A 246812-nucleotide genomic window follows, 5' to 3' on the forward strand; every position below is an offset into this window, starting at 1 on the left:
CAGCATACGTTTTTAGCGTGACTAAACCATCTTCAGTATCGTAGTGTTGCTCTTTTACCTCACGTCTGTCGGGCCTTTAGTTCATAGCTTCATAATTTGCGGCAGCAAACTTAGATCCAAATGGAAAATGGTATACTAGAGTCTAAGTTTGCCTACTACAAGCTAGGATAATTGTATCTTCATGCGTCAATATCATTTCTATTTCTCCCTGTGTGATTTCATTGTTTCAAGTTAGGTAACTTACGAACCGTGCTCTCTTTCAATTTCTCTGTGTATCAAATATTATAAATGAATTTTGCAATATTTGTTTCATTTTATTAATACGTTTTAATGTTAATTTAAAAAATAGGTATTAGTTATTTATTTGTCTTATGTCTTAGGCGGTAGTGATTATCCGGCGCTATGTGAGTGCTTAAAGCCAACCCGAAATCATGCGCCCAGTAACAGTCGATTTGCCTCGATCTCCACCGGCAGCTGCACTACTTTGACCCAAGTTTGTTTTGGGCTTTTTCTCTTCAGCTTTTTTGTCGGGTTTCTTGTCATCGGGCTTGTTAGCATCGGGTTTCTTATCACCAGCACTTTTGTCATCAGGTTTCTTATCATCGGGTTTCTTGTCATCGGGTTTTTTGTCGTCTGGTTTCTTTTCTTCGGTCTTCTTATCGTCGGCTTTTTTATCATCGGGTTTCTTATCAGCGGCTTTTTTCTCTTCGCCGTCCGTGGGCTTAGCTGCACCACCTGCAGGGGGTTTAGCAGCATCTGTTGCAGGTTTTGCGTTTGCGTCGGGTTTTCCTGGTGCCGTAGGAGCAGCTCCTTTTGCTGCTGCTGCAGTTCCAGCTGCACCAGGTTTGGCTGCGTCGTCTTTCTTTGCATCAGCCGCAGGGGGTTTTGTGGCTTCACCAGGTTTGGCCACAGCAGGTTTAGCAGCTGGTCCATCAGGTTTATTTGGTGGTGCTGGTCCACCAGCAGGTTTTGCCGCAGCGGGAGCTGGTTTGTCGGCACTTGGTGCTGGTGATTTTGCATCTGGGGCGTCACCCTTTCTAGTCTGTAAATCAACAACATGTAATATATACAGATTACTATTGTATGTCAACTACACTTTAAGAAGCGATACAAAGTTTGAATTTTTTTGAGATATCCTAAAGGTAAAAAAAAACATTTTTATTCCCACCATTTTCAAATCTAGTCATTCCGTTTGCAACACCTCAAAATATTGATCTTATGTATATTCTAAATCGTCTTGACATTCCTTACTTTCGATAAGATAACCAATTGAAATTTTGCACTGACACTTCTGATTTATTATTATGTCGACGCTTCGAGCATAATAAAAAACACCATGAAAGGTGTTTGGGAGTTAAATACGAATATGGTATCAAAATTTGGGTCCAAGTTCTTAGGGGGCCGCCCCAAAAGTAGCGCCCAAAACCAAAATCGGGAAAATATGGGACTCAAACGAAAGTTATTTGGGAGTAGAATATGAATATGATATTTAAAATTGGGTCCAAGTACCTAGCGAGCCGTTCCAAGCCCAAAACCACTCCAAAAGTAGCGCCAAAATTCAAGTGGACCGATCGGGACAATATGGCACCTAAATAAAAACTTTCGGGAGTAGCATACGAATGTGGTGTCAAAAATTGGATCTAAATACCTAGGACGTCCCCCAAGAGTAACGCCCAAAATTAAAAGTTGGCCGATAGAGACAATATAGATCCCCAATGAAAGGTATTCGAGAGAAGGGTATGAAAATGCTGTCCCAAGCCCAAAACCTTCCAAAATCAGAGTGGACCGATCGGGACAATATGGAACTCTGATGAAAGGTATTCGAGAGTGGAATATGAATATGATGTCAAAAATCCAAGTACCTAGGCTGTCGCCTAAGCCCAATACCGCATCAAAAGTATCGCCCAAAATCAAAAGTGAACCGACCGGGACCATATGCGGCTCCTATGAAAGGTATTCGAGAGTAGAGTACGAATATGATTATCAATATTAAAAAATTGGGCGTAGTTGCCAAGGAGGCCATCATGAAAGGTCTATGTCAGTAGAGTTCGAATCTAATGTTGATATAAGGATTCAAGTATCTTGGTCACGTCCTGTAGTCCTGCCGTTCAGCAGGGCATGAGACAATAATGGACTCAAGTAGATTGTCTTTCGAGTCTTAGCGTCTGGTTGGTCCGACCCTCTCCTCCCAATAAAAACAACACTAAACTGTCAAGTAAAACGGCGGAGAATATATTGTACTTAAATGAAAGGATGTGTCAGAGGACAATCTCCCTCCCCCTATCCTACCCAAAAAAAGGAATTAAGAATAATACAATATATGAATAAAAGGTCTTTGGTAATAGAGTACACTTTTTACCCTCAAATTTTGATCGATGCTGATATTTTTTTAGGGCTAAGTGCGTGGTTGGCCGCCCCACTCTACATACCCCTCAAACTGAACATATTTGTATATTATGCTAAAAAAAGCTCTCAAATCTGTTTTATGGCCAAGTGTTTTAGGGACGCCTCACCACATAAACTCTCCCTAAATAAGGTTTTTGGGACTAGAGTATGAATCTCATATCCACTTTCGGAGCAAAAGATTTGGGTACTCCAATTCACCACCAAATTCAAGAGAATGAAGTAGATCTAACATCCAAACTTTATTGGGCGGACCCTCCCCTTACCCCATTTTCCGAAACGCCAAATCTCGGTAATTAAATCTATGGAAATAAAATCTATATTTTTACCTGTACTCGTTTCATTGTTTTTCTCTTTTCATCGGTTGTTGTTGTTGTTGCTTCGGGTTCTGCTGCCTGTGCAGTGTCATCAGCCTCCATCTTCTTCTTCATAAACTTGACATAAGCCACTCGCGTCGCTCTAGTAACTTCGCCCAGATTAGGATTGTATGCTAGAAAGATAAAATTCATCACAGTTTGAAGAGGTTTCTGACAAAAAGTAAACAAATCTTACCAATAAGTTGGTTTTGATTCATCTTTAGGCCTTCATTGGCATTGTCTATGATTCTGCGTCTGAGACTGCGTTGCGAGTGTCGTTGCAGCGAAGAGCGTTTGGAACCAATTGGATCTGCTCCCATTGTGTTCTTGCGGGCAATAGCATTCCAGTCTTTTTCGCTGAAATGGGATGACAGAGTTAAAAATAAATTATTCCAAATAGACTTTCATAGATTCCCATGCCTAGTATTTTACAAAACAAATGGAACAGTACACAATGATAACACAATCCTTACCCTTTCTGCGACTTTCTCTTCATTGCCTTGGCTAAGGATGAGAATATGTCCGTTCCTTCGGTCATTTCTTCTTTGATATTTTCGACGAAACCAATTTGGAAATCTTTGAGAATACGACGTTCCATGACTTTGCCTTTTTTGTTGACGGCGGCTAAAAATATAAAAAAGAAAAATTAATTGGTATATATATATATATATATATATATATATATATATATATATATATATATATATATATATATATATATATATATATATATATATATATATATATATATATATATTTATATATATATATATATATTTATATATATATATATATATATATATATATATATATATATATTTATATATATATATATGACACTAAAATAAGCTAAACATCAGGTTCTGCAAAGCCTTAACTTATATAGTTTCCACCTTAAATATCCTTTATCGTTGCATATCCTACTATATACACCCAAAGAGTTTTGTCTGTTTATATCAGCACACTTTCGTCTTATTGAAAATTAATATTAAAAATTTAAATCTAAATGATATCATATAAAATTTTTGAAATTTGAAAGACCAACTCACGTACTTGCTATACATTACTTTACTTTAATTGGCTATGAAAGAACTTTTGTTCCATTGGCCGAACTCAGTATAGCCTTCCAAGCGCCTCGTTCTTCTGCGTTCCTTCTGTAATCTATGACACCAAGTTTCGAGGTGTCGCCCACCACTTGATCTTTCCACTAGGCTTTTGGTCGTCCCGGTTTGCGTGTACCACCGTGTTTGCCTTCAAAATACTTCTTTGCTGGAGCTCTTCGTCTATTCTACCAGCCAACGCAGCCGTTTTATTTTGAAACGTGTTACTATACTATCGTCGTCATACAGGTCATGGTTCATATGACGCCTATATTCTCCATTAACGCAAGTAGTAGTAGTAGTAGTAAACTTCTTTATTGAATATTTTCATAAAAATACATTTCTTTTTTTTACAATTCTAAGAAGTAATTTTATAACTTAGCGACAATGTAAAATACGTCTGTCGCATTATATAAGCATTTGCTTATTTAATTGAATTAATTTATTAAAAGTTGCCTATATTTATAGCTCATTTCGAGATAATTTATTAATTTGTGCCAATTTTCTTTTTCTGTACCATCAAGAATGTTGATTATTTCCTCATCGTTCAATAGCGGCTTTCCGAATGATATCATTCTAAATTCCCGAAGTATAGGACAGATGCCCAGAAAATGTTGCATTGTTTCAATTTCATGCATGTTACACAATTTACATTCTTTATTTAAGACATCGGGATCAAAACTGTTACACCCTAGAGGGATCATTCCACTGCGCGCTTTAAATATCCACACGATTTCCGCTTGAGAGTACTTTCTGTTTAGGTAAAGATGGGATCTGCTTGGGTTTAAATATCTATATATCCGCCAGCTCTGGCTGAATTGTTTTCTATACAGTCTTTCTTCATGCAATCGTTGTTTCATACCACTTAATAAATCATTGCAGAAAGTGTTCCAATTGCCTTGTGAAGACATCGTTTGTGGCCATTGAACGTGTAGGCTTCGAGATAAGTCTTTTAATTCTGTTACCCAAAATATATTTTTTTGGTATATAATCTCCGATAGTTGATTTGGGAGCCTGTTTTGTGTATAGTAATACAAAATTCGCCCCAAATAGTTTAAATGTTTTCCCAGCGTGTATATTTGTGAGTCTTCTACTTCCGTTTCCAGCATTAGTACATAATTTGGTGTAAAACTTGGTACCCTAAGTATTCGCTTCAGAAAATATCTTTGGAGTGCATTAATCTCTTCGAAGTGTGAAAAACCCCAAATTTCGGCAGCATATGTTTGTATAGATCTACAAACGGCTAAAAATAATTTCCATTTAGAATTCATATCTATATCTGCTCTTCCAATGAATTGGTTCCATGTGGCATTAATAGCGTTTTTTGCTTCATTGTTTCTGGTTTGTACATGTTTGTTGAACTTCATTTTCGGAGTAAAGACTACCCCTAGATATTTGAACTCGTTGGAGATCTTAATTTCTCTGCCGTTGTACATCCACCTTTCGTATTTGCTTAATTTTCCTCCATTTCTAAAGACCATAATTTCGGATTTAGCTAGGTTTACTTCCAAACTCCACATTTTGCAGTATATTTCCAGATTATCTATCATTTTCTGTAGTACTTTTATGTCATCTGCTAGGAAAACGATATCATCTGCATACAAGAGAAGTCGGATGTTAATATTTTCCACAAACAAACCACCTTCGATGAACTCGTGCAGGTCATTTACATAGAGGGCAAATAATAACGGCGATAAAAGACATCCTTGTTTTACGCCTTTGGTTGTTTCGAAGTATTCAGATAGCTCCCTGCCGTTCCATACTGCTGACTGCGTGTTGCTGTATATTTTCTCTATTATTGAGACCATTTTATATGATACACCCATTCTAAATAGTTTATATATAAGGGCTTGCCTTGATATATTGTCAAAAGCTGCCTTGAAATCGATAAAAAAAACAATATACATTTTTCCTCTCTGCCAATTTCAAGTGGACGATCGAGGCCAGATTGTATATATTATCAACCGTTGAATAATTTTTCCGGAATCCAGCTTGGTATTCTGTAAGAATTTGATAGTTTTAAACCCAATTATATAGTCTTTCATTTATAAGATCCATAAATAACTTCGCCACACAATTCATAAATGAAATGCCCCTGTAGTTTGACGGCTCGTTTAGATCACCTTTCTTATGAATTGGGTAAATAATAGTTTTTGTGAATACAGGATCAATTTCCCCACTCGAATAAATGGTATTGTATATTCTTAACAGCAGACTATTAAACTCTTCGGTGCCGTTTATGAAGAACTCATATGGTATCCTATCCTCGCCGGGTGCCTTATTTCTTTTAACTTTCACTAGCATTTTCTGCAGTTCCGACATCGTAAAGTGCCTATCGAGATCCATATCATTTTTATAAGGGGGAGCATAGTGAGTAAGAGTGGTCTCTTGAGATTTATTTAATAAGTTTTCATAGTAGGATTTAAAGGCATCTGGGGTAATATTTGAGCCCACGAGGTTACATTGGTTACGAATTTCTTTCGCCATTTTCCACCATTCTTTGGAGTTTTTGATGTTATTTAATTTGTTGGCTATTGTATTGTAATACACGGATTTATTGGTACTGCATACAGTTTTGTACTCTTTTTGTGCGACTATATATCGTCTCTTGTCTTCCAAATTCCTTGTTGTCCTGTACACCTTTAAGAGCTTAAAACTTTTCATTCTTGCATTATTACAGTTTTTGTTGTACCATTTATTTTTCGGCTCAAAAGGCTTTTTGTGATTAATCAATTTTGAAGCGGATTTCACTATTATTTGGTTAATATCGTTGAGGTTGATGTGATTTACACCAGCGATATTACGTATACTTTCATTTATCTTTCTTTGATAATTATCCTTTTCTTCATCTTTCCATATCAATTTTGGCAATAGAGACATCTTTTCCCCCGTTCGTGAAGTGGGTTCAATATTTATTTTCGTCAGGATAGGGAAATGATCTGACCATACTTTATCTTCCACTCTGAACTCGTCAATCTTTCCCAAAATTTCCTTAGATACCGCGCATATGTCGTTTACTGACTCACCCAATGTCGTAATGTATGTCAATTTTCCATCCTCATCACCCTTCGTTATTCCATTCAAAATAAGCATGTTATAATTATCACATAGTTGTATAAATTTAACACCTTTTTGATTTACAGTTTTATCTCTTGATTTTCTGCAATCATATCCTGAGCAAAAGCTACTTTTATATATTTCTCCGATATTCTGGTTTGTTTCTCCGATTCGGACATTAAAATCACCTATGAGTATAGGGTTTTGTATTTCTATGTCTTGAAAATACTTTGCCAGTTTTTCAAAGTCATTGTCCCAATTGGCAGGTCTTAAGTATTGAGGTATTACGCTGTAAGTATTTTCCATTGTGTACAATTTTAAAAGCGGGGTTTCCCCTATATCAATAACTTCATACGAAATACCAGTATCGTGTAGATGTTTGCTTATACATATCAAACAACCTCCAATTGCTCTGCCGTATCTATGAATGCGTGTCGCATGCTTAAAAAATAAATCAAACCCGCTGAAATATGATTTTGCTCTTTCTGTTTTGTTCGGTTCAAGGTGCGTTTCCAATAATATAAGAATCTCAAATTGTTTGATATATTGAAAAAAAGTTGGGTACAAATACTTATTTTCTAGGCCATTAATGTTGTACGATAAAATCGAAATATTATACGGTTTAATCGCTTGTGTATTATTTATTAGTTTTTTGGATACGAATCATCATTAAGTTGATAATAATTTAAACAAATAGTTTTTATATCCTCCCCATATAATTTGACAAGTTCTTTTTCTCCATCAGCGTTGCCAGATACAAGTTTGTGATCGGAATTCCATTTAAACCAACGGTCTTTTATTTTTAGCTTGTCTTCTCTTACAACAACTTTATGCTGTTTGCTAACCGCTAAAATTTGTTTTCGAAGAATAAGAAAAGTCTTTTTGTGCTGTTGCTTGTTTGGTATCATATCACGTTCAATAGAGATATCAGAGCCCGACAATTTTTTTGTATTTCGAAATATCTGTTGTAGAGCATCTTCGTTCTCAAGTTCGGCTATAACTGCCATTTTTCCGTTACGGTCAAAAACTTTGCGGACATTTTTCGTACTTGCCGTTACGTTTAATTTTTCTCTGAACAGTTTTTGCACCTCTTCTTTGGATTTTTTGCACTTGGTAGGCCTTTAATAAATAACTTACTTGACCTGATTTGATTTCCTAGCCAAGTAATATCCTTTTTATACTGACTATTTTCTATTTTCACTTTACTTAGCTCTTCTTTCAAACTCTGATTCTCTGACTTCAGTGCATTTATGTCAGTGCTGATAGCAATTATCTCGCATTTTATGTCTTCTATGTCTGCTTTCGTAGGTAGCGATTTGAGCTTTTCGTCTAAATTGGAGTTAATAGTTTCTTTTATAAGTTTTATGAGTTCAGTTGGCTCCATGTTTGATGTTGATGACTTTGGTTTTTCTGGCGATGATATTTCGTTGTGTTTCCTCTTGGGTGTTTGAAAATTATCTTGCATATTTCCGAACCCTGCCAATGAATGGTAATGCTGTCGATCGCAGTAGATTAGATATCGATAACTTTTGCTTTGTTGTTATCGGTAGATTACCATCACTAAACTTGGTTGGATAAGGTCAGCTGATATGCTTATTTGTTGTGTCGGTGTTTGTCTACTCGTTGTTTTGTATTTTGAGTGACAATATTTATGAAAATTTTGTTGATAAAAGAAAACAAATTATCGGCTCACCACGAACTTTACAAGAGGTTCTTCCTTATGAATCCGGTGACGAGTTTGAAGGGGTGTGTTTTGAAGTGCGAAACAAAGGGAATCTCGGCTTGTTTACCTTATTTTTTTGCCGTTTGAAAGGAGCCTACTTTTACACGTCCGTCCTCTGATGATGTTCAGACCTATTGTCGCAATTGTGGACCATTAACGCAAACTGGTCCACATATTATACGAAAAATCTTTCTCTCAAACACTTCAAGCACTACCCGTCTACTTTCACAAGTACCCATGCCTCAGAACCATATAACAACACTGGTGTCTTGTATAATGTAATTTTCGTCTGTCGAGAGCTGGTTTTGTTACTTAATATAAAGTTTGCCAGTATTATTTTTCGTTTTATTTCAAAACTGGTGTCTTTCGTTTCGGTTACGGCGGTGTCGAGGTAAATAAAGTTGCTGACTATCTCAAAGTTGTGGTTCCCAACTTTCTCCATTTTCTTTATCTGATCGGATGTACAGGGCGTTTTAGGATTTGGTATCATCCATTTCGATTTATCTCCATTTACTGCCAGACCCATTTTCACAGACTTTCTTTCGATTCTTTCATAGGCTGCAGTTACTACTTCCGGTGGCCGACCTAAGATGTGTTCTCTTGTGATAAGTGTGCCGTATCTATTCTCATCATCATGCATCTCGTACCATCATCTCCAGCAGGGTATAAAGGAGATCACACTATATGCTGTCTCCTTGTTTGGTATTGAATATTCCAGAGAGATTCTTTCCATTTCTTACTGAGGAACGTGTATCAGCAAGTGTCATCCCGCAGAGTCTTTTTAATTTTGCAGGGATACCAAACTCAGACATGACTTGAAATACCTTTAAACGTAAAGGAGTATCGAAGGCGGTTTTGTAGTCAACAAAGAGATGGTAGGTGTTAATTTGTCCTTCTCGGGCATTTCCCAGGATTTGACGCAGTGTGAATATCTGGTCTTTGGTGGATTTACCAGGTCTAAAACCGCATTGATAGGGCCCAATTATCGCATTGACTTCAGGTTTTAATCTTTCACACAGTACGTTCGACAGTATCTTGTATGCGATGGGGAGGAGACTTATTCCTCTGTAGTTGGCACATTCCATCTTGTCTCCTTTCTTGTGTACGGGACATAGTATGCTGAGGTTCCAATCATCGGGTATGCGTTCCTCTAGCCAGATCGCGCAGACAAGCTGATGCATACGTCTTATAAGCGTGTCGCCACCGGTCTTAAATAGTTCAGCGGGCAACCCGTCGGCTCCTGCTGCCCTATCGTTCTTGAATCAGTTCACAGCTACTTGGACCTCATTCTGACTAGGAGGTAAACATTCTATACCTTCATCAGGGATTGGTTCTGCGATATCCTCTTCGCCGCCATCGTCCAACACTAGCAGCTGGTAAATTGTTCTTTCCATATCCTGAGCACACTTTCTGTATCAGTTACCAGATTTCCTTCTTTGTCTCTGCAGGGGAATGTGTCTGTACCAAAGCCATCGGTTTGATGTTTAATTCATTGATAGAATTTCCGGACTTCATTCTGACTCCTGCACATCTAAATTCGCTCACACTCACGTCTTTCCATTTCCTTTTTCTTTCTGCGGAATAGGCGTTTGTCCTCTCTCCCTAACCAATTTCTAAAAACGCCATATCTCGGAAATAGTTTAAGCGATTCAAGCGAAATTTTACTTGCACTCTTATAGTAACCTAAAAACAAAAAACAAAAGCGTGCTCTACACCGTCCTTAATAGTCTTTGAGTATATAGGGCACCTTAATCAATTTGACAAAGGTGCTGATGAAGTTACATGGCGTAACAGAAATCGTGACACACAAACCAGTCAAAGTGTTTTGAATAACAACATACACTTGGTCAACTTTTATAAGTTCTTTGCTATGCTATTCTGTAAATAGAATGCATAAATATGATCTCGAGATGGAAGATGTACGAAAAATCACGTAACATAAAAACTAAAATTTGGTATCCTACTTGCGGTGGGATACCTGGTGGACCACCCTGCCCAAACGAATATATACACCGATCAGAACAATATTGGACTCAAATGAAAGGTATTTGAGAGCAGAAAATAAAACTAACGTTTTTGGGGCGAAGAGCTTGGGGACCGCCCCTTCTTAAAAAAATCCCCCTAACAGGCATATATCTGGAATATGAAGTTCAAATGAAAGGTCTTTGGGAGTAAAGCACGAATATGATATTATCTATCTCGACCAAGTGTCTGAGGGGTCGCCATAACCCCTCACAAATAGGGCGTATTTACCGACTATGACAATATGGGCCTCAACTTAAAAGTATTTTAGAGTAGAGCACGAATCTAATATTTTTTTAAGGGCCAAGTCCCTGGGTGGCCCTCTCCTAAACACTCCCCAAACCGGACATATTTGCCGACTATGGCAGTATAAGAGTTTGGGAATAAAATATATTGGGAATGTTCTGTCATCAATATTCAGGACCGACCCACCCCAAAAACACCCCCCAAACACGATGTATTTGCCTGTTAAAGAGTAGAACACGACTCGAGGAAAAGAGTTAGAAACAAATGACGACACTTTAAGCACGGAGCAATTAGAAGAAACAGCTTCATAGTTGTTGTTCTAATATGGAAACGAAGAAAGCTAGTTTCCTAATAAAACATCCAACACTTTGGTAGTAAAGTTGTCTGTAGGAAAACGGAGCTTTGCCACGATGAAATAAATAATAATGTACAAGCACAACAATAAGGGAACATCAGCTTATCTGCAGAGATGTAGAATAGAAAAACTTGCCTTCGTTGACATCGCATTGAACTTAGGAGTTGAGAGGATTTCACATAATATTGGGTTGCCCAAAAAGTAATTGCGGATTTTTTAAAAGAAAGTAAATGCATTTTTCATAAAACTTAGAATGAACTTAAATCAAATATACTTTTTTTTTCTAAAGCAAGCTAAAAGTAACAGCTGATAACTGACAGAAGAAAGAATGCAATTACCGAGTCACAAGCTGTGAAAAATTTGTCAACGCCGACTATATGAAAAATCCGCAATTACTTTTTGGGCAACCCAATATTTGGGCGATGATCATGACTACATAAGAACAGACGTTCACAGTAGAAGAAAATCTAAAAAAAACTAGTACAAAATATGCCATGTGAGAGCCGAGGTGCTAGCGAGATAGCGTGTAAAATTTCAAGGCCCTAGGTTGTCCTGGCGCCCTTTGGCAGGCCCTTTCGTCATTTTGAAAATTTGTTGGGGCTCCCCAAATCTTCGTTTGCGGCCCGATTGAAATTTTGCACACGAACTCGCTAGTACCTCAGCTTTAACACAATGCAAAACATTTTCATTTTTCTCATCTTACTATGTTTCGTCTTACAATTTTCGTTTTTTTGGACGCAGAGTTTTTCAAAACTGCAAGCAATTCAGGCAAGTTGAATAACTATTACATTTTTTTACAGGTTCACAGTGGTTTAAACTACCCCTATCTGCCTAGGCTACAAGTCAAAAATAAAATGTTCGACTTAACTTTCTGTTTTTCTACGAACATACAACTATTTCTCCTCCTTCTCAAAGGGATAACCCAAAATCTTTTGATATAATTTCCAATGTTGTTAACTTGTAGTTGCTATGCTATCACACGGTCTGACAATGCAACATACTTACCCGCTGTTTTCTTTTCTATATCCGGCACCTCAAAGTTGTTGTTTTGGAAAATTTCCAATAGCTCAAAACGCAGCGAACTAATGTCCTGGCGCACTTCGATAATGTCATCTTCGGTGATGCCAAAATCGTCACGTCGTCTTTGTTCAGCAGTGACATAGCGGCGTATTAAAAGTTTCATTACTTTCTCATGCAGAGCCAATGCCTTCTCCATAGATTTACGCTAGATATCAGGGAATTAAAAATGTACAAGAACAAAAAATATTTAAAATGGACATACATTTATTCGACATACACACATAATTGAAATGTAGAGCATTTTGAAGTAATATTGTATTGCAAATATTCTCTTTTGTCCCTCACACTGACGTATTTGCTAAATCTAAGATACGATTTTAACTTAGGATACAACATTACATCATTTGTTCGTCTAATCACAACGTCTGTCATTGGAGTATCTATTGGCATATCGTTCGTCACCCAATGACGTCGAACGCTTGCATGTTTGCCTGCGGATACCAAGTCTGCATGCCATAATTAAGAATAATGACCCCCATTTGTTATCGATAAGCTTTTAAATGTTTTCGAGGAGGGAACATCACGAATAGTGGTTTTCCTACTGGCTGTGATTTAAGATCGTTTATTACTCTAGCACAAATATTTGCCATTTATTTGACTTCCTGTTACTACACACAGAAACTGTTCATCTGCATAAGAGGTAGGTGTGTTAACGGAATGGTGGGTTTATTTTACATATAATAAAACAAGTAAACCACGATGGATCGCATGGTACAAGTTCCTTGAATGAGTTTTTTTTACCCTACACCACTACTGTGGTACAGGATATTTTAACTTAGTGCATTTGTTTGTAACACCCAAAAAGAAGAGAGATAGACGCATTGATAAGTATATCGATCGACTCAGAATCACTTTCTGATTCGATTTAGCTATGTCCGTCTGTCTGTCTGTCCGTTTGTCTGTCTGTCCATGTTAATTATGTCGCAGTTTTCATCCGATCGTCTTCAAATTTGGTACAGGCATGTTTTTCGGCCTAGAGACAAAGCCTATTGAAATTGGAAAAAATCGGTTCAGATTTGGATATAGGTCCCATATATATGTTAGTCCGATTTGCAGTAATATAGTAATATAGCAATAAAATGGTATTTGGCCAACCGATTCTCTCGAAATTTGGCAGGAAGGATTTTCTAATGACTCTCGACATTATCGGTGGATTTCATGGAAATCGGCTCAGATTTAGATATAGCTTTCATATATATGTTCAGCCGATTTTGAGAAATATTGCAAGAAAGTGCTCATTTCTAACCGATTCTCTCGAAATTTTGCAGGAAGGATTTTCTTATGAATCTCGATATTACTGGCGAATTTCATAGAAATCGGTTCAGATTTAGATATAGCTGTCATTGATGTATATCGTCAGATTTTCACCCCAAGAGCCACTGCAAGCGCACTGATTGACCAACCTTGCCAACATTTTGCACAACGCTTTCCTCGACGACCACCACATTATCTGAGAAGTTTGCTCGAAATCGGTTCAAAATATGCTCCCATATATATGTTCGTCAGATTTAGGCTAATTTGCAATAATGTTGTCATTTGTCAAACGTAGTTATTACAGTTTGAACATATTGGGTCGTTTTAAAATATATAGGATCTATAGCAGGTTATGGACCGATTTTGAGTGGAGTTGTCAACGCTGTTAGAAGTCATAAAAAACCACGTTCATAATTAAAGGCAAATGGGCTTTTAATTGCGCCCTTTAGAGGCTCAAGAACTATATTCAGGGGATCGGTTTATATGGGAGTTTCATCAAATTACGAATAGATCATACTTAGCGTGGATCTTGGAAGTCTAAACATAAGTCTACGCTCAAAACTTCAGCCAAATCACATAGAAATTGCGCCTTCTGGAGGCTAAAGATGTCAGAGAGAGATCGGTTTATAAGACCATACTTGTCACAGTTGCCGGATGTCATAACAAAACAGCAGGTGCAAAATTTCAGCCAAATCGGATAAGAAGCGCGCCCTCTAAAGCCTCAAGAATTCAAATCGGGAGATCGGTTTATATAGGAGCTCCATCAAATTATGAAGCGACTTACATCATACTTAGCGTAAATCTCGGAAATCACAAAAAAAATCGACGATAAAATTTTTAGTCAAATCGTATACTGATTTGACCTATTTACAACCCCAACCAAACTACACTAATAAAAGTATTTGTGCAAAATTTCAAGCCGCTTGCCTTACTCCTTAGAAAGTTAGCATGATTTCGAGAGACAAACGCAAGGACGGATACGGCTTAATAGATTTGGAATGTCAAGACGATCGGGAATATAAATTCTTTGTTGGGTCTCAGATCAATATTTCGATTAGCTGCAAACGGAACGACAAAGTTAGTATGCCCGCATCCTATGGTGGAGTTCCAATCACTATTATACTAAAAATCTAATTATTTTAGCTTAATTTATATGAAACCTATTTGTATGAGAAAAATCGATGGGTGCATGGGTTTTAGGAGGCCACCGTAGCCCAGAGGTTAGAATGTCCGCCTATGACACTGAACGCCTGGGTTCGAATCCAGGCGAAACCATCAGAAAAAAATTTTAGCGGGGGTTTTCCCCTCCTAATGATGGCAACATTTGTGAGGTACTATGCTATGCCTCTCTCCAAAGAGGTGTCGCACTGCGGCACGCCGTTCGGACTCGGCCATAAAAAGAAGGCCCCTTATTATTGAGCATAAAACATGAATGGGACTGCACTCATTGATATGTGAGAAGTTTGCCCTGTTCCTTAGTGGAATATTCATGGGCAGAATTTGCAATTTATGGGTTTTAGAAACTCAAAATGTATATGGCATCATCGTCTTATGTGGAGGCTATATCTTCTTGAAAACCTACTCGAGCAATATTTGATGAGTGTTTTTGCGTACTTCACATATCGTATTTCAGCTAAATCAGAACGTGTGCCCCTGGATGCCTTAGTCCAGGCGCGTCAATTGGGAAGTAAGGGGGAACCAGAGAGCGGACGACTGTAAGGCCGTCATGGGCTAACTTTTTAATTTATAAGGGGCGACGCAATCCTAATTAAGAGCATGAGCGACGGAAACTGTCGGCAAGACGACTATAATCCTATGGGAATATAAGAATACAAGAATATAAAATTCTTATAATAAAAGTGCGGGTAATATCTTCAACAATTGTACATAGTAAACACTAAAAACTAAGAATCTATAGCTATGATCCGTAAGAAATTGAGTGAAATACCTCCTGCATTTGGGTTACCATATGATACCAGACTTGAACCGACTAAGGGTCATAGAATGCAGAACAATTAGAAATTTGGTTTATATTACAAAATTTCTGCCATAATTTTTTGTCGTAGCACTTTTAAGTATTTAAAGCGCACAACAAGCCGACTACTTGTATTTTGGTACTTTTTTGTTACATTTTAAATTCGAAGGCGGTACCGCGAGTGATTATAACTTTTCGACAAGTATTATATTATATTATATGTATATGTATATGAGAGAAAACTCAAGAAAGGAGAGTTTTTATGACTATGATTTACTTTGGCGTTACCTATCTCAATACTGAAAATATGCCCATGAAAATTCCATTGAGGAACAGCGGGGATACTTTTCTGATATCAACGATTATTCTCTAATACAAGTTTAAGCTCAACGAGAGGGACCCCGTTTTTATTGTCGATTTCGAATGGCTTGCTTTAGAGCGACACCACTTTAAAAGAAAAGTTTACATAGCTGATTACGTATGCCCCACATGTGTCGTCAGCACTAGGAGGGGATAATCACCGGCGAAGTTTGCTCCAATACTCTCGTAGGGATTTGAACCAAATCGTTCGGCATCAAAGACGAATACCTCTGAGCTATGGTGTCTCTATCTGCGATTGCGAAAATTCATCTCTCATTCCTTAAGTATTTCCTAAATATCATCAGAAGTTAGATGAGATGAAGATGTTACTTGCAGTAACGGCATTTGACAATCACAAACTTTTATATACCCACGAGTATGAACTTTCGGTAAACCTTATACTAAATCCAAATTAACCATTGGTTTGTTAGCCATACTCAGCATATCTATCGAAATCGAATTTTTATACTGACTTTCATCAGCCAATTAATAAATTGATCTGTATGGCGACTATATTGAAATACAAAAATTACTTGAAACACGCGTAGAAGGTTCTGAAATATACAAATCGGATGCAAAAATACTCCCCTTAAAAGTAAAATCCATATTTGGAAAAGATATAGAGAGGGCTAGTGAATCTCATATTCTTCCCTTATTTAAAGGAAGAGTTAAATTTAGGAGACCTGTCCATATGGGAGCTATCTTCCAGCAATTCGAGTTCAGACTCGGGTACATCAAGGTGGTTCTGTATCAATGAGCTAAGAACTTGCAGTATCCGCCGTGTTTTTGAAGGAATTTTCGAAGCCCATGTAGACGTACGTTATACACGCACGGACAGACCTGCACCCTGTAAATTTTCGATGTATTCCCCATTGTTATGTCATTAAACAACATTTTTTTATGTTATGACCGAAAAAGTAAAAGCGTGCTAAGTTCTGCCGGGCCGAATCTTGGGAACCCACCACCATGGATTCTGCTAAAATATGGGAGCTATATCTAGCTATAGATGTAATTGGACCGTACTTGGCGCAGTTGTTGACAGTCATAACAGAACACTATATGCAAAATTTCAACCAAATTGGAAAAAAAGTCGCGACGTGTAAATGCTCAAGACGTAAAATTGGGAGATCGGATTATATGGGAGTTATGTCATATTCTATACATAATAGAACACTATGTACAAAATTGCAGCCAAATCTGATGAAAATTCCGGCTTCCATAGGCTCAAGAAGTCAAATCGGGAGATCGGTTTATATGGGAGCTATATTAGTTTATTTACTGATTTGAACCCTAATTGACACAGTCGTTGGAAGTCATAACAGAACACTACGTGCAAAAATACAGCCAAATCGGATAAAAATTGTGGCTTCCATGGGCTCACGAAGTCAAATCGGAAGATCGGTTTATATTGGAGCTATATCAGGTTCTTGACCGATTCGGAAGTCATAACAGAACACTATGTGCAAAATGTCAGCCTAATCGGATGGAAATTGTGGCTTCCATGGGCTCAAAAAGTCAAATCGGGAGATCGGTTTATATGGGAGCTATATCCCGATATGGCCCATTGCAATTCCCAACGACCTACGTCAATATAAAGTTTTTGTGCAAAATTTCAAGCGGGTGGCTCTACGTGCATGGCTAGTTCGAATCAAAATTTCGAGACGATCAAGAATATATATACTTTATGGGGTCCTAGATTAATATTGCGAGGTGTTACAAACGGAATGACTAGATTAGTATACCCTCATCCTATGGTGGTGGGTATAAAAAAAGCAACAAAAAATGGTACCATTTGAACTTATTTTAATACCATTTCGCCAATCCCAGTTATCATCTCTGGTCCATTGTGGCAAATTAAAATCTTCAACCTAACCTGTGTTGAGAGAAGGATAGAAACGCTCGAAAAGTTGCTTGCATCCGCTTTTGAGGATGTTATTAATAACAAGTAAAAGCGTCCTAAGTTCGGCCGGGCCGAATCTTATATACCCTCCACCATGGATCGCATTTGTCGAGTTCTTTTCCCGGCATCTCTTCTTAGGCAAAACAGGATATAAGAAAAGATTTGCTCTGCTATTAGAGCGATATCAAGATATGCTCCGGTTTGGACCACAATTAAATTATATGTTGGAGACCTGTGTAAAATGTCAGCCAATTCGAATAAGAATTGCGCTCTTTGTGAGCTCAAAAAGCAAAATAGAGAGATCGATTTATATGGGAGCTGTATCGGGCTATATACCGATTCAGGCCATGTTGATGGTCATGAAAGAATCCATCGTACAAAATTTCAGGCAAATCGGATAATAATTGCGACCTCTAGAGGCTCAAGAAGTCAAGATCCCAGATCGGTTTATATGGCAGCTATATCAGGTTATGAACCGACTTGTATTGTATTTGACATATTGGTTGAAAGTAACAATAAACAAGAAGTCAAGACCCAAGATCGGTTTATATGACAGCTATATAAGGTTATAGACAGATTTGAACCATACTTGGCACAGTTGTTGCATATCATAACAAAACACGTCGTGCAAAATTTCATTCCAATCGGATAAGAATTGCGTACTCTAGAGGCTCAAGAAGTCAAGACCCCAGATCGGTTTATATGGTAGCTATATCAGGTTATGGACCGATTTGAACCATACTTGGCACAGTTGTTGGATATAATAACGAAACACGGCGTGCAAAATTTCATTCCAATCGGATAAGAATTGCGCACTCTAGAGGCTCAAGAAGTCAAGACCCAAGATCGGTTTATATGGCAGCTATATCAGGTTATAAACTGATTTGAACCATACTTGGCACAGTTGTTGGATATCATAACAAAACACGTCGTGCAAAATTTCATCCCAATCGGATAAGAATTGCGCACTCTAGAGGCTCAAGAAGTCAAGACCCAAGATCGGTTTATATGGCAGCTATATCAAAACATGGACCGATATAGCCCATTTACAATACCAACCGACCTACACTAATAAGAAGTATTTGTGCAAAATTTCAAGCGGCTAGCTTTACTCCTTCGGAAGTTAGTGTGCTTTCGACAGACAGACGGACGGACGGACAGACATGGCTAGATCGACATAAAATTTCACGACGATCAAGAATATATATACTTTATGGGGTCTCAGACGAATATTTCGAGTAGTTACAATCAGAATGAGGAAATTAGTATACCCCCCATCTTATGGTGGAGGGTATAAAAAGGGAAGACTATAATTGAAGTGAGATGATAACTAAAATGTCCCGAAATTTGGTGTTAGAAGCTCGTGAATATGTCTTTTTATATTCCACTGCAGAATCGTGTTCTCTTTTACTGCATCCTTAGTAAAAAAAATAACTTTATAAAGAAATTCTCAATTAGACAAAAATATCATTTAAAGAACTTTATCCATGTGGCCAGTGTGGCTCAGAGGAAGGCGTGTACGTCTTTGACGATAAACAACTGGTTTCAAATCCGGGTGAATATCAGAAGAAATTTTTAGCGGTGATTGGCCTTCTAGTGCTGGTGAAATCAGCCATGTAAACTTCTGTACTAAGTGGTGTCGCTCTGCGCAAGCCGTTCGGACTCGGTAATTAAAAGGAGGTCCCTTATCATTGACCTTAAATTTTGTATCGGACAGAACTTATTGATATGAGAGAAGTATTCCCGCTGCCATCTTATGTAATGTTAATAGGCATATTTGTATCCATAAAATACATATTCAATTTCTAATTCAGCGTCTATGGAATCTGACGATATTTTATCTCCCTGTTAATGTAAGAATTACCCATTATACCGACACTATTTTCTTGTAAACATTGTGGGTTTTAATTATATGTGCAGATCTAAATTTTAATTCCTCTAATTGAATCCGCTCATAATACACAACTCACCATAAAGCTTTTCGTTCGTTTGCGGGAGACCTTGCCAAAAGCTTTTTTCAAAAGCTTCACTGATGGCACCATGTTGAAGGGGGGAGGAACAGTGCCACCATCTTCAAAATAGCTAATCCATAGTTGGGAGCGAGCAAATTTCCATTCAACATCGGCACGTTCCGAAATGATTTGATAGGAATTTGACATCATGGCAATTAACATGTTGAGCAATACAATGATATTGATTACCGAGTAGGAGCCAAACATCAACAAGGCCCAGAAGCGGGTGAAGCTCTTAATACCAGCCAAGTCGAATGAGACTAAATCGACCAAGCCAAATGAAGCCCAAAATAGAGATTGTGAGGTTTCAAAAAGGCTGCAGAGGAAATTGAAAGGAGATGGGAATTCAGAGGCTTAAGTTGAATGCTTGCTAAACTTGAGCTTACTTTGAAAATCTTCTCCATATGGTGCATGCTTTTTCCTGATCATCAAAGTCAGCCACATCCGGGTGCAGGTGATAGCATTTGCGTTGCTCTAATTCGGCATAATACCACAGTAGTTGATTGAGACCACAGCCAAAGGCAAACAGGACCAATGTATAGATGAAGAAGAACTTTATGATATCGATTATCATGCGGCCCAAAGACACTTGCAGAGGTCCCAAATGAGGATTTATGGAGAATATGTGCACCAATTTTAAATATGAAAATACCATGCCAGCAGCAAAGGCACCCTCAGACAAGAGCATAGGGTCGAAGGGATGCCAATGTTCTCGTGGAAAATAAGGGTCTATGTTGCGATACCATAAATCTCGCTGCAATCGCACAAAGAGAGTTAAATAATGCAATGCATTTTTCTATTAGAGCAATTCATACTAACATGAACTACAATCCAAGCTGTAGCCCTACAAAGAATCCAGGTGACGTAAAACATATTCGAAATAAAGTCAACTATATTCCAAAGATCAGCAATGTATTCAAAGATGCCATCTGAGTAAAGAGTTTTCAATTCGCCAAAGACTAAACCTGCAAAAGAGCAGATAACATTCAACCCTATACACAGACAAATAACAAATACGTACTGCCGATGTATGTAATGATGCCCAATTCAATAGGTCCTGGCAATGAACCTCTTTCATGCTTTCTCCAATCCTCCAACATCGCCAACATCCAGGGGAAAGCTAACAACTCCAACGTAATTTGCACAATTCTCAATGAAGCAGCACCCAGAAGCACTGAAAATAAATCGAAACATTTCGTATGAAAATTTCATTTATGTGCTAAAAAGACTAACTTTTATTAGTTCTTTCAAAACAATTTAGAATGAGTAATATATTTGTGATAAAAAAGGTAACATTTTCTAACCACTGTCGGTATGTTTGTCCTTATTTTAAAGATTCGAGCCAAAGATAATTTATGAAACATTCCTTTTGTTGAAAAATATTTTCCTTCTTTCCTAAGGTTTTTTATTTTAAATGGTAGGTTTATAAATACTTAACTTTTCGTCTTGTTATTAAAAAAATTCTTAAAATTTCGGCCAACTCTACCCTACTACTCTTCTGCTATACAGAGTATTATAACTTAGTGAATTAGGTTGAAACACCTTCATCGAGAAGAGTAAAACCCTTTGTTAGGAATCCCGATTGAAATAGCCTGTCAACAATAGAACGTCTATAGCAAGGGAAAGTCCACAGAAAACGCAATTCATGGCATAGATTCTCTTCATGACACTGACAAGTCCTTCAATAATGTAAAGCCGATATCAATCATGAAGGAGCTGAAAAGTCTAGGCATCAGTTCTACCATAAGAAAGCTTATTACGAACTTAAGGGCTGCACAAACCGAATTGAATAAATGCATGATTGCTGTGACAGCATGCCATTGTCCTGTTCAGTTATACCACCGAAATTGAGTCGCAGTCACAGGCAATCGCAACTGCATACGACATCACTCACAAATACATTCACAGACGCTCAAACCCGGCATGGCGTGAAATAACATAGACATGTGGATGACAATCATCACAGGTACCAAAACAGCATGCCGAAAACGTGATTTGTTGCAGTGGGCTTTTTCATACCTAACTGAGTGACCTCTGCAAAGAAACGGCTTCATGGTGGTGACATATTTCAAAAACTAAATCAAAGGTTGAGAAGATTAAATGTTTTTATTCTCATTTAACAAAGACATCTTACAAAATTTTTTCTTACCATATAATGTCACGTTTTGGGGAAAAGTTGGCTTGTCAAAAAACCAAAAATTGAAACAAAAATGATTCTGAATAATGTTGTAAGTTAAATTTCTGGAAACCCTTTCAGTTTCCGATAGCAATTAATATTTTTTTTAATACCGGTAAGATTTTGTCATGAGCACTGAAATCCAATTTTCTTCGCTAAACGGTAATATAATGCTTAAATGCTTTTGATATAAAAACTTAGTGGCTGATAAGAAAAAAATTCATGGTTTTTTGTTTCAAAAAACGTAAACAATACAAAAAAAAAATAATAAGTTCGGTCGGGCCGAATCTTTGAAACCCACCACCAAGGATTCTGCTAAAATTTCGACATAACCAAATTTCCCATGTTTATTCCCATAGAAAAGACTTTTTCACTTATGTGATTTCAGTTTCATATAAAAACAGAATTCGGGGTGTAAAAATCTTTTCTGTTCAGCGATTTTTCAAGCGAATTCAATAGCATTGAATTACACAGAAATGAATAGTTTTTTCCACCAAGTTTCACATAAGCTGCATTTTTCACTAAAGCGTATTACAGTTATACGGTTTCGACTATACATATTTCGTGCAAAAATCGTTAAATTGGACTGTTTTATACCCACCACCTCCGGTATATAGTCCGGTGAAAAATGCATAACTTATGCCTCCATAGCAGCATTAACTAAATATGGTCCGATTTTTACCAAATTCGACACGGATCATTGTTCAATTTTGTAGAACAAAATATTGGTCTTTTTGGTAGCCATATCCAAATATAAACCGATTTAAACCATATAAGATACGGATGTCGAAAAGCCTAACAAAAGTCACTGTGTCAAATTTCAGCTAAATCGGATTATAAATTCGCCTTTTATGGGGCCAAGACCTTAAATCGAGACATTGATCTATATGGCAGCTATATCCAAATCAGGACCGATTTAGGCCAAGTTTCAGAAAAATGTCGAGGAGCCTAACACAACTCACTGTCTCTTTCGGCGAAATCGGACAATAAATGCGCCTTTTATGGCCCCAAATGGTAAATCGAAAGATCGGTCTGGCAGCTATATCCAAATCTGGACCGATCTGAGCCAAATCGAAGAAGAACGTTGAAGAGCCTAACACAACTCACTGTCCCAAATTTCGGCCACATCTGACAATAAATGCGCCTTTTATGGGCCCGAAACCTTAAATCGGCGGATCGGTCTATATAGCAGCTATATCCAAATCTGATCCCATCTGAGCCAAATTAAAGAAGGATTTCGACTGAGCTAACACAACACAGTGTCCCAAATTTCAGAGAAATCGGATAATAAATGTGGCTTTCATGGGCCCAAAACCATAAATCGGTGGATCGGTCTATATGAGGGCTATATGAAGATATAGTCCGATAAAGCCCATTTTCGAACTTAACCTGCTTATGGACAAAAAAAAAAAGAATCTGTGCAAAGTTTCAGCTCAATATCTCTATTTTTAAAGACTGTATCGTGATTTCAACAGACAGATGGACGGACATTGCTAGGTCGTCTTAGATTTTTACGCTGATCAAGAATGTATATACTTTATAGGGTCGGAAATGGATATTTCGATGTGTTGCAAACGGAATGTCATATAAATTATCTCAAATACAGTGGTAAGTTTGCAAAAATGATAAGAAGTTAGGTTGGAATTCGGCTTATATAGAGACTATTGGACATATAAGGAAGTTATGTATGTATATATAAGCCCGCAAGCAAAAGCCTTTGGGAATCGGATTCGATATCGTGATTTCGACAGTTAAAATGATACAAACGAAATATCCAGATAACTAATATAATATAACAAAAACCATGCAACACTGACTAGAGGAATAGGAGCAAAATTTTTGGAAAGTCATTAATAATAAACTTACTTAAAAATACCATATAAGAGCAGGAGTGCGATATGAATTTTACAAAAGGTTTCTTCATGAATTTGCCAGCTTCTGAATCGGGGCACATCAAATAGTTCATGCTGTTGATGGGAAACATGCATCCCAGTTTAGTAACCTCCATAATTTGTTGAGATGCCGTTTTTCGTCGAAATCCCGGCAGACCTTCATACCAAATGGCGGCCAGTAACTGTTGTACGTTGGGATGAGCAACAAACTAGAACAAATTGTAGTATGTATACAAAATTGGTTAAATAAATAAAACTTTAGTAATTTCTTAATAGATTTTCTTTTAGTTTAAAGGAATCGAATCTTACTGTCTTCTGTTTATAACGAATAGCCAGCTTCAGTCTCTCTAATGTTTGTCTTTTTCCTGGAGTCCAGATATCATTCGATGGTTCATGATTGTAATTTAGCATGACCTCCAGCTCAGTCGATGTTCTAACGTGGTCCAACAACGACGTTGCAAATTCCTGTACTCCTTGTCGCATTTCCTGCAAAAAGAGCCACATTAAATGATGATACATAAATTGTTTAATATAAAGCATTAAGTCTATCAGCACCTTAAATTCGTACGTTAGGTAAGGTTGAAAAGAAGGTGCGGATATTAAATCGTCCCTTGTCACTATAAATATACACTTGGATAGGCTTGGGAGGAAACGAATAGGTTAAAGCATTATCCTTTAGGAGCTATAGTAAAGGAAATAGAAGCCTTTCAAGACGATGCAAACTGTGATAAGGGGATCGGCGAAAAAGGTGCATGTAGCTGAGGAACAATGAAAAGATCAGAAGGACTATAAAAATCCTATGTGGAGATTCGGAGTGGGACAAGACAAGCACATAGGTTAATAAGCTCACTTATGCATAAAGTGTACGGCTAGTGATACCGAGTGGGTAAAATAACGCGACGTTTCTGGTTATCACAGGTAGCAGATGCTGATATTTAGGTGCGTATTCAATACCAGATTTGAACTAACTCAGGGGCATAGAGTAGAAAACGATTAAGGATTATGCTAGGAGCATAAAACTCCTGGTTTACTTTTTGAACCCTTCACCATAGGATGGCCGTTTATGTACTTATTTTGTCATTGCGTTTGTAACTCATTGATCCAAGAGCCTTTAATTTATGTATTGTTTCTCTTCTTGACCTTTTAAATCTACTTAACCTCGTCTGTACGTAGTATTTTGTTTTGACTTATATTATCCAAATCGGTCCTTACCATGATATGGCTCGTGTATAAAGCGATCTCCAGACTTGACTTGTCTGATTGGACTGAAATCTTTTGAAAGTGGTGTTTTGTTATGGCTCAAAACTTTATGCAGCTCCATATTTGAAAAAGCCATTCAAAGAACTTGAAATATGGGATCCACGGTTTAGGTTACATTAGATTCTGCCCGACGAAAATTAACTCGATTTTAATTGTGAAATGATTTTAATAATGAAAGAGTCATCAAAGTTTCTCTTTCGAGGTTACTTTTTAGCTTTTAGAGCACACAACAAGCCGATTACTGGCTTAGGTGTATGTCTATAGTGGCATGGGGCAGATGAATATCTGCACTCTTTTTTCAATCTAACCTAACGGACATGACCATCCGTTTCAATTTTTAATCACTGATTGATTCTTATTTGACTTCATAGATGATTTATTATTATTTTTTGAAAAATTATTTTTTTAAACTTAGCATCTTAACCTTAAACATTTAAAGTCGCTTCTACACTGACAAGAAAAATATGTTTCAAAATGATGCACCAATGTTATCATTATCATACACGGACGTTGTTGGAAATGTCGTCAACAAGTGTGGATGCTTTTGTGAACACGCGTTGTTGTTTCATGCACCGACTGTTGTGAACATCATACCTACGAAAATTGTATGTATACCAAATGATGACTCTTAAAACATTGTATATGTATAGGATGCCATGGTGCAATGTGGAAAGGCGTTTGTAAACACACAATGGGATTGATGGAAAACGGCTGTGGACGGTTATCTTCAACATAACTGTTGTTGGTTTATAAACATTTGTGGTTGATCTAATAACATCTAATTTTTGTCTTGTCCCAAAGTCAATTTCCTAACTTTTAAAGATTTTTGTACCTTTATTTAAATGTTTTGTCTTCAATAATAAGGCGCAAAGTTAAGGATTTATTAACCTAATAAAAAATCCTAATATATATATATATAAGAATGTTCACTTAAAAAGTTGGAAAGTTGATCACCTTTATATTAAGTTTGCTAATCTTTGGCTCGAATTTTTAAAATCATGACAAACATTTTTTCAGTGAAGGCATGCCGTCGAAATCCGGAAGCTCTTTTTATCGTCATTATAAATATATAACCTTATAAACCTTAACCTTATAAAAAGTAATTGCGGATTTTTCATATAGTCGGCGTTAACAAATTTTTTCAACGGCTTGTGACTCTGTAATTGCATTCTTTCTTCTGTCAGTTATCAGCTGTTACTTTTAGCTTGCTTTAGAAAAAAAGTGCGCAAACTTTTGTTTACATTTCTTTGTTTGGCGTCAATTTTAATATGAAGCCCACAAAGGAGCATTTTCTTCATATTTTACTTTATTATTTCCGTAAAGGAAAAAAGTTAAGAGATGTGTATGGTGATAAAGCCTTAAAAGGAATACAGTGTCAAAATTGGTTTCGCAAATTCCGTTCTGGAGATTTTTCACTTTAAGATGAGCCACGTTCAGGTCGGCCAAATGAAGTTGATGATGACCAAATCAAAGCATTAATGGGATTGAATCGTCATGTAACTGAGCGTGAGATAGGAGAGAAGTTAAATATACCAAAATCAACCGTTTATTATCACATAAAAGGTCTTGGACTGGCGAAAAAGCTTGATATTTGGGTACCACATGTATTGAAAGAAATTCATTTAACAAACCGAATCAACGCTTGTGAAATGCACCTTAAACGCAATGAATTCAATCCGTTTTTAAAACGATTCATTACTGGAGATGAAAAATGGATTGTTTACAACAACGTTAGTCGAAAACGGTCATGGTCCAAGCATGGTGAACCAGCTCAAACCACTTCAAAGGCTGATATCCACCAAAAGAAGGTTATGCTGTCTGTTTGGTGGGATTGGAAGGGTGTGGTATATTTTGAGCTGCCTCCAAGGAACCAAACGATTAATTCGGATGTTTACTGTCAACAATTGGACAAATTGAATACAGCCATCAAGGAGAAGCGACCAGAATTGGTCAATCGTAAAGGTGTCATATTCCACCAGGACAACGCTAGACCGCACACATCTTTGGTCACTCGCCAAAAACTGAGTGAGCTTGGCTGGGAACTTTTGATGCATCCACCATGTAGCCCTGACCTTGCACCATCTGACTACCATTTATTTCGATCTTTGCAGAACTCCTTAAATGGTAAAACTTTTGGCAATGATGAGGCTATAAAATCGCACTTGGTTCAGTTTTTTGCAGATGAAGGCCAGAAGTTCTATGAGCGTGGAAAACTAAATTTGCCAGGAAGATGGCAAAAGGTTATCGAACAAAATGGCAATTATATATTTGATTAAAGTTCATTCTAAGTTTTAATAAAAAAGCATTTACTTTTTTTTTAAAATCCGCAATTACCAATATGAATGCTTACTTAAAAAGTTAGAAAATTTATTGCCTTTAAATTAAGTTTGCTGAACTTTGGCTCGAATGTTTATAATTAGGACAAACATTTTTTTCAGTGAAGGCTTGTCGTTTTGATCCTTGATATCCTGGGAAAATTTTGTTAGAATTTGTCGTAGATTAGTTGTGTGACAACAGCTTTGACTTTGTTTTTTTGGTACTACAAAATTTACACACCCTTTTCCGCCCTAGTAGCTGAATTGATGCAGTGTTCAATTTATTTAAGTGGGGGTGGTGGATTCAGTACTCACCGGAGGATTTGGTATGTCGCTACTACTGTATCACCACTAAAATTCTAATCAATTTTGTCAACCATACCAAATTAAAAGATTTCTTATGCCTCATATTTATGTCGGAGATTGGAGGTGAACATAGCATTGAGGTTGGCATGTCCGCTTATAACGCCCAAGGCCTGGGTTCGAATACAGACCTTTAAGCCTTGCGTCCTTTCTACTCTAAACCAGCGAACATATTGTGGATACCATGATAAAGAGTAGGACATCCAGCAAACTGCTTAAATACAAGCAGCATGTCTATGTAAAGGGAAGGTCGGTGGAGACTGCATTGCAATAAGTTGTGCATTAAATTGAAGAGTGCTTCGATGCCAAAACGTATACATTGGCGGTATGCATTGACATCGAGGGGGCTTTTAACTATGTGCGGACCGACAACACTGATCCAATCCTTAGACGAATACCGGGTGCACCGGGTCCTTAGAGACTGGATAAATTGTGTGTCTCATGACATAAATACAATGGAGAAAGTAGCATAGGGCACGCAACAGGGGGCATTTTATCGCCAATCATATGGGGTGACCATTAAAAATAACCTATTACGTATGTGTGAAGGAATTTGAACCCGTCTGCTACGAAGACGATGTTATAATACTTCTAAGGGGCAAGAATCTGAGAGGGTCTCAATGTTAACCCAGAAATGACTGAAATCATGAGGAATACGAATGTGGCTCAATTTGACACACCACATTTCCTCAATAGAACGATTTCGATATCGGACAACGTCAATTATTTAGGAGTGACCTTGGACAGGAAACTGAATTGAAAGTGTCGCATTTAGGAGAGTACTGAGAAGGCCCACAAAATTTGGCGGGGATAGTCAACTGGCTCTACAGGAGCGTGGTTAGGCCAATACTTTCTTAAACCTCAGTGGTTTGGTGGACTACGACGGAGAAAAACTGCAACGTGAGGTTCAGAGAACATGTTGTCTTCGCATAGGCGGAGCGATGAGGACCAATCCCACGAGTGCACTGGAGACTATTGTAGATATCCGATGTATAGACATTCAGATTAAGTGTTAGGCAGCCACTGCGGCTATGAGACTTAAGGCGATAGGAGAATGGGTGGATGTTAAGAGCAGATCACACCATCGCGGTATAATGGAGGCAATGAAAAGAAACCTGGAGGAAATGGGAGAGGTTTCCGATCGGTCGAGTGCGAGGCACTGCTGTGATCGGCACAGTCTTGGATTGCTGTTCCTCTGGTATTATCTTCTGGAAGTTCATGCTACATGGATGGATCAAAGCTGGAGTACAGGGTATGCCTGGGGGTCTACATGGAAAACCAGGGACTGAGAACTGTTTTCGACTGCCTGACCCTTGGGCCTTGTTAGGCCAAAGCTCTATCATATGGTCTCCCTTTGGATCTTGACTCACCATCACTTGAACATAGACGTTTTATGCTTGGTATTGTTTTCATGCTAAAGCTTATAAACGTGGAAATCAGCTCATTCCCTTAAAGCTCCCCATTTCAGAAGAAAATTACCAGGAAAACAATCTTTTTAGTAAACTTTGCAAACAATTTAATGAAAAAAGTCAACTACTTTCCGCGGCGGATTCTATTTTCATTATTAAACAATTTATTGTAAGACAACGTTTAAACCGGGTTAGTTAAAAAAACCCCAAATTCTAGATTTAAGGTTCACTTTTTATTTCCTTTAAACACTATGTTAACTTGTGAAAATTGATTACCTAATTTTTTTTTATCAATGCAGTTTTCATATTTACCCCATATTCTGCACGAAATTCCGATTCCATACTTTGCAGACGCTTCAATTCCCAAGCCAATTCGAACGCTGTCAGGACGGGGTCACGTGAGCTAAGAGCAATCAGAGAACTTGCAGATAAAGCGCGATATGCATTAATACGAGACTGAGAGTGGCGCAGTGAGTCGGTTTCCTGCGAAGTAACGCACTCATCACAGCCACATCTGTAAGTAAGAGGAACAAAAGCAAAATTGTATTATTTTTTTCTTGGCATAAAAACCAAAAAGTATAATAACTTTAGGGTGATTATTCTAAAATAAAAATTTTAATTACTGGGGATAGATGAAGTAACCCTATTAAAAAAAGATTATTTTAAAATTCAATAACTCAGGAATTTTTGTGGTTTTGCAAAAATTACAAAAATTGCCTATAAGCAATATAAAAAAAATTATTTGAAATTGTGATGAAATAGTTTGACCCTAATGTACTTTCCTAAAAAACCAGGGTGTCTCTTATCGAAGCATTGCGTTAGAGTGCCGAATTTGGTATCATTTGCAGTTAATAAATGCAATTACTCATCCCAGAGGCATTTTACTTTATGGTCGGTCTATGAGCACTTTTGTTATAAAAAATATGCTACTTAGGATTAAATCACCAACTCAAGAGGCTGAACATGTTGGTATGCATGCATGGTTAGCTCTTGTCACTCTGGATAAAATTGGGTTCTACTTTAAGGAAAAAAAGTGCTTGCATAAATTTTGTGATGTGATTTCTTAAAGAAAAAGTGGAATGATAAACAAATATGATTTTAAATCAAAGGCAACACAAAAATTGGTCATTACAGGTCATTGGTGCTGAATGGGTTTTTCGTCCTTGGAAATAACTGGAATTTGTATCAACTTGAGGTAAACCAAACAAGTAAAAGCATGCTAAGGCCTGGCCGGGCCCAATCTTGGGAGTAGACCACCATAGATTCTGCTAAAAATTCATACAAAATAAATTAAGTTGTAGGGTATAATTTTATTCTATTGTACATACAAAACTTCTGTCCATGGGATCTATATCAGGTTATAGACTGATTTTGGCCGTATTTGACACAGTTGTTCCATGTCGTAACAGAACATCGCATGCAAAATTTCAGCCTAATCGGACAAAAATTGCGGTTTCTAAGGGCTCAAGAAGTCAAATCGTTAGACTGGTTTATATAGGAGCTATATCAGGTTAATGACTGATTTGAACCATACTTGGCACAGTTGTTGGAAGTCAATACAAAGCACAAGATGTAAAATTTCAGCCAAATCGGACAAATATTGCGGTTTTCACGGGCTCAAAAAGTCAAATCATGAGATCGGTTTATATGGGAGCTATGTCAGGTTATAGACCGATTTGGACCGTAGTTGACACAGTTATTGGATGTCATAATAGAACATTTCATGCAAAATTTCATCCAAATTGGAGAAAAATTGTGGCTTCCAGTGGCTTAAGAAGTCAAATCGGGACATCGGTTTATATGGGAGCTACATCTAAATCTGAACCGACATAGCCCATTTGTAATCCCCAACGACCTACATCAATATTAGGTATCTGTGCAAATTTTCAAGCGGAAAGCTTTACGCGTTCGAGCTCTATGGGGTCTTAGGCGCATATTTGAGGTGTTACAAATGGTATGACTAAGTTAGTATGGCCCCATCCTGTGGTGGTGGGTATAAGAAGGAATTTAGTCACATGGAATTCGTTAAGCGAAAGTGAACCGTGAGTAGGTACATTAATTCCCAAAAAATTTCTTGGTCTAGTAAACATTGCAATCAACGACCATACAAACAATTTCTACAACCAAAACCTATCGAATCAGAGATTCAGTTTAAGACCGGTACGCAGCTCTAGCGAAACGTTCTTTGCCAATGCAAATGAATTGACATATGTTAAGCGAATTTAAAGGTTTGCTTTGTGTTGTGAATAATATTGGAGATTTTTTCGGTGAAAACTAATGATTTGATTACTTGTTGCACCAGCAATGGATTTGTTTGCACATGAAAACATCTAATTTTAATAAAATGGGACATTCAGGTAAAATGATCGTTATTTGACGCCATGTGTTTGTTGGTCGACAGTAGTGGTCGACCTAAGCGAAAATTTAGCTTAGGTGCTGATACCATAGTTATGTTTACTTGTAAACTCCACGGATACTTAAATATACAGAAATTCAGCATTGAATGATTGAAACCTAACCATTGTTGCACTTACTTGACATCATGGGGCATAGGAAGAGTGGCTCCACGATCCAGCAAAATTTTTAAAATTTCATAATTATTCCGATGGGCAGCCAATATTAAGGGTGTTATATCCGTTGTAAATGTTGACTTGGCACGGTCCACCGCCTCCCAACTCTGCGAATATCAAAATACATATAGAGAAATAGACTCATTTGCTGTCGTAATAGCATCAATCAAACAATGACCCATACTTACATATGGTGTACCCTCCTTATGATTCTGTTCTTCCCACATCAGAAGCTCTTCGACTGCCTCGACATATTCTTCCGAAATGGCATGCAGTAGAGCATCTCCCACTTGAATACCCTCCTCCAGCAGGACAACTATTAAATCGTAATTTTCATTTTCTATGGCCGAAATAAGTGCGGAGCGATTCATGGGATCAACACAGTTTATATTGAATTTATCCGGTTGACCTTTGTTTTCGGCAATAATTCTACATGGAAATAATGGAAAAGAAAAGATGAAATTAATATAGATCTCATAAAAATGCTCTTTATGAGATATGATACTGCGACGAAAAACGAAATTCAAATATCTCATATGTAAGAACACCAATTTTATTGTGTAAGTTAACATTTTTTGTAAATACAGTTTATTGTATAGATAATATAGATAAACAAGGACTTTAACTTATATCCCGTTATCTTAATCATGCGAAGTTGAGGCCTTTTTCTTAACCAACATTAAAGTTAATATTGTCTTATTCTTCGACTGAGATGATTTTTCTTCAGTCTCCTGAACCCTTGCTCTAAATGAGTAATGTGGTTACGGATATATATTTATTAACCACTACCCATTATTCTAACAACACCGGTCAGTGCTTTTCTTATATTTAAGAGAACTACTTCAAGAATTTCTGACTTGTTATACCCACCACCGAAGAATGGGGGTATATTCATTTTGTCGTTCCGTTTGCAACACATCGAAATATCCATTTCCGACCCTATAAAGTATATATATTCTTGATCAGCGTAAAAATCTAAGACGATATAGACATGTCCGTCCGTCTGTCTGTTGAAATCACGCTACAGTCTTTAAAAATAGAGATATTGAGCTGAAACTTTGCCCAGAGTCTTTTTTTTTATCCATAAGCAGGTTAAGTTCGAAAATGGGCTATATCGGACTATATCTTGATATAGCCCCCATTTAGACCGATCGGCCGATTTAGGGTCTAAGGCCCATAAAAGCCACATTTATTATCCGATTTTGCTGAAATTTGGGACAGGGAGTTGTGTTAGGTCCTTCGACATCCTTCGTCAATTTGGCTCAGATCGGTCCAAATTTGGATATAGCTGCCATATACACCGATCCTCCGATTTAGGGTCTTAGGCCCATAAAAGCCACATTTATTAGCCGATTTTGCTGAAATTTAGGGCAGAGAGTTGTGTTAAGCCCTTCGACATCCTTCGTCAATTTGGCTCAAATCGGTCCAGATTTGGATATAGCTGCCATATAGACCAATCCTCCGATTTAGGGTCTTAGGCCCATAAAAGCCACATTTGTTATACGACTTTGCTGAAATTTTGGACGGTGAGTTGTGTTAGGCCCCTTGACATCCTCCTTTAATTTTGCCAAGATCGGTTCAGATTTGGATATAGCTGCCATATAGACCGATCCTTCGATTTAGGGTCTTAAGCCCATAAAAGCCACATTTATTATCCGATTTTGCTGAAATTTGGGACAGTGAGTTGTCTTAGGCCCTACGATGTCCTTCGTCAATTTGGCTCAGATCAGTTCAGATTTTGATAAAGCTGCCATATAGACCGATCCTCCGATTTAGGGTCTTAGGCCCATAAAAGCCGCATTTATTGTCCGATGTCGCCGAAATTTGGGACAGTGAGTTAAGTTAAACCCCTTGACATATTTCTGCTATATGGCCCAAATCGGTGCACATTTGGATATAGCTGCCATGTTCACCGATATCTCTATTTAAAGTCTTAGCCCCATAAAAGGCGCATTTATAATCCGATGTCAGAAATTTGACACAGTGACTTATGTTATGCTCTTCGACATCCGTGTCGTATATGGTTCAAATGGGTTATTTTTAGTTATAGCTAACAAAAAGACTAATATTTTGTATACACAATTGAACAATGACTCGTTATTATTAGTATTTGGTCTAAATCGGAACATATTTCGATAAAACTGTTATATTACATAAGGTATGCAATTTTCACAGGATTTTTATGAAATGTGGTTTACATATATACCCGAGGTGATGGGTATCCAAAGTTCGGCCCAGTTCATCAGATGGTGTCGTCCTCAGTGAGGCTGTGATACACAGACTTACTATATGCATGCTTTTGCCGAGACAGCCTACTCCAGGGAGCTTTGCCCTAAAATATGTATCTATCAACCTCTCAAGAGTGTTCATTCAGCATGAAGGATGACGGACAAATAGGGTAAACATCTTTCGCTTTCGTATGGTGCGGTTCTCCTGCTTTTGGAGTGAAAATTACTTTTTTCTCCATCCCACAGGTATATAAGACACTCTGATACAAACAGAGCCAAGCCTAAGCTAAGGAACTAGTCTGTCGGACACAGCTGGTAATTCAACCAGTGATACATCAACCGATTCTGGCGACTTAAAGGCGAAATTTTTCTCGCCCAAAGGTTTTTCGGCTCCGACTCAATTTCCCCAATAACCTCCGATGAATGCATACCAGTGACAACCTCTTTTAGAGCCACGCTATTCGTTGGAGAATTTCCCGGGAAATGTGTGTCAACGATTAATTCAAGTGTTTCCTCACTAGAATTCTCTCTCTCTCTTTCTCTCCCTCTCTTTCTGACTTTTGAATATGTCCCACCATAATAGGTCTCGATGATGGGATCTTCCTTAGATTAGAGGATAGGATTAGGAGGATGGGATTTTCCGGAGCTGCAGAATTCCTCCCAGGATTTGTTCTGATTTGTTCTCCGCTCGCCCTTATTTTTTCTTAGCTCAGCCTTATAGACGTCCAAATCGTGTGGTGCCCTTGTGGCGTCCGCTTTGTTGAAGAGTTTTCTGCAGTCCTACCTTAGGGGTCCACCGTGGCGGTAGCTGTTTACCCCCTGGCTTAGCACTAAGACATGTTGACACAAGTGAATCATTCAGAGCCTTCGTGATCCGCTTGATCACTTTACCTATATCCTCTGCGTTTCCACTTCCTTTTCTGGTCTAGAAGGGATTGTCGAACAGAATGTGTGCGAAATCTATCCCAATCCGTCTTTCTTTTGTTTAGCCGAGGGACGATTTCTGCAGTATTTTCCCTAAGGCTGAAACTAATATACCGATGATCAGAGAAGCTGTGGTCATCCAAAACTTCCCAGTCCTTCCGCTTAGATCTTCCAATTCAAAGGTAATATCTTGTAAATCCTGCTTGTTCCTGGTAATAAAGGTCGGTTTATCCCCTTTATTACAAATCATCAGATTGCAACTTATAATATATTCGACAAGCAGCTCACCCCTTTCATTGCCATCAGAACTTCCCCTTATCTGGTGATGTGCGTTAGCATCTCGTCCTACAATAAGGCTCTTTTTCCCTTTAGAAGCGGTTTTCACCAGCAACTTCAGGCTTGAAGGGGACATCTCTGAATCGTGTGCCATATATAGGGAAGCTGGTTACTACTGAATCTTCAGTGCTTAGCGACGGAAGAAGAAAAACATTTAGACTACTCTTTGAAAGAATACAGGCTCTGTGTCTCCCATTCCCCGTAACCTTTAGTATTTTAAACCCTTGAATTCGTTAGTCTCGTTTTCTGAGGGCTTGAAGTTCATTCAGGGCCTGGAGTTTATCCTCACAAGATTCGATCGATCTTGTCATGATGAGTTTCCTTACGCATCCAGGGGCAGTTGAGAAAGCAGTGGAACCACTTTTCCTCAGAACACAGACACTTGCGGTGTGGACGTTTCCTCCTCCTGCTTCACTAGCTGCTGCTGTCGAAATACCTTTTGAATTCTGTCCTTCCCCGCTGTAGCATATCTGTGCTCAAGATATGCTACAGCGGGGAAGGACTAGACATCCAACTGGATGACTTATCCAAACAGGGCTTGTCGGGTCCCGGTTCGACGCCTTCCTTTCCTGTTCCGATCGTGGCAGGAAAACTTCCAGTCTCTTGCAATTTTCCAGACTTTAGAGATGCGATCGATAGTTCCTCAGACAAGTGTTCAGCAACAACTGCTGAGTCATCTCCTGATTTCCCAACCCTAAAGCTTTTATAGACCTTCAGCTTCAACTTATTGAATCCCTAGGACACAACTCCATCAGACTTGTTGAGGTCTGCGAGAGAGCCGGAGTTTAGTACTAATACTGCTTGTCTCTGGTCGCCATCAAACTCATCCGATCTACCAATCTTCCGGTCGGTAGTTGAAAGATGGGGATTACAGTCCCTTTGTCTCCCAAGTATTGATTCAAGATCTGAGGGAATCCGTGGTATCTAAGCGTGAACTATTGGTCGAGAAGGAATATCTGCCTTCTTGACTTAATCCACTGCTGCCAGATCTCGCCAATCTTCTTTAAGGAGCAATGATACATCTCAATTGAGAGTTGATCCCAGAAGGCAATTATTTTGTATCGGTCCCGATACCAACCTGCATTATCGCAAACTGGAGAAGGCCCATGTAGTTCCACAAGGACATCGAAGTATACAGATGACAGTCCATTGACTATCCCACTCCAATTGTTCCTACGTAGGCAGCCCTGTTCTTCTCCCTTGTCGACAACTATCATCACCAAGCTGTCCTTAGTGACATTAGAAAAGGTTTTTGGACCCATATTAATATTGTTTTCCTTTGTTCTTTTAGGCATGGGATGCCCCCAGATGAATGTTGCCTTTTGGATGACTGCGGTGCAGTTTCCGAATCTCGCCGTATAGCCTTTGGTGTAGGCCGTTCATCGAATCTCCGAGCCCAAGTAATGGTGTCTCTCTCCTTATCGGTGAGAGTCTTAGGTTCATTCGCACCATTCCTCAACTAGATCTTATAGAAAGTACTGCATCAAACTTTGTACTTCGTGTCGACACTGGTTATATCGCCATATTTCGTATTTTGCTTATTGGGGTCATAAGATGCTCTAATGCCTACGCTTCAAAGGGTCAATATTCCCGCTGTGACCACCATTAAAGAATTTTCAAAAATCTATACACCATGTTAATATTCAATAAATGACAACTTACGATTTAACACCTTGAAGATCACCACGTTCTGCTGCCAAAATGAATGATTTCTCGATATCGGTGAGTATGTACTCCTCGGCAAATTGGATGTCATATTGAGGCTCTCCTTTTTCTGCATCCTGCGCCATATTGCACTGTTTATTGTTTCACGGTTTGTTTTAAAATTCCAAAATTAAGTGTTTCTATAGATTCTGCTAAATCACTTATTTTGATAAAGATTTTTGATGCACGGTATAAAAAATCGGTTTAATTGCACATTTCATTGTTGTTCAAAAACTTTCAAATTTCTATTCAATCTGGTACGAAGTCAGCTATGAGTCACAGCGTTGTTGCGAGTGCTACAGTAGCACCACCACAATGTAAACGGTCTGCATTTGTGCGGCGATTTTTTAAATCGAGTTAATATATTTTTCAATATTTACATATTGCGGAGCTGATTGATGGCTCCAATTTTTAAACGATTTTTGTTGTTGTTGCAGCAGTCTGTTGCGTCACACCCATTCGTCAGCTAGGTTCTGTTAAGTATCCAGACCTAGGAGCTCTGCGACTAGTTTGGTGTGCGTCCAAAGGAATTTGGTCCTAAGTCGAGGAAGATTGACTGATCAGTCAAACAGGTGGTTCGTGCCGTGTGGTCTCTGGCTACAATCGGGACATACATCCACAACACGCTGGCATCAATCCTACTTAAGTAGGAGTTGAGTCGGCTGCGTCTGTCGGAAAGCATTTAATTCAGATCTTCTCAGGTTTGTCGAGGAAGGCTAATTTCTTCAAATGCTATGGGTTGTAGTTAGTGATGGTCCGTATGTCGGTTTTTAGGTTTTCGAATGTCAAAAAGTTGTAAACGTCGAATGTCAAAAAGTTGTAAACTGTCTGTTGAAATCACGCTACAGTCTTCAAAAATAGAGATATTGAGCTGAAATTTTGCACAGAGTATGTTTTTGTCCATAAGCAGTTTAAGTTCGAAAATGAGCTATATCGGACTATATCTTGATATAGCCCCCATATAGACCGATTCGCCGATTTATGGTCTTTGGCCCATAAAAGCCACATTTATTATCCGATTTTGTTGAAATTTGGGACAGTGACTTATGTTAGACCCTTTGATACCCTTCGTCAATTTGGCCCAGATCGGTCCAAATTTGGATATAGCTGCCATATAGGCCGATATCTCGATTTAAAGTTTTGGCCACATAAAAGGCGCATTTATAATCCGATTGCACTGAAAATTGACACATTGTCTAATGTTAGGCTTTTCGACATCTATGTTGTATATGGTTCAGATCGGTTTATTTTTAGATATAGCTACTAAAAAGACCAATATTTTGTTATACATAATTGAACATTGACTTGTACTTATTAGTATTTGGTCCAAATCGGATCATATTTCGATATAACTGCTATGGGACAAAAGGTATGCAAATTTCACTGGATTTTGATGAAAGATGGTTTACATATATACCCGAGGTGGTGGGTATCCAAAGTTCGGCCCGGCCAACTTAACGCCTTTTTACTTGTTTATTTTAGTACTGGATAGACAAGCCGTAAAGTGCAAAAATAAAACGCAAAAAAGTTTTCAGTGCAAGTCTGTTTGTTTGCCAGGGGTGGTTACGCCACATGCCAACCCGTGAAAACAATACTCGGAAAATAGTGCAAATATTCGTAAAATTTAAAACTAAAATTTTTAATCTGTTGAAATCACTCAATTTTTTTTTGGCCATAAGCAGGTTAAGTTCGAAGATGGGCTATATCGGACTAAATTTCGATATAGCCCCCCTATATAGACCGATCCGTCGATTTAGGGTCTTAGGGTAATAAAAGCCACATTTATTATCCGATTTTGCTGAAATTTGGGACAGTGAGTTGCATTAGGCCCTTCGAAGTCCTTCGTCAATTTGGCTCAGATCGATGCAGATTTGGATATAGCTGCCATATAGACCGATCCTCCGATTTAGGGTCTTAGGCCCATAAAACCCACATTTATTATCCGATTTTGCTAAAATTTGGGACAATTAGTTGTGTTAGGCCCTTAAAAATCTTTCTCTAATTTGGCACAGATCGGATGAGATTTGGATATAGCTGCCATATAGACCTATACCTCGGTTTTAGGTTTGGGGCCATAAAAAGCGTATTTATTGCCCGATGTTGCCGAAATTTGGGACAGTGAGTTAGGTTAAACCCCTTGACATACTTCTATAATATAGCACAGGTCGAATCAGATTTAGATATAGCTGCCATATAGACCGATCTCTCGGTTTTAGGTTTTGGGGCCATAAAAAGCGCATTTATTGTCCGGTGCTGCCGAAATTTGGGACAGAGAGTTAGGTTAAGCTCCTCCTTAACCCCAACTGTCCTGTTGGGACAGTGAGTTAAGTGAAGCCCCTTGACATACTTCTGCAGTATGACACAGATCGGTCCAGATTTGAATATAGCTGCCATATAGACCGATCTCTCAGTTTTAGGTTTTGGGGCCATAAAAAGCGCATTTATTGGCCGATGTCGCCGAAATTTGGGACAGTGAGTTAGGTTAAACCCCTTGACATACTTCTGTAATATAGCACAGGTCGAATCAGATTTAGATATAGCTGCCATATAGACCGATCTCTCGGTTTTAGGTTTTGGGGCCATAAAAAGCGCATTTATTGTCCGGTGCTGCCGAAATTTGGGACAGAGAGTTAGGTTAAGCTCCTCCTTAACCTCCTCCGCCATATAGACCGATACCTCGATTTAAAATCTTGAACCCAAAAAAGGAGCATTTATAATCCGATTCAACCGAAATGTGGTGTTTTCGGGGGAGAGGTGGTTTCCCAGATACTTGGCCCTGAAAAAAATATCAGCATTGTGCTCTTCTCTCAAATACCATTTGTTTAAACCCCATATTGCCATTGGCTTAAGAGTAGTTTACAGGATGAGGCGTCCCTCAAACACATGGCCCCAAAATCAAATTCGTTTTCTAATTTCAAATAGCTTTCATTTGAGCCACATATTGGCATGGTCGAAAAATGTTTTCCTTTTGGGGGTGTTTTGGGAAAGGAGTGATGCCCTAAATACATGGCCCTACATTTGGATATCAATTCGTATTGTACTCCCAAGTACCTTTATTTGAGCCCCATATTGCGATGGTCACTAAAAAATTGCTATTTGTGGGGTATTTTGGGAAAGGGGTAGACCCCCAGAAAATTGGTCCCGAAAATGGGTATCACAATACCTTTCATTAAGCCTCCACATTGACATGGTCGGTAAATATGCCCGAACTAGGGGTGTTTAGGGGATTGAGGTGGTCCGCCAAACACTAAGCCCGGAAAATATATCAGCAACGTGCTCTTTTCTCATATATCTATATATCATTTATTTGAACCCTATATTGTCATTGCTCTCAAAATTGGATATCAAATTCGTTTTCTAATCTCATTTGAACTCCTTATTGCAAAAGTCAGTAAATATGTCCTGTTTTGGGTATTGGCCCTAAAAACTATGAATATTTAGTTCCACTCTCTTTAAGACCCAAATTGTCTTGGTGAGCAAATACGTTCTATTTGGGGGTTGTTATGGTGGTGGGACGTCCGCTAGACAGTTGGCCCCTAATGTTGATATCAGATACGTGGTCTACTCCCACATACCTTTAATTTGAGCCCCATATTTCCATAGTCGGCAAACATGACCGGCTTGGGGGGTGTTTTGGGGGATGGTTGGCTACTCAGTGAGTTGGCCTTGAAAATATATAGCTGATTCGTGTTCCACTTAAAAAACCCTCTTATTTGAGCCTCATATTGCAATAGTCAGAAAATACTTACAATTTGGGTGGTGTTGTGGGGGTGGGGTGCCCCATAGACACATTTCCCGAATATTGATATCAGATTCGCGCTTTACTCCCAAAGACCTTTCATTTGAGCCTCATATTGCTATGGTCGTAAATTTTTGGTGAGAGGCCAAATATGAGACCAAACACTTGGTCCCATATTTGAATATCAGATTCGTATTCTACATTCAAATACCTTTTATTGAAGCCCCATATTCTCATGGTCAGTTAATAAGTCCAGTTTGGGGGGGTGTTTTGGGGAATGGGTGGACCCCCAGAAACGTGGTCTCACATTTGGATATCAGATTCGTATTCTACTCGCAAATACCTTTCATTTGAGTCCCATATTGCCATGGTCGGTTAATATGTCCGATTTAGGGGTGTTTTGGGGCTTGGGTGGTCCCCCTAGCACTAGGTCCGACAATTGGATATCAGATATGTTTTCCCATCCTAAATACCTTTCATTTGAGTCCCATATTGTCGTGATTGGTCAAAATATATGTTTTGTGGGTTTTTGGGTGGGGCAGCCCCCCTAGGTACCCCATCCGAAATTTGGATACCAAATTTTTAGTTTTAGGGTACTATATGAGAGCACAGAAAATTTCGCTTAAATCGCACCACCCATCTCCGAGATCTGGTGTTTCTGAAAATTAGGGTAAAGGGTGCCCCCCCTTTTTTCACCACGTGGTCATTGTGCACCATCTGTGAAAATTTCAAGAAAATCGGTTCAGCCGTTTCTGAGTCTATAAGGAACACACAAACATACAAACAAACAAACAAACAAACAAACCTACAAACAAACACAAATTGATTTTTATGTATAAAATATATCAGGTTAAGAACAGAATTAGATCATAATTGTTGGCAGTCAAATTAAAACATTTGGTGCAAAATTTCGGCCAAATCCGATCTGAATTGCGCTCTCTAGAGGCTCAAGAAGTAATGATCAAGAACGAACGGACGGACGAACAGGGCTAAATCAACTGAGAATGTCAAGATGATCAAGAATGTATATATTGTAGTTTGTTGGATCTCAGACTCCCATCCTATGGTGGAGGTTATAAGAAGTTTAAACACTCAGAGAAATTTTGTTAGAAAAAACTGCAAAAAAAGTTTGCCACATCAACATGAATTTTACTGAAAATAGGACAGCAGTAATTATACCCATAATCTAGCCATGTGGGTCCGTCCGTTTGTCGAAATCACGATAGCGGTCGAACGCATATAGTTCGCCGCTTGCAATTTTACTTGTTTACTATTTATGACATTTCTAGTACAACAAAACATAAGTCTTATAATTGGCTGTACTAGAATCTCAAGAAGATACACAGTAATGGTTAGAAAAAACTTTACATCTTATTGATGTAGGTCGTTGGGGATTGCAAATTTACCATATCGGTTCAGATTTGGATTTAGCTTCCATATACTCTGATCTCCCGATTTAACATATTTAGGCCCTAGAAGCCGCAATTGTAATCCGATTGGGAAATTTTGCATGTTGCAAATGCAAATTTTGCCCATGAACATTCCACTAAGAAAAAGGGGCAAACTTCTCATATATCAATGAGTGCAGTCCGATTCAAGTTTAAGCTCAATGATAAGGGACCTCCTTTTTATAGCCGAGCCCGAACGGTGTGCCGCAGTGCGACACCTCTTTGGAGAGAAGTTTTACATGGCATAGTACCTCACAAATGTTGCTAGTATTGGGAGGGGAAAACCACCGCTGAAAATTTTTTCTGATGGTCTTGCCAGGATTCGAACCCAGGCGTTCAGCGTCATAGGCGGATATGACAACCTCTGCACTACGGTGATCCGATTTGGTTTAAATTTTGCACGTGGTGTTTTATTACGACTTCCAACAACTGTGCCAAGTATGGTTCAAATTGGTCTTTAACCTGATGTAGCTCCCATATAAACCGATCTCTCGATTTCTCATTTTGGGCCCCTGGATGCCAAAGTTTTTGTCCGATTTGGCTAAATTTTGCACGTGGTGTTCGTTAAGACTTCCAACAACTGTGCCAAGTACGGTCCAAAGGATTTTTACGGGTGGCTACACATATTTGTGAAAACATATCATGGCAATCCAAACGGCAGATGTTCTATATAAGCGTGCACTGGTCATTTATCCAGAACTTTGGATAGCTCTCATTTTTACACAAATTTCATTGTTCTGCACTATAAAGTACTAAAATAAAACAAAGCTATTGTTTTTGATTTGTTCTTTTTGCTATAGCGCCTATATAAACTTTTCAATTTTCATAAAAAAAGTTCTTACATTAAATCCATGAATCCGATGATAGTCCAAGAGGTAAGTAGACCAAGACTTACTTACGCCTCAGTAGTTTGGTGGACTCCTATGGAGAGAAAGTGCAACATAAGAACCATAAAACAGATTCAGTTTGTCTTTGCATAGGCGGAACGATGAGGACCACGCCCACTAGAACACTGAAGACTATAATAGATATTAAGTGTTAGGAAGTAAGAAGGAAGTCAGTATAGCTTTTGTTATCATAACGGGACACATTGGACTACGAGCTCACTAATGCAAAATCGGTGCGGCAAGTGATTGCATGTGTAGGGCATGTGTAGGGCATGCGTGGAAGATGATGAGACGTTGGAGCATTTCCTTTGTCATTGCCCGGCTTTCATGTCCAACAGATACCGGCACGTAGGAGGGGACACAATACCAAACATGAACCAACGCAGGGGAGTGGCATGGAAACAAGGGTTTTGTGTGTATCACGGAATAACCTAAATATGCATTCACTCGGTAGCTGTTTTCCACTTCTGCTACCGTGTTTTCGGGAATGCTACCTAGACCCTCCTGATCTAAAGGTTATCCACCCTGATATTTATAGGCGGTGAATGCTTAGAAAGCATTCAATTGTGCCTTCGCACGGGTAGGATTAGAAATAAAGAGACAGCCTATCGCAGTGTGTAGTGTAGCATTCTGACAGATCTAAATCTTATTCCACTGCGTGTCGCCCAGCTGACGAGTCAACACCAGCTCCGCATAGTTTAGCACTGACTAGCCAGTTGCTTTGTATGGTTTCTTTGTCAGCACCCCAAGTGCTTCCGACACGGTCGTTACCTAGTGGAGAATGGCATTAAGCATGGTTCGCATTATAGTCTGCTAGTACCAACCGATTATTGCCACACAACAGGTTTCCGGTCCTGGGTCTATAAACTTGGCGACAGCTGCCAAACGACTGTATATACTGCAGATGTTGGCCAGCTTTGTTTCCTGGATCGCTGCGGCCATAATATTCATCCGGTTCATAAAGCCCACCATGTCGATGATCTTGCTTCGGAGAAAATTGCAATTTAAATTCAAGAAAGATGCATTCCCTGGCCCTGACGCGATAAAATTTGAGGTTCTGCTGTTGCGTATAATGCCACGCGGGAAAAACGGTTGAGTCGCATAGGCTGACGACGCGTACGATGTCCCACTGCTGACTACATTTGCATAGCACCTTGCTCCGGGACTTGCTTCGTGCTTCTCTCATGACGAAGAAAGGTCAAAACATGTACACTGAACCGGCAGCCCCTGGCCGGAGGGTATTACATCTGGTCAATCCGGTACATAAAACCGGCTGCCATTTCGATGATTTCGATTGCGGATATCCCTCAGAATATTGATATTGAGGGATAGCAGCAATTTGGAAAAACTGACCATTACGTCACCTGGTTTTGGCAATTCGTCATTTCCTTGGAATTAGACCTTTTCCTAAATATTCTACCCATTGACGGACCATTGAACTTCATAATATCTGAATGCTGGATGTTAACAAATAAAAATAAAGCCGATTCAGTTTACTATCAACCCCGCAGATGTATTGCTAAGTATCGTTGTATACCGCCTTGTGATCAGTAGGGTGGTCAACGACCATAAATGGAAATTATGGCTACGCCACTTGAAGCACCACTTTCAAGTCACTCTTGAATCATGGTTAAGGGGATGATAGGACCTAATAGGCGAGGGGAGAAGCATTCGTCGCATACGTGGTCTCCGAGCCAATGGATAACCGGCACAATTTACAGCATGCGATACTACTCCTCCCTAGCATTGTTGGAGAATTTCCACATGAATTTCGTAAATTGCAAAGCTCGTCTACTACTTTGCATGTTCTTCCAGCCGAGACTGTAAAATTTAGGAGGGAGTACCCAAAGATGGATGCCACCGTAGCGCAGATTTTAGCATGTCCGCCTATGACGCTGAACGCCTGGGTTCGAATCCTGGCGAGACTATCAGAAAAAATTGTCAACGGTGGTTTTCCCCTCCTAATGCTGGCAACATTTGTGAGGTAAAATGCCAGGTAAAACTTCTCTCCAAAGAGGTATCGCACTGCGGAACACCGTTCGGAGTCGGCTATAAAAAGGAGGGCCCTTATCATTGAGCTTAAAACTTAAATCGGACTGCACTAATTGATATGTGAGAAGTTTGCCCCTGTTCCTTAGTGGAATGTTCATGGGCAAAATTTGCATTTTTTGTACCCAAAGGTAGAGCGAGAGTTAAACTTCAGCTCATCCGCTTATCTACTCTCATCTACGTTAACCAAAATGTATGGTTTCAGGTATACACGTCGATGATATTTGCATCCATTCTTCACTTCTGGGACAACGGAAGTGCTCCGGACGCTATAAGTAAAAAACAATGGCGCAAAAATTCGCTTCACAAACTATCCCAAAATACTTGGGTGTAATATTTAAAACCCTTTACAGTAAAATTGTGACAAAGTCAGGGAGTGGAAGCAAGGTATTCTAATTATTTTCCGGTAGCTTTGGGTAGTAGGCAAAGAAACCTTGCAGACTACATATTCAACAATTGGCAAGTCAGCGGTAAACTATAGACAATATTGACCAGCCAGTTGGGTGACTCGCTGTAAAATAACTCCAAGTCTGCTAGAATTTGGGTATGCCCCATGCGAAAGGATGTTTGCTTAGTTCTCATGTGGATCCACTCCACCACCATCTTGTGGATAGAAACCTCTTAGCGGTACAAACGTTCAGCGGTACAAAAGAGATTAGATTTAAGAGCATATCAGTTAGGTTTTAAAAGGATTCACAAGGATACGGTAGCGGATAAGTTAAAAAGCTTCCGATTAAATTTCCATTTTCGATGAAGTTAACTTCCCTGTGCAAACCAGAGTAGTTGCAGATCAACCACATTTCGATGATGCAGCCGCTTCAATTCATATTGGGATGGGCTTTATGGCACCATAATAAATCTTTGTTCCGCTGGTTATCAGAGACCACAGAATACAAGTCACCTGATCAACCAATGCCATTCGATTTAAAAGCAGATCATTCTGGACACATCCAACTCAAGTACCAGATTTCCTAGTTCGGGATATTTAACAAATTAAGGATTAAGACACGGCACACTATTCCCACAACAAAGAACCTTGTTTAAACCAGTTTTTTCATTTCATTTTTGTATTTGGTATTATTTCACTTTTCTAGGATTTATATTAAATGGAGAAGTGTACTTGATGTACGACCTTGTATCTAGGATAACACAGTATACACTATAACTTGACAAATATCAAGTTTATTTTCCTGTGCTCTAAACACACAGTACCACCATGGGCACAAATACAAACTTGTGTCTCGTTAATATGCAATTGAACCGAATATTTTTAAGGGCTATTTAAGTTTTTTTTTTTGTTCAGGTGAACATAATGTCACAAACGTCCTTTTTTAAACAGTCCTTCTTTAAAGATCTAAAAAAAAAACTTATAAGGAACAATATCGCTTCAGCAATTTGCAAATTTTTTCACTTCACAATGTTAAAATCGCACTTTACTTCTCTTTAGCACTTGAAGTTGGCTGTAATCATAATTTATTAACTACACTGATGTTGGTGTTATCCTTGATAGATCCTGTCGTTGATTACAAAATATCCTTGTTAGTCCTTGATATCATGTTGTAGAATATTATCCTTTAGTCATTTAGTTTTCTTAATTTTTTTTTATTCACAATTCGAATCGACGTTTTTTTTTTCGATTTTCACTCTTGAAGAGTTCGCAAAGAACTGTTCGAAATATGTCGAAGCGCCTTGGTATATGCTGTTAATTACATTAGCAAATGCTGTCAACTCGGTCAATGGATATGTGAGAAGGCGGAAAATATAGAATGTTCGGTCGGTCTGCTTGACTGCTTACAAGTAAAAGTTAATGGGCATACACGAATATAAGCCAAAGTTTAATGTCGGTCACATTTAAGGGTGTGTTCGATATTTTGACGCGGTTACCTTTGGTAATCTAAATATTCTATTGAGAAGCTATTGCACAATAATATCGTCTAAATACTTGGAAGAACACGTGCACTGTATGATGCCAAATGTTGTGGCAGCCATGTGAACGGTCGTTGGACTCAGCAGCCTCGGAAGCGAAACAAGCCATGATTGATGAAACCTTACAAAAGTGCATTTTTCTTTTTTTTGTACGTTTGCCTCAACGTTTTTGCCTACAATATGGAAATATGTTCTGAATATTATCAAAGTAAAACAATAAAACTGGCATTTTGCCAATCAAAACGTGTGATAATTAATGCCGTATGATAATTAAAACGTATGATAGTTAATGAGATCCTTGGGGAAAAGACATATATTTAGAAGTTAAATCTGCAAAATTTACAACAAAAAAATACCTAAACCTTATACGAATTCTGCATTTTTAGGTATTACACAGAAAAAAATATTGTCTTAAATTTGACCAATTAAACATGGTATTGATTTTTAAAAATATTTTTATCAAAGTTATTAATTGCTTTGATAATGGTGGATATTGAAATTCCATTTGCCCTTGAATCCTGACATGTGATAGGTTAAAAGACTAATATTTAACAAATTTTTAATTGCACGAACTAAAATTGTTATTTAATAACATGAATGGTATGTATCGGTTTCTACAAGATGGTATATGTACTCTTTCACACACATGTAATGCGAATGAAATTCCAAAATGGGTCAAATATATATCTCTCCTACTCTCCCAGTTAATCATATTTCATTTTGTGCATTCCAGATGTTATTCAAGAGAAATGACGAGACGTGGCGAGACGAAAATAAATTTGACAAAAAAACATCTTGAGAGTGCAAAATATTTCTACCGCTTCATAAATCTCAAAAATTTTTAAATAAATAATTATTTTCTAGTGTGAATTGGAAGAATTCAAAGCACAGAAAAAAATATTGACCTAAATTTAACCATTTTAACAAATTTATTAATTGCTTTTATAACACTGTGATACAAAACTTGAAAACAAAAATATGCAGGGTTTCTAGTGTACCAATTCTGTTTTGTTGGAGTCCATGGAAAATGAAAATACCTTTAATTTTGCTTGGTCACTTCGTTATGTGATTTTAGGACGCTAAATGTAGAGAAAAACTCGTTATCATAGACATTCGGTTTAAAACGGCCATGACTTTTTTGATTCACAACGGATTTCTATGAATTTTACCTTCTTTTGATGGTCACAACAGTATCATTCGAATAAGATATATTTCTTTTAAATCGGCCTACAAATCGCTAAGTTACTATGGATGAAATATGAAAAAAAAGTAAAAAGGCGTTAAGGTCGGCCTGGCCGAACTTTGGATACCCATCACCTCGGGTAAATATGTAAAACACTTTTCGTCATAATCCGGTGAAAAATGCGAATTTATGCCTCCATAGCAACTTTATCTAAATATGGTCCGATTTGGGCCAAATTCCACACGGATATTGAGAGGTCTAATAAGTACAAGTCACATTGTTCAATTTTGTAGAACAAAATATTGGTTTTTTAGTAGCCATATCCAAATATAGACCGATCGGAACCATATACGATACGGATATCGAAAAGCCTAACTTAAGTCACTGTGTCAAATTTGAGCGAAATCGGATTATAAACATGCCTTTTATGGGACCAAGACTTTAAATCGAGAGATTGGTCTATATGACAGCCATATCCAAATCTGAACTGATTTTTGACAAATTGAAGAGGACTGTCGAAGGACCTAACATAACTCACTGTCCCAAAATTCTGCGAAATCGGATAATAAATGCGCCTTTTATGGGCCCAAAACCTTAAATCGAGAGATCGGTCTATATGGCAGCTTTATCCAAATCTGGAGCGTTCTGAGCCAAATTGAAAAAGAATGTTGGAGGACCTAACACAACTAACTGTCCTATATTTCAACAAAATCGGACAATAAATGCGCCTTTTATGTGCTCAAAACCTTTCATCGAGAGATCGGTCTATATTGCAGTTATATCAAAATCTGAACAGATCTGAGCCAAATTTAAGAAGGATGTCGAAGGGCCTAACACAACCCACTGTCCCAAATTTCGGCGACATCAGACAATAAATGCGCCTTTTATGAGCCCAAATCCTTAAATCGAGAGATAGGTCTATATGGCAGCTATATCCAAATCTGGACCGATCTGGGTCAGATTGAAGAAGAATGTCGAGGGCCTAACACAACTCATTGTCCCAATTCAGCAAAATTCGGTAATAAATGGGTTTTTTATGGGCCTAAGACCTTAAATCGGCGGATCGGTCTATATGGGGGCTATATCAAGATATAGTCCGATATAGCAAATTTTCGGACTTAACCTGCTTATGGACAAAAAATTTATCTGTGCAAATTTTCAGCTCAATATCTCTATTTTTATAGACTGTAGCGTGATTTCAACAGACAGACGGACGGACATGGCTAGAGCGTCTTAGATTTTTACGCTGATCAAGAATATATATACTTTATAGTGTCGGGAATGGATATTTCGATGTGTTGCAAACGGTAAGGAAAGGAAAGGCAAAAGTCTGGCGGAAATTTGGCAGGAAGGATTTTCTTATGACTCTATATATATATAGCTCTCATATATATACATATGTATATCACCCGGATTGTTTAATAACCCATCTGAAAACATTCGGTGAAGTGCATCAAAATTGGTTCAGAATAAGATATAGCTCCCACTTTGTACTTATAGGGTAGGTGTAGGGTATTATACAGTCGGCACCACTCGACTTTTGCCTTTACTTACTGTTCAACTTTAAGAACGCCAACTAAGGTTACCTTTTTGGGTTTTGGTGCATTCAAAGACCTTTACATTCCGAAAAATTTGTTAGTACAAACAGCAAATATGTTTGCATTCAACCAGCGTGTAAGATTTACGATCGATCCGAGGGGCGAACATCGATTCGTATCATTATCTTGTAACAGCAAATGTTCGCACACGTCTTAGTGTGGCGAGAAAAGTACGATCTGACACTGCACGAAAAATGGACGTCGGTAGGTTGCAAACACAACAGGTTGCAACGGCATACATCACTCGGCTGACCCAGTTGATTGAAGAAAGCTCTTTCCGTCCCGATCGTATAGCAGCGCAATGACAAACCATTGCGCATTCCATGGAAAGAGCCGCTACATCCGTACTTGCGTACCGGAAGCATCTATCCAAAGAACCCATGGTACGACCAGGGGTGCCAAAAAGTCAGTAGCAACACGCCAGATGAAGGAGAGGGAGAAAAGGAAAGGGGAGAATGAATTTTTCCACAAGAAGAAGGAAATGGAAAGACGTGAGTGTGAGCGAATCAGGAGCCAGAATGAAGTCCGAAAACTCTACCAAAGAATTACAAATCAAACCGATACCTGTACCAAGGTACATCCTCCTGCAGATGCAAAGAAGAAAATCTGGTAACTGATACAGATAGTGTAGTGAGAAAATAGAAAAACACTTTTCCCAGCTGCTGGTATCCGATGATGGTCGCCATGTATACCGCAGAACCAATCCCTAATAATGATATAAAATGTGTGCCACGAAGACAAAACGAGGTCCATGTAGCAATTACCCGGCTGAAAAACAATAAGGCAGCAGGATCCGATGGGTTGCCGGAAAAACTGTTTAAGTCCGCAGGCGACATGCTGATAAGGCATATGCATCAGTTCGTCTGCGCAATTTGTCTAGAAGAACGCATACCCGATGAGTGGAACGTCAGCATACTATGTCCCGTACACAAGAAAGAGGACAAAATGGTATATGCCCTTTCGTGTTTCGTTACTAAACTTCCAAAACTCAGATCCGCGTTTCTCTCTTTGTGCCTCTTCTTTCTTAATCTATGCAGTTTTTATACTCACCTCCATAGGATAGGGGGTATATTCATTTAGCCATTCCGTTAGCAACACATCGAAATATCCATTTCCGACCCTACAAAGTATATATATTTTGGATCGTCCTAAAATTCTAAGACGATTTAACGACGTCCGTGTGTCTGTCCGTCCGTCTGTTGTAATCACTCTACAGCCTTCAAAAATTAAGACATTGCGCTGAAATTTCGCATAGTAACGTCTTAATGCACGCAGATTAAGTTCTTGAACGGGCCAAATCGGACTATATTTGAATGTACCCGCTATACACACCAATCTGTCGATAAAGGGTCTAAAGACCTTAAAAGCTTTATTTTTCATTCGATTTCGCAGAAATTTGAAACAGTGAGTAGTTTAAGGACACATCTGATCCAAATATGGTTCAGATCGGACTATATATAGATATGGCTGCCATATAGACCGATCTTCCGATAGAGGGTCCGAAGCTTTATTTATTACCCGATTTCGATGAAATTGGAAACAGTAAGTTATTTTAAGCCTTCCGACATCCGACCTTAATATGGTTCAGATTGAACTATATTTGGAAATAGCTGTCATATAGACCGATATGCCGATTAAAGGTTTACCGCCAATAACAGCTTCAATTATTACCCGATTTCACTGCAATGCGAATCAGTGGGTTGTTATAAGCCTCCCGTCATCTGACCCATATATTGTAAAGATCGGGCAATATTTAGATATTGCTGTCATATGAACCGATATGCCGATTAAGGGTCTGAAGCTTACAAAAGCTTTATTTATTACCCAATTTCGTTGAAATTTGAGATAGTGAGTTGTTTTAAATCTCCTGACATTCGATCGAAATATGAATCAGATCAGGCTATACAGATATAGCTGTCATTAAGACGGATCTTCTAATTTGGGTCTTAGTCCCATAAAAAGCGGATTTCTTCCCGGATATCGCTGAATTATCCTTAGATTTACTAGCAGCTAAACTATAACGAGTTATCAACAGGAATACCATCTGTGTTAACGGTAGTACAAATGTCATTACATGCAACATTCGATGAAGCTTAAGCAAGGTCAAGCTTAATGATAAGGGACCTCACATTTATAGGCGAGTACGAATGGCTTGACGCAAAGTGACACCACTTAGTAGCACTTGGAGGGAAATACTGTGGCGTTATTAGTATACAAAAATATTTTTAATTTGTTCTACCTCCCCACAAATCCATTAATTGTTCCGCATGTTGTGGGCGTAATTTTAAAGAAATAAATAAATTAAAAATCATTTTGCTGGTCCGAGGTTCGAACTCCAGACTTTAGTACTGTAAATCTTTTGATGTACGCTCTGTGCCACAAAACTACTAAAATCACTCCCATGTGTTAGAATATTGTGTCTATAAATTGAATATGTCAAACATAAACGCATAGCCATCTTTGATAAAACAGAAATAAAATTTGTTTTTGGGTTGTTAGCTAATATTGAAAAGAGAAAATAGTGTATTATTCAAATAATAGTAATGTGGACAAATGCGTAGGGCGTCTGCTTTGAAACAGAACGTTCTCTGTTCAACTCTCAGCTGCAAAGAATGTAAAGTTTTAATTTCATTTATAATTTGAATTGTTCATACAAAATTTGTATTCTTCAAAGAAACTGAAATTCAACAAAGATACTATGTCATTATTTTTGACAACTTGTATGCTTAGGCTTAAGTACCTATTTTTGAACTATTGCTATGCTTGTGCGGAAGTACTTTCCTCCTAGGATATCGCCATGTAAAAGTAATTAGACACGATGCTTAAAAATAAGTAGTTATTAGTTTTTGAATGAGCTTACCTTTCAGGTTATTTGGTAATGAGAGTTTTTGCTAGGATACGAACCAACCACCTAATTTGAAGACAATTTATGGTTCGCTGAAAATCGCTTTTGTTTCTACACTTTTTTATACCCACCACTTAAGGATGGGGGTATATTCATTTTGTCATTCCGTTTGCCACACATCAAAATATTCATTTCCGATCCTATAAAGTATATATATTCTTGATCACCGAAAAAATCTAAGACGATCTAGACATGTCCGTCCGTCTGTCAGTTGAAATCACCCTACATTCTTAAAAAATAAAGATATTAAGCTAAAACTTTGCACAGATTCTTTTTTTATTCATAAGCAGGTTAAGTTCTAAGATGGGCTATATCGGACTATATCTTGATATAGCCCCCATATATACCCATCTCCCGATTTGCGGTCTTAGGCCCATAAAAACCACATTTATTATCCGATTTTGCTCAAATTTAGAACAATGAGTTGTGTTAATCCCTTCGATACCATTTTCAATTTGGCCCGGATCGGTTCAGATTTTGATATAGCTGCCATATAGTTCGATCTCTCGATTTAAGGTCTCAGGCCCATAGACTGCGCATTTATCGTCCAATTTTGCTGAAATTTGGGACAGTGAGTTGTGTTAGGTCGTTCGATACCGCTCTTTAATTTGGTTCAGATCCGTACAGATTTGGATATAGCTGCCATATAGACCCATCTATCGATTTAAGGTCTTGGTCCCATAAAAGACGCATTTATTGTCCGATTTTGCCGCAATTTGGGGCAGTGAGTTGTGTTAGGCCCTTCGACATTCCTCTTCAATTTGGCCCAGATCGGTTCAGATTTAGATATAGCTTCCATATAGACCGATCTCTCGATTTAAAGTCTTTTCGCCATAAAAGGCACATTCGCTGATATTTGGCACAGTGACTTATGTTAGGCTTTCGACATAGGCGTCGTTTATGGTTCTAATCGCTCTATATTTGATATGGCTACCAAAAAAAAAACAATATTTTGTTCTTCAAATTGAACAATGACTTGTACTTATTAGACCACTCAATATGCGTGTCGAATTTGGTCCAAACCGGACCATATTTTTATATAGCTGCTATGTCTATGCCTTTTCTACTTGTTATTGTTATTTTATAAACAATAGCATAAAACATTTTGTTGTTTTTTTTAATAGAAAGTCAATTTTGGGGTTTTTACCCTTTTAAGAATCTCCAATAACCCCGAGTTGAGTATTAGTTTTCCCAGCGTTTGTCTACGGACACCGGGCAAGCCTTAGCATAACTGAATCATGAGTTGGATAAAATTTGTATGCACTACAATGGGACTTTTCCGAATTAAGAATGCTGAACTACCCAATAATAAAACGCCTCTAATATGAGTTGTGTAAGTATTACCCGACGCTTCCATTGTAGTTTTTAACTTATTTATTTCAATTTGCATAACTGAATCACTTTCACTAATTTAAGTTCTGGTTCACAAAAATAAACTCACGTTGGCAAAGAATACATTAGACATTAACCAGACATGCGAAACGGCTGAATAATTTCTAAGGCTTCCCCTCTCAAACAATTGTTCGAAAAGGAAATATGCTTTCATGCGAAAATTACAGCTCTCACGTGCCTATAAAAACAGCGACTACAAAATCGATAATTGTTTTAGCACTACAATAATCCATCCACCAATGCGAGGTAAAGTGAAAAGTATTACCGGGTGAATGTACCAAAATAGTACATTACATGACGGACTTATGTATATGAGGTCTATACAAAAGTATCGCAAATTTTTCATTTTCGCGGGCTACGTTTAATCGATGGTTATGCTGCGTAATGTTGGTACTCATTTTCTTACATCAAGGTCGACCATTTAAAATGTTAAGTTTAATTTGTGGCCGGCGCCCTTAACTCGGGTCGAAGCAGGCCGAGTTAAGGGTGCGGGCGACGAATGGGCATGCAACATTGTGGAACAGCGAATCGGTAGGATAGCGAAAATCCCAGATAGCGAAAATCCCAGATCGTGAGAAGACAAGGCTATTACTTTTACTTAAAGGAAGTAAAAAGGAGGTCAGTATAGCTCTCGGTATCATAACGGGACACATAGAACTACAAGCTTACTTACGTAAAATTGGTGCGGCAAGTGATTGCATGTGTAGGGCATCGGGGAAGATGGTGAGACGTTGGAGCATTTCCTTTGTCATTGCCCGGCTTTCATCTCTAACAGATACCGGCACTTAGGAGGGGGCACAATACCAAACAATACCAATGAACCAACTTAGGGGAGTGGCATGGAAACAAGGGTTTTGTGTGTATCACGGAATTCCTAACTTAGATTTTCTTTTTCGAGGTTTCTTGTTGAGTATTTAGAGCGCACAACAATCCGATTACTGGCTTAGGTGTATGTCCATAGTGTCTTGGGGCGGATTAATATCCGTACCCTCTTTTCAACCTTACCTTATCCAACCAAACTAATTTGTGGCAGCTCTTTTTCTTGGCCGCGTTTTGGCTCGTCTTCGATTTTGGCATATTCCAAACAATTATGGTGTATACATTTGTAGGTGAAAAACAAAATTAGTGCACGGACGAATGCCGAATGTTGTCTCTCTTGGACAATAGCAACGTTTGTCGGTGGAACAAATTGGGTGTTCAACACGTTCTTAAGGAATACAAAATTCGAGATTCTTTATGAACAGGCTTCACAATGCATATGCATAGGATGCCTGCACACGGTCTGTTAGGGTGTAGTGTTCTTTATCACACTGTCAAAATGACCATGGGAATTATGTTTAGCAGGGAAGATTTCACTGAAGAGAAATCGTCCAATCAACCGATAGTTGAATGTATTAATAAGATAGCAAATGTTGCAGTTTTTATACCCTCCACCATAGGATGGGGGGTATACTAATTTCGTCATTCTGTTTGTAACTCCTCGAAATATTCGTCTCAAACCCCATAAAGTATGTATATTCTTGATCGTCATGACATTTTATGTCGATCTAGCCATGTCCGTCCGTCTGTCTGTCAAAAGCACGCTAACTTTCGAAGGAGTAAGGCTAAGCGCTTGAAATTTTGCACATACATTTTTTAGTGTAGGCCGGTTAGAATTGCAAATGACCTATAAACCAATCATGGGTCTTGACTTCCTGAGCCTCTATATGGCGCAATTCTCGTCCGATTTGGCTAAAATCTTGCACGACGTGTTTTGTCATGACTTCTAACAACTGTGCCAAGTATCGGTCCATAACCCGATATAACTGCCATATAAACCGATCTTGAATCTTGACTTCTTGAGCCACTAGAGGACGCAGTTCTTATCCGATTTGGCTGAAAGTTTGCATGAGGTGTTTTGTTATGATTTTCACCAACTGTGCCAAGTACGGGTGATGCATAACCTGGTATAGCTGTCATATAAACCGATCTGGGGTCTTGACTTCTTGAGCCTTTAGAGAGCGCAAATCCGATCCGATTTCGCTGAAATTTTGCACCGCGTGTTCCGTTATGACTTTCAACAACTGTGTGAAATTTTGTACAACGGCTTCTCCCATGACCTTCACCATACGCGTCGAATGTGGTCTGAATCGTACTATAACCTAATAGAGCTCCCCTATTTTACTTTTTGAGCCTTCAAGCCCAAGGCCGGTTGTATGAACCGGATTGACCAGATGCAGTCCGTCACCGGCAATGGCTGCCGCCTCAGTGTACCACACTGCTACAACAACAACAACTTTTTGAGCCCCTAAAGAGCGAAATCCTTATTCGATTTGGCTGAAATTTTAAAATACGGTCCGAATCGGACCTTAACTTGGTCCTTTCTTCTTTTTCTTCGTTTGCCTAAAAGAGATATCAGGAAAAGAACTCGACAAATGCGTTTCATGGTGGAGGGTATATAATATTCGGCCCGGCCGAACTTAGCATGCTTTTACTTGTTTCTTCTCTATAGGCAAGGCGACATAAGAGATTCGGCGTGAAGTGGGATGATATGATTTCTGTGAGAATGAGAGAAGCCGTTGTACAAAATTGCTTCCAAATCGGATGAGAATTGCGCCCTCTAGAGGCTCAAGAAGTCAAGACCCAAGATCGATTTATTTGGCAGCTATATCAGGTTATGGACCGATTTAAACAATACTTGGCACAGTTGTTGGATATTATAACAAAACACATTGTGCAAAATTCCATTCCAATAGGATAAGAATTGCGCCCTCTAGAGGCTCAAGAAGACTCAAGAAGATATTTCGATATAGCCGCTATGGGGTATGCATATTTCACCGGATTTTGACGAAAGGTGGTTTACATATATATCCGAGGTGGTGGGTATCCAAAGTTGGCCCGGCCGAAATTAACGCCTTTTTACTTGTTCTGAATTCTATTTGACTTTTATTTGTCTATAAATTCGCTCGGAGGGTTCAGAGTCATTTATTTGAGCCCGATATTCTCATGGGGATTCTGGGAGTGGGAAGGCCTCCCCCAGAAATGTGGTTCCGAATGTGGGTATGCATTTCGTGCTCTACTCCTAAATAACTTTCATTTTAGCCCCATATTGACATGGGTGTAAGGTGGCACCATAGACACTTTCTCCCGAATATTGATATCAGATTCGTGCTTTTAGTGCCAAATACCTTTTATTTGAGCCCTATATTGATATGGTCGTAAATTTGTCGCCGTTGGGAGGTGTTTTTGGGTAGGGGCGGCCCCCCAAACACTTGATCCCACATCTTGATATCAGATTCGTATCCTACACTCAAATACCTTTTATTGATTTTGCGATGAAAACGATCAGGCCAGGTTGTTGGCTAGTATAAGTTTCCATCACGAAATGGCAAACCTTACTGAAGAGCAATGTCAAAAGTGCGGCAAAAAATATGGCGTCGTTTGTTGTCCCTATCGGTCTATTTTTGTAGCGTTCTTAAAAAAAAATGTATTAGTGCAACCTGCGTATGAAATATAGCTAAGATGCATGATTTTTTTAAAAATTCTGAAAGTTATTTTGAAATGTAATAACAAAAATTAAGATTTGGCGGATTAACTTTCTAATTTATTTATTTCAGTTTGCTGCATTTAAATTGTGATAACAGGGTGTACATTATAAATAAAGAAACAAATATGTCATGTTGCACCATGTTTAACGCACAGATGGCATTACATTTGTTGAAAATAAGTGCTCCCATCTGTTATATAAATGAGAATTATGTTCCAAGATGAACAAGGGTTCACAGAAGCAAACTAAACTTTGTTCATTTGACTATTTATTTTGACTATCGCCATCTGTTAACGATTGTGAATAACTAAAATATAACTGAACTAAACCAATTATTTTCTAATGACATCTGACAACTATTGTCGAAGTACAGCATGACGCAAAACTAATGATGTCTTTGGTAACCAAACACTAATGATTGTGATTTTTTCATGTCAGATGTCGTTACTCCAGTTATATTTTAGTTCAGATTGTGTTAACAAGTTTTGTTAGTCGAAACTAACCCAATATTTTTAAGCGATTTGCCTAATATTGCTTATTTAAAGCAAGATTTTGCATCAGTGAGCTTTTAAATTAATATGTTTATCGATTAAATTAATCTACATATACATTGGGCTAGGCTTTGTGTACAATTGTGTAAAATATTTTGTAGGGCTTCCATCCCAAAGAATACAATGCCATCTATACGTTCGAAACTATCCCTAATATACTTTTTCATATGCCGAATCTTTGCATATTGTATGTATTTGGCTATATAAGTAACGTAGTCATCAACCTCATTGGACACAATAAGACTGGACTGCTATTGCCAATTTTCGACTCTATGACAGTTTTTTGGATCATATAATTGATTACACCAATAAAAATAAATTTGCTGGTATCAGCAGACCATGTCTGCTAATTTAAAATTAAATATTTTCAAACTTTAAAAGAAACACTTTCAAATTTGTGAACATTTAAATGATAGTTAAGTCTTTTCTGTATGGCATTGTACATTACCTAAAATCTAAACTAAGCGTAATACGGAACCATTTTTATGACTATGTATCAGTGGAAAAGTGGAAGTGTTTGGATTAACAGCAGAAAACTGCAGAAAATGGAAAAGCAGTAATATTTTCCTAAAACAGCAAACATTTTCAACTGTTTAAGAGGGTAAAAAATGGTCTATATACTAACTGCCTGTCCCACTACCTTTGTTTCTCTGAAGTAAGTGACTCGACTCACTCAAACATTTGGATTTTCTTTATGATATCAGCTGGTTTTGACATAAGGCTGAAAAAAATCGCTAATTTTCAGTGACTCACAGTTAGTGGAACAGCCAGAACTCATATATATATAGTGTATTTTCTAGTTTTCTACGCATAAGGTTAGGTTAAATGACAGCCATCAGACTCACTTAGACGTTTTCGTCCATTGTGATGCTACAGGAAAAGGAAGATGCCTTCTAGCTCCTATCATTGAACCATCAGTTTTCTTTAAAAAGCCCAAGAACTTGCGAATGTTAACATCTGCTAAATCAGACAAGTTTTCAAAGAAATGAGAACCTAAGGTGGAACGCACAGCAGATGTTCTATATTCTCATCTTCCTTCTCACAGCTTCTGAAGAAGTCGTTACTTGCAACTTAAGTCTATTAGCATGTTTTCCGATCAGCCAGTGACCTGTCATGACGGTCACAATGAATAAGCCGACCTTTGGTTCAGACCGAATATTGAGCAGTAGGTGTAGTTTTAAACGACGTCCACCAGACCACAAAACCATATAGCATTATAGGTCAGATAACTGCAGTGTATACCCAGTGCATAACACGTATTCAAACCGCCAACTTTTGCTAATCGCTCTTTTACAGGTGTTTCTATTAAACTCTGTAGAATCTTCAGCATAAAGAATGTCATTTGTGTCCACCAAGAGTATATCTCCCTAAGGCAAAGTCCTGGTCCATCGAACACAGCTTGTAATGCAATCGGTAATACATCATCATGGCCTGGTGACTTCCAGTCTCTCGCAATCCTCCAGACTTTAGAGATGTGGTCGATAGATCCTCAGACAATTGTTCAGCAACAACTGCTGAGTCGTTTTCGAATTCCCCAACCCCAGCGCTTCTATACACCTTCAGTTTCAAGTTGTTGAATTCGTTGGATGCAACTCCTTCTGACTTGTTGAGATTTGCCAGACAGCCGGAGTGTAGTATTAATACTGCATGTCTCTGGTCGCCATTGGACTCATCAGATCTACCAATCTTCCAGTGGGTGGTTGAATATTGGAATTACAGTCCCTTAGTCTCTCAAGTATGGATTCAGGATCTGTGGGAATGCTTGGTATTCACTGCATATGTCATTGGTCGAGAAGGTACATCTTCGGAAAAACTAATTTGACGGAAAAATGAAATTCACTCGTGAATATTTTCGATCCACCATTGTTCAAAATCGTCTTGTGAAATACAGTGAGACATAGGCATTCTTTGGCATTTCTTCCACCAGAATGCATTCTATATTCCATGAACACCATGCGTAAAATAGGTGAAACCAGTGAGGAAAGACAAATGTCCGGCGAAGCCGACTATATAATACCCTACACCACCGAGTGTACGTAATACTTTTAATAGATAGCACTTATATCCAAATTTAGTCGGACTTTAATTTTGCATACCTATTGAAATATCGAATAGAACCTTATACGATTTTTTTCGATGGTACGAAAATTGTGGCTTTTACAGCCTTAAAAGTCGAAACACATAAAATATATATAGGGAAGATTTATCTAAATCGATTTTGATGAAATTTTGCACAGGTATTGGGATGTCAATTAAACCATCTCATGAAAAATGTTGTAGAGATCGGAACAAAATTGTGGCTTCTACAGCCTTAAAAGACCATATCGGATAAAAATATATATGGGAGCTATATCTAAATTTTGACCGATTTTTATAAGACATAGCACACATATGAGGACGTTAAATAAAACGGCCCATACGAAATTTTGTAAAGATCGGACCAAAATTGTGGCTTCTACAGCCTTAAAAGGCCATGTCGGATAAAAAATATATGTGGGAGCTATATCTATATCTGGACCGATTCTTATGGAACTTTGCACACATATGAGGACATTGAATAAATGCTCCATGCCAAAGTTCGTGAAGATCGGACTACAGTCTTTTACGACTGTATCCGGCACAATTTTGGGATGCACACATGTTGGGATGTCGCAAAAAGCACTTCGTGCCAAATTTTGTAAAGATCGGATCAAAATTGTTCCTTCTACAGCCTTAATAGGTCAAATCGGACGAAAGTTATATATGGGAGCTATATCTAAATCTGAACCGATTTAGATGAAATTTTGCACACATATTGGGACGTCGCAAAAAGCACTTCGTGCCAAATTTGGTAGAGATCGCACCACAATTGTGCCTCTTTCAGATTTAAAAGGGCCATATCGGATGAAAGATATATCTGGACCGATTTCAATAAAATTTTGCAAGCATTTTGGGTCATTAAAAAAACACTTCGTGACAAATTTTGTAAGGATCGGACCATAATTGCGGCTTCTACAGCTTTAAAAGGGCACATCCGATGAAAGATATATATGGGAGCTATATCTAAACCTGGACCGATTTTTTTCAATCAATAGCGTTCGCATTGGACCAAAAAAGACACTTATGCAAAATTTTGTGAAAATCGGACAACAAATGCGACCTGTACCTTGATTACAAGAATACATGGACAGACGGACATGGCTAAATCAAATCAGGAAGTGATTCTAATTGATGGATCTAGCTCTTCTCCTTCTTAGCGTTGCAAACAAATGCACAAATCTATAATACCATGTACCACAGTAGTGGTGTAGGGTATAAAAATACGATCGTAGTGCTTCAAAATACGATTATAAGATCGTCACAGTTGGCGAATCGAGGATCTAAGCGTATGAGCCCACAAGAACAATTGAGCGAGGTGGTATTTTCAGGCAAGCCAAATCCAACGAGAGTTGTTCTTGGATGATGCACTACGAAGTAACTGATCATGTGGCAACTGTTCCACTTAAGTAACATACACAGAAAAAACAACTCTTAAAAAAAACCAACTACAAAATTTGTATGTGAAACTTTAAATTTTTAATGAATTTTAGCATTGAATTCAAGAAAATATTAGTTGAAGTCGGTTTGTAGAGACGTGACAGACAAAATTATTGAAATTTTGTTGATTTTTAACAAATTCTTTAGTTGAGGTAGTTGTTAAAAAGGCGTACTACCATGTAGTGCACCAAACTCCCATACTATTCATGACTTGCAAAGAGGACCAAATCCCCCCAATTATTTCGATCTAGCCATGCCCGTCCGTCTGTCTGTCGAAAGCACGCTAACTTTCGAAGGAGTAAAGCTAGCCGCTTGAAATGTTGCACAAATACTTCTTATTAGTGTAGGTCGGTTGGGATTATAAATGGGTCAAATCGGTCCATGTTTTGATATAGCTGCCATATAAACCGATCTTGAGTCTTGACTTCTTGAGCCACTAGAGGGCGCAATTCTTATCCAATTGGAATGAAATTTTGCACGACGTGTTTTGTTATGATATCCAACAACTGTGCCAAGCATGTTTCAAATCGGTCCATAACCTGATATAGCTGCCATATAAACCGATCTTGGGTCTTGACTTCTTGAGCTTCTAGATGGCGCAATTCTTATCCGATTGGAATGAAATTTTGCACGACATGTTTTGTTATGATATCCAACAACTTTGCCAAGTATGGTTTCAATCAGTTCATAACCTGATGTAGTTGCCATATAAATCGATCTTGGGTCCTGACTTCTTGAGCCTTCAGAGGGCGCTATTCTCGTCCGATTAGACTGAAATTTTGCACGTAGTGTTTTGGTATCACTTCCAACAACTGCGCTAAGTGTTGTTCATAGCTCCCATATAAACCGATCTTGGGTCTTGACTTCTTGAGCCTTCAGAGCGAGCAATTCTCGTCCGATTTGACTGAAATTTTGCATGAGAAGTTTTCTTATGACTTCCAACAATTGTGTTAACTACGGCGCAAATCGGTATATAACCTGATATAGCTGCCATATAAACCGATCTAGGATCTTGCCTTCTTGAGCCTCTAGAGGGTGCATTCTCATCCGATTTAGAAGAAATTTTGTACAACTGCTTCTCTCATAACCTTCAACATACGTGCGTAATATGGTATAAATCGATCAATAGCTTGATACAGCTCCCATATAAAGCGATCTCCCGACTTTCCTTTCTGAGCCCAATTCATATTCGATATTCTTTACTTGCCTAAAAAGAGATACCGCGCATAGAACTCGACAAATGCGATCCATGGTGGAGGGTATATAAGATTCTGCACGGCCGAACTTAGCACGCTCTTACTTGTTTATTTTTTAATTTTATTAATTGAGACACTTGTTAATGTGCAGCAGTACTTATTGAGTTATTTCATCATAAGGAAGATGATGTCGGTAGGCTGGAGGATGGGGATCCAAAAGTCGAACTTTGACTAATCGATTAATCGACCTTTTGTGTAAAAAAGTCGAAGTCGACTTTTACTGTGTACAAAAGTCGAAAATTCACAAAAAGGCGATAAAAGTCGACAAGTCGAAAAGAGTTGAAGAAATCGAAATGGATTTGGTATCAGGTCGAGTTTTTCCGCCGAGTGCTTTAAGTTTTTTTTAGCTGTGGTTACAATAACTACAAAATTGATCTTTACAGAGAAAAATACCAAAAATAACACGAAATGGAGCGTTTTTGGGTTTTCTTCTGAATAATACTATTGTTGTTGCTGTTATCTGTTGGCTTACAAGGCGAGTGCCTTTCAACAACAGATTTTTACTTTGGGTCGTTGATATTCAAAATAAATTGTTGCAGGATAATGAACAAATTTCGTAGTCGGATTTGCAACAAAAGTTGTTTTTTTTTCAAAATTATTTTTATCCGTGTGCGATAGTTAATTCTGAGTGCAACTTGACTATTTCATTGCCTAAAGTCTTGTGAGAAATTCGAAAAATGTACAATATAAAACGAATCATTGTTCACCATGACCATGCGAACTCTCATACATCGGCTCAAACCAGTGCCTTTTTGACTGGCCAAAACGTCGCATTGATGGGTCATTCGCCGTATAGCCCAGAGTTGACAATCAATGACTTTCTTTTATTCCCGCACATTGAGATAAAAATGAGTGGTCAATGATTTTCGTTGCCAGAAAATACTGTTGTAGTGTTCAATAACCACGTTTTGGAGATGCCTCAATCGGAGTGGTAAAGTGCTTCGTCAATTAGCTTGAGCGCATGCAAAAGGGTATAAAGCATGCTGGATGATACCTTCAAAAACAATTAAACCATTTTCGATGATAAAAATTTGTTTTTGCATTATTAGGCCAGAAATTTATTTAGCAGCCCTCGTTTTTAGACTGATGTGGCTTTGAATCCCCGAACGTGAATTTGAAATCATCTTCAATGTTATATTCCCACGATTTTTTTTTACTTCTTTATTAAGTTAAGTGCAAAATATACTTTGATTATTTGTGCATTTAGAAGGATGCCAAGTTTAATGTTATTGCCAGCAATTTTTGCTTTCTCAATAAAGAAAAGAGGGAATATAATTTTTTTAATGTTGAAGGCTCCTAATCATTTGAATATTTTTGATCTCATTTGTTTTGTTGTTATGTTCATTGTTGTGCCTATGGGCATTCATTAAAGACAGCGTGACCTACAAACAAACTTGCAACAGAAATGTACATAGCGCCGTCGCTTATTTACGCAAACTGATGCAAAGAACTTAAAAAAAAACTTCATTCAATCTACAAAATAGGTGTTCGTTCCATTCACCATTATAGCTTATTTTGTGAATGACTAGCTAAGTGATATTAGGCCTGTTTTCGTTGAGCCATTATAACTCAATTAGTAGAGGTAGTTGTGCTAATGGACATTGGAGAACTCTGTTAATTTGTTCCATCGCGGGAGAGAGTGTGAGAGCACCTTAACCATGACCATGTCATTCACTTTCCAGCCTGCCATGAAAACATGTCGAATGTGCCTGTCTCACTTGCCTGCGGACATGCCTATGTGTATCTCAGTGTATTACCATCAATGATACCAAGTTTTGTAGTTGGGCAAATCTTCTCAAGGTATTGTGAACGTGAGTGAATATGAATAATAGTTGGATGATCGCAGCACTTGACGTATATTTACTCATCAATGGCCACCACCTCCAAATATTTTCAAAGTGTTTTCTGGGCTACAGCTGATTATCATCATGATCATGATCACTATTATTAATATTGAATGCCTTAGCACCACCACTACCACGGCAAAAGTCATCGCTGAAATCATAACAATCATCTCAATATTTGTATCAGGTGTCGAGAAACACAGTGGAAGATTTGATACGTAGATATGTATGAAAGTGAGGGTTATCCAATCACTTTCATACACTCAACTCAGCTGATTATAGCAAAGAAATCTACGAAGGATTCGGTATGCTAATTGCCACACCGTATTGCTTGCAGTTTCCAAATACAAATATTTTGCTAAAAGGTATACAATATGGTGAAAACGCATTAATCATACGACATTCGTTAAAAGGTATGCCCAAAACCACCTGCAAATCAAATCTTTTAAGTATAAGAATCCTTAAAATTTTAGATGGTAAGAGAATTTGCGACATTGAGTCGAGAAGGAAACAAGTAAAAACGCATTAAGTTCGGCCTGGCCGAACTTTGGATACCCACCACCTCGGGTATGTATGTAAACCACCTTTCATCATAATCCGGTAAAAATTGCATACCTTATGTCCCATAGCAGTAATATCGAAATATGTTCCGATTTGGACCAAATACTAATAAGTACATGTCATTGTTCAATTGTGTATATCAAAATATTTGTCTTTTTAGTAGCTATATCTAAAAATAAACCGATCTGAACCATATACGACACGGATATCTAAAAGCCTAATATAAGTCACTGTGTCAAATTTCAGTGAAATCGGATTATAAATGCGCCTTTTATGAGGTCAAGGCTTTAAATCGAGATATCGGTCTACATGGCAGCTATATCCAAATCTCGACCGATCTGTGCTATATTGTACAAGTACGTCAAGGGGCTTAATTTAACTCACTGTCCTAAATTTTGGCGACATCAGACAATAAATGCGCCTTTTATGGCCCCAAAACCTAAAACCGAGAGATCCGTCTATATGGCAGCTATATCCAAATCTAGACCGATCTGGGCCAAATTGGGCCACTGTCTCAAATGTCGGACAATAAATGCGCCTTTTATGGTACCAAAACGTAAAACCGAGAGATCGGTCTATATAGCAGCTTTATCCAAATCTGGACCGATCTGTGCCATATTGCAGAATAATGTCAAGGGGCTTAATTTAACTCACTGTCCCAAATGTTGGCAAAATCGTATAATAAATATGGCTTTTATGGGCCTAAAACCCTAAATCGGAGGATCGGTCTATATGGCACCTATATCCAAATCTAGACCGATCTGCGCCATATTACAGAAGTATGTCAAGGGGCTTAACTTAACTCACTGTCCTAAATTTTGGCGACATCGGACGAAAAATGCGCCTTTTATAGGCCCAAAACCTTAAATCGAGAGATCGGTCTATATGGCAGCTATATCCAAATCTGGACCGAGCAAGGCCAAAATGAAGAAAGATGTCGATAGGCCTAAGACAACTCACTGTCCTACATTGCAGCAAAATTGGATAATAAATGTGACTTTTATGGGCCTAAGACCCTAAATCGGAGAATCGGTCTGCATGACACCTATATCCAAATCTGGAGCGATCCGGGCCAAATTAACAAAGGATGTCGAAGGGCCTACCTCAACTCACTGTCCCAAATTTCAGCAAAATCGAATAATAAAAGTGGCTTTTATGGGCCTAAGACCCTAAATAGGAGGATCGGTCTACATGACACCTATATCCAAATCTGGACCGATCTGAGCCAAATTAACGAAGGATGTCGAAGGGCCTAACACAACTCACTGTCCCAAATTTCAGCAAAATCGAATAATAAATGTGGCTTTTATGGGCCTAAGACCCTAAATCGGAGGATCGGTCTATATGGCAGCTATATCCAAATCTGAACCGATCTGAGCCAAACTAACGAAGGATATCGAAGGCCTAACATAATTCACTGTCCCGAATTTCAGCAAAATTGGATAATAAATGTGGCTTTTATGGTCCTAAGACCGTAAATCGGCCGATCGGTCTATATGAGGGCCATATCAAGATATAGTCCGATATTCCCCATCTTCGAAATTAACCTGCTTATGGACAAAAAAAAGAATCTGTGCGATGTTTCAGCTCAATATGTCTATTTTTAAAGACTGTAGCGTGATTTCAATAGACAGACGGACGGACATGTCTAGATCGTCTTAGATTTTTACGCTGATCAAGAATATATATACTTTATAGGGTCGGAAATGAATATTTCTATGGGCCATGGAAATGAATGTTTCTATGTGTTGCAAACATAATGACAAAATGAGTATACCCCCATCCTTCGCTGGTGGGTATAAAAATATTGCAGTCATGCAAAGTTTTTGTAAACAATTTGTCTCATAAAATCAAATCAGTGAAAAAGCGACGCCATACCTTTTAATAACGGGAACAACAATAATTTAAAATAACAGTCTTCTGAAATAAAGGATGCGTGTGGAATAAAACTCAATCGGATAGTGGGTAAAGACACTAATCGAAAATTTAACTCGATGAAGAAACAGATCAAGGAATGAAAATATAACCTGCGAGCTAACCTCTGCGCTACGGTGGCCTCCAAATCCATGTCAAAAGTGACCTTCCGTAAAATATCGCGATGCATCAAAGTCTATGCAGGAAACCGAATTCAACATCTTTTAAGTTTTGACAATGCAGTTGATCCTGAACTTCAATCAGCGTCTTAAGAAAAATCTGAAGTGTGCGCTCTTTTATTCTGATCTTTTAAATCTTTTCGTGATATTTCGAACACATTCCAACTCGAGATCATATTCAATGCTTTCTATTCAAAAAAAAAGCATAGCAAAAATGTTTTAAAAGTTCAGCAAATGTGTGTTATTATTCAAAACACTTTGACTGGTTAGTGGATCATGATTTCTGATATGCGCCATGTATCTTTATCAACAACTTTGACAAATTGGTTAAGGTACCCTACATACCCAAAGAGTATTGAGTGTGGTGTGGAACACGCTTTTGTTGCGAAGGAGAGTTAGAGGATTTATTGAGTCCTATTTCGAAATAAAAGCGTGTTCTACACCGTGTGGAATAAAACTCAATAGGGTTTATTGAGCCCTATTTCGAAATAAAAGCGTACTCTTCACCCTACTCAGTGGTCTTAGGGTATGTAGGGCACTTTAATCAATTTGACAAAGGTGTTGATGAAGATACATAGCATATCAGAAATCATGATCCACAAATCAGTCAAACGACTTTTACCGAGATGACGTAAATTGAGGTATAACTGTATTTGACTGGAAAATCACAACCGGCTATTATTGGCGAACTCGAAAACCTCAAAAGTGAACAAAATGTTTGCGTATCGCACTTTACATTGTTATAATGATACTGATAGCCAAATACCATGCTGAGTGTCCAAACAATACTTCAGCAACATCTGAAATGGTTCGACTAGTGACCAATCAAATAGATAAAGATGTGAAAATATCCCGTGAAATGATACAACTTTTTTTGAAGAACGAGCTCAAAGTAAAGCCTTTCAAAGCAAAAATTAAGACTCGAAAGAGCAAAAGAGTTGCAGCGTTTGCACGAAGGTAGTGATTTTCCGAACATCCAGTTTCTTGATGGGAAAATTTTCCGAATAAGACAATTCGTAAACTCCCAAAATATTTTTAATCGAGCGCGAGTACAAGAATCTAAGCATACAAACGGCCACTGGAATTAATTTTCGATTTCAAGTTATGTTATGCCGATAGTCGCTCTCCAATAGTTTTCATCAACCTGGCGTCATAGTATAGGGTTTTCCAAATGGTTACCATGACGGCGCTTACAGACCCATATACAATACTTTTCGTTACATTTTCCATAACAAGATCGCTAAGTGGCTACCCCATGTCCCCGTTAGGCTCACGATTTCTATCTTTGAGGTCTGGAATCGACGCCGGGCTGTTGGCTTGCGCCTTGACTGTCACGTGGCCCTTGTTGGCCAATTGTAATCACCTCTTCCAGAGATAATACGACCCAGATACCCTGCCAGCTACCCTGTATATACTGCCATCTTCACCGATTTCAATTGGTCGAGTTTTGCTTCAACTTCCAACATCCATGCGCCTTCCGAATCTGTCAAAAACATGCTTCAATTCATATATAAGTGATCTCCTGTCTTATCCTATTGAATGCAGTCTGATTTCAGACGTATATGATAGGACAGCAGCGACAGGTAAAATCCACTGATGTGAATCGAAGCCACGACTGCCGAAATGGTAATTCCAGCTTGCTTCCAGCTGAGCTACCGAGTTGTTTTGTTTGGCATCTGTTTGGCATATTTTCTTCAAATCTCATTTAGAACAATTTCTCCTTTTTAAATAACATTCTCGTGGTCGTTAAGCTGGACTCTCTTTGTGAGTATTTTTTCGTTTAAGATTTCACATAGAATGATAAACAATTCCCCCACTGTGCGCCAGCCCTCTCGATTGTGCTCTGAAATTGTTGCTTTTATGTCAAATCACTTCATCTCCTAAATGTTTTACAAAACGCTAGTCAAGTGTTTCGGTGATGTAGTTGTCTCTCAAGATGGTCCATTTTTAAATAGGCCAAATGCCATATTTCGTGGTGGTCGGTAATTGTATTTTTGCCACCTGAAAGCTATGCCTCTTCTTTGCTTTTCGTCACATTAAACTTTAATTAAATAATATTTGAACTCAACATTGATTTTAGTGGGAATACCAGTTGAAACTGTCTTGAGTGCAAAAGACGAATGTTTCAAATTGTTTTGTATAAATTCGTTGAACGGCGTTTTGTGTGATATCAGTATTATATTTGACTTCTTTGGCTTAGTACAATCAAAATTGGAGTAGAGCGTCTTAAATCGAATCACAAAAAATAACAAACAAGTGAAAAAAGCGACAATGCGGGCCTTTATTTTAATTTCCTGTTTGGCCATGATGGGTGCTGAGACTTATGCGGAACCTCCAGTGCCTTATATGACGGTGCAAGCACAGATGCAAAGAAGCTTGCCTCCTAACAGTATGTGTCTTAAACGATAATATTTCCACACTAAATTTCTCATTTATTTTGTCAGGTCATCCAGCAATGCCTCATGTATATCAACAACTGCCAACTGATATGACGTACTCAAATTTTGGTGCCCCATCACCAACCTATGCTGCACCACCAAGTCCCATTCCCACAGCCTCTATTGACATAATGGCTACACCTGAAATGATGGCTCATGAGGATTCGTATAATGCCGCTTACCGCCACTCGAACTCGGCACAACACCAGTCCGGCTATCCGAATAGGCCAGCGGAGACCCATGTCCATAAACATGTTTATGTCCATGTACCGCCTAAAGATTTTGAGGAAGAGGATGCTATCCAGCCCCGTGTTACACACCAAATGGGACCCAAACAGAAACACTATAAAATCGTATTCATCAAAGCCCCATCAGCTCCTGCCATGCGTGCTCCTATCGTTCCACCAGCCCCACAAAACGAAGAGAAAACTCTCATTTATGTGTTGCACAAGAAACCCGAAGCCCAAGCTGATATTGTCATACCAACTCCAGCACCCACCAAACCATCCAAACCTGAAGTATTCTTCATCAAATACAAGACCAAGAAGGATGAAGCTCCTGTCTATGGCCCTCCACCATCTACTTACAATGGGGAACCACGTCAGGCTGAACCCTCGGAGGAATATAATGCTCCTCATGAAGATGGCCAGTCTCAATTCCAAATTCCCATGGCTCCTGAGACCTACGCCACTCCAACAATGGGCGCATTTGCCGGAAATGAAGCCCAGCCAACCATCGCCGAACCTGAAAACCAATACCTGGCTCCTGAGAGTTCCCCCACCCCCATTGTAGTAGCTGAAGAACAACCTCGTGCTCCCGCTTCCACATATGGCCCACCTAGCCGTTATTTTATTAAAAGAAGAAAGTAAAAATCTTTTCTAATGCCGGGATGCCATCTGAGGTCTAGTGTAACTTGACCCATTGTTATTATGTTGTTTTTGTTGTTTTATTTATAAGATCTTAGAGAAATATTTGTTATACAACTCTATATAAATTCTACCCTATTTTTATACATATATAAATTCTTGCAATTTTTTTATTAGAAATACAAATATAACCTAATGAAAAGGGCTTACATTTATTACAATGACTTTTAGAATCATAAAACACACTTAGTGTGAGGCCTTGGCTGGAAAACTAAAAATCAAGGTTACAAATCCAGTTAAAATTTTTAATTTAGGAACAAAAACTCTGCCAATTTTTTGTACACTTTCCTAACTTAGAAAAAAAGCCAGATCTCGGGAGTTTATAAATGTGATGTCAATCTATTCAAAATCCCTGCAAATTTTCTGTATACTTTCCAAATTAAAAAAAAGAAGCCAGATCTGGAAGTTTGTAAATGTGATGGAAATTTTTGGTCATCAATCTATTCTTTCTAGAAAATTCTTTTGTTCTGCTGTGAGTCTCACCTTCTTTGGACGCCTTCACTTACTATCTCTAACCTCGACTAATAGAGCTCGATTAGACGGAACAGCAACGAATTTATTGCTAACAATATATCCTTAAATGTTCTCATTTAGAGCTCCCTTTTTACGTTTTTCGCTTATTTAACACAAGTTAAATGTGGACGGACAAACTCATATTACGCTAAGTTATTACCTTGACTTCCAAGAAACAGTTTTGATAGATATGATTGACTCTTAACGTCCTCTTTACTAGATGGATCGTCACATTAACAGAAGGACATCAAGCTCTTGCTGCAGAGGAACACGCGTAGCTCACAACCGGCTACGCAAACACGTTGTAGCTGCCTTAAAAACCGCTCCAACTATGAACATCTACCGCACACAATCGCTATGCAACAAATCTCAAACATACTTGGGGCAAGTTGACCCAATCAGAAGAAGAAAACACCGACATTCGTTCACAGAAACTGAAGGTCAGCTTATATAAAGTTACTAGCTACTACAGGGCCCGCTCCGCTGAGTCTTCTTTCACTCTCTTATTTTATCTGAGCCCTATACTGACACGGGTTGGAAATAAGTCCTGTTTTGGGGTGCTGGTACGGCCTTTCAGATATTTCGTCCCAATGTGGATATAATTTTCGTGCTCTACTCCCAAATACCTTTCATTTGAGCCTAATATTGCTGTGGTCGGTAAATATATCCGGTATGGTGGTATTTTGGGGGTGAGGTGGACGCCCATATATCAGATTTGTGATCTAGTCTCAAATACCTTTCATTTGAGCCCCATATTGTCATTATTGGTTTATATTTTCATTTGATGGGGTTTCGAGGTGGCGCGACCCCCTAGATATTCCAAATAAAGATACCGAATTTCTGTTTTCGAGTTATTATCAAACTGTATTTCGCGTAAATCGCCCCACCCATCTCCGAGATCGGACGTTTTTGAAAACAGGGTAAGGGGAGGGTCCGCCCATTACAGTTTGGATGTAAGATCTACTTCATTCTCTTGGTTTTGGTGGTGGATTAGAGCTGCCAAATCCTTTACCCCGAAAGGGTAAAGGGTCAGATTCATGCCCTACTCCTAAAAACTACATTTAAGCTACATATTGCTATAGTCGGTATATTACATATATATATATGGTTTAGGATGAGTTTATGAGGCGAGACGTCCGTTTCACGTCCGTTGGCCATAAAACAGATACCAAATTTGAGGCCCTTTTTGTCATAATCCACAAATATGTCAAGTTTGAGGGTGGGGCAGCCACCCACGCACTTACCTCTGAAAAAATATCAGCATCGTGCTCAACTCTCAAATTTCTTTTAATGGAACCCCGTCTGTCCGTCCGTCTGTCTGTCGAAAGCACGCTAACTTTCGAAGGAGTAAAGCTAGCCGCTTGAAATTTTGCACAAAAACTTCTTATTAGTGTAGGTCGATTGGTATTGTAAATGGGCCAAATCGGTTCATGCTTTGATATAGCTGCCATATAAACCGATCTTGGGTCTTGACTTCTAGAGGGCGCAATTCTCGTCCGATTTAACTGAAATTTTGCACGTAGTGTTTTGGTAGCACTTTCAAAAACTGTGTTAAGTATGATTCAAATCGGTTCATAATCTGATATAGCTGTCATATAAACCGATCTTGGATCTTGACTTCTTGAGCCAATAGAGCGCGCAATTCTCATCCGATTTGGCTGAAATATTGCATGACGTGTTTTGTTATGTCTTCCAATAACTGTGCTAAGTATGGCTTAAATCGGTATAGAACCTGATATAGCTGCCATATAAACCGGGATCTGGGATCTTGACTTCTTGAACCTCTAGAGGGCGCAATTCTCACCCGATTTGGCTGAAATTTTGTACAACAATCTCCCGATTTTGCTTCTTGAGCCCCTACAAGACCCAATTCTTATCCGAATGAACTGAAATATTACACAATGACTTCTACCATGTTCAGCATTCATTCATGATCCGAATCGGACTATAACTTGATATAGCTCCAAAGCATAACAGTTTTTATTCAATATCTAAAAAGAGATACCGCGTATAGAACTCGACAAATGCGATCAATGGTGGAGGGTATATAAGATTCGGCCCGGCCGAACTTAGCACGCTCTTACTTGTTTTTTTTTTTTTGTTTTGGTTATCTACATTCAAAATCGTATACCACTTGGGATACCACATTTTTAAAGATCCGCAGGTCCTCCTGTGTCTATCCCAATTTGAGGGCAAGAAGTGTACTCTACTACCAAAGACCTTTTATTGCTGTCCTATTTTATCCTGATCGGCCTTCATTTATTATTTGTAATTCCTTGTTTTGGGTTAGAAAGCGGGAGGGTGACTGCCCTCTGACACATCCATTAATTTGAGTACAATATATTCTCGGTGGTCCTATATGACAGTTTGGTTTTGTTTTTATTGGGAGGAGACATAGACCTTTTAATTCACATATTATTCCGCTCGAACTACACGTCTTAAAGAGGAGTATTTAAAAGGTGGGCCGGTCTCAGACTCTATACCAATTATGTTTAGACACCTTGGAACAAATTCTTATAACAGATGTGTACTCAACTTCCAAACACCTTTCATTTGATATATATATTGCCCCAATTGCTAAATAAGCCCTGTTGGGGGATTTGGGGGTGGGGAGAGCCTCAGATACCAAGGAATAAATATCTATATCAGATTCTTATTCTATTTTTAAATACCTTTCATTTCATATCCTTGTTGTCCCAATTGGTAAATATGGGGAGGCCCCTCAAGTGTACTCTACTACCAAAGACCTTTTATTGATGTTCTATTCTATCCTGATCGGCCTTCATTTATTATTTTTAATTCCTTGTTTTGGGTAAGAAAGCGGGAGGGTGACTGCCCTCGGACACATCCTTTTATTTGAGTACAATATATTCTCAGTCATCCTGTGTGACAATTTGGCGTTGTTTTTATTGGGAGGAGACATAGACCTTTCTTTTAATTCACATATTATCCCTCTCGAACTACACGTCTTATTGAGGGGTATTAAGAAGGTGGGCCGGTCCCAGACTCTATACCAAATATGTATAGACACCTTGGAACAAAATTCTTATAACAGATGTGTACTCAACTTCCAAACACCTTTAATTTGATATTCATATTGCCCCAATGGCTAAATATGCCCTGCTGGGGGTTTTGGGGGTGGGAGAGCCTCAGATACCAAAGAATAAATATTTATATCAGATTCTTACTCTACTTTTAAATATCTCTCATTTGACATCCATATTGTCCGAATTGGCAAATATGGGGAGGCCCCTCAGACACCAAGGAATACATTTTTATGCCAGATTTGTACTTTACTTTTAAATACCTTTCATTTGATACCCATATTGCCCAAAGCGCTGAAAGAGTACTGTTGGGCCGTTTTTGGGGGTAGGAGACCACCCGAACATTTTGGGCAAAATTTGTATAGAAAGTTAATACTCTACTCCTAAATACCTTTTATTTGATACACATATTGTCATAATCGGTAAACATGTCCGTCCGGGTGAATTTTGGGATGCGGCGTCTCCCTGGTTATTTGACCCACAAATTGTATACCAATTTAGTGTTTTTGAGGTACCATAAGGTAGCGTACTAAATTTCGCTTAAAGCGATACGCTCATCTCCAAGAACTGGGTTTTTTTTTAAATTTGGGTACGGGGGAGGGTCCGCCAAACTTAAATAAAAGTAAATCATTCCCGCCGGTCCATAGGCGTAAATGAAGCTAATTTGCTTCTAATTCCTACATATTTGATCTTAATTTTCCAGCCGGACACTTGGTTTCTAACATTACCATTTTCTTTTAATTTTTTCTGGGGTTTTCTAAATGTTCATGTCGTTCTAACATCTTTTCTCCCTTCTCAGGCACCATTAATGTGAATGATCCCTATAGTAACTCTCATTAAATTTCAAATCGTCGATTTAGCGTACAATAACTGCGCAGAGTTTTCCGCTACGACATGCACCATACGATGTGACGAAAGCCTCCAATTTTTTTACAAATGTCCCGGAACAGGTATATTTAAGTATTCTTAACCTGGAATACAGCTTCCACCAATATCCAATAATTTTATTGATGCCGCCCCAGGTACGTTCAACGTAAGCGTCATACCCATACGCGCGTAACGCAGCTATTCAGTGGGTAATCGGTTACCAATGAATCTGGGAGTATTCAATATCGCGAATAATCAACATATCTAAGATGTCAGAAATTTCTGGACCTTGAACGCAACATATGTGCCTATCAACATCAAGCTTACCATCATACAAAAATCATATGAACAGAATTAAACCACGAATGAAAGTCAATTTTACCTAGACGAAGAAAAACGAATGCCTATCAAAGCTGCATGGTCACAAAAAGAATAGCAAAACAAAAAACTGAGGCATATGCGGGCCTTTTATCTGCATTCGTACCTCACGCCGTCAGCCCCAATATGCTCCTCTAAGTGGCACAAATGGTCGCCTCTTTGTTAGGAGGTCAAACCTGGGTGTTACATCACAATTTGATTGCCTGAAGTCTTATGAGAATTTTTAAAAACTTACACGAGAATACGAACCATTGTTCACCATGACAATGCGAGCTCTCACGCATCTGCTCAAACCAACTCCTTTTTGATCGGCCAAAACGTCGCATTGATGGATCATTTGCCGTATAGTCCAGACTTGGCACAAATTTACTTGTTTTTATTCCCACACATTGAAATAAAAATGAGTGGTCAATGATTTTCGTCGCCTGAAAATTATGTTGAAGCGTTCAATAACCATGTTTTGGAGATGCCTTAATCGGAGTGCAAAAGTATTTCGTCAATTGGCTTGAGCGAATGTAAAAGTGTAAAAATCATGCTAGAGGAGGATATTTTGAAAAACAACAAAACCATTTTTGATGATAAAAAATTGCAATTTGCATTATGGGGTCAGAAACTTATATAGCATCTCTCGTATATATACATATATATATATATATATTTATATATGCAAAATAATATTTGCTAAGACCTACAAATGTAATCCTGAGTATAATTTGAATCACTCCGTAACGTCATATAGCTCTCATATAAGCTGGTCTCCCGATTTTATTCCTTAAGCCTCTAAAAGGCGAAATTCTTATCCAATTTGACTAAAATTTCTAACAATGCCTTCTGCTATGATCTGCAATATCTGTACCATATGTATGGTATAGAAAATAGTGCAATTGACTAGGTTAGGTTAGGTTGAAAAGAGGAGGCAGATATTAATCAGCCCCACGCCACTATGGACATACACCTAAGACAGTAATCGGTTTGTTGTGCGCTCTAAATACAAAAATTAACCTCGAAAAAGAAAATCTAAGTTAGGAATTCCGTGCTACTTACAAAATCCTTAATAGTTTTCCATGCCACTCCCCTATGTTAGTTCATGTCTGGTATAGTGTCCTCACCTAAGTATCGTTATCTGTTGAACGTGAAAGCCGGGCAATGACATGAGGAAATGCTCCAACATCTCATCATCTTCCCCGCATGTCCTGCCCATGCTATCACTTGCCGCACCGATTTTATATAGTGAGCTCGTAGTCCTGATCTCCCTCATACTTCCATTCTGTGCCTCGTCTTCTCACGATCTGGATCCCCCATAGCATTTTCGCCGTTCTACCTACCGTTTCGCTGTTCCACAATGTTGCATACGCATTTCGTTGCCCACGCCCTTAACTCGGACTGAATGGACCCGAAAGGGTTAACCAAGTCTATTGACGGCAGTCCTCTGGCCTTCACCGTCAAATCGTCTGCCGTTACATTTCCCCTTACTCCGTTATGGCCCGGAACCCAGATCTAAGTCCCTGAGTTCTCAATATAGACCCCCAGGCCCACTCAGCTTTGATCCATCTGTGTAACATGAACTTCCAGACGGCAATACTATGGTTCTGTTAATCGAGGACTGTGCCGATGGCAGCAGTGCTTCGCACTCGACCTCATGATTCATCTCAGGTATCCGATCGGAAATCTTTTCCCTTCTTTCCAGGATTCCTATCGTCGCCTCGGTTATACCGCGATGGTATGCTCTCATCCTCAATCCATTCTCTCATCGTCTTAAATCTCATTACGGCTTGGTGGCTGCCTCACAAATCTGTGGGCCTTCTCAGTACGCTCCTGAATGTGACAGTTCCAATTTAGTTTCCTGTCCAATTTCACACCTACACTCAATCAAATTTGTTGTTCAAAAAAGCTAAAAGGTTTGCTAAAGCAGCATTTTTTGTCTGCTGAAAATGGGAAAGCAGACATTAGAGCTGTTTCAGCAAACATAAGGCTGCTGTTTTAACAGACATTTCTTACTGCTATAGCTGCCATATAAACCGATCTGGGGTTTTGACTTCTTGAGCCGCTAGATGGCACAATTTTTATCCGATTTGGATGAAATTTTGCATAACGTGTTTCGATATGATTTCCAACAAATGTGCTGAGTGTGGTAGAAATCGGTCCATAACCTCATATAGCTGTCATATAAACCTATCTGGGGTCTTGACTTCTTGAACGTCTAGAGGGCGCAATTCTTATCCGATTTGGATGAAATTTTGCATAACGTGTTTCGATATGATTTCCAACAAATGTGAAAAGTATGCTTTAAATCGGTCCATAATCTGATATAGCTGCGGTATAAACCGATCTTGAATCTTGATTTCTTGGGGCACTTGGGGCGCAATTCTGAACCGATTTGGCTGAAATTTTGCAGGAAAGGTTTTATTATGACTTCCAACATCTATGTTGAGTATGGTTGAAATCGGTCCATAACCTCATATAGCTGGCATATAAACATATCTGGGGTCTTGACTTCTTGAGCGTCTAGAGTGTACAATTCCCTACAGATTTGGCTGAAACTTTGCAGGTCGTATTAAGTTAGGACATTCAACAACTGTGTTAAGTATTTGACTTGAATTCTTGAGCCACTAGAGGGCACAATTTTTATCCGATTTGGCTGAAATTTTGCAAGACGTGTTTTGTAATGACTTCTAAACAACTGTGCAAATATAGTTCAAAACGATCCATAACCTGATATAGCTGTTATTCAAACCAATCTGGGATCTTGATTTCTTGAGCCTCCAGAGGGCGTAATAATTAACCAACTTGGCTAAAATTTTGTTCAACATGACCTTCAACATATATGTCAAATATGGTCCGAATCGATCTATAGCCTGATTAAGCTCCCACATAAACCGATCTCTCTATTTTATTTTTTGAGCCCCTTAAGGGCGCAATTTTTACTCGAATAGGCTGAAATGCTACACAATGACTTATATGACTTACTCTAACATACAAATCAGTTGTGGCCGGAATCGGACCATTACATGATATAGCTTCAATATTATAGCAATTCTATTCTTTTATCCTTTGTTTGCCTAAAAAGAGATATCGGGAAAAGAACTCGACAAATGCGATGTGTGGTGGAGGGTATATAAGATTCGGCCCGGCCGAACTTAGCACACTTTTACTTGTTTAAACAGCAGTCATTTTCAGTAAACAACAGACTTTTCAGCAGTAAGCCTGCTGCTCTGAAATTGCAGTACTACTGCTGTAATAGCAGAACTACTGCTACAATAGCAGCAAAATTATTCTTATATTCAGCAGACAGTGCTTGCTATTTTTATCAAACTATTTTCTGGGTGTAAGTATTTGACCTTGTCAGATATCGAAATCATCTTATTGAGGAAACGTGGTGCGTTAAATTGGCCCACCTTCGTATTCCACGTGAACAGGCATATTTCAGTCTTCTTTGGGTTAATATTGAGACCTCTGGGTCTAGCACAGTCATATGCCATATGCAAGACCCTTCCGGCCCTTAGAAGTATTATAACATCATCTGCGTAGCAGACGGGCTCAAATCCCTCCTCAGTCAGCATCCGTAATAGGTCATTTATGGTGGTCACCCATAGCAGTGACCCTAAAATGCCCCATGTGACGTGATTTGTGCCACTTTCTCCCTTATATATATATATATACAATATATATGCCATGGGACACACAATTTATCCACCTGTTCCTTAGCATATGGTTTATTCAGTGTGTCGGTCCGCATATTGTTTAAAGCCCCCTCGATGTCAATGCATACCGCCAGGGTGTGCGTTTTGGCATCGAAGGATTCTTCTTTTTTATGCACAAACTCGTGCAAGGCAGTCTCCACCGACCTTCCCTTGACATAGGCATGCTGTTTGTATTTGAGCAGTTCGCTGGATGTCCTACTCTTTATCATGGTGTCCACAATACGTTCCATAGTTTTGAGTAGAAAGGACGTAAGGCTTATAGGCCTGTGGGTCTTTGGTGTCCCATAACTGGCCTTGCCCGGATAGTGTATAAATAACACCCTTGCCTACTGCCAGGCTTATGGAATTGACTATAATGGAAAAATTAAAAAATAAGCATTACATGTATAAGTCGGAGGAAAAGAATGTCTAGCGGCGGACTGTATTTTTTCATTTTTTCATTGGACCGTATTTTTTCAAAGATGCTGTTGGACGCAACGTTACGGTGAATGAACACATTTCGAACCGAACACTGATTTTGGTAATAAAATTCAATGATTTGCAAGCGTTGCTCGTTAGTAAGTCTATTCATGATGAAATGTCAAAGCATACTGAGCATCTTTCTCTTTGACACCATGTCTGAAATCCCACGTGATCTGTCAAATACTAATGCATGAAAATCCTAACCTCAAAAAAATCACCCTAACAAATAATGCAATAACTATTTGGACCAAGTACACAACATCGTCTTTGCGAATTCGAGAAATTGGGAAATAACTATAAAATGATTTTAATGTCCTAAAAACGGAAATCTGGGTAATTATGGCCGTAATCACCATATCTTCTATGACGCTGAACGCCAGGGTTCAATTCTCGGCAAGAACATTTGAAACATTTTTCAGCGGTAGCTATCCCCTCCTAATGCTGGCGACTTTTGTGAGATACTTTGCCATGTAATAAATTCACCCCAAAGTACTGTCGCGCTGCGATAGGCCGTTCGTCCAAGGTTATAAAAACGGAGTCTCCCTTATCATTGAGCTTAATCTTGAAGCGGATAGTACTAATTGATATGTGAGAAGTATGCCTCTGTTCCTTAATGGAATGGTCATAGGGAAATTGCAATCTCTATCTGAAAATAAAACCTGCTGGATTTGGAAATAGCGCGCCAATCTTGGGAAGAAAAGAACACTTAAAAAAACACAGAGAAAACATTTATAATTTTCCTTTTTATTATTACTTATTTGCAACTGCAACTTTGGATCTGGTCCTACCGGCTACTTTGCATCGAATCCTGAAATCTATTAACACTTTTATTTTGCCATCAAATTTGTATTCCCTTTATATAAATGTTAGTTCTAATTGGCGGTTACTGCTGCCAAAGAATGAAATACTATAGGGATGGGGAATATACTTTCCCAAATTTAAAAAAGTCGCACCTAACAATTATGGTAATTAATTGTCTTTATGCTAATTTTTATTCTGCATAGCGATTAGGTCGTTTGGATTGCATCTTTGTTGTTCGTTCTCTCTAGCAAAAACAAAAACAACATCTAAACAGCTATCACGTAAAGAAAAGCGGTGTAGCACTTAATTGTCGTTAATTTAATTCCAAGATGGTAGCATCTATTAGTAAATGGAACAATTGTCCCTGCTCGCATTAAAATTTGAATATCGCCATTTATGTACACAGACAAGAACAAGAGCGAATGCCTGCTCTCCAATTAACAATGATAAATTTATTTTTAAAAATTTAATTATAGGTTAACGCTTCTTTGAAGTGTGTGGGTGTGTATGTGCATAGTCTATTAAGGGTATATGCCTACAAAGTTTCTCATTAACAAGACGCGATAATCAATTTGATTATACCCAATTTATATTCACTTTAATTGTCCCCCAACAAAGACTGTGTTTAAAGGACAAACGAGAGATAGTATTTAAGGTTAAAAATGTCTAGAATAGTAGTTTCTTTTTCGAGAAGTGTTTGGGTCTGTTTCTTAAAACAGTAGCTTTTGCATAATAATGAACTAAAGAAGCTATACGAAAAGAGTTACGAAATATGAATGAGCCACCAATAAAACCATGAATGAACATTGCATGAGCACATGTTCCGAGGGCTATTTTGTCACTGCATATAATTTTCTGAAAGCACACAACGCTTGTGTCATCTTCTTTGTTACAGGGTGCCAGAAATACCAAAATAACTGATAGTGATAACACTGACACGACCTTTGTTTACCCTGATTCTTTTGGTGGTTTCGATCTCAAATTGGCCCCTTGTTTCCAAATCCGGCAATAATTTTCTCCAGCAGATTTTGTTTTTGAGGTTATAACATGAGTTTTACCTGGATTTTCGTTTTATTGGAATTCGCAAAAGAATGTATTGTGTGTTTCATCCAAATAAGTTTTCCAATATTTAAGGTGAATATTGAATTGAAAAATATATTAAACCTATGTCGGGCTATGCCAAAATTGTGTATTAGCAGTATCGGCGGGGTATGTCTGTAGTTATGGTCCAGTGAAGAGGGAAATTCAAAAACCAAGATATAGCAAAATTATCTGCATTTATTTGACCAAGGTGGCCTATAACATATGGCGCGTATGGGCATACTCATAAAATAGTAACCATACGCACCAATGTTCAAAGAATTTAACAAAAAAATAGAAGAGGTGTTTCACTTACACATTAAGCGGAATTTTCTCGCTTAGTTTGTTTGGATAAAAGTGCTTACTAAGTGGCTTATCTTATCCCAGACTATTATCGCCGTTTATTAATGACATTATTGGTAATCGTGTAAAATTAAAAAGCATATGGTGAGAAAACCAAAAGAGGAAAGACGCAACATATTTATTCAATGATTAAACGTTCTGGAATACAAAAATGGTTCGGAATTTTAATAAAAACACTTTTATGGGCCCAGAGAAATATTTATTGAAAATCAAAATGACAAATTTTTTGATATTTGATTATTTTGGATGTGTGTTAGTGTTGGCCATAAAAATTTGAATTACATATTTTCCCCAGAGTTGTCAACGTCGGATGCAACAGTGGTGAGACAGGGATTCGGTGGAGCATACCTGGCATCACTTTATCTGCCTTTCGACTCTCCGACACAGCCTCCCACGTCGGAGCTGCAACAGCTGGTAAGGAAAGCAAAACAGACAGGAAACGAGGTACTAATTGGGTGCGATGCGAAATCTCACCACATTTCGTGTTTATACCTAAGCCCGACAAGGCAAGTTATGCGACGCCAAAGGCCTACAGACCCATAAGCCTTACAGACCCATAAGCCTTACATCAAAACCATGGAACGTATTGTGGACGCCATGATAAAGAGTATAACATCCAGCGAACTGCTCAAATACAAACAGCATGCCTATGTCAAGGGAAGGCCGGTGGAGACTGCCCTGCACGAGGTTGTGCATAAAATAGAAGAATCCTTCGATGCCAAAACGTACACACTCGCGGTACATCGAGGGGGCTTTTAACAATGTGCGGACCGACACACTAATCCAATACTTAGAACAGTACCGTGTGGACCCGGTCCTTAGAGACTGGATAAACCGGTAAACAGATGGATAAATTGTGTGGCCCATGTCATAAATATAAGGAAGAAAGTGGCACAGGGCAAGCCACGGAGGGGCATTTTATCGCCATTCCTATGGGTGACCACCATAAATGACCTATTACGGATGTTGACTGAGGAGGGATTTGATCCCGTCTTCTACGTAGATTATGTTATAATACTTCTATGGGCCGGAAGGTTATTGCATATGGCATATGACTGTGCTAGACCCAGAAGTCTCAATATTAACCGAGAGAAGACTGAAATATGCCAGTTCACGAGGAAGACGAAGGTGGGCGCACCACGTTTCCTTGTCTTATAGAGGATTCCGATATCTAACAAGGTCAAATACTTAGGTGTGATCTTGGATAGGAAACTGAATTGGAAGTGTCACATTCAGGAGCGTACTGAGAAGGCTCACAGATGTTGCTATGATTCTAACCCAGGCGTTCAGCGTCATAGACGGACATTTAAGCCTCTGCCCAAATTTTCAATTATCTATTCAAGACAATATATATTTCAAATGCCTATTTGCGCCCTTTTATTTTGATCTTTAAAATCTGTTTGTGCTTTTTCGAACATCTTCTAGCTTGCGATCATATGAATAGAAAGCATTGAATATGATCTCGAGCTGGAAGATGTTCGAAAAAGAAGGAAAAGGTTTTAAAGATCAAAGTAAAAGAGCGCAAACAGACATTTGAAATATATATTGTCTTGAATAGATAATTAAAAATTAGGGCAGAGGCTAAAATATCCATCTATGATGCTGAACGCCTGGGTTAGAATCATAGCAATTAGAATCATAGCAATGTCAGAGGTGCTTATCCCCTACTAATGTCATTTGTGAAGTACTTATAGCGATGCGCCGATCGGGCTCGGCTATAAAAAGGAGGCACCTTATCATTGAACTTAAACTTGACCCGGCAGCACTCAGTGACATGTGAGAAGTTTGCTCCTGTTCCTTCATGGGTAAATTTGCTTTTATGCAGATAATTGAAAAGTATTAGATTCTACTTTTGCACTTAGAATAAAAATAATGTCTAATAAAAAAAACTCTAGCTTGAGCTCTTTTTTTGGCATTAAATGGAATAGAACTAAGAAAGTTTGCAAATAAATTGCGTAATTAATATTCTTTATCTTTCACCATGGATTGCATTTGCCCGGTATCTGTTTATAGGCAAACAAAGGATAATGGATAAAAGTTGACATGTTATTGGATCTATATCAGGTTATGGACTTAGTCGGACCATACCACAGAAGAAGTCATTGTGAAATATTTCAGCTAAATCGGTTAAGAATTTCTGAAATAAACACCGCTGAATAATTGTTTCTAATGATCTCGCCAGAATTCGAACCCAGGCGTTCAGCGACATAGGCGGACATGCTAACCTCTGCGCTACGGTGACCTCAGCTATATCAAAACAGGACCGATACGACCTACAATAATAGGAAATATTTGTGCAAAATTTCAATCGCCTAGCTTTGTTCCTTCCTTAGCGTGCTTCCGACAGACGGATAGATTTCGGATTTGAGTTGCAGATTTTATGATAATTCTTGCAAATATACATCGACGTAAAATTATGAGAATTGAATTTTTTCGAGGCTGGCATGATAAAGTATCATTCAAATCAGCTGTGTCGAATGCTTTAGGTAATCCATTCAGCGATTAAGACGATCTTCAGCTTCACTTTATATGAAGATCAAAAACAGATGGAAGAACTCTAAAAGATATTAAAAATACTTTTTGGTAAAAAGTCGTGCATGGCTGAATGAATGCACAGAATTTGAAAACACTTCGAAACCCTTGAAAACAATGAGCACATTCGTAACAAAACCTTCAATACCTATAGAAGAGTGTTCAACATACACACGAAAACGCAAACTTCAAGAGGTTACTTCCTCCATTCCTATCAATTAATATGCTTAAGCATTATCGGCTAAGTATGTTTAAAATCGTGAAAGCCACAATCAGACATTACAAAGACTACAGCTACAGCAGGTCCAGCTAAACTGCTAAGAATTAAAGAAAGTGTTTCAACACCACCTAATAAATTTTTACAAAAAAGTACACGTCAGCCGAGTCTAAGGCATAGAGATGGGTTTCTACCGGGTAAATACCCAACGCTTGGGTATTTATTGGGTAAATACCCAGTTTTTGACGATTTAGTATTCTTTGTATACAAACCTGACCTTCTGATTTCAAAAAGTCGGATTTTAGTTGTATATTGCCGCTATATAGACCGATCTCCAGACTTAAAGCCATGAGACAATAAATTGGTAATTTTTCATCCGATTTCGATAAAATTTGCCGCAGTATGTTCTGGTAGACCCCTATTCATTTCTGTGAAGTGCGGTTCAAATCCGATGTAGGGTATTGAGGCCATAAAGGATCAGTTTATTACCCGAATTCGATGAAATTGGGCACAGTGTGTTCTGATAGACCCCTACGTGTGGTATCGTCCAGATCGGATCGATATGGAGTATTGATATGAATATGGAGTATGGAGCCCATAAAAGGAGCATTTTTAATCCGAGTTGAAAGAAATTTGAAACAGTGAGTTTTGATAGACCTCTACATCTGTTTGTTGAATATCGTGCAGATCGGTCCATATTTGGATATAGCTTCCATATAGACCGATCTCCCAATATAGAGTATTGTATAGAATATTGTGTAGAGTATCTGGTCCATATTCCCTATATGGCCCAATCTGGACGATATTCAGCAAAAAGGTTTAGAGGGGTGGCAAAACGCACTATTTCAAATTGCATCAAAATCGTATGAAAAATGCTCGTTTTATGGGCAAAATACTCTATTTCGGGAGATCGGTCTTTATCGAAGCTATATCCAAATGGGTCTACCAGAACAATTCGGGTAATAAATGGATCTTTTATGGCCTCAATACCCTATATCGGGAGATCGGGTGGTCGGTCTTAGAACACCTTTTTCCAAATATTGACCGATCTGAGCCGCACTTCACATACATGAATAGGAGCCTTACAGAAGTCACTGTGCCAAATTTCATCGAAATCGGATGAAAAAATACCAATTTATTACCTCAAGACTTTAAGTCTGGGGATCGGTCTATGAAGCGGCTATATATAACTAAAATACGTTTTTTTGAGATCAGAAGGTCAGGTTTACGAAATCATCAAAAATTTTTTGAAAAAGTGTTTTATACCCAAATATCTGATAAATTATAAATACTCAGCTTTCATCGTTAAATTTTACTCAATTTACCGGGTAAATACCTTTTGGGTATTTACCCATCGCCCATCTCTACTAATGCACTTTTTATGGATTTGGAATTTTTTAAGAAAAATATAGCATTTTGGGAAACTCATTAAAGTGTCTTAAATTAATATTGTCATCATATCAGTTCCAGCTGGCTTAGGAGTGACTGAAGTATCAATGGAGGAATCTCTACAAAATGGCACTGCAAACAATCTCCAATAAAATAACCTCCAACGCAAAAAAATTAAATAAGTCCCAAAGTAATTAGGGAAATATTTCATCCTATTTGGGGTTTATTATGTCTATATTATTTAGATATTGTTGCATAATGAAATACACATAAGAAATGTGTTTGATTTCAGCCACCATTGTGGCTAAACAAATTGCTGCGATCACTGCGTGAGTCGAAGGGAGCTTTCTCTTTGGTCATGTGGCGGCTACAGACACCAAATTGCAAATTTTGCCTATGAACATTCCACTAAGGATCAGGGGCAAACTTCGCACGTTTCAAAGAGTGCAGTGCGATTCAAGTTAAAGCTCAATGATAAGTCACCTCCTTTTTATAGCCGAGTCCGAATTGCGTGCCGCAGTGCGACACCTCTTTGGAGAGAAGTTTTACATGGCATAGTACCTCACAAATGTTGCCAGCATTAGGAGGGGAAAACCACCGCTGAATATTTTTTCCGATGGTCTCGCCACGGTTCGAACTCAGGCATTCAGCGTCATAGGCGGACATACTAACCTCTGTGCTACGGTGGCCACCATTATCCTTTATAAAATCTTGCAGTCAGTGTGGATTATACTCTGTCTCAGTAACTTTTTGATAAAAAGTTCTGTATCACTTTTCCTGATAGAACCGATTCGAACTACGATATTCTTGGTAACACAGGTTACATAGACTCTATACGGATGGTTCCAAATCAGACGACTAGATGGGCTCTGGGGTGTACTCTAAAGATTTATAACTAGTCATTCCAAAACTTGTGGCCTAGTCTAGACTTGAAAAGGTCTACCGCTTTGCTGTCGCTAGCTAGAACAGAACAGTCTTAGTCATTGTGTCCGTCAGAACAAGTCACTGTCTGGGTGACAGACTTAAGGTTGCCAGTGTAGAACATCCGCTGTGTGTGTAGCCGCACTGTCGGTCAGAAGGAGTTCCACCTTTGGTTATCATTTCTTTGAAAACTTGTCTCATTTAACTTTCTATTTAAAGTAATTTTTTGGGTATTATTTCATCATTTTATACCCTACACCACCATTGTGGTACAGGGTATTATAGATTTGTGCATTTGTTTGCAACGCTAAGAAGGAGACGAGGTAGACCCATTGATAAGTATACTGATCGGCTTACAATCACTTCCTGATTCTATTTAGCTAGGTCTGTCTGTCCGTTGGTCCGTCTGTCTGTCTGTCTGCCCATGTATTCTTGTAATCAAGGTACAGGTCGCATTTGTTGTTCGATTTTCTCAAAATTGTGCATAAGTCTATTTTTTGGTTCAAGGACGAACGCTATTGATTTTGAAAAAAATCGTTTCAGATTTAGATATAGCTCCCATATATATCTTTCATCCGATTTGACCTATTAAGGCTGTAGAAGGCACAATTTTGGTCCAATCTGTGCTTTTTGTGACGTCCCAATATGTGTGAAAAATTTTATCAGAATCGGATCAGATTTTTATAAAGCTCCCATATAAATCTAGAAGGAACAATCTTGGTTCGATCTATACCAAATTTGGCACGAAGTGCTTCTTTGACGTGCTAGTATGTGTGCAAAATTTCATCAGAATCGGATCAGATTTATATAGGCTGTAGTAGCCACAATTTTGGTCCCATCCTTACAAAATTTCCCAAACATTGGGGCTTATTGAAAATCATAACATAGTTGCACGCACATACAAATTAGAATAGACCAGGTGCAATAAAACAAGTAAGACCGTGCTAAGTTCGGCCGGGCCGAATCTTATATACCCTACACCATGGATCGCATCCGTCGAGTTCTTTGCGCAGTATCTCTTTTTGGGCAAACAAAGAATAATGAATATGGGCGGAGGAGGAGGTGGAGCTTTATCAAGTTATAGTCCAATTCGGAGCTTAAGAAGCAAAATCGAGGGATCGGTTTATATGGGAGCTGTGTCAAGCTATAGATCGATTTAGACCATATTGCACACGTATGTTGAAGGCCATGGGAGAAGCCGTTGTACAAAATCTGTGCCAAATCGGATAGAAATTGCTAAAAGCTCAAGAAGTCAAGACCCAAGATCGGTTTATATAGCAGCTATACCAGGTTATAGACCGATATGAACCATACTAAGCACAGTTGTTTGAAGAGATATCAAAACACTATGTGCAAAATTTCTGTCAAATCGGACGAGAATTGCGCCCTCTAGAGGCTCAAAAAGTCAAGACCCAAGATCGGTTTATATGGCAGCTATATCAAAACATAGACCGATTTAGCCCATTCACAATACCAACCGACCTACACTAATAAGAAGTATTTGTGCAAAATTTCAAGCGCCTAGCTATACTCCTTCAGAAGTTAGCGTGCTTTCGACAGGCAGATTGACGGACGGACAGACGGACGGACATGGCTAGTTCGTCTTAAAATGTCACGACGATCAAGAATATATATACTTTATGGGGTCTTAGACGCATATTTCGAGGTGTTACAAACAGAATGACGAAATTAGTATACCCCCATCATATGGTGGAGGGTATAAAAATTGCTATGATATTGGAGCTATATAAACTAATGGTCCGATTATCCGGACCATATTTAAACTGAATGTAGAAGTCGTTGTGTAAAATTTCAGCCAATTCGAATAAAAATTGCGCTATTTGAGGCTGAAAAGGTAAAATAGGAAGATCGGATTATATGGGAGCTGTATCAGGCTATAGACCGATTCAGACCATAATTGACACGTATGTTGAAGGTCATGAAAGAAGACCTCTATATTCTCCAGAAGTCAAGATCCCAGATCGGATTATATGGCAACTATATCTGGTTATGATCCCATTAAAACCATATTTGGCACAACTATTGGAAGTTATGTAAAATACGTCATGCATAATTTCAGCCATTATGAATAGGAATTGCGTCCTCTAGAAGCTCAAGAAGTCAAGTCGCTACTATGTATTAAGTAAGCAGTTAAGAATCAAGTAAGCAGTTAAGAATCAATGTCACCTGTCGACAAACAAGGCGTATGCATCAGCTTGTCGGCGCAATCTGGCTAGAAAACGCATACCCAATAATTAGAACCTTAGCATTCTATGTCCTGTACACAAGAAAGGAGACAAGACGGAATGTACCAACTACAGAAAAAATAAGTCACCTCTCCATCGCACACACGATAATTTGGAGCGTACTGAGTGAAAGATTAAAACCTAATATCAATGAGTTAATTGGGTCCCACCAATGTGGCTTTAGAACTGGTAAATCTACGCTAGACCAGATATTCACACTGCGCAAAATCCTGGAAAAGACCCGAGAAGGACCTACCATCTCTTTGTTGACTGAAATAGTCAGCAACTTTATCTACCCTGGCACCGCCGTAACCGAAACGAGGTTAACGAATAACACTGGCAAACAGTTGCTGCTTTGGATTAAGTAGGCCGTTTAGAAAAAAAGCCACCTCATGACAGACGAAAATTTCTGGTGTGACCAAGTGGTGAAAACATCTCGAAACTTGGTGTTAGGAGAGCAGAAGATCAAGGCGCTTGGAACACTATTCTAAGTTCGGCTAATGGGACAAATTTTTTGTCAAAACCAATTTAAGTAAAGTATAGCTTGAAACTTAAATTTTTAATTAAACTACATTTTTGAGATCATATTCCCCACAGTCATAATTTTCGTATTTTGTTTATTGGAATCAAAAGGAAAAAAAAATGAAAGGTATGAATTCCTCTATTTACAAATAAAACAAGTAAAAGCGTGCTAAGTTCGGCCGGGCCGAATCTTATATACCCTCCACCATGGATCGCATTTGTCGAGTTCTTTTCCCGGCATCTCTTCTTAGGCAAAAAAGGATATAAGAAAAGATTTGCTCTGCTATTAGAGCGATTTCAAGATATGGTCCGGTTTGGACCACAATTAAATTATATGTTGGAGACCTGTGTAAAATGTCAGCCAATTCGAATAAGAATTGCGCCCTTTGTGAGCTCAAGAAGTAAAATAGAGAGATCGATTTATATGGGAGCTGTATCGGGCTATATACCGATTCAGACCATAATAAACACGTATGTTAATGGTCATGAGAGAATCCGTCGTACAAAATTTCAGGCAAATCGGATAATAATTGCGCCCTCTAGAGGCTCAAGAAGTCAAGACCCAAGATCGGTTTATATGACACCTATATCAGGTTATGGACCGATTTGAACCATACTTGGCACAGTTGTTGGATATCGTAACAAAACACGTCGTGCAAAATCTCATTCCAATTGGATAAGAATTGCGCACTCTAGAGGCTCAAGAAGTCAAGACCCAAGATCGGTTTATATGGCAGCTGTATCAGGTTATGGGCCGATTTGAACCATACTTGGCACAGATGTTGGATGTCATAACAAAACACGTCGTGCAAAATTTCATCCCAATCGGATAAGAATTGCGCACTCTAGAGGCTCAAGAAGTCAAGACCCAAGATCGGTTTATATGGCAGCTGTATCAGGTTATGGACCGATTTGAACCATACTTGGCACAGTTGTTGGATGTCATAACAAAACACGTCGTGCAAAATTTCATCCCAATCGGATAAGAATTGCGCACTCTAGAGGCTCAAGAAGTCAAGACCCAAGATCGGTTTATATGGCAGCTATATCAAAACATGGACCGATATGGCCCATTTACAATACCAACCGACCTACACTAATAAGAAGTATTTGTGCAAAAATTCAAGCGGCTAGCTTTACTCCTTCGGAAGTTAGCGTGCTTTCGACAGACAGACGGACGGACGGACGGACGGACGGACAGACGGACGGACATGGCTAGATCGACATAAAATTTCACGACGATCAAGAATATATATACTTTATGGGGTCTCAGACGAATATTTCGAGTAGTTACAAACAGAATGACGAAATTAGTATACCCCCCATCTTATGGTGGAGGGTATAAAAATTATTTTTTATAGCGTGGGACAGTTCGGTTGGGATTGTGATTGGGACAAGTATATCCACCTTTAGATACAACAGTCATATAAACCAATATCCAAATTTGAAATTTTTAGCACCTTAACGGCATAATTTTATTCGAACTGGCTGAAATTTTGCACTTTCTGTATCCATGTCAAGCACCATTCAAATCGGTTTATAACCTTATAGAAATAATTCAAAGATCTTGGCAATTGCGATCCATTGTGAAGGGTATATAAGACCCGATTCAGCCGAACTAATTACCAATTTTGTGTTAATGTTATTGTTTATTAACATTTTGAAAACGGACAATATTTTGTGCGAATCTCCGTTTGTGGATTCTAAGAGACAATGGAATGAAATCAATATTCGGGCATGCGCTTCGAGGCCAAAATAAAATAAATGGACAACTTGTTGACATTTTTTTTCTGTACAACTACAAAACCAAACAATAATTTTTTGGTAAGACATAATTTAGCTCAATTTAGGGCAAACCTGACTTTTGATACCGTACACAACGGAGAATAAATAAAGTCGAAGTGAAATTAATTAAATCAAAGGGAATCAGTTTTTTTTAAATTAATAATATATACAAAATTGAATCTATTTCCAGAATATTTAACAAACAAACAAACAACTATATGCAAATTTTTTATACCCTCGACCATGAAATGGGATATACTAATCTAGTCATTAAGTTTGTGACACCCCGAGATATTGATTTGCGACCCTATAAAATATGTACAGTTTTGATCATCTTGACATTCTAAGTCGATCTAGCCATCTACTTCTGTGGAAATTGCATCCGGGCAAAGAACGCTCCAAATGCACAACCTGATAAAGCTCATATATATCATATATCAGCTGTTACTTTTAGCTTGCTTTAGAAAAAAAGTGTAAAAAAAGTATATTTGATTAAAGTTCATTCTAAGTTCTATTAAAAATTACTTTCTTGTAAAAAATCCGCAATTACTTTTTGAGCAACCCAATATATAAACCAATCGTCCCAAGAAGTTTTAAATATTGCCTGATTTGGCACAAAATTGAGTTCATATTTCATATTCATTCAGTTCATATTTTTAGGACAATTCATGGTGGTGTTTGCCCCAGATTCGCCCTGGCCGAAATTAGCACATCTTTACTTGTATTTAGTTTATAAGTTTGTCACTCCGCTAGTTATAACAACATAAGAGGACAATGCATATTAAGGGGCCATTTTGAAAGAAAAATCTTTACTTCATTACATGTTTAAACAAGTAAAAGCGTGCTAAGTTCGGCCGGGCCGTATCTTATATACCCTCATCCATACCATGGATCGTATTTGTCGATTATTTATCCCGGCATCTCTTTTTAGACCAACAAATAATTAAAGAAAATAATTGCTATGCTATTGGAGCTATATTCAAGTTGAATGTTGGAGACCTTAGTAGAAGGCATTGTGTAAAATTTCAGGCAATTCGAACAAGAATTGCGTTCTTTAGGGGTTCAATAAGTAAAATAGGGAGATCGGTGTATATGGGAGCTGTATCAAGCTATAGACCGATTCAGACCATATTTGACACGTATGTTGATGGTCATGGGAGAAGCCGTTGTACATAATATCAGCCAAATCGGATAATAATTGCGCCCTCTAGAGGTCAAGATCCCAGATCTGTTTATATGGTAGCCAGGGACGTTGCCAGGGGGGACCCTCGGGCTCAAGCTCCCCCACCAAAATTATTTTGTATAAAGAAAAATTAAATTAAATTTATTCTAAACAAAAAATTTTAGTAAAATTTTTTAAAATGATGAAATTTTATAGTTATGATATTCCACAAAGGCAACATTTTGCAGATACCAGGTCCGCCGTAAATTTATTTTTCTTAAGGACAATATTAAAACAAAATTCTTAGTAAAAACAAAATTTATATGAAATTTTTTCTAAAAAAAAATTCTGCGTAATATTTTCTAATGACAAACCTTCAGCACGGGCCGGACCCCCCTTGAAATTATTTTTTAAAGACAAAATTTCTTTAAAATTTTTCTAAAGAGAACATTTTAATTTGCTTTTTGTTAAAGACAAAATTAAAAAAAAATTAAGGACTAAATTGGTATAGCTATTGGTATCATAACGGGACTCATATGTAAAATCGGTGCGGCAAGTGATAGCATGTGTAGGGCATGCGGGGAAGATGATGAGACGTTGGAGCATTTCCTTTGCCATTGCCCGGCTTTGGCGTCTAACAGATACCGGCACTTAGGTGGAGACACAATACCAAACATGAACCAACTTTGGGGAGTGGTGTTGAAAACAATTAAGGATTTTGTAAGTAGCACGGAATTCCTAACTAAAATTTTCTTTTTAGAGGTTACTTTATAGTTTTTAGAGCGCACATCATGCCGATTACTGGCTTAGGTGTATGTCCATAGTGGCATGGGGCGAATTGATATCAGCACCCTATTTTCAACCTAACCTAACCTAAGGGCTAAATTGCTACGAAAATCTCTTTAAAGACAACCTAACCTCGAGATTATTTTTTAAAGCTAACATTTTAATAAAGTTTTTTGTGCCCGCTCAATGCATTTTGCGACACCACATTTTGCCTTGACATTTTTAAAGTCTTTTCATTATGCTTATTTTTCCCAAACATATTCCTAAAAATTAAGTTTTTAGACAAATTTCAATAAACATTTTTAAAGACATCTTTTCCCATTACTCCAGACCCTCGATTCCGCTGTCCGTTTTTTACGAAATTTTATATCATTTCGTGATTTTTCCAACATCTTCCAGATCGAGATTATATTCAATGCATTCTATGTCTTATTATTTAAAACACTTTGACTGGATAGTGGATCGTGATTTCTGTTATACCATGTAACTTCATCAGTACCTTTGTCAAATTGATTAAAGTACTCTACATATCCAGCGATTATAGAGTACGGTGTAGAGCACGATTTTGTTTTGAAACAGGGCTCAATAAGTTCTCTAACTCTCCTTTGCGCAGCAAGAGAGAAGAAAGCCTTACTTTCGATACAAACTAATCCTTAATGCTAAGAACAACAAACACATCAACATTGCCAAACTCAAAAGCGTGCTATACAACGTACTTCCTCAAGTGTTATGTATCAAAAACTTTAATGAAATTCGACGAGTCAAATTTCTCTTTTGAGACGAGCTCAATGATCGGAGATTTTTTTTTTGCAAATGGAAAAGGAGGGCCAGAGATAGCAACACACACCAACCACTATGGGACGCGTTTCGTCTTTGGTTAGAAGACTTTTCAACCATTTTAGGTGAGACGGCTTCAAGATCCGTGCGTTGGTATGTTGTATTTGAATCGTACTAATTAGGACTAAGACATGATGGAAATTATAAGCATATACGACAATAGTTGGGTTAAATTTTTACCGGACATCTTTTCCATTAAAACCGGATTATCGATCGATTTTAATAAAGTTCGAAGAAGAAATCAGTGATATTATGATATCATGTTTGCTTAATGTTTTCAGTTTGTTTGCGTAAAATTTTATGGAAATAGAAGTCATTTAAAACCAATAGACCGACACAAACAATAACCTGTTGAAATCATAAAACAAGTTGGAGAGCAAAAATGAGCACAAATGAACAAATTTCATCAAAGTACTGAAGCTATAAAACTAAGACATTCGCAAAGAAAACAACGCTTTTAAAATATTAGGATCGGCCTATGACTAGTGTGTTGGTAATCAGTACAAAATTCAGCTCTGACTTTATGACCAAATGCCACAGCTGATGGGTCAGTTCCTGCATCCAATAGCGACCACAATTTTCAAAAAAAAAAATTAAGTATCTTTCCAATTTCACAGTAAGAGAAGATTTTTGGCAATTTTCGATTTTGAAAAAATGTGAGGTGGGCCTCCACCCAAACAAAAATTCTGGCTACGTCCCTGATTGCAGCTATATTAGGTTATGGACCGATTTCAACCTCATGCAAAATTTCAGCAAAATCGGATAAGAATTGCGCCCTCTAGTGGCTCAAGAAGTCAAGATACAAGATCGGTTTATATGGCAGCTATATCAAAATATGGACCTTTTACAATCCCAACTGACCTACAATAATAAGAAGTATTTTTGTAAAATTTCAAATGGCTAGCTTTACTTCTTGGAAAGTTCACTTGCTTTCTACAGACAGACGGACGGACGGACATAGCTAGACTTAAAATGTCACGACGATCAATAATATATAAACTTTATGGGGTCTTAGACGAATATTTCGAGAAGTTACAAACAGAATGAGGAAATTGGTGTACCCTCATCCTATGGTGGAGGGTACAAAAATAAGTATTTGAGTCTTTTATAATCCCAACTTCGCATAAATCGAGTAGAAAATGTTCATACTACGATATTTTGAGTACAAATCGGCAATACATATGTATGTATTAGACCGTCCCATGCTTTAAAGGAGACACATATTTCTGCAAACACAAATGCGATTTTGATGAATTTTTGAAGAAGCTTTCAGATGGGTGATATAACATTCCATAGAAAATTTCAAATCAGTTAAAAATTGTGTAAATACGCCCTTAAAATTTTAACTCTGGCTAATTATTTGGGAGCTATATATAAATCTGAAGTGATATGTGGAAAAAGTGATATGTGGAACATTTTTGTGATGATTGGGTAACAAATCCGAACTCCATTGACAAACGGTGTCCTAAAACTTTTTATTTGATACCCATTTTCTGGTGATGTTGGGCATTCATGAACATTTTGGGATTTGAGAGGTCCCGTAGCACTTTTCACCAAATTCTTATACCAGATTCGTACATTACTTCCGATAACCGTTTATTTGATAGCCATAGGTTAGGTTAGGTTGAAAAGAAGGTGCAGATATAAATTCGCCCCATGCCACTATGGACATACACCTAAGCCAGTAATCGGCTTAAAAACTATAAAGTGACCTCTTAAAAGAAAATTTTAAGTTAGGAATTCCGTGCTACTTACAAAAGTCTTAATTGTTTTCAATGCCACTCCCCTAGATTGGTTCATGTCTGATTTTGTGTCTCCGCCTAAGAACCGGTATCTGATACCTATATTGCCTCAATCGGTATATATGCCATTTTTGGGCATGGAGCGGTCCCCCGCCACTTGGTGACAATTTTTCGCGTCAAATTGTACTATTCTCTAAAATACCTTTCATTTGATACCCATATTATGCCAATCGATAAAGATATCCGTTTCGATGGGTTTTGGGTTGGGCGTCCCTCCAGGTTATTTGGCCCGAAAGTTTTATACCAATTAAGGTTACCTTTTATATTTCGGGATTAGAGAACAAAACAAATATTAACCATAGAAAATTGCTTTATTGTTTTTCAAAATATTCCCCATTAAGATCTATACACTTTTGTATGCGTTTGAACCAATTGTGGAAGCACTTTGTCACTCTGATTGAAATATCTCCAAAATATGCATTCTAATCGAATCAACCGCTTCTTCAGATGTCGATTTTTTGTACGTACGGAAATAAATAGAAGCCATTCGGTGGCAAGTCAGGACTATACGCGGATGACTCATCAAATAGATGTTTTGAGTGCATTTTTTCGTATTTTTGGAGCATTTTTTTCGACCCATCGACAAGAGCCTTTTTTTGAGCGATTGACAAATTGTGTGGGATCCAACGCGAACAAATTTTTTTGACGGTCAAAAGTTCATGCAATGTTGAAAGTATGATTGTCCCGCTAATGCCTAAGGTTGTCTCAATCTCACCATAGCTCACATGACGATCAATTGGAGCACAGCATCAATGATTTTTGGAACAACAACTGATTTTGGACGACCTTCTCGATATTCGTGAACTACGACCTCAGTTGAATTCACCATACCATCGATAAACACTGGCCCTTGGTGGAGCTTCATCGCCAAAAATTGAATTAAGTTCATCGATGCACTGGTGTTGAGTTAATCCACGTCGAAAGTTGTAAAAAACAATCACACGAAAATGTTCTCTATTTGATTCCATTTTTTGGGCGAGATGAATCTAATAAGTTACTGTAAACAACACAAATAGCGCTCGTATGTCAAAACGTTCTGAGTACCTATAACCTAGAAAATTTCAAGCTTTACGATAGAACTGTCAGTTGGCAGATTGCACAACAAGGGTTGTCCAATCCCGAAATATAAAAGGCAACCCTCGTAATTTGTTATGACACCCAACATCTATGCTAATTATGGCCCAAATCGGGGTATAATCTGATAAAGCTCCCATATACACGGATATCCTGATTTTAATTGTTGAGTCCTTGAAGGCGGTAATTGTTATCCGATTTGGCTAAAATGTTGAACGTAGTGTTTTTTACAATAATCGTGCTAAGTACATATCAAATCGGTCTACAACTAGTTGTAAAGCTCTCATAAAAATCAATCACCGGTTTGATATAGTCCCTGGAAGCCGGAATTGTTATCCGATTTTGCTGAAATTTTGCACGTAGTGGTTTACTATGACTTCCAACATACATGGTAAGTAATCGTCTTATAACCTGATATAGCTCCCATATAAACCGATCTTCCAACTAGTCTTCTACGGCCCCTACAAGCTTGATTGATTTGGGAGAAATTTGGTACGTATATATGGTACATTTGCCCTTCAACTAAGTTCATTTATTGAAATTTTTATCAGAATTCATGGTGAGAGATTCCCAATTTTCGGACCATCCGAACTTAACACTTTTTACTTGTTTTAATTGCCGTGGCGTAGAGCTCCGCTAGCCTGAATCAGTACGACAAAATGCCTAGAATTATTTAAATTTTGTACTTGTTAACCTGCCATTGTTTGTTCGAACTTTTTGACCGAAAGCAATGCCGTTATCACACCATAGTCACCTTGTTCATCAGGTTTGGCCTACTGTACCTTTCTTCAGTTTCCAAAAATGAAAAGTTTGAGGTGTACTAGTTTAAGTACTTTAAGATTGTTTATCAAATTGGAACCTTTGTACATTAGCCAATTTTTGGGTACATGCAGCACACAAATATTCCTTCTCTGTTTGTGGATCGTAAGAGGGAAAATTTCGTCTGTGGACATGCGTCTTAAGAAGAAGAAACGCAATGTTATGAACAAGTTTTTTTTATGTGACAATGGAGCAACTTGTTGACATCGTTTCCGTTGAGGAGCTTAACAGCGGCTGATGGCAATGGACCTGCGCATCCCACAATACAACCCAATTTGAAGCAGTGGAACCAATTTCACTTTCCTTCAAAACTACCAAATTGCCGGTTAGTTATCGGGTGGTTGCCGCGGAGTTCGTATCGTTCGGAAGTATTTTATTCGCAATGCATCACCCGTTCCGACGCTGGCAGATTGTTTAGACCTCATCTCGGTGTTAATGTACACAAATGGGCATGTGAGTGGTTCAGTGTGAAAAATCCTCCCAGTTCTACTCAGTGTAAATGTGTATGCTTCATTGGCCAATGCGAGGCAAAAAAGGATATATAAGAAAATTTAATTGTAACGTAACGCAAGGCGAGAGAAGCTTTGAATTTTGGTTAACTATGAGAGTTGAGTGTTTTTTTTTTTTTTTGTGTAAACTGTGAAACCCGACACTTAGGACAATACATCATCGTCGGATAGATGAATTAATAAATAAAAATACATTAATATACACAAACCAGTATACATGTACATTGCTACTGATGTGTTGGTGTGATAGACTTATGTCTCTGTGTATATCATCATCTGACGCCGGTTAAAAAAGGCGCCCGACAAATAAACCGACAGGTCATAGGAAATATGACGCCAAATGTTGTTGTTTGTCTCTCCCCGCTCTCAACCACTGACGGCAACAACACAAAGCTAACGTCGTAGTATTTGTGTAGTGGTCGCTGTTATTGTTTGTTGTTATCGCTTTAAGAACAATAAAAACGCAGCAAGCCGCCACAAAGAGAGATTCACTTCATTTCCTGCCCTAGTCCGGATACACGGCAAGTATGTTGGTGAGCGCTCAATCCACAAAAACAGTAAGTGGCTGAGTGAGTCTGAGGATGTCTTGTCTATTGTGAATTAAAGTGCAGACGAGGAATATTGTAACGGTTTGTTTGTTTGAGAGCTTGTAAGTAAGTGTGCATTCACATGTGTTTGCTGGGGTTAAGCTCAGAGGTGGTCATAACATTATTACCAACATCCTTTTGCGTAGCATGTTGGTATACAAATCGACATATTCATGTTTGTATTTCGGCAAATAACACACAAGCATAGCCAAGCATCCCTTATATACATGTGTATGTATGAGTGAATACAAATGCCCCAAGGAATATTGCTTAAGAATCAATCAGAAACACAAGTGGGCATAAAGAACCAAAGGATACCATTAAGAATTTAACGAGTGTTCTCCAGCATCAGCAACGTCTTTACCACCATCGTCATCATATTCTTTGGAGATATTCATCATAGAATTATAATACAGGTTAGTAATAAATTTTGTAATCAAGGTAGATTTATGACAATATCCTCAGGAGGTATTGGATATGTGGCAGCTTTTATAGGGTATACAATTATTCTCTTTTCTTTGAAATTTGATATGAAGTAATGAAACATTACCAGAATTTTTATTATATGGGCTTGATTAATAAAACAATTAAATTAATTGATATGAAAATCCTCCACCGATAACATTTATACAAAATTCTCTTTTTCTAACCTCTATTAAAGTGGGCAGTGTTTAATAATTGGAACAACAATGACTATACCTGCACTCGATGAAATTTGTTATTCAAATAGCAAAAATATTTGTTAAAACAACAGTTTTTGTCCGCTGAATGATAGGGCTGCTGTTTAAGCTAGCATTTCCGTTTGCTTTTGCAACAATCAAAATCTAATGAATGATATGGCTGATTTTTTAACTAGCATTTCCGTTTGCTGTTTCAACAATCAAAATCTAATGATTCAACTACAAAATCGGCAAAAATATTGAACACGTACAACTTCTAAAGACCACCGTGGCGCAGAGGTTAGCATATCCTATGACGCCACATGCCTGGGTTCAAATCTCCTACAGGTTCCAGTGTCCCTGAAATGTGTAGGGTAGTTCCTAGTCTCGCATGGTCGTCCGTTTTAGAATTCCCTGGATATCTCTGTGGGCCGGCAACCAGAACATCGTATTACGGACCCAAGACTTTAGATCGGTTTATATGGCAGCTATATTCAAATCTGGACCGATCTGGGTCAAATCAAGGGACAGTATGTCCCAATTGGGACATATTGTGGCAAATTTCGCCGAAATCTTCCAATAAATGTGACTTTCATGGGCCCAAGACTTTAAATCGAAAGATAGTTTTATATGGCCACTATATCCAAATGTGTATCTATCGAGGCCGTATTGAACAAAAATGACGAGAGGCCTAACACAACTCTGTATATGTCCGTATTGAACAAAAATGACGAGAGGCCTAACACAACTCTCTGTTTCGAATTTCAGAGACGAGAGATTTTTCGCCACCTTTCGAAATGAGGCAGATCGGTCCATATGACAGCTATATCTAAATATAGTCCGATCTTAACCATATTTAATTTATTTAAGTCGAATGTCGAGAGGCTTACAAAAACTCACTGTTTGAAATTTCTGCCAAATTGGATAATAAATAAAGCTTTTTTGGCTTTAGACCCTTTATCGGCAGATCGGTCTATATGGCAGCTATATCCAAACATTGTCCGATCTGAACCATATTTAAGTCGGATGTCGAGAGGCTTACAACAACTCACTGTTTCAATTATTTCAGTCAAATTGGGTAATAAATACAGCTTTTATGGGCTTTAGACCCTTTATCAGCAGATCGGTCTATATAGCAGCGATATTTTCAAATATAGTCCGTTTTGGCCCGTTCAAAAACTTAACCTGCGTGCAGCAAAAATACGTATCTGTGACAAATTTCAGCTCAACATCTCAATTTATGAAGACTGTAGAGTGATTATAACAGACGGACGGTCAGAAGGACTGTCGGACAGACACACGTTCATCGTTAAATCGCCTTAGAATTTACGACGATCCGAAATAAATATACTTTGTAGGGTCGAAAATTAATATTTCGATGTGTTGCAAACGGAAGACTAAACGAATATACCCCTATCCTATGGTGGTGAGTATAAAAAAAGACCATTCGTACTAGTAAGGAAACGAGTACCTGCATACATAGATATATATGAATATTTATACAAATGTAAAGTAAATAGTCCACAGCTTCCCGCAATATCTACCATCGTGTATGTGTGTGTGTGTGCTTGAAGTTTTCCAATAATATTAGCATGGTGCGGTAGTAGAAATACAAACAAATCAACAAAGATAAACAAAATCAGCAACTTTTCTGTTGTTAATTGAATAGAAATTTACATTCAGCAGCCACATAATTGGATTTACAATGTTTGTGCATACATACACATGCAAAAAGAAACACACATACATACTCACATTGTATTGGGGCTAGCTTGTGTTAGTTATTTCGTATTTAGGAAAAGTGTTTAAATTTTAATTACGGCCATAATTAAAATGCTAATAGCTTCAAATTGATGTGGATTACAAATTTATAACCTTCGCAGCATTTGTGGAACGAGTATCATTAAGCTAAAGAATTCTGATAATTGGTAGAAGTCAAAAGGAAAATGTTAAGTTTCTGACAAGTAAAGTTCACTTAAGCAAAGTGAAGTAACCTATATAAAATTTAATTGTCGAAGTATTCCAAAAGAACAGATTTCTATTCCCCTGCTGGATTATAAAGAGTGTGAATAAGTGTAAATAAAAAACACTAGGTCAAAAGTTCTGATAGCAAAATTACCAAAGAAAGACGATTTGACACACAGCCATCAGTATTAAAGGATGATTATCTTACTCAACATTCACATAAACATCTGCTGAAAAGTCATATAGTGATATTTAAATAAACAAGAAAAATAAGTAAAGTTTTGGTCATATTCCGTCTACCTTTAAATGCTAAAGCAATAAAAGCAGAATCAATGAAGTTTGATTTGTGTCACTCCAAGACGTTGTCGTGTTGCGCTATGCTGTGGTAATTGCAGGATATTTTGATTGGCGTGCAATCGTCCTATGTGGAGAATAAACATAGACATATTAGTAACTTCCACCACAGGATAACAGTATGAAGGCATAATGGGTTGGCCATTGATGTCTTGTCAAATTTCGTATGCGATAAAGCGATAAAGTACAGAAGCAATTGCATGAAGTGATAGTATGTGAACAAAGTATAAAAAAACATATTAGAAATGTTCTAAGCTCGGCCGGTCCCAATCTCATATACCCTCCACCATGGATCACATGTGTGAAGTTATTTGCATGGTTTCTCTAGGGCAGAAACTTAAAAATGATAATGACATGTGAAGCACTAAATCCCATGGATTTTTTTATATTTTGCACGCAAAAAAAAATCATTTCACATAAAAGAAATTTTCACCAAGTAAGGTTAAGTTAGGTTGAAAAGAGGGTGCGGATATTAATCTGCTTCATGTCACTATGGACATACACCTAAGCCATCGGCTTGTTGTGTGCTCTAAATACTAAAAAATAACCTCGAAAAAGAAAATCTTAGTTAGGAATTCCGCGCTACTTACAAAATTCTTAATTTTTTTCCATGCCACGCCCCTCAGTTGGTTGATGTCTGGTATTGTGTCCCCACCTAAGTGCCGGTATCTGTTAGCCGCGAAAGCCGCAAAAGAAATGCTCCAATATCTCATCATTTGTCAAGTAAACTTATTTTCTGAAACAGTTGTATTTTGTTTACAATAAAAGTGTATCTTATTTTGAGATAAATTCTTGCAAGAATTTGTGACAAATATAGATTTTTTGAACACTTACAGTATATTTCATTCTTGATATATAAAGTGTTATTCGGTGTTTCAACTAGTTATATCCTCCATCATAGGATGAGGGTATACTAATTTCGTTAATCCGTTTGTGACACCTCGAAATATGCATCTAAGACCCCATAAATTATATATATTCTTGATCGTGATGACATCTGAAGTCGATCTAGCCATATCCGTCTGTCGAAAGCACGCTAACTTTCGAAGGAGAAAAGCTTGCCGCTTGAAATTTTGCACAAATACTTCTAATTAGTGTAGGTTGGTTGGGATTAAAAATGGACCAAATTAATCCATGTTTTGATGTAGCTGCCATATAAACCGATCTTGGGTCTTGACTTCTTGAGCATCTAGAGGGCGCAATTCTTATCCGATACTACACGTGGTGTTTTGGTATCACTTCCAACAACTGTGCTAGGTATGGTTCAAATCGGTTCATAACCTGATATAGCTGCCATATAAACCAATCTTGACTTATTGAGCTTCTAGAGGGCGCAATTCTTATCAAATTTGGCTAAAATTTTGCATGACGTATTTTGTTATGGTTTCCAACAACTGTGCATGGTTAAAATCGGCCCATAACCTGGTATAGCTGCCATATAAACCGATCTGGGAACTTGGCTTCTTGAGCCTCTAGAGGGCGCAATTATCATCCGATTTGGCAAAAATTTTGTACAACGGCTTCTCGTTCTGACCTTTAACATACGTATCAAATATGGTCTGAAACAATCCCTAGCCCGATACTGCTCCCATATAAACCGATCTCCCTATTTTACTTGTAGAGCCCCTAAAGGGCGCAATTTGTATTCGAATTGGCTGACATTTTACACAATGATTTCTACTATAGTCTGCAACATTCAATTCAGTTATGGTCCGAACCGGACCATAACTTGATATAGCTCCAATAACCTAAGAATTCTTTTTTTATACTTCGTGTGCCTAAAAAGAGATGCCGGGAAAAGAACTCGTCAAATGCGATCCATTGTGGAGGGTATATAGGATTCGGATAAATTTCCGATGATTAATATTTGTTTTTGTCTCTTATCCCGAAATATAAAAGGCAAGGCGGACAAGAGGGACCGACCCTCTCCTACTAGTAAAAACAACACCAAACTGTCTAGTAGGACGATCGGGAATATATTGTATTCAAATCAAAGGACATATCAAAGGCAATCGCCCTCCCCCATACTACCCAAAAAAAGGAATTAAATATAATAAATGAAAGACCATCAGGATAGAATAGGACAGCGAAACAAGTAAAAAGACGAAAGAAAGAAAAGAAAGTCCGAACTTCCGGAACTTGGATACCCACCGGGCCGAACTTTGGGTACCCACCACCTCGGGTATAATCCGGTGAAAAATGCGTACTTTATGCCCCATAGCAGCAATATCGAAATACGTTACGATTCGGAGTAAATACTATTAAGTACAAGACATTGTTCAATTCTGTATAACAAAATATCTAAAGATAAACCGATCTGAACCATATACGACACGCATGTCGAAAAGCCTAACATAAGTCACTGTGTCAAATTTTTGTGAAATCGGATTATAAATGCGCCTTTTATGGGGCCAAGACTCTAAATCATGATATCGATCTATATGGCAGCTATATCCAAATTTGGACCAAGTTGCAGAAAAATGTCGAAGAGCCCAACACAACTCACTGTCCTAAATTTCGGTAACATCGAACAACAAATGCGCCTTTTATGGCCCCAAAACCTTAAATCGAGAGATCGTTCTATTGGATTGCCCAAAAAGTAATTGCGGATTTTTCATATAGTCGGCGTTGAAAAATTTTTTCAACGGCTTGTGACTCTGTAATTCCATTCTTTCTTCTGTCAGTTATCAGCTGTTACTTTTAGCTTGCTTTAGAAAAAAAGTGTAAAAAAAGTATATTTGATTAAAGTTCATTCTAAGTTTTATTAAAAATGCATTTACTTTCTTTTAAAAAATCCGCAATTACTTTTTGGGCAACCCAATATATGGCAGCTATATCGATATCTGAACCGATTTGTGCCATATTGCAGAAGTATGTCGAGGGGCTTAATAACTCACTGTCTCAAATTTCGGTGACATCGGATAATAAATGCGCCTTTTATGGGCTCAAAACTTTAAATCTAGAGATCGGTCTATATGGCACCTATATCCAAATCTGGGCCAAATTGAAGATGGATGTCGAAGGGCCTAACACAACTCACTATCCCGAATTTCGGCGACATTGGACAGTAAATGCGCCTTTTATGGCCCCAAAACCTTAAATCGAGAGATCGATCTATATGACAGCTATATCCAAATCTGGACTGATCTGACCCAAATTGCCGAAGGATGTCGAAGGGCCTAACACAAATCAAATGTCCCAAATTTCAGCAAAATCGGATAATAAATGTGGCTTTTATGGTCCTAAGACCTCAAATCGGCCGATCGGTCTATATGGGGGCTATATCAAGATATAGTCCGATATAGCCCGTCTTCGAACTTAACCTGCTTATGGACAAAAAAAGAATCTGTGCAAAGTTTCAGCTCAATATCTCTATTTTTAAAGACTGTAGCGTGATTTCAATAGACAGACGGACGGACATGTCTAGATCATCTTAGATTTTTAAGCTGATCAAGAATATATATACTTTATAGGGTCGAAATGGATATTTCGATATGATGCAAACGGAATGACAAAATGAAACTCTTTTAGATTATATTTGGATTTATTTCGATGTTATGATTCACTGTTATGTTAAAAGCCTTTTATGTTGCTCTAATGATTTTTATCATGGACGTACCTTTGGCAAAACTTTAAAAATGGTCAACTTCCGAATTTACCATCCGCCCATCCATTTTTATCCATTTTAATACCCACCCTCTCCCTCACTCTAGTTGGAGAGGCACAATAGAATGATTGTTGATCCGGTAAACGAATAATCGTTTGCGGCTATCGAAAAAATTTAGAACATATTCGTGCGATTATTTTTTACAACTTTCGATGTGGATTTGCTTAACAACAGTGCACCGATTAACTTAATTCAATTTTTGGCGATGAAGCTCCATCAAGGCCCAATGTTTATCTATGGCACGGTGAATTCAACCAAGGTCGTAGTTCACTCCAAGACAAATTTCGTGTAGGTCGCCCAAAATCAGTTATTGTTCCAAAAACCATTGTTCCAAGAACCATTGAAAACCAACTGATATTGCAAAGTCGTCATGTCACCGTGAGATTGAGACAAACTTAGGTATTAGTGGGACCAGAATATGTTCAATATTGCATGAACATCCCACACAATTCGTCAATCGCTCAAAAAAAGGCTGTTTCGATTTGTCGAAAGAAATGCCGAAGAAGGATCACACTTCACCACGACAATGCGAGCTCTCATACATCGACTCAAATAACTGCATTTTTGAGCACTCAAAACATCGATTTGATGAGTCATCCGCCGTATAGTCCTGATTTGGCACCGAATGACTTTTTTATTCCCGTACGTAAAAAATAAAGATATTAGAAATACCTCAATCAGAGTGGCAAAAGTACATTGACATTGGTTAAAACGTATGCAAAGTATACAGATCCTTAATGGGAAAAATTTGAAGAACAATAAAGCGATTTCCGATGATTAATACATGTTTTTGTTCTATAATCGCGAAATATAAAAGCAACCCTCTATACAAACCTACCCCTTGATTTGACTTTTTGTGCACCTACACTATGCCATTTGTATCCTTTAATGATTGACCTCCCATAGTTTTCGTCCCTTGTGATGCCACAGAAACAGAGGAAGGAAAATGCATTCCAGTTCCTACCAATAAACCATCCAGATAGCTTTAAAAAGCCCAACAACTTCCGAATTTTCACATCCTATAAATCAGACAGGTTCTCAAAGAAATGAGAAGTGGAACTCCTTCTGGCTGCGGAACACACACAGAAGGTGTTCTATAGTCTCTGTTTCTTCGATGTCCTCACAGCTTCTGCAAAAGTCGTTACTGGCAACCTTCAGTCTGTCAGTATGTTTTCCGATAACACAGTGACCTGTCACGACGGACACAATAACTGAGACGTCGGTTCTAGCCAATGATAGCAAAGCGGTAGACCTCTTCAAGTTTAGATTAGGCCACTTAGTTTTGGAATGGTCACTTTCCCCTCTTTGTGACCATCTATCATTTGTTGCCCTTCTGGTCTGGTCCTGAAAACTTAGCTTACATGTCGCTAGAGGCATACCCACAGATTCCAGTGTGCTTGTAGTATGTAAGGTTGTTCCTAGTCTCTCAAGCTCGTCCGCTTTAGAATTCCCTGGGATATCTCTGTGGCCCGGCAATTATTAATTACAAGGATCTCCGCTTGATACACACTGCAGTGGTCGGGTAACCTCTTCGATAGGACCAGTTGTATATCTTTAGAGTACATTCGAAAGCCCTCATGGTCGTCTAGTTTGGAAATATCCGTATAGAAGTTTATGTAAGTTCTATTACCAGGATATCGTAGATCCAATCGGTTCTATCAGGAATAGTGGTACAGTACTTTTTATCAAACAGCGGCCCAGGCAGGGTGTAATCCACACTGCCTGGAACATCGGACATTGTATCAAGGAAAACACAATGTCCGTAGCCGCCACATGACCAAAGAGAAAGCTCCCTTAGCCTCACGGCAGTGGTAGCAGCAATTTGTGCAGCCACAATGTCCAGAGGCATTAGGTGTAGCAATAAATTCAGTTCATCAGATGGTGTCGTCCTCAGTGCGGCTGAGCCATCCTATGGATCCGACTGAATATTGAACAGTAGGTGGACTTTTGAAGCGCCGTCCACCAGACCACAACGTCATATACCGTTATAGGCCTGACAACTGCAGTATATACCCAGTGCATGATGCGCGGTCTAAACCCCCAACTTTAGCCAATTCTCTCTTGCAATATAAATAAAATAAAATAAAATATAAACAATTTTGCATCTTTCCATTTGTGTATATTAATTTCATGCAATAAAATCTTGAAGATGAAAAATCTTAAGATTTTGTTGAAAAAAAATTTAAAGATTTGTGCAATCTCAAAGCACTGTCCCATGACAACAAAACTCATTTTGTTGCTGTAGATCTTCGAGGATTTATTTTGTGTGTGTTCTCAAATACTTTCTTCAATAGATGAGCCCTCAATAAGATTAAGAAAATCTGTCTGAATGGGGCCCCACTTCCTTGTTTAGAGGATTGCAATTATAAAAAGGCTTCCAGCTGACATCATAGTCGGTTGGCGCTTCGAGTATGGCCGTGGCACACTCAGTTTTTCTTTGAAGTTTAAGTACATTACAAATCAATACCTGTAGGCGTGCCGGTCCATCATGGGAGGCTACTACAGTTCCTAAGGCTTTTTATTAACAGTATCCCTTAGGAAAAAGGTTGGCAGACACAAAACTCGACTAATGCTGATATGCATGTAGGCGGTGTTTAGAGTTTCTTATGATGTTGGTTGTGTTGTTGCTCTGTGTCCCTGAAAACAATTAAACTTTTCGTCTTAACATTTGATGCGAAAATACTTTGGACAGCATACAAATCCGATTAGGAATGTATGTCCTGTTGTCAGGGGAAGTTTTGTAACACGTGCCAACGAATCATTTCACATTAAAATTTAATTTTTGTCTGCTTTTTCCTTTGGGGATATTCTCTGTTGATTTCGTTTCGTTCCTTTGGTGATGTTGGTCTCGATTATCTGCACTCAGAGAAACTTGTTAGTAAAAACACAAAAATATTTGCTAAAAAAAACCGGAAGTCTGCTGAAAATGGAACAGAAGTAATTTTTGCTAAAATAGCAAAAATTTTCTGCGGTTTTCAGATGGTAACAAATTGAAAACTATTTCCCAAAATGTTGTGCAATTTTTCTTTAATTTTCTAACGATTTTAAAAATTAGCAAACAAAATAACTACTACAATCATATTTAAGCTTTTAAACAAAAAAATTAACGTTAAAATTGCCAAAATTTTAATATTTAATATTAATATTGAGGAAATGCTTCATTAGAAGTTAAAATTTTACTAGTTTAGAAGTTCAAAGTTTTTGTATGGTTTCATCCAAAGGTTTAAAATTTATATTTTAATATCAGCAGGCAGTGTTGTTATCAGCAGACCACATTCTCTGGGTGTATGTAGCCTTGAACTGCCTTAAACATTTCTTTGAATTTTTGTGTCACTAACATATCGTCGAGTTGAACAAAAGCGGATATTTAGCAGGATGGCCAATATGTTTGGATGAACCATTGCCGTAGGAATTAAAGCTATGGCCAATTTTTATTTTTGAAAGATTTAAAGTTTCGATGACAAATGACTAACATAATACCCTAACAAAGCATTTAAATATGTATTGACTATAGTTCTTCCTCCCTTAGCAATATGTTCATTATTTCCTACAGTATTACTGTGGAACATTTTCTAATACCCTCCATCGTAGGATGGGGGTATACTAAATACGTTTGTAACAACTCGATATGTTCGTCTAAGACCCCATAAAGTATATACATTCTTGATCGTCATGACATCATAAGACGATTTAGCCATGTCCGTCTGTTCGCCTGTCTGTCAAAAGCACGCTAACTTTCGAAGGAGTAATGCTACGCGCTTCAAATCTTGCATACTTCCTATTAGTGTAGGTCGGTTGGGATTGTAAATGCGCCAAATCTCTCCATGTTTCGATATAGCTGCCATATACACCGATATTCCGATCAGAAAACATGCGGGCACAGTTTTCATCCGATTTGGCTGAAATTTTGGAGATTGTATTTTTCTATGACTTCTAACAGCCGTGACAAGTACAGTCTACACAGTCAATTTCTTCTAATAGCTATAAGAATTGTGATGTAAATCAGAGCATAGCTTGAAAAGGCTGCCATATAATTCAATTCTGGAGGGCGAAATTCTTATCCAATTTCACTGAGATTTTGGAGATGGAATTTTCATCACTTCTAACAGCCATGTTCATATCGGTAAATAATTTGATATAGCACATATTTATTTGAAAAAGTTATTCAAAGAAATTGATAAATGCGATCCATGGTGGATGGTATATAAGATTCGGCCCGACGGACCTTAGCACGCTTTTACTTGTTTTATTTATTTTTAAGTCTATAGATTACATAATACTTACAGACTAAATTATGTGCTAAATGTATATAAATGTATGAAAACTTTAAATTCAAAATAAACAAGTAGCAGGGAAATAAGTTCGGCCGGGCCGAATCTTATATACCCTCCACCATGGATCGCATTTGTCGAGTTCTTTTCCCGGTATCTCTTTTTAGGCACATAATGGATAAAATAAAAGAATTGCTATGCTATTGGAGCTATTTCAAGTTATTGTCCAATTCGGACCATAATTGATTTGAATGTTAGAGACCATAGAAAGAGTCATTGTGTAAAATTTCAGCCAATATGAATAGGGCGCTCAAGAAGTAAAATATGGTATTTGATTTATAGGGGAGGTGAATCAGGCTATAATCGATTCAGACCATATTTGACACGTATGTTGAAGGTCATGGGAGAAGCCGTTGTACAAAATTTCAGCCAAATATTGCGCCCTCTAGAGGATGAAGAAGCCAAGATCCCAGATCGTTTTATATGACAGCTGTATCAGGTTAGGGACCGACTTGAACCATATTTGCCACAGTTGTTGGAAGTCATAACGAACACGTCATGCAAAATTGCAGCCAAATCGGATAAGAATTGCGCCCTCTAGTGGCTCAAGAAGTCAGGACCCCACATCAGTTTATAGGACAGCTCCATCAGGTTATGAACCGACTTCAACCATACTTAGCACAGTTGTTGGAAGTCGTATAAGCACACGTAATGCAAAATGTTAGCCAAATCGGATAAGAATTGCGCCCTATAGTGGCTCAAGAAGTCTAGATTCAATATCGGTTTATATGGCAGCTATATAAGGTTATCGACCGATTTTAGCCATACTTAGCACAGTTGATGGAAGTCATAGCTAAACACGTCATGCAAAATTTCAGCTAAGTCGGATGGGAATTGCGCCATCTAGATGCTCCCGAAGTCAATACCCCAGATCGGTTTATATTAGAGCTATACCAGTGGACAGTTTTGTAAGAACTGTATTCTTAGGTCACACACAGTCAGTTTAATTCTTATCAATTGTTAGGAGATAAAATGTTTAATAATATAGCCAGCAGCATTTAGTCTATAATAGTTTCGTGTTATAAGTTCCCACATGTGGCGTTTGGTGATGTTTGGCCGCATGGTGTGGATATGTTAGAGTATTTACATTAGAAGATAAGACTGTATTTTTATGTGCATTTTGAATGTAGCTGCATTTGTCTAGGGTGGTCTTAAGTGCATCTTTAATGCCTATTTATCGCTGCGTGTGTGACCGTATATGTTAAGATATTTGTACATATAGATTTAGGTTTAGAGTTAAGAAATTGATTTTAATAAAGTGAGTTCAATTTTAGTTCGCAACCTGACAACAACTACGTCTTTTTATTATTATCCGCCCCAAGTTCTGCAACCAGGTTATGGACGATTTCAAAATAAGCACATTTTTTGGAAGCCATACTAAAACTACATGTGCAAAATCAGCCAAAAGTATAGCGCCCTCTAGAAACTCAAGATGTCAAGACCTAATATCGGTTTATATGGCAACTATATCTGCTATTATGAACTGATTAAGACGATACTTGACACAGTTGTTGGAAGTCGAACTTAAACGAAATGTGCAAAATTTCATCAACATTATATAACAATCTCTCCCTCTAGACTCTAGAAGTCCAATAGGGAGATCGGTTTATATATCCGCATATAGACTCATTAAGACCATACTTGACGCAGTTGTTGGAAGTCATACCAAAACGATATGTGTAAAATTTTAACCAAATCGGATAGGAATTGTGCGCTCTAGAAGCTCAAGAAGTAAAGACCCAAGATCCGTTTATTTGGCAGCTATATCTGGTTAAGGACTGATTCATACCATACTTGGCACGCTTGTTGAATGTCATACTAAAACGACATGTGCAAAATTTCAGCCAAATTAGAGAACAATCTCTCTACCTCTAGAGGCTTAAGATGTCCAATCGGGAAATCGGTTTATATGGCAGCTATATCAGGATATAGACTGATTAAGAACATACTTGAAACAGTTGTTGGAAGCCATACTAAAACTATATGTGCAAAATATCAGTCAAATCGGATAAAAATTGCGCCCTCTAGAAAATCAAGACCCAAGATCGGCTTATATGGCAGCTATGTCTGGTGAAGGACTGATTTAGACCATACTTGGCACGGATGTTGATTGTCATACCAAATTGATATGTGCAAAATTTCAGCCAAACCAGATAAGAATTGCGCCCTCTAGAAGCTCAAGAAGTCAAGACCCAAGATCGGTTTATATGACGGCTATATCAAAGCATGAACCGATTTGACGCATTTACCTACACTAATAAGAACTATTTGTGCAAAATTTCAAGCTCCTAGCTATACTCTTTCGAAAGTTAGCGTGATTTCGACAGAAGGGTGGATGGACAAACATGGCTAGGTCGACTTAAAATGTCATGAAGATCAATGGGTTTTTTATGGGTTCTTAGACGAATATTTCGAGGTGTTACGGAATGACGAAATTAGTATACCCCCGTCCTATGGTGGTGGGTATAGGAAAAGTATTTAAAATTTCTTATTTAATGTTTGCGAAGCATTCAGTCATCAAAAAAATGATTTTTACATATTGAGAGTATTAAAAGTATTACATAAAGAGAGTATTTCAGACACACAGTCACATTTTCATTTTGGGCATTGCTGTTCTAGAGCCGTTGTCACCGCATAACTCAATAGATCTTCTCTCGTTTTGCACTTATAGAGCTGTAGATCATACGATCTTGCACGGGTTTGCCTGAAAATTGGTACGGTTCTTTTTGTTACCCGTGTATCATAAAGTTGGCACCGCCCGTTTGGTACCGTGAATCGGACTTTTATAGATATTGCACCCGTATATTTCCGAAGCTGAATCTCACACTTTAATATTGAAGTTCTCTATCACCTAAAAAACATACAAACAACTCCTATATAAACCGAACTCTCACTATTATCACTTGGACACCCAAAGGGAGCAACAATTGTCTTTACGAAAAAAATTAAACGTTTGGAATATTTTTGCGATTAACAAATCTATTTTATAGGTAAAGTACTATTTTATACCCACCACCATAGGATGGGGTATACTAATCTAGTCATACCGTTTGTAACACCTGGATATATTGATCTAGGACCCCATAAAGTACATACATATTCTTGATCGTCTTGATATTCTAAATCGAATTAGCCATGTCCGTCGGTCCGTTTGTCCGTTTGTTGAAATCACGATAGCGGTAGAACGCGTAAAGCTAGCTGCTTGTAATTTTGCACAAATACTTTATATTGATGTAGGTCATTGGAGATTGCAAATGGGCTATATCGGTTCAGATTTGGATGTAGCTCCCATATAAACCGATCCCCAATTTTACTTCATAAACCCCTGGATGCCGCAATTTTTGTCCAATTTGGCTGAAATTTTGCACATAGTCTTCTGTTATGAATTCCAATAACTGTGTCAAGTACGGTCCGAATCGGTCAAGTACCTGATATAGCTCGCACATAAACCGATCTCCTGATTTCACTTCTTGAGCCCCAGGAAGCCGCAATTTTTGGCAGATTTGGCTGAAATTTTTTATATAGTTTTGTCTTATGACTCTCAACAACTGTGCCAAGTATGTTATAAATCGGTCTATAACCTGATATAGCTTCTATATAAACCGATCTCCCTGTTTGACTTCTTCGCCGCAATTTTCGTCCGATTTGTCTGCACATAGTGTTTTCTTCTGACTCTCAACAACTAAGCCAAGTACGGTCCATATCGGTCTAGAAACAGATATAGCTCCCATATTTTGGCAGAATCCATGGTGGTGGGCTCCCAAGATTATGCCCGTCCGAAGTTAGCACGCTTTTACTTGTTATAGTTACTGTGTAATATTTCCTCCCACAGTTTAACATTGGTCGCGAATTTGCCAAGCTAAGCCGTTGTTGTGTAAAAAAAAAAACAAATAGCAATAAAAAAGGCTTTCATACAACAAACAACCACATTCAACAGCAGTGGTTAGATGACACTAAACGGACACAACGTTGTTGCATTGCACGCAAGTGATATGATATTGTTTGTGTTGGCACAGGAAAATTTAAGGAAGTTTCATGAGTGAGATATTTACGAGCACGCATATGGAGACATATGTCTCAGTCTATGTAGTTGTGTAGCCGTTAATGCGAGGCCACCGTGGCGCAGAGGTTAGCGTGCCCGCTGAACGACCTGGTTAAAATCCCGACGTGAACACCAGAAAAAATTTCAGAGGTGGTTATTCCCTAACTAATGCTGGCTACATGAGGTATCCTGTCATGTTAAAAGTTCTGTACCAAGTGGTGTCGCTATGCGCCGTTCGGAATCGCCATTAAAAAGGAGGCCACTCATGATTGAGCTTAACACATTAAGCGGACTGAACTCATTGATATGAGAGAAGTATCCCGTCTTCTTTAATGGAATGTTGAAGAGAAACGTAGTTGTTGTTAATGTAGTCCAATAAAATAATAAGCGGTGGCACAGGCAGATTTAAGGAAGTTTAAGATGTTGAGTAAGAGGTAAATGGAAAAGTGTGTCTCAGTGGGTGTTTGCAACTGCAAATTTGCCCATGAGTATTCCCTTAAAGAACAGGGGAAAAATACATCCCATATTATTTTTTTTGTACGCTAAATAAATAAAAAACATCGACCGTCATGTGAAGACTAACAGAGCAACGAAATGTATACCAATGGATGCGATGTCACGTATACAAGGAAACTACCGGTCAAGTAATATCTTTTCAGTTATATTACTCACATGGTCGTTAGCTTGATTTCCTTTGGAAAAAGTAATCAAAACATATGACTGGCCGTAATAGTTTGCTGTTATAGCAAGATTTGTTACAGCAGACATGTATGCTGTTTTTACTAAAACATTTCTCTAATGTACCCTGAACGGTGCTGCAGAATTCCACCCAAAATTTATTCTGAGCCTTTTTCAGTTCACCCTTGTATGTCTCATCTCTATAAACGTCTCAGTCGTGTGGGCCCTTTTGGCTTTCGCCCTCTTGAAGAGGTTTTTTCAAACCTTTCTTAGACCAACATGTTCTGGGGTACACCATGGCGGTTGCTATTTGCCCCTTGTTTTGGCTCTAGGTCATGCAGACCTAAGCAAGTCTATATCTTGATATAGCCCCCATATAGACCGATCCGCCGATTTAGGGTCTTAAGCCCATAAAAGCCACATTTATTATCCGATTTTGCTGAAATTTTGGACAGTGAGTTGTGATAGGTCACTCGACATCCTTCTTAGATTTGGTCCAGATCGGTTCAGAGTTGGATATAGCTGCCATATTGACCGATCTCTCGATTTAAGGTTTTGGGCCCATAAAAGGCGCATTTATTGTCTGATCTCGCCGAAATTTGGGACAGTGAGTTGTGTAAGGCTCTTCGAAATTTTTCTGCAACTTGGCCCAAATCGGTCCAGATTTGGATATAGCTGCCGTATAGACCGATCTCTCGATTTAATGTTTTGGGCCAATAAAAAGCGCATTTATTGTCCGATGTCGCCGAAATTTGGGACAGTGAGTTAAGTTAAGCCCCTTGACATGCTTCTGTAATATGGCACAGATCGGTTCAGATTTGGATATAGTTGCCATATAGACCGATCCTCTGATTTAGGGTCTTAGGCCCTTAAAAGCTACATTTATTATCCGCTGTTGCTGAAATTTAAGACAGTGAGTTATGTTAGGTTCTTCGACATCCTTCTTAGATTTGGCTCAGATCGGTCTAGATTTGGATATAGCTGCCATATAGAATGATCTCTCGATTTAAGGTTTTGGGCCCATAAAAGGCCCATTTATTGTCCGATGTCGTCGAAATTTGGGACAGCGAGTTAAGTTAAACCCCTTGACTCACTTCTGCAATATGCCACAGATCGGTCCAGATTTTGATATAGCTGCCATATAGATCGATCTCTCGGTTTTAGGTTTTGGGGCCATAAAAGGCGCATTTATTGTCCGATGTCGCTGAAATTGGAGACAGTGTGTTGTTTTAGGCCCTTCGACGTCCTTCTTTTATTTGGCCCAGATCGGTTTATATTGGAATATAGCTGCCATATAGACCAATCTCTCGATTTAAGGTTTTGGATCCCTAAAAGGCGCATTTATTGTCCGATTTTGCTGACATTCGTGTCGTATATGGTTCAGATCGATATATTTTCAGATATAGCTACTAAAAAGACCGATATTTTGTTATACACAATTGAAAAATGACTTGTTCTTATTAGTATTTGGTCCAAATTGGAACATATTTCGATATAACTGCCAGGGGATTCGATATAACTGCCAGGGGGGTGCAATTTTCACCGGATTTTGATGAAAGGTGGTTTACATATATACCCGAGGTGGTGGGTTCGGCCCGCCTTTTTAATTGTTTTTAATTAATTTTTTAAATTTTCATACAGTAAAAACGTTATTTTTAAAAAAAAGGCAAATTTGAAATGAATGATTTTTGAGACAACCACTCTAATTGGATTTTTGAGCTTATCATAAATCCAAAATTGTTAATCTATAGTACAAATTTCTTTACAAGTCCAATTTCAAAGAATTTGTTAATTGAATGTACAAATTTCTTAATTGAACATAGTTGTTCATTTTTTCTGTGTGTGTATTCGACACGGCCGAACTTAGCACGCTTTAACTTGTTTCATTCTAATGACAATCAAAATTCAAAAGTTCCCAGCCGTTTGAAGTTCGTTATTACACCAACCACCAAGTGATGAGGGTATACTAATCTAGTCATTCTATTTGTAACACCTCGAAATATTGATTCTGTACCGTCTTAACATTTTAAATCGATCTAGTCCTTCCATCCGTCTGTCGAAATCACTATCGCGGTCGCTCGCGTAAAGCTAGCCGCTTCAAATTTTGCACGGATACTTAATTTGGTCGATGTAGGTCGTTGGGGATTGCAAATGGGCCATATAGGTTTAGATTTGGATATAGTTCCCATGTAAACCGATCTCCCAAACCAATCTGAAATTTTGCACCATGTGTTTTAGTATGATCTCCAACAACTGTGTCATGTACGGTCCAAATTGGTCTATAACACAATATAGCTTCCATTTCAACTTATCTCCCGAAGAAATTTCACGCCCGATAGAAATTTAAATTTTTGTCAGATTTTGAGAAATTTGGTACGTAAAGTACACATGGAGGCCACCGTAGTGCAGAGGTTAGCATGTCCGCTTATGACGCTGAATGCCTGGGTTCAAATCCCGGCTTGAACAACAGAAAAACTTTTAGCGGTGGTTATCCCCTACTAATGCTGGCGATATTTGTGAGGTACTTTGCCATGTAAAAACTTCTCCCCAAAGAGGCGCGCCGTTCGGACTCGGCTATAAAAAGGAGGTCTCTTATCATTGAATCGGACAGCACTCATTGAGATGTGAGAAGTTTGCCCCAGTTCTTCAATGGAGTGTTTCTTGGCAAATTTGATTTTGCAAGTACACGTACGTCTCCAATCGATTTCATTTGTGAATTTTTTGCAGAATCCATGGTGTTGGGTTACCAAGATTCGGCTTGGCCGAACTTGGCACATTTTTATTTGTTTTTAGTGTTAACTTAGGTAGCCTCATTTGTAGTGAAAGCAAAAAAGAATTTGCCTCGATTGTGACAAGTCAAGTTTCGGTGAAAATTACATGAAATATTCATGCGTTGGAGGTAGTTTAATGGAATTCCGGCCCAATATATTTACTTTTGGAGGCATTTATTATTTATTTTGCTTATACACTCTCTTCTCATGTACAACTCATATTAGCCTTTTCCTTATGTATTGGCTCCTCGACGTTAACTACCAACAAACAAACAAAAACAAAAAGAAGACGATACCATGTAGTTAAGGCTTTCTAGCAATTGAGGAGTTTTTTATGACACTTACCTTCTGGATTCGTGGAGGGGGAGAAGGAGGCCAGAATGCAATGTCCTGTTCAAATGAAAATAACAGGTGACCAACGCAAGCCCTAAGCCTCGTTAACCTCACTAAAGGTCATTGTTATTGATTTAGGCTTTAAAGGGCGGACATTTTACCAGCAATGGGACATTTTATCTGTTATATTGCTGCTTGTGCTGCTTAAGGAGAGGCATTAAAGTTCTATGTAAATAACCGCAGAAGTGTTTTTGTGCTAGATGCTGAAATTTCGCACAATTCGTCTGGGTTTAACTGCTTATTTATTCATTCTTTATGACATATGACAGTCTAAAAATGCGACATAGGGGTTAAGTCAAGGCACATTGAAACTTTTTAACAAGACAAATTTTCAAAGTAAACAGTAAATTACTTGTTTGCGTAGTCTGTATGGTAACGAAAACAAGGCTACTATTCTCAGCAATTCCATGCAAGGAACTGCTGTCAACTTTAAACACCACAGGGATACATTTAAGATCACCACCGAGCAACTTTTGTGGGAAAATATGTTGGGTAGACATCGCGTTTCACAACCTTAAGTGTAACATCTCAAACGAGCGGTTTTGCATGTTAAATTAAAAAAGCAACCAAGATATATTTTGTGATATATTTTTTTTTTAAATATGCATCACATAAAGACGGCGGTAAATTGTCAAAGTTTAAAATATATTAAGCAATGAAAGTCTGACAAACAAAATTTAACACACTCTCATTTTCAGCTAAATAAAATATGTGGAAAAATCTTATTTTACAATTTATTATCACTAAATAAACAGCAAAACTCAAGTAAAACAAGCAAAAAGGAGTTAAGTTCGGCCGGGCCGAAGTTTGGTTACCCACCACCTCGGGTATATACGTAAACCACCTTTGGTCAAAATCCGGTAAAAAATGCATACCTAATGCCCCATAGCAGCTATATCAAAATATGTTTCGGTGTGGACAAAATACTAATAAGTACAACTCATTGTTCAGTTGTATATAACAAAATATTGATCTTTATATATGGCAGCTATATCAATGATTTGCAAGCGTTGCTCGTTAGTAAGTCTATTCATGATGAAATGTCAAAGCATACTGAGCATCTTTCTCTTTGACACCATGTCTGAAATCCCACGTGATCTGTCAAATACTAATGCATGAAAATCCTAACCTCAAAAAAATCACCCTTTACAAACAACATTGATATTTAACTAGGATTTAAGTATAGTATACTTTTATACCCTCCACCATAGGATGGGGGTATACTAATTTCGCCATTCTGTTTGTAACTATACGAAATATTCTTGATCGTCGCGACACTTTATGTCGATCTAGCCATGTCCGTCCGTCTGTCTGTCGAAAGCACGCTAACTTTCGAAGGAGTAAAGCAAGCCGCTTGAAATTTTGCACAAATACTTCTTATTAATGTAGGTCGGTTGGAATTGTAAATGGCCCATATCGGTCCATGTTTTGCCATATAAACCGATCTTGGGTTTTGACTTCTTAAGTCTCTAGAGTGCGCAATTCTTATCCGATTGGAATGAAATTTTGCACGTCGTGTTTTGTTATGACATCCAACAACTGTGCCAAGTATGCTTCAAATCGGTCCATAACCTGATATAGCTGTCATATAAACCGATCTTGGGTCTTGACTTCTTGAGCCTCTAGAGGACGCAATTCTTATCCGATTTGAATGAAGTTTTGCATGAAGTATTTCGTTATGAAAACCAACAACTGTGCCAAGTATGGTTCAAATCGGTCCATAACCTGATATAGCTGTCATATAAACAGATCTGGGGACTTGATTTTTTGAGCTTCTAGATGGCGCAATTCCTATCCGATTTGGCTGAAATTTGGCACCGCGTATTTTATTTTTACTTTCAACAACTGTGCCGAGTATGATTCAAATCGATCCATAACCTGATATACAATAGCTGCCATATAAACCGATCTTGGGTCTTGACTTCTTGAGCCTCTTGAGGGCGCAATTCTTATCCGATTTGAAAGAATTTTTGCACGTACTATTTTGTTATGATATCCAACAACTGTGCCAAGTATGGTTCAAATCAGTTCATAACCTGATATAGCTGCCATATAAACCTGGGATCTTGACTTCTTGAGCCTCTAGAGGTCGCAATTATTATCCGATTTGTCCGAAACGGATCCTCTCATGACCATCAACATACGTGTTTATTATGGTCTGAATCGGTCTATAGCCCGATACAGCTCCCATATAAATCAATCTCTCTATTTTACTTCTTGAGCCCACAAAGGGCGCAATTCTTATTCGAATTGGGTGACATTTTGCACAGGTCTCCAACATATAATTTATATGTGGTCCAAACCGGACCATATCTTGACATCGCTCTAATAGCAGCGCAAATCTTTTCTTATATCCTTTTTGTGCCTAAGAAGAGATGCCGGGAAAAGAACTCGACAAATGCGATCCATGGTGGAGGGTATATAAGATTCGGCCCGGCCGAACTTAGCACGCTTTTACTAGTTCTTTTTAATGTTTATCTATCTTCAGTACGATCGATCAAAAATATGATAAAAGGATTATAATCTGCAAAATCGTTTTGATGATATTGAATATTAAGCAGATGAAAATTTCTCGTTGGTCTAGAAGAAACGTTAACATTAAGACAGCTCAACAAAAATTCGGACTTCAAATTCCCGTGTAAAACATTTGAGATGAAAGTGATGTTCAATATTTTCCTGCTGCTACAAAGAGTAGGGAGCTTTATTATACCCTCCACCATAAGATGGGGGGTATACTAATTTCGTCATTCTGATTGTAACTACTCGAAATATTCTTCTGAGACCCCATAAAGTATATATATTCTTGATCGTCGTGAAATTTTATGTCGATCTAGCCATGTCCGTCCGTCTGTCCGTCCGTCCGTCCGTCTGTCTGCCGAAAGCACGCTAACTTTCGAAGGAGTAAAGCTAGCCGCTTGAAATTTTGCACAAATACTTCTTTTTAGTGTAGGTCGGTTGGTATTGTAAATGGGCGATATCGGTCCATGTTTTGATACAGCTGCCATATAAACCGATCTTGGGTCTTGACTTCTTGAGCCTCTAGAGTGCGCAATTCTTATCCGATTGGGATGAATTTTGCACGACGTGTTTCTATATTATATCCAACAACTGTGCCAATTATGGTTCAAATCGGTTCATAACCTGATATAGCTGCCATATAAACCGATCTGGGGTCTTGACTTCTTGAGCCTCTAGAGTGCGCAATTCTTATCCGATTGGAATGAAATTTTGCACGACGTGTTTTGTTACGATATCCAACAACTGTGCCAAGTATGGTTCAAATCGGCCCATAACCTTATATAGCTGTCATACAAACCGATCTTGGGTCTTGACTTCTTGAGCCTCTAGAGGGCGCAATTCTTATCCAATTTGAATGAATTTTGGCACGTAGTATTTTGTTATGATATCCAACTGTGCCAAATATCGTTCAAATCGGTTCATAACCTGATATAGCTGCCATATAAACCGATCTGGGATCTTGACTTCTTGAGCCTCTAGAGGTCGCAATTATTATCCGATTTGCCTGAAATTTTGTACGACGGATTCTTTCATGACCATCAACATACGTATTAATTATTGTCTGAATCGGTCCATAGCCCGATACAGCTCCCATATAAATCGATCTCTCTATATTACTTTTTGAGCTCACAAAGAGCCCAATTCTTATTCGAATTGGCTGACATTTTGCACAGGTCTCCAACATATAATTTAATTGTGGTCCAAACCGGACCATATCTTGATATTGCTCTAATAGCAGAGCAAATCTTTTCTTATATCCTTTTTGTACCCTCCACCATAAGATGGGGGGTATACTAATTTCGTCATTCTGGTTGTAACTACTCGAAATATTCGTCTGAGACCCCATAAAGTATATATATTCTTGATCGTCGTGAAATTTTATGTCGATCTAGCCATGTCCGTCCGTCTGTCCGTCCGTTCGTCTGTCTGTCGAAAGCACGCTAACTTCCGAAGGAGTAAAGCTAGCTGCTTGAAATTTTGCACAAATACTTCTTATTAGTGTAGGTCGGTTGGTGTTGTAAATGGGCCATATCGATCCATGTTTTGATATAGCTGCCATATAAACCGATCTTGTGTCTTGACTTCTTGAGCCTCTAGAGTGCGCAATTCTTATCCGATTGGGATGAAATTTTGCACGACGTGTTTCTATATTATATCCAACAACTGTGCCAATTATGGTTCAAATCGGTTCATAACCTGATATAGCTGCCATATAAACCGATTTGGGGACTTGACTTCTTGAGCCTCTAGAGGGCGCAATTCCTATCCGATTTGAATGAATTTTGACACGTAGTATTTTGTTATGATATCCAACAACTGTGCCAAGTATGGTTCAAATCGGTTCATAACCTGATATAGCTGTCATATAAACAGATCTGGGGACTTGACTTCTTGAGCTTCTAGAGGGCGCAATTCCTATCCGATTTGGCTGAAATTTTGCAAGACGTTTTTTATTGTTACTTTCAACCACTATGTCAAATAAAATACAAGTCGGTTCATAACCTGATATAGCTGCCATATAAACCGATCTGGGATCTTGACTTCTTGAGTCTCTAGAGGTCGCAATTATTATCCGATTTGCCGACGGATTCTTTCATGACCATCAACATACGTGTTTATTATGGTCTGAATCGGTCCATAGCCCGATACAGCTCCCATATAAATCGATCTCCCTATTTTGGTTTTTGAACCCACAAAGAGCGCAATTCTTATTCGAATTGGCTGACATTTTACACAGGTCACCAACATATAATATAATTGTGGTCCAAACCGGAGCATATCTTGATATCGCTCTAATAGCAGAGCAAATCTTTTCTTATATCCTGTTTTGCCTAAGAAGAGATGCCGGGAAAAGAACTCGACAAATGCGGTCCATGATGGAGGGTATATAAGATTCGGCCCGGCCTAACTTAACACGCTTTTACTTGTTAAATTTAATTTTTACGTATAGGAAGGAAGTGTTTGATAATTCCAAGCACGATTACGAAAGTAAAATAATATAAATTGTTTCTGAACTGACTCAATTTTACTCTTAATAACTGAAGGATCATCAAAATCTTTACTCCATCTTTTCAAAAAACCAAGAGAACTAAAAGATTTATTCACCATCATAGAAATATGTTGTCTAAAATTCAATTTACCATCTAAGAGGATGCCAAGATCTAGAAAAGTTTCTTCTATGTCAATTTCAGAGATGGTCCGTAAGACGATTTTTTAGGTTTCCGACTGTCAAAAAGTTGTAAAAGTCGAAAACGTCGTATACTTGTATAAAACGTAGAAAAAGTCGCAAACGTCATAAACCTTAATAACTCAGTGTAAAAGTTTGATTTTTAACAAATATTATTGTCACTTATTCGTTGTATATAGAAGAGTTTATATGTAAAAAAATTTCGCAATAAAAGAAATATTAAGTTTTTTTTTTTAATTTTTGCATTTACATTTTTCACACAATAAATTGGAAATATACGCAAATTTCAAGTCAATTTATAAAGTAACGTTTAAGGATTTTTTTGTGAACCAAAAAATCAATAAATTATTAGTTTTCATCAATTATATTTAGAAATTGCAATTATTTTGTATCCTTTTGCAAAATTATTTGCTTCTCCCGTTTTAATTTGCTTTTTGAAAGCTGTTGTAAACGACATATGTTAAAAATGCATGACATCTGAGGAAGTGTCAAGTGAAATGGTACATGGAGTGTTAATTATGTTATTCAATAACAATACTTAAAAGTAACATTACTTATTCAATAAAATAAAGGGTGATTTTTTTGAGGTTAAGATTTTCATGCATTAGTATTTGACAGATCACGTGGGATTTCAGACATGGTGTCAAAGAGAAAGATGCTCAGTATGCTTTGACATTTCATCATGAATAGACTTACTAACGAGCAACGCTTGCAAATCATTGAATTTTATTACCAAAATCAGTGTTCGGTTCGAAATGTGTTCAAATTTTGACAAATTTTGTTCAGCGATGAGGCTCATTTCTGGTTGAATGGCTACGTAAATAAGCAAAATTGCCGCATTTGGAGTGAAGAGCGGCAATCGTTCAAGAACTGCCCATGCATCCCGAAAAATGCACTGTTTGGTGTGGTTTGTACGCTGGTGGAATCATTGGACCGTATTTTTTCAAAGATGCTGTTGGACGCAACGTTACGGTGAATGAACACATTTCGAACCGAACACTGATTTTGGTAATAAAATTCAATGATTTGCAAGCGTTGCTCGTTAGTAAGTCTATTCATGATGAAATGTCAAAGCATACTGAGCATCTTTCTCTTTGACACCATGTCTGAAATCCCACGTGATCTGTCAAATACCAATGCATGAAAATCCTAACCTCAAAAAAATCACCCTTTACTTAACACGCCATCTTCCATTTCACTTGACATTACCTCACATTAGCATACTTAACACGCCATCTACCATTTCACTTGACACTACCTCAGATGTCATTCATTTTATAACATATGTCGTTGTCAACAGCTGTCAAAAAGCAAATTAAAGCGGGAGAAACAAATAATTTTGCAAAAGGATAAGAAATAATTAATAAATACAAATGTTGCAACCACCCAATAACTCGCAACAGCCAGAGGGATTTAGCGAGGGATTTTGCGTGTGCCACAATTCGTGAAGATCGGTTAACAAATGACCACATTATTGCAATATTGGTAAAAATCGTGTAAACCTACGGTAGCTTTTTCTAATTCTGAACCGATTTTTTCCAATTTCAATATTGTTCGTCTCCAAGAGGAAAAAATTACTTATGCCAAAATTTTTAGTTAATCAGATTAAAAATTCGACATATTTTCGTTCGAATTTTTTTTTCTGTCAGAAACCTAGTTTTTTGGCTAGGTTTACGACGTTTTCGACGTATGTAATATACGTCGGAAATGTATGTCATATACGTCACTGTTTCTGACAGGCCATCTCTGGTCAATTTCACGACCGTTAGGTTAGGTTGAAAAGAGGGTGCGTATATTAATCCGCCCCATGTCACTATGGACACACATCTAAGAGACCTAAATACTAAAAAGTAACATTGAAAAAGAAAATCTAGGAATTCCATGCTTTTTACAAAATCGTTAATTGTTTTCCACACCACGCCCCTTAGTTGCTTTATGTCTGATATTGTGTCCCCATCTAAGTACCGGTGTCTGTTAGCCGCGAAAGCCCGGAAATTACATAGAAAATGCTCCAACGTCTTATCATCTCCCCTACATGTAATACACGCTCTTAACTGCGACTGCGTCGACCCAAAAGGCTTCGGGTCAACCAAGTTTGTTGACGGCAGTCCTCTGTCCTTCACTGTCAAACCGACTGCTTGTCTGCTTTTTCATTCCCCCTTACTCCGCTATGGCCCGGCACCCAAGCAATGCGCATAGTGCCATTCTCAGAGAAGTCGTTAATCTCCTTGCACTCCAAGACTGTTCATGACTTTATCGTCCTGGTTGTTATTGCCCCTATGACCAATTTACTGTCCGTAAAGATGTTTATAAAAAATTATGACATTTTTACACTTTTGAGAACTTGCGGACAGTAGAATGTTCCATACGGAGTAACTGCAACATCAATAGCGGACAATCAGTGGTATCGAGTCTCAGTTAGAGGCCGGATGGCACCGGCTCTTGCATAAATACTGAGTGCCTAAGATGCTCAATATGACAAGACGAGTAATTGCCGCCTTTAAATAACCAATGGCCATAACGTTTCAGCGGCGATCGGCCATATGTACCGAAACGAGATTGCTCATCTATAAGATCTTGACGAGGATCGCTTGTGTATAGATTGTGTGGGATAATCTAGAAGGAGTTATAGACTATACAAGTTTTTGATATCGGAAGGGGGACGTACCCTCCCTCAATAATAACACCCAAAATGAAAAGTAAACCGATAGGGAAAACCCAAAACCATCCCCCAAATGGACATTAAAACGATGGGGATACAATGGGAATCAAATGAAAGATATTTTTAAGTGTAAGTAAGTAAGTAAGCTAGAGGCAATATAGTCAGTATTCTCTCTACTGCAAAAGATTTTACAATCCCGAATAGGTCGTCGACGTATTTGATTAACAAACCTAGAGTTTAAACCAAATACGTCAACGACCTATTCGAGATTGTAAAAACTTGTGCAATAGAGAGTATTGTAGAAGAAGAGAACGATGGATACCTACCATATGTAGATACCTTGGTCTACAGAAAGGGGACTGTAATTATAACGGACTAGTACCGCAAGCCAACGACCTCGGGTAGTTTAATTAATTTCTATTCGTGCCATCCCAAGAATATGATAACTAAAGGGTGATTTTTTAGCTATTATCTTTTGGCAACACTGGTTTAAACAGCTCACGCACGTTTCGTGATTTGTTTTACTGTCAAACATCTTCAGTTTGGTCTATAACTTAACAACGAATCGTCTTAGAAACGACCAACACGCTAGCAAATTATTGAGTTTTATTATCAAAATGCGTACTCTGTTAAGAAAGTTCATCGCGCGCTTCTTCCATTTTAACGACGAAGCTCATTTTTGGCTCAATTGGTACGTAAATAGGCAGAATTGTCGATTTTGGAGTGAAGATCAACCAGAATTGCAAGAACTACCAATGCATCCAGAAAAAGTCATTGAACTGTACTTCTTCAGAGATGATGCGAATCGTAAGGTAACTGTGAATGGTGAGCGCTATCGTGAGATGATATCCAACTTTTTCTTCAGAAAGGTTGAAACAATCCGAATTTTACGATAAAGAAAAATGTGATCTAGCACAAAAACCACAGAAAAGTAAAATTGTTAAAATGGAAAAATCCGACGTTGTCTACAAAATTAACTGAAGGGGGAAATTAAACGGGTTGCTGCCATCAAAGTTATGTAGGAACAACAAACTCAAAACAAGGTTAGCGGGACACAAATCGGATTTGCAATCAAGACACAACAGTTCAACTCAAAAGACAGCAATAGTAAGCTACTGTGCGGAAAGAAAGCAAACACCTAACTTGGATAATCCAGAGATATTACAAAAGGAGGACAACTATAGCGAGCGTTTTGCATTAAAAATGCTTCACATCATAAATGTCCGCAAAAAATGAGAATAAACTTTAAGACTCATGTAGAGAACTGCGCGTCGAGCTATAGGCATATTATAAAAAAGAGAAACAAGTAAAAGCGTGCTATGTTCGGCCGGACCGAATCTTATATACCCTCGATAATGGAACGCATTTGTCGAGTTCTTTTCCCGGTTTCTCTTTTTAGGCAAACAAAGAAAAGGAAGGGATAAAAAAAAGAAATGTTATGTAATTGGAGCTATACAAAGTTAAGGTCCGATTCGGACCATAATTTAAAATTTCAGCCAAATCGAATAAGGATTTCGCCCATTAGGGGCTCAAAAATAAAATAGGGAGATCGTTTTATGGGGGAGCTGTATAAGGTTATAGTACGATTCAGACCATATTCGACACGTATGTGGAAGGTCACTGGAGAAGCCGTTGTACAAAATTCCACCCAAATCAGATAATAACATAGTTGTTGAAAGTCATAACGAAACACGTGGTGCAAAATTTCAGCGAAATCGGATAGGATTTGCGCCCTCTAAAGGCTGAAGAAGTCAAGACCCCAGATCGGTTTATAAGACAGCTATATCAGGTTATGCATCGATTTCACTCGTACTTGGCTTAGTTGCTGAAAATCATAACAAAACACCTCATGCCAAACGTCAGCCAAATCGGATAAAAATTGCGCCTCTAGAGGCTCAAGAAATCAAGATTCAAGATCGGTTTATATGGCAGCTATATCAGGTTATCTACCCATTTAAATCATACTTGGCGCAATTGTTGGAAGTCATGACGAAACACGTCATGAAGGGTCCTGAAAAACCTGATACTCCAGCCAACGGCTTCATTATATTTAGAGAAATATTCTTTTTTGAGCAGACACTTTAGTGTGTAGCACAGATGTGTGAAACAGCAAACATGTTCAGCAACCAGCAGACTTTTTAGCAATTAGCCTGCTGTCCAAAAACTGCAAACATTCTGCTTCATCAAAAAAATACTACTATTACAGCTGAAAAATAAGCAGGCGGTGTTTGTTTGTTTGAAACCTCTTCCCTTCCTTCCAGGTTTCCTATCGTCGCCTCTGTTATGCCGCGATGGTATGAGCTGCTCCCATGCTCAATCCATTCTTCCATCGCCTCCCTTTCTACCATCATAGCCGCAGTGGCTGCCTCACACTTTATCGGTCGATCTATAAGGAGTCAATATTAAATCAATGAACATGCTTCGCCATAGTTCGTAATTTATAAAGAGGCAAACCCCTTAACCACTCCAACTAGATTAGGTTGAAGTTAGGGTGCGTATATTAATCCGCCCCATGTCACTATGGACACACATCTAAGAGACCTAAATACTAAAAGTAACATTGAAAAAGAAAATCTAGGATTTCCGTGCTATTGGTTTGCCCAAAAGGTAATTGCGGATTTTTCTAAAGAAAGTAAATGCATTTTTAATAAAACTTAGAATGAACTTTAATCAAATATATAATTGCCATTTTGTTCGATAACCTTTTGCCATCTTTGGCAAATTTAGTATTCCACGCTCATAGAACTTCTGGCCTTTATCTGCAAAAAACTAAACCAAGTGCGATTTTATAGCCAAATCATTGCCGAAAGTTTTACCAATTAAGGAGTTCTGCAAAGATCGAAATAAATGGTAGACTGATGGTGCAAGGTCAGGGCTATAAGGCTTTATCACCATACACATCTCGTAACTTTTTAGGAACCTGCTCCGCGTTTTTTGCTTTACGGAAATAATAAAGTAAAATATGACGAAAATGCTCCTTTATGGGCTCCATATTAAAATTGACGCCAAACAAACAAATGTAAACAAAATTTCGCGCACTTTTTTCTAAAGCAAGCTAAAAGTAACAGCTGATAACTGACAGAAGAAAGAATGGAATTACAGAGTCACAAGCCGTTGAAAAAAATTTGTCAACGCCGACTATATGAGAAATCCGCAATTACTTTTTGAGCAACCCAATATTTACAAAATCGTTAATTGTTTTCCACACCACGTCCCTTAGTTGCATTATGTCTGGTATTGTGTCCCCATCTAAGTACCGGTGTCTGGTAGCCGCGAAAGCCGGGAAATGACATAGAAAATGCTCCAACGTCTTATCATATCCCCTACATGTAATACACGCTCTTAACTGCGACTGCGTCGACCCAAAAAGCTTCGGGTCAACCAAGTTTGTTGACGGCAGTCCTCTGGCCTTCACTGTCAAATCGCTATGGCCCAGCACCCAAGCAATGCGCATAGTGCCATTCTCAGAGATAACGTTAATCTCCTTGCACTCCAAGACTGTTCATGACTTTACCGTCCTGGTTGTTATTGCCCTTATGGTCAATTTACTGTCCGTAAAGATGTTCACACTCGAAAACTCCAACTAAAAAGTATAAAATAGAATTTTTGCTATAATCATAAAGTAATAATTGGAATAGTTTGCACGGAGTCGATCGGGTATGTTCTTGGTTCTACTTTCTCTTTTCCTTTAAAACCAATCTAAATGAATTCATTGTGCCGAAAAACTTGATTGGTTTTATTTTAGCAATCTGTTTATGAAAAAAAATTAAATTTTTACGCCGCTGAGAGCTTGCGGATAGTGGAATGTTCCATACGGAGTAGCTGCAACATCAATAGCGGATAATCAGTGGTATCGAGTCTTAGTTAGAGGCCGGATGGCACCGGCTCTTGCATAAATACTGAGTGCCTATGATGCTCAATATTACAAGGCAAGTAATTGCCGCCTTCAAATAACCAATGGCCATAACGTTCCAACGGCGATCGGCCCTATGTACCGAAGCGAGATTGCTCATCTATAAGATCTTGACGAGGATCGCTTATGTATAGATTGTGTGGAATAATCTGGAAGGAGTTATAGACTATATAAGTTTTTGATATCGGAAGGGGGAGGTACCCTCCCTCAATAACACTAACCAAAATGAAAAGTAGACCGATAGGGAAAACCCAAAACCATCCCCCAAATGGACATTAAATCGATAGGGATAATATGGGAATCAAATGAAGGATATTTGTAAGGGTAAGTAAATAACCTAGGGGCAATATACTCAGTATTCTCTCTACTGCACAAGTTTTTACAATCACGAATAGGTCGTCGATGTATTTGATTAACAAACCTAGAGTTTTAACAAAATACGTCGGTGACCTATTCGTGATTGTAAAAAATTGTGCAATAGAGCAGAAGAGAACGATGGATGCCTACCATATGTAGATACCTTGGTCTACAGAAAGGGGACAGTAATTATAAAGGACTAGTACCGCAAGCCAACGACCTCAGGTAGTTTAATTAATTTCTATTCGTGTCATCCCAAGAATATGATTACTAAAGGGTGATTTTTTAGCTATTATCTTTTGGCAACACTGGTTTAAACAGCTCACGCACGTTTCGTGATTTGTTTTACTGTCAAACATCTTCAGTTTGGTCTATAACTTAACAACGAATCGTCTTAGAAATTATTGAGTTTTATTATCAAAATGCGTACTCTGTTAAGAAAGTTCATCGCGCGCTTCTTCCACTTTAACGACGAAGCTCATTTCTGGTTCAATTGGTACATACATAAATAAGCAGACTTGTCGATTTTGGAATGAAGATCAACCGAAATTGCAAGAGCTACCAATGCATCCAGAAAAAGTAATTGAACCGTACTTCTTCAAAGATGATGCGAACAAGGTTAGCGGGACACAAATCGGATCAAGACACAACAGTTCAACTCAAAAGACAGCAATAGTAAGCTACTGTGCGGAAAGAAAGCAAACACCTAACTTGGATAATCCAGAGATGTTAAAAAAGGAGGACAACTATAGCGAGCGTTTTGCATTAAAAATGCTTCACATCATAAATGTCCGCAAGAAATGAGAATAAACTTTAAACTCATGTAGAGAACTGTACGTCGAGCTATAAGCATATTATAAATAAGAGAAACAAGTAAAAGCGAGCTAAGTTCAGCCGGACTGAACCTTATATACCCTCCATAATGGAACGCATTTGTCGAGTCCTTTTCCGGTATCTCTTTTTAGGCAAACAAAGAAAAGGAAGGGATAAAAAAAGAATTGCTATGTAATTGGAGCTATATCAAGTTAAGGTCCGATTTAATTTAAAATTTCAGCCAAATCGAATAAGGATTTCGCCCTTTAGGGGTTCAAAAATAAAATAGGGAGATCGTTTTATGGGGGAGCTGTATTAGATTATAGTACGATTCAGACCATATTCGACACGTATGTGGAAGGTCACTGGAGAAGCCGTTGTACAAAATTCCACCCAAATTAGATAATAACACACACAGTTGTTGAAAGTCATAACGAAACACGTGGTGCAAAATTTCAGCGAAATCGGATAGGATTTGCGCCCTCTAAAGGCTCAAGAAGTCAAGACCCCAGATCGGTTTATAAGACAGCTATATCAGGTTATGCATCGATTTCACTCGTACTTGGCTTAGTTGCTGAAAATCATAACAAAACACCTCATGCCAAATGTCAGCCAAATCGGATAAAAATTGCGCCTCTAGAGGCTCAAGAAATCAAGATTCAAGATCGGTTTATATGGCAGCTATATCAGGTTATCTACCCATTTAAATCATACTTGGCGCAATTGTTGGAAGTCATGACGAAACACGTCATGGGAAATTTCAGCGAAATCGGATAGGATTTACGCCTCTTAAAGCTCAAGAAGTCAAGACCCCAGATCGGTTTATATGACAGCTAAATCAGATTATGCATCGATTTCACTCGTACTTAGCACAGTTGCTGGAAATCATAACAAAACACCTCATCCCAAATTTCAGCCCAATTGTATAAAAATTGCGCCTCTAGTGGCTCAAGAAGTCAAAATTCAAGATCGGTTTAAATAAAAATTGCGCCTCTAGTGGCTCAAGAAGTCAAGATTCAAGATCGGTTAATATGGCAGCTATATCAGGTTATCGACCGATTTAAATCATACTTGGCACAGTTGTTGGAAGTCATGACGAAACACGTCGTGCAAAATTTCAGTCAAATCGGATAGGAATTGCGACCTCTAGAAGCTCAAGAATTCACGACCCCAGATCGGTTTATATGAAAGCTATATCAGGTTATGGACCGATTTCGGACGAGAATTGCGCCATCTAGAGGCTAAGGAAGTCAAGACCCAAGATCGATTTATATGACAGCTATATAAAAAGATGGACCGATTTGACCCATTTACAATCCCAACCGACTCAAGCGCCTAGCTTTACTCCTCTGAAAGTTTGCGTGCTTTCAACAGACAGATGGACGGACGGACATGGCTAGATCGAGATAAAATGTCATGACGATCAAGAGTATATATACTTTATGGGGTCTGAGACGAATATTTCGAGGAGTTACAAACAGAATGACGAAATTAGTATACCCCCATCCTATGGTGGAGGGTACAAAAATGACTTGTTAGTCCAATATTAAATGCTGTGTTTGTAAGACGTTTGATTATTGTTACTTTATTAGCTTTTATTTAAGTGTAATATGTGTGAATTTGTGTTTCATTAAATTATATCCTTTATCTTTATTGTTTAGTGTCTAACCTGAGGATGCCAACCGAAGGAAAGCGAAATATTGTTAAAGTAAATAAATAATTGAAATAAATTAATTATTCATCAAAACGTGAAATAGGAATATTATTTAAAAATTTGAAACTAGTCTAAGAGGGGCCACAAAGAAACATCATAAACCAATTCAGGAATGTAGCTTCGAGAAGGGTCCTGAAAGTCCTGATACTCCAGCCAACGGCTTCATTATATTTAGAGAAATATTCTTTTTTGAGCAGACACTTTAGTGTGTAGCACAGATGTGTGAAACAGCAAACATGTTCAGCAACCAGCAGACTTTTTAGCAATTAGCCTGCTGTCCAAAAACTGCAAACATTCTGCTTCATCAAAAAAATACTGCTATTACAGCTGAAAACTAAGCAGGCGGTGTTTGCTAATATCAGAACATTTTCTTTTATGAGTGTGGCTAGCTAGTGCTGCCAGAACCCATTTAAGAGAACCTCTTTCCTTATTGCAGAAAGTCATTCGCACCAACCATCTTAAGAAACATGAGACTTATGTTTTTGCCAGAGAAGGGAGTATTAAAATTTTTAGTAAAAATTTTGCGGCCGAACTCAGAGCATTATTTCTTGGTTATAACTTTTCCTATGAAACAAAAAAAAATCCATGCAATTCATCCTGAATAATGATGATGGTTTTTAGTTATTCCGCTCTCTTCACCACAAACACATCGACTCATTTCAGTTTATGTATTTACTCAAATACAACGCCAAAACAAACTTTACCTATAATTCATTCTGAACCAAACTATCGCTAACAAAAAAAGAAACATTTAAACAAAATGAATATTGTGAAAAAAATGACTACATTTATCACTAGAAACATTTCGTGGGGGAATTTCTGTGATGCTGTGGCTTTCGGTATTATTGCGGTTTAACAGGATTGCCTTTTTGGATAAATATTTGATGTACGTGTATCCTCGAGCCATGCTCGTAAAGTTGTATTAAAAAGCTCGTTAAAATGTTTTTGCCCGGTCGGTCTTTGGCAAAACATATCGCATTTTCGGCAATGACAACTGACCTACTTAGCCACTTCCACTCTTGAGTGTGGACCACGACAAAAAAATGTGAAACTTTGTATTAATGCTGGCTTTGCTGCTATTAGGGCTCGCAGATAATGTTGCCATTGATGTTCTCCATCAAATGGACAAATGGTCAGTTTCCATGGATTTTTTGTTTGTTTTCTACATGCGGAAAATTAATGATATGCCCAAGTGTCCTAATACATTTGAGCCTATTCATTAATATAAAATGCTAGAGAACGGAAGAGAGGGTGACATTTTTTGCAAAGGCGCTTTTTTCGTACGTCAAATATTGCCTAATAAAATTAGATAACGTCCACCAGCTATCTTTCCCTCAATGCACACAGGCACCCATTGAGAGAAATGAATAATGATTGCCTAGATCACAGGAGGTTATGACTATGAAGGTTTTAAAAAATAATTTTGCAAAAACCTCCATGCCGTCAACGTGGCCTCCTCACTTATTTTTCTGCGTGTATTCCTAGTAAAATCAACTCTTGCCACTAAAAGGGATTTTTCATAACAGTTGCAGGTAATCACTGTTTAAGTTTTATTTGCTGTAGAAACATTTGATGGTTATTTTGGTTTAAATATTTTTTGAATTGAGTTATTAAATAAAAAACAAACCATGCCCACACACACACACACACTGAAAGGAAACTTAAGAGGATTTAAGGAAGGTTTTTCATGGTGCTTTTATGGTTTGATTTTACCCAACAAAACTGTGGCGTACAGCTTGAGCTTTGTTAAACTTTTGCCAAATAACAACTGGATGGATGAAGTGATGACCGACCTAAAATGCCAATGAGTGGTCATACAAAAACACTGCCCTAACAAACTTAAAGCAAAACTAATTGGGTGCTTTGTTGTTGGTATTGTGTTTCTCAACCTTAACCTCACCCTCACTTGTTCAAGTGGTTAATATCAAAAAAACGAATAACAGAGATTTATGCAAGGAACTGTTTTGCCTTTACAGATACTTCTCTCAAACTTTGGTAGTTTGTGTCATTTGTGGTATATTCGGGAAAACAATACCTATAACATAATTATAACTTATCAATAACCAACGGGGGTCTATATAATACACTCAACCAAATTTGTTATTCAAAATAGCAAAAATGTTTGCTAAAACAGCAGTTTTTGTCTGCTGAAAATGGGAAAGCAGTTTCAGCAAACATAGGGCTGCTGTATTAGCAAACATTTGTAACTGATATATCAACCAACAAAGTTTGTTATTTAGAGTACACAAGTCTGCTGAAAAAAATGTATGCTACTTTTTAGAATTACCTGTTTTGATTACTTTAGGCATTTTTTAGAAATCTTGTTGGAGGAGATGATTTCAATTTTTGAAATACAATATTACTGTAAAGAAGCTACCTGATCCATCCATTGGTATACATTTCGAAATGTAGCTAATCTAGCTCGCATTTTTTATACCAACCACCGTAGGATAGGGGGTATATTCATTTATAAACATTTCGTTTGCAACACATCTACAAAATATATATATTTCGGATCGTCGTAAAATTCTAAGACGATTTAAAGATGTGCGTGTGTCTGTCCGTCCGTCTGTTGTAATCACTCTACAGCCTTCAAAAATTGAGATATTAAGCTAAAATTTGGCACAGATACGTCTTTTTGATGCACGCTCGTTAAGTTCTTGAACGGGCCAAATCGGACCATATTTGTATATATCTGCTATATAGACCGATTTTCCGATATGGGTCTAAGGCCCATAAAAGACACATATATTATCCGATTTTGCTGAAATTTGGGACACTGAGTTGTGTTAGACCCTTCGATATCCTTCTTCAATTTGGCCCAGATCGGTCCAGATTTGGATATAACTGTATTATATACCGATCCGCCGATTTAGGGTCTTAGGCCCATAAAAGCCACATTTATTATCCGATTTTGCTGAAATTTGGGACAGTGAGTTGTGTTAGGCCCTTCAACATCTTTCTGCAATTTGGCCCAGATCAGTCCAGTTTTGGATATAGCTGCTAAATAGACCGATCTCTCAATTTAAGGATTTGGGCCCATAAAAGGCGCATTTATTGGCCAATGTCGCCGAAATTTGGGAAAGTGAGTTAAGTTAAGCCCCTCGCAATATTTCTGCCATTTGCCCTAGATCGATCAAGATTTTAATATAGCTGTCATATAGACCAATCTCTCAATTTAAGGTTTTGGGCCCATAAAATGCGCACTTATTGTTCGATGTCGCCGAAATTTGGGACAGTGAGTTGCGTTAGTCCATTCGACGTCCTTCTTCAATTTGGCACAGATCGGTCCAGATTAGGATATAGCTGCCATGTATACCGATCTCTCGATTTAAGGTTTTTGGGGCCATAAAAGGCGCATTTATAGTCCGATTTTTCTGAAACTTGGCCCAAATCGGTCCAGATTTGGATATAGCTCCCATATAGACCGATCTCTCGATTTAAGTCTTGGCGCCACTGAAATTTGACACAATGACTTATGTTAGGCTTTTCGACATGCGTATCGTATATGGTTCAGATCGGTTTATTTTTAGATATTGCTACTAAAAAGATTAATATTTTGTTATACACAATTGAACAATGGCTTGTACTTATTAGTATTTGGTCCAAATCGGAAAATATTTCGATATAGCTGCTAAGGATCTTAACGCCTTATTACTTGTTTCTTCTAGCATCCCCTTCATAATTAAGCAGCAGTCATTTTCAGTAAACAACAGACTTTTAGCCTGCTACTCTGAAGTTTCAGTACTACTGCTGTAATAGCAGAACTACTGCTACAATAGCAGCAAAATTAACTACTAATATTCAGCAGACAGTGTTTGCTATTATCAGCAAATTTTTTTTTAAAAGTGTATACAACATCATTAACACAAGAAAGACTAAACTGTTAAAAATTACCGGTTAGAGCTATTTTGAATTTAAGTTTTTTAATAATATAAAATAATAAAACATTAATTTTAAAATTTATAAATTATAAATTATGAACCAAAACATTAAATCAGTCATTTTGTCGAATGAGGTGAAAAATGTGTTGAAAAATGCTTGGGGTTCTATTGTTAAAAGTTTCTAAGTAACTATAGCTTACGTTTCGTATATTTTGTGCGTTTCGAGATACGTATATTGTGGTACACTACCACACAGATGGACAGATTTAAAAAAAAATCCAAAAATTTAGATTGAGTAAAAAAAATTTTTTGTATGAAAAACAAAAGTCTGCTGTCAACAGCAAGCAGCACCCATATTGGCACCTGTCTCCTTAGGAGAGAAGAATGTTCCATTTGCTGACAGCGCAAACTACATAGATGTTTTGCTGGACAGGAAATTTAACATCAAATCAAATATTTTGGAAAGGCCAAGAAAGGCAACTCTAGCCCTACACACCTGCAAGGGAGCCAATGACATATTTTGGGGGTTTTAACCGCGTGTCATGCATTGGATTTATACTGCAGTTGTCAGACCCATAATGCTATATGGTGTTGTGGTATAGTGGACAGTTCCTCAAAAGTCCACCAACATCTCTGGTGCAAAAACTTATATAGACTTCTATACACCCAGAAAGATTTTTCTGCTGATAACAGCAAACACTGCCTGCTAACGTTAAATTAAAAATTTTAAACTTTTGAAAAATCCATTCAGAATGTCGAACTTCTAAACAACAATTGAGGCATTTGCCATATCTTAATAAAAAAAAATTGCCAATTTTATTAATTAATAAACGTAATAGTAGAAGGTATTTAGTCTGTTGTTATTTAAATTCGACCAAAGATAAAATGAAATATAATAATTTGAGAAATATTGACGAAATTGTTGACCTTTTTATTAGCTTCTTACCATTTGAAAACAGTGAAAAATTTTTGCTGTTTCAGCAACATATTCAGCAAACTTTCTGCTTTTGCAGCAAACATTTGTGCTCTTTTACTAATAAATTTTTTCTAGTGTACGGATGGTTCCAAACAGAGAGTGACAAAGTGTGTGGTTTTGGACACCACCAACATATGTGGGTTCAATGAGAGTGGATCCTAAGTGTATTGTGCCAGCTCATACATATTCCACATGCTCACAATACACCTAACACCCTTTATAATAACAACGGGCAAAATAGCTGCCCCATGGTTTTTCGATCAGCAACTTATGCTCTTATGGTTCATATGAGCTCTCTTTTCCCCTCTCACACAATAGATCTAACCCTTCTCCTTCTTAGCCTTGCAAACAAATGCACAAAAGCATGGTGGTACGCCCCACTGTAGCACAGAGGTTAGCTTGTTCGCCTATGACGCCGAACGCCTAGGTTTGGATCCTGGCGAGAACATCAAAAAAATTTTCAGTGGTGGTTTTCCCCCCGCCCCTAAAATTTGTGAGGTACTTTGCCATGTAAAAACTACTCTCCAAAGAGGTGACGCACTGCTGAGCGTCGTTCGGACTTAAGCTTTAACTTGAATCGGACTGCACTCATTGATATGTGAGAAGTTAGACCCTCTTTCTTAGTGGAATAATCATGGGCAAAATTTGTATTTTTTTTCATTTGTTCCACAGGTATAAATATATATACACTCTATAAATGTTAAACGCGGTCGAATGCGTAAAGCTAAACGCTTGAAATTTTCCACAGATACTAAATATTGATGTAGGTCGTTGGTGATAGCAAATTGGCTATCTCGGTTCAGATTTGGATAAAGCTCCCATATAAACCGATCGCCCGATTTGACTTCTTGAAGCCGCAATTTTCGTCCGATTTGGCTGAAATTTTGCACATAGTGTTCTGTTATGACTTTCAATAAATGTGGTTAGTACGGTTCAAATCAGTTATGAACCTGATATAGCTCCCATATAAACCGATCTCCCGATTTGTCTTCTAAAGCCCCTAGGAGCTTCAGTTTTCATCCGATTTGGCTGAAATTTTGCACGTAGTGTTCTGTTATGACTACCAACAATTGGGTACCAAGCAATATGGGTACCAAATAAAAGGTATTAACGAGTAGATTATGGAAACGAACGAAACAAATAAATTAAGCTCACCTACGGCTCTCTTTTTCAATTTTCATTTTTATTCAAAATTTAGGATGAAAAGGAGGGGGAGGATGATGATGAGTATAAAGGCATCACATCGTGGGTGTAAAGGGCCCACATAAAATAAACTCCTAAGGGCATTATAATGTGACTGCCACGACCACGCGGAAATCCCTGAGTAGCGCCAACGACAAAAATTTAGAGCATATCATATTAGCTAGATTGATTTTAATTTATACAAAGAAATAATTTAAATTATGTACTTAAACAAGTAAAAGCGTGCTAAGTTCGGCCCGGCCGAATCTTATATACCCTCCACCATGGATAGCATTTGTCGAGCTCTTGCCACGGTATCCCTTTTTAGGCAAACAAAGAATAAAAGAAAATAATTGTTATGTTATTGGAACAATATAAAGTTATGGTTCATTTCGGACCATAAATGAACTGAATATTGGAGACCATAGTAGAAGTCATTGTGTAAAATGTCAGCCAAATCTAGTAAGTATGACGCACTTTCGGGGCTGAAGAAGTAGAAGGCTATAAACCGATTCATGTCATATTCGACACGCATGTTAAAGGTCATGAGACAAGCCGTTGTACAAAATTTCAGCAAAATCAAAAATTCAATATCCCATATCGGTTTATATGGCAGCTATATCAGGTTATTGACCGATTTGAACAATTCTTTGCACAGTTGTTGAATGAATGGTTGAATGGTTCATATGAGCTCTCTTTTCCCCTCTCACACAATAGATCTAACCCTTCTCCTTCTTAGCCTTGCAAACAAATGCACAAAAGCATGGTGGTACGCCCCACTGTAGCACAGAGGTTAGCTTGTTCGCCTATGACGCCGAACGCCTAGGTTTGGATCCTGGCGAGAACATCAAAAAAATTTTCAGTGGTGGTTTTCCCCCCGCCCCTAAAATTTGTGAGGTACTTTGCCATGTAAAAACTACTCTCCAAAGAGGTGACGCACTGCTGAGCGTCGTTCGGACTTAAGCTTTAACTTGAATCGGACTGCACTCATTGATATGTGAGAAGTTAGACCCTCTTTCTTAGTGGAATAATCATGGGCAAAATTTGTATTTTTTTTCATTTGTTCCACAGGTATAAATATATATACACTCTATAAATGTTAAACGCGGTCGAATGCGTAAAGCTAAACGCTTGAAATTTTCCACAGATACTAAATATTGATGTAGGTCGTTGGTGATAGCAAATTGGCTATCTCGGTTCAGATTTGGATAAAGCTCCCATATAAACCGATCGCCCGATTTGACTTCTTGAAGCCGCAATTTTCGTCCGATTTGGCTGAAATTTTGCACATAGTGTTCTGTTATGACTTTCAATAAATGTGGTTAGTACGGTTCAAATCAGTTATGAACCTGATATAGCTCCCATATAAACCGATCTCCCGATTTGTCTTCTAAAGCCCCTAGGAGCTTCAGTTTTCATCCGATTTGGCTGAAATTTTGCACGTAGTGTTCTGTTATGACTACCAACAATTGTGTCAAGTACAGCTCAAACCGGTCAAGAGCATGACATAGTTCCCATATAAACCGATTTAACTTCTTGCGCCCCTACAAGCCTGGATTTGTATGCGATTTGGCTGAAATTTTATGTTATGCGTCTCAAAAACTGTGCCAAGTACGACCCAAATCGGTCTATAACTAGATATAGCTCCCATATTTTTGCAAAATCCATGGTGGTAGGTTTCCAAGATTCGGTCCGGGCGAACTTAGCACTATTTTACATGTTTTATATTTATATTGTTTTTATTAAATAAAATCATAAAAAACCTGCGACTTTTTTGGTAAACGACTTTTTGATGCAACCTTTTACAAAAAATCTACTTTTTTTGGGACTATTTCAATATCTCAAGCGTAACAGTGCCATGGATACATTAATCATCCTATTTTATTATAACTCTACGATATTCAAATTGGGTCAATCTGGACATATTTGGTTTAGTTACCGAGAAACCTTATACAAGTTATAGTTAAAAATTTCAGAGAAAAAAGTTAATAAAAGAGGATGAGTGTTAGACCCTAAGTCAGCAGATCGGACTAGACGCAGCTATATTCAAATAAGGTCTAATGTGGACCATAAATGGATTGTATATCGGTTGGCCTAGCCCTCGCGCCCTCGTACAAAATTTCAGGCAAATCGGACAATAATTGCGACCTCTAGGGGATCAAGAATTCATGATCCCAGATCGGTTGATATGACAGCTATATCAGGTTATGCACCGATTTGAACCATACTTAGTACAGTTGTTGGATATCATAACAAAATACTTCGGGCATAATTTCATTCCAATCGGATAAGAACTGCGCCCTCTAGATGCTCAAGAAGTCAAGACCCAAGATCGGTTTATATGGCAGCTATATCAGGTTATGGACCGATTTGAACCATTTACAATACCAACCGACCTACACTAATAAGAAGTATTTGTGCAAAATTTTATGCGGCTAGCTTTACTTCTTCGAAAGTTAGCGTGCTTTCGACAGACAGACGGACGGACACGGCTAGTTCGGCTTAAAATGTCATGACGATCAAGAATATATATACTTAATGGGGTCTTAGACGAATATTGCGAGGAGTTACAAACAGAATGACGAAATTAGTATACCCCCATCCTATGGTAGAGGGTATAAAAATGTCATCAAAACACCGAATTTGATTCGGTGAAACTTTCACTATACAACTAAGGTCCTGCTCGCAAAAGCGACCATAATTTAGGTTGGGTTAGGTTTGGTTAGGTCCATGCCACTATGGACATGCACCTTAGCCAGTAATCGGCTTGTTGTACGCTCTTAAAACTATAAAGTAACCTCTAAAAAGAAAATTTTAAGTTAGGAATTCCGTTTAAATTCCACAATTTAAAAAAATAATATATTGGGTTGCCCAAAAAGTAATTTTTTCACAGCTTGTGACTCTGTAATTGCATTCTTTCTTCTGTCAGTTATCAGCTGTTACTTTTAGCTTGCTTTAGAAAAAAAGTGTAAAAAAAAGTATATTTGATTAAAGTTCTTTCTAAGTTTTATTAAAAATGCATTTACTTTCTTTTAAAAAATCCGCAATTACTTTTTGGGCAACCCATATATATCATTTTGACAATTTTGGCGATTTCAAAAAAAATTAAACTCGCAAATGATTTCTATTTACGTGATATTAACAATTAGTTTTTGAGGAAAAAAAGTGAATATTTCAATATGTTTGCAAACGGAATGGCAAAATGGTAGGTGCAAAAACAATAACCTGTGTCACTTTTTTACCTGACCCAATATGTTCGCATCTACATTGAAAGCAAATGACACAAGTCGACCGAATCTTCACTCTCTGACGGAGAGTCGAACAAATTGTGTACAATTATCATATTAAAAATTCTGCATTCATGTTTAATTAGTCCAACTAATTTTTGCAACGTTTCATGTCATTTCAGTTAACAATTGGCCACAGTGGGGAGCCATGATGGGAAACACCAAGAGACAATTGCGGATTTAATTAATGCAGATAACAGCGGACAAGGATACTTGCAACAACTAGTCTTTGTTGTAGATGCCAACTGTTGAATGCAACTGCAGAGCAGATTCACAGCACTCAGGACCTGAAGGGCTTTCAAGTGCTTAATCCCATAAACTACACAAATTGATGCGGTCGTGTTGCTATTGTTGCACTTGCCATCCTTTGTAGAATTGTCATGAATGACGACAGTTTTCAAGTGCTAAACGATATTTGTATGTCATTCCGAGAATTTGTTGCGTTGCTTCTGTCATAGGCAAGCGATGTGCCATCCTTATTAAGTGCCAACCGTAGTGGTATTCTGTGTACAAATAAAAGAGGACAATTTGCAATAAGAATATAAACGAGAAAAAGGCAGACTTGAAGAGGCCTTGCGTAAAACAAATTCCCAGAAATTGGCATTGACTAGCCAGCAAAAGAAAATCAAATATTATTCCTTTTATACGAGACCGAAAGTATCAGAAGCCACAACCTTCAGCAGCCTCAACTTCAGAATCAGCAGCCCCCCTTAGTTCCTCTAATTGATTGACAACATGGATTGATGGCAGCATCTTGGTCATCCTACAATGACATGAACAGCAATTTAATTGGGATTCTATAACCCTCAACATTGAGTCGTTAGGACCACTCTACCCTAGTCCTTTATCTGTGTTAGATCGTTTCATTTTGTTCGTCACCACATGCAGCATGGGGGCAGCAAATTCATCAAATCGAACAGATAATAGTCTCTATGGTGATGACGATGGTAAGCGTTCTTTTCTATAAAACTCTTGTGTCCATAGATACGAGTACTATTCATTTGTCCATGCATGCAGACATTAACATGTCCCGATTATGGATTTACTTATTCTTACAAAGAAGTGGCAGTTTATATGTCAGCTGTTATAGCAAAATGATTGCAATTTTAGAATAGCAAGCTAACTGCTAACCATTTATGGACTAGATGCCATGCAAGCCAAATATTTATTGAAATTCCCAAACACATTCCGTTGGGGACAATATTTACCGATCATGGCAATATGAGGCCCAACCAGGGCTCCAACTCCAGGCAAATTACTCGACTCCGACTCCGGACACTTAAAAATGCTATATTTTATACCCACCACTAAAGTATCGGAGTTATACCCAACCTAGGCAATATGGGTATCAAATGAAAGGTATTTGCGAGTAGATTACGAATATGTAAAAACAAAAAATAAGAATTGGACCTGGGAAGAACCTACGGGATTTTTATGATTTTGAAACCCCATTTAACCCTAGGCAATATGGGTACCAAATAAAAGGTATTAACGAGTAGATTATGGAAACGAACGAAACAAATAAATTAAGCTCACCTACGGCTCTCTTTTTCAATTTTCATTTTTATTCAAAATTTAGGATGAAAAGGAGGGGGAGGATGATGATGAGTATAAAGGCATCACATCGTGGGTGTAAAGGGCCCACATAAAATAAACTCCTAAGGGCATTATAATGTGACTGCCACGACCACGCGGAAATCCCTGAGTAGCGCCAACGACAAAAATTTAGAGCATATCATATTAGCTAGATTGATTTTAATTTATACAAAGAAATAATTTAAATTATGTACTTAAACAAGTAAAAGCGTGCTAAGTTCGGCCCGGCCGAATCTTATATACCCTCCACCATGGATAGCATTTGTCGAGCTCTTGCCACGGTATCCCTTTTTAGGCAAACAAAGAATAAAAGAAAATAATTGTTATGTTATTGGAACAATATAAAGTTATGGTTCATTTCGGACCATAAATGAACTGAATATTGGAGACCATAGTAGAAGTCATTGTGTAAAATGTCAGCCAAATCTAGTAAGTATGACGCACTTTCGGGGCTGAAGAAGTAGAAGGCTATAAACCGATTCATGTCATATTCGACACGCATGTTAAAGGTCATGAGACAAGCCGTTGTACAAAATTTCAGCAAAATCAAAAATTCAATATCCCATATCGGTTTATATGGCAGCTATATCAGGTTATTGACCGATTTGAACAATTCTTAGCACAGTTGTTGAAAGTTATAACAAAACACCTCATTCAACATTTCACCTAAATCGGATAATAATTGCGCCCTCTAGTGGCTCAAGAAATCAAGTCCCTAGATCGGTTTACATTGCAGCTCTATCAGGTTATGGACCGATTTGAGCCATGCTTAATACAGTTGTTGGAAGATATAACAAAACATGTCAAGCAATATTTCAGCCAAATCGGATAGGAATTGCTCCCTGTAGAGGCTCAAGAAGTCAAGTCCTCAGATCGGGTTATATGGCCGCTATATCAGTTTATGGACCGATTTGAACTATTTTTAGCACAGTTGTTGAAAGTCGTAACAAAACACCTCATGCAAAATTTCAGCCAGATCGGATAATAATTGCGTCCTCTAGTGGCTCAAGAATTGTACATACCAAACTTCTGTCAAACCTGCAAAAATTAAAGCTTCTAGGAACTGAACAAAGATAGTCGAGAGAACGGTTTTTATGGGAGGTATATAAAGTTATAGACTGATTTGGACCGTAGTTGGCATAGTCGTTGAAAGACTTCACAGAACACCGCATGCAAAATTTCAGTCGAATCGGACAAAAATTGCGTCTAGAAGTAGTACCTTTAGCCAAATCGGATGAAATTTGTGGCTTCCCGGGGCTCAAGAAGTCGAATCGGGAGATCGGTTTATATGGGAGCTATATCAGGTTATAGACCGATTTAGCCCGTATTTGACACAATCGTTGAAAGTCACAAGAGAACACTAAGTTAAAAATTTTAGCCAAATCGGACGAAATTAGTGGCTTGCAGGGGCCCAAGAAGTGAAATCGGGAGATTGGTTTATATGGGAGTTATGTCAGGTTATAGGCCGTATTTGACACAGATGTTGGAAGTCATAAAAGAACAATACATGCAAAATTTCCGCCAAATCGGACAAAATTTGTGTCTTGCAGGAGCCCAAGAAGTGAAATCGGGAGATCGGTTTTTATGGGAGTTATATCAGGTTATAGACCGTACTTGACACAGATGTTGGAAGTCATAACAGAACAATACATACAAAATTTCCGCCAAATCGGACAAAATTTGTGGCTTCCCGGGGCTCAAGAAGTCGAATCGGGAGATCGGTTTATATGGGAGCTATATCAGGTTATAGACCGATTTAGCCCGTATTTGACACAGTGGTTGAAAGTCACAAGAGAACACTAAGTTTAAAATTTTAGCCAAATCGGACGAAATTAGTTTCTTGCAGGGGCCCAAGAAGTCAAATCGGGAGATCGGTTTATATGGGAGCTGTATCAGGTTATAGATCGTACTTGACACAGTCGTTGGAAGTTATAATAGAACACCACCTGCAAAATTTTAGCCCAATCTGACTACATTCGTGGCTTCCAGGAGCTTAAGAAGTTAAATCGGGAGATCGGTTTATATGAGAGCTGTATCAGGTTATAGACTGATTTGGATCGTACTTGACACAGTCGTTGGAAGTTACAACAGAACACCACATGCAAAATTTTTCCCCAATCGGACGAAATTTGTGGCTTCCAGGGGCTCAAGAAGTCAAAACGGAAGATCGATTTATGTGGGAACTATATCCCGATCTGAATCGACATAGCCCATTTGCAATCCCAACGACCTACATCTATATTAGCTTTCAATATTACGCGTTCGACCGCTATTGTGATTTCGACAGACGGACGGACGGACATGGCCAGATCGAACCAGAATGTCGAGACGATCCAGTTAGTTTTTAGAGCACACAACAAGCCGATTACTGGCTTAGGTGTATGTCCAAAGTGACATGGGGCGGATTAAAATCTGCACCTCCTTTGCAACCCAACCTAACCTGCATATAAAATTTATGCAGTTTGAACTTTTAAAAATGTTGTGTCCAATCTGGAAAAATATGCAAAGGACTCATGGTTCTGAAAGTCTCAAACATTTGGCCACCAGCTTCAAAAGATACGAGTATTAATATTTTTTCACGTAATTATTGAATAAATATTTCAAACAGCTAAGTCTTTTGTACAGTTGTGCACAATTAGCGTGAGCTCGATGTTATCCCTATTAACTCAAAATTCGAACGCAGTAAACTTCTCTCTTTAGTATGTGAGACGAAGATTCTCTTGGAAAGACGCTTTCGAATACTGTGATTGGAAAAAATATTGCTTGAGCATTTTTTAAAAGCGCAATGTCATTTGATCGATAAATTCGTTTCAACATTTGTACGCAATCTTCTTAGCACCAGTATAAAATGTCGAGTGGGTCCCGCTTAAACCGATTCCCCATGTACTCTAGATCTTCACACCAATAAGATTTGACAGAAATTGTAGTCTATTTTATAATGTGTGGCTGGTCAATGATGTCCTCGTTTAGTTCAATATCATGGCTTCATTAACCTACCATATAAGCGAATCGTAAATAAATTTCTCAAAATCTCATAAAAGGTAAACATTTTACGCTTCTCTTCCATATTGTTTGAACCTGGCCGCACTTTATGTCGTATTTAATGTTGCCTACTATGTTAGTGGTGTGAAGATTGATCCTTGTATTGTTTGCTTTTTTGAATGGAGATGAAAGGCTGTTGACAAAACATCCGCAGTTTTTTTATTTCCAACTTGTATGATATTAAGTAGGGTCCAAAATCCCATTTAAGTCTCACCTGCGCTGAAAAAGCCCATCTTTTTTAAGAGGAAATGGTTTCTCATTTCGTAGAATAATATACACCCATACCAAGCATATTTGCATATCGGCATCGTCCTTGGCACTTGGGTCATCATCTTTCCTATCCCACTCATCAACGCTTTTTTTTGTGAAAATCAATCTTGGCAATGAGTGCTAGGCCATTTGTTTAGTATGCCTCGCTTTGTGCCGGTACCACCCTCCCACAAGTGCTATTTGAAGAATTTTGTCCGACAGATTTCACTGTCAGCCAGTTGAAAGAAAAACTCATCTCATATTTGTGTGTGTGTGTGTGTGTGTGATTGTGTGTGGGTATGTGTGCGGCTTTTGTTCCTTTTAAAACGAAATGTCATTGTGTGCAGATGAGCCACAGCAGAATTTCTGACAACGTAAATTTCAGGAATGACTGCAAAAAGAGCAAACATTATTTCAATGCAAAATTTCGACCTTATTCATTTTTTAAGCATGAATAATGTCATGTATGCCTGAACAGGAACGTTTACCAGATTTATTCTTTTTGAAATGATTTACGAGTGAGTGACTTTGATCTCCAACGAGTGAGGGCCTCACGATGAATGGACACTTTTGAGGGCAAATGAAAGCTTGGTTGCAAATGAATCTGATGATAGTGTTACGCGAGAGACTAACACTAAGATTAGAATGCTAATCCTCGTTAAAGATAATGAAGGCATATTTTGCAAATTTAAGGACATTATTTTGATAATCAAAACAATAGTTCGTCGTTGGATTTCTTTGTCTAGCTGAAAACAATAGATTTTATTTTTGCTTCTTTTTAGAATAGAAAGCAAAATATGAACCTTTTTTAAAAAGTAAAGGCTTAGGGCAGGTAAGGCAAAGTTGGCCAAAACTACATTATCACTGGCTAAACCCCAAAAGGATGACGTGCTTCCACCTACACACTAACTAGTGAGCTGTGCAATGGTACAAGCATGCCTCTTTCAGATGAACATTGGATCATATATGAGGGTACCTTTCTTCGAACATCTAGCCTCAGCACCACTTAAAATAGTCAAAATCTGTTACCCAGCAATCTTTGATTGCCAAAGAGTAACCTTTCCGTGAGGATGTTAGAGACCATAATAGAAGTCACTTTGTAAAATTTCAGCGAATTCACATCAGAATTGCACACTTTAGGAGCACAAGAAGTAAAATCGGGAGATCGATCTTTATGGGGGCAGTATCAGGCAATAAACCTATTCAGACCATATGTGACACGTATGTTAAAGTTCATGGGAGAATCCGTTGTACAAAATTTCAGACAAATTGGGTGAGCATGGCGCCCTCTAGAGACTTGAGAAGTATAATCGGAGATTGGTTTATATGGGAGCTATATCAGGTTACCAAACGATGTCGTGGCAAGGCAAAACACTTGGTGGAAATGTTCATCCAAATCGGATAATAATTGTGCACTCTAGTGGCTCCAAGATCGGCGGTGGTTCTCCTCTCTTAATTCTGGCAACATTTGTGAGGTACTATGACATTTAAAAACTTCTCTCCAAAAAGGTGTCGCACTGCGGCACGCCGTTCGAACTTGGCTATAAAAAGGGGGCTTAAACTTGACTATCGGACTGCACTCATTGATATGTGAGAAGCTTGCCCCTGTTCCTTAGTGGAATATTCATGGGCAAACATTTTTTTTTCTATGACCCGGCACATAGGAGTTGTGAATTTTGAACCTCTCAGCCGTCAGTTTTCTCGTTTTTCCAGTTCCACAGAGTAAACCCCAGAAGACCAAATGGATGGCCTGTCTAAAACCATCCGTGGCTTCAATCGGTTATATCAGGTATAGTGGTTCAGTAAACTTTACCAAAAGGCGAATCAGACAAGTTGTATATTAATCCACACACCCTGGCATATTGGGCATTTTATCAAGGTTAATACAGTGCCCGTGACCGCTGTCTTACCAAGTAGATAAATCCCATAACCTCACAGGAGTGGGTGCACCAAAATTTCTGCTTATAGTGCGCCTGTGATGTAAAAACAAGGTATCCTTTGGCTCTAGCTGATTACAAACAAGTAAAAAGGCGTTAAGTTCGGCCGGGCCGAGCATGGATACCCACCACGTCGGTTATATATGTAAACCACATTTCGTCAAATTCCGATGAAAAATTCATACCCTATGCCGCATAGCAGCTATATCGAAATATGTTCCGATTTGGACCAAATATCAATAAGTACAAGTCATTGTTCAATTGTGTATAATATTGGTCTTTTTAGTAGCTATATCTAAAAATAAACCGATCTGAACCATATACGACACGGATGTCGATGTAAAATTTCAGTGAAATCGGATTATAAAAGCGCCTTTTATGGGGCCAAGACTTTAAATCGAGATATCTGTCTATATGGTAGCTATATCCAAATCTGGACTGATTTGGGCTAAGTTGCAGAAAATTTTCGAAGAGCCTACCACAACTCACTCACTCATAAATGCGCCTTTTATGGGCACAAAACCTTAAATCGAGAGATCGGTCTATATGGCAGCTGTATCCAAATCAGGACCGATCTGGCCCAATTTAAAGAAGATTATCGAAAAGCCTAACACAACTCACCGTCCCAAATTTTGGGAAAACCGGACCATAAATTGGCCTTTTATAGGCGTAAGAACTTAAATCGAGAGATATGTCTATATGGCAGCTATATCTAAATCTGAAGCGATCTGGGCCTAATTACAGAAAGTTGTCGAAGGGCATAACACAACTCACTGTCCCAAATTTCAGCAAAATCGGATAATAAATGTGGCTTTTATGGGCCTAAGACCCTAAATCGGCGAATCGGTCTATATGGCAGCTATATCCAAATCTGGACCGATCTGGCAGCTATATCCAAATCTGAACCAAATTGAAGAAAGATGTCGAAGGGCCTAACATAACTCCCTGTCCCAAATTTTAGCAAAAGTGGATAATAAATGTGGCTTTTATGGACCTAAGACCCTAAATCGGCAGATCGGTCTATATGGGGACACTATTGACACTAATCCAAATTTTTTATTTTCTTTTGACAGACAGACGGACGGACATGGCTAGATCGACTCTGAACTTCAAGATGAAGAAAGATGTCGAAGGGCCTAACATAACTCCCTGTCCCAAATTTTAGCAAAAGTGGATAATAAATGTGGCTTTTATGGACCTAAGACCCTAAATCGGCGGATCGGTCTATATGGGGTCTATATGGGGACACTATTGACACTAATCCAAATTTTCTTATATATAACAAGTAAAAGCGTGTTGATTTTGACAGACAGACGGACGGACATGGCTAGATCGACTCTGAACTTCAAGATGACCAAGAATATATATTCTTTACGGGGTCTTAGACGAATATTTGGAAGTGTTACAAACAGAGTGACTAGATTGTTATACCCCCATCCTATGGGGGTGGGTATAAAAACAAATTTGTTTTTGTTTGTCTGTCTGTATTGTTTGTTTGTGTGTTCCGTAAAGATTAAAAAACGGCTGAACGGATTTTCTTGAAATTTTTACAAATGGTGCATAATGGTCCAGTGGTGAAAATAGAGCACTACATTTTTTGTTATATGACCCTTCACCTTACCCTAATTTTCAGAAACGCCAGATCTCGTGCTCTCTTATAGTAACCCAAAAACAAAAATTTGGTATCCAGATTTCGGATGGGGTACCTTGGGGGGCCGTCCTCCCCCAAAACCTAACAAATATATATATATAGACCAATCACGACAATATGTGACTCAAATGAAAGGTCTTTAAGATTAGAAAACGTAAATGATAACCGATTGTCGGGCCAAGTGTTTCGAGGACCTCCCCAACCCCCAAAAACACCCCTAAATCGGACATGTTTACCGACCATGACAATATGGGACTCAAATGAAAGGAATTTGCGAGTAGAGTACGAATCTGATATCCAAATGTGGGACCAAGTGCTTGGGAATAAACCCCAGCTCCCAAAACACCCCTAAATATTTACCGACCTTGCTAATATGGAGCTCAAATGAAAGGTATTTGGGAGTAGATCATTAAATTCATACCCACATTCAGGATCACGTTTATGGCGGTCCACACCATCCACCACCCTGCGGGTCTTCCTACTCCCAAAATCCTCATGAGAATATCGGGCTCTCATAAAGTCTTTTAACAATGCAGTACATCTTATATCCAAACTTAGATGACCCTTAGAAAATTAGATTGGCCAATAAAGATCATATGGCATTTTATTTATTAGATAAAGGCATTTATATTGTTAGTCATCCATATATATATAAATATTCACAGGATAATTTCGAAAATAAATATTCACAGGATAATTTCGTTCCATATAAAGTAAAAGAAGGCACTGCGGAACGGGCCCGATTCAGTTAGTCATACTTAAAAATGAAAATCTGCAATGAAATGCGACATCGCAAAATACAAAGCAAGTCTTGGTCAAAATTAAAATAAGTCGAATTTCCCCGAAATAAGACGAGATATTGTAGACCTCAAAAAAAGCTTTTCGAAATTTGACCACAAACAAAAAATTGGTATTCCCAACAAATTTTCAAAATACCGAGTTGACAAACTTCAGGGGCCTGCCAAAAGGCATCCGGACAACCTAAATGAAATTTTGCACGCGATCTCGCTAATACCTCAGCTCTAACCACTTCAAAGAGATATCCCTACCCGTTCTCACTCGGCATATTTATACCCTACTGTAGTACAGGGTATTATAACTTAGTGCAATGTTAGTAACCCTCAGAAGGGAGAGAGATAGACCCATTGATAAGTGTACCGATCGACTCAGAATCACTTTCTGATTCGATTTAGCTATGTCCGTCTGTCCATGTTAATTTGTGTACAAAGTACAGGTTGCAGTTTTCATCAGATCGTCTTAAAATTTGGTACAGGCATGTTTTTCGGTCTAGAGACGAAGCCTATTTAAATTGGAAAAAAAAATCGGTTCAGATTTCGATAAGCTCTTATATATATGTTCGATCGATTTTCAGTAATAATGGAATAAAATGGTCATTTGTTAAACGAAATTTGGTAGGAGGGATTTTTTATGACTTTCGACATTACTGGTGATATTTAGATATAGCTCTCATATATATATATATATATATATTGAGAAAACGGTCCAGGATTAGATATTGCAGCCATTTATGTATATCGCTCGATTTTCTCTTCTTAACACACTGCAAGCGCATTTATTGACCATTCTTGCCAAAATTGTGCACAGGGCTTTCCTCGATGACTACCACAATGACAAGTTTGGTCAAAATCGATGTAGATTTAGATGTAGCTCCCATATATATGTTCGTCAGATTTTGGGTAATTACAAACGTAGTTATAACATCTTGAACATATTGGCTTTGCTCGAAATTTGATACCGATCCGCCGATTAATGGTTTTAGGCCCATAAAAGCCACATTTATTACCCAATTTTGTTGAAATTTGTGACAGTGAGTTGCGTTATGCCCTTCGATATCATTCATCAATTTGGCCCAGATAGGTTCAGATTTGGATACAGCTGCCATATAGATTTAAGGTATTGGGCCCATAAAGACACATTTATTGACCGATTTATATAAAAGAAGCAAAATCGTTTGCTTTTGAAATAAAAATTAACTTTGGGTCCGTCCATCCAACAGGTATATATGACATGGCCGTTACTAGCAGAACGTAAGCCATATATCCAGTCCATCGGATACCGACAACGCGTTATCAGGTCCTTCTGATCGCCCAAAAAATTCTTGACTCAGACCTAATTTTTGCAACAATCCTCGACGAGAACATGACTAAAAGCCTCACAAATTCCTCCGTTGAAAAATTCAATCTTCAGGATTCGCACCCAAGCATTATGCTTCTTAGACACACATGCTAACTATGCGCCATGGTTCCTTCCAGCCTCATACATGTAAAATATATGATGGGTTCATTGACTTTTAAGATTATTGCAAGTAAGTTTTGCCCATGAGCATTCCATGAAGGAACAGAGGCAAACTTTTCATTATTTTTAAGATTATATATGTTGTAAAATACGCTTAACGAAATCTTTCTTCTGTTTTCTCTGAACTCAAGTCTATATTTGGTACACAATTGAAAATCAACTTAGTCGTATATTTTTTGTTTTTTTTTTATATATATATCTACACTTCTTGGAAATGAAACACTTTGCGTTACACTTAGGTTACATGGATCCTTTGTATACATTTTGTAATCATTTCCATATAACTTCGACTAGAATCAAATAACGGAAGCGGTTTACATTTTTCAATTTAAATTTACAAATTGGAAAATGTTTTTCTTTGTAACAGCAAAGATAAACACCTGCATAAATACTTGCATGCTAGTGAATATTTACGAAAAGAAACCAAAAAATACATTAAAAAAAATTCCAGCCAAAAATCAACTTTGTAAGCCCAAAGCACCGTAATCTAATAATTTTGTATTTTCTATTCCCGTTTTCGTTTTTCTTTCCTCAAGTCAATTTTGATCACTTTCAAATACTGCGAGCCATTGGAAAAGGAAGTTTTGGCAAGGTATGTATGTCTGTATAAACGGTATCCATAGATGTAAGCAATCAATCTTTCATATTTTTTATAACGACAAACGTGCCATTCGACGAAATATTTGAAATTGGATATCACTAAACATTACATCACAATCAATTCATGCTAGAATCTTACAACATACCTACACACACACACATACTCGTACACATATATCTACACCCATCGCTTGGAAAGTTATTGTGCCTATCATTGTTAATTGTTTTAGTGACAGTGTCAAGGATATATATGACCAGACAAAATGTATCCGACATACGCTTTCAAGGAGAGTCATTATTTTTGTAATATTAAAAAGTAAAAGCGTGCTAAGTTCGGCCGGGCCGAATCGTATATACCCTCCACATGGATCGCATTTGTCGAGTTCTATGCGCGGTATCTCTTCTAAGACAAACAAAGAATATTGAATAATAACTGTTATGCTATTTGAGCTATATCAAGTAATAGTCCGATTCGGATCAAAAATGAATGCTGAACATTGTAGAAGTCACTTGAGTCCAAGGGCTCAAGAAGCAAAATTGGGAGATAGATTTATATGGGAGCTGTATCAAGCTATTGATCGCTTCAGACCATATTATACACGTATGTTGAAGGTCATGAGAGAAGCCGTTGCACAAAATTTCTGCCAAATCAGATGACAATTGCGCCCTCTAGAGGCTCAAGAAGTCAGGATCCAAGATCGGTTTATACGGCAGCTATATCAGGTTTTGTACCGATTTGCACCATACTTCGCGCAGTTATTGGAAGTCATAACAAAACACCTCATGCAAAATTTCAGCCAAATCGGATGAGAATTGCGCGCTCTATTGGCTTAAGAAGTCAAGATCCAAGATCGGTTTATATGACAGCTATACCAGATTATGAACCGATTTGAATCATATTTAGGAGAGTTGGAAGTGATACCAAAACAATACGTGCAAATTTTAGTCAAATCGGATCAGAATTGCGCCCTCTAGAGGCTTAAGAAGTCATTACCCAAGATCGGTTTATATGGCAGCTATATCAAAACATGTACCGATTTGGTCCATTTGCAGTACCAACCGACCTACACTTATAAAAAGTATTTGTGCAAAAAGCGATTAGCTTTACTCCTTCAAAAGTCGACAGACAGGCGGACGGACATGGCTAAATCGACTTAAAATGACATGACGATCAAAAATATATATAATTTATGGGGTCTCAGACGCATATTTCGAGGTGTTACAAACAGAATGACGAAATAAGCATACTCCCATCCTATGATGAAGGGTATAAAAACGTCACGAAAGTTATTTTTCTGCTAAGAAATCACAATATTTTTCCAAAGAGTAAGGAGTCATATACGAGGGCTGTTGCCGAGGCAACGCTAAGTGTTGCCATTTGCAATGTGAGATATCCCTTGGAAAGTTTGACATTTCTCAGCACAATCATACTCAAAATGTTGTAACGTTTTGTGTTGTTTAAAATGACTAGAAAAAAGTTATTTGGAAGAAAAAAAATGGAACTAACGCATTTTTGTACTACTATTTTTCACCACCCTCGGCGTGGTTTATCGCGACTTGTGTGGTGATGAAGCACCAACCTATACACTCACCCGATGGAGCCAAATAGACCGATCCGCCAATTTAGGGTCTTAGGCCCATAAAAGCCACATTTATTATCCGATTTTGCTGAAATTTGGATCAGTGAGTTGTATTAAGCCCTTCGACATCCTTCTTCAATTTGGCCTAGATCGGTCCAGAGTTGGATATAGTTGCCATATAGACCGATCCGCCGATTTAGGGTCATAGGCCCATAAAAGGCACATTTATTATCCGATTTTGCAAAATTTGTCACCGTGAGCTAAGTTAGGACCTTCGACATCCTTCTTCAATTTGGCCCAGATCGGTCTAGATTTCGATATAGCTGCCATATAATTGGTGCAATTATTATCTGATGTCGCTGAAATTTAGAACAGTGAGTTGCGTTAAGCCCCTTGACATTCTTCTGCAATATGGCACAGATCGGTCCAGAGTTGAATACAGCTGGCATATAGAACGATCTCTCGATTTAAGGTTTGGGTCCATAAAAGGCGCATTTATTGTCCGATTACGCCAAAATGTTGGACGGTGAGTTGCGTTAGGCCCTTCGACATTCTTCTTCTATTTGGCCCATATAGGTCCAGATTTGAATATAGCTGCCATAAAGACCGATCTCTCGGCTTAAGGTTTTGGGCCCATAAAAGGCGCATTTATTGTCCGATTTCGCCGAAACTTTAGACAGTGTTAGGCTCTTCGGCATTTTTCTTCAACTTGGCCCAAATCGGTCCAGATTTGGTTATAGCTGCCATATAGACCAATATCTCGATTTAAAGTCTTGGCCCCATAAAAGGCGTATTTATAATCCGATTTTGTTAGGCTTTTCGACATCCGTGTTGTATATGGTTCAGATCGGGTTATTTTTATACCCTCCACCATAAGATGGGGGGTATACTAATTTCGTCATTGTGTTTGTAACTACTCGAAATATTCGTCTGAGACCCCATAAAGTATATATATTCTTGATCGTCGTGACATTTTATGTCGATCTAGCCATGTCCGTCCGTCTGTCCGTCCGTCCGTCCGTCCGTCCGTCCGTCCGTCCGTCTGTCTGTCTGTCGAAAGCACGCTAACTTCCGAAGGAGTAAAGCTAGCCGCTTGAAATTTTGCACAAATACTTCTTATTAGTGTAGGTCGGTTGGTATTGTAAATGGGCCATATCGGTCCATAACCTGATATAGCTGCCATATAATCCGATCTTGGGTCTTGATTTCTTGAGCTTCTAGAGTGTGCAATTCTTGTCCGATTGGAATGAAATTTTGCACGGCGTGTTTTGTCATGATATCCAACAACAATGCTAAGAATGGTTCAAATCGGTCTATAACCTGATATAGCTGTCATATAAACCGATCTTGGGTCTTGACTTCTTGACTTCTTGAGCCTCTAGAGGACGCAATTCTTATCCGATTTGAATGAATTTTGGCACGACGTGTTTTGTTATGATATCCAACAACTGTGCCAAGTATGGTTCAAATCGGTCCATAACCTGATATAGCTGCCATATAAACCGATCTTGGGTCTTGACTTCTTGAGCCTCTAGAGTGTGCAATTCTTGTCCGATTGGAATGAAATTTTGCACGACGTGTTTTGTCGTGATATCCAACAACTGTGCCAAGTATGGTTCAAATCGGTTCATAACCTGATATAGCTGTCATATAAACCGATCTGGGATCTTGACTTCTTGAGCCTCTAGAGGTCGCAATTATTATCCGATTTGCCTGAAATTTTGTACGACGGATTCTCTCATGACCATCAACATACGTGTTTATTATGGTCTTAATCGGTCTATAGCCCGATACAGCTCCCATATAAATCGATCTCTCAATATTACTTCTTGAGCCCACAAAGAGCGCAATTCTTATTCGAATTAGCTAACATTTTACACAGGCCTCCAACATATAATTTAATTGTGGTCCAAACCGGACCATATCTTGATATCGTCTAATAGCAGAGCAAATCTTTTCTTATATCCTTTTTTCCCAAAGAAGAGATGCCCGGAAAAGAACTCGACTAATGCGATCCATGGTGGAGGGTATATAAGATTCGGCCCGGCCGAACTTAGCACACTTTTACTTGTTAGATATAGCTAAGCTCTTTCCACGGTATCACTTTTTAGGCAAACAATGGATAAAAGAAAAGAATTGCTATAATATTTGAGCTATATCAAGTTATAGTCCGGTTAGGACCATAATTGATTTGAATATTAGAGACCATAGTAGAAGTCATTATGTAAAATTTCAGCCAATTCGCGTAAGAATTGCGCCCTTAAGGGGCTCAAGAAGTAAAATAAAGAGATTGGAGGAGGCTCAAGAAGTCAAGATTCAAGATCGGTTTATATGACAGCTATATCAGGTTATGGATCGATTTGAACCATATTTGAAGTCATTACAAAATACCTCAAGCAAAATTTCAGCCAAATCAGATCAGAATTGCGCCCTCTTGTGCCCCAAGATGTCAAGACTCATGATCGGTTTATATGAGAGCTATATCAGATTATGGAGCGATTTAAAGGATACTTAACACAGTTGTTGGAAATCATATTAAAACACGTTGTGCAAAATTTCATCCAAATCGGTTAGGAATTGCGACCTTTTGACGCTCAAGAAGTCAAAACCCCAGATAGGTTTATATGACAGCTATATCAGGTTGTGGACCGATTTGAACCATACTCAGCACAGTTGTTGAAAGTCATAATAAAACACAAAGAATTGTGCCCTCCAGTGGCTCAAGAAGTCAAGATCCAAGATCGGCTTATACGGCAGCTATATCAAAATATAGACCGATATAGCTCATTTACAATTCCTACCTACCTACAAAATTTCAAGCGGCTAGCTTTAATCCTTCGAAAGTTAGCGCGCTTTCGACAGACAGACGGACGGACATGGCTAGATCATTAGTATATTCCCATCCTATGGTGGATGGTATTAAAAGAATAGGGAATTAGACATCCACTTACTGGTCAACATCTCAGTCAACTTCAGCAGACACATCCTCTAATCTACCTCTGAATACATTTTTGGACAATGTCACTGAGACACACATCTCCATTTGTATTCTACGAATAACGGATGTTTCAACAGCCGGCCTTCTGTTATAAAAATTGTTTACATTTTGCTATTACAGCTGAACAATTGCTGAAATAGTAGGAGTAACAAGTAAAAAGGCGTTAAGTTCGGCCGGGCCGAACTTTGGATACCCACCACCTCGGGTATATATGACCAACCACCTCTCATCAAAATCCGGTGAAATTTGCATACCTTATTTCCCATAGCAGTTATATCGAAATATGTTCCGATTGGACCAAATTCTAATAAGTACAGTAGCTATATCAAGAAATAAACCGATCTGAACCATGGGCCTAAAACCTTAAATCGAAAGATCGGTCTGTATGGCAGCTATATTCAAATCTGGACATGGCTAGATCGTCCTAGATTTTTACTCTGATCAAGAATATATATGCTTTTATAGGGTAGGAAATGGATATTTCGATGTGTTGCAAACGGAATAACAAAATGAATATACCCCCATCCTTGTAGTAGTAGGCACACTCAGTGATGTAACTTACCATGTAGTGCCTTCTGACCGACAGTTGCCTAGCTTACCAGTTTCTTAATAACATTTTCAAAAAATTACAACATCAACAGTTATCACTTTAACAATTTTCAATCAAATGCTCATTTTTTTTTTTTTTGACAATTTTGTGGAATTGTGGATTATTCTTAGAAAAATAAACTGCAAAACAAAATTAGTTTGCAATGAATTACTACCACACATGGTTGACATTTGCATAGATATTCACCATGACATACTCGTACAAAATGGCGTGCAAAGGAATTCTATTTGTTCGGAATTGATACATGGCAAATGTGAGGAATTATTCTTCCATTTGCATTCAAATGGAACCACATTCATTCAACTTTCATTTGCATATCTAACAAACTTCAGAGACAGCCATTACAGCAGCAACTACTGCACATAATCGTCGTCCATTGGGGAAAACGAACTTTTTGAATAAATTTTCAATGAATTGTTCATAAATAAAATAATGAAGTCAGATTTGTTGCATCCATTGACTAAGGCTGACGTTGACGCTGTCGCAGCTTCTACTGAGTTTGCTATCAAGCATCACCATTATTCAAATTGGAAATTATCACAAAGAATTCTCAATGATTGTCATTCAAATTATTGTCGAATAAAAAAATAACAACCAACATCACCCCTCGCAGTGAAGAAGCTTCTTCCTTAACCCAGCAATGGAATATTAAGATAGACAATGAAAGTACCACCCCATATTTTTTTGTTATTCAGACAGGATTATTTCTTTTTGCGACAGTACTTAGCATAAATTAAGATCACTTTTTCGCCTTTGGAAAACTTGGCAGTAGCATCAGCAGCACTTCCAGAGATAGTAGAGCAACTTATGAAGCAAGTACGAGTGCCATTAACAAGGTTTTATGAAAAAATCACTATATGATGAAGGAAGTAAGCTGAAAGTCACACAATTTCGCAACTATACTTAGTAAGCAGCACAATAACAGCTCCAAATGCGAATATACAACTTTCGAAAATAAAAATCACAAAGTCATATAAAAAATATTCTCTGTTGTAAAAACAACCGACTTTCCAAATAGGATAGGCGCCAATTCAAAAGAATGTGATCCGAATAATCTATTTGCCACAATGATAGTGGAAACGTCAAACATTTAGTTTTTGTATTTGCAATCCTAGTCATTTGTTTTGTTCATCATACTTGAAAAAGGGAATCTTATTTGTTTCGTGTTATTTATTCTAGCTTTACAGAATATTTAACATTGGATGAACTGTATTATCGAATTAGCTCTAATTTATGGAAGGTAATTTTTTAAAAAATATGTCCATAGGACATATATATGTTTCTACAACAAGGAAACCTCTTTCTCCTTCTCCTTTATAAAGTTACAACGACTTGATGTTGAGGAACTCTTCGTAGAGCGGTTTTCTACTGTAGGCAAACTGTGAAAAACCAATGAATTATAACCCAATTTTCAAAAACGCCTAATATCGGAGATGCTTGCACCGATTTAAGCGAAATTTTTGTATGCCACCTTATGGTACCCCAAAAACACGAAATTGGTAAAAAATTTTGCGGTCAAATAACTTGAGGGACGCCCCATCCTAAAACCCACCCGAACGGACATGTGTATCTATTGGCACAATGTGGGTATCAAATGAAAGGTATTTAAGAGTACAGTACGAATTTGACATACATTTCACTCTTAATTTTCGGGGAGTCCCCCACCCCCAAAAAAGCCCAAGAGAACACTTTAACCGCTTTGAGCAATATGGGTATCAAATGAAAGGTATTTAAGAGTAGAGTACGAACTTGGCATTAAAATATTACCCTAAGTGTCGGGACACGCCAAACTCTCATGCAGGATGACCGAGATTATATTGTACTCAAATGAAAGAACGTGTCGAAGGGCAATGCACCCTCCCCATTCCTACTCAAAAAAAGGAATTAAAAATCATATATGAATAGTATATAAAGGCCGATCAGGATAGAATAGGACAGAAAAAAAAGGTCTTTGGTAGTAGAGTACACTTTTTACCCTGAAATTGAGATGGACACTGGAGGACCTGCGGAACTTTAAGAATCTGGTATCCTAAGTGGTTGCATTGAAATATGATTTTGTATTTTGAATGTAGATAACCAATACAAAAAAATTAATAAGTGTGAATCTGAACGAGACCCATAGCCCTGAATATTTTGATAGCCTCCTTCAAAATGCTTGACATAATGGATCTCAAACAAAATCGTGCTCTAGCACGATTCAGGGTCCGCCTCTAAACTCCCTTCAACCCGGTCATGTTTGACTACTATGGCGATAAATAATAGGTATTTGGTAGTAGAAAACGAATTTGATATCCAGTTTTGAGGCCAAATGTTTGGGGTCGTGTCACCCCTTAAACTCCTCCTAAACCAATGGCGATTGGGGCTCAAATTAAAGAAATTTGAGAGTAGAGTACGATGCTGATATTTTTTCAGGGCTAAGTACGTGGGTACGCTTCACCTTATAAACTCCCCCTAAACCACACATATATACCGACTATAGCAATATGCAGCTCCAATGTGGTTTTTGAGAGTGGAGTATGAATCTGATATCCACTTTCGGGCAAAGAGTTAGGCTACTCCAATCCACCACCAAATCCAAGAGAATGATGTAGATCTAACATTCAATCTTGAATGGGCGGACCTTCCCCGTACTATTTTTCAAAACCCCAGATGTCGGAGATGGATGGGGTGGTTTAAGCGAAATTGGATGGAGCGATTTAAGCGGAATACAGAAATTTATAGCGAATAAAATTAGAGAGTGAAAGGAGGCGCAGCGGAGCGGGCCCTGCCCAGCTAGTGTAATATATACTAATCTAGTCATTCCATTTGTAACACATCGAAATATTGATCTGAGACCCCATAACGTATGAATGTTCTTAATCGTCTTGATATTCTAAATCGATCTAGGCATGCCCGTCCATCTGTTGAAAATACAACAAAATACAGCCAGCTGCACAAAATTTTGCACTGATACTTCATATTGATGTATGTCATTGGAGATTGCAAATCGCTTATTTCGGCTGAAATTTGTGTATAGCCCTCATATAGTGTGGTCCTTGGACTTGACTTCTTGAGCCCCTCAAACATTTATAACTCGGTGAGTTGTTATCAAATCAAAATAGCTTCGAACTCAGTGGTTAAATTTGTTTTCTCTACAAGAAAATAATATCTAAACATTAACCTTGATTTTCCTTAACTATTGTTTTTAATATATTTCGATTTTTGAACATCGTGACCCGTAACCCACCCGGGTGGGATGCTAGTTTTCCACAAAACATTTTGTGCTCTACCATTTAAATGAATAATATTTAATTGAAAAAAAAAAGTGAACATCACTTGCGTTACAATCCATAAAATAATAAATCCAATAGTATGTACAAATTTGTTTGTACTTGTGCGGTGAAGAATGTGTTCCCATATGGCAAAGCACATGTCTTTGCCTAACTCATGCAGAAACTGCCCTAGCAAAGAAGTTGCTTGACTTGAGGCAATTTTTCTTCTTAAATAAGCCTAGAAAAGGAAGTGGTTGGAGGGAATGTTGAATTTAGCTGTCTTCAGTTTTTCGTCCCACAAGTATAAGATTTGGGATATATATGGCAGATTCCTCCAAATTTTGGAACACGACGTACATAAAAATCTTTGGACTTGCGAAGGTTAAAATAGATAAAAATGATTGATAAAAAGTTGTGGTTTCAGTTTTTACACATTATAGAGAACAATTCATTATAAGGGAGGTCATTATAGAAAAGTTCGACTGTATTTATAGTGGATTATCCAATATGGATTAGAAAACTTGTGAACGCTCTCTTACACTATTCATCGAACTGTCATTGTCAATTTATTCGCACTTTCATCGTGAACGAACAATGTGTGCATATCACAAAAATTTACTACCACAACTCGGAGTCGGTGACCGCTACTTTAAGAGCAAAATCATCTTCAATACTTCATCCACAAAAAATAACACATTGGTGCGACTTGCATGCCGGTGGCCTCATTGGGCCACACTTCTTCGTCCACGATGCTAATCTTGACGTTACCGTGAATCGACAAAGCTCCTGCATCATTCCCACTGATTATTTTTGGCCTTAATTGGGAGCTATGGACTCGGAAAACATGTGGTCCAGTCGATTGGCCGCCTCGTTCATGCGATTTGACGCCTCTATACTATATTCATTGTCATAAGTCATTGGTCTATGCCAACAAGAGCTAAAAGCCAACATTGTTGGGAAATAGCGACCGTTTCGGCTAAAATGTGTGGCCAAGTTATCGAAAATTGATTAAGTCCAACGTATTGAGAGATGAAAACGTGCCCGCGATGGCCATATGAACGAAGTCGAGTTCCATTCATAAATGTTTTGATTGTGCTTTAAGCCGATAATAAAGTTTTTGAAATATCTCAAATGGTTTACATTTTATTTAAAAACAAGTAAAAGCATGCTAAGTTCGGCCGGGCCGATCTTATATACCCTCCACCATGGATCCCATTTGTCGAGTTCTTTTCCCGGCATCTCTTCTTAGGCATAAAAAGGACAAAAGAAAAGATTTTCTCTGCTACTAAAGCGATATCAAGATATGGTTCGGTTCGGACCACAATTAAATTATATGTTGGCGACCTGCGTAAAATGTCACCCAATTCGAATAAGAATTGTGCCCTTTGGGGGCACAAGAAGTAAAATAGAGAGATCGATTTATATGGGAGCTGTATCAGGCTATAGACCGATTCAGACCATAATAAACACGTATGTTGATGGTCATGAGAGGATGCGTCGTACAAAATTTCAGGCAAATCGGACAATAATTGCAACCTCTAGAGGCTCAAGAAGTCAAGATCCCAGATCGGTTTATATGGCAGCTATATCAGGTTATTGACCGATTTGAACCTAACTTAGCACAGTTATTGGAAGTCATAGCGGAACAAGTCCTGCAAAATGTCATTCCAATCGGATAAAAATTGCGCCCTCTAGAGGCTCAAGAATATATATACTTTATGGGGTCTCAGACGAATATTTCGAGTAGTTACAAACAGAATGACGAAATTAGTATACCCCCATCCTATAGTGGAGGGTATAAAAATTGTCAAGTCTTTATTGGAAACCCTGTGTCTTGATGAAATTTATAAAGCATGCTGTTTTTATCTTGCTTTACTCTTTCTTGGAAGTCTGTATCATGCAAATTGGTACACTGTTTGAACCACTGTAGGACATTTGGCTAATTAAACGCATAAAAATATTACTCCGTTTAGGGTATAAAAATAAATTCGGACTTGCAAACAACTCTTTTATGTATTCTTTCACATCGTATATCGGTGAAAAAACTATTGCAACAATTTCAAACACACGGTAGCCACATAAATGTTAACTAACTTTACCATTTCCCCTCCGATTTATTCTAAATTATTCGACTCATCCCACTGTAAATCTCCAAATCCAATATCATCTAAAAAATGTGACTTGACAAAATCAATATAATTTTTCTTTTACTTCCTGCTCCATCAAACAGGTGTGCATTGTACAAAAACGGGACAGCAACGTGTTGTATGCCATGAAATACGTCAGCCGTTCCGCTTGCGAAAGCCGTGGTGCCTTGGGTGGCGTCCTCAAAGAAGTCGAGCTACTCTCCTCACTGGAGCATCCATTTCTTGTGAATTTATGGTTCTCATTTCAAGGTAACAATTTTCCTTCCCCTATGCTATTATTTTCTAAGAGCCTAGGCGATGTATCCATGACTTAATGAATATGCGTATGTGTGGGTGTATAGTTAATGGGTGTATGGCGGTGTTAATGGAAGTGTTAGTGGGAGTGAGTGAAGTATGGATAATATGGGCCATATTTTAAAATATAAATGTTGTTGGCATGTACTGCCATCTATGCCAAAATCAACGAGTAGTCCAACTGATAAATGGATGCTGATGAAATATATATGTGAATGTTTGAAGGAGCAAAAATGTTTTCACACTTAACGGGTAATTTAATATGGATCTACATATTCTTAGCCCACAGGGATAATATATCCTCTAAGCAAGCTGAAGGCTTTAGTTTACCGTTTACTTGAAAAGAATAGCAAAGTATTTACACATTATATTTGCAACAAGAAAAGTAACCCAGCATTCGTCTATTTGTGTTTAACGTTATTAAAAATATTACTCTGCCTCAGATGAGAAGTGATCTACAACGAAATCGTTGTGCAGAGAAAAGTGCTTCAATTCTTTAGTTATATGAAGTCTGGTTGTATAGAATCATTTAGTACTTTAACAGAACTGAACGTTTTTTTCCCACAATCTTAAATGGGAAGCCAACCATAAACCCGAGTTGACGCGGCAGCGAAAAAAGATAGTTGAAGAAGTGTAACACTCATTTTTCGACTGCGGTTTCACTAAAATCTATCGACAATTCAATCACCCTTTACCAATTTTCGTTGATACATCCCTTCCCCACAGCTTTATGACGAAATATACTCTTCACCACCAGCTCGCTGTGTTAAAAGGCAAGTGCTCGAACAACATAACCACACGAAAGTGTGCCAGAATCATGTGTGAAAGTGATTGAAGTGTCTCCCTTGAGTAATGACATTATTTAAAATGTATGCTCAGCACTCAATCATTTCTTTGAATATTTAATGCTATTACTCGCGAACCATACAACCAACCAAACATCCAGCAAAGTCCCCAAAGTATTTGCAAAATGTTATAGACTGAGGGATGAAATCAAATTGACTCATTGACTCATAGAATTTGATGCATTCGATACATAAATGGATGTAGATGGAACGCAACAAAGTAAACTGAATGAAGAGTATTGTTCAAGATTCGCTGACTTCCTTCGCTCTTATTTACCACCTACTCAAAGTTCAATTATAAAGTATCCGAACACATTATATTTAATATGGAAGCCATTTACGTATGATGAGATATTGCAGACGTCAATAAAATTGAATGAGGCATTAAGCTTTGAAAAAAAAAAGAATACAACCGACTTCATGATTATTATGAGAGCATTTAGAAAATGGCTGAAGTTCTATCGCATAATTTGGCACAATGGTTCATATTTGGTGCAATTGAGCAGATTTCCTCATCTATTAATCATAAGCACTTGATAACTTGATATAGGCCTAAAATCAACCCTCGGTATCTTTAAAGGGATACACCCGAAAATATTTGTACCCTATACCACTACTGTGGTACAGGGTATTATAAATTAGTGCATTTGTGTGTAACACTCAAAAGGAAGAGAGATAGACCCATTGATAAATATTCCAATCGACTCAGAATCACTTTCTGTCTGTCTGACCGTCTGTCCATGTTAATTTGTGTACAAACTACAGATCGCAACCGTATTATGCCTGACCATAATACGATCCTGCAGACGGAGATCCGGCCGATCACGAAAAGCGTGAAGTGGTGTGATGCTAACGCGAGGATGCCGAGTGTGAACATCTTTACCGACAGTAAAATTGCCATAAGGGCAATAACAACCGGAACGATAAGGTCACAAACAGTCTTGCAGTGTAAGAAGGAGATTAACGCCTTCTTCGAGGATGGGAAAATCCGCATCGTTTGGGTGCCGGGCCATAACGGAGTAAGGGGAAATGAAAGGGCAGACGATTTGGCGGTGAAGGCCACAGGACTGCCGTCAATAAACTTGGTTAACCCAAAGCCTTTCGAGTCGACCCAGTCCGAGTTAAGGGAGTGGGCGACGAATGCGCATGCAACATTGTGGAACAGCGAGATCCCCCCAGGAACAGGGGGATCTAGATCGTGAGAAGACGAGGCTATTACTGAAAGGAAACTAAAGGAGGTCAGTATAGCTGTTGGTATCATAACGGTGCGGCAAGTGATAGCATGTGTAGGGCATGCGGGGAAGATGATGAGACGTTGGAGCATTTCCTTTGTCATTGCCCGGCTTTGGCGTCCAACAGATACTGGTACTTAGTTGAAAATACAATATCAGACATGAACCAACATAGGGGAGTGGTATTGAAAACAATTAAGGGTTTTGTAAGTAGCACGGTATTCATAGCTTAAAATGTTCTTTTTATAGTTTTTAGAGCGCACAACAAGCCGATTACTGGCTTAGGTGTATGTCCATAGTGGCATGGGGAGGATTAATATCTGCACCCTCTTTTCAACCTAACAATCTAACAGGTCACAATTTTCATCCGATCATCTTAAAATTTGGTACCGGCATGTGTTTCAAAGTGTTGCGCTTTATTTGTTTATTTGTTCGTATAGACTCAAAAATGGATGAGTCGATGCAGAAGACATTTTCAGAGAATGTAACGTTTGCCCTCCTCCCTTATGCAAAATTTGCCCATGAACTAACTAACCGGGGCAAACTTCCCTCATATCACTGTATGCTATCCGATTCAAATTGTATGCTCAATGATAAGGGGCGATGCGCAGTGTGACACCTCTTTGGGGAGAAGTTTTAACATAGCATAGTACCTTACAAATGTCGCCAGCATAAGGAGGGGATAACCACCGCTAAAAAATTTTTCTGATATTCTCGCCAGGAATCGAACCCAGTCGTTCAGCGTCATAGGGGGACATGCTAACCTCTGCGCTAAGGTTGTATCCCTTCTCCCTTATAATAGCTCAAAAATACGAATCTTGCAGAAAAGCTTGTACTCAAGTCAGCTGGAGAAGCTTTCTTTCCCCAAAACTGACATCTGACCCGATCATGCCAATATGGATATAAATAGAAAGGCTTTGGAATAAGAGAACGAATCTTTTACCCATATTTGGCCACACCACCCCCAAACAGTCATGTGGGTCGATCTGTTTCCCAAATTTTGCGCCAAGTGTCTGCAGAGTCACCACAACCCAAAGATACCCTAGAATTGACATGTATTGTCAATGTACACAAAAATATAATAAGAAAAGTTAACTTACACCAAGCCTCAGTAGTCTAAAAAGTACCCCCAATACCGGATTTTCTAAATTCCAAGGCGAAATTTTTGTTTAAGTATGAAAAACAGGAGCGAATTTCCCGATTTAAGAATTTTTTAAGACTACCTAGCGCTTGATTTAAGTGTGATAGTACTTGATTTTATCCGGCCCAATGCTTGATTTATGTTAGATAAGATTAGGTTGAAAAGAGGGTGCAGATATTAATCTGTCCCATTCGTTGATCGTATGCTCTTATTTTTGTAGTGGCTTGCTGCTGTCCCCTGACATTCACCTAAGCTACACCAAAGGAAAAATGTATACCAACGGTATTGATAGCAAAGTAATACCAAAACAACACCGTATGGTATGGAAACATCATCCATTATAAATACCATACGAAATTGTTTTGGCATTAATTAACAGTGTTGTCCTACTAACAATACCATTGATACCATACGGCATCAATTTTTTCAGTGTAGTAATGGGCGTGTTTGATTCTTGTTTGAACCGTTGAGTGGAGCGGACGTTTGTTATTTCACTCCGCAAGAATTTTTCGTTAACTCGTAATAGGCCAATATTTTTGAAAAAAAAATTTAAGTCACTCAAGGATAACTACGATAGTGTTATCCATTGGGCGATTGATGATCTGCTTCTGTTTCCAGTGGAGCAGATCTAGATCCCGAGAGTAGGCTTAGAATGGACTCCAAAGACCCATGTTGTCTGCTACTAAAAACTCGACTGGTGGAGCGGCTGCTCCAGACTCCACTAACTGACAAACGACTGGTCAGCAGGGGGACGAAGACACCTGGTTCAAGTCTTAAGGACGAGACTGAACCTATTCTATCTTTGCATGCCTATAACTTGCCTAGGATATCGGCCTTCCCCGGCAAACCAACACGCTCTTTACGAGATTGGTATAATAGAAGGCGCGTCGCTCTCTAAATCTGGAAAAACTAAGGGAATGTAATCACAATCCTTCTACCACCGACTGGAAGATAAAATGAGGCTGATGGTGACATGCAGTAGTCGTACTAAACTCCTCAACAACAGATCGTTTCGCTTTATTACGTCCACACCCTTAACTCGGACTGCGTCGACCAGAAAGGCTTCAGGTTAACAAAGTTTATCGACGGCTGTCCTCTGGCCTTCCCTGCCATATCGTCAGCTCTTTTATTGCCCGGGACCCAAACGATGGAATCGTGCCATCCCCAGAATAAGCATTAATCTTCTTCTTCGACGCAATGAACGTACGTGGCCTTACCGTCCTGGTTGTTGATGCCCTGATGGCCAGTTTACTGTACGTAAAGATATTCATACTCGACGTCCTAGCGTGAACACCACACCACCTCTTGCATTCTGTGATCGGCCGGATCTCCGCCTGCAGAACCGTATTATGGTCAGGCAATTGAAAACAGATCACAGTTCTTGGGGTCTAAATGTACCCCCAAGCTCACTCTGTCCTCTAGCTTTGATCCATCTGTGTAGCATGAAATCAGATGTCAATACCAGAGTTCAGTCAATCCAAGACTGTGCCGATAACAGAAGTGCCTCGCACTCGTCCTCAATCGTCGTCTCAGGTATCCGATCGGAAACCTCTTTCATTCCTTTCAGGATTCCTAACGTCGGCTCGACTATACTGCAATGGTGTGACCTGCTCCTATCCTCTACCCCTTCTCCCACCGCCTTAAATTTCAAGCCACAATGGCTGCCTCACACTTAATCTGTATATCAATGGGTCGGATATATAGAATAGTCTCCAGTGACTTAGTGGGCGTGGTCCTCATTGCTCCACCTAGGCCAAAACAACACGCTCTCTGAACCTATTGTATTATCCTTACGTTGCTCATTTTCTCCATCGCAGTCCACCAAACTACTGAGACGTAAGTAAGTATTGGTCTAATAACTGGACTATCCGCGGATTCAAGCCCAATTTCGAGCCTACGGCCCGTACACATAGTGCCCAATTCAGTTTCCTGTCCAATTCAGTTTGTCAGATAACGAACGAAGATAAAAAAATCGTTCTATTGAGGAAACGTGGTGAGCCAAATTGGCGCACCTTTGCCTTTCTCGTGAACAGGCTGATTTCAGTTTTCTCTGGGTTAACATTGAGACCCCTTGATCTAGCCCAATCGTATAACATCTCCAAAACTCTTTCGGCCTTTCTGCATTCGTACCCCTACTCTTTAGAAGTTTAATGTCGTTTGCGTAGCAAACGGGCTCATATCCCCCCTAATTCAGCCTCCGTAATAGGTTATTTATGGTGGTCACCCATAGGAGTGGCGATAAAATTCTGTTGCCGTTGTAACCACATGAGCATGTGGAGGTGGCGATCCTCGTCAGACTCTTAAAGGCTAGCAAGCTCGTTCGCCGCGGAAACGTTATGGCCATTGGTGCCAATATCTCGCCTTATCGTTTCGGGCATCGAAGGCACTCAGAATTTAAACAAGAGCCTGTGCCTTTCACTAAGACTCTCCACTCGATACCACTTTTGTCCGAGAATGTAGTTGCAGCTACTCCGTATGGTGCCTTCCACTATCCGCAAGCTGTGGACGCGCCCAGTAGCTACCAGCTGAGATTCTCGTGGTAACGAAGAACACCAAACAGATGGGAGCTCAAAGTTCCAGCCGGTGTTATGCTCATAGTTATTCTGCGCCAGTTACGATAAAATGTCCCCCAGTGGCGTGCCCTGTGCCACTTTCTCCCGTGTCTTTATGTCATGAAACCCACAAATTATCCAGCGGGACATTATAGGACTCAAATAAAAGAGTACTCTCCAAAAAAATGTCCGGTGTAGACTGATGTGGACTATAAAGGAATAAAATGAAAGGTGCTATGACGCATTGTAAAAATCCAACATCTTCGTATACATATTGAACATTCAAATGCGGAGAACAACCTGAAGGGTTTATAAAATGTTGTGTCCCATGTGGTACATTTACGAAGTGTATTATAACAAATATATTCTTTTTACTCTAATTGGCTATGACAGAACATTTGTTCCACTAGCCGAACGTAGAATAGCGTTCCAAGCGCCTCGATCTTCTAAAATCTCTGACACCAAGTGTGATCTTGATCTTTCCATCAGGCATTTGTTCGTCCCGGTTTGCGTGTACCACCGTGTTTGCCTTCAAAACAATTCTTTGCTGCAGCTTCTTCATCCATTCTGAGAACATGACCTAGCCAATGCAGCCGTTGTATTTTGATACGTGTAACTATGCTATCGTCGTCATACAGCTCGCTTTAGTTCATATGACGCCTATATTCTCTATTACCGCTAACAGGTCCATTGAAGAATCTTTCTCTCAAACACTCCAAGTACTGCCTCGTCTGCTTTCACAAGTACCCATACCTCAGAACCATATAACAACACGGGTAGTTTGAGTGTCTTGTATAGGGTAATTGTCGTCTGTCGAGAGGTGGCCTTGTTTCTAAACTGCTTACTTAGACCAAAGTAGCATCTGTTTGCCATTATTATTCTTTGATTTATTTCAAAACTGGTGTCATTCGGTTCGGTTACGGCGGTGCCGAGATAGATAAAGTAACTGACTATCTCAAGGTTGTGCCCAACTTTATCCATTTTCTTTATCTAATCGGTTGTACATCCAAAAAAATTAGTTTGCTGATAAAAGCAAACACTGTCAGCTGAAATTAAATTAAAAATGTTAACTTTTGAAAATTTTAACTTTCAAAATTTTTTAACTTCTAAACAATAATTGAGGTGTTTGCTATATATTAATAAAAATATACTGCCAAAAAAAATCAAAATCAAATCAAAAAGTCAAAATTTGCATAAATGTTAAGTTATATGCTTGCGAAATTTTGAAACAAGAAGGAATACAAAATTGTTTGAAATATGTACGACTTTTTGAGCTTTTTTAACCTTTTTTTAAATTTTAAAACAGCAGAAAATGTTTGCTGTTTTAGCTAACAATTTACTGCTGTCCCATTTTCAGCAGACTTTCTGCTGTTTTAGCAAACATTTTTGCTGTTTCTACTAACAAATTTCTATGAGTGTAGAGCGCGTTTTTAGAGTTGATACCATCCATTTTGTCTCATCTCCATTTACTGCCAGACCCATTTTCAACGATTCTTTGAAAGTCTGCAATTACTACTTGCGGTGACCGACCTATGATATCCATGCCGTCGGCATGGAGTCTATTCCTGCAAAATTTATAAAACCCTGCAGGATGACACTTGCTGATACACGTTCCTCAGTAAGAATAGAAAAGAATCTCTCCGAACCATTCAAAACCTTCACACATTACGTTCGACAGTATCTTGTATGCGATGGGGAGAAGACTTATTGCTCTGTAGTTGTCACATTCCGTCTTGTCTTTGTGTACGGGACATAGTATGCTGAGATTCCAATCATCGGGTATCCGTTCTTCTAACCAGATCGCGCAGACAAGCTGATACATACGCCTTATCAGCGTGTTGTCCTAAATAGTTCAGCGGGTAACCCGTTGGTGATAAAACAAATTCGATGATCAATCAAAACAAAGTGGGTTGGAAAGTATTATATTTAGACCCAATATTAAAAAAAAAAACCTTTATTTCAAAAAGCCGTTTTGTGGTGTAGCGAACCGCACAGAGCCAGCTACTTTTCCTATAAAGGTAAATATTTAAAGCCATAAATTATGATTTTCAGTCTTTTTAATCCGATAAATTTTTCACAAAAGTCAAACTCTTCGTCAAACATTCTACAACTACGTCGTACGCTTAAATCAAACGAAATGTTTGCCCTTCAACATGCTGTTCAAGCAGTATTTCTACATCTTCTTGACATTGGTATCCTATTTTTTTTGTTCTTAGCAACCCCTGCTGCGAATAGAATTCAACATGTCAACCCTTTACAAATGATGCATTAGTGAGTCTACAATAATACTTGAAACTTAAGCCCTTACATTTAGAAGCTCTTGAAGTGGCACTGAAAGGAGATTGTGGCTGTTGCAGTTTCTTCCGTTTTGTCTTCAGTTGCCTTCTAATTAAGTTCGAGTTATTCGCCCACTTGTCGTGATGAACGAAGTTCTTCAGTTCTTTTTTGCTTGCATGGACAAGTTCTTGCTGAGGGGGATGCCAATGATGTCCTTGAGAGACTTCAAAAGGATACTTTGGCACTTTCTATGTCGTTCCTTTTTGGGGACGGAATTTCGTTTGTGTTGTGATGTTCTACAGAATGCGTGCAATTCTTTGGTCGATATGTAGGCATACATACATACGAATGTCACTGTGTGCGTGTACATGTATACCTGTGTATGTATTCGAGTGAATATTCTTCCAATTATATACGTATATAAATGTGCTTAGATATCTACATATTCATATTATTTTTATCTCCTATCCCCTTCTCCCCACCTCATCAGCTGTTTCCTTTTACATTTTTCACCTCTCTCTCTCTCTCTCTCTCTCTCTTATTCTTACAGATGAGGAGGATTTATTTATGGTTTGCGACCTGCTGACAGGCGGTGATTTAAGATATCATCTACAAAACAGAGTAAGTCCCAATGGAGGTCAAATGGAAATGTTCTCCATGCCATTTAAATGTTATTTAGATTTTCTGTTCCAACTATTTAAATGGCCATTTAGCACATTTTAACTAATACCAGCACACCACACACAGACTCTGGCACTCGTTAGCTTTAGATTTGGACATTGATAAAGGACACTAACATTGAGTTTAGGCAATTTAATGTTTTCTCAGTAAATTTTAAATTTTTGGTGTACAGGAAGTGTTTTGCAGTAATTATGGCGAGTTCATGAATTTTATAATTTATAAGGGCGAAAAGTCAAAGAAGAGTCTAAAGACAAAATTGATCGGGTAGTCCCCTATCGGTACATCTAACTTTGTGACCATAAACATTTGAATTTTGTCGGGGTCCAGCGCCTTAGATGATTTGGTGGTGCAGATGACACTTATATCTAGCTATATATAATATCGCCCGATTTGGACCACATTCAGATCGAATGTCGGGAGTCTTAATGCAAATTATTGTTTCAAATGTTACCCAAATCGGATAATGAATGCGACGTCTATGTGCTTAAGCCTGACAGATCTATAAGGCTGATTTATCTAAATATTGTACGATTTAGGTTGGATGTCGGATGGATATATCTCTTAGAGCCACGTTATCAGCATACACCTTTTTCTTCCACAGACAATAATATATTGTTAATGGCTATATTCCAAAGTAGAGGAGTTCCTCTGTTGATCCATCTATTTAGATCCACAGATTCCAAGCCTGCCGCAATGCATCTTTTAGTAAGTAAGTTATTAATAAGCTTTCTTATGGTAGAGTTGATGCCTAAAAACTCCAACTCCTTCACGATTGACGTCGGTTTTACATTATTGCAAGCACCTTCAATGTCAAGAAATGCTACCATTGTGCATTCGTGTCCTTAAAAGCTGTTTCAGTGGGTTTGCCTTTACTATATGCATGCTACTGCTGAGACAGGCGATCTCCAGGGATCTTTGTCCTAAAATATGTTTCTATCAACCTCTCTAGAGTCTAACGCATAAATGATGACAGACTCATAGCAGGAAAATCTTTCGCTTTCGTGTGGTAAGGGTTTCCTGCTTTTGGAATGAAAATGACCTTTGTTCCCCTCCATCCCACAGGTATATATGATGTGGTGATACAAGCAGATTCCTTAGCCAAGAAACCAGTCTATCAGACACAACTTGTAATTCAACCACTTATACATCATCAGCGCCTGGTGACTTAAAGGAGTCCAAACTTCTTATCGCCCAAAGGATTTTCGGCTCAGACACAATTTCTCCAATAACCTACGACGAATGCATACCAGTGACAATCTCTTTTGGCGTCTCATTTTTTCGATGGAGAATTTCCCGGGAAATGTCAATGAGTAGTTCTAGTGTTTCCTCACTAGACATTGTCCATACATTCTCTGACTTCTGAATATACCACACCGAGGACAAAATCTTCCTTAGCCTAGAGGCCTCAGATGTATCTTCCACGGAGCTGCAGAATTCTACCCAGGATTTGTTATGAGCCTTTCTTAGCTCGCCCTTATAATTTCTTAGCTCAGCCCTATAAATGTCCCAATAGTGCTGTTATAGCTTTCGCCCTATTGAAGAGTTTTTTGCAGTCCTTCCTTATACCAACCAGTTCTTGGGTCCACCATGGCGGTCGCTGTTTGCCCCTTGGCTTGGCGCTTGGACATGCTGACACAAGCGAATCATTCAGAGCCTTCGTGATCCGCTTGACCATTATGTCTTTCTATATCTCCTCAGTTTCCACTTATTTTTCTGGTCCAGAAGGGATAGATGTGCAGAATTTGTGCCAAAATTCATCCCAATTTGCCTTTCTTCTGTTTAGCTGAGGGAGTTCTTCTGCATTAACTTCTCCAAGGCTGAAACTTAAATAACGATGATCTGAGAAGTTGTGGTCATCCAACACTTCCCAGTCGCATATTCTTGCGCTTATATCTTCCAATACAAAGGTATTATCCAGTAACTCATGCCTATTCCTGCTAATAAAGGTCGGTTTATCCCCTTTATTACAAATCGCTTGCAATTGCAACTTAAGCAATAAGCAGCTCACCCCATTCGTTCACATCCGAAGTTCCCCATATCTGGTGTTGTGCATAAGTATTACTTCCTATAACGAGGCTCTTCTTCCCAGCAAAAGCGGCTTCAACTAGCAACTTAAGGTTGAAGGTGGTGAATCGTTTATAGGGAAGCCAGCCAGTAATGAGACTTATTTATTTCAAGGCTGGCTACTATTGAATCTTCAGTGCTTAGCGAGGGAAGAAAAAAAACATTTATTCTACCTTTGCAAGAATACAGGCTCTGTGTCTCCCATTCCCCGTGCCCTTGGGTAGTTTAAATTTCGGAATTCTTAGTCCACGAACCATTCCTCCACACACCCATGGTTCCTGGATAAGAACCACGTCAAATCCACCTTCCATCAGATGGACTTTTAGTGCCGCCGAAGCGGTCTCACAATAGTGGAGATTTATCTGTAGAAACCGGACCATAGTCAGGATTCAGAACTTCCACCACTGTTGTGTTAGCATCGTCTTCTGATTCCGCCAGGAGTTCATCCTCAGAATATTCGTTAGATCTTGTCATTATGAGCATCCGTACGCATCCAGGGGCAGGTGAGCAAGCAGTGGAACCACTATTTCTCAGGACCAAGGATAGCATTTGTAATGTTCTTTGTACTAAAATATTTTTAAGCTGAAATTAAAGGCTGATTAACTTCAATAAGAAGTATTTTGGACAATACTTGGAGATGCTAGCTGTGCTTGATAAAAAGTTTGTGTGATTTCAACAGATACACGGAGACTTAGAATGTCATGGCGATTGAGAATTCATTAGGGTCTTACAAGAGCTTTTAAAACCCCACTTTAAGGAATCATTTAACAACAGTTGTTATTAAAGCAAATATAACAACTCAGAGTTCAAACTTCCATTCCAAAAAATTACCAAATCAAAAAGTAATATAGTAATATCACGAATGTAGCCAGCATTAGAAGGGGATAACCACTACCTAAAATTGTTTCTGATGTTCTAGCCAGGTTTCAAACCCGGGCGTCCAGCGTCATAGGTGGACATGTTAACTTGTACCGCTAAGTACAAGTCATAAATTGTCCCCCAATTTTCAAGAAAATTACTCTAATTCAGACTTTGTAGCTCTTAATTTCCGAAATATTAAAAGAAATAGAAAGAAAATATTTCTTGCTCGTTGTGAATTAAATGCAATAATTTATATCGGCCGCATATTCTTAGGGATTTTGCTTCATTCCTGTTCACCTTTAGAATGAAAATTTCATAGTGGAATATACTTTGTTTATTGCGTAGTTAAGCTAAACCAAAATAAGTGTATACTAATTTAAAAAAAAAAAAAAAACAATGTATAGATGAAAATCCTAGGAGGGCAACTGATTCTCTGAGGGGGGCATGTTCAATGTAAACTGATCGGGAGATCGGTTTAAATGGAGCAATATCAGGTTATGGACCGATTCAGACCCTATTTGACACGAATGTTAGAGGTCATAGAAAAGCGACTGTGCAAAATTTTATCTAAATCGGATAAGAATTACGCCTTCTGGAGCCTCAAGAAGTATAATCAGAAGATCGTTTTATATAGGAGCTATCTGTATAAGGTTTTAGACTGATTCGAACCATACTTAGGACTTATCTTAGAGGTCATAAAAAAGTCACTGTGCAAAATTCAGCTAAATGTGATAATAATTGCGCCCTCTGAAGGCTCAAGTCGTAAAATTGGCGGATCGGTTTATATAGGTGCTTTATCAGGTTATGAATCATATTTGGCACGTATGTTGAAGGTCATGGGAGAATTCGTGGTCAGATAAGAATTGCGCCCTCTAGGGGCTAAATAAATACAACTGGGAGATCGGTTTATATGGGAGCTATATCAGGTTATGGACCGATTGAGACCATACTTGGCATATATGTTAGAGGTCGCAGCGGAAGTCAATGTACAAAATTAAAAGATAATTGAGCTGTTTAAGGGATCAAGAAGTCAAATCGATGGATCGGCTTCAAAATATGAAAAATTTTTGCATCCCTCACAAAAAACCAAAAATACAAAAAAAAAATGTAAATATTTTGTATTGATTTTTATTGCAGCTGAATCTATTTTCAATCAAAAAAAAATTAAAAGTAAGCCAAAAAAACATAACCTAAGCGTCACAAGTTTTGAGGTGCTACATCGGTCATTTCGCCATAGTGTGACGCCACCAAGATGAAAAGGTTTCTCTCAAACACCCATGTGCAAACTGAAACGTTAGTAGACGACATGGAAGTGAGAGCAGATACAGCGGAGGACATGTTGAGGGCTTTGATAAAAATGAATTTTCCACACTCACGAAGACATTGGAATCTTGGAATAATGAGTTTGATCGAAGGCTTATCATTACAGAATTTATGGGAAAGGAAGCCTAAAGGACCTTTCAATCATTTAAGTCACCCAGACCTGATGGAATATTTCCGGCGTTACAACAGAAGTAGGCCGACTACCTTGCGCCTCATCTGGCCATTATTTTCGCAGCGTGCCAGGACTTGAATTTACTCCGAATTGGATTGAATATACTCTGAATTGGAAATGACACATTCAGGAGCGTACTGGAAAGGCTCACAGACGTTGGATAATATGTAAACGGGCCGAAGGCTCCAAATTGGGCCTGAAACCGAGGAGCGTGCTAAAATAAATACTCACTTATACCTCAGTAGTTTGGTGGACTGCTATGGAGAAAAAGAGCAACGTAAGGATAATACAGCAGGTTCAGAAAACATGTTGTCTTGGGATAGGCGGAGCGTTGAGAACCACGCCCACTATGGCACTGAAGACTATTCTAGATATTCGATATACATATTAAGTGTGAGGCTGCCACTGCAGCTATGAGAACATACGGAAATCTGTTTACGACTGCCTGACCATAATACGGATCTGGATGTAGAGATCCGGGCTATCACGGAATGCGTGAGGTGGTGATGTGATCACGCGAGGACGTGTGTGATACAATCCAATTAAGGGGCGTGGGCGTTGAACGCTCACGTAACACGGTAGGACGAGGAATATCCTGTGGGGAGATCTCGATCATAAGAAGACGAGACTTTTAATGAAAGGAAGTAAGACGGAGGCCAGTATAGCTCTGGATATCATAACAGGGCACATAGGACTACGAGCACAGTTATGCAAAATTAAATCGGCAAGTGATAGCATGTGTAGGGCATGGAGGATGATGATACGTTGGAGTATTTCCTATATTATTGCCCGGATTTCGCTGCTAACAGACAACGGCACTTAGGTGTTGACACAATATCCGTCTCCTCATTGCAATGAGAATGATCAATCATGCAACTTTTCAATATCATCCAACTCTTCACCAAACTTGGCAAACACCTCACCGGCTGGACAAAATTGAGCCATTACTATAATGATTTCGAGGAATTTTGGATCTGCAAAGAATATTTCCGAGGGGTGGTTAATTGCTAAAGTGGCGATTGATGTATTCTGCGAAGAGATGAGACCCAATTTTGTATCGTTGGACAAACATGTCCGGTTTTGCTGAACATCCAGACAGATTGAGCCAAATTTGTATATCTGATTTGAACCCTACTTCACACTCTCTCTAATCTAATTTCTCCTCCATAAGACGGGAGTTTACTAATCTATTCTTACTAAGTTTACTAATCTTATTATATTAATAATTCCGTTTGTAACACATCTAAATATAGAGGTGCGGCCCTTAAACTATATATTCTTGATCGTCTTGACATTCTGGCCATCTCCGGACTGTACTCCTTGGGCCCCAACAGAGCGCAATTACTATCTGATTTGGTTGAAATTTTGCACAAGGAACTCTACTATGATCTCCAATATTCATGCCAATAATAGATTGAATTGGTTTATAACCTCTCCCGATCTACCCACATGGAACAGAAAAACAAACTAAACAACAAATCCAAACATTTTGACTTTTATATATAAGAAGACTATTTCGCATAGGTCGATGAGGAAGATTCAACCGTGTTTTGTTATAGTTATGCGCTACACTACTATTATGTTACTGGGTATAATAACTTAGTGTACTTGTTTGTAACACCCAAAAGCAAGAGAAATACACCCATGGATAAGTATACCGATCGGCTGAGAGTCACTTTCTAATTCGATTTGGCTATGTTTGTCTGTCCGTCCGTCCATGCTAATTTGTGTACAAACTACAGGTCGAAATTTTCATCCAATCCTCTTCAAATTAAGTCCTAGAGATAAAGACTATTCAAATTGGAAGAAATCAACTCAGATTTGTTTATATCTCCGATTTACAGTTGTGTTCATAAAAAATAGGAGTGCCACCAACTAAAAAACAAATATTGATTTTTGTATAAAAATATTTTGTTTTATTGAGTTCAGGGCTGCGGAGTCGAGCAATTTTGACTCCGGTACAATTGCTCGACTCTGAATCCGAGCACTTAAATATGGTGTGTTTTTATACCCACCACCATAGTACGGCGATATGCAAATGCAGTGCAGGCATATTTTTTGGCCTAGAGACGAAACCTATTGAAATTGGAAGAAAACGGTTCAGATTTGGATAGAGGCCACCGTGGTGCAGAGGTTAGCATATCCTATGACGCCGGGTTCAAATCCCGCCGTGAATATCAAAATTTTTCAGCGGCGGTTTTACCCTTACTAATGCTTGCTACATTTGTGAGGTATCCTGCTATGTTTGAACTTCTCCACCAAGTGGTGTCGCTATGTGGTACGCCGTTCGGACTCGGCAATAAAAAGGAGGCCCTTAATCGGACTGCGCTTATTAATATGAGAGAAGTATCCCTTGTTCCTTAATGAAATGTTAATTGGAAAATTTAGTCAGTTTGGATATAGCTCCCATATATATGTTCTTCCGACATGGGCTTATACTTCAATAATATTGACCGATTGTCAACCGATTCTAATAATGTTTCTCCTATGGCTTTCGACCTTACTGGAGAATTTGAGCTCCCATATATATATATATGGCCCGATTTTTATACCCTCCACCATAAGATGGGGGTATACTAATTTCGTCATTCTGTTTGTAACTACTCGAAATATTCGTCTGAGACCCCATAAAGTATATATATTCTTGATCGTCGTGACATTTTATGTCGATCTAGCCATGTCCGTCCGTCTGTCCGTCCGTCCGTCTGTCTGTCGAAAGCACGCTAACTTTCGAAGGAGTAAAGCTAGCCGCTTGAAATTTTGCACAAATACTTCTTATTAGTGTAGGTCGGTTGGTATTGTAAATGGGCCATATCGGTCCATAACCTGATATAGCTGCCATATAAACCGATCTTGGGTCTTGACTTCTTGAGCTTCTAGAGTGCGCAATTCTTATCCGATTTGAATGAATTTTGGCACGACGTGTTTTGTTATGATATCCAACAACTGTGCCAAGTATGGTTCAAATCGGTCCATAACCTGATATAGCTGCCATATAAACCGATCTTGGGTCTTGACTTCTTGAGCCTCTAGAGTGTGCAATTCTTGTCCGATTGGAATGAAATTTTGCACGACGTGTTTTGTCGTGATATCCAACAACTATGCCAAGAATGGTTCAAATCGGTCTATAACCTGATATAGCTGTCATATAAACCGATTTTGGGTCTTGACTTCTTGAGCCTCTAGAGGGCGCAATTCTTATCCGATTTGAATGAATTTTGGCACGACGTGTTTTGTTATGATATCCAACAACTGTGCCAAGTATGGTTCAAATCGGTTCATAACCTGATATAGCTGTCATATAAACCGATCTGGGATCTTGACTTCTTGAGCCTCTAGAGGTCGCAATTATTATCCGATTTGCCTGAAATTTTGTACGACGGATTCTCTCATGACCATCAACATACGTGTTTATTATGGTCTTAATCGGTCTATAGCCCGATACAGCTCCTATATAAATCGATCTCTCTATTTTACTTCTTGACCCCCCAAAGGGCGCAATTCTTATTCGAATTAGCTGACATTTTACACAGGCATCCAACATATAATTTAATTGTGGTCCAAACCGGACCATATCTTGATATCGCTCTAATAGCATAGGAAATCATTTCTTATATCCTTTTTTCCCAAAGAAGAGATGCCCGGAAAAGAACTCGACAAATGCGATCCATGGTGAAGGGTATATAAGATTCGGCCCGGCCGAACTTAGCACGCTTTTACTTGTTACTTCTGAAGTCTTTGAAAGCGCATTTATCAACCGATCATCTCAAAATGTTGCTATACGCTTTCTTCTACCATTACCACAAACACTCGGATATTGGACGAAATCAAACCATATTTGGATATATCTCCCACATATATGTTCGTTCGATTAGGATTAATAGTGCAATAATGTGATCATTTGCCAACCGATTCTGATGAAATTTGGCACAAAGGATTCTCTTTGGACTTCCGGCTCCCATATACATTTTAGTCTGATTTTGACTAATACTCCAATAATTGAATCGGACAGCACTCATTGATTTGTGAGAAGTTTGCCCCAGATCCTTAATCGAATTTTCATGGGCAAATTTGCATTTTAGTCCAATAGTTTGGTCATTTGTTAATAGATCCTCCGGTTTGATTTAGATATAGGTCCCATATATATTTTCCTCCGATTTTAACTTAAACTGCAATATTTAAGTGATTTATTAACCAATCCACCAGAAATAAGGCGCGAAGGATTCTTTTGTGATTTTTGATCTCTGGTGTATTTCATAGAAATTCAATTTTAACTTTTAGGGCCTTTGCAAATGCACAACGAATTTGACTCTTGCACGTACGGATTTTGGTCGAAATTCTACTTTGCAAATTTTAATTTCGACCACTAAGCCTGCATACCCAAAGTGGTGTAGGGTATCAAAAGATCGGCTTTGCCCAAACTTAGCCCATTCTTAATGGTAATTTAACGATTAAAAGCCGGTCGATACACCGTACTCGCCAACTACGCATCTACCTGAGTTTCTGTTAGTTGAGATAACCGAGATTGGACTGCATATTGTATTTGAAACGCATATTAGACCTTTCAATTTGTTGGTCAACTTGTTTGATTGAATGTACGACAAGAATTGCCAGTTTTAAAATCCTCATCATAAGTCAACCTTGAAATATTAAAACTTGGTTATCCATGCGCCCTATACACATAAATTGTTCGAAAGCGTTGATTATTATGCTCAAAAACATTTGCCATGCAATCGAAAGAATTTCTTTGAATTAACATACTTGTGTTTCCACAAAACTTTTTAGAATGGAATTTAAAGCAACCCACTTACACATTAATTGCCAAAGTTACAAAACGTTTACAGGACTACTAGAACGTACCTCCACCAAAACTATTTCTGACAAAAAGCATTTTTTTCTCGAATAAAGGATACACTTGAAATGTGCGTGACTATAACCTTAATGGCTTTGTGGGTCATATATGTATGTGATTGGTGGCTTTAATATCTATACATTAGTGCACAGTGAACGTCGTTACCGAGGTGAAACAGGCCAAGACCGTTTCCAACAAGTAAAAAGGCGTTAAGTTCGGCCCGGCCGAACCACCTTTAAAACAAACCAACTTTCGTCAAAATTCGCTGAAAAATGCATACCTTATGCGCTATGGCAGCTATATATTCAAATCTGTACCGATTTGGGCCAAGTTGAAGAAAAATATCGAAGAACTAACACAACTCACTGTCCCAAATGTCGGAGATATCGGACAATAAATGCGCATTTTATGGGCTCAAAATTTTAAATCGAGAGATCGGTCTATATGGCATCTATATCCAAATCTGGACCGATCTGGGCCAAATTGCAGAAAGATGTCAAGGACCTAACGCAATTCACTGTCCCAAATTTTGGCTAAATCGGACAATAAATACACCCAAAACCTTAAATCGAGAGATCGGTCTTTATGGCAGCTATATCCAAATCCAAAAATAATAAATGTGGCTTTAATGGGCCTAAGACCCTAAATCGGCAGATTGGTCTATATGGCAGCAATATCCATATCTGGGCCGATCTGAGCCAAACTGAAGAAGAATGTCGAAGGGCCTAACGCAGCTCACTGTCCCAAATTTCAGCAAAATCGGATAATAAATGTGGCTTTTAAGGGGCAAAGACCCTAAATCGGAGGATCGGTCTATATGGCAGCTATATCATAATCTGGACCGATCTAGACCAAATTGACGAAGGATGTCGAAGGGCCTAACATAACTCACTGTTCCAAATTTCAGCAAAATCGGATAATAAATGTGGCTTTTATGGGCCTAAGATCCTAAATCGGCATATCGGTCTATATGGGGGCTATATCAAGATATAGTCCGATATAGCCCATCCTCGAACTTAACTTGCTTATGACCAAAAAACAATATCAGTGCAAAGTGTCAGCTGAATATCTCTTTTTTTAAAGACTGTAGCGTGATTTCAACAGACAAACGGACAGACGAACGGACATGTTTAGATCGTCTTAGATTTTTACGCTGATCAAGACTAAATATTCTTTATAGGGTCGGAAATGGATATTTCGATGTATTGCAAAGACAAAATGGATATACCCCCATCATTCGGAGGTGGGTATAAAAATGGTGTACATTAGCAGTAACTGTAGACTGTACCAAAATAACTAGACATTCAGAAACGAAAAACCAACAAATTAATCTTCATATGATTGTGCAAAAATTGACTTAGTCTGTTTATAGTGTATACCGACATCTGTTTATTGACTGAGTGGTGAGCTGTTGTTATTTTGTGTCTTTTAAAATTGCATGTCTTGTTATTGTTATTATTTCAACTTTTCCCAAAATATGTGCTTTTGACTTAAGGTTGTACAACACGCCAGCCCACCACCATCCCCCTTATCAAATTTCCCATCTATTCTGATTTTTATTGCCACCATTATTTCTATATGTGCATCAAACAAACATACCTCAGTATCTGCCTGCAGCACTCGTACCACAAAAAATAAAAATCGAATTGGATTGAATGTTAATGCAAATATGTTTGTTTTTCGCCTTATTTCTCTTCCATGGAATTACATTGCAGGTTGAGTTCTCTGAGGAATCTGTTGCCTTACTCGTATGTGAACTGGGAAGTGCTTTGGACTATCTGCAAAAACAACGTGTCGTTCATAGGTGAGTGAGTAGAAATGTAATCGCCCAGAAATGAATAATTGCAAGCAAGAGTGAAACAACATTTCCAAACTAGTGCTGAAGCTGCCTCCGGGGGCAGCATGATAAACCAATAGAAAATACGTGCTAGAGATGTAAATATGTATATAATTGCTTTTCCATCCAATGATTACAATAAAATTACACAAGTGGGGAAAACTCCTTCTAAGAAAACAAGTTTTATATCCTTAACTGGGAAAACATAGACATCGGACACTTTCTTTGGTTTAAAACTGTAAATTTTTGTTTAAAAAAGGTAAGGCGAAGCAAAAAATGGATGGGGTCCACTACATAGAATACATGGACTCAAAGACAGACAGTCGGACTTGGCTTAATCGAATCAGACAGAGATTCTGCAACTTTCAAAATACTTAAAGACAAACCTTTATCTTTTCTTTCTTAGCATTGCAAACAAATAGTTATAATATTCTGTACTGAAGTAGTGGTGCGAATATATTTAAGTCTTCCCTTCTAAAATACATTCTAATGGTCGTAAATCTGGACTCCCTTTGGAGAAAAAATATCTTAAATTCCAATTGACTTTATTAACAACTAGCTGTTCCGGGCCCGCTCCTTCGCACCTTCTTTTACTTTATATGGAACAAAAGTTTCCTTGGAATATTTATTTTCGACAATTAAAGAGCTTTTAGTGAAATACCATGCTACGAAAATAGTATATCGCTTGACTAATTGTTTAACAATATAAGTGCCTTTGTCCGAATTCCACATGAACTTTATTGGTCTACGAATTCAATCTTGGATGTAAGGTGTACTCCATTCTAAAAATACTTTATTTCAGCCCGCTACTCTCATGATATCTGATTTAGGGGTGTTTTCGGGGGTGAGGTAGTCTCCCGGGCACTTGGCCCTGAAAAAATATTAGCATCGTGCTCTTCTTTCAAAAACCATTTATTTAAACGCCATATTGCCATTGGTTTAGGGTTTACACGATGAGGCGTCCCCCAAACACATGGCTCAAAATAGGTTATCAAATTCGTTTGCTAATCTTCAATACCACATATTGGCATGGTCGAAAAATTTTTACCCTTTGCGGGTGTTTTGGGCAAGAGATGATGCCCTAAATACATGGTCCCAAATTTGGATATCAAATTCTTTTTCTACTCCCAAATACCTTTATTTGAGCTCCATTTTGCGATGGTCACTAAAAAATTGCTGCTTGTGGGGTATTTTGGGAAAGGGATTGACCCCCAGAAAATTGGTCCGGAAAGTGGGTATCAACTTCTGCTCTACCCCCCAAAACCTTTCATTTAAGCTCCACATTGACATGGTCGGTAAATATGCCTAATTTAGGGGTGTTTTGGGGATTGGGGTGGTCGTCCAAACACTAAGCCCGGAAAATATATCAGCAACGTGCTCTATTTTCATATATCTATATATCATTTATTTGAACCCCATATTGGCTTTGGCCTCAAAATTGGATATCAAATTCGTTTTCAAATCTCATTTAAACTCCTTATTGCAAAAGTCAGCAAATAAGTCCGGTTTGGGGTATTGGCCCTAAAAACTATAAACATTTAGTTCCACTCTCTTTACGACCCAAATTGTCTTGGTGAGCAAATATGTCCTATTTGGGGGTTGTTATGGTGGTGGGACGTCCCCTTGACAGTTGGTCCCAAATGTTGATATCAGATACGTGGTCTACTCCCAAATACCTTTAATTTGAGCCCCATATTTCTATAGTCGGCAAACATGACCCGCTTGGGGGTGTTTTGCGTGATGGGCGGCCACTCAATGAGTTGGCCTTGAAAATTTATATCGGATTCGTGTTCCACTCTAAAACCCCTCTTATTTGAGCCTCATATTGCAAAAGTCAGCAGGGTCAGTGTCAGTGGGGTGGCCCCATAGACACTTTTCCCAAATACTGATATCAGATTCCTGCTTTACTCCCAAAGACCTTTCATTTGAGCCCCATATTGCTATGGTCGTAAATTTGTCCACTTTGGGGGATGTTTTTGGGGAGAAGCGGCCCCCCAAACACTTGGTCCCATATTTGGACATCAGATTCTAATTCTACACTCGTCAGTAAATAAGTCCTGTTTGGGGGGTGTTGTGGAAAAGGGGTCCCCCCCACCAGAAACGTGGTCCCACATTTGGATATTAGATTCGTATTCTACTCGCAAATAGCTCTCATTTGTGTCCCCTATTGCCATGGTCGGTAAATATGTCCGATTTAGGGGTGTTTTGGGGGTTGGGGTGGTCCCCCTAGCACTTGGTTCGACAATTGGATATCAGATACGTTTTCTTATCCTAAATATCTTTCATTTGAGTCTGATTCTGAGTTCTGATTGGTCTAAATACAATATATGTTTGGTAGGTTTTAGGCCGCCTCTCCTAGGTACCCCAACCGAAATTTGGATACCAAATTTTTATATTAAGGGTACTATATGAGAGCACACAAAATTTCGCTTAAATCGCACCACCCATCTCCGAGATCTGGCGTTTCTGAATATTAGGGTAAGGGGGAGGGTCCGCCCCCCCCCCCTTCAGATATCAAAAAATTTAGTACCCTTTTTTCACCACGGGATCATTATGCACCATCTGTGAAAATTGCAAGAAAATCGGTTCAGCTGTTTCTGAGTCTATAGGAACACACAAACAAACAAACAACCACAAATTGATTTTTATACCCTCCACCATAGGATGGGTGTATACTAATTTCGTCATTCTGTTTGTAACTACTCGAAATATTCGTCTGAGACCCCATAAAGTATATATACAGGGTGGCTGATGAATATTGCTACAATGATGAATATTGCTACATTTTTTTTTCGGTGTATGGAATACATTTTTCTTTTATTCATGTTAAATTAAATTATTAAATTAATTATTAAATTATTATTAATTAAATTAATTAATTAATTAATTAAATTAATTATTAAATTATTATTATTAAATAGAAAAAAAGTTATTACATTTTTTTTTGGTAGCGGCTTTCATCAGCCACCCTGTATTCTTGATCGTCGCGACATTTTATGTCGATCTAGCCATGTCCGTCCGTCTGTCTGTCGAAAGCACGCTAACTTCCGAAGGAGTAAAGCTAGCCGCTTGAAATTTTGCACAAATACTTCTTATTAGTGTAGGTCGGTATTGCAAATGGGCCATATCGGTCCACGTTTTGATATAGCTGCCATATAAACCGATCTTGGGTCTTGACATCTTGAGCATCTAGAGTACGCAATTCTTATCCGATTGGAATGAAATTTTACACGACGTGTTTTGTTATGATATCCAACAACTGTGCCAAGTATGGTTCAAATCGGTTCATAACCTGATATAGCTGCCATATAAACCGATCTTGGGTCTTGACTTCTTGAGCCTCTAGAAGGCGCAATTCTTATCCGATTGAAATGAAATTTTGCACGACGTGTTTTGTTATGATATCCAAGAACTGTGCCAAGTATGGTTCATATCGATCCATAACCTGATATAGCTGTCATATAAACCGATCTTGGGTCTTGACTTCTTGAGCCTCTAGAGTGCGCAATTCTTATCCGATTGGAATGAAATTTTGCACGAAGTGTTTTTTTATAATATCCAACAACTGTGCCAAGTATGGTTTGAATCGGTTCATAACCTGATATAGCTGTCATATAAACCGATCTGGGGACTTGACTTCTTGAGCTTCTAGAGGGCGCAATTCATATCCGATTTGGCTGAAATTTTGCATGACGTAATTTATTCTTACTTTCAACAACTGTGTCAAATAAGGTTTAAATCGGTATTGCAAATGGGCCATATCGGTCCACGTTTTGATATAGCTGCCATATAAACCGATCTTGGGTCTTGACTTCTTGAGCCTCTAGAGGTCGCAATTATTATCCGATTTGCCTGAAATTTGTGTGACGGATTCTCTCATGACCATCAACATACGTGTGTATTATGGTCTGAATCGGTCTATAGCCTGATACATCTCCCATATAAATAGATCTCTCTATTTTACTCCTTGAGCCCCCAAAGGGCGCAATTCTTATTCGAATTGGCTGACATTTTACACACATTTTACTTCGTTTCTTATATCCTTTTTTGCCTAAGAAGAGATGCCGGGAACAGAACTCGACAAATGAAATCCATGGTGGAGGGTATATAAGATTCGGCCCGGCCGAACTTAGCACGCTTTTACTTGTTATATATAAGATTAAGCATTTTAAGCAAAGAAATGTAACAACTTTGTGATTTCTTTCTAATTTCAGGGATGTTAAGCCGGATAACATACTTTTAGATGGTGCTGGTAAGTAAATTCGAAATCAATTGATCAAAACTAGTGTGGACATAAGACTAAGCTGTTTTTTTAACCATAAACACTTTTATGTGAATATGAAATGTTTCGACCAGTCTTTTATTTCTAAGTTCTAGTTAGTTCGGGCTGAATCTTGTTTACCCAACACCCTACCCTACACCCTATGTACACTAGGCCTTCCCATCGTCTAAAGGAGAATTTTTTTTTGCAAATAGAGGAATGCATTCCCCCCATATTTTTTCCTTTGATCCCCATAAGCGAAATATGAAATATTATGACGACGATGGCCAAGTCTACCAGCCTTCCTATGTCTTTGCAAAAACTTTCTTCACCAATCTTTATAACGTAGTAGAAAAAGAAAAGGGTTATTTTTTAGCTATTATGTTTTTGGCATCACTAGTTTAAACAGCTCACACACATTTTGTGTTTTGTTTCACTGTCAAACTTCTTCAGTTCGGACTATAATTTAACCATGAATCGTCTTACAAACGAACAATGCTTGCAAATATTGAATTTTATTAGCAAAATGCGTAGTTCATTGCGTGCAAAATTGTGTTTAGCGACGAAGCTCATTTTTGGCTTAATGGGTACGTAAATAAGCAGAATTGTCTATTTTGGAGTGATGATCAGCCAGAACCATTGCAAGACCTACCAATGCATCCAGAAAAGTCACAGTTTAGTGCGGTTTATGGGCTGGAGACATCATTGGACCGTACTTCTTCAAAAATGGTGCGAATCGTAACACAACTGTGAATGGTGAGCGATACCGTGAGATGATATCCAACTTTTTTTGCCAAAATACAAGAGCTTGACTTGCAAGACATGTGGTTTCAACAAGGTGGTGCCACATGCCTCACAGCACGCGTAACAATGGACTTATTGAGAGACGAGTTGGGTGAGCATTTTATTTCACATTCGGGCCCGGTCAATTGGCCGTCTAGATCGTGCGATTTAACGCCTTTAGACTATTTTTGTGGGATTATGTATTTACAGACAAGCCCGCTTCAATTCACGCATTGGAAGACAACACTGAAGCATTTATTCGTGACATACCGGCCGAAATTTGGAACGAATATCTTCAAACACTAAATTATATGGACCGTACTATTGATTCGTATAAAGAATTAATGAATTTTTCTGAATTTTATGTGTGTTTTTTTCCTATAGCTTAAAAAAGTCACCCTTTTTCGTTTAGTGATAAATACAAAAAAAAATGTAAATTGTTTAACAATATATCGATCGAATATGGTAGTTACGTCCTTATAAGTTTAAATCGGGCGATACGTATATATGGGAGCTTTATCTAAATATGAACTGATTTTGATAAAATTGTGTAGAGTTGTGAAGATATTTAATAACAAGTAAGAGCGTGCTATGTTAGGCAGGGCCGAATCTTATATACCCTCCACCATGGATACCATTTGTCAAATTCTATGCGCGGTATCTCTTTTTAGATATTGAATAAGAACTGTTATGCTATTGGAGCTATATCAAATTAAAGTCCGATTCGGACCATAATTGAATGCTGAACATTGTAGAAGTCATTGTGTAATATTTCAGTCCATTCGGATAAGAATTGCGCCTTGAAGGGGCACAAGAAGCAAAATCGGGAGATAGGTTTATATGGGAGCTGTATCAAGCTATTGATCGATACAGACCATATTAGAACGTATATTGAAGGTCATGAGAGAAGCCGTTGTACAAAATTTATGCCAAATCGGATTAGAATTGCGCCCTCTAGAAGCTCAAGAAGTCAAGATCCCAGACTTCTATACCAGGTTATGTTCCTATTTACGCCATACTTAGCACAGTCATTGGACGTCATAACAAAACATCTCATGCTAAATATCAGCCAAATCGGATGAGAATTGCGCGCTCTATTGGCTCAAGAAGTCAAGATCCAGGGTCGGTTTATATGTCAGCTATATCGAAAATGGGCCGATTTGGCTCATTTACAATCCCAACCGACCTACACTAATAAAAAGTATTTGTGAAAAATTTCAAGCGGCTAACTTTACTTCTTCGAAAGTTAGCGTGCTTTCGACAGACAGACGGGCCGACGGACGGACGGACGTACAAGGATCGTCTTAAAATGAAATGATGATCAATAATATATATACTTTATGGGGTCTCAGACGCATATTTCGAGGTTTTACAAATAGAATGACGAAATTAGTATACCCCCATCCTATGGTGGAGGGTATAAAAAAATCGTTACCAAATTTCGAGAGGTTCGAAGTTGTAGCAACTAAGGCCTTATAAGTTTAAATCGGGAGATACATATATATGGGAGCTAAATTTAAATAAATAGCATTTAAATATGAATTGATTTTATTGAAATTTAACAAAGGTTCACATGGGTAAAAGACCACTCCATACCAAATTTTGTGCAAATCGACCATAATTGAAAATCGGGCAATATATATATGGGAGCCAAAGACATAGCCCAAAATAATTTTTTCGAAGACAATATTTCAATAAAATATTCTCTCAAGTGAAAATTTCAATCAAATATTCTCTTGAGACAAATTTGGCTCTGGCCCGGGCCCCTCCAAATTATTTTCTTAAAGACAAAATATCAAAAAAATTTTTTGAGAGTTTTGGTTTTTTTTAAAGACAAATTTAAAATTTTTTAATTACAAAATTTCCTAGAGGCTTAATTTTAAGGATGTTTTCTCTAAAATTTCGAAAAAAAAAATTGAAGACAAAATTACAAAAAATTAATTAATTTTTTTCTAAATAAAAGGTGATTTTTCTCTAAAGTCACAACATCTATGAAAAATTTTCCTAATACAAAATCTTTTCCAGAACCAGGCTTTACATAATTGTTTTTTCTAAGGACAAAACTTTAATGAATTTTTTTCTGAAGCTGTAATTTTTTTAAAATTTTTTTCTTTACACGAAATTTCATTGAAAATTTTTCTTAAAAAAATGTTTCTTAAGACAAAATTTCAAAAAAGCAGAATTAAAAAAAGAAGGACAAAGTTTTAATAAAAGTTTTTCTAAAGACAAAATTCTATGAAATTTCTTTAAAGACAAAGTTTTATTTAAAAAAGAAATTTCAATTAAAAACAAAATTTCAAAAAAAGATTTTCTAAAGACAAAATTTCACTAAAATTTTCTCAAAAGAAAAATTTTCAATAAAATTTTTCTTTTAAACAAAATTAAAAAAAAAAAAAAAACAAGTAAAAGCGTGCTAAGTTCGGCCGGGCCGAATCTTATATACCCTCCACCATGGATCGCATTTGTCGAGTTCTCTTTCTTTTCAAAAAAAGGATATAAGAAAAGATTTGCTCTGCTATTAGAGCGATATCAAGATATGGTCCGGTTTGGACCACAATTAAATTATATGTTGGAGACCTGTGTAAAATGTCAGCCAATTCGAATAAAAATTGCGCCCTTTGTGGGCTCAAGATGTAAAATAGAGAGATCGATTTATATGGGAGCTGTATCGGCCTATAGACCGATTCAGACCATAATAAACACGTATGTTAATGGTCATGAGAGAATCCGTCGTACAAAATTTCAGGCAAATCGGATAATAATTGCGACCTCTAGAGGCACAAGAAGTCAAGATCCCAGATCGGTTTATATTTCAGCTATATCATGTTATGAACCGACTTGTACTTTATTTGACATAGTTGTTGAAAGTAACAATAAAAAACGTCTTGCGAAATTTCAGCCAAATCGGATAGAAATTGAGCCCTCTAGAACCTCAAGAAGTCAAGTCCCCAGATCTGTTTATATGACAGCTATATCAGGTTATGAACCGATTTGAACCATATTTGGCACAGTTGTTGGATATCATAACAAAATACTACGTGCCAAAATTCATTCAAATTGGATAAGAATTGCGCCCTCTAGAGGCTCAAGAAGTCAAGACCCAAGATCGGTTTATATGACAGCTATATAAGGTTATAGACCGATTTGAACCATACTTGGCACAGTTGTTGGATATCATAACAAAACACGTCGTGCAAAATTTCATTCCATTCGGATAAGAATTGCGCACTCTAGAGGCTCAAGAAGTCAAGACCCCAGATCGGTTTATATGGCAGCTATATCAGATTATGAACCGATTTGAACCATACTTGGCACAGTTGTTGGATATCATAACAAAACACGTCGTGCAAAATTTCATTACAATCGGATAAGAATTGCGCACTCTAGAAGCTCAAGAAATCAAGACCCAAGATCGGTTTATATGACAGCTATATCAGGTTATGGACCGATGTGAACCATACTTGGCACAGTTGTTGGACATCAGAACAAAACACGTCGTGCAAAATTTCATCCCAATCGGATAAGAATTGCGCACTCTAGAGGCTCAAGAAGTCAAGAATTATTTGTGCAAAATTTCAAGCGGCTAGCTTTACTCCTTCGGAAGTTAGCGTGCTTTCGACAGACAGACGGACGGACGGACGGACGGACATGGCTAGATCGACATAAAATTTCACGACGATCAAGAATATATATACTTTATGGGGTCTCAGACGAATATTTCGAGTAGTTACAATCAGAATGACGAAATTAGTATACCCCCCATCTTTTGGTGCAGGGTATAATACTAAAAACAAAATTCAATGAAATTTTTTCTAAATGCAAAACCTAAATAAAAATTGTTCTTAATACATTTTGGGCTCGAAATTAAAGACATTTTAATTATGTTTTTTAAAAACAAAATTTCAATGACATATTTTTTAAAGATAAAATTTCAGGGAATATTTATTTAAGCAAAATTTTAATGGAATCGAAACTTAAATGAAATTAATAAAATTTTTCTAAAGAGAAAATTTCAATGAAAATTTCTCTAAGAAAACATTTCAGTGAAAAATTCTCTAAAGATTAGATAGGCCATTTCGCCCATAATGCGGAGTTCCAAATTTATATGAAAATTTTTCCTACCAAACGTAGTGATATTCGAGCCATTGAATTTAGCCCGACCTACCTCGAAATTTTTTAAAAGACGAAATTTCAATATTTTTTTTCTAAATGGCAATTCAATATTTTCAAAAGACAAAAATTTAATAAAATTTAAAAAAAAAACTTTACCTCAAACTTTGGGTATCAACATTATTTTTATACCCACCACCCATAGAATGGGGTATACTAATCTAGTCATTCCCTTTGTAACACCTAGAAATATTCGTCCAAGACCCCATAAAATATATATATTCTTGATCGTCTTGACGTTCTGAGTCGATCTAGCCATGTCCGTTCGTCCGTCTGTCTGTCGAAAGCACGATAACTTTCGAATGAGTGAAGTTAGCCACTTGAAATCTTTCTCAGATACTTCTTATTAGTGTAGATCGGTTGGGATTCTAAATGGGCCATATCGGTCCAGGTTTTGATATAGCTGCCAAATAAACCGATCTTAGATCTTGACTTCTTGAGCCACAAGAGGGGGCAATTCTTATCCCATTTGGCTGAAATTTTGCATGAGGTGCTTTGTTATGACTTCCAATAACTGTGCTAAGTATGGTTGAAATCGGTCTAACACCTGATACGGTCTAAAACCGATCTGTGGTCTTGACTTCTTGAGCCTTTAGAGAGCACAATTCCTATAGGATTTGGCTGAATTTTTGCATGCGGTATTTCGCTACGACTTCCAATAACTGTGCTAAGTATGGATTAAATCGGTTTATAACCTGATATAGCTGCCATATAAACCGATCTTGGATCTTGACCTCTAGAGGGCACAATTCTTATCCCATTTGCCTGAAATTTTGCATGAGGTGTTTTGTTATGATTTCCAATAACTGCGCTAAGTATGGTTCAAATCGGTCCATAATCCGAAGGGGAGCGGACCCAAAACCGAATCAAAAGTACCGCCCAAAATCAAAATTGGACCGATCGGGACAACATGGAACTTAAATGAAAGGGTTTTGGAAGTAGAATTCAGAGTACTGCCCAAAATAAAAAGTGAACCGATCAGGAGAATATAGGACTCCAATGAATGGTATTCGGGGGTAGAGTATTAATATGATATTAAAAATTGGATCCAAGTATCCAGGGAGAATGTCATATTACCTGTGGGATGGAGGAACACGAAAGTCATTTTCATTCAGGCAAGTCCACTGAAACAGCCCTTCACGACCTAGTGGGCTACATAGAGGGTTCTCTCGCTATCAAGGAATATACAATGGTAGCATTTCTTGACATTGAAGGTGCTTTCAATAATGTGAAACCGACGTCAATTATGAAGGAGTTGGAGTTTCTATGCATCAACTCTACCGTAAAAAAGTTTATTAATAACTTAAAAGATGTATTACGGCGGGCTTGGATCTGTGGATCTGAAAAGAAAGGTCAGAGGAGCACCTCAAGGAGGTGCACTGTCTCCTCTACTTTAAAATATAGCCATTAACAATATATTATTGTCTCTGGAAGAAAGGCAACTGTTGCCCTATACACCAGCAAGAGAGCCATTGACAAAAGTTGTGGGTTTAGGCCGCGTGTCATGCATGGTGTATATACTGCAGTTGTAAGATCTATAATGCTATATGGTGTTGTGGTCTGGTGGACAGCACTTAAAAAGTCCACCTACTGTTCAATACTCAACCGGACCCAAAGGATGGATTATTTGTACATCACAGCCGCACTGAGAACGACACCATCTGATGCACTGAATTCAATGCTACATCTTATGCCTCTGGACATTGTGGCTACCCAAATTGCAGCGACCACTGACGTGAGGTAAAGGGAGCTTTCTCATTGGCCATGTGGCGTCTACGACACATCTTTTCAGACAGCCAGGCAGTCATTAAATCCCTGGAGAAACTATTTCTGAACACAAAAACCGCCCTCGACTGTCGCAGATCTCTCAACGAGATGGCAGAACAGTTTAAAATTTACCTGTTTTGGGTGCCGGGCCACAGAGATATTCCAGGGAATTGTAAAGCGGGCGAGCTTGCGAGACTAGGAACTACCCTACTCATTCCAGGGATACTGGAATCTGTGGGTATACCTCTAGCGACATGTAAGCTAAGTTTTCAGGACCAGACCCGAAGGACAATGAATGATAGATGGTCACAAGGAGGGGGCTGTGAGCATTCCAAAACTATGTGGCCTAATCTAGACTTTAAGAGGTCTACTGCTTTGCCGTCATTGGCTAGAACAGACGTCTCAGTCATTATGACCGTCATGACAGGTCAATATCTAATCGGAAAACATGCTGACAGACTGTTGATTGGCAGCAACGACTTTTGCAGAAGATGTGAAAACATCGAAGAAGAAGAGACTATAGAATATCTTCTGTGTATGTGTCCCGCATTAGCAGTCAGAAGGAGTTCCACTTCAGCTTCTCATTTCTTTGTTAATCTGTCGGGCTTTTCAAAGCGATCTGGATGGTTCAACGGTAGGAACTTAGACGAAAACGTCTGAGTGAGTCTGATGACAGATTGCTACTTAAACCTAACCTTATCTAGGCGGCCGGCCCTAGCCCAAAAGTTGCTCCCAAAACCAAAGTGGACTAATCGGGACAATATAGAACTCAGATGAAAAGTATTCGGGAGTATAATACGAATATGAAATCCATTTTAACCCAAGTACCTAGATCGCAGTCCCAAGCTCAAAACCGAATCAAAAATACCGCCCAAAATCAAAAGTGGACCGATCGATATTCGAGAGTAGAGTACAAATATGATTATCGAATATTAAAAATTGGGTATAATTACCAAGGGGGCCGCCCCAAAACCGTCCCAAGTAGGCATATTAGATGGTCATGATAGTATGTGGCTCAAATAAAAGATATTCGGGAGTAGATTACGAATATGGTATTAAAAATGAGGCTTAAGTAATAGGGGGTTACCTTCCCCTCAAAACATCTTTTAAAATGAATAATTGTCTATCATGACAATATGGAGTTCAATACAATTTATTTGGTAGTAAATACAGGGGAAATACATATGGTAGTAACTTATTTTTCGGTTGATGCTAATGAAGGCCCAGCAGGACGGGCCGGGTACAGCTATTGTACAATTATTACAAAAGTAGTACTTCCCCAATGAAAAGAATTTTTGGTCCCAAGGATTTTATTTCTTGTCTTCAAGCATGCACATTTCACAAACATTCAAAATGCATAAATGTGTCTGCAATTGATGTTGGTTGGTGCTTGTGATAAAACACACATGTTTCCAAAATGTTATGTTGCTCCTTGCAATTATCAAGCTTGAAGGTTATATCCTTTTCATCAACTCTACTGAGTGTGTGATGTACAGACTCATATACATGTATGTGTTTAAGGGCACTTAACATTTTACACTTGATCCTTAATGCTTTAAGACCCAGAAATTATTCCTTGTGGTAATAATAAAATCGAATAACCTTTGGCATTATAGCACAACATGCAAATTGAAATCATTTTCAAATTAGGAACACTTGGTAATATGCTTAAACTACCTCTCCACCTCTCCGTCGATCCTTTATAAATATGCATGCATAAATTAACATCATTTGAGGAGCACACAAACAAGCACATATGTGTACGAGCATTTACGAGGTCATGTTTCTCTTCATAATTACTGGGGTGTAAGGACATGCAATCTATGGTTCTTCCGGGCGAATTTCCAAACTCCTAAGCTCATCGTTTGGATACATGTAGAAATATTTTCCCATTAAAAATTCTCTCTTACGTCAACGTTATTGTGTGGGCTTGTGTGCCTAATAAAAAAATTATGAGAAGATATGAAAACCGCATTATTGAAACTAATTGAAATTTTCAATAAGGAGATATATATATGAAAAATTGTATGCCAGCGTTCATAACAAGCTTTATTCAGTTGAAATACAGATGTTGACACTGGATATACCAGACGACTGCTAAGACGATTTAGTGACAATCGTGGGTCTGTCCGTCCCTTGTTATCACAGCTGTAGGCCTTTAAAAATTATGATATTTAGCTGAAATTCGGCACAGATCTATATTTTTTCCATACACGGATTAAGTTCGTGAACAGGACCATACTTGAATATAGCTGCTATACAGACCCTGATCACTGTATGTGCCATAAACCTGTATCAATCAGAGATCCTTGCCGCTCTCAACTGTAGCAGATCTCTCAACGAGATGGCTAAACTGCTCAAAATTCCCCTGTTCTGGGTGCCGCGCAACGGAATTGTAGAGCATATGAGCTTGGAAGACTAGGAACTATTTTACACATTCCAGGGGAACTGGAATCTTTGGGTATGCCTCTAGCGACATGTAAGCTATGTCTTCAGGATCAGGCCCGAAGAGCAACGAATGATAGATGGTCACAAATCGGGGTTGTCAACACTCCAAATTTATGTGTCTCAATGTTGGCTTTAATAGGTCTACCGCTTAGCTGTCGCTCGCTAAAACAGACACTTCAGCCATTGTGTCCGTCATAACAGGTCACTGTCTGATGCTAGCAAACTGAAGGTTTCCAGTAGGAACTTCTGCAGAAGCTTTGAGGACGTCGAGGATGAAGAGACTATAGAATATTTGCTGTGTGTATGTCCTGCACTGGGACACACCGTCACATTTGAATCTTTTATTCGATTATGTTCTATGCGGTTTGTGTTTCAGCGGGGTCATTGGACCTTACTTTTTCGAAAATGAGTATAGATCAACAATTACGGTGCTTTATGGTAGAAGTTTGGTATTGATCTGTAAAATGTCAACAAGAGGGGGCTACGTACCACACAAGCAACGAAACCATTGCTCTTTTGTGGGAAAAGTTTCTGGGCCAAGTTATCTCTGGAAGTGTTGATCACAAATGGTCATCGAGATCTAAACCACAAGATCTCGATGACCAACTGCGATCAATTTCCTTGCAACTTCTTTCTTTGGCGCAATGTGAAATATAAGGTTTACGCCAACAGCACAAATCTAAGTCCGGCCGGGCCGAATCCTATATACCCTCCACCAAGGATCGTATTTGTCGAGTTCTTTTCCCGACATCTCTTCTTAGGCAAAAAAGGATATAAGAAAAGATTTGCTCTGCTATTAGAGCGATATCAAGATATGGTCCGGTTTGGACCACAATTAAATTATATGTTGGAGACCTGTGTAAAATGTCAGCCAATTCGAATAAGAGTTGCCCCTTTGGGTGCTCTAGAAGTAAAATAGAGTAATCAATTTATATGGGAGCTGTATCAGGCTAAAGACCGATTCAGACCATAATAAACACGTATGTTGATGGTCATGAGAGAATCCGTCGTACAAAATTTCAGGCAAATCGGATAATAATTGCGACCTCTAGAGGCACAAGAAGTCAAGATCCCAGATCGGTTTATATGGTAGCTATATCAGGTTATGAACCGATTTGAACCTTATTTGACACAGTTATTGAAAGTAAGTATAAAATACGTCATGTAAAATTTCAGCCAAATCTGATAGGAATTGCGCCCTCTAGAAGCTCAAGAAGTCAAATCCCCAGATCTGTTTATATGACAGCTATATAAGGTTATGAACCGATTTGAACCATACTTGGCACAGTTGTTGGATATCACAACGAAGCACGTGCAAAATTTCATTCCAATCGGATAAGAATGCTCACTCTAGAAGCTCAAGAAATCAAGACCCATGATCAGTTTATATGGCAGCAATATCAGATTATGGACCGATTTGAACCATACTCGGCATATTCGTTGAAAATCATAACAAAGCACGCCGTGCAAAATTTCATTACAATCGGATAAGAATTGCGACCTCTAGAGGCTCAAGAAGTCAAGACCCAAGATCGGCTTATATGCCAGCTTTATCAAAACATGGACCGATTTAAACCGTACTTAGCACAGATGTTGGAAGTGATACCAAAACACCACGTGCAAAATTTCAGTCAAATCGGACCAGAATTGCGCACTCTAGAGACCCAAGAAATCAAGACCCAAGATCGGTTTATATGGCAGCTATATCAAAACATGGAACGATATGGCCCATTTACAATCCCAACCGACCTACACTAATGAGAAGTAATTGTGCAAAATTTCAAGCGGCTAGCTCTACTCCTTCAAAAGTTAGTGTGCTTTTGACAAACAGACGAACGGACGGACATTGCTTGATGTCACGACGATCAAGAATATATATACTTTGTGGAGTCTCAGACGAATATTTCGAGTAGTTACAAACAGAATGACGAAATTAGTATACCCCCATCCTATGGTGGAGGGTATAAAAAGTAAAAAATTGTGGAAATCGCTTCAGATACAGGTATAGAGATACGTTGTTTAAATTATATCACATTGCAGCTATATCCACTGTGGTGAAGCATATTAAAACTCGGCATTGCCCCTTTTGAGACGAACTTACGAACTTGTTTGCAATGAAATCCTTCACTTACAAAATACGCAACAATTTACAACTCAATTACAAACAATGAAAACAAAGGCAAAGACAGATACAGAGACAGAGAAAATGCCCATTAGCAAAATCAGCTCTTCAGACGACAATGAGTGAATAGCTTTGTGCCAAGACTGCAATATGCACAGCGGTGGCTGTGAATGTTGATGATTCCATTCCCTTTCCTGCCTTCGAGCACTATTGCAAGTAAATCTCTTGCTTGCTAGCTCGCTCAAATTTTCATATTCCATTCTTAATGAAATTCCTTTGAACTTAAAAACCTTTGTTAAAATACAAAAAAATTAAGATTTATTTGCAATGTTTTTCTTGCTAAATTGTAATTAAAAAAAAAAAATAAGAAGAAAATTAAAGTTGCCTTGGGACTTTGCAAATATCTTTAGCAGCACCGAAAGCATTTTTCATTTCACAAATGGTAGGAAGTGACAGTCATAATAAGTAAAATGAAAAATGTGCTAAGTTCGGCGAGGGAAAGCTACCGTAGCGTAGAAGTTAGCATGTCCGCCGATGACGCCCAACGCCTGGGTTCAAATCCAGGCGTGAATATCAGAAAATGATTCAGTGGTGGTTTTCCCCTTACTAAGGAGGCCACTGTAGCGCAGAGGTTACCATGTCCGCCTATGACGCTGAACGCCTGGGTTCGAATCCTGGCGAGACCATCAGAAAAAATTTTCAGCTGTGGTTCTCCCCTCCTAATGCTGGCAACATTTGTGAGGTACTATGCCATGTAAAACTTCTCTTCAAAGTGGTGTCGCACTGCGGCACGTCGTTCGGACTCAGCTATAAAAAGGAGGCCCCTTATCATTGAGCTTAAACTTGAATCGGACTGCACTCATTGATATGTGAGAAGTTTGTCCCTTTTCCTTAGTGGAATGTTCATAGGCAAAATTTGCAATTTGCAAATGCTGGCCACATTTGTGAGATATCCTGCCATGTTAAATCTTCTCTACCAAGTGGTGTCGCTATGACGCACGCCGTTCGGACTCGGCAATAATATCGGACTGCACTCATTGACATGAAAGAAGTTTCCTCTATTCCTAAATGGAATGTTCATGGGAAATTTAGTGTAATTCGACCAGGACGAATCTTGGGAAGCCACCCTCTGCTAAAAATGTACACAAACTGAGCTTAATTGAAGGCCTAAATTTTACTTTACATACCAAATTACTGCCACACTGGGCAAATTTGAAGTTTCCGCTGACAGCCTGGGTTCGAATCCGGGCGAGAATATCAGAAACAAGTAAAAGGGTGCTAAGTTCGGCCGGGCCAAAACTTGGGAACCCACCACCATGGATTCTGCTAAAAATTTATGCAAACAAAATTTACATGGAGGGCATAATTTTATTCTACATACCAAACTTCTGTTAAACAAGCAAAATTAAAGCTTCTAGGAACCGAAGAAGAATAATCAAGAGACCGGTTTATATGGGAGCTATATCAGATTATAGACCGATATGGACCGTACTTGGCACAGTTTTTGAAAGTTAAAACAGAACGCATGCAAAATTTCAGCCAATTCGGACAAGAATTGTGGCTTCCAAGGGCTTCAGAAATCAAATCGGGAGATCGGTTTATATGGAAACTATATCAGGTTATAGACCGATTTGGACTGTACTTGGCATTAGAAGTCATTAGAGAACACTATGTGCAAAATTTAAGCCGGGAGATTATGTCGAAATTTGCAGGAAGGGTTTTCTTATGACTCGCAATATTACTGGTGAATTTCATAGAAATCGGCCCAGATTTAGATATAGCTCTCATATATGTATATCGCCAGATTTGCACCCCAAGAGCCCGGCAAGCGCATTGTTTGGCCAATCTTGCCAAAATTTTGCACAACGCTTTCCTCGACGACTACCACATTATCTGAGAAGTTTGCTCGGAATCGGTTAAGAATTATATATAGCTCCCATATATACGTTCGTCAGATTTTGGGTAATTTGCCATAATGTTGTCATTTGTCAACCGTAGTTTTTACAGTTTGAACATGTTTGTTGCTAGCCGAGGTCCATCAAAATTGGTTCAGAATTGGAAATAGGTCCTACATTGTACTTAAAGGGTAGGTGTAGGGTATTATTATACCTACTTTTGTCCTTTCTTACTGGTTTATATTAATGACAAGTCTCGTCATATATTCGTCTTCTTCATGAAAGCAAAGAGCGAAGTCTTTCAAAATTTTAAGATATTCAAGCAAGAAGTAGAGCGACAAACCGGGAAGAAGATTAAAATGATTAGAGACGAAAATGGTATAACAATAACCAATTCGATTCGTACCTACAAGAATATGGAATAGTGTGACATTGGCCTATACAACTCAACAAAATTATGTTGCCGAAAGGGCAAATCGTACTGTAGAGGAGAAAGCCCGGTATTCGTTAATACACGCTAATCTAACGCAATATCTGTGGGCAGAAGCTATGTTATCTGCAACATATTTGCGGAATCGATCTCCTACAAAGATTTTGTGTTATAAAACCCCTTACGAAGTATGGCAAAGACGTGCAAAAGGACGCGAGAATTGCGCCCTCTAGAGGCTCAAGAAGTCAAGACCCAAGATCGGTTTATATGGCAGCTATATCAAAACATGGACCGATTTGGCCCATTTACAATACTAACCGACCTACACTTCTGAAGTTAGCGTGCTTTCGACAGACAGACGGACGGACATGGCTAGATCGACGTAAAATGACATGACGATCAAGAATATATACATAATGGGGTCTCAGACGCTTATTTCGAGGTGTTACAAACAGAATGACGAAATTAGTATACTCCCATCCTATGGTGGAGGGTATAACAAGTGATCCTTAACGTAGCTAATCAAATAGCTATGAAGTTGGCAAAAACGCAATTTATCACAACCACAGTAAGCATACCAATATAAAGTATCACCATATTCGTGATGTCGTCAATGAAAATCAAATTGAACTGAAATATCTAAACACTGGTGATATGATCGCAGATATTTGTACCAAGAATTTGACAAAGATGAAACAAAATAAATTTGTGGAATTAGTGAATTTGCCATCATTTGTACAATTACGACATTCGGTTCGAGAGGGAGTGTTGAAAATTTTCTTTTTGTAATACACTTGCTGTTGAAACCAATGTTTCCAGACCAATGTTTCCATTATTTCTTTGTTTTTCTGTAATAAACTTCTGAACTGAAAACATCTTTTGTGTCCGCTGTCATTATATTAATACTTTCAAGGACTGCCTCATCTGCTTTATCAAGTACCCATACTTCGGAGCCATACAACAGCACGGGTAGTCTCATGACTGTCTTATGTAGTATGATTTTCGTCTGTCGAGAGGGGGCTTTGCTCCTTCGCTTGCTTCGTTTTATTTCATTTCAAAATGGATCGTTTAGGGTGGCGAGATATATAAAGTTTCTAACTATCTCAAAGTTGTATTGTAGTTTCCAACTTTCTACATTTTCTTTATCTGTTTGTGTGCACAGGAAAGGGAGTAGATACAATCCACATTGTCATATCTTAATTTACTGCCAGGCCCACTTTCGCTGATTCTCTTTTAATACTTTGTATAGCATTTCAATTTAACATTTCATTTTTATTGCCAATCCAGACTGGAATCATCGAAATTGGGTGTTTCCCCTTTATAAAATCGATTCAGTGAGTCGGCAAAAGAAGCGAGTGACAAAATGTTAGTGGTGCTGGTCGTGATTGCAACTTCCCATTCGTAGCAATATCTGTACGCCCAGGAAATTGAAGAATGTACTTTATAATAATAGGATTTCAAAAATCTTTTTTGTTAAAATCTTTTTTATACCCACCAACACATCGAAATATTAATCTAAGATGGATCAATAAATGCGCTTGCTGTGACTCTAGAAGTTAAGTTATATACATATATATATATATATATATATATATATATATATATATATATATATATATATATATATATATATATATATATATATATATATATATATATATATATATATATATATATATATATATATATATATATATATATATATATATATATATATATATATATATATATATATATATATATATATATATATATATATATATATATATATATATATATATATATATATATATATATATATATATATATACATATATATTCAAAATTCAACACTAAAATAATATTGTATATATATATATATATATATATATATATAAGAACCGATTTCCATGACATTCACCAGTAATATTGAGAGTCAAAGTCAAAATTCAACACTAAAATAATATTGTTTGTGTTGCCCAAAAAGTAATTGCGCATTTTTCATATAGCCGGCGTTGACAAATTTTTTCACAGCTTCTGACTCTGTAATTGCATTCTTTCTTCTGTCAGTTATCAGCTGCTACTTTTAGCTTGCTTTAGAAAAAAAGTGTAAAAAAAGTATATTTGCTTAAAGTTCATTCTAAGTTTTATTAAAAATGCATTTACTTTCTTTTAAAAAATCCGCAATTACTTTTTGGGCAACCCAATAATTATTCCATTAAAATATTTAAAAAAGTCACGCACAAACCACTTTGGAATTCAATTTTTGTGAAATTTTTTAAATAATCTTGTAGCAAGGTTCTTTTACTGTATAGGAAGAGCTATAGGAAAGTTTTTCAAAAAAGAAACATAAAATTCAGAAAATTGCATGAAGTCTTTATATGAGGTGATAGTACGGCCAAAATGTTGACGGTGACAGCGCCTCAAACGGTCCATCCGTTTAGTCCAATTTTGGCATACACTCAGAGAAACTTGTTGGTAAAAACAGTAGAAAAAAAGCTGAAAACTTTCATCAATATTTCAAGCATGTAACGCAAAATTTTTGCAATTTTCTACGATTTGCTAATTTTTGGATAAATTGAAATGACAGCTGACAAAAATGAACTTTCTGAATAGAGCACGCATTTTGATAATAAAATTTAATAATTTGCAAGCGTTGTTCGTTTGTACGACGATTCATGATTAAATTGTACACCAAATTGAAGATGTTTGACAATGGAACAAAACACTAAAGTTGCGTGAGCTATTTAAACTAGTGTTGCCAAAAAGATAATAGCTTTAAAAATCACCCTTTACGTAAAATTTTATCTTATCTTAAAAAAAAAACTCATTAAAATATGATATAGGGACATGGGGTTGTAAAAAAAGCCTTCACCCTACGGATAAACACAAAATTCTCCCAGTCGTCACAAATTTGCGCCATTCTACTGGAAAAATTAAGGGTTTTGCCTCAGTTACTGCAATTTAATCCACCGTTTGGCTTTTTTTCTGACTGCTGGCGGTCCCATGATACTTAGACCTATATTTGTTTATCAGATTCGAACTCTACTTCCAGATAACTTTCACATAAATCCTGTAATGGCCTGATCGATCTGAAATTCCGTTTGTCATTTTAAATAGTTTGTATTCCAACTATTACTTACACCAAGGTATTTGATATGAAAAGGCTTCTTACCACTGTCGCATGTTCGGTTCACTTCCAAAAGTTTAACTAATAGTCAGCATTGTCGAGTTTCACGGAGATTTCTCTCAACTTATGGCACTTACTCGCTTTCTTTGTCAATAGACCGATGAAATTGAGAGAATCACCTGAAATTAAGTTTTGCAACTAATTTTATTAAATTTATTCTCAAACTTTAAAGGTCAAAAGGTTCAAAGGAGTATTTCTATCCACCCTTTGCTCGCTCTTACTTTGATTTACCGCTTTAATCAAAGAAAGCTTTTGTTTGGCATTAAAAAACTTTTTTCTAGCTGAATTGGGTCACTAAACCATATTTTAGTTTAACCTCAAAAAAACTTCGCAAAGTAAAAACAACAAAAAGGAAGATGAAGGCAACGATGACGCCTGCATTGAATGAAGTCAAGGAACCAAAAGTACACTAAAGAAAAACAAAAAAAAAAACCAAGGCTCTATTCATAGCATAAACCACGGGGAGCGAGAACGAGAGTTAGTATTAACTCGATCCATGCTGAGGAAACCAGCCAATCAAGATGTTCAGTAGAGCACAGGATTTTTTCAAATGGTTCTGCTAAAGGTATGGATGAAAAATCATTTCATGTCTAACGCCCCTATTCAGGTTTGGCTGCTGAATTTGTATTAAATAGTTTGCCTTCTAGTCACTTTGACTTACAAAAAGCTTATTCTTCGAGATAAAGCCCAAGAGGTAATGAATGACAAGCGTTCCCAATATAAGGAGGAAAAGATAAATATTTAAACTGCGCCTTGTTACAACGCAGGCTTTATGTCTCCAATTCACCACTGTTTAAATCCAAGAATTATTTGCCCATGAACCACGCCTCCATTCTGCCACGATCCCAGGATAAGAATAAAATCAAGTCCTCCTGCCATTCTGTAGAAACCAAGGACACTGAATAGAGCGACTCCAACGTTCTTAGTCTCCAACTTTCAAAAACGTCATTAGGTCAAACGGATTCTCGTTGTTAAATACGTAAAACACAACTCCCTTTATTTTGTTGAGGTCTTCGAGGCAGCTTAAATTTAGAAAAAATACTGCATACCTCCGGTTCCCATTAGCCTCATACAATCCAACACTCTTGCATTCGAAGGTTAAAAGATTGGATTTACAGTCCCTTAGTCTCGCAAGTATTCAGGATTCTGGGCTTGAAGGATTCGTTGCATCTATGTGTGTAACATTAGGCACAATTTTTTTTTAGGGCGCAACGATACCTTTTGGCCAAGCTGAGATTATTCACAATAGATATTTGTTTAAATCGGCCAATGACGCACAGTGGAATAGAGTGAAGAAAAGCTAGGAAAAATATGCAATTTGAGAACGGATTTATTTCTAACTTCTTGAAATGAATTTTAATCAAAAATAGGTGTACAAATGAAATTTGGCAGTCCGAAAAATTTTTCGATATCCTGTGGTGATCAGCTTTAGAGCCTTGCCAAAAGGTGCACGAACCACCTAGGGCTTGAAATTTTGCACATGATCTCGATAACACCTCAGTTCTAACCACTTCAAAGAGTTATCTCTCTATCCATTCTCATATGACATATTGTGAGACGTAGGTCCATAGTAAATACTAAATTCAACCAATATTCACAAAATTTCGTACATAGTGATTTATTGTTCTATGTAAATCTTAATTTCATTAAAATCGGTTGAGATTTGAATACAGTATCGCCAGAGTTTTATGTACACGCAAGTCACCGGAACACCTCTGCCGAAGGCCTTCAAAATCGGTTCAATGTGGATATAACGTCCATATTATGATTTCGCCAAAAGTGTATATGTAAGGTATTTTATAGTGGGCACAGCCTGAATTTTGCCTTCCCTTACTAGTCAACTCTGCAAATATCAAATAAATTTAATGTATATTTCGTACTATCCTATCAATACTTTAATAAACCCCTTATCCAACAACACTTAGAAGGATAGGCTTGAATCATTAAAGGTGTGATATCGAATGTTTAGGCCAAACTATTTGCCTAAAACTTTTAAGCATACTAGAGGATGCGAAATATATTAAAGAATTACTTTATAACTTTGTCCATGTTCAAGCATATATTGTTCTCCCACCTTCAAACGTCGAATATGGCATTTCATCATCAGTTGTACATAACAAGAAATGTCCTTGCTGCCAATTTTACACAGTCTGTTGGGTGTTAATTACAAAAGTTTATGCACCAACTTATCTTATGAATGGTTTAATCAAGTCTTCTTGAGCTGTCATACGACTAGGATCTGGAAACTTTAAATCATGTTTGTTGAAATTATGTAAATACTACAAGGGATAGATTAATGTGTGTGTGTGTGTGTGTGTGTGAGTTTGAGCCTCTTCAATCTGGCTCACTTTGGGATCTCTTTCAAGCGTAGCATGTATTCCTAATAAACGCATGACTGACTGCAGCACGTGTCATGTCATGAACATCCTCATATTCTTGCTCAGCCTCCAAGTGTTTTTTTTCTCCTTTTTTGTCAATGTTGCCACCAGTATTACCTTTTGATAATAATTTTAAAAAGCGAATAAAAATGGTTAGAACTGGAATCTATGTAGGACAATTTTTCATTATTATCATGCTTTAGTCTTAAAAAATAAAACTATCGAGCTGAAGCATTGTACAGATATGTATATACGAAATAATATCCAGATTGGATTTCTTGAGCACCGATAAAACTAATTTTTCATCCGTCTTTTAAGCAATTTTATAAAATCGTTTATATTTCCACCTCTTCCCACTGCGAAAAATCTTTCGAAATACCAAGGTGACCAACTATAGGGGACTGCCAAAACGCGCCCGGACTACCTAGGGCCTTGATTTCGCACACGATATCGCTAACACCTCTGCTCTAACCATTCCAAATTTCAAAGACATATCTCTACCCGTTCTCACACGACATATTTTTGACTAGTTTTTTCTGTTCTATCCCACTGTGCATCGTGTACGGGAAACCAAGTCAGCACTAATTCATAAGTATGCAGTTTATTCTAAACATTTTCCCTACTGTTATCGTAATGATAACCTGATAGGCCGTACCCTAGTTCGGCTGTCTCAGTGGCATACCGATATTGTGGGCATCGCAGTAGACAACTGAGCCCATGACTACAAAGTTGCCCTTGAATATTCCATTAAGGAATAACGGGAATACTTCTCTAATATCAATGAATGCTGTCTGACACAAGTTAAAACTCAATGATAAGGGATCTCCTTCTCATAACTTACTCGAAAAGATAACACGGCTGATTACCAAAGGCAAATACTTCACAAGTGTCGCCAGTGCTAGGAAGGGACGGTTAGGTAAGACATTTTCGTCCATTGTGATACCACAGAAACAGGAGAAGGAAGATGCCTTCTAGTTCCAACCGTTGAACCATTCAATTCGCTTTAAAACGCTGCCGAATGTTCACATCCGAAAAGCTCTTTAAGAAATGACAACCTAAAGTGGAACTCCTTCTGACTACCAGTGCGGGAGACACGCACAGTAGATATTCTATAGTCTCTTCTTTCTCGACGTCCTCACAGCGTCGGCAAAAGTCGTTACTGGCCACCTTCAGTCTGTCAACATGTTCTCAGATCAGACACTGACCTGTCATGATCGGCACAATGACTGAGACATCTGTTCTAGTCAGTTCGTCTAATTTGAAACCATCCTTAAAGATATCTATGTAAGTTCCAATCGGGTTTATCAGGAATATTGGCACAGTACTTTTTATCAAAAAGCGGCTCAGGCAGTATTAAAGAGTAGGTAAACTTTTGTAGCGCCTTCCACCAGACCGGAACACCATAAAGCATTATAGGTTTGACAACTGTAGTATGAACCCAGTGCATGACACGTGGTTTAAACCCCACCACTTTGCCAATGGCTCTCTTGCAGATGTACGGGGCAAGAGTTGTCTTTCTTGATTATTGAACAGTAGGTAGACTATTGACGCGCCGTCCACCAGACCATATAGTATTATAAGTTTGACAACTGCAGTATACACCCAATGCATGACATGCGGTTTAAATCCCCAACATTGCCAAAACCAATGGCTCTCTTGCAGGTGTATAGGGCAAGAGTCGCCTTTCTCGCCCTTTCCAAGAAATCGGATTTGAAGTTTAGTTTCCTGTCCAGCAAAACACCCAGGTATTTTGCGCTTTCAGTAAATGGAACATTCTCTCCTCCAAAACGGACAAGTGCCACTGTAGGTAACTTTTATCTACTTCTGTATTGCACGGGTTTACGCCTAGACCTCTTTCAGTTGCTCACTTTGCTGTAACACGTAGAGCTGCCTGAAGTAATAGCCACGTTATCACACCTTTTTCTTCCAGAGACAATAATATATTGTTAATGGCTATATTCCAAAGTAGAGGAGACAGTACATCTCCTTAAGGTGTTCCTCTGCCGAGCCATCTTTTAGATCCTAAGCCTGCCGTAGTGCATCTTTTAGTAAGTAAGTTACTAATCAACTTTCTTATGGTATGGTTGATGCCAAGAAACTCAAACTCCTTCATGATTAACATCGGTTTTAAATTATTGAGAGCAACTTCAATGTCAACAATGGTACCACCGTATATTCCGTGACGAGAGGACTGTTTCAGTAGACTTGCTCTCACTATATGCGCGCTGCTGCCGTGACAGGCGATCTTCAGGGATCTTTGCTCTAAGATATGTTTCTATCAACCTCTGAATCAAGCATAAAGGATGACTGACTAATAGAACGAACATTTTTCGCTTTCGTATGGTACGGTTTTCCTGCTTTTGGAATAAAAGTGACCTTTGAATCCCACCATCCCACAGGTATATACGACATGCTGAGCCAGTCTGTCGAAAACAGCTCGTACGTAAATCAAACTGTGATACATTACCAGGGTCAGCGACTTAAAGGAGTCAAAACTTTTCGTCGCCCAAACGTTTTTCGGCTCAGACACAATTTCCCAAATAAACTCCGACGAAAGCATACCAGTGACAACCTCTTCAAGAGCTAAGTTGTTCATTGTAGAGTTCCCGGGAAATGTGTGTCAATGAGAAGTTCTAGTGTTTCCCCAATAGACATTGTCCATGCATTCTCTGACTTCTGAACTAGGAAGGGAAACCTCCGCTAAAAAATTTTTCTGATGTTGTCCCCAGAATTTTAAATCAGACGTTCAGGGTCAAAGGCGGACATGCTAATTTCTGAGCTACTGTGGCCCCATCTGTAACCTGACATAGCACTCATTTGAACCGATCTCCCGAATTAACTTCTTTAGCCTCTTTCTTGAGCTCTCTCAAATATTATCCGAAACGAATGAAATTTTGCACAATGATTTCTGCTATGACTCTGCTAAGTATGGTCCAAATAGGTTTATAACCTGATATAGCTCCTTTATATATCAGTATCTTGATTTTGCTTCTATATAAGACGTTTACTTTAACGTACGACTTTATCCATAAAATTTGTTTTCAGTTTGACTGGTTTCCGGCATTTATAATAAGTTTTGGGGTTGAGTGTATTCAGCGGCCTACAGTAGAGTTTTCTGGCGAACAGTTTTATGCTCACCACCATAGGATGGAGGTATACTTATATAATCATTCCGTTTGTAACATCTCGAAATATTGATCTGAAATCCTATAAAGTATATGTTCTTGATCGTCTTGGCATTTTGAGGATATCTAGCAATGTACGTCTGTCGAAATCACGATAGCGCTCCAACCAGGAATTCGGAACGCGGCCAGGGATTCGGAACGACAAAAGGGGGGGCGGAGATAAAGCGGAGCGGCCCGGATTTTGCGAAGAGTTAGTGAAATTTTTTCTGTTCTGAGCGGAATGGCTTCCAATCTCAATCCCGCTCCCGCCACTCCGCCCCAAATCACGCTCCAGCCATGCTCCGCTCCGGGCCGCTCCGAATCCGTGGTTCCTATGAAGATATTCGCTTGAAATTTGGCATCAATATTCTTATTCGTTGGATATCGAAAATGGACCACTTCGGTTTAGATTTAGTTATCCGATTTATACTTCAGAGGTCGGTTTATTGGGCTTCAATTTCGATTGACAGATATATGGCACAAGGACTTCTTGAGCCCCTAGACGCCCCAACTATTATCCGACTATTCGCCCCAAAATTCACAAAATTAGCGTGTTTGGGAAATTTCTGCCCATATCGCAAAACGACAACTCTTTTTGCTACACTTTCTACTCCTACACGCAATTTTGGTTATTAAATGAATTAAAGCTCTTATGAAGTTAGATACTCGTATGCGTATGTGAAATTTGTAATTCCTTAAATTGCAGCTCAGTAAAATTTTCCGTTGAATATGGGTGTGTGTGTGTGCTTGATACTTTAAATAAAAACAACTTGTTGAATGTACTCTTCTTGAACGATGTAATTTATTTTTCTAGAAATATTTATAAGCGCAGACTAGCTTTAAAAGTATTCCTACGAATTGTTCTTTTTGCATGACTTAACCACGACAACTGCGCGTTTATTTCGTGCAAACTCCATACGCCAAGTGACCTGCTTCTTCTTTTAAAATAAAACGAAGTTCGATTTTTACTTTGAATTCATTCGAACTTTTTTCGATATATATTTCTCTTTCGGATTTTTGCATCGCAACTCCCCTTTCGATTATCCTTTGTTATTAAGGCAAATGTTATGTGGTGGTATCTTATGAGACTTATGAGTCAGAGAATGTGTTGACAATGTCTAATGAGGCAACACTGGAAATACTCGTTGATACACATTTCCCGGGAAACTCTCCAACGAACAATGTGGCGCCAGAAGAGGTTGTCACCAGGGATGGAAAAGTCAGTACTTCAGTACTTTTTTCAGTCCTTTTTTCACCCGAAAAGTATCGTAGTACCCCTGCCACCTACAAGATTTTGATGCACTAAGAATTTTTTTTAAGTATTGGAATGTTTTTGAGCTTTTATTTTTCTGTACTAACAAGTAGTTCTTAATTTAGGAGACGCACCACGCTAAAATAGGGATATAATTTGCCGTATGCAGGTCGTTTGGGATGGGGCAATAGCAGTTCATATATAGATAAAAAATCCTTATGACCGAGTTACCTCATATGACTTATTGAGCCTCTAGAAGGCTTTGGGAGAGGGGACACTTGAACCCAATTTCTATATGAAAACCGCGTTCCGCTCCCGAATTCCTTTCATTTAGGTTTTATATTGTACCTATTTGTCTACATGTCGGTTTGTAGGGTTTTGGATTGGGGCGTTCCTCTAGGTACTTGACCCAAAATTTGAATATCTGATTTCCGTTTTGGATTACTATCAATGTACACTTATAAATCTATTCACCCATAGCTTATGTATATTTCGCAAAAGATGGGGACCTGATGTATATTTCACAAAAGATGGGGATTGTTGTACAATGTAATCACAAATCCGTAAGGCAGTATTTTTCCAGAGAGAATTTTTGATTTCTGTACTCGAATATTTTTGAAACTATTATGCAAAACAAAAAGTATTCCTTAGGTCCAAAAAGTACCTTTTTAGTATTATTTAAAATTTTGCATTTTCATCCCTGGTTGTCACCGGTATGAATTCGTCGGAGGCTGTTGGGAAAATTGTGACCGAGTCGAAAATCCACTGGCCGATAGAAAGTTTCGACTTCTCGAAGTCACCAGGTCCTGATGATGTATCACCGGTTGAATTACAAACTGTGTCCGAGAGATTGCTTCCTTGTCTCAGGGAGATATACTCTGCTTGTATCAGCATGTCGTACATACCTGTGGGATGAAGGAAGATAAGATCATTTTCATTCCGAAAGCAGAGAAAATGTACCCACCAAAGCGAAAGATTTTCTTCCTTTTAGTCTGTCATTATTTATGCTGAAGACTCTAGAGAGGTTGATAGAAACGTATCTATGGCTACAGAAATTTCACACCCAGTTAAACACTAGAGTTAGATCAACATAAAGCTACATAGGTAAGCACAACAATGAAAGGAAAACGAAATATACAGTTTTCTCTGGCAATTTCTAAAACAAACTACAGACTCGGGATAGAATTCGTCATTTCATGAATAAGATAGGTGAAAGATATACTATTATACAATTTGTTATCCACATAACGCAAAGAGCGAGCGGGCTGATCAATTCCTTATTAAATCTCACTAAAGGTAGTCTAAGAGGTATGCAATGCCGTGTATTTTAGAAAAGAATATTAAATATTAATTCGGCAGTTTAGAATTGGGAATCAATCTGATCACACAGTAATTTCACAACAATTTCAAGCGTTCAATAAGTTTCAAGCGGTTCTCGTAGGGAGGAGGAACTTTAGCCGAATTCCATGGTAAGCGCAAAAAGAAAAAATTGTACCCGCACTGATTCAATCCTATCTGAATAGCACTTGCAGAATGAGTTCCAAATCGCACAACCGTATTCCAGTGTAGGCCGGATTAAGCTTTAAAACAAGCGCTTGGTCACATAAGGATCATATAACTCCTTGGGCCACCGTTTTATAAAACCCAACAACAACCACCTCGCCTTATTGATGCTCGAGTCAATGTGCAAATTAAAACGTAGTCTACCATCCAGAATATCACCAAGATCAATAAAGGAATCTGCGTTGTCCAATTTAAAAGAACCTATATAATAGTTACCTAGAACAGTTCTTGCCATGAAAAGAGAAAACTTCTTGCACTTCTTAGGTTTAAGCGCCATGCCATTACCACTGCACCAGTCCACAAGAGAATGCAGATCGCTCCGCAAGTACAGTGAACGATCAGAAGAATCCAAATTACAAAACAGTTTCACATCATCAGCGAACATTAAAATCCTTGAAGACTGATTAGCTGATGGAAGATCATTCAACTAAAGAAGAACAGCAATGGATATAAATGGATAGAATATCATTGAAGTAAAATTTCTGTGTACGATGTAGTAAATAAGAAGCTTTCCAATTCAAAAGAGCTGATGGAAAAATTCTTTTTCCAATTTCTTATTTTTTCGGAAAAATCCAATTATTGATCTTTGTGTCTTTACCTTTAACATTTCAACATTCGCTCCTTTACTTTAATTTAATTGGCTGTGACAGAACATTTGTTTGTTGTGTGCCTTGGACTAAGGACAACGTTGTCCTTGTTCCCAAAGACAATTGCCAACCTTCAACGATATTTTTACCTTTATTACAACACTATTATCATCAATAATAAGTCATAAAATTAAAAATATATTTATCTATCATTTAAGAAAATTCTTTAAAATCAAATAAAAAATTTCAACAAATGAAATGTGTCCTTAAAATTTGGAAAATAAGACATATTTAAGTTCGTTATCTTTGGCTCAAATCCTTAACTTTAGAAAACAATTTTTGTTCGTTGTAGTTCCGTATTTTACAGAACCGTTTTTGCCGGATGCATCCCTAACCCATTTTTCCGCAGCGACCTTTCTATGGTCTCACTTATCGGTGACATAAATTTATCTCAGACAAGCAGTACGGCATAGTCTGTATTTACCATAAATTTTGTGCCCTTTTTGAGATTTCTCAGAATTTCGTCTATTACGAGATTCACAGAGTATCGGCAAAAGCACGCCTGCTTGTGGGGTTCCTATTATCACCCGCCTCTAAACAGATGGCTATAGTGCATGGTACTACTATTGTTGAAGAGGCATCACATCGAAATACATCACAGATACCCGTTTCCGCTGAGCTCTATCGATTTTGTGCAACACAAAAGTTTTCATATTTCGGTCTTTTCCTTACGTTTAGGACCACCTATGTTTCGGCTAAAACGATGACAGAAAAAAAGTGTATAGTCCTTTGTCATATTGCCTGCATCAGAGACTGCATGTGCTTTGGTTTATCTTTATGTCCAACTACTCAATCTTAGCTATCTATTTGAAGAATACCAAATGATGATTAATATTTCTTTTTCCTTTGCTCCATGATATATGAACATGTGCTGACACAGCAATGATATTACTTGCTAATAAATCCATTTACCTTAATAATGCCAATTGTTAATAATGAATGGCGAAAAAATAATACCCTTTTCAAAGAATACATGATAATGGACGTATGAATGAACATGGGCTTGCTCCATTTCATGTTACTGTCCTCATAAATCACAAATCCAATTTCGTTGTTAGGCAGACTTGCACCGAAACTCTTTACAATTGTTTAGGAGGAGGAAGGCCATTACATGACAATACAGGTCCAAATGTACCTACATTTACATTGGATGATTTATGTGCATGGTGATGGCAATAACATGAATGATATGGACAATAGGGTTAACCCTTATTTTTATCTAAAAGCATAAACCTAATTTATACTCATATAGAAACACAACCTAATTTCTATATAGGTATACAGAAAAATACTACTTATAGCGATAAAACCTTTAATAATTATAACACCGCAAAATATGCCACGCCCTGGAAGTGACAGGTTCAGAAACAAGTCGGTGGGTTGTATACCCCATCTATTATTTCATTTGAGCATCGTCAACTTGTCTATTATTTAGACATTACGATCCCCACTAGGAAGCATCCCTGTTGTCAGCAGGAAAATTAAAATCACCATTGGCGTGTCCAGAAGGATCTGGTTGTAAGGCTGCGCTGGACAGATGGATAGATAAAGTGTGTCGTGTTGTCCCATGTTACACGCGGGACGTTGCTATCAATCCTATTCTACATACACATACACCTAATGCACAAATCGGTTTGTTGTGCGCTCCAAGTCAAAAACTCCTTGCTACCAGAAAAATCTAATAAAATCAAAATGTTTTCTAAATCACATCCCTATGTCGCGATTTAAGGAATTTTGAAAATCGGATCATAAATGCGCTTTTGACAGGCCGAACGAAATTTTGTAGGGCCAAGGTGACCAATGGGCCCTGGGACTTCTAGGGCCGTAAAATTTTGCTGTAAACACCTCAGCTATAACCGTGTAAAATTTAATGAAGATATCTCTATCCCTTCCAAAATGGCAGACTTATTTCCACTTATTTTTTTCTCCTTCCACTGGAAGTCGGTTCATACCTGGTATTGTGTCCTCACCTAAGTGTCGGTATCTGTTAGCCGCAAAATCAAGGCAATGGCAAATGAAATTCTCCAATCACATTATTTTCCCCACAAGCCCTACATTTAAGATCACTTGCCGCTCCTATTTTGCATAAGTGAGATCGTAGTCCGGTTTGTACTTGTCACTAAATGGCGTAGTACTATGTTTCCCGTTATGATAGCGAAAGCTTTACTTGCCTCCTTCTCACTGCCTTTCAGTAATAGCCTCGTCTTCTCACGATGCGGACCTCCCCATAGTATTTCCATCATCCTACCGACCTTTTCGCTGCTCCACAGTGTTACATGCATTAGTCGCCCAAGCCCTTATGTCGAACGCTATCGACCCTAAGCCTCCACTGTGGCCTGTGACTGTTAGTGAATTTACAGCCCTGGTTGTTATTGCCCTGATGGCCTGGACCTCAAGTGTCGTCTCAGGTATCCGATCGGAAACCTTCTTTCACTCATTCCAGGTTTCCTAGCTCGCCCCGACTGTACTGTGATGGTGTGACCTGATCCTATCATCTATCCATTCTCCAATCGTCTTAAGTCTCATAGCAGCTGTGACTGCCTCACACTTAATCTGTATGTCTATGGGTCGGATATCTAGAATAATCTTCAGTCCACATAAATCGACATAAGAACTGGCAGGAAATTCTAATCATTCTGACAGGTCTAAACGCAGGGGCCTGAAGCCACAATAGTACAATCGTCCGCATATGATACAACCGGGGAGGGAGCGGAATAAAGAATAGGTAGCGATGAAATAGTGACAAAGATATCACCCTCACCCTCACATGTTTCATTCTACGGCAGGCAACATAACTCGAGATCCAACGCTTCAGGTCTGGCTGAAAGGATTGCAATTTCCTCAAAATGCGAGTAGCGTCTTGGCAACTGGAGAAAGATGTAGAAATCGGCATTTATACGCAAAAAATAAAACGTTTGGGACATTTTTACGACAAACAAAAGACTTTTATTAGGAAGATTTTCTTTCATTGTAACTGTGTAACGTTTCGCTTCAACATACCAATCGTTAGCCATAAACGAAGCATTATTGAACGCAACTACCTTTGTTTATTGTAAACCCTGTAGCAGCTTCGCCTACGCTAAAAGAGCCTTTCTTTTGTTGTAAAACCAAAAACTATTTAATGGCAAATGTGTTTCGATAGCCGGAAACGATTATTCGTTTATTGTGTGCTAGTCACTAGTATAGGCACATTCTCACACACAACATTTTTTTCATATTTTTTTTTTTGACTGAGCAAAGAGCAGTTTTTGAACAGCTTGATCGAGCGCGGATGGTAAACTCGGAAAGCGACAATTTTTTTGTTTTGACTGAGCAAAGAGCTGTCAGTATTTTGAACCGCTCGATCGAGCGCGGATAGTAAACTTCGATGGCGACAATTTTTAAAATTGAACCTTAGGTGCAAAACTGTTGTCCGAATGTCCAATGACAAAAATCATTAGAGCAACAGACAAATGACTGCCCGGTAAAAGGAAACACAACGAGGATTTCTATGGCACATGCATTGTTGGTAATATTTACGCGATAAATATATATCACAAAGTAGGTATTTAAATGTGCGAAAACAACACTTTTTGGACGCTCCTAAGCTTTTCTATTTCTTTAACTAAGGGACAATGTTGTCATTGTCCTAAATTTCCCAAAATTAATCGATACTTTGACATTCATTAAAAGATTGTTGAATTTGTATTTCATTAATAGATTTTGAATTTTGTTTTAAACTTGTATTTGTGATACTACATCTTAACATTAAGAAAAAAATCTTTCACTAAAGAAAGTGTTTCCTTATAAAATTCTCAAATTTTGTTATCTTTAAATTTTTTGTTATTTATGGCTTAAATCTTTTTTCGTTGTGATTGGGAACATCAAATGCGGGTTCGGTTACAAATAGTTTCTAAGAGTAGTAGCTGGATTATCAAAGATGAAAGAGCAGAGCTAGTTAGTCTTTGTATGTTAACAAAACCTATAGGTTTCAATATTTTTAACTCAAAAACCAATATTTTGATTTTCTGTTAGGAGTTTGCAAATAAATCGAACTACCCCATCCAATGGACATACACCACCTTTGTTTCATTCATATATTCTTGAATGTTTGTGTGTCCCTTAACAAGTGTACGTTCCAATATTTTTTGGTAACATCATGGGCAGCACTACACTCACCGGAATATGTTATTCAAAACAGCAAAAATGTTTGTTGTTTGCAGTTTTTGTTTGCTTAAAAGGGAAAGCAGACACGACTGCTGTTTCAGCAAATATATGCAAATTTGCCCATTAACATTCCACTAAGGAACAGAGGCAAACTTCTCATATAGCAATGAGTGCAATTCGATTTAAGTTTAAGCTCAATGACAAGGGGCCTCCTTTTTTATAGCCGAGTCCGAACAACGTGCCGCAGTGCGACACCTCTTTGGAGAGAAGTTTTACATGGCATAGAACCTCACAAATGTTACAAACATTAGGAGGGGAAAACCACCGCTGAAAATATTTTTCTGATGGTCTCGCCAGGATTCATAACCAGGTGTTCAGCGTCATTGGCGGACATGCTTACCTCTGCGCTACGGTTATATAATTTGCGATTCAGCAAATATATAGCTGCTGTCAATATCTTATTCAAGCACTTCCTTAAATCTGGCTGTGCCAACATTTTTTGGATCTACCTATGAGCGACTCACTTCTTCATTTTCCTACTTGTCAATATCTCATTTAAAAAACTTTCTTATATCTGCATGTGCCAACATTTTTGGGTCTACCTACATATTGTCCCTTTTTAATCTCCGTTTTTGCGAGGAAACCCCTTTGTTTGGTTTCCTGACATTTTGCCTTTTAACACAACAACAATCCATCTCTCGTGTGCAGTAAAGTAGAACAACAACAGTGCAAATGTATTTTAAACAGGAAAATGCCGCATACGTGCTCCGTACCTACTTGCAGCTACTCGGACTGCGTCTATCCGAAAGGCTTCGGGTTAACCAAGTTTATTGACGGCAGTTCTCTGGCCTTAACTGCCGTCATTAAACTTGGTTAAACCGAAGCCTTTCCGAGTTAAGGGCGTGGGCGAATGCGCATGCAACCCTGTGGAAAAGCGAAACGGTCGGTAAGATGCCGAAAATCCTATGGGGAGATCCAGATCGTGAGAAGACAAGGCTATTACTGAAAGTATCGCAAGTATCATGAGGGGACACATAGTACTACGAACTCACTTAAGTAAAATCGGTGCTGCAAGTGAAAGCATGTGTAGGCTATGCGGGGAAGATGATGAGACGTTGGAGCATTCCCTTTGTCATTGCCCAGCTTTCTCTTTTATTTAATTTTTTTTAACAAACCCATCATAAAATAAGCAGCAGTAATTTTCAGCAAGCAACACTTTTCCGCAGTAGGCCTGCTGTTCTGAATTTGCAGAACTACTGCTGTAATAGCAGAATTACTGGTTTAATAGCAGCAAAATTAACTACTAACAGTCAGCAGACAATGTTTGGGGGTATATTCATTTTGTCATTCCGTTTGCAACACATCGAAATATCCACCGACCCTATAAAGTATATTTATTTATCCTATAAAGTATATTTATTATCCGATTTTGCTGAAATTTGGGACAGTCGGTTGTGTTAGAGCCTCCGAATTCCTTCTTCAACTTGGCAGAGATCGATCCAGATTTGGATATAGCTGCCATATAAACCGATGTCTGGATTTAGGGTCTTGGGCCCATAAAAGGCGCATTTATTGTGAGATTTCGCCGAAATTTGTAAAAGTGAGTTGTGTTAGGCCTTTTGACATTCTTCTTTAATTTGGATTAGATCAGTCCAGATTTGATATAGCTGCCATATAGACCGATCCGCCGATTTAGGGTTTTAGACCAATAAAGGCCACATTTATTATCCAATTTTGCTGAAATTTGGGACAATAAGTTGTGTTGGAGCCTTCACATCCTTCTTTAATTTGACTGAGATCGGTCCAGATTTGGATATAGCTGCCATGTAGACCGATCTCTCGATTTAAGGTTTTGGGCCTATAAAAGATGCATTTATTGTCCGATTTTTCCGAAATTTGGGACAGTGAGTTGTGTTAGAGCCTTCGACATGTCTTTTCAATTTGGCTGAGATCGGTCCAGATTTGGATTTTACCTCGATTTAAAGTCTTGACCCCATTAAAGGCGCATTTATAATCTGATTTCGCTGAAATTTGACACAGTGACTTATGTAAGGCTTTTCGACATCCGTGTCGTATATGGTTCAGATCGGTCTATATTTGGAGATGGCTACCAAAAAGACCAATATTTTGCTCATCAAAACCGAACAATGACTTGTACTTATTAGACCATTCAATGTCCTTGTCGAATTTAATCCAAATCGGACCATATTTCGATAAAGATGCTTTGGGGGCATAAATTAAGCATTTTTCACCGGATTATGACGAAAGGTGAATTCCATATATACCCGAGGTGGTGGGTATCCAAAGTTCGGCCCGACCGAACTTAACACCTTTTTACTTGTTTTTTATTGATTGTAGTGGCCCTACCAATATTAGATTCCCCATAAAATTATTTACGAAGGTATGATCCATGCATTTCTCGTATTGAATAGCAGAGGTCTTTGTACATGCAGACCCTTCGTCATGTTTTATTATCAATCTTTTCATTTTTTTCTACACAACAGCTATCGTGGTAATCGAAAGTGTACGACAATCTCTTCTCGTATGCAAACATATACGCCTCACGTGGTACATAACGATCCACATATCATTCGTGATACTGGCACGTAATGGGTATGTCACTGGATATGACCAACTGTCACGTACACGCCGTCATCCACATTCGTCTTTTAATCAATGCATCCAACTGGAGTCGCAGAGCAACTGGGTAGACTGCTCTTGCTGCTGTCGAATGGCGACATGGCAATCAGGCAATAAACCACAGTGACTGGAGTCGTTGGTTGGAGGATTGTTGAGGATATGAAATTACACTCACTTCCTGCTGGCTTGCATAGGATTTATGCTTGCGAACATACATGTTCACACACATACCAAGATACTGGTGTGGATATGAGGGCTTGTGGGTGTGGAAATGTGTATTTGCGTGTGCATGTGTGTGTACATGTGGTGAAATACAACGTGATTTTGTTTTTAATCCTCTCGCTTGTTTACGACATCAGTTAGTGATTGTGTTTTTCTTGTCCACATCATCTATTAATAGAAAAACTATGTCCTTTATTCCAAATGAACACAAGTACGGGTATGATGACATGTATTTTGATGGTTTCTGCTTCAACGGGTATTTCGTATGAGATTACAAGAAAATCGAGGACGTTTTGAACCACTATTTTCTCCAATGATTGATGGCTAATGTTGTCAATTAATTGTCTGAATACACACAATACCCACTATCTATGAAGGTCACATCTTGTTCCCACAACAACACATATGAACAACTGAAACATACAAACATTCATATCTGATAGTTTCCGATAAACATTTTATTAAAACTAAAATAAACTTATCTTAAAAGATTTGTTGAATTGACAGACATTGATGTAAAGTCATTAAAAACAAAGGGAAAATATATTTGAATATCTGGGAAAACTTTAATCAAAGTTTTAAATTAAAATTTGTATTAAGTTATTTAAGTACTTGACTTTAATTGGCTATGACAGGACAATTGTTCCATTAGATGAATTTAAAAAAGATTTCCAAGCTACTCAATCTTCTGAGTTCCTTCTCAAATCTATGACACCAAGTTTCGAGATATCTTTCCCCACTTGATCTTTCCATCAGACTTTTGGTCGTCACGGTTTAAGTGTACCTCAGAAGATTTCTTCACTGTAGCTTCTTCATTCATTCTGACAACATAATCTAGACTACGCAACCGTTGTATTTTGATACATTTAACTATGCGAACGTCGTCATACTGCTCATACAAATCATCGTTCATATGACACCGATACTCACCATCAAGGTAAACTGGTCCAATATCTTTCTCTCTAAACACTCCAAGCGCTGTCTCGTCTGCTTTCACAAGTAAGCAACGTAGGAAAAGTTTCTGACTATCTCAAATTTGTGGTTTCAAACTTTCTCCATTTATTCGGCGAGTAGCATACGTTCTCTTGTGAGTGGTATTAAATACCTATATACATCTGCGAGATAATCTTCTTCAGCAGTAAGAGATCACACGATAAGCTGTCTCCCCGCCTGATCGTTTCGTTTCATATTGAATGGTATGGAGAGATTCTTTCCTATTCTTACTGAGAAACGTGTATCAGCAAGTGTCATCCTGGAGAGTCTTAGTGTCATCCTGCAGTGATACCAAACACAAACATGGCTTGAAATGCCTATGAAAATATGGGGCTGTCGAAAGCTGAAGAGATAGCAAGAGTTGACCAGTCCTTCTCGAATATTTTCCAGGATTTTGCGCAGTGTGAATATCTGGTATCTGGAGGCCACCGTAGATCAAAGGTTAGCATGTCCACCTATGACGTTGAACGCCTGGGTTCGAATCCTGGCGAGACCATCAGAAAAAATTTTCATCGGTGGTTTTCTCCTCCTAATGCTGGCAACATTTGTGAAGTACTATGCCATGTAAAACTTCTCTCCAAAGAGGTGTCGCACACACCGTTCTTACTGGGCTATAAAGGAGGCCCCTTATCATTGAGCTTAAACTTGAATCGGACAGCACTCATTGATTTGTGAGAAGTTTGCCCCTGTTCCTTAGTGGAATGTTCATGGGCAAAATTTGCATTTGAATATCTGGTCTATCTGGTCACTGTTACTTGGACCTCATTTGATTAGGAGTTAAACATTCGATACCATTATCAAGAATGGGTTCTGCGGTATCCCCTTCGCCGCCAACTTCGGGCACCAGCAACTGGGTAAAATACTCCGTCCATTTCCTCAGCACACTATTTGTATTGGTTTCCAGATTTCCTTCTTAGTCTTTGCTGGAGGATATGCCTGCACTAAAACTATTGGTTTAATGTTTAATCTTTGGCAACATTTCCGGACTTTATTCTGACTCCTGTGCATCTCAATTCGCTCATTCTCAAGTCTTTTCATTTCCTTTTTCTTTCTGCGGAATAGCCGTCCTCCTTTCTCCCGATACCTCCCCTTCATCAGGCGCGATGCTACTGATGGCAGGGTTTCTTTTTATGCGACATTCTTGGCTTCAGTAGCATAACGACTCTCTTTATCGTACCATTGGTTTCTTAGGAAGGTTTCTGCTATCCAAGTAAGGGTTTCGCGGCATTTTCCATGTAATGGACAATGATTTGCCACTTATATATCATCGGGACAAGGAGTTATATCATCGGGACAAGGAGTGCTTTCATCCAGCAGTTGGATCATTCGAGTGAAATATGCCGTTGCCATCTGTTGTGTTTGCAGCTTTTCAATGTCCAGCTTTCGTGCAATGTCAGATCGTACTTTTCTCGCCATGCCCAAACGGGTGCGAACATTTGCTGCCTCAAGGTAATGTTCCTAACCTATATTCGCTGCTCGGATCGATCGTTTATCGTATCGTATATATATTATTGATCTGGGGACAACCAAGTAGCTATATGAAATTTTTTTATGATGAAATCTGCTGCTGTTACCATGTTCTTTGCAGCGTCGGAGTCTAGTAGCCTCAACAGATTATCGGACGATTAAATTTTCATAGTGTTTTAGTTTCTCACTCGTTGTTCTTGTAAAGTTGTTTGTAATTTCTGCTCATGACCATCAACATACGTGTTTGTTATGGTCTGAATCGGTCTATAGCCTGATACAGCTCCCATATAAATCGATCCCTCTATTTTATTTCTTGAACCCCCAAAGGGCACAATTCTTATTCGAATTGGCTGACATTTTACACAGGTCTCCAACATATAATTTAATTGTGGTCCGAACCGGACCATATCTTGATATCGCTCTAATAGCAGAGCAAATCTTTTCTTTTATCCTTTTTTTGCCTAAGAAGAGATGCCGGGAAAAGAACTCGACAAATGCGATCCATGGTGGAGGTGGAGGGTATAAGATTCGGCCCGGCCGAACCTAGCACTCTTTAACTTGTTTCTTCTACCATCCCCATAATTAAGCAGCAGTCATTTGCAGCAAACAACAGACTTTTCAGCAGTAAGCCTGCAACTCTGAAATTGCAGCACTAATGCTGTAAGATCATAACTACTGCTACAATAGCAGCAAAATTAACTACTAATATTCAGTAGACAGTGTTTGTCATTTTCAGCAAACTTTTTTCTATGAGTGTTGGAAATTGGTTCTCATGCCTTATAAACTACAAACTTTCCTTTCCTCTAATTGTTGTGAAGATATTTAACTTATAAACTAATTTTATTTTTCGATTTTTTAAAGAGTCTTTGTGATAAGCGAAAATATTTTTAAACCGATTTTTAATCTAAAAACTGATTTGCTTAAAAAACTTTCAATAATTATGCTTTATCATACTACAGTGTCCGTGTCTTTAGTCAAAAGTTATGCATATAGTGGGTGTAGTAGCTTGTAAAGTATGATTTTTTAGCACTTTACACCAAATTAATTTTGAAAATCGGACCATAAAATGCAGTTCGAAGCAACATTTTTGTAGTGCCGAGATGACCAATTTTGAAGGCCCATTAATGGGCCCCAGTCCTTCCAGGATATGAAATTTTTCACATAGTGGATAGGATCTGAAATTTTTCACCTGGAAACAAGGTGTTTCAATCTTCGACTCACCACAAATCCACAGCCAAATTCATTTTCGTGGCATGGCAGCAAAAATTTTTGTTGTAACAACAGAAAATCTGCTCAAAATGGGGTAGCAGTAAGTTTTTGCTAAAATAGCAAACATTTTCTGCTTGTTTCGGATGGTTAAAAATCGAAAATAGCCTAAAAACAAGTAAAAAGGCGTTAAGTTCGGCCGGGCCGAACTTTGGATACCCACCACCTCGGGTATATATGTAAACCATCTTTCATCAAAATCCGGTGAAAATTGCATGCCTTATGTCCCATAGCAGTTATATCGAAATATGTTCCGATTTGGATCAAATACTAATAAGTACAGTTGCTATATCTAAAAATAAACCGATCTGAACTATATACCACACGGATGTCGAAAAACCTAACATAAGTCACTGTGTAAAATTTCAATGAAATCGGATTTTAAATGCGCTTTTTATGAGCCTAGACTTTTAATAGAGATATCGGTTTACATGGCTGCTATATCCAAATCTGGACCGATTTGAGCCAAGTTGCAGAAAAATTTCGAAGAGCCTAACACAAAGCACTGTCCCAAATTTCGGCGAAATCGGACAATAAATGCGCCATTTATGGGCCCAAATCCTTAAATCGAGAGATCGGTCTATATTGCAGCTATATTAAAATCTGAATCGATCTGGGCCAAATTGAAGAAGGACGTCGAAGACCCTAACTAAACTCACCATTCCAAATTTCTGCGAAATCGGGCAATAAATGCGCCTTTTATGGCCCTAAAACCGAGAGATCGGTCTATATGGCAGCTATATCCAAATCTGGACCGATCTGTGCCATATCGCAGAAGTATATCAAGGGGCTTAACCTAACTTACTATCCCAAATTTCGACGACATCGGACAGTAAATGCGCCTTTTATGGGCCCAAAACCTTAAATCGAGAAATCGGTGTATATGGCAGCTATATCCAAATCTGAACCGATCATGTCCAAATTAAAGAAGGATGATGAAGGTCCTAAGGCAACTCACTGTCCCAAATTTCAGCAATATCGGATAATAAATGTGCCTTTTATGGGCTTAAGACCCTAAATCGGAGAATCGGACTATATGGCAGCTATATCCAAATCTGGACCGATCTGGGCCAAATTGACGAAGCATGTCGAAGGGCCTATATAACTCACTGTCCCAAATTTTATCTCAATCGGATAATAAATGTAGCTTTTAACTGCCTAACACCCTAAATCGGAGGATCGGTCTATATGGCAGCTATATCCAAATCTGGACCGATCTGAGCCAAATTGACTAAGGATATCGAAGGGCCTAATACAACTCACTGTCCCAAATTTCATAAAAATCGGATAATAAATGGGGCTTTTATGGGCCTAAAACCCTAAATCAGAGGATCGGTCTATATGGCAGCTATATCCAAATCTGGATCGATCTGAGCCAAATCGACGAAGGATGTCGAAGGAGCTAACACAACTCACTGTCCCAAATTTCAGCAAAATCGGATAATAAATGTGGCTTTTATGTGCTTAAGACCCTAAATCGGCGGATCGGTCTATATGAGGGCTATATCAAGATATAGTCCGATATAGCCCATCTTCGAACTTAACCTGCTTATGGGCAAAAAAAAGAATGTGTGCAAAGTTTCACCTCAATTTCTCTATTTTTATAGACTGTAACGTGATTTCAACAGACAGACGGACGGACAAGTCTAGAGCGTCTTAAATTTGTATGCTGATCAGGAATATATATACCTTTTAGGGTCGATGTAATGCAAACGGAATGACAAAATAAATATACCCCATCCTTCGGTGGTGGGTATAATAAATAAGTATTTAAAACATGTGCATATTTCATCTTATCTTTTAATTTTAGGGGCCTACATTTTTTTCTCATTTCTACAATAAGACAACTTTTTACCGATTTTAAATAACAGCTTACGAAATAACTCTTGAAATCATGTTAGGGAATTGGGTGAAATGTATTTTAATATCTAACAAGTGCTTCATTAGCTGTTTAGAAGTTAAAAACATTTGTATGGTTTCATATATTTTAATATCATCAGACAATGTTTGCTGATACAGCAGACCAATTTCTCTGGATGTAAGGTTCGTCACCATTTGGTTTTGTTGTAAGGCGGTAATATTTATTTTGTACATTTCCAAAACATACGACAGTGCGTATACTGAATCTTTTTAGGGAGTTTGTTTTTTAGTTGTATCAGCAAACTTTTATTTTGTTTATATTAACAAATTTCTCTGAACATAAACAATATAAATTTAATATAAAAATATAAAATCGAAACATTTAACAATAATCGCAATTAACAGTGGTTCAATTTGTACCTTTCTTCTTCTACAGTGCATTACAAATAAGAGCTCTTCAAGTAAATATCCTTAACCACAGGAACAATCATGCATATAAAACTATTTCAACTTGGCTATGGCAAGTTATTTTATGGCCTTTATAACGGTTCATGTTTTTGCTTTTCATTTGCTTGAATGATGTTTCACTTGAATAATTGCAATTGTGTATTTGTCCTATGGAGCGTATGACGCATGAATACAAACCACCCACAAAGAAAATTAATATTCATCATACGTTCGATGGTCCTGATACACAAGAGGCAGTGAGGAGAAAAGCTGCTGCTAACTGATGACTGACTAATGAATGAGCTTTGAGCTGAACGAACTCAACTCTCTTTCTTACACACACACACACTCCTTTGGCTGACTGACTACACTCCATTAGGGTGTTAATAAAGTCAATTGGTAATTGTAGCCAAATGAACACCAAGCAACCAACCAACCAACCAACTAACAAGTCAACACGTATTAATTTAAACAATTTACATTTATTTCCATTGTTGCTAACAATTTCCTTTGTGCTTTGTTATTGTGTTGATTTGAGTTTGAGTTTGAAACAATGACTGGCTGGCATGACCCATATAATTACGAACAAAAAATGGAAAAAAGCCACGTACGTACTGACAGGATATTCTATGTTTCTTTGTATGTTGTTAGATGTGCAATTGCTTGAGCGTATGTGTCCCCATTCAGGATTTCTTTGTTTGCAAAAGTCAATACACCATGGTTGTAATTTTGAAATAAACAATGGTTATATTTGTGTGCTCCAGTCTTCTAGATATGTACATAAAGATTAATAAACAAATGTACGTTCATGTACCTCTACATACATATATATACACTTTCTATAAATAGCTTGTGTACTCAAATGTTTGCCCCACCACTGTTCAATGAATGGGTGTGGACAATGACTTTATCTGATGTAGAATCACTATTGTCGAGATGCCAAAGTTTTGTTAAAATCAATGGCTTGGAAAACAAAATTAAGGAATTTCTGGCTTTATTAAACAAATAAAGTTTGCATGAGTTGATGAGTTTAATGTACCTATTAAAGTACAATATCAGTGTCATTGACATCCATTGTGCATTAATTGTCAAAAGAATATCATGTGAGTGATCATATTGTAGAAATAGGGGAGTTGTGACTAGCAAATTTATAGATGATTAATTGCACATTTTTATACCCTCCACCATAGGATGGGGGACATACTAATTTCGTCATTCTGTTTGTAACTACTCGAAATATTCGTCTGAGATCCCATAAAGTATATATATTCTTGATTGTCGCGAAATTTTATGTCGATCTAGGCATGTCCGTCCGACTGTCCGTCCGTCCGTCTGTCCATCCGTCTGTCTGTCGAAAGCACGCTAACTTCTGAAGGAGTAAATCTAGCCGCTTGAAATTTTGCACAAATACTTCTTATTAGTGTAGGTCGGTTGATATTGTAAATGGGCCATATCGGTCCTTGTTTTGATATAGCTGCCATATAAACCGATCTTGGGTCTTGACTTCTTGAGCCTCTAGAGGGCGCAATTCTTATCTGATTTGCATGAATTTTTGCACAAAGTATTTTGTTATGATATCCAACAACTGTGCCAAGTATGGTTCAAATCGGTTCATAACCTGATATAGCTGTCATATAAGCAGATGTGGGGACTTGGCTTCTTGAGCTTCTAGAGGGCGCAATTCCTATCCGATTTGGCTGAAATTTTGCACGACGTATTTTATTCTTACTTTCAACAACTGTGTCAAATAAGGTTCAAATCGGTTCTAAACCTGATATAGCTGCCATAAAAACCGATCTGGGATCTTGATTTCTTGAGCCTCTAGAGATCGCAATTGCTATCCGATTTGCCTGAAATTTTGTACGACGGATCCTCTCATGACCATCAACATACGTGTTTATTATGGTCTGAATCGGTCTTTAGCCCGATACAGCTTTCACATAAATCGATCTCTCTATTTTACTTCTTGAGCCTCCAAAGGGTGCAATTCTTATTCGAATTGGCTGACATTTTACACAGGTCTCCAACATATAATTTAATTGTGGTCCAAACCGGACCATATCTTGATATCGCTCTAATAGCAGAGCAAATCTTTTCTTATATCCTTTTTGGCCTAAGAAGAGATGTGGGGAAAAGAACTCGACAAATGCGATCCATGGTGGAGGGTATATAAGATTCGGCCCGGCCGAACTTAGCACGCTTTTACTTGTTAAGATTCACAATGCATTTTCAGGCTTAGTAAATAATATGGTAATACAGAATCTACACTCATAGAACAAATTCGCCTTAAATTGGCCAATTTTTTTAGCAATACTCGTATTTAGCAAATGGCTTAAATGTTGTTTAGAAATTCAAAATTTTTGCTTGGATTCATATAAAGTTTAACATTTTTATTATTATTCAATATTAGAAGACAGTAGATATCAGCAGACTTTTTTCTCTTGGTGTAAGGTACTTAAACGTTTCCGGAAGTACAACAACTACAATACTAACTTTTCCATCCCTGACTGCAAACTTGGTTACTCTGCTAAACAAAAGGTGGGGGGTTTGTAATAAGTTTCGACACCCCCAAAGAAATAAGTTTGCTGATATCAGCAAACACCGTCTGAAATTCAAAGCAATGATTAAAGCTTGTGAGGTGTTTTATGTCTCCCTACATTTGATCCAAATATGGTTCAGATCGCACTATATTTAGATGTAGCTGCCATATAAACCGAACTGGCGATTAAGTGTCTGAATCCCATAAAGGCTTTATTTATTACCCGATTTCACTGAAATTTGAGTCAGTGAGTTGTTGTAAGTTTCCCGTCATCTGACCCATATTTGGATAAGATCGGACGATATTTATATATAGCTCCCATATAGACCGATCTGTCGGTTAAGGGTCTAAAGCCCACTATATAGTCTAAAGCCCGACATCCAACTTCATATGGTTCAGATCGGACTATTTTTATATATAGCTGCCTTAAAGACCGATCTACCGATTAAGAGTCTGAAGCCCATAAAAGATTTAATTATTAGACGATTTCACTGAAATGTGAATCAGTGAGTTGTTTTAAGCCTCCCGCCATCTAATCTAGATATTTGTAAGATCGGACGATATTTAGATATAGCTTTCATACAGACCGATATGCCGATTAAGGGTCTGAAGCCCATGAAAGCTTTATTTATTACCCGATTTCGTTGCAATTTGAAATAGTGAGTTTTTTAAGCCTCCCAACCCAAAATATCATCCAGGTCAGACTAGGGCATTAATCCCATAAAAGCGGATTTTTTGCCTGATTTCGCTGAAACTGTTATTTGTATAAAAATTTTGGAGACCTGAATAAAATACGATCCAGATCAGCCCCTATTTAGATATAACTATGGATATGATAGTGGTGTTATAATAAAATAGGATGATTAGTATATCCATGGTGGTGGGTTCATTGTTTTTGATTTCAGACAGTGTATGCTGATATCAGCTTACTTATTTCTCTTGGTATTAGGTACTTAAACGTTCCCAGAGGAACTGCGGTTCTACTCTAGTCGAAAAGTACTAAGAAAAGTACTATAATACTAACTTTGCCATCTCTGACGGCAAACCTGGTTACTCAGCTAAACAAAAGGTAGGGGGTAAAAAGTTTCGACACACCCAAAGATATAAGTTTGCTGATATCAGTGAACACTGTCTGAAATGATTAAAGCATTTGTCATATGTTAATGCACATTTTTGTCATTTAAGAGGTAAATTTTTTTCCAATAGCATAAATATGATTTTAGTTAATATTTTGTCTGCTGTTATTTGAAATCGTTAAAATATGATCAAATTGTAGAAAATTAGATCGTAATACACTTTATATGCCTCTAATACTAAAAGATAAGATAGAATACACACATTCTTTGAAGTATTTATGAAATTTTTAGACCTTTTGAAAACAGCAGAAAATGTTTGCTGTTTTAGCAAAAATTTACTGCTGTCCCATTTTTAGCAGACTTTCTGTTGTTTCAGCAAACATTTTTAATGTTTACACTAACAAATTTCTTTGGGTGCACGCATTCTACATTCTGTTAAAAGGCCAAATCCTTAAGGACACCACACTCGGGCATACAAGGGCAAGCTGCAAAAGCTTTCTCGGCAGATACATCCGAGGCATCTAGGCTGGAAGATCCTATCCTCCACACATATTACGGCAGGGTACAACTAGAGGTCTGCAGAAGACAACACCAGTGTGCAACGGAATCTCTCTTTTTATACCCTCCACCAAAGAATGAAGGTACACCCAGAGCAATTAGTCTGCTGATACCAACAAACACTGTCGGCTGATATTAAATTAAACATTTTAAACTTTTGAATGAATCCATAAAAAAAAATAAACTTCATTACAACAACTGAGGCATTTCCATTTTTTTAATGTCTATACAGCTATAGGCGTTAATTTTTTATTTAAAAGCATAAAAAAGCAGTACTCTTTTTGACTGCTGTAATTTAAACTCGTTCAAAAACTAGCAAATTGTAGAAAATTGTACATTACAGTGTCCCAAAAAACAGAAAGTCTTTTTTTTTAAGCGCATACCTTCACTTTTTTTCCTTTTGATCCCACTAAGCAAACTACGAAATATTATGACGATCGGGATATCGGAGCTATATCTAAATCTGAACTGATTATCACCAAAATTCATAGCATTTGTCCTTGGCCTAAAACAGTGGCATGTGTAATATTTCGTGATGATTGGATAACAAATGTGACCCGTACCTTATAAACAGGCAGATAGACATACGCATTAACGACGAAACGGACATGGCTAGATCGAACTAGGAAGTAATTCTGAGTCGATCGGTACACTATTAACTGCCAAAGTAGTGGTTCTGGGTGTAGCTTGTGTTTAGTTAATAGAGGGTTGCCTTTTAGATATCGGGACTGGACAACTCCACTCCAATTACGCATGTTTTGCTTGTTGGTATAGTTGGAAATGTAAATGTAAAACAACAACCGCGTCTTCAGATAGGATTTTGGGAGGCAACAAAATCACGTTCAGTTAATTCTTGAACAACAGCCAATTTATAGGGATGAAATTGAAATTTTTGATGGAGAATTCGTCGAACAGTGGTGTCAAAATTCCATAGCATAGCTTACTGCGTCACTCTTTCCATATTTTCCGAAGTTCTGATAGTCAGTTTCTCTGGTTATTTCTTATAAAAATACGGAACATTTTATTGCCATGTCGTAATTGGACGACTCTTTTGGTCGTGATTGTAATCTTGACGACATAGTGCTAATTCTCAGTTGCGATACAACTGCATCCAATAAAGGTCGTATTAATGGTGCATTCGTCCTTCTTGAACATAAACTAAATCGTCACTTTTTGTTTTTCACATGTCACCCCGTTTTTGAATGGAACTCATTTTGGTTTTAAAAGGAGTGTTTCACGTGTCTAAAAATTCCATTATTCAAAAAGTTTATAGAAAGTTGGAAAAAAATAGCTCCTGAATAAAAACATAGCTGCATAAAAACTTTATCCATTCAACGTCAAGAAATGTTATCGAAGAATATTCCTCCACAGTGGAAGAGCCTTCTATTAAGCCAAATATGTAATGGGGCTGTTACTGTCGTAACAGGTGATCTTTTTGATTCCTCGCCTTGAAATATGTTCCTAACAACCTCAATGTCAATAAATGCTATCACAGATTATTCCTTCTATATACTCGAATTCGTAATGAGAGTCTGTTTCTGTCAAGACGGGCGAGGTTTAGGAATACTCGGCTTAAGCTATGTTTCTTACAACCTCTCGAGAGTCTCTCCAGTCTATTTGAGTTGGACAAGCAATAAATTTTCAGGTCCTGGCAATCTACGGGTATTGAAACTTTTGATCGCCCTAAAAATTTCCTCAACAATCCCAGACCCCCAATGTCAGAGATAACCTCTTCCGACGCTACGATTTTCCTTGGGATTACCCATGGACAGTTTGTCGAGGACTAGTTCAGCTCGCCCTTATATCTTCTTAGCTAAGTCTTGTAGATGTCCTAGTCCTGAGGTCGAGAAGGGGCAGTGTTGTAGTTTTCCTGCTTCTTGAATTGAAATTACCTTCGTGTCCGTTCATCCAGCATGCCAATACAACCAGAATATATCTCACTAAGTCAGGTAGCCTGGAGGCCACTGTAGCGCAGAGGTTAGCGAGAACATCTGAAAATTTTTTCAGCGTTGGTTATCCCCTCCTAATGCTGGAGACATTTGTAAAGTACTGTACCATTAGGTATGGCAGTCATGTAAAAACTTCTCCACAAAGAGGTGTCACACTGCTGCACGCCGTTCGGAATCGTCTATAAAAAGGAAGCCCCTTATCATGGAGCTCAAACTTGAATCGGTCACCATTGCGTACCCTCCACCATAGGATAGGGTCCCACAAAATATATATATTCTTGATCGACATGACATTTTGAGTCGATCTAGTCATGTCCATCCGTCTGTCCGTCCGTCTGTCCGTCCGTCTGTCCGTCCGTCCATCCGTCTGTACGTTTGTCCGTCTGTCCGTCCGTCCGTCTATCCGTCCGTCCGTCCGTCCGTCCGTCTGTTGAAAGCACGCTAACTTTCGAAGAAGTAAAGCTAGCCGCTTGCATTTTTTCACAAATATTTTAATGAGTGTAGGTCGGTTGGGATTGTAAATGGACCATATCGGTCTATGTTTGGATATAGCAGCCATATAAATCGACCTAGGATCTTGATTTCTTGAGCCTCTAGAGGGCGTAATTCTTATCCAAATTGGCTGAAATTTGGTATGACGTGTTTCGATATGACTTCCAACAACTGTGCTAAGTATGGTGGAAATCGGTTCATAACCTGATATAGCTGTCATATAAACCGATCTGGGGTCTTGACTTCTTGAGCCTCTAGAGGTCGCAATTACTATCCGATATGGCTGAAATTTAGCATGACGTATTCTGTTATGACTTTCAATAACTGTGCTAAGTATGGTTTAAATCGGTTCATAACCTGATATAGCTGTCATATAAACCGATCTGGGATCTTGACTTCTTGAGCCTCTAGAAGGCGTAATTATTATCCAATTTGACTGAAATTTTGAGCAATGGCTTCTCCCATAACCTTCCACGTACGTGTCAAACGCGGTCTGAATCGGTCTATAGCCTGATACAGCTTCCACATAAACCGATCTCCCTATTTTACTTCTTGAGCCTCTAGAGGGCGCAATTCCTATCCAATATGGCTGAAATTTGGCATGACGTGTTTGGTTATGACTTCCAATAACTGTACTCAGTATGGTTAAAATCGGTCCATAACCTGAAATAGCTGTCATATAAACAGATCTGGGATCTTGACTTCTTGAACCTCTAGAGGGCGCAATTATTATCCGATTTGGCTGAAATTTTGTACAACGGTTTCTTCAATGACCTTCAACATACGTGTCAAATATGGTCTGAATCGGTCTATAGCCTGAAACAGCACAACAGAGATACCGGGGAAGGAACTCGACAAAATTGATCCATGGTGGAAGGTATATAAGATTCGATTCAATGACCTTCAACATACGTGTCAAATATGGTCTGAATCGGTCTATAGCCCGAAACAGCACAATAGATATACCGGGAAAAGAACTCGACAAAATTGATCCATGGTGGAAGGTATATAAGATTCGGCCCGGCCGAACTTTGCACGCTTTTACTTGTTTAAAATTAAGCTTTTCATGTAATCATTTGTACAGTTTACTTTTTTGTCCACAGGCAGGTTAAATTCAAGGATGGGATTATAATTGACTATATCTTGATGCGATCTTAGCTAAATTTTTCATACGATTTCCTTGAAATGAGAAACAATTGTTTGTATTTAAAGCAGGGTATTCTGTTCAGCTTTTGGAATAGTTGCCAAAAACTTAAAAAGATAACATAATTACATGATCTTTGTTGTACTAGCACAATTTTACCTTCATACATCACAAGGATTAATTGTTTTTAAGTGCTCCTTTTAAGCCATTAGAGGAAGAAAGGATTTTATTTATTTTACATGTTTTTAGCTCAAACGTTTTTGTTATATGGAGCTTGACAAATTTCCGCTTGAAAAGAGGTACAGAATACCAACCCCAAACCTGTGACAGATCATGTCATATCAAATTGGATCATATTTGACTGCATCCACTTACAGCCCGATTCCTCGATTTACCATCTTAAAGTGCTGAAATACCTATGCCTTGGGTCGCACTCTGACAAAAGCATTTTCTGTGGTGGTTATGCCTTTACTAATGCTAGCGACATTTGCAATGTCTTTAACTATTTAATAGTAATACTCTCTGATGCCCAGACTCGTTTATTAAAAGAAGGTCCCTTATCCTTTATTCAATCCAAACCGATCTAACATAAGCGTTAACCGACGAATTAAGCAAAATCGATTCAAAATATCGTAATGGTCAAAATTTTACTTACATTAAAGTCTGAAATCTCCAAGCAACAGAAAAGGGCACATACAGCCTTTAGAAGATTTTAAATTAATTTTAACGCTAATGTCTTTCCCTTTGGCATTTATCATTCATTCATCGTTGACGTTTTGCATTATTCTTATGACTCTTTTTTCGTTTTGCAGGTCATGCACATTTGACTGATTTTAATATAGCAACAAGACTGGCGAAGGATGGCCTGGCATGCAGCATGTCAGGCACGAAACCCTACATGGCACCAGAAGTCTTTATGTGTGCACTGGACGAAGTGGGTAAGTGTTCACATCCAGAACTTTAATTATACGATGACGTGATGACGCAATGGCCGCACCAGCACCTTCATTCTATGGCGTCTCAGTTACTACCCCCACGTAATTTATGTACCCAATTACTTTCATTGCAGCTGGTTACACATTCCCCGTCGATTGGTGGTCACTGGGCGTTGTGGCATACGAGATGCGAGCCAATATCAGACCATTCTCTGTACACTCCAATACAGCCTTGGTGGATGTGAAGCATATACTGAATTCGCCCGTACATTATCCACGCTATTGGAGTTCAGATTTTGTGGATTTAATAACGAAGGTAATGTTTCAATGAACCAATTTAATTAAGCCAGAACGAGAGATGGGCGGAGTGAGGCAGGCAAAATGGTAGAATATGATCTTAATTAATATTAACTTACAGTTGCTGTGTGTACATCCCGGAGGCCGCATCAGTTCACAGCAAGAACTGCAGCAGACACCCCTGCTCCGACACACTGACTTCAAGGATGTGGTAGAGAAGAAGCAGAAACCCCCCTTCAAACCACCAGAGGACCATCTCAATTGTGATCCCTGCCTGGAACTCGAAGAAATGATTGTCGAAACCCGCCCCCTGCATAAAAAGAAGAAGCGCCTCGCCAAACAGCGTTCGGCGCAACGCGACAGCGATCCCGAAACTGCCTTAGTTAAGGAGTTCATTGTCTACAATCGTTTTAAGGAACTAAAGCGCAAAGACATGGAGAAGAAGGAGCGTGAATGGGAACGAGAACTTGAGGAGGCAATGGCCAATTCGGTTGTTACAACTTTGGCCCCCATACTGGAGAGACCTTCCGAATGCCTAAATGTGTCTTCCGCACTAGCATCAGCTTCAGCGTCAGCATCGGCCAGCGAATCGCCCAAAAATGCAAATCCGAGTACTCAAGTAGCGAGGCAATCATCGAAAAAGTCCTCTACCACAATGACAACACTCAGCTCCAGTCTGCAGATGTGCTCGAATTGTCAAAGGACCGGATCAAAGACATCGCGAAACGGTGAAAGTTTAGAGTACATAGATCGTTCTCCATCACCGCACACTGTCAGCGGCACAACGTCATAGTAAGACATTATGGCTTCAACGAGCAGCATTTAAACTCAAATTGAACTAAAATGTCTTTCCCACCTTATCTAGTCGATATGAGGGCCTATTGCCCTATTGCCAGATAATTTCAGGTTAAAAAAAAAGTTTGCTATTAACAGCAAGCAATGTCTGCTGATATTAAGAAATCTATTTTGTTACCCACCACCATAGAATGGGAGTATACTACTCAAGTCATTCCGTTTGTAACACCTCGAAATATTGATCTGGGACCCCATAAATTTATATATTCTTGATGTTGACCTCATTTGCCGCTTGGAATTTTGAACAGACACACTATCGGCTCAGGTTTGGATATAGCTCCCATATAAACCGATAACCCGCTTTGACTTCTTGAGACCCTACAAGCTAGAGCTATATAACGACATTTTATTTTTTATCTGAATATCGATTGATATTTTACCTATCGATACTATCGGAAAACTTAATTTTTTGCAAAATTTTATAAAATTAAGCAATCGGACATTGAATGTATATTTTAAGGTACATTGCGCCTATAGAGGGCGTAATTTTCATTCGAATAGTGTACAATTTTGTACAATAATTTTTCTCATGACTTCCAACTGACTTTATTAAATTTGGGTTTACTCGGTCTGTGCATTGATATTGCTTCTATATAAATCGATCTCCTGATTTGTACTTCTTATTTTCGTTTGAAATAAAGGGTGATTTTTTTGAGGTTAGGATTTTAATGCATTAGTATTTGACAGATCACGTGGGATTTCAGACATGGTGTCAAAGAGAAAGATGCTCAGTATGCTTTGACATTTCATCATGAATAGACTTACTAACGAGCAACGCTTGCAAATCATTGAATTTTATTACCAAAATCAGTGTTCGGTTCGAAATGTGTTCATTCACCGTTCAGCGATGAGGCTCATTTCTGGTTGAATGGCTACGTAAGTAAGCAAAATTGCCGCATTTGGAGTGAAGAGCAACCAGAAGCCGTTCAAGAACTGCCCATGCATCCCGAAAAATGCACTGTTTGGTGTGGTTTGTATGCTGGTGGAATCATTGAACCGTATTTTTTCAAAGATGCTGTTGGACGCAACGTTACGGTGAATGAACACATTTCGAACCGAACACTGATTTTGGTAATAAAATTCAATGATTTGCAAGCGTTGCTCGTTAGTAAGTCTATTCATGATGAAATGTCAAAGCATACTGAGCATCTTTCTCTTTGACACCATGTCTGAAATCCCACGTGATCTGTCAAATACTAATGCATGAAAATCCTAACCTCAAAAAAATCACCCTTTATAGGTGATGGGAAATTAACGATAGTATTGATACCATCGATGTTTATTATTAAAAATATCGAATATTGCGATTATCGATAGTTTGCCAGCTCTACAGCAAGCCGCATTAGTTATCCTGACATTTTGCACATAGTGTTCTGTTACGACTTCCAACAACTATGCCAAGTAGGGTTCAAATCGGTCTACAACCTGATATTGCTCCCATATAAACCCATTCTCCCAATTTGACATCTTGAGCCTCTGGAAGCCGTATTTTTTCTCCGACTTAGCTAAAATTTTGCACGTAGTGTCTTATTATGACTTTCAACATCCATCTGAGTAAATATAGCCGCATTTTTATCCGATTGGTCTAAAATTTTGTTCTGTTACAACTTCCAATAACTGTTAACAATTAGTCTTCTATGGCTTCTAGATGCTTCAATTTTCGCCTGGTTGGCAGAAATTTGGTACGTAAAGAAAAATTTTGCTTTTCAAATAAATTTATTTTTAGCAGAATCCATGGTGGTCGGTTTCCAAGATTCGGCCCGGCGAACTTAACGCGTTTTTACTTTTTTTTATACCCTCCACCATAGGATGGGGGTATAATAGTTTCGTCATTCTGTTTGTAACACCTTGATATATGCCTCTAAGACCCCATAAAGTATTTATATTCTTGATCGTCATCTCATTATAAGTCGATCTAGTCATGTCCGTCCGTCTGTCTGTCGAAAGCACGCTAACTTTAGAAGGAGTAAAGCCAGGCGCTTGAAATTTTGACAAATACTTTCTTTTAATGTAAGTTGGTTGGGATTGTAAATGGGCCAAATCGATCCATCTTTTGATATAGCTGCCATATAAACCGATCTTGGATCTTGACTTCTAGAGCTTCTAGAGGGCGCAATTCTTATATAAAGTGTTTTGTTATGACTTCCAACAACAGTGGCAAGTATGGTCTAAATCAGTCCATAAAAACTGTTCTCCCCATTCGACTTCTTGAGCCTCTAGAGGGCGCAATTCCTATCCGATTTGGCTGAAATGTTTCATGGCATGTTTCGTTATGACTTCAAACAACCGTACTAAAAATGGTTCAAATCGGTCAATAACCTGATATAGACCTGATATGGATCTTGACTTTTTGAGCTTTTAGAGGGCGCAATTCTTATCCGATTTGGCCGGAATTTTTTATATGGGAGCCATACTAGGTTATGGACCGATTCGGGCCATATTTGATACATATGTTGAAGGTCAAAGCAGAAGCCATTGTGCAAAATTATTAATTATAATTTAAAAATCAAGAAGTTAAATCAATAGATCCGTTTATATGGGAGCTATATCAGGTTGTGGACCGATTCGGACCATATTTAGCACGTTTGATAGAGGTAATGTAATAAATTTCAGCCAAATCGGTTAAGAATCACTCCCTCTAAAGGCTCAAGAAGTAAAATATTTTGATTTTTAAAAATAAAAAAAAAAAAATAATTTTCTTAAAATTTTATGACCATATAGAGAAGAAAGCTCGATTTGATGATTTTGGCATAAAATAGAACCTGATGTCAAAAGAAGTATTTTTTTATAGAAACCATCAATTGCAACAAGACATTAAAATGGATTCCAGAAATCAAACTCCTAAGAATTTGGAGACATTTTTTGGTTTGATTTTTTGGGATAAGAAAAATTGCTGATTTTTGAGAAACCAATTTTCCCCCAAAGCATGACGGGAAAATTTGTTGTAACTGGTTTCAGTCATCTACTTTACGCCAATCCAAATTCCATTACGATACCTCCTTCCTAGGTTAGGTTAGGTAAGAGTGGCAATCCTGAACAGACTCACTTAGACAATTTTAAATCCAATATGATACCAAAGTAGCAACAGACCAAGGCTTCTCTGGCGGGAATCGAACCCACAACCCCTGCACTGGTAATCCAAGCACGCTACCTACTCGGCTATCGGGGCGTCTCAATACCTCCTTCCTAGCTCGAGCTATAATTTTTCTAAGGAAGCTCTATTCTTGGTTATTTTTCGTCGTTATTGCGAACCTGGACACACGGAGCAGCAGCAAGTAGCCCCCCCAATAGCTACCACAATTTTCAAAAAAAAAAAAATTGAGGTATCTTTAACAACATCACAGTAACAAAAAATTTGGTAATTTTCGATTTTGAAAAAATGTCGGGGCCTTCCATAAACGGACAGACGGACAGGGGTAGATTGACTTAATATAACATGACGTTCAGGGATATATATACTTAATGGTAACTTACATACATTTAAATATAGGAAATACTTTAGTTATTGTTTTAAAGCTCAAATTTTGGGGATTTTTTTCAATAGTTAAAAAAAATAAATTCATTTAAAATCAGCAGACAGTGTTTGCTGATATCAGCAAACTAATTTCTCTGGGTGTAGAACGGCAAGACGATCAACGGTGGGGTTTATGGGGGCGCAGATCAATATTTCGAGGTGTTACTAACTAGATTAGAATACCCCCCATTAAATGTTGGTGGGTATAACAAGAGATAAACAAATCAAAAGGATCATCTTTTCGTGTAACAACGCGTTTTTGGCGGTAAAGAAAACATTTTTGGCTTCGTTTTTCGCGTAAAAGAGCCATCATTTATTGCAGACGAAAGTTTTACCATAAACGAAGTGACATTTACATCAAAATATGGTATGGCAGTTCTCTTCCATATAAAACAACAATATACTGAGTTAAAATAATATCTTCTTCTTATATATAAAAATCAATTTGTGTTTGTTTGTATGTTTGTGTGTTCCTTATAGACTCAGAAATGGCTGAACCGATTTTCTTGAAATTTTCACAGATGGTGCATAATGATCCCGTGGTGAAAATAGGGTACTATATTTTTTGATATCTGAAGGGGGGGGCGGACCCTCCCCCTTACCCTAATTTTCAGAAACGCCAGATCTCGGAGATGGGTGGTGCGATTTAAGCGAAATTTTGTGGGCTCTTATATAGTACCCTAAAAAAAAAAATTTGGTATCCAAATTTCCGATGGGGTACCTAGGGGGGCCGCCCCACCCTAAAACCTACCAAACATATATTTAGACCAATCACGACAATATGGGACTCAAATTAAAGGTATTTAGGATAACAAAACGTATCTGATATCCATTTGTCGAACCAAGTGCTAGGGAGACAACCCCACCCCCAAAACACCCCTAAATCGGAAATATTTACCGACTATGGCAATATGGGACTCAAATGAAAGGTTTTTGCAAGTAGAATACGAATCTGATATCCAAATGTGGGACCACGTTTCTGGGGGTCCACCCCTTCCCAAAACTGGACTTATTTACTGACCATGAGAATATGGGGCTTAAATAAAAGGTATTTGAGTGTAGAATTCGAATCTGATATCCAAATATGAAACCAAGTGTTTGGGGGCCGCCTCTCCCCAAAAACCTCCCCCAAAGGGGACACATTTACGACCATAGCCACATGAGGCTCAAATGAAAGGTCTTTAGGAATAAAGCACAAATCTGATATCAATATTCGGGAAAAGTGTCTATGGGGACACCCCACCGCCACAACACCACCCAACCCCCAAAACACCCCTAAATCGGACATATATACCGATCATGGCAATATGGGACTCAAATGAAAGGTATTTGCGAGTAGACTACGAATCTGATATCCAAATGTGGGACCACGTTTCTCGGGTCGACCCCTTCCCCAAAACACCCCCAAACAGGACTTATTTACTGACCATGGGAATATGGGGCTTAAATAAAAGGCATTTGAGTGTAGAATCAGAATCTGATATCCAAATATGAGACTAAGTGTTTGGGGGCCGCCTCTCCCCAAAAATATCCCCCAGAGGGGACAAAGGGGTCTTTGGGAGTAAAGCACGAATCTGATATCAATGTTCGGAAAAAGTGTCTATGGGGCCACCCCACCCCCACAACACCACCCAAATAGTAAATATTTGCTGACTTTTGCAATATGAGGCTCAAATAAGAGGGTTTTTAGAGTGGAACACGAATCCGATATATATTTTCAAGGCCAACTCACTGAGTAGCCGCCCATCCCCCAAAACACCCCCAAGCCGGTCACGTTTGCCGACTATGGAAATACGGGGCTCAAATTAAAGGTATTTGGGAGTAGACAACGTATCTGATATCAACATTTGGGACCAACTGTCTAGGGGACGTCCCACCACCATAACAACCCCCAAATAGGATGTATTTGCTCACCAAAACAATTTGGGTAGTAAAGAGAGTGGAACTAAATATTCATAGTTTATAGGGCCAATACCCCAAACCGGACATATTTGCTGACTTTTGCAATAAGAAGTTTAAATGAGATTAGAAAACAAATTTGATATCCAATTTTGAGGCCAATGGCAATATGGGGTTCAAATAAATGATATATAAATATATGAGAATAGAGCACGTTGCTGATATATTTTCCGGGCTTAGTGATTGGGTGACCACCCTAATCCCCAATACACCCCTAAATCGGCCATATTAACCGACCATGTCAATGTGGAGCTTAAATGAAAGGTATTGGGGGGTAAAGCAATAATTGATACCCACTTTCGGGACCAATTTTCTAGGGGTCAACCCCTTTCCCAAATTATGGTGTTCAAATAAATGATATATAGATAAATGGGAATAGAGCACGTTGCTGACATATTTTCCGGGTTTAGTGTTTGGGGGACCACCCCAATCCCCAAAACACCCCTAAATCGGCCATATTTACCGACCATGTCAATTTGGAGATTAAATGAAAGGTATTTTCCCAAAATACCCCACAAGCAGCAATTTTTTAGTGACCATCGCAAAATGGAGCTCAAATAAAGGTATTTGGGAGTAGAATACGAATTTGATATCCAAATTTAGGACCATGTATTTAGGGAATCACCCCTTCCACAAAACACCCTGCAATGGGTAATACATTTTCAACCATGCCAATACGTGGTATTTAAGATTAGAAAACGAATTCAAATTCAAATTGATAACCTATTTTGGGCCAAGTGCCTGGGGGACCACATCACCCCCGAAAACACCCCTAAATCAGATATCATGAGAGTAGCGGGCTGAAATAAAGTATTTTAAGAATGGAGTACACCTTACATCCAAACTTAAATTCGTAGACCAATAAAGTTCATGTGGAATTCGGAAAAAGGCACTTATATTGTTAAACAATTAGTCAAGCGATATACTATTTTCGTAGCATGGTATTTCACTAAAAGCTCTTTAATTGTCGAAAATAAATATTCCAAGGAAACTTTTGTTCCATATAAAGTAAAAGAAGGCGCAGCGGAGCGGGCCCGGGTCAGCTAGTATCGTAAAAACCAATGTCACATGGGTTGAAATATGTTTTTTTAGTTTGTTAAAAGTAATAAATCTTTATTCAATCACGATTTCCTTTGTATACCTTTGAGATGGTAAAATATGCTCTGCTGATCGATTTTTTTTTTCTCCGAAATCGATAACTTCTTGATAAATTAGGTTCGTAAGCCATTATCGAATTAGTATTTACGGAACGGAATTAATCTTCGAACAAAAACTCGCACTATAACGGATGGGAGTATCAGGCCCCGGTCTTTCGCTATTGGGGTATTACAATGGACAAAAGTTATATAATTACAACCTAACCTAAGCTAACAGCTACTTGTTAAACTGATCCATGTTGTTAGTAGCAAACTATTTTTTGTCAGTGCATGTGTTGAAAAGAGTGCAGTGCATGTGTTGAAAAGAGAACTTTTACTACATATATATGATGCCTTTCTTGAGAGACAGTTACAAAAATATACATGATGGATAGTTTCCCATTTGAAAAGGTTGCCTATTACCACTGAAAGATATTTTAGTTCATTTCGGTTTTTCCTTTCCTAAAATAACAACAAAATTAAAAGAAAAATCAAAATTTACAAAACAAAAACAACAAACCCCCACAAGGAATTATGTATATAAGTGAAAATCCCCTCCCACACCACAGTTAACATAAAATTCAATTAATTTACACAGTGCAAATATTTCAAAATCTAAAAAAAGAATTGACCAAAGCGAAAACAAACAACATAACCAATTTCCACCTATTTGTAAGAGTAAGAATTTATAAATGTGCACATTCAACTATTTGTAATGAAAGCAAAAGTTCGATAATTTGTTCGATTTTTTTATTATAATTATTATTAGTTGACTATTATGTAGTTGTAAAATCACTTAAACAAAAAACCATTTGTACATTTGTATCCAAAAAAAAAAAAAATTGAAAAATTTAAGCCACAAACCAAACTCCAAAAATATTTTGTAATAAAATTGTACTAATGTATGTAATAAGTGTGCTTAGCAGTACCAAGTTAAACAAAATTTCAAAAATAAATTTTATTAAAAACCATCCATTTCTATTCGTTATGCACTTTTTTCCTAAACAAGTTATTTAGACGGAGATATAGTACAAATTTTGGTAAGGATGTAAAGACTTTGTCGTTTGGAATAACGCCAGACATTTAGAGTTCCATATTATACCGAACGGTTTGGGAATCAAAATTTTGCTAAACAACCAGTGCTGTGAGGGTGGGATCAAAATTATGCAAGACTTATATAACTTCTGCCGCAACAAGGACAACCTCCCATTAAGATGCATCCTCTCCAATGACAACTTGAATATTAACTTCTTTGTGTGTGTTATGAGCCATATATGTATATGGTTTTGAGGCTTGGGTACTTGTGAAAGCAGATGAGGCAGTGCTTGGAGTGTTTGAGAGAAAGATTCTTTGTAAAATATATGGACCAGTTTGCGTTAATGGAGAATATAGTCGAGGTATGAACTACGAGCTGTATGACGACGATAGTTACATATATAGTTACACGCATCAAAATACAACGGCTGCGTTGGCTAGGTCATGTTGTCAGAATGGATGCAGAGGCTGCAGCAAAGAAGTCTTTAGAAGGCAAACACGGTGGTACACGCAAACTAGGAAGACCATAAGTCCGATGGAAAGATCAAGTGGTGGGAGACACCTCTAAACTTGGTGTCAGAGATTTTAGAATGAGCGCAGAAGATCGAGGCGCTTGGAACGCTATTCTACGTTCGGCTATTGGAACAAATGTTCTGTCGTTGCCAATTAAAGTAATGTGTGTCCTATGTAATCTTCTTATACATAAATAACAAGTAAGAGCGTGCTAAGTTCGGCCGGACCGAATCTTATATACCCTCCACCATGCATCGCATTTGTCGAGTTCTATGCGCAGTACTCTTTCTAGGCAAACAAAGAATACTGAATAAGAGCTGTTGTGCTATTGGAGCTATATCAAGTTATAGTCCGATTCGGACCATAAATGAATGCTGAACATTGTAAAAGTCACTGTGTAATATTTCAATTCATTCCGATAAGAATTGCGCTTTGTAGGGGCTCAAGAAGCAAAATCGGGAGATCGGTTTATATGGGAACTGTATCAAGCTATAGATCGATTCAGACCATATTAGACACGTATGTTGAAGGTCATGAGAGAAGTAGTTGTACAAAATTTGTGCCAAATCGGATGAGAATTGCGCGCTCTAGAGGCTCAAAAAGTCAAGATCCCAGATCGGTTTTTATGGCAGCTATATCAGGTTATGTACCGATTTGCACCATACTTGGCACAGTTATTGGAAGTCATAACAAAACACATCCAAAATTTCAGCCCAATCGGATGAGAATTGCCCGCTCTATGGGCTCAAGAAGTCAAGATCCAAGATCGGTTTATATGACCGCTATACCAGATTATAAACCGATTTGAATCATACTTAACACAGTTGCTGGAAGTGCTACCAAAACACCACGTGCAAAATTTCAGTCAAATCGGATAAAAATTGCGCCCTCTAGAGGCTTAAGAAGTCAAGGCCCAGGATCGGTTTATATGGCAGCTATATCAAAACATGAACGGATTTGAATCATACTTAACACAGTTGCTGGAAGTGATACCAAAACACCACGTGCAAAATTTCAGTCAAATCGGATAAAAATTGCTTCCTCTAGGGGCGCAAGAAGTCAAGACTCAAGATCGGTTTATATGGCAGCTATATCAAAACATGGACCGATTTGGCCCATTTACATTCCCAGCCGACCTACACTTATAAGAAATATTTGTGCAAAATTTCAATCGGCTAGCTTTACTCCTTCGAAAGTTAGAGTGCTTTCGACAGACAGACGGACGGACATGGTTAGATCGACATAAAATGTCACGACGATCAAGAACATTTCGAGTTGTTACAAACAGAATGACGAAATTAGTATACCCCCATCCTATGGTGGAGGGTATAAAAATCGGCAGATCGGTATATGGTAGCTATATCGAAATATATAGTTCGCTTTGGACCAAATTCGGTTCGGACATCGGTAGACGCAGTACAACTCACCGTTCCAAATATCATTGAAATCGGCTAACAAAAGCGGCGATTACGGGCTGAAGATTAAAAATCGGCATATCGGTCT

At 38.2% G+C, this 246812-nt stretch overlaps 3 protein-coding genes across 7 annotated transcripts; 2 read left to right on the plus strand and 1 right to left on the minus strand.

The window, feature by feature from the left end:
- Positions 1 to 289: 289 nt before the first annotated feature.
- LOC106087184 (transient receptor potential protein) lies at positions 290 to 46823 on the minus strand. 4 transcript variants are annotated; one of them, XM_013252144.2, is made up of 16 exons: positions 46581 to 46823; positions 36979 to 37169; positions 32017 to 32257; positions 31793 to 31935; positions 29571 to 29772; positions 24221 to 24397; positions 23886 to 24120; positions 20865 to 21017; positions 20663 to 20808; positions 20230 to 20597; positions 19802 to 20159; positions 12268 to 12487; positions 3233 to 3383; positions 2956 to 3116; positions 2733 to 2893; positions 290 to 1042 (listed from the first exon to the last, which is right to left on the minus strand). In XM_013252144.2, exons 2-16 carry the CDS (start codon positions 37104 to 37106, stop codon positions 413 to 415), a joined length of 3474 nt encoding a protein of 1157 aa, XP_013107598.2. In that variant the 5' UTR covers positions 37107 to 37169; positions 46581 to 46823; the 3' UTR covers positions 290 to 412. The 4 variants fall into 4 exon arrangements, with proteins under 4 accessions (XP_013107598.2, XP_059218125.1, XP_059218124.1 ...); XM_059362142.1 differs by having other exon boundaries at positions 36979 to 37172; XM_059362141.1 differs by having other exon boundaries at positions 36979 to 37180.
- Positions 46824 to 69765: 22942 nt separating this feature from the next.
- LOC106087179 (uncharacterized) lies at positions 69766 to 75255 on the plus strand. Its single transcript, XM_013252138.2, has 3 exons — positions 69766 to 69883; positions 69939 to 70775; positions 75215 to 75255. Exons 1-3 carry the CDS (start codon positions 69766 to 69768, stop codon positions 75253 to 75255), a joined length of 996 nt encoding a protein of 331 aa, XP_013107592.2.
- Positions 75256 to 98512: 23257 nt separating this feature from the next.
- On the plus strand, positions 98513 to 237860 carry LOC106085904 (serine/threonine-protein kinase 32A). Of its 2 annotated transcripts, XM_059363687.1 has the most exons (10): positions 98513 to 99671; positions 142232 to 143056; positions 153437 to 153492; positions 164170 to 164335; positions 172978 to 173048; positions 184096 to 184184; positions 188432 to 188469; positions 235878 to 236003; positions 236135 to 236316; positions 236419 to 237860. In XM_059363687.1, the coding sequence occupies exons 2-10, from the start codon at positions 142999 to 143001 to the stop codon at positions 237088 to 237090; spliced, it is 1458 nt and encodes a 485-aa protein (XP_059219670.1). In that variant the 5' UTR covers positions 98513 to 99671; positions 142232 to 142998; the 3' UTR covers positions 237091 to 237860. The 2 variants fall into 2 exon arrangements, with proteins under 2 accessions (XP_059219670.1, XP_059219671.1); XM_059363688.1 differs by lacking the exon at positions 142232 to 143056.
- Positions 237861 to 246812: the final 8952 nt, after the last annotated feature.

Source organism: Stomoxys calcitrans, chromosome 2 (genome assembly GCF_963082655.1).
Source record: "Stomoxys calcitrans chromosome 2, idStoCalc2.1, whole genome shotgun sequence".
Lineage (NCBI taxonomy): Eukaryota > Metazoa > Arthropoda > Insecta > Diptera > Muscidae > Stomoxys > Stomoxys calcitrans.

Bases quoted from the DNA above. Each gene is read 5' to 3' on its own strand.
- LOC106087179 (XM_013252138.2), top strand. From the start codon at position 69,766: ATGCGGGCCTTTATTTTAATTTCCTGTTTGGCCATGATGGGTGCTGAG. The intron at 69,884-69,938 runs GTATGTGTCTTA...TTATTTTGTCAG, and splicing joins AAGAAGCTTGCCTCCTAACA to GTCATCCAGCAATGCCTCAT. The intron at 70,776-75,214 runs GTTATTTTATTA...CTCCCTTCTCAG, and splicing joins CACATATGGCCCACCTAGCC to GCACCATTAATGTGAATGAT.
- LOC106087184 (XM_013252144.2), bottom strand. From the start codon at position 37,106: ATGGCGCAGGATGCAGAAAAAGGAGAGCCTCAATATGACATCCAATTT. The intron at 20,598-20,662 runs GTTAGTATGAAT...GTGCGATTGCAG, and splicing joins CAGCTTGGATTGTAGTTCAT to CGAGATTTATGGTATCGCAA. The intron at 12,488-19,801 runs GTGAGTTGTGTA...CCTGATATCTAG, and splicing joins AACGAACGAAAAGCTTTATG to CGTAAATCTATGGAGAAGGC.
- LOC106085904 (XM_059363687.1), top strand. From the start codon at position 142,999: ATGGGGGCAGCAAATTCATCAAATCGAACAGATAATAGTCTCTATGGT. The intron at 188,470-235,877 runs GTAAGTAAATTC...TTCGTTTTGCAG, and splicing joins CATACTTTTAGATGGTGCTG to GTCATGCACATTTGACTGAT. The intron at 236,004-236,134 runs GTAAGTGTTCAC...CTTTCATTGCAG, and splicing joins GTGTGCACTGGACGAAGTGG to CTGGTTACACATTCCCCGTC.